We start from the raw sequence: 229,999 nt of genomic DNA, 5'->3' as shown, positions 1-229,999 counted from the left end.
AGATGTGCAGTGGTAGACTAGCAGTACACCTGATGCACGATTACCACTGAGAAGCCTGAGTTTCCAGAGAAACAAGATTTCAATACACTAAACAAGCCAATCTCCTTTAATTTACATTCTCCTACGTGGGGTCTAACCATACATTAATGAAATCTTATGGATATATAACATACCACTGTTGGATCACAGTCAGTAAGCAATGGTCTAGAATACTCTTCCACAACTTTCATCTACATATGCAGAAAAATATAGAGAAAGTAGCTGAAATAACAGAGGTCTTATCAAGCACTGGCAATCATCAATTCAAAACATTTAACATGTAAATGATAAAATGATACAGTAAATTGTATTTTTCATATATATTTTCAACAAAATTCTCTTCAGTAAGTCATTCTTTTTTCTAAAGGCAACGGTCACAGACAAATGTCTACATCAAGGCCAGGCCTTAAATGTATCAGGAGAGAGTTATTGGGAAAGATATGAGAAGCGAGCGTTACAAAGCTTCAGGGTGTAGGAAAAAAAACAGTCATCAAAATGACCCATCCTAGAGTTACCAACGGCCAGATAGTAATCATGAGATGCAGCAGCCAGCTCTCCAAAGCAAAAACTAAAGTAATAACCACAGCAGAGAGACAGTGGACCAACATTGTGGCATACAGCTAGCGGGTCAAGTCTTAAAGTTAGCCTGGGAGAGATTATACGCACACAACTTTTAACTAAATTCTGTCTAGTAAGGATGCAGAGCTAGAACCACCCCAGATGTGAGAGCAGTGCTCCATACATGGACAGGTCAATTCTTTATATAACTTTCTGTTTCAAAATTAATTTATTATCATACTTAACTGCTGTTTCCAGTGCCAGGAAACAGATGAAGAATGGCCCATCCACTCATATACATTATTTATTTTTCATTTATTTCATTTATTATACTTTGTCACTTTCTCCTGCATTAGCAAGGTAGCCCAAGGAAACAGGTGAAAGAATAGCCCAACCCACCCACATACACATGTATATACATACACGTCTACACACACACATATACATACCTATACATTTCAACATATACATATATATATATATACATACGCAGACATACACATATATACACATGTACATAATTCATACTTGCTGCCTTTATTAATTCCCAACCCCCTACCCAGCACACACACGAGGTAGCACTAGGAAAAGACAACAAAGGCCACATTCGTTCACACTCAGTCTCTAGCTGTTATGTATAAAGCACCAAAACCACAGCTCCCTTTCCACATCCAGGCCCCACAAAACCTTCCATGGCTTATCCCACACGCTTCACATGCCCTGATTCAATCCATTGACAGCACATCACCCCGGTATACCACATCATTCCAATTCGCTCTATTTCTTGCACGCCTTTCACCCTCCTTCATGATCAGGCCCTGATCACGCAACATCTTTTTCACTCCATCCTTCCACCTCCAATTTGGTCTCCCACTTCTCCTCGTTCCCTTCACCTCTGAAACTCATATCCTCTTTGTCAATCTTTCCTCACTCATTCTCTCCATGTGATCAAACCATTTCAACACATCCTATTCTGCTCTCTCAGCCACACTCTTTTTATTACCACACATCTCTGTTATGTTGTATGGTTGCGAGGCGTGGGCTATGGATAGAGTTGTGCGCAGGAGGGTGGATGTGCTGGAAATGAGATGTTTGAGGACAATATGTGGTGTGAGGTGGTTTGATCGAGTAAGTAACAATAGGGTAAGAGAGATGTGTGGTAATAAAAGGAGTGTGGTTGAGAGAGCAAAAAGGGTGTTTTGAAATGGTTTGGTCACATGGAGAGAATGAGTGAGGAAAGATTGATCAAGAGGATATATGTGTCAGAGATGGAGGGAACTAGGAGAAGTGGGAGACCAAACTGGAGGTGGAAAGATGGAGTGAAAAATATTTTGAGCGATCGGGGCCTGAACATGCAGCAGGGTGAAAGGCATGCAAGGAATAGAGTGAATTGGAACGATGTGGTATACCGGGGTCGACGTGCTGTCAATGGATTCAACCAGGGCATGTGAAGCGTTTGGGGTAAACCATGGAAAGTTGTGTGGGGCCTGGATGTGGAAAGGGAGCTGTGGTTTCGGTGCATTATTACATGACAGCTAGAGACTGAGTGTGAACGAATGGGGCCTTTGTTGTCTTTTCCTAGCGCTACCTCGCACACATGAGGGGGAGGGGGGTTGTTATTCCATGTGTGGCGAGGTGGCGATGGGAATGAATAAAGGCAGACGGTATGAATTATATACATGTGTAAATATGTATACGTCTGTGTGTATATATATGAGTACATTGAGATGTATAGGTATGTATATTTGCGTGGGTGGACGTGTATGTATATACATGTGTATGTGGGTGGGTTGGGCCATTTCTTCCATCTGTTTCCTTGCGCTACCTCGCTAACGCAGGAGACAGCGACAAAGCAAAATAAATATCTTTTTTTTTTGTCGCTGTCTCCCGCGTTTGCGAGGTAGCGCAAGGAAACAGAAGAAAGAAATGGCCCAACCCACCCCCATACACATGTATATACATACGTCCACACACGCAAATATACATACCTACACAGCTTTCCATGGTTTACCCCAGACACTTCACATGCCCTGATTCAATCCACCGACAGCACATCAACCCCGGTATACCACATCGATCCAATTCACTCTATTCCTTGCCCTCCTTTCACCCTCCTGCATGTTCAGGCCTCGATCACACAAAATCTTTTTCACTCCATCTTTCCACCTCCAATTTGGTCTCCCACTTCTCCTCGTTCCCTCCACCTCCGACACATATATCCTCTTGGTCAATCTTTCCTCACTCATTCTCTCCATGTGCCCAAACCATTTCAAAACACCCTCTTCTGCTCTCTCAACCACACATCTCTCTTACCCTTACGTTACTTACTCGATCAAACCACCTCACACCACACATTGTCCTCAAACATCTCATTTCCAGCACATCCATCCTCCTGCACACAACTCTATCCATAGCCCACGCCTCGCAACCATACAACATTGTTGGAACCACTATTCCTTCAAACATACCCATTTTTGCTTTCCAAGATAATGTTCTCGAATTCCACACATTCTTCAAGGCTCCCAGGATTTTCGCCCCCTCCCCAACCCTATGAGCCACTTCCGCTTCCATGGTTCCATCCGCTGCCAGATCCACTCCCAGATATCTAAAACACTTTACTTCCTCCTAAAAAAAATAGATATAAACATATGGGCATATATGTGTGAGTGTGTGTGTGTGTGTGTGTGTGTGTATATGTATATATATATTTTTTCATTTTTTTTTATTTTGCTTTATCGCTGTCTCCCACGTTAGCGAGGTAGCGTAAGGAAACAGACGAAAGAATGGCACAATCCACCCACATACACATGGATATACATACATGTCCACACAAGCAAATATACATACCTATACATCTCAACGTATACATATATATACACACTCAGACATATACATATATACACATGTACATATTTCATACTGTCTGCCTTTATTCATTCCCATCACCACCCTGCCACACATGAAATAACAACCCCCTCCCCCCTCATGTGCACGAGATAGCGCTAGGAAGACAACAAAGGCCCCCATTTGTTCACGCTCAGTCTCTAGCTGTCATGTAATAATTCACCGAAACCACAGCTCCCTTTCCACATCCAGGCCCCACAGAACTTTTCATGGTTTACCCCAGACGCTTCACATCCCATTGGTTCAATCCATTGACAGGACGTCGACCCCGGTATACCACATCATTCCAATTCACTCTATTCCTTGCACGCCTTTCACCCTCCTGCATGTTTAGGCCCCGATCACTCAAAATCTTTCTCACTCCATCTTTCCACCTCCAATTAGGTTTCCCACTTCTCATTCCCTCCACCTCAGACACATATATCCTCTTGGTCAATCTTTCCTCACTCATTCTCTCCATGTGACCAAACCATTACAAAACACCCTCTTTTGCTCTCTCAACCACACTCTTTTTATTACCACACATCTCTCTTACCCTATTATTACTTACTCGATCAAACCACCTCACACCACATATTGTCCTCAAACATCTCATATCCAGCACATCCACCCTCCTGCGCACAACTCTATCCACAGCCCATGCCTCACAACCATACAACATTGTTGGAACCACTATTCCTTCAAACATACCCATTTTTGCTTTCCGAGATAATGTTCTCGACTTCTACACATTCTTCAAGGCTCCCAGAATTTTTGCCCCCTCCCCCACCCTATGATTCACTTCCGCTTCCATGGTTCCATCCGCTGCCAAATCCACTCCCAGATATCTAAAACACTTCACTTCCTCCAGTTTTTCTCCATTCAAACTTACCTCCCAATTGACTTGACCCTCAACCCTACTGTACCTAATAACCTTGCTCTTATTCACATTTACTCTCAACTTTCTTCTTTCACACACTTTACCAAACTCAGTCACCAGCTTCTGCAGTTTCTCACGTGAATCAGCCACCAGTGCTGTATCATCAGCGATCAACAACTGACTCACTTCCAAAGCTCTCTCATCCACAACAGACAGCATACTTCCCCCTCTTTCCAAAACTCTTGCATTCAACTCCCTAACAATGGGGAAAATGAAACACAATAAGTTACCAAGTGCACTTTTGTGTATTAATCACATCATCAGGGGAGACACAAGAGAGAAATATAATTCGATTGATATACATCGAAGAGACAAAGCTAGGACACCATTTGGAAAACATGTGATTGTCCAAAACATGCAGAGGACTGGGCCTTTGAGGGAATATCTTCACCTGGCCCCCTTCTCTGTTCCTTCTTTTGGAAAATTAAAAAAAGAAAAAAGAGAGGGAAGGATTTCCAGCCACCCGCACCCTCCCCTTTTAGCTACCTTCTATGACACGCAGGGAATACGTGAGAAGTATTCTTTCTCCCCTATCCCTAGGGATAATACATATATGTATATGAAGGAATAATTGGTGTACATCTTAATATATATATATATATATGTGTGTATATATGAGGGAATAATTGATGTACATGGGGTGTTCAGTGTTAAATGGAAATGAAGAGCTTGTAGATTTGTGTGCTGAAAAAGGACTGGTGACTGGAAATGCCTGGTTTAAAAAGAGAGTTAAACATAATTATATGTATGTAAGTAGGAGACATGGCCAGAGAGCATTATTGGATTACGTGTTAATTAATAAGCTGAGGAAATATGTGGTGTGAGGTGGTTTGATCGGAAAGTAACAATAGGGAAAGAGAGATGTGTGGAAAAAAAAAGGAGTGTGGTTAAGAGAAAAAAAGGGTTTTTTGAAAAGGGTTTGGTCAAGGAGAGAATGAGTGAGGAAAATTTGATCAAGGGATTATGTGTCAGAGATGGAGGGAACTAGGAGAAGTGGGAGACCAAATGGAGGTGGAAAGATGGAGTAAAAAATATTTTGAGGATCGGGGTAAAATGAGCGGGGTGAAAGGCATGAAGGATAAGTGAATTGGAACATGTGGTATCCGGGGTCGACGTGTGTAAATGGATTCAACCAGGGCTGTGAAGCTTTTGGGGGAAACCCATGGAAAGTTGTTTGGGGCCCGGATGTGGAAAGGGGGTGGTTTGGGCATTATTACATGAAGTAGAGATGAGTGTGAACGAAAGGGGCCCTTTTTTTTTCTTTTCCCAGGCTACCTGCCAATGAGGGGGAGGGGGGTTTTATTCCTGTGTGGCGAGGTTTGGGGATGGGAATGAAAAAAAGGCAGACGGTTGAATTTTATAAGGTTAAAATGTTAGTCTGTGTGTTATATTGGTAATTGGTGTATAGGTAGTTTTTTTGCGTGGGTGGAGTGTATGTATATAATGTGTATGGTGGGTTGGGATTTCTTCCATCTGTTTCCTTGCGCTACCCCGCTAAAGAGGAGACAGGACAAAGCAAAATAAAAATTTTTTTTTTTGTCGCTTTCCCCCGTTTGCGAGGTAGCCAAGGAAAAGAAAAAGAAATGGCCCCAAAACCCCCCCCTAAAATGTTATACTACGTCCACACAGCAATATCTACTACCCCTTTCCCTGGGTTTTCCCCCGACCTTCAATGTGATTCAAACCCACAGCACATCAACCCGGGATACCCCAAACATTTCCATTTTACTTATTCCTTTCCCCCCCTTTACCCTGCGTTCAGGCCCGTCAAAAAATTTTTTTCTATCTTTCCACCTCCAATTTTGGTTCCCCCTTTCTGTTCCCCCCACCCCAACATACTTTGGTAATTTTCCCCACTATTTTATGTCCCAAAATTTCAAAAACCCCCTTCGTTTAACCCCCATTTTTACCCCTTGTTTTTACTGATCAAAACCCCAACCCCAAAATTTCCCCAAAATTCATTTCCCGCCATCCATCCCCCTTCAAAATCTATCCATAGCCCCGTCGAAATACAAATTGTTGGAACCCCCTATTCCCTTAAAAATACCCTTTTTGTTTTCCCAAAATAAAGTTTTGAATTCCCCAAATTCTTCAAGGCTCCAGGATTTTCGCCCCCCCCCCAACCCCTTTACCCCTTCCGTTCCTGGTTCCCTGCTCCCGATCCCTCCCCGATATCAAAAATTTATTCTCCCAAAAAAAAAGATATAAACAATGGGCATTATGTGTGAGGGGTGTGTGTGGGGTGTTTTTTATTGTATATATATTTTTTATTTTTTTTTATTTTGCTTTATCGCTGTCTCCACTTAGGAGGTAGCGTAAGGAAAGACGAAAGAATGGAAAAAACATCACATGGTATAATAATGTCACAAAGAAAATAAAACCTATAATCTCAAGTTACATATATATAACCACTCAGACTATAATATATAACTGTAATTTTTAGTTGCCTTTTTTCTTATCCCCCCCGAAAATGAAATAAAACCCCCCCCCCTTGGCAGAGATACGTGGAAGACAAAAAAGGCCCCCATTGTTCCCTCAGTTTAGCGTCATGTAAAATTTACAAAACCCAAGCCCCCTTTTCCACATCGGCCAAAAATTTTCAGGGTTTTCCCCCCAGGCTTCCTTTTGGTTCAATCCATGAAGGGGCCCCGGTTACACTCTTTCCCAATTCATCATTTTGCCCCTTTCCCCCTCTGCATGTTTGGCCCCCGTCACTAAAAATTTTTTACCCATTTTCCACCCCCAATTGGTTTTCCCCACTTTCATTCCCTCATCAGCACAAATCCTCTTGGTCAATCTTTCTATCATTCTTATGTGACCAACCATTACAAAACATCTTTTGTCTCTCAACACACTTTTTTATTAACATTCCCCTTTTTTTCCCCCTATTATTATTACTGATCAAACCCCCCTAACCACATATTGCCTCAAAATCTATACCCAAAAACCCCACCCCCCTGCGCACACTTATCCACCCCATCCCTACAACCATACAACATTTTTTGGAAACACTTTCCCTTCAAACATCCCCATTTTTGTTTTCCCGGTAATTTTCTGATTTAAAATTTTAAGGCCCCCAGAATTTTTCCCCCCTCCCCCCCCCTTGATTATTTGTTCGGGTTTCCCATGCTCCCAAATCCCTCCCAGTTCTAAAAATTCACTTCCCCCAGTTTTTCTCTTTAAAACTTCCCTCCAATTGATTCCCCTCCCCCTATGTCCCTAAAACTTGTTTATTAATTTTTAATTTCTTCTTTACAACTTTAAAATCAGTCCCCAGTTCTGAGTTTTCAGTGAATCAGCCCCCGGCTGTATATCAGCGTCAAAACTGACCCCCCTTCCGTTCTACCCAAAAAGACAGATATTCCCCCTTTTAAAACTTTGCATTCAACCCCCTAAAAGGGGGAAAAATAAAAACACAATAATTTAAAGTGCCTTTTGTGTTTTAAATCCTATCGGGGCAAAGAGAGAAATATAATTGATTGATATAATCAAAGAGACAAAGTAGGACAATTTTGGGAAAAAATGTGATTGTCCAAAAATGCGAGGATGGGCCTTTGGGGGAATATCTTACCGGGCCCCCCTTCTTGTTCTTTTTTTGGAAAAATTTAAAAAAAAAAAAAGAGAGGGAAGGATTTTTAGACCCCCCCCCTCCCCCTTTTTACCCTTTTATGACACGAGGGAAAGTGAGAAGATTCTTTTCCCCCTTTAGGGTAATACTATATGTTAGAAGGAAAAATTGGTTTTTAATTTAAAATAAATTTATATTGTGTATATATGAGGGAATAATTGATGTTGGGGTGTTCAGTGTTAAATGGAAAGAAAGTTGTAGATTTGTGTGTGAAAAAAGGCTGGTGATGGAATGCCGGTTTAAAAAGAGAGTTAAAATAAATTTTGATGTAAATAGGAGACATGGCCCGAGGATTATTGGATTAGTGTTAAATTAAAAAGAAAGGATTTTTGGGTGTTAAAAGTGTGAGAGGTGCAATGGAGGGATGTTGATCATTATTTTTAGAGGTGAAGGTGAAAATTTGTAGGGTTTTTCAGAAAAGAAGGAAAAAGTTGGGGTGAAGGAGTGGTGAGAGTAAATGAGTTGGGAAAGGGGCTTGTGGGGAAGTACCCGGAGAGATGAGTGCAGAAGGAAAGGGTGAGGAAAGGATGTAAGGGGAGAAGGGGGATGGGATGTTTTAGGGAAGTGGTGTGGTTGGGAAAAGATGCTTGTGGCTGAGAGTGTGGGAGGTGGGAGTTGAAGGGGAGTGAGTGGTGGGAGAAGAGTATCTATTTTTCTCTTCAGCCACACTTTTTTATTACCCCAATCTTGTTATGTTGTTGGTTGGAGGCGGGGTATGGATAGGTTTTGAGGAGGGTGGGGTGTGTGGAAATGGATGTTTTAGGACAAAATTGGTGTGAGGTGGTTGATCGAGTAAGTAAATAGGTAAGAGGTGGTGGTAAAAAAGGAGGTGGTTGGGAAAAGAAGAGGGTGTTTTGAAAAGGTTTTTGGGACATGGGAGAATGAGTGAGGAAAGATTGAAAGGGAATATGTGTGGGGTGGGGGAAGAGGAGAAATGGGAGACCAAATTGGGGGTGGAAAAATGGAGTGAAAAAGATTTTGTGTGATCGGGGCCCTGAAATGAGGAGGGTGAAAGGAGGGCAAGGGAAAAGAGTGAATTGGCGATGTGGTATAGGTTTTTGAGTGTGTCATGGATTAACAGGGATTGAAGCGTTGGGGTAAACCAGGGAAAGGTGTGTGGTAGTTATTTGGTGGGTGGAGTATGTATAAAAATGTGTTGGGGGTGGGTTGGGCCATTTTTTTGCTGTTTCTTGCATCCCTGAAAATGCGGGAACAGCGACAAAGCAAAAAAAAAAAAAAAAAAAAATTTATATTATTATATTTGTCGCATCCCCTGGTTAGTGAGGTAGCGCAAAGAAAAAAGATGAAAGAAGGCCCCAACCCCACCTACAAAAAATGTTTTTACATCGTGTAAAGACTATAATAAAAATAACTAACAATATACATAAATAAAGACATAAACTATTAACACGAATATTTATTATTGTTCACCCTTTCTAGCATACCTCCCCCAAGGGAAAACAGTCATACCCCCCCAGAAAACAAAAAAAAAGGCCCGTTCATTCACATGCCCTTGTGTCTGTGTAATGCAAAAAAAGCCCCCTATAAAGAATGATAAGGAAATATTGAAATGCCCCCCCTGCCCAGAGTTTCCCCAAAAAAATTATAATGAATAATAAATAAAATGTTCAAATATGTAATCATTTAAAGGTTTCATTAAAAAAATCTAAGGAAAAAAACACTTCATTTACTAAAATGTAAAAGAGTTTTATACTGGGTTTAATAAAAAGTTTATTTTTAAATGTCTGGAAACTTATATGCCCCCCGACTAACTATAAAATTTAATAAAAAAATAAACAATATTCCAAATTTTAATCATAAAATGTAATTCAAGATCTAATGACATTGAAAATTTCAACCCGATTATATCAAGATGAAACATTTTAATTAAAAAAAAATACCAAAAATTGCAGATGATCCTTCAGAAAAAAAATATGAAAGAATAATCAAAAATCTTTTAAATGAAATTTTTTTAATGCTTCATCAAAGATTTAATAAAAACCCCAAACGCTTTTAAACCCCCATATTCTATGAAATTAAAATACCCCGTAAATGAGGTTTTTGAGAAAACCCCCTAAATAAAAAAAAATATCAAAAATTGGAATCTTTTTTCAAAAAATTTTGTTTTGAAAAAAAATCTTTTCAATAAAAGGCTTTATAATTTAAATGATATGGGAAAAAAATGTTTCCCTAATGGGATAAAAATAAATAGAATGAAAAATCTTTAAAAACTAATTCAAAATGAATCATCAAAAGGGCCAAACAACATTTAATCCCGATTCTAAAGGGCATGTAAAATATTTTATAAGAGTTTTTAAAAAAATCTGTAAACCCAAGAAAAATGTAAAAATTTAGGTAAAAATAGTTAGGGCTTGTTTTGCCCCAAAAAACTTTTTTTTAAAAATGAAAGATAAAATGAAATTTAACTTGAAATGTATGGGGGAAATTCATACTGCTTCCCTTTTCCAAAATTTTTTTTTTTTTTTTTTGTTCTGCGTTTGGAGGTAGGAAGGAAACAGACGAAAGAAAAGGCCCAACCCCCCCCTACCAAAGTATATAAAAGTCCCCCCCAAGCAAATTACAATTTCACACCTTTCCCTGGTTTACCCCCAGCTTCCATGCCCCCATTAATACTGACAGCCGCCAACCCCGGGATACCCAATCCAAATTCATCTATTCCTTGCCCTTTTACCCCCCTTTAGTTAGGCCCCCATAAAAACCCTTATATAAATAGAAACAAATAAAAACAAATTGTTCAAAATGCAATTTAGTTAGTTATGAAAAATTTCAATCCCGATTTTATGGCATAAAAAAATATTCCTTTTATATAACAGGTTTTTAGAAAATTTATTAACCCAGAAAAATCCAAATAAAGAGGGAAAATTCAGGGGAAATTTTTTTCAAAAATTTTTTTTTTAAATTGAAATGAAATATAATGAAAGGCTTCTCTACTTGAATGGATCATGGAAAAAAATTACGTGCTTTCCTAACCCAAAGATCCCATAAATAGGGAAAAAAAAAATCAAAACATTGTTTTTAAAAATGAATCATTCAAATTTTATTAATGATTTAATGGGATGTGAGATGCAGTTGACAGGATCTATATCACTCCTGCTGAAAAAAAATATCTTCAGTATGTTTAAAAAGAGTTTGGGTTGAAGAAACTATGATTGGTAAATTTGGAAGTACCTGAAATGGTTCCCCTTTGTTCTAGACCCAGTGCTTAGTTCCCGATTTATTTCACCGGCCAGTCAGAATAGGTTTTATTTGCATTTCTTACAATAATTGGGGTAATTTTGGTAACTGCTAGAGAGAAAAAAATGAATAAAAAATTTTGGGTAAGGGAAAAGTGTAACTACACCCGTCATATATTTTACTATGCCCCGATTTTAAATGACGTCTGTACATGCCATAAAAATTTAAAAGCCAGAGGGTTCCCTAATTAACACATTAGCGTTAAAGGGTTAATAATAAAATACATAGTTGTAGAAAAACAATCAATAAATTTTTTATAAAGAAATAAATTGAAAGTTGTCAGAGGATCAATCACTACGTCAAAAACTTGCGAATTAACGTTGCTGTTCTGGCTAATGAGATTTGTAGATGATGGTTCGGTTTTTTTTATTTGTGTCAAACTCTGTTATCAACGTGAAATTGCCATATATGAAAAAAATAAAATTGTTGAAGAAAAAAAATTGTTTGTGAAAAAAAAAAATTTTGAACTCTATGGGAAAGGGGTTTTTGGTGATGACTCCTTTTATCCCCTTAATGATGTTAGCCTCACCAATGGTGACTTTTCTTACAAACCTAAGACCCTTTTATGAGACTTCTTTAGGTTTACGCTGCACTTAAATCAAAAGCAAGGGAATGATGGATTCCTTTGGTGTGAGAAGTTCCTTGATATAATGCACTGTACTCCTTTTCATCCACTGAAAATAATGCAACCTTTGTAAATATTCATACTTAATATTTTTTTGTAGGAGCCCTACCCCCCTTAAAAGGTTTTGAACTTTGAGGAAGTGATTAACCCCGGTGGGTTTTAGGTCAGTGTGTGTATGTGTGTTTAGTGCAGAGACCCGGGCAATTAAGTAGTATGTTTTGGTTTTTTATGGTGTTAATCTGAGCTAAAGGATCTTGGGATATGTTTAAATGGTGTTTTGTAGTGCTGTAGTGATGGTTGATGTCCCAAGATAAGTGGGATATGACAATGTTTGTTGGGAAAGAGGGTTTGTGGTGTGTTGGGGTTTTGGGACTTTAAAAATTTTTTGGACATAAATTTTGTGTTCCCAAGTTATTTTAGTGTGTATATGTTCTGTTTGTGTTATATTTGTTAGAGGTCAGGTATTGTGGATATTAGTTAGAAAGAAGGAAAGCTTTTTTTATATGGTGGTTGATTATTAATGGTTAGGGGGATAAGTTACCCCTTTTGAAGATATTGAGGGGGAAATTTAAGGGGGATCTTTTTTTCCCTGAAAAGGGTTTTAGAGTGTTCGGGTTTAGGCAGCTAGTGAATGTTCCGAGAGCACTACTTTGTGTTTTGCAACTTTGTTTATTTGTCTTGGAGGGTGGTGAAGTCAGTGAAGATATTTTTAGGGGGTATTGTTTGTATAAGAGGATGAGGGATTCTTTTTCATGTCCAAATCTAGTGCCAGCTAGTGTTTGGGGTTTTATTCTGTGTTGCTTTTGTGTTCATGTCATTGGTGAGGAGCAGAGTCCCATCAGTAATAAAAAATATGTAATTAATTTTGGTTTTTGCTGACTTCATGGGGTGGGGGGAGGATGAAAGGGTGTCTATGTATTTGACTGTATATGATAATGATAAGCCTCAACTGCTAGGGAAGTTCAACAGTTTTCAAAGGTGTCCGATTATGAGACCCAACGTTTCTTAATTTAAACCCCTACCACACATACGTTTTCTAATATGTTGAATACAGATTTGTCCAAAATTTCCTAGACAATATATTTTTCACCAACAAACTTACTCAATAACCAAGCCAATTCTGATTCATAATAAACCTGGTAAATTACTGTGGGTTTTAAAAAAAGCAATAATCCCATGAATTAAACCCAAAAAGGATAAAGGTATTAAATTTGTAAAATGATACCTATGGTGAAACGATTTACATAAAAAGAAAATTATGTTGTGATTTTTTTTAATTGAAAGTACAAAAGCCATGTAGATAATCATCAAAATTTTTACGTTTTTGGTTGGAAAAAAGGGGGGGGGGGACTAAAAAAGTTGGGGTTTATGTGTGTATGCACCAAGGGTTGGATTCCCCGTGTTCGAAAAACCAAAAAAATAAAAAAAAATATGCCCAAAACCCAAAAAATTATAATATAAGAAAGAAAAATATGATTACCAAACCTTTTTATTCATCATGTAATACTCTTAAAAACAGGGTCACTCACCCTAGATGAAAAAAAAATGTATTTGCGATGATTTACCATACAAGATTTTTTCCCAAGCACCTGAACTGTTTGCACCATCCTCAACACGAATTCCTAGATTCATACTTATACGAAAAGTAAAACAAATTTGTCATTTATGTCTTCGGTTGATGGAAAGAAAGGTGAATTTGGAGGCCCCCCCAGTGTGGATGACTTGTTGTAGACGGGATTGTTTACCAAAGGGTGCCACTCCCTTCTCCCCCCACCCCCCTTTAAATTTTGCCCTAAGCACTTTCTTCATTAATATCTTTAAAGTCTTTAAAGTTATCATAGATCAGATGTTACATAGAGTATGACTGTGGCGCATTGTAAGGAAATCCCACCGTACACAAAAAATAATGAAAGGTTACCATATGCAACCCAAATTTTATCTGCCTGCACTGAAAGAATACCATATATCGTTTCAAGTCTTGAGTAAAGATCTCTCCGACTAGATAATCATTATCATACTTAGACTGGCGTCATGAAAATAGAAAGAAATTACCCCATTAAATTACATCCACAACCAGACCCCATAGGTGTTTCTACGATTCCCCCCTACTGCTTCATATGGCCTAGTTCAACACATGGCGTAGCATGTCGTCCCCTGTATATCACATCGCTCCATTTCATGCTATCCCTTGCATGTCTTGCACCCTCCTGCATGTTCAAGCATGCTAACCTTTAAAGCATTTGTCATTCCATCTCCTTTTCCCTGCTTCCTCCACTTCTGACCTGCATAACCTCTTCGTCATGATCGTTCTCTCTCTGCTCCCACACACACACACACACACACACACACATATATATATATATATATATATATATATATATATATATATATATATATATATATATATATATATATATATATATATATTTTATATTTATTTTGCTTTGTCGCTGTCTCCCGCGTTTGCGAGGTAGCGCAAGGAAACAGACGAAAGAAATGGCACAACCCACCCCCATACACAATGTACACACACACACACACAAATACATACCTATACATCTTAATGTACACATATATATACACACACAGACACATAAATATATACCCATGCACACAACACACTGTCTGCCCCTATTCATTCCCATCGCCACCTCGCCACACATGGAATACCATCCCCCTCCCCCTCATGTGTGCGAGGTAGCACTAGGAAAAGACAACAAAGGCCCCATTCGTTCGCACTCAGTCTCCAGCTGTCACGCAATAATGCCCGAAACCACAGCTCCCTTTCCACATCCAGGCCCCACACAACTTTCCATGGTTTACCCCAGACGCTTCACATGCCCTGATTCAATCCACTGACAGCACGTCAACCCCGGAATACCACATCGATCCAATTCACTCTATTCCTTGCCCGCCTTTCACCCTCCTGCATGTTCAGGCCCCGATCACACAAAATCTTTTTCACTCCATCTTTCCACCTCCAATTTGGTCTCCCACTTCTCCTCGTTCCCTCCACCTCCGACACATATATCCTCTTGGTCAATCTTTCCTCACTCATTCTCTCCATGTGCCCAAACCATTTCAAAACACCCTCTTCTGCTCTCTCAACCACGCTCTTTTTATTTCCACACATCTCTCTTACCCTTACATTACTTACTCGATCAAACCACCTCACACCACACATTGTCCTCAAACTTCTCATTTCCAGCACATCCACCCTCCTGTGCACAACTCTATCCATAGCCCACGCCTCGCATCCATACGACATTGTTGGAACCACTATTCTTTCAAACATAGCCATTTTTGCTTTCCGAGATAATGTTCTCGACTTCCACACATTCTTCAAGGCTCCCAGGATTTTCGCCCCCTCCCCCACCCTATGATCCACTTCCGCTTCCATGGTTCCATCCGCTGCCAGATCCACTCCCAGATATCTAAAACACTTTACTTCGTCCAGTTTTTCTCCATTCAAACTTACCTCCCAATTGACTTGACCCTCAACCCTACTGTACCTAATAACCTTGCTCTTATTCACATTTACTCTTAACTTTCTTCTATGTATATATATACATAGTTTACAGCGGGCGCTTCACATGTCCTGATTCAGCTCATTGTCAGCATGTCGACCCCCCCCCCCCCGGTATACCACATCGTTTCAGTTCACTCTATACTGGTTAATTTGAGCAATATCTCCTCTTTCACATATGTTCTGTTCAAAGACTCTGGTTTTAACTTAGTATCCACTTAGCATTTAATTGTTTGCGGAGGACTGAAAATCAGTTCTATGTCCATTGTATTTTAAGTTCACAACAATGAGCAGTTAAAATCGTATTGCAATATTTATGATTCAGAATCAACCATACCATCCTAAGGGTTGAAAATATCTGCCAATCCTCTACAATATTTGGTGGTGTGTTTATGAAGTGACCAGATGATGATTGATGATCACATCATATAATAGCTCAGTGGATTAAGAGAACAGGTGAAAAATCTGGGCTCCAATAGAAGCGAAGGGTAAATTATGAAAAGGTGGGAATTAATCCACAATGCATTTTGGCAGTAGATGATAAGGAATGTTGGGCACCCTTGGTAAATTGACTTTCATCATTCATGATACTGACCATCACCTATAGTGGTTAAGTTTGAAATTTTGACAATAGGAGATCTAGAAGAGTGGGTCTGGGTTGTCCATAGCCGGTTTATTAACAGAGATAACTGGATGACCTGGCCAGATGATATCATTGAAGAATCTCATCTAGGAGTTATGATGCATAAGATTCACTGGACTGATGAAAGTATGGATGATAGCTAATGAAGCACAAGCAGGGGGTAGCGATGCTGTTTCCTGTGGGGGAGGGTAGAGCAAGGAATGGATGAAGGTAAGGCAATATTATTATGCACATGTAATAATATGTATAATGTCTGTTTTAATATTTTTTTTTTTTTTATTATTATACTTTGTCGCTGTCTCCCGCGTTTGCGAGGTAGCGCAAGGAAACAGACGAAAGAAATGGCCCAACCCCCCCCCCATACACATGTATATACATACCGTCCCACACACGCAAATATACATACCTACACAGCTTTCCATGGTTTACCCCAGACACTTCACATGCCTTGCTTCAATCCACTGACAGCACGTCAACCCCGGAATACCACATCGATCCAATTCACTCTATTCCTTGCCCTCCTTTCACCCTCCTGCATGTTCAGGCCCCGATCACACAAAATCTTTTTCACTCCATCTTTCCACCTCCAATTTTGTCTCCCTCTTCTCCTTGTTCCCTCCACCTCCGACACATATATCCTCTTGGTCAATCTTTCCTCACTCATTCTCTCCATGTGCCCAAACCATTTCAAAACACCCTCTTCTGCTCTCTCAACCACGCTCTTTTTATTTCCACACATCTCTCTTACCCTTACATTACTTACTCGATCAAACCACCTCACACCACACATTGTCCTCAAACTTCTCATTTCCAGCACATCCACCCTCCTGTGCACAACTCTATCCATAGCCCACGCCTCGCATCCATACGACATTGTTGGAACCACTATTCTTTCAAACATAGCCATTTTTGCTTTCCGAGATAATGTTCTCGACTTCCACACATTCTTCAAGGCTCCCAGGATTTTCGCCCCCTCCCCCACCCTATGATCCACTTCCGCTTCCATGGTTCCATCCGCTGCCAGATCCACTCCCAGATATCTAAAACACTTTACTTCGTCCAGTTTTTCTCCATTCAAACTTACCTCCCAATTGACTTGACCCTCAACCCTACTGTACCTAATAACCTTGCTCTTATTCACATTTACTCTTAACTTTCTTCTATGTATATATATACATAGTTTACAGCGGGCGCTTCACATGTCCTGATTCAGCTCATTGTCAGCATGTCGACCCCCCCCCCCCCCCCGGTATACCACATCGTTTCAGTTCACTCTATACTGGTTAATTTGAGCAATATCTCCTCTTTCACATATGTTCTGTTCAAAGACTTTCTGGTTTTAACTTAGTATCCACTTAGCATTTAATTGTTTGCGGAGGACTGAAAATCAGTTCTATGTCCATTGTATTTTAAGTTCACAACAATGAGCAGTTAAAATCGTATTGCAATATTTATGATTCAGAATCAACCATACCATCCTAAGGGTTGAAAATATCTGCCAATCCTCTACAATATTTGGTGGTGTGTTTATGAAGTGACCAGATGATGATTGATGATCACATCATATAATAGCTCAGTGGATTAAGAGAACAGGTGAAAAATCTGGGCTCCAATAGAAGCGAAGGGTAAATTATGAAAAGGTGGGAATTAATCCACAATGCATTTTGGCAGTAGATGATAAGGAATGTTGGGCACCCTTGGTAAATTGACTTTCATCATTCATGATACTGACCATCACCTATAGTGGTTAAGTTTTGAAATTTTGACAATAGGAGATCTAGAAGAGTGGGTCTGGGTTGTCCATAGCCGGTTTATTAACAGAGATAACTGGATGACCTGGCCAGATGATATCATTGAAGAATCTCATCTAGGAGTTATGATGCATAAGATTCACTGGACTGATGAAAGTATGGATGATAGCTAATGAAGCACAAGCAGGGGGTAGCGATGCTGTTTCCTGTGGGGGAGGGTAGAGCAAGGAATGGATGAAGGTAAGCAAGTATGATTATGCACATGTATAAATATGTATATGTCTGTTTTAATATTTTTTTTTTTTTTATTATTATACTTTGTCGCTGTCTCCCGCGTTTGCGAGGTAGCGCAAGGAAACAGACGAAAGAAATGGCCCAACCCCCCCCCCATACACATGTATATACATACGTCCACACACGCAAATATACATACCTACACAGCTTTCCATGGTTTACCCCAGACACTTCACATGCCTTGCTTCAATCCACTGACAGCACGTCAACCCCGGTATACCACATCGCTCCAATTCACTCTATTCCTTGCCCTCCTTTCACCCTCCTGCATGTTCAGGCCCCGATCACACAAAATCTTTTTCACTCCATCTTTCCACCTCCAATTTGGTCTCCCTCTTCTCCTTGTTCCCTCCACCTCCGACACATATATCCTCTTGGTCAATCTTTCCTCACTCATCCTCTCCATGTGCCCAAACCACTTCAAAACACCCTCTTCTGCTCTCTCAACCATGCTCTTTTTATTTCCACACATCTCTCTTACCCTTACGTTACTCACTCGATCAAACCACCTCACACCACACATTGTCCTCAAACATCTCATTTCCAGCACATCCATCCTCCTGCGCACAACTCTATCCATAGCCCACGCCTCGCAACCATACAACATTGTTGGAACCACTATTCCTTCAAACATACCCATTTTTGCTTTACGAGATAATGTTCTCGACTTCCACACATTTTTCAAGGCCCCCAGGATTTTCGCCCCCTCCCCCACCCTATGATCCACTTCCGCTTCCATGGTTCCATCCACTGCCAGATCCACTCCCAGATATCTAAAACACTTCACTTCCTCCAGTTTTTCTCCATTCAAACTCACCTCCCAATTGACTTGACCCTCAACCCTACTGTACCTAATAACCTTGCTCTTATTCACATTTACTCTTAACTTTCTTCTTCCACACACTTTTCCAAACTCAGTCACCAGCTTCTGCAGTTTCTCACATGAATCAGCCACCAGCGCTGTATCATCAGCGAACAACAACTGACTCACTTCCCAAGCTCTCTCATCCCCAACAGACTTCATACTTGCCCCTCTTTCCAAAACTCTTGCATTCACCTCCCTAACAACCCCATCCATAAACAAATTAAACAACCATGGAGACATCACACACCCCTGCCGCAAACCTACATTCACTGAGAACCAATCACTTTCCTCTCTTCCTACACGTACACATGCCTTACATCCTCGATAAAAACTTTTCACTGCTTCTAACAACTTTCCTCCCACACCATATATTCTTAATACCTTCCACAGAGCATCTCTATCAACTCTATCATATGCCTTCTCCAGATCCATAAATGCTACATACAAATCCATTTGCTTTTCTAAGTATTTCTCGCATACATTCTTCAAAGCAAACACCTGATCCACACATCCTCTACCACTTCTGAAACCACACTGCTCTTCCCCAATCTGATGCTCTGTACATGCCTTCACCCTCTCAATCAATACCCTCCCATATAATTTACCAGGAATACTCAACAAACTTATACCTCTGTAATTTGAGCACTCACTCTTATCCCCTTTGCCTTTGTACAATGGCACTATGCACGCATTCCGCCAATCCTCAGGCACCTCACCATGAGTCAAACATACATTAAATAACCTTACCAACCAGTCAACAATACAGTCACCCCCTTTTTTAACAAATTCCACTGCAATACCATCCAAACCTGCTGCCTTGCCGGTTTCATCTTCCGCAAAGCTTTCACTACCTCCTCTCTGTTTACCAAATCATTTTCCCTAACCCTCTCACTTTGCACACCACCTCGACCAAAGCACCCTATATCTGCCACTCTATCATCAAACACATTCAACAAACCTTCAAAATACTCACTCCATCTCCTTCTCACATCACCACTACTTGTTATCACCTCCCCATTTGCGCCCTTCACTGAAGTTCCCATTTGCTCCCTTGTCTTACGCACTTTATTTACCTCCTTCCAGAACATCTTTTTATTCTCCCTAAAATTTAATGATACTCTCTCACCCCAACTCTCATTTGCCCTTTTTTTCACCTCTTGCACCTTTCTCTTGACCTCCTGTCTCTTTCTTTTATACATCTCCCACTCAATTGCATTTTTTCCCTGCAAAAATCGTCCAAATGCCTCTCTCTTCTCTTTCACTAATACTCTTACTTCTTCATCCCACCACTCACTACCCTTTCTAATCAACCCACCTCCCACTCTTCTCATGCCACAAGCATCTTTTGCGCAATCCATCACTGATTCCCTAAATATATCCCATTCCTCCCCCACTCCCCTTACTTCCATTGTTCTCACCTTTTTCCATTCTGTACTCAGTCTCTCCTGGTACTTCCTCACACAGGTCTCCTTCTCAAGCTCACTTACTCTCACCACCCTCTTCACCCCAACATTCACTCTTCTTTTCTGAAAACCCATACAAATCTTCACCTTAGCCTCCACAAGATAATGATCAGATATCCCTCCAGTTGCACCTCTCAGCACATTAACATCCAAAAGTCTCTCTTTCGCACGCCTGTCAATTAACACGTAATCCAATAACGCTCTCTGGCCATCTCTCCTACTTACATAAGTATACTTATGTATATCTCGCTTTTTAAACCAGGTATTCCCAATCATCAGTCCTTTTTCAGCACATAAATCTACAAGCTCTTCACCATTTCCATTTACAACACTGGACACCCCATGTATACCAATTATTCCCTCAACTGCCACATTACTCACCTTTGCATTCAAATCACCCATCACTATGACCCGGTCTCGTGCATCAAAACCACTAACACACTCATTCAGCTGCTCCCAAAACACTTGCCTCTCTTGATCTTTCTTCTCATGCCCAGGTGCATATGCACCAATAATCACCCACCTCTCTCCATCAACTTTCAGTTTTACCCATATTAATCGAGAATTTACTTTCTTACACTCTATCACATACTCCCACAACTCCTGTTTCAGGAGTATTGCTACTCCTTCCCTTGCTCTTGTCCTCTCACTAACCCCTGACTTTACTCCCCAGACATTCCCAAACCACTCTTCCCCTTTACCCTTGAGCTTCGTTTCACTCAGAGCCAAAACATCCAGGTTCCTTTCCTCAAACATACTACCTATCTCTCCTTTTTTCACATCTTGGTTACATCCACACACATTTAGGCACCCCACTCTGAGCCTTCGAGGAGGATGAGCACTCCCCGCGTGACTCCTTCTTCTGTTTCCCATTTTAGAAAGTTAATACAAGGAGGGGAGGATTTCTGGCCCCCCGCTCCCTCTGCCCCCCCCCGCTGTTTTAATGTTGATGTGTATATGTATATAAGTGTGTATGGACATTAATGTATACACATGTGTATATGAGTGGATGGGTTATTCTTTGTCTGTTTCCTGGTGCCACCTTGCTGATGTGGGAAAGTGAGCAAATATAATAAAATAATATATAATATAAGGACAATGTGTGGTGTGAGGTGGTTTGATCGAGTAAGTAATGTAAGGGTGAGAGAGATATGTGGAAATAAAAAGAGCGTGGTTGAGAGAGCAGAAGAGGGTGTTTTGAAATGGTTTGGGCACATGGAGAGAATGAGTGAGGAAAGATTGACCGAGAGGATATATGTGTCAGAGGTGGAGGGAACAAGGAGAAGTGGGAGACCAAATTGGAGGTGGAAAGATGGAGTGAAAAAGATTTTGAGTGATCGGGGCCTGAACATGCAGGAGGGTGAAAGGCGGGCAAGGAATAGAGTGAATTGGATTGATGTGGTATACCGGGGTTGACGTGCTGTCAGTGGATTGAATCAGGGCATGTGAAGCGCCTGGGGTAAACCATGGAAAGTTGTGTGGGGCCTGGATGTGGAAAGGGAGCTGTGGTTTCGGGCATTATTGCATGACAGCTAGAGACTGAGTGTGAACGAATGGGGCCTTTGTTGTCTTTTCCTAGCGCTACCTCGCACACATGAGGGGGGAGGGGGATGGTATTCCATGTGTGGTGAGGTAGCGATGGGAATGAATAAAGGCAGACAGTGTGAATTGTGTGCATGGGTATATATGTATGTGTCTGTCTGTGTATATATATGTGTACATTGAGATGCATAGGTATGTATATTTGCGTGTGGACGTGTATGTATATACATGTGTATGGGGGTGGGTTGAGCCATTTCTTTCGTCTGTTTCCTTACGCTACCTCGCAAACGCGGGAGACAGCGACAAAACAAAATAAATAAATAAAAAATAAAAAGTAAATATGAGTTTTTAGCTTACAGTCTTCCTCAGAAGAATTAGTGACATCATAAAACCAAAATGTGATCATCACAATTGAGAGTATAACACAATATCATCACTTTCAGTATTGTTTTGTCATTATCAACATATAAAAGTAGTAATCCCACTTGAACAACAATTACTAGCAGATTATGGTGTACTTTACAGTATCATGCAGACTATCAGACACTTCAACAAGTACAAGAAAGTTTGCGAGTAGGCTTGATGTTACACAATTAAGAACTTACCCTCCAGTTTCATAACATTATGCAGAGATGATGATACATCTCATGTCTGACCTTTCTAGTAGCATATCTCGACTTTGTGAAATAGTCTGAACAAGCGATTCTCAAGCTCAAATTCTACAAAGAAACAGTAGCTAAAGTGGGTGCTTGAGTAAACTGGGTGCTTCAGTGAATTACCAGAAATGTGCAGACTCTGCTAATCACAGTGGCATTTCACTGATATCTAATCTGAGCATAAGTTCTGTATAATCCACTGGGTGCATGAGATGACTCCAATTACCAAAATATTAAGAGCCTTCTGTTGTTACATATCATAATTTGAGAAAAAACTCAGGCCATTTAACTGGTGCTACCAGTGGAAAGGATACCTCTCATAGTCAGGATCATTTAGGCCATGAGTGAATTGAGATGGGGGACTACAAAGTGAACATTCTTTTGTTCAATTCTGAGAGTTGTATAGGAGCTTCAAGACAGACTTTGCACAGGTGATTGGCATTGTGTCATTGTTCAGTTCCTATGATTCAGCAGGCCTTCATAAAATGTGTTCTTTAAGCTCTCTATAGTGCACATATATAGCACAATATTGAAAAATATAAATGAACAGTATCCAAATGAATGATAACAGCAAGTATAACACCAAACTTTGATGGTCTACTATCTCAGGTGCCTCATCAATAGGATAAAATTGAAAAAAAAATCATCCACATACTCTCATATATGTAGGTTTCAGTCATGGTGCACTACTAGCATTACTAAGCTGATTTTTACTACCTCTTATGTATTTGAATGTTAGTCACTCATGACTCCAGCTAGATATACATATTAACAGATTCACATCCATAATATAAATATATATATGTTCTATGTTCGTCTGTTTCCTTGCGCTACCTCGCAAACGCGGGAGACAGCGACAAAGTATAATAAATAAATATAAATATGTTCTATACAGTTGATGTTAACATCTTTATCCAAAAATATCAAAATTATTAGGTCAAAAAGATGAATATCCAGAGAACTTGTTGATCATTTGGACATTCAAAAGACTGCCTTTTAATTTAGTTTGGGAAATACTGGGATAGGTCTTCTGGAAGTGATTTAATATAACACCACTCTTAAACTTTGCTAACCAGCAGCAGCCTTTTCAGTGGCTTACTGGCTTGTGTGTGTGTGTGTTCATCCTCAAGTTTACAGTTCATATTTCTGTTGCCTGTGTTTGTGTCTAGGGAAGGAGCTTTACATCTGTGGGGCTACATCTGTTTCCCACAGGTTACAATTGTGAAGAATTCCATATATGCCAATACAAGCAGAATTCAGTACTTATTTGTTAAACTTTTCCATATACACTGCTCTGCTACTAACAGTGTTATCTCCTAATATGACCACTTTTATGAAATAAAAAAAATTGCCTTAATTCCTACCTAGGTAGTAGTTGATAGGCAGCTAACGACCACCACTTGGGTATTGGGAGGGTCATTGACAGCTGCGTAGTGAGCCAGCACTTCAGTGGCTGACAAATTTGACTCCCCTGACCCAGGTAGCTGTCTTTTTCTGTCAGCCTCATCCATAAGTGGACTAATGGCATTCTGTCCACAAACATACAATCTCTCCCCGTTATATGTATCATCTGACAACACTTAATTCACACAGCTCATTCTTCATAAATAAATTTTCCTGTGATGAGTGCAATGTGTTACCCCTTGCCTTTGGCAAAACGGTAGGAGCAGCAGATGGAATCAGTAAGTAGGAACATTTAGGCAGGAGCATTAGGCAGAAACATTAGGTAGATAAAGTAGGAAGTCAGATGAAACATTAGGTAGGAGCCTCTGCAAACAATGTGTTAGAGTTGTCTTCTGCCAGTGGACTCTTATGAGTGAGGTACTAAAGGCTAAGAAGCAGCACTGATGTTCACTATCTATGGAGAATCTATTGCCGTGGCCACCCCCTTGAGGGAGTTCCAGTTGGGACAGGCATCAAAGATAGAGACAGGTATATAGGCTTGTTCACAGTGATCCTGGGGTTCATTTTTGAGATATAATGACCACCCACTATAGAACATGTGATTAGATTTTAGCTCTTATTTACCCTTCCAAGAGCATTCCTCACTGATCAATCTGCAAAGTACGAAAAATCCTACACTAAATTCTAATAAGGAAATTAGACTGGTGTACTATAACTGCATGAAAAGTAACATGAAGGTTGGCAAAACAACTTCAGGATGAGGATGGTGAAAGGTAGCCTAAAATTCAGCTTGTAATGACAGCCTGAACATTCATAACTTCATACACGAATTAGCAACAATCATTTCCCTAGCTGAATTAAACTTACCGATATACTAAACTTTAAATAACACTTATCAAAATGCTGGCAAGCTTACAGTTTTCTCAACAAAGTACAAGGTACAGTTTATGTTGAGCCAATATACATCAAGAGCTATGCTGCAAGTGTGATGTGAAACATCTGCCATGATACTGGGTCCTAATCAACTCTTGGCAATGCTATTTCTGTGCTAACACTGACTCTTGCAATATACCGAGCTTCCATTAAATCACATTAGAATAAATGCATTATTCAAGAAATTCCTTACATGAGCTGGCTCTAACTCTAACTCTTGAAAACCTGAAGCAAACATTGCTATACATGATTTAAGACTGACATCATGAGACTGTGATTTATAATTCTTGATAATCGTAAAATGAAGTGTATATCAATATAAACAAGCTCAGGATTAGCGCTATTGTTTATTAGTGGGAGTAACTGCATATTTGTAATGCAAAATTTGGCCATGATTAGTCATCCCCCTTAGGAGAATAGTCTTTTTTGGCTTATGCTGTTTTGAATGTCCCATTAGAGGTAACCTTGTAAGTTCTGGGTCAATAAGTAACCCAAGTTCTGTACAAAAATTTGTAATGAGTCAACATGCAACTCTCAGTGAAAATATGCATGCAAGGAGAAATTTTGTCTTCTGAAACCTCACCATGAATGTTTTTCACCTTTCCCCTTTGAGCAAGGTATCAGGAAAAAATAAACAACGGCCTCACCCATTTAAGTGGGAAGAATAACTGAGCCCTAAAGTTTGCTGAACTACATTGCCATGCATACCAATTTGTTATTGATTAAATATACAGTTCTAAATTCTAAGACAACCAATATATTTCCGTAAAGTTTGTTTATCCCCAAAGGTTATGCAAGAGATGACAAAAGCTCAGAATAAATGTTCTCTAAAAATCTTTATTCTACATGAGTTACAATGCACGCAAAATATATAAGTGCATGGACTTACAACTAGTTCTACAAAAATGAGCTCACAAAGTGTTCTTCCCTCATACTCTTAGCTGAGTAAGAACCAATTCAAATTATCAGCATCTAATGCCAACTTACATAGTGCCACTCCAGAACATTATCAAAGTATGGTATACAAATCTGTAATTGTGTGAATGAAGTGAAATGTGCATCATTTGTTATGGATGGTAATACAGCCTTAGTAGTAAGATTTACTGGAGGGAGAAAATAACACTCTCATCACATCAAGTTTTGAGCATGGAAAAATAACCTGATACTTTTAATCAAAGATCAAAAGTCAGGAAAAAATAAATATACTTAATAATTAAGAGCTTCAACATGTCATCCCTTTCATGCAAAAGTGATATCCCACATAACAAAAAATTAACATCAGGGACTAGGGAATCACATGAATCACGGGGAAAATTTTTGTACATACATTTTTTCCCATTAAAAAAATTCAAAACATTAACACAGTTGTCAGGTAATTACCAAGACATCAAAAATGCAAGAGATGGTAGGTCATCACCTCCATCTAACATCACAAACCCCTCCAAGGGGAAAAACAACCTTATTCATAATACCCCTGTAAGACCAATTAAACTGAACGAAAGAAAAAGGAGTGATGCCAGGTAATGCCTGGAGGAAAAAATCCTCAGATAATCCCCATTCAAAATATACACTTAAAAGTTATTCCTATGACTGAATATTGCTGGAGTTCATTGTTTATGTCACTAAATTTAATACATGGCTGAGGTTGAAAAACACAAATGACCTATTGTTAGACTCTCATGGTAACACAAGGTAAATATCAAGAGGCAATATTCAATGTACAATACTGCAATTTACAGTTAATTTCTGAGTGATACTGCTTAGATAACATAAACATGTAATTACAATAACAGCTGTTTTTCTCATTACCGACTTATTGAGCTTAGTAGCAGCCTTGCAGTGGAAGTGTGAGCCAATCCAAGACTCATCACAACAGTGAACATGAAATCCCCAGTAACTCCAAGCAAAAATTGCTAACAAACTTTGCCTAGTAAGTTATGGAAACAACAAACTGCTTATGTAACAACAAAGTAGTGGATCTTTAATAATTGCTGGAATAACTGATTGGCATTTGTAGCATATAGAATATCAATACAGATAACAACTCTCAAGACCAATTATGATGAAACTCTGCTCGAGTCAGTAAAAATAGAAAAATACTCAAAATCTATTTCTTTTTTAATATTCTACTTAAGGCAGACTTTTTGTGCAAAACTACAAAGCTGCTACTCTGATACTAGAGTGAATACATAAGTATTCACTATCAATGTCTTTGGAAAAGACTGTTTATGCCACCAAGCTCTATGGAAAACATCATTCTGAATATTTGTGTCAAGCCAAATATCTATCAAAACACTTTTCATTTCAGTAAAAAGAAAATATCTGAGCACTGACGGATAATCATATTCACAGATCTCTGACTACTGTTAATGGTCATGGTGGAAAAAGCCAAAGTTTATAATCTGTAATGATATGGAAATAATAAAATTCACATATAAAAGATAAGAAAAATTATATTAAACTAACGGAGCAAGTCTATGAACCGGACTAAAACTCTAGGATAACAGACCAATAACATTGCCACTTGTGCTTGACTTTAGAAGCTGGGGTTTCATTAACCAATTCCTTCCTTTATCAATAAATATTAATAATTTTACCACAAGTATGATAAGACATGGAAGGATGTTGGTGTCATTTATTTACTTCACAGAAATATTCAGTAGTTCCATCAACATTTCAGATACTATTACGAATATAAAAGTTTTGTTTCAGCAGTTAGAAATAATTCTGAACATGAATAATCAAGGAGCAAATAATTACAAAAATGATACACAAGTAAATGAATCTTCATATACAACCAACATTTCAAGTATCTGCTATGAAAATGTGCACCTTATAGTTTCTCCAAACTTTCCCACTACAAACAATGCACTATCATGATGTAGTAAATACAAATTCAACATTCATTTCTACATCATTATACAAATATGAAAATATATCAATGTGGAGCACTGTTTTGATTAAACAGGGATATGTAAATCAATTTTGCCTTATTCCAACAAAACTGGCTTCAAAAATTAATGTCAATAATGGCCTACTCTGTCAACTAAACATAAAGACTATTGAATACGTATGCTACAATAATATTCTATATCACTGATTCCATCTCTGTTGGATGCAAGTGGGATGCTGGCACAGGCACTGTGCATATAACTGCACAGGAAATATTGTTTCTTTTCAATAGATGTTCAATGAACAGGATTCCACAGTTTATACTGATCCCTGTTGACTAGGATCAGTCCAAATGGCAACATATGTTGAAGGAAGGATATGAGTGGTTACACTAGAAACTGGAACATGAGGAGCAATAACAGTAGTGGACAATGTGAGTGGGCCATGGCTGGCCTGGCTTCATTGGAGCTGAGGTCTAAGTCCCGGCTGAGTCATAATAGGATATGACACCAAGTGGCCTGTTGCCCCACTCATAGATATTGCTTGACCCATGTTTTGAGCAGCTGGTGGAGCCATGGTTGGGGTCATGGAGGTGACTGGGGCAATTTGTGGGTTAAGGGAAACAGTGGAAACTTGTGCTAGCGATACCTGAACTCCACCAACTGAACCTACTACTGCAGGCCCAGGTGGTGCAACTCCTACTGGCTGTGAGGGAGGAGCCATTGACTGAGGAGGTGCCTGCTGTGGAGCTTGTGGAGGTGGGGGAGGCCGAGGTGGGCCAGGAGGTAGCGCAACAACAGAGCCATCAGAAGTTATAGGCATTGGCTGAGAAAGTCTTGCAGCAGTAAGGGGCTGGACACTAGTGGCCACTGGAATAGTGGATGCTAAACTTACTGCTGGAACTGTAACTGCTCTCATGCTACCTCCTGCCTTACTAAGACGCAGCGTAGTTACCTGAAAATCAGTAGTATGCATGAGACTCTGAATGACACTAATGTTTCATTCACGTTAATAAAAGCAGTCCATACATGATATCCAACACACGTGGAACATATATGTGTATGACTCCCCTCTCATCCTCATCCAGCCTCCTAAAGTAATGAGTTAGTAACATAATCAACTCTCTCACAAGTATTCTATATGTCTTAACTTTCCATGAGCAAATTCAACTGAAAATCTACAACTGATGAAAGTGGTCTAAAATACATATAATAATTACTTCCAGCTTGAAACATTAGAGAATTCAAACTGTCTTCCAAATTGAACAAACAATCTGCAAGCATGGTATGGTTCAACAAGTAAGTGCTTTTTTTTTTATTTTCTGGGACAATTTCAGCCTTCTGTGATTCTGCAAGAAATTTCTTCACTTTACACTTAAAACTATATTTTCCATGACCAATGCCACAGATGAAATGGGATTATCACTTGGGCACAGTTGCTTCAAGTAGCACTTATCAAGGGTTTTGGCAAGTGCTATTGCTTCAAGTAGCACTTATCAAGGGTTTTGGCAAGTGCTAAGTAAATGCACAGAAATCCAAACATAAATGAATGAAGACTTCATGTAACTAATTTGATCTTTGAAAATTATTTGCTGCTCTAAGAAAAAAAAAAATCATTGGCTTAAGGGATATGCAGAGTAACTGTATATTAATCCAATTACTGATGACAAGAGATTGTATGCAACTAACCTGATCTAAGAGAAACTCATTAGTTGCTCTAAGATCAGAAACTTCTTTCTTGAGTGATGTATTTTCCTTCTTCAAGTTTTCCATCTGCTTCCGCATAAGGAGCATCTCTTCCATTCCCCTTCTATCTCTTTCCTTATCACGTTCACGGTCTCTATCTCGAAATTCTCGAAGACTTATGTCCCTTCCAACAATATCCCTCCCCGTGTCTTCCATTGGAAACATAAACTCTCCTTCTCTATGAAAATCAGCAAGGAAAAGCTTTGGTTCCAGCCTCTGTCGTTTGGGGTCCGGAGGACATAGGTTTCCAAGTCGCTCAGGGCTGACAGAATTTGCTCCCTGATCAACATCTCTATGATTAGTACCATATATCTCCTGTTCATACTCCCTTTGGGTGAGATGCCGAAACTTGCACTTACCACCTCTTCTCCTCGAACATTCTCCCATTAGATAGTCCTGAAAGACATAAACTGTTCAAGGAACTATAATAACAATGCTATACATGGTACAAATCCAAAATTGTTATGTATGATGATCAACTGCTGTTTGCTGACATCTCTGGTAGAAGACTTAAATGAGAAACTACAGAAGCTGGTTTCTAAGCTTGGGATAGTGTGTGCAAGGAGAAAGGTGAGAGTTAATGAAAACAACAATAAAGTTATAATGTGTGGCAAGGGAGATAGAGAGGTTGGTTGAAGTCTATTTGAATAAAGAGAACCTGAAGTTCGACAAGTGATTTAGATACACGGAAATGGAACTATGGAAGCTTAAATAAGCCATAGGGTGGGTAAGGGGTGTTTGAACAATGGAAGCTTAAATAAACAATAGGGTGGGTAAAGGGTGCCAAGAACCTAGATGCAGCATTCAGAAGAGTGAAAAAGAGGTCATTGTCTGCAAGGGCAAAGGTGGGTTGGTTATAAAATGTTTGAGGTCAACATGTGGTGTCACAAAGGTTGACTGAATAAACAATGAGAAGATAAGAGCGAGGAGTGGTAGTAAGAGGAGTATGTATGGGAGGGGGGTGTACTTGCTCTCATCCTGGTGCTATCCTGCTACAAAGGAAACAGCAAAGAGGCAAAGAAAAAATTGTTCTTATAATTATCAGTATCAAATTCTTTACCATTACTGTAGAACATTAGGTACAAAAGATTTTACCATTATCATTGTTACCTATTACTGTATGTTAAATATTTCAAAATCAAGAATGAGAAATACCATAAAATTTTACCTTGCAAATGGGAATTTCACCATTAAGTGCAACATCTCCTAGTTGTCCCTTTCGTATAGCCTGATCAAGAACATGAGGAGGTATGTCTCCTGTGCGCAAATAATAATCTTCATCTTCACATGTACAGTGGATAAACCTTAAATAGAAACATAAATCATAACCTTGTTGTGTCACCAATCATGAAGGAACATGAAAAGGCACCCAGCATCTATGAGGTTATCTAAGACAATAATGAAAGAAAACTTAAATAGCATATGAAAACAACAGTTCACTGCTGAGTAAATCATGGTTACAACATTACTGCAGAGGAGATTCAGTGTCTGCAAAAGCACTGTCCACTCACCATATATTTTCCAGCAATAAACGGCTAAGGTTTATTATGGGTACAAGCATACAACACTCTCAGGGTGAAATCATCGTACATATGGTTGCTGAGACTAATGTTCCTAACAGTATAAGCACCAATGAGCTTCCTAAGTGTCCTTCAGGCTATCTAATGCTACTACAGTCCTTCATCATAAGTGATATTTTCAAATGAATGACCACAAAAAACAATGGACAACTAAAAATGAATTACCATACTAAGAACTGCATTCTTCAATTTCCACTTAACTGTCCAATGACAAAGGGCATGATATCACATAAAACACACATAGCCACGTGGTCTCACATATAAGTACTTAGTGAAAATCTTGCAAAGGTCACTTGTGCATACCATATGGGTAAGAGAGAAAAAATCAGCATAAATGGCCTTATTCTACATCTTGTATATTTGAGATGAAAATATCATTAACTCATTGGCATTATAACTAAACATAAGAACTCTAAGTCTGATGTCTGGCCAGCCAAGTTTGGTCAACTTTATGGACAACATTATACACAAAAGTTATCATTCAGCCACATCATGCCCAATCACTAAACTGACTATAATCATTAACAAAACCTAGAAACGTACACGAAATTGAGGTAAATCTAAGTTTTAAAGGTCTACTCGATATGTATCCTCAGGATCTACAGTATATGCTAAAGTTCATTTACTTCTTATAGGGAAGCCATACCTCCGACACAGAAAATTAATAAAAATAATAACCAGTCAAACTTACTCACCTACACATCGGACGAGCACAATGCCCATTCTGGTAATCATGGCAAAAGGTTAAATCAGCTTTAACCTGAGTTAAACCCTGAGATCCAGCATCTCCATCATCTGGATGACGGAACTTACACCGCTTTCCCCGACGACACACATTACGCAAGAAGTCACGGCAAACGTTATCTTCATCTCCTGTCCCACCTCCATTTCCCTCATCCTTTGCGTGACCATTCATTCCCTCAACCATTTCATGTTTCTATCTGCAAATCCATAATGCAGTACCAACATCTTGTAATGTGAGTAATATCATTTACAATGTACAGTAAAAATACACCTCTTTACAAATTATCTTTCTTCACAAGGAAAAGAAAAAGTATAACATGACTGTCATTACAATTCAATTATATACATTACAAAATCAACTGGCTGATGCTGAGAACTCATGCTCTTTCATGCGTTCATACCAAGGAAAGACTAGGTAACATAATTCCAAACAGATATTTGCTGCATTAAGCACTTAAGCTATTCATACACCAGTTCTAACATCACACCACAATGACCTAAATGTAAAAAACACTTGAATAAACTGCAAAAGTCCTTTCACTCTCTCACGGACAGATGCAAGAGACAAGGCCCAGAGAGTGTAAAACTCTCTGTTTTAAAAAACTAGGTCACTAAAAACCAGTTAACAACATAAGTGTTGACTATCTTTTCCACAGAAAATCATCAATAAGAAAGTCAAGTGAGAATGATCACATTAGAAAACTCATATGACAAGTCTCCTTTTTAGAACAATATTTGGAAATATGCTGGCTGCACTAGAGGGGAAGACTATCCCTGATCAAATGCAGCACTAGAAGATAACTTCAAAAACCTAATAACATAATTAAGAATACAACTTTATCATTTATAATGTGGCCAAATGTCTCTCTTCTGGGATGAAATAAAAGATATGACCGTGCTGTGTCAAATAAGTGATTAATGTCATGAATGTAATCATAAACCATGCCAATATACACACAATCTCCATCATATTCATTACTTTTACTTAGTAAAATTTTACAATACTACAAAGAGTAAAACCAATGCAAAAGAAATTAAGACTGTAGTCATCATGACTGCATCCCTAGTTCCTCTCTGACAGTAAGCATCTGCATCCCACGAAACCAAAAAATATTTGAAAATATTATACAGTCACAAGGAACTGCATATCTATTTGGTTCTGTATATATCAAATTTCTAAACATAAATACGCATGTCAAAATGTACTCCCTATGTGACATATAGTCAGGCAAGATTTTTATGTAAGTAAACGTAAGTCCTTAAAAACACTTCCACTCAACATTCTTACCTTTAACCATCATTATTCAGAAAAAAGTGGAATTTAGGGCCATATTCTTATAAATAAGTTAATCACATCACTCGAAAGTATGTTTAGTACATCATGTTAAAACTAATCAAAAAATATTACATATCAGTTTTTCCTTTGATCTACATGTACTTATGCTGTAACAAATCTTCTCAAAGTAATCTATACTTCTAATTTGCTGTCTTCAAACAATATTAACTTATAAGTGGGCAGGGCCTCCAATATGAAGCAGAATTTGTGGTAACAATGTAAAACTGATTTGATTTTGTGAAATTTGTGAAGTGCTGAAACCCATCTGTATTAAGGTCGAAATATATCAACTACATTATTGCATTCCCTCCCCCATCACTAAGTAAGAAATGTTTGCAAAAAATCTGTTGCATAGAGTGGAATGAAGCAAAGAAATCAAGAAATCACACAGAATCTCAATGTCAACACACATAGCAAATTATAAAGCAAAAATTATTTTTCGAAAAGAATTATAGACTGCATGAGAACATGAGGAGAAATTTATATGAATTCTGATGTTTTCTAAAAGTTAACATATTTTTCTTTTACAATTCTCCCTAATCTTCATTGCCCTTCCCAGCCACTCATTTGTTACCATGAACGAAGACAAAAAATATGCCCCAAATCACATTCAGCCAGATTACATAATTTCTAATACAGTATTAGGATAACACTAAAGGGATTTCAATATTTACCTTGGACACCTTATTGCATGTTAGTTCCTAGGCTATCCCAAGCCTCTCCAACATGGACTTTGCTGATCCACAATTCCCACTCCGCTGTAAAACAGTTGCTGACATCCTAAAGTAAGTCTCAAGGTGACCCTTATCTGAAACTTGATTATACGATGCACAGCACTAAGTCAATGAAATGTATAGAGACAGAAGAAACTTACTCTCTACCCTACCTTTCACCATGCACTGCAAGTGTTAATAGACATTAGTTAGCCTGACGCAGTTTGCAGCACACCACTAAGCCTATGTAGAAAGTACCTGTTCCGTGAGATGACATACAATAGGCCGCCACGTAGACTAAGATTTTCTTTAGACCTAGGGAAGCACCTCGGCCTTTACTGCTCATAAGGGCCAGTCTTCATTATCCTCATTTGACATAGACCTAGGACCATTATCACTCATCCAGTACGATACACTAAAGTTAAACCTATTCAGGTTTGTGGTGACAGTAATCCAACACCTGGAATCTAATCACTGGGGCTTTGTTAGTTTAGTTGTGCCTGTCAGCAGCAGTCGGCACATGGTTTGGCTTACTGCCAACCTAATTTGTCCTAAGCATAATGCTGAAGCCTCCTCCTCGCCACGTGACAAGCTTTGGAGAGCAAGTGCTGTTGTTTATTTACAAACTAACCTGGACGCCCTTGGATCGAGTAAAGATTGTTTACAATATGGCGTCTCCGTGGTAATACATGAGAGGTCCTGTATATAATCATGAAAGGGATCAGTTAACACGTGTTCAATTATCTTTGTCATCAGAATAAATATGTAATCTCATTATGTGGATATACAGCACTATAGGCTTTCATTTAGAGTTCGGTTAAAATATTTACTAGGGACCCACTGTAATACTCCTTATCATTTACCTCTACATATGGATTTCCAACCCTTTGATTTATGTGGGTCAGCTTTATTTTCATGCTAATTGTTGCAAGTTTTGCTCATTTACAAATAAATTAATAGAAAATAACTCGGCTGCGTAAATTGGTAGATATTCTTTCTCAAGAACAGTACCAAGCTGAAAGTTTGACCTCATTATAAGTTACGTAACCCCGGCTATTCCTGATCTCGCAGTAGGTAAAAAGAACAAAGATTTTACATAAGAAAAAAATCTTTTCTTTCTTCATCCCAACGACTATGTGATATGTTGCTTGTCAGCATGATCCGCGTTGGCTGTAACACTGAATCTCACATCTTGATATTCATAAAGACCAGAAATAGTTTTATATAATGACTAGCTCATTTCAAACCAAAATGAATGAGTAATATATATATATATATATATATATATATATATATATATATGTATATATATATATATATATATATATATATATAATTTTCATTATACTTTGTCGCTGTCCCCTGCGTTAGCGAAATAGTAGCGCAAAAAACAGACGAAAGAATAGTCCAACCCACCCACATAAACATGTATATACATACGCGTCCACACACGCACGTATACATACCTATACATTTCAAAGCATACATATATATACATACACAGATATATACATATATACACATGTACATAATTCATACTTGATGCCTTTATTCATTCTCGTCATCATCTCGCCACAAATAAAATGACACCCACTTCCTCCCGTACGCACGCGAGGTAGTGATAGGAAAAGACAACAAAAGCCACTTTCGTTCACACTCAGTCTCGAGCTGTCATGTATAATCCACCGAAACCACAGCTCCCTTTCCACATCCAGGCTCCACAAAACTTTCCATGGTTTATCCCAGAAGCTTCACATTCCCTGGTTCAATACATTGACAGCACGTCGAACCCGGTATACCACATCATTCCAATTCACTCTATTCCTTGCACGCCTTTTACCCTCCTGAATGATCAGGCCCCGATCGCTCAAAATCTTTTTCACTCCATCCTTCCACCTCCAATTTGGTCTCCCACTTCTCGTTTCCTCCACCTCTGACACATATATCCTCTTTGTCAATATTTCTTCACTCATTCTCTCCATGTGACCAAACCATTTCAACACACCCTCTTCTGCTCTCTCAACCACACTCTTTTTATTACCACACATCTCTCTTGCTCTTTCATTACTTACTCGATCAAAAAACCGCACAACACATATTGTCCTCAAACATCTCATCTCCGACACATCCACCCTCCTCCGAATAACCTTATCTATAGCCCACGCCTCGCAACCATATAACATTGTTGTAACCACTATTCCTTCAAACATACCCATTTTTGCTTTCCGAGATAACGTTCTCGCCTTCCACACATTCTTCAACGCTCCCAGAACCTTCGCCCCCTCCCCCATCCTGTGACTCTTCCTCTTCCATGGTTCTATCCGCTGCTAAATCCACTCCCAGATATCTAAAACATTTCACTTCCACCAGTTTTTCTCCATTCAAACTTACCTCCCAACTAACTTGTCCCTCTAAGTACGACATAACTATTGACAAAATGTCCACTATTTTACTTTGCGTTCTTCCATGTTACATATAATTTGTTAAGGTAAAATGTGAGAGTCCAGGATAATGCAACTCATTTCAGGTGTTATAAAATTGGATTGAGATTGTAAATGCAATACACACGGACACACTTTCTTGTTAAGTAAACGGTTATCAGTTCATTTGGCTTATCTGTCTAACCAAAAAGTTAAGTATTTTATACATGTTAACAAGAACGATTTATTGATGATCATACTAGCAACAGTAAGTATGATAATGATATTGATACTACTACTTCTAATAACAATAAAGAAAATGGGCTAAAATCATACATAATGAGTGACCTGGTCAGAAAGATGATATCTATAGTGTTTCAGCCACAAGTTTATGCTTACCTCAAGCATTAGCTTGTTTTTCTTTTTTTATCATCTGTACCATCAGCACAAAGTTAGATTGTATCAGAACAGAGACATTTTTGTTTTTCATATCAAGGATCTCGTCAACTATCCATTTCTTACTGTCATAATCACTAATATCTGGGTAACTGTTATTTGCAAGGACGCTCTTGATATCACGCTTCAGGCAACAGTAATATAGTCTCCCACTATAAAATTTATCGAATATAAATATCCAGCATTGTCTCGCACACAACTCTATTTCTAATGAACTTTCATCTTGGACATATGTTCATTTATACCCCCAAAACAGCATTGATATGATTAACCATAAATCATTCAGTGTTAGAAATAGACATTTGTGGATTACCTAAAACATTTGCAATAAAAAGAAAATACTTTTTGGCGTCCGCTCCTTCCTTGTATCCCATCCATTGCTTACCATACTTATGTTCTCATACTTACGAGGGTGACTCTTGGAACTGTCTGGTCCTACTCATCCAACTTCACACCTGCGTTACACGTCGGCAATGGCCCACTTCTCAATCTCAATACATTTCGTCTTTCTTTTTCTTTCTAATTCCAGAGATGTGGCTCATAGGTTTCATCTCATCTGAAGCTCGTCTGTGCAGCAGTAGTGCACAGCGGGCTGGTCCACGTCTGGCCACATATAACCCGCGGCTTTGTTAACTTATGGTAAAATATCATCTCAGGTCTCATATACTGTAAGACAAACTTACTCTCCGCGAGATGTTGCTGCTATGTTAATTCTCTCGGAGTAAAAAGAACTCTAGTGTACAACACTTCATTAAGGACATTGTTAATATTATGATTATTGATATCCTCACGTTGAGACATTCATATTGTTTTTCCTATTTTTCTTTTCTTTAGTACATAGACAATATAATGAACCATATTCTTATCTCCTGGGAAACAACTGAAACTTTACTCAGTTTTATATACAGAAAAATAGCCTATTTGTTTAAGCCGATTTTGGAATTCTAAAATGAGCAAAATTGCGTTGCAACTCTACAGGAATTACTACACTAATTTCACTGCGTGGGAAGGATTCGCGTTCTCTATTCACCGAGCAGTCTTCATATCCAGTTTAATGTAGCTTATATTTGTTTTTGTTTTTGCACTTTTTAGGTAACTTGGGATACGTCCAGGAGGTCACGTGACGCACCTCATTATTATTGGTTAAGCCTGCCAAATATGAGGTCACGTGTTCAGTTTTTTCTTAATGCACTCAAACAGCCACTGATTTCACTAGTTTTCTTTTATCTATTTGTGTCTTCGATTTTCTGCTGCTTATATTTGTATCAGAAATAACTGAATTATTTGATTTTTTTCACTATGATTAAATTCCCAGATAAGATTCATGTATACACTTCATGTAAATGAGAAAGGAGTTACAGACCATGCGCACATTCGGAGAATGGTTGTAAAATAAAACACTAATAAGTTGTTATTCATTCATTGTATTGTATCATTCTACACGTGCACAAACTATGTTCAGTAATTCATACACCACCTGTGATGTCCTGCATAAATCATATCAGACAAGTGCTTGGGAGAAAACACCTTTTAATCAGTTTCCTTCATATGCATTTTGAGAGAGAGAGAGAGAGAGAGAGAGAGAGAGAGAGAGAGAGAGAGAGAGAGAGAGAGAGAGAGAGAGAGAGAGAGAATATTAAAAGAAATACACTTATATTGCCGTGTCAAATGATTGAACATAATTTATCTAAATATACATTCACTACGTTTTCTGTATCTCCAACTCTGAGAGAACTTGTAGGCTACGTGTTAATACAACTGCCTTACCTGATTACATATGTCGGAGTTTAATATGCAGAACTGATAAATGAAAATGAGGCAAAATGCAATATAACTGTGAACTTCGCAGGGCTCTGATGCTCCTGCTGTGCTAAACCTTGAACATGATGGTACTGAGTGATCTTTGACCTAACCCTTTAGTGAAAAGTCAGGTTATCATACGCAAGGTTCATAATCCCGTGCTCATAGCCTTTTCCTATCTTCTATTCTCTTACTGCTGGTCAAGGTAAAGCCTTTTCTTTACTTCTATATAACACAAAATATTGCATCTACGATGTGAATGGCGAGTGGAGGTTAGAGTGATTCCTATATATTCCACAGATTGAAATGTGATCCATAAATTTCGCCATCTCTACTCTGTAAGATGAACTGAAGTGAAATGTTTGTATGTCGATAAATAAATGCAGAAAATGGTTGTGACTTCTGAGAGGGCATTGCTATAAAATCTAAAGCCGGACAAAGCCGTGGGTGGGGCTAGAAGGACTTGCTAAACACCAGGCCCCAGTAGATAAGATTAAAGAGGAATATAATGCCCGGGATAACAATATATCTAGATAAGAAGAGTAATTTATCGGCCTCAGGCGATGTGGGTCGAACACTTTTTTCCATTGTTCTCCTTGGGTCGTAAGGTAAGACCTGTGTAAATTTTTGGTTCTCGGATAGGTTCACCATATGCTCTACGATCGTATGAACCACAATGATGAAGAAGAGGAGGAAGATACAGAAGAAGAACCACACGTCGATCATCTTGACGTAGGCGGTGGTGGGAAGGGCGTCGGAGGTGTTGCTAAAGAGCGTGTACAGCACCAGCATCGTCGTCAGGCTCACCGCCATGCGTACCTACCGAACCCAAGTGGGTATATTAGCTCATACTGTTCAGATCACTTGGGCTCCAACACCACCGTCTCTCTTACCCTTACAACATTAAAGGTTGCGTTCATAAACTTAAGAAACATCAGTATATCAGTATGCATATTCAGACATGTCAACATATGAATGACCACAATCGTACCACATCCACACATATGTACGGCAACACAGTAATAGAGACCCAAAATATCACTTTCCCCAAGACATGAAAAAAACCACAAACTGCGCGCATTCCACGGATTCCTTCCATGTCTCTGATCTTTACTGAAATTATATCAGTATTCTCTATCAGCAGCAGGTTTGATCATGGGTCTGGCTGAGCCAGTCATGCCAGGGTTAATTCCTCAACTTTAGGTTATATCGTCTTGCACAATGCTCTTGCTTCTAATCAATTTTCTCGAACTTTGGCTCATCCATATTAATTGGTTGTCAAGATCCATCGTTTATCAACCTTTGATGAAAGCCAAATGATAAGCTTCTAAATCCACCAATGATTATTTCATTCCATTTGAGTTCAATATTTGTCATGACTAATAATTTCAACCAAAAAGCCACCAGAAATATTTCATTGTCTGACTTAAGATAATTGAAAAAAAAAGTATCTAGGTGTAGTGGTGAGGAGAATTTGATAACAAAATAGCATCATAATATATTACAACTAAATTTGCCGAACGGAACAGGGAAACATAAGCCAGAAGAAAGTGAGAGATGTAATCTTACATCCATGAGGGCAACGTTGACGTAGAGCGTCGTGTAGCCAACTAACTGCAACATAGCGGTGGGTAGGAATACCGTCAGCACAATCATTTTCCACCGGCGGGACAGCACGAACTCCACCTGCCGATGATAGTTTGTCCTTAGTGCACAGTATCTAGTAGGCATGTATATATATTCTACCCTCAGCAAACAATAACTTGTGCAAGATGACGTTTCTTATGCATATATTTAACCAATTCTTGTGTCATTGTCTAATAGCAATGCTGATGTGTTACTACCAATGTAGTGAAATAGATTCTACCTTCAGCTTCCAATAATAGTTCTCTTGTCCTTATTGTATGTCACCATTTACATGAAAATCGCACAAAATATCGTACAGGGAGATGGGGAAATGCCTCTTCCTGCAGCAAGTTCCATTGAAATTCACGTAATACGTTATTGACTTTATAGGTACATAAGGTAGCTGATTTGGAACAGTGCAGTACCCATTTCATGCTTGCAGAATATTCAGCGTTGTTCTTGCCATTGCCTATTGCTACATTGATCTAAACCTTTCTCACCGCCGTAAGCTTAAGCGGTTTTGAACCTTTATGTAGCGTGCTCTAACCTCTGTTGCAATATGACTGGGCCAGATCTGTGATTACTGTAACATACATTGGCTTATTTGTGGTATGTTGTAGTGTGTGTCCAACCGTAGTGTGTTGTACCATGCTTGGGTTACAGCATACCTGGAATGGGTGAGGCCCAACCTGTAGCGTGATTTGACGGGTGCGGGCTGATGCGCCAACATGCTGTGACGGTTGCAAACTCAAATTTAATTTGCTGTAACGGAAGAAGGCTCTCATTTAGTGTGCTGTTGCGGGTGAAGGCTCACATTTAGTGTGCTGTTGCGCGTGAAAGCTCACATTTTAGTGTGCCGTAGTGGGTGAAAGCTCACATTGAATGTGCTGTGGTGTGTGAAAGCCCGCATTCAGTGTGCTGTTGCGGGGTGAAGACTCACATTTAATGTGCTGTAGCGGGTTTCATTATTGCCCATCTCGTTGACGGTGATGTAGAACTCCTTGAGGAGGTAAGCGGGCAGCTTGCGGTCCTCAAGGTACACAACATGCGCCTTGTGTTCTGCGAACTTGACTAGTTCCCTCCTGACGGAGAGCTGCAGCTGCAAGAAGCACATCTGTGTGTCGAACGGGTAGTAAAACACGTCGAAGGAGCACGCAAAGATTCCGCTGCGGGAGATGGAAAAGCCAGCTTGTTTTTTATTCATGCACAGATCCTCTTGCGTTGTTCATCTAGTGCAAGGGAGCACTTATCATTTGTTATGCTCTAAAGCTATTGTAAAGATCTAAAGCATCATCAAAATTTCAACTGATATGTTAGATATCCATGTCGCTATACCCAATTATGAGTAACAGTCAGTAAATGAAAAGTCCTACCCTCTGATATCTTAAAGACATTACCCTTATGAAATACCCGACCATAATATTTCATGCAAGTTAGTTAAGGTCATACGTCAGAATCGTTGCGGGAACTCAAAGGCTGTTATACTTTTGGTGTTCGCCGTGCTTACCGTGGCAGAGGACTGTCATAAGAAATATCAATCTATCTAGTCCTACCATAATTTTTTTTCTCTAATTTTTCGGTTCTCTTTCGTCAGAAGAGATCTTTTGAGGTTATCGTTTCAAAACCTAACAGAGACGGTGGAGGCAGATTTTCGTGTGCTGCATGTAAGAGGAGCGGAAACAAAGTGTATCAGCCGTCTGAGGAAACTTTACCTGTAATGTAGTTTCTGCACAATCATGGCTGATTTCCCATCGTACACGGTGTCTGCAAAAAGAAAAGTTCATTCATAAAAACATTAATATCAATTGAAAACGCAAATTTTTGGATAAGACAAGAAATATGGGTCATGCATTGTAAGAGGAATTCAGTAAACTACAGATTTTATGGTTTAGAATTTTCTTTAAGCGGAAGAACTATTGTCTAGTAGAAAGGACCGATGTGGAATGGGCTGCTCATGTAGCGACATTGACTAAATAGCAACATTAAGATCCATTATGCTTTTCAGCAACATATGCAAATATCAACAGACCAATATAATACTTTAACGCTGGGCTCTGTACACTGTGGTCAGCTGTGAGATAGTAAACTCCTCTCGTATTGGGACAAACATGAAATATCTACTCACCCATTCTCACGTTGTTATAGTCTGGGGGAAGGGCGCCGTCGATCTTGTCCAGGTAGAGGTCCTCCGACATGAGTTTGATGATGCCATCGTACACGTTGGGGAAGTTGATTTTGGCCTTCCACACCCTCTCCCTGTCCTCGGCTGAGAACTTGTTCCATTCCAGTGTGTCCCCCAGGTTGTGATACTTGGGCCTGGGGTCGTTCCACCTGATCTCCAGTGTAAACTCGACGTTGATGACGCGTCTTATGTCGCTGATCTCCATGAAGCGGAGGACCTCGACGGTGGAGGATAGGTAGATGGCCAGGCCCTCAGTTTCGTTGTCAGGCGGCCGCTCGCGACGGTATCCCTTCGGCAAGATGATGACCTGGCAGTCCTCCTCGTCGGACAGGTCAGAGCAGTCGTCCTTGGCGTTGCACCGTCTCTCCTTCGGGATACAGTCGCCGTTGGCGCAGGTAAACTCGTCGTTATTACAAATGGAGAAGCTTAGTTGAAGTGTGGTATCAATCAGGTTGTTGCACATGGACCTCTTAAGCGTCCACATGTGTCGACCGATCGGGTAGGAATCCTTCGTGGGAACCTGGAGGACGCCGACGACCTCCCCCACAGTAGTATCGAGCATCTCCCACGTGTAGTCCTCCGTCTTGTATACCATGTAGCCGTAGTAACCGTGCAGGTATGGTTTGTCTCTCTTGTAGCCCAACACTTCGTAGTAAGTTTCTGCTTCGTTAGAGAAACACAAGCCTCTCAGTCGCAGAGGTCGCGTCCGGTCCACTTCGCAGGGGACGCAGGCGGGCCATTTGATGACGCACGAGGTGTCCACCCACAGACCATTGGGCAGGAACATCAACATGCAGTTCTCGCCCGTTCCTCCGTTCGGTTCATTCAGTTCAAACTGCGTTTCAGCGATCGAGTTATCGGTAAATTTTCTCCAGACGTCTTCTTCTTCCTTGTCGGTCACACCGATCCACAAGTGATAGTTCGAGAGACACTTCTCAGCGAAGTGCAGTGACTCCTTGTGCAGTAGGATGTTATCCTCGCGGTCGTGGGGGGTGTAGACTTCGTAACCTATCCTGTTACAAGTCAAGCGAGACTCGGCCATGTATCGCGCCTCCGGGAAGATCACGTACTCTACATCTTTCTGGCAAAAATATTCTGGTTCCACCAGCTCCACGGTGGCGCCTCCGAGTAGCTCCACCTCCTCCCGGTCGGTGGAAAAGATGTTGCCCAGTTCGGCCCTGCCGCAGGAGGCCTGTTGCCTGACTTCCTCTGGTGTCAGCGACCTGCTCCAGATATTAACCTGAGCGATATGGCCACGGAAGCTCTGGTCGGTGTCGTAGCCTCCGGCCAACATGTCTTGTTCCTGTCCGATGGTTATGATGCCCTTGAGTGGTAGCGGGACCTTGTGTGGCACGCTGAAGGGGCCGCGGGCAGCCAGCTCGCCGTGGATGTAGGCACGGTACTCGCCATTGTGGAAGTTGTGGCAGTAGTGACTCCACTCGTGGAGGCCGATGTCGTTGGTCATGTTAAGGAAGCCGTACTGCCGGACGCCATTGTAGTAGAACCCGTGGTGCTCCCCTCGACGGTCTAACACATACACACTTTAATTTCTAATGTCACTGTTTACTTGCCATTTCTCTTAAGCCTACAGTCTGCTTTACGGTCTGTCTAACTGCCCCTTAACTCGTCTATCCTCTTACCTGGAACTCTCGTGCCTCTCTAGGATGATAAGAGCTTTAAAAGTCTATGACCAAGTCAGAAAACACTGTCTTGTCCTACACTAGCATACACCTCTAACTCGAACACGTCAGTATCCTATACTCACATCATGGATCATCGAACAACAAGCAATAATAAACTCGTGTTTTGCGCTACCAGTACCGACAATGACCCACTAACAACTACACGAATCTTTCAAAATGTAAATGCGCTTTCAGTCGTCTTTGCTGAAGTCAATCTACTTTCTTTTTTAGATGTCGACCTCATCTCAAATAGCAGAACAGAAATCAGTCTTCATTGTATGACAGTTTATATCAAAGTATCTCAATAAATTTGGCAGATATATAGGACTAACAGATGTTTGGTAACTGCTGATTTTATAACGTAAAAAGTAAATTGATATACGACAGGAAAAAGAAATTGGGATTTGTAAGTTGATGAAAGGCGAACTTACGAAAATTTCCTGGTTCCTCTTGGCTAACATTACGCCCTTAGGGTATGGTGGCTTGGTCTTTGAGGTAATCCGCTAAGGTAAGGTTTAAGATCATGCCATCATACCCAAGGGTCGTATCATCGTGCTCAAGGGTCCTACTCTAGTTCTTGGAGAATTTATATATGAATGAAGTAGATCTGAACTCACACATGTGTAGTACGTCATTGTCTTGGTCGGAGGTTGCGACGGAGATGTGGCTCTCGTAACTCATGAGGACCACCGGGCGGGCACGTAGACACACCGTCGCTTCTGGGAACTCCGACACATCACCCTACGTCAGAACACACGGGCTGTACTGCCTCGCTACGACGAATGCATCCTTATAAGTTTGTTACTATTGCCATTCTGACTGTGATTCTCATCACTCTTGCTCCTTGTGTTGCTTGTCACACCTGATCCTGAGTTATGCCTAACTTATTTCCCGTGAGAATCACTCTTATACCTAATGCACCATCCATTTCGGATATCACTTCTAAAACTAGTCACTTACATATTTTCTCTTCTTATAAATTTGCATTAGTATCACTGTTCATATATCAATTATTCCTTATATATCTACCAATATTCTAAGCGCTCTTGCTACCTCTGTAATACCAGTATGTTGATGAAACCTGCTCCTCGCGTAGACCCATAAGATGCTACCCACACCCAACCATCCTATCTATATCCGGGTCAGTTCACTAACGGGAGCTTCTGCTATAAGTAGCTTTATTGTTGCCGCTTCTCTTATCGCTGTTGTTATCATATGATACCATTGTCATCACGCTGGTCATGAGTCTCACTATCGAGCCTAGCTTTCCTCTGCAGGTGCTATGTAACTATGGTAACTCTTAGCATGAAGTAAAGTCTGTCATTTTAGTGACAACAAAAGATGAAGGCTTCTTAATGACATACAGTTATAATAAACTTGAAGCAGGGGGTGTGGGAGAACATTCCCCATTGTCTGTAAACACTGTAGCAGTAAATGAGACCATTTCGTTTTGTCATAACGCTATGTTTGCCCATGTTTGTATCCTAGGATGAAAATTCCAAACTTGTTCAGTTGTCTTTGAAAAGCGACGTGCCAGACATCGCCTAAACTCTTTAGTAAGTGGACACTGGTAGACTCAGTAAGCTTTACACATCCTGTATTGTGGCCAATGAAAGGAAGCTGCCTCTAAGTATGGCGTACCCACCTCTTTGAAGTGGTCGGTGAGATTGTAGCGGATGAGGACGTCGTCGCGAGGTGGAGCCCACATATCCAGTTGCATAGCGAAAACCTTGACCATACCCCCAGGGTCCTCGGCCGCCGCGCCTTCCCTCACACCTCCTGTAGGGTGTAATACGTGATGATAACCCTGGTGACAACCAAGCCTTTGCGCTGACGACTATACTGTCCTACTGAAAGACTTCACATCACATCATGTTAGTCGGAACAACATTTACACGATCTCAACTGAGCGGTTGGTGCGATAATCTATGGTATTTGCTTTGTTAACAACGACTCACCCCTGTGACTACGACGACTTAACCCCGTGAATACGATGACAACCCTTCGAGTATGGCGGTACCTCTTGAGTACGGCTCTATTCGTCGTACTCAAAGGCTTAAGTCGTCGTAAGTAAAGTAACTTTTTATACACAAGAGGATTTCATCGTACTCAAGTTCAGTCGTATCTTATCGTCTTGCGCAAGGTGTTGAGTCGTTGCATCCAAATGTTTAAGTCGTACACAGTATTGTCATCATACTCAAGGGTTTAACTGGTCACATCCAAGGAGTCAAGTAACCGATGTACAGGTCATACCAGCAGGGTCAGGTCAGGATCTATTAACGGGAAGACCGGTAGTGCAATATCAGCAGGTTTCTAGCAATTACCGAAGGCTCTTGTGAACAAATTATTAAGTCAGATCAGGTAGTTGAGGGCAGGTCCTTCAAGACAGATAGTCACATTTCTTGGAAATCAAGTCAGGTGCATAAATAAGGAAGCATGTGAGAGTGATCAGCATCCAGTTATCTCGGTGCGTAATTTCGACAGTGGTAACTAACCAAGTCAACCGAGGTTATCAAGTTCTCAAGGTTTACGCTGTCATCAGTTTACTAAGAGGTCAAGATAGGTCGTGAACAATTTTCCAGGAGTCAGTTCAGGTCAGTACAAACTCTCTACAGTTTACATTAAGTCAAGAACAATTTACCAAGGTCTGACGAGGTCAGGGAAGACTAACCTGGGAGGATTAGCATCAGGACCACCCTCGATACTTCCAGCACGTCCATCCAGGCCATCCCCGCCTTGAACATATTATGTATTACTTTTTGGATGTTCAGTCCGAAATATATTTCAATACATGCAACATAGACATACAGAAATTCGCAAAACGACTGATCTAATGTTTATCTGGTTATGAGCATTAATGTCGTAAAAACTTGTCAAATAAAGCCACGATCTTCGGCAGTCAGACGAATACACGCAGTTGTCTTCGGGGTGAGGCTAGTGTGTTCATGTGACGACCACAATATATATATATATATATATACATATATATATATATAGCCTCAGGAAGTCACAATTGTAGAGATTTCACCCACAGTGCCACTGAAGAATCACATTTCTAAGAGGACTGCTGGACTATAAAACTTCAGGACTTTTAGATCATGCAGCTACAGTCTATTGGCTCTTCGATCTAGGAGAATTTTACGTGAGAACTGTTTCCTGTTTCGAGCTTTCGTTCAGACTTTCTTTCAGCTTTGCTACATAGATACGTATAGTTCCTTGACGACTTTTGATTCAAGCACAGTTTACATATCGTAGTTAAATACGCCAGTGGGAAGATGCGTTGGTCCTCATCGGATGCGGCTGCTGCGGTGGCTGTACTACAACGAAAGACCCGCGGAATCTACCTCGCCAGCCACAACCCAGTTTACTGAAAGGTCGATACTGTGACGTCAACCGAGTGGTCCGCATTTACATACGATACTTTAAGATTTCTCTCGGGAATGACTGCTTTACTGGTCATTGGTTTTTGATGTACTAGTCGACATCTCACAATATTTTTGAATTTTTGTATTGGATATTATACCTTGATGCTGTTGAAAACAGTGGATTGGTGTCTACAGTCAGTTTGTTTCATCTCATGCAGACAAAAGAACAGAAATGCATCGCAACACAAATGCATTTACAAGTGCTTAAGTGCTGAATCTAAAGAAAATACGGGGAAGAAAATGTCAGTCTACCGATACAATACTTGGGATAAATGGCGATGTCAGATATCAGGGTTGTCGACTATGATCAAATGAAAAGACAATTCCATGGCTTCGAATAATTCTGTCAAGTCCAGAAAAGATGAATTTGAAACTTTCAACTAAGATAGAGGAAACTGAATGCAGGCAGTTCCTAGTAGATGATGTCATGGGACAATACAAAGAATCAGCTGTAAAGTTAAATTTAGAGGTACGTCAGAAGAAAAAACTAGAGAACAAAATAAAAAGAGTTGAGCAGAGATTGGATTACCAAAATAACTACACCATCAAAGCAAGAATGAAAAATGCAATGTAAAGGGGACAAACAAAAGTTTTTCAAGATAGTTTTAAGGGTGACCCAAGGCTAAATTAGGTACTACGACACAAAAGTGTAGTCTACCATATTCTGAATGAAGATGTAGACGAAGCTGACAATTGATGATGGCGGTAAGATAGATATAAAATATTATGGGGACGACGACAATATTTTCCCATGCGATGATGTGCAAGTATCCACATCTCAAGATCCTGTTACGGCATATTTTTGGCCGATTTAACCATAATAGATCGAGAAGATTAATGCTAATCAAACTTTAAATCATACTAATTATGAAAAGTTTGTACTTCCAATCCTATTTCATAAACCGCTCACTGAATGTATTCCCACCACACAATTTTTACAGCTTTGTTTAAGCAATAGTTTTTCACTTCATTTGAAATCATGTCTTCTTGCTCACTGGAGCTTGGATATAAATCGGATGTCAACTGAATTCAGTATGTATATGAAAATTAATATGTTTAGTAATGGTTATGTACGAAATATACCCATTGTATTCATTGAAGCCTTATGGTGATACGATTGCTTATTATCTACATATCTATACACATTAACGGATGTGGTGGTGGGTTTAATGGTCACACTCATCACTCATTCCTCCCAATGGTGTTTGTAAACTCATATCATTGAATAACGTAATCTACCAGTTACGGAGTGAAAAATATTTTCAAATGACAAAAGATGTGAGTTTTAAATATACTGATAGAGTATGTGACCTTAAAGGGCTTCTTCTCACCATTATCGTTTATGCCAGCAGGTGTCAGTTCATCTATACGAATAGTTCAGATGTTTCTTTTAAGTAGCTTTTTATTCCTAATAATCGTTACTACAGTGGCTCTAAGAGAAAAGTGTCCTGCAATCAGATTTCGAGAAAGGCAACCAATGACCGGCCAAGCTTGTAAGGTACTCGCGCACTGGGTCGTTTTATTTACACACATTTTAAGTTCAACAACATAGGCACGCGCCCGAACCATGATTTATTAATGAGCAAATCTGTCGTGCATGTCAGCTGCTTGTCTGGACGCTGGATGATATATTGATAGACTCATAAAAGACCATTTACGTTGGTGTACGCAGCTTGGGAGCGTGTCAACCATCGTTTCTCAATAGTCAATCACTTAAGCCAACAAATGTACAAAAAAATTTAGTTCTTGTTTACTTAATATAACAGAGATTACAGTTGGGCAAATGCTACTTCTAGAACGCAAACGTTATGCAAACACGGCATCACGAACCCAAAAGCTTGCCTAACTTGAGGCCACACAGTTACCAATAATCATTTTTCGAGGACTAAACTGAAAGCCGAGCATGTGTGCAGACTTTCATCTTCTATACTTTGGGGGTTAACATAAGAATAGATGTGATACAGTATCATATCAATGACCAAAAAAATATAAGCCACTATACGTGAGGTGGCCTAAAAAGATAAGAGATAAGGAAGGATTATTGAGTATGGTAGTAGCCTGAATGTCCACAAAAGACAATAGAGTAGATGGGGTGAACATGATTGGTGACGGTAGATGTACAGCAAAGATCTTTAATGTATAACCAGGGGATTTATACAGTAGGTAAGGTAAGGCAACACAGACGGTGTGTGTCCACAGGGGATTATAACGATCATCAGGATTGGTTTTAATACTATGAGGGACCTGGTGCGAGACAGACTTTTATATATATGTATATATTCAAGCAAGCAATCCAAATATCAAACAACGTTAACAGGAGTAGTACTCCGATATCTGGGTGAAAATACATAACATTATCATAGAAAGTTTGAATAACAAAATTAGCACTCTGATATGAAAAGTCATCCATCACAAAATCAGTGTGGCAAAAAATTAGATTCAATGGTCATGAGCAAAAAAAGCTATCTTATTTAACCTCTTCTTGGTTTATAGTTGCGTATAACAAATTCTCGATCAGCTTAATCATGGAAAATTATCTTTCTTCTCCAGATCACAAGGTTCAGGACGATAAGTAATGCAACCTTAACATGAAAAAAAAATGTCTTTTTTATAGACCTGTACAAAAACTCAACATTACATTCCTTATTGTCCTGTTACAGCTAAACAGTGGAGCTAAATTGCACCATACCTAAACACAGTCATTCAGATCAGATGAATGTACCTAGATGAGGTCTGGCTTAGTCGATCGACTGAGCTTATGTCATAAGAATACAAACCATCCAGAAATATGATATATGCACGACATCATTTGCATAGTAAAAAATAGCGTACTGACGACCGGGAAAATATTCAGAGCGGAATTGTTATTCTGTAGTCTACTGATCACATGCTTGTCCAAAACCAGAGTCAGCCATATATTGCTCCACCAGACGCATGCTCCTTGGCATTCTCTAGCATCCAAAAGATCTATATAGTCCTTATTGAGTGCATTAATCATATCACGTTGAGAATGGACAAATGCTTCAAGTGATTTCAACAGATGATAGTGCTAAGATCTGCCTTCTCGTCTTGCTGTAATTTGCTGGTGTAATGAATGTTTCTAAAATGAAATGTCCTTTACTCAGTTTTTGAGACCTTCCAGCAAGTAGGATCCCTGAGGCAGCTTCAGTATTTATGCCAGAGTGAATCCGAAGTTGTGGGCGACCACTGGATATGATATGGTGGCCACTGGAGCTACTGTGGTAGGTGGAGTAGCCGCCCAGTATTTCAGACGGTTGGCTGGTCACATTGTATATCGCAATGGGTGGCTACATGAGATACTTCAAAGGGATGGTGGCCCATGATACGTTTACAATGGGTTGATGGTGGCCCATGATACGTTTACAATGGGTTGATGGTGGCCCATGATACGTTTACAATGGGTTGATGGTGGCCCATGATACGTTTACAATGGGTTGATGGTGGCCCATGATATGTTTACAATGGGTTGATGGTGGCCCATGATACGTTTACAATGGGTTGATGGTGGCCCATGATACGCTACAGTGGGTTGATACACATTCTTCGATGCACGCTTTTACTGGTGGTTCAGAGCACATTTATCCTGACATGAGCGAAGTGTACCGATCTTTTAACATGAATTACTAAGTATTCATTAAATTTTGATAGTGACGACCAACCTCAGACCCTGACCGTCCTAGAATTTCGTGTCAACCGCGTTTATGGTGCGAGAAGCAGAACTGATATGTAAATCAATTCTCCCTTCTGTTGATACCCCGGAAAACTAAAGTGATGAAATACTACTAAAACGTTTGCGTTGTCGTATGGAACTGCATCAGTTAACTACATGGGCTTGTTTAAAGGATCAGCTAGATTACGTTTCTACCTGCGGCGTCAAGCATTACACGGAGGCTTTTTGCAGCAGGGTTAAGTGGCTAAAATGGAGGATATGTTTGGGTTACTTTTGGTAAGGTGGTTAAATGAAGGTTGTATGAATCTTGGTGATTAAGTGTAGCTTATATTAGGTTTGGTGGTTGAATAGAGGTATCATTAGTTAAATGGCTTTAATGGTTAAGTGGTTAACTGTAGGTTATATTTGGTTTGGTGGTTGAATGCAGTGTACATCAGATATAGCTTTTTTGTTTGGTGAGGTTTAGATATATTGAAATGAACCAAACTCTTTAAAGGAGGCCACTTTAGGGATCTTGCAAAAGCGTTTTCCTCTCCCGCTTTATAGTGATCAGTGTTTCGAGGTGGCAGCAGTCATCTGATAATGATTTATCTTCAGGTTCCTTGAATGTCATACCTAGTGTTTCAGAATTCCTTTTGACCTGTAAACCATTTCACACTCAGTCCTGTACCCGAACTTGCTTCCTAGTACTACGAATGAATACTTGATATGTAAAGTTTTAAAGAAGAAATGTATATGGTCACCAGTGGTACTAATAGTCTCTTTGTAGGTTGATACTACTAATGAATTTGGTTAAAATCAAGTTTGCTCGAGGAAAATTTTGTGAAAGACCGGTGCATTCCCTTGAATCTTCACTTTAAAATATTTCAATCCTCGGAAGGGGTTATCTATGATCAATAAGCGATGTACTTTAAGGTATCTTGCTATATGAAATTGTGACAACTCACTGGGATCTATATTTTCTTCCCAAAAACAAAACGAGAGATTATCAAAGGCACTGAACTGATTCATCTGAAAGTTAGGGACACATTGTTACAGTATTGGTGAATGTGACTTAATATCCAATTATCATGTTGGCTGGGCCATATAGAGAGGCCAACATATCGTGAATTATGGAAAACAAAAATCCAGATGTCTGAAACTGCTGTAGAGCTAAGTAACCTAAAAGTTTGTAAACATAATGGACAGATGTGATAACTACCAGTACATTGAGGTAACTCGCTCTGTGAAAAATACATAATGGATTTTGACCTACTCAAAAGGTAATCTTAGAGATAGTGGATTCCAGCAGTGAAAGATATATATATATATATATATATATATATATATATATATATATATATATATATATATATATATATATATATATATTTCTTTCATACTATTCGCCATTTCCCGCGTTAGCGAGGTAGCGTTAAGAACAGAGGACTGGGCCTTTGAGGGAATATCCTCACCTGGCCCCCTTCTCTATGGAAATTTCGAAGTTAGAAAGTGCTTCCTTTTCATGGGTATGTACGCAGATGATGCTTTCATTTTTATTTGGCTTGAAAAATTCAGAGGCAATAGTTGAGCATTTTTTTGATTGATTGCGCACCTTCACTTCTCACTGACATCATCTAGTGTATTGCAATATGGTCTTGTTACTAGAAAGATGAGGGACGTATAATTCCTACTGTTGCTGTTACAATAGCGCGAGAATAGCTAAAGTAGATAGATATAACTATATTAGTGTCAGGAACAAATTGAGCTGAATTTCCACGTCCTATGTTTCGTTACCATAAATGTATTGAGAATTGGGGAGGTTGACCCCATGACTTGTTCTAGTGATGAATTTAGAGGAATGTCTGTACCATTCTTTATGTCCTGGAGGAATCATCTAGACTTACTTGGTCGTCTTACACGTCATCCGTCAGGTTCGTGTGGTACTCTCTATCCCTCTTTCAATGTCTGTAGAATACGTCCTTCACACACTCAGATCCGTATGGTCCACGTCGTCCTGTAAACAATGTCAGATTCGCGTGGTTTACTTCATTCTCCACAGAGTGCTACACGTCGAAGCTGAACTACAAGTGCGTATAACCTCTTGAAAAATTAAGTACATATAATGTCAACAATTCTTATTGCACTTTCCAGCGAGGTTATCTTCAGTCTCATCCACTGCAAGATCTCTCGGTCGTGTAAAAATATTATATACTTGATCCATAACTTCCTGTACTAGTTTTCTCTCTGGCCTTCAACAAATTCTTAAATACATCCTAGAACTCATGTAACGTACTTACCAGCACCTTATATGAAGAGGTTTTGTTCATTATGCTATCGCAGCTAACCAGGATGATTTAAAGATGTTAGAGAAAACGGACAGTTGCGTACGCTCGTAGAACAAAGTTTTTCGGTTTCTTTTTTCTTTGCCTCAACTCTGAACTGTATTTTCTGCAACTTTACTCTTACACTGTTTTTCCAATTATTCCAATCTTACTGGTTAAGACGACACGACTTAAAAAGTCTCAGGAATCAGGCGTAGTTCCTAAGCAGTAGAGAACAGCAAATGTCGTTCCCATCTTAAAGGGGATAGATCAATTTCCTCTAATTATTGTCTTATCAGCTTGACATCTATTGAGGGGAAATTTCTCGGATCATTTGTTGTGGACAAAATACGGGAACACGGAGAATGATGATCTCGTCAGGGATTCTTAACACGCGTTTACAAGTGAGGTCATGTCTCAGTAACCTTCTTTAATAAAGTATTTGAAACTGTTGATCAGGGTAAAGAGTTATGGTGCTGTATACTTGGACTTAAGTAAGGCTTTTGACAGAGTACCTCATGAGCGTCAGCTTAGAAAAATAGCGGCACTTGGCATAGGGCGTTGTATTTAATTGGATTAGGACGTTGCTCACTGACAGAAAATAAATTATGTGCATCAACGGACTTACAGCGGATTGAGACAATGTAGCCAGTGGTGTTCCTTTGGGGTCAGTCTTAAGACCGCTCGTTATATATATTATCGATTTGGATATGGGAATACCATACAAAAATAGGGGGCCGTAATATATTCAGATGAAAATTCAGTGAATTTACAGAGGGACTGAATAGATTATCAAAATGGGCGGGTACATGGAAAATGGAATTCATCATAGATAAATGCACAACATTTAGTTTGGGTAAAGTCAAGAACAGTGATTACAAACTGGACACGACTACTACTGGTAGAACAGAATGCGAAATAGATTTAGGGATACTGGTGAGCAACGATCTTAAGCCGCGGCAAAAATGTATTGAAGTGTGTAATAAGGATAATAGGATGGTAGGGTTCATTAATTGGACTTAGCAAAGAACCACCTAGAATAAAAATGATCCCTAGAATTAGAAACCTTACTTATGAAGAAATAAAGGTGAAAAAAAATAACTTTCTTAAGAAGAGGAGGGATAGAGTGGATATGTTGGCTTTTGAATGGTTAAGGGCATTAATAAAGGGTTGGTTATCTAGGGGTCACAAATGCTCCAACAGGATCACGAGTTTCAGGGTTCCAAATCTTTCCTCTGATGTTGATCACACTCTAAATATGCAAAACAGTTAATATCATATGTAATCTCTTTAGCCAGTTTCTCCAATCAATTATTTTCTTTTCAATAGCTTCCTGGTGGCAACAGTACGATCTCCCCATGAAAGGCTGAAGTTCGCATGGAATAACAACTAGTTCGTAATACAATATAGTAGACGTTTGTTGTAATCTAACAATTCTTTACCTACTTATAACAACACTCTGGTAGAGAACCGGCCATTGATATCAACATTGTGTGTTCAATATTCATGATTATTTTTTTTTATTATACTTTGTTGCTGTCTCCCGCGTTAGCGATGTAACGCAAGGAAACACAAAAGAATGGCCCAACCCACCCACATACACATGTATATACATAAACGCCCACACATGCACATATAAATACCTATACATTTCAAAATATACATACATATAGATATATACACATGTACATATTCACACTTGCTGCCTTCATCCACTCCCGTCGTCACCCCGCCACACATGAAATGGCACGCCCCTCCCCCAGCACGTGCGAAGTAGCGCTAGGAAAAGACAACAAAGGCCACATTTGTTTACACTCAGTCTCTAGCTGTCATGTGTACTGCACCGAAACCACAGCTCCCTTTCCACATCCATTTGTATATGCAAGTGTAAGTGGGTGGGCCGGGCCACTCTCTCGTCCGTTTCCCTGCGCCACCTCGCCAACGCGGGAGACCGAAAAAAAAAAAAAAAATTATATATGATTATAAAATGATGATTATATAACCTATATATCTAGCCACGCTAGGAAAGCGAACCCCCAGCATCTTAATCAACAAACCAGGTATCCTAGCCATTAGACCTCACGGTGGTATACCATAAACGTAATAAGGTACTGGGAAATAAAATGTTCTCTTTTAAAAACATTTCATATTTAGTTTTACAAAAATTAAGACAGGTTTATCATTACATTTCATAGTATTAGCATCCCAGCTACGTATCTTCGTTGTATATCATCTGACATATTTCTCGTCTCTTCCCTGATGTTGTGATTATTACATGAAAGTGCACTTAGGAACTTGTTTCATTTTCCCCGTAGACTCATAGGAATATATATATATATATATATATATATATATATATATATTATCCCTGGGGATAGGGGAGAAAGAGTACTTCCCACGTATTCCCTGCGTGTCGTAGAAGGCGACTAAAAGGGAAGGGAGCGGGGGGCTGGAAATCCTCCCCTCTCAATTTTTTTTTTTTTTTTTTTTTTTTTTTTTTTTAATTTTCCAAAAGAAGGAACAGAGAAGGGGGCCAGGTGAGGATATTCCCTCAATGGCCCAGTTCTCTGTTCTTAATGCTACCTCGCTAACGCGGGAAATGGCGAATAGTTTGAAAAAAAAAAAAAAAAAAAATATATATATATATATATTTTTTTTTCATACGATTCGCATATATATATATATTTTTTTTTTTTTTTTTTTTTTTTTTTATACTTTGTCGCTGTCTCCCGCGTATTGCGAGGTAGCGCAAGGAAACAGACGAAAGAAATGGCCCAACCCCCCCCATACACATGTACATACACACGTCCACACACACAAATATACATACCTACACAGCTTTCCATGGTTTACCCCGGACGCTTCACATGCCTTGATTCAATCCACTGACAGCACGTCAACCCCTGTATACCACATCGCTCCAATTCACTCTATTCCTTGCCCTCCTTTCACCCTCCTGCATGTTCAGGCCCCGATCACACAAAATCTTTTTCACTCCATCTTTCCACCTCCAATTTGGTCTCCCTCTTCTCCTCGTTCCCTCCACCTCCGACACATATATCCTCTTGGTCAATCTTTCCTCACTCATTCTCTCCATGTGCCCAAACCATTTCAAAACACTCTCCTCTGCTCTCTCAACCACGCTCTTTCTATTTCCACACCTCTCTCTTACCCTTACGTTACTTACTCGATCAAACCACCTCACACCACACATTGTCCTCAAACATCTCATTTCCAGCACATCCATCCTCCTGCGCACAACTCTATCCATAGCCCACGCCTCGCAACCATACAACATTGTTGGAACTACTATTCCTTCAAACATACCCATTTTTGCTTATATATATATATATATATATATATATATATATATATATATATATATATATATATATATATATATATATATTTTTTTTTTCAAACTATTCGCCATTTCCCGCGTTAGCGAGGTAGCATTAAGAACAGAGAACTGGGCCATTGAGGGAATATCCTCACCTGGCCCCCTTCTCTGTTCCTTCTTTTGGAAAATTAAAAAAAAAAATTGAGAGGGGAGGATTTCCAGCCCCCCGCTCCCTTCCCTTTTAGTCGCCTTCTACGACACGCAGGGAATACGTGGGAAGTATTCTTTCTCCCCTATCCCCAGGGATATATATATATATATATATATATATTATTTATTTTATTTATTTTGCTTTGTCGCTGTCTCCCGCGTTTGCGAGGTAGCGCAAGGAAACAGACAAAAGAAATGGCCCAACCCAACCCCATACACATGTATATACATACATGTCCACACACGCAAATATACATACCTATACATCTCAATGTACACATATATATATATACACACACAGACACATACATATATACCCATGCACAAAATTCACACTGTCTGCCTTTATTCATTCACATCGCCACCTCGCCACACATGAAATACCATCCCCCTCCCCCCTCATGTGTGCGAGGTAGCGCTACGAAAAGACAACAAAGGCCACATTCGTTCACACTCAGTCTCTAGCTGTCATACAATAATGCCCGAAACCACAGCTCCCTTTCCACATCCAGGCCCCACACGACTTTCCATGCTTTACCCCAGACGCTTCACATGCCCTGATTCAATCCAATGACAGCACGTCAACCCCGGTAAACCACATCGATCCAATTCACTCTATTCCTTGCCCGCCTTTCACCCTCCTGCATGTTCAGACCACGATCACTCAAAATCTTTTTCACTCCATCTTTCCACCTCCAGTTTGGTCTCCCACTTCTCCTCGTTCCCTCCACCTCCGACACATATATCCTCTTGGTCAATCTTTCCCCACTCATTCTCTCCATGTGCCCAAACAATTTCAAAACACCCTCTTCTGCTCTCTCAACCATGCTCTTTTTATTTCCACACATCTCTCTTACCCTTACATTACTTACTCGATCAAACCACCTCACACCACACATTGTCCTCAAACACCTCATTTCCAGCACATCCACCCTCCTGCGCACAACTCTATCCATAGCCCACGCCTCGCAACCATACAACATTGTTGGAACCACTATTCCTTCAAACATACTCATTTTTGCTTTCCGAGATAATGTTCTCGACTTCCACACATTCTTCAAGGCTCCCAGGATTTTCGCCCCCTCCCCCACCCTATGATTCACTTCCGCTTCCATGGTTCCATCCGCTGCCAGATATCTAAAACACTTTACTTCCTCCAGTTTTTCTCCATTCAAACTTACCTACCAATTGACTTGACCCTCAACCCTACTGTACCTAATAACCTTGCTCTTATTCACATTTACTCAACTTTCTTCTTTCACACACTTTACTGAACTCAGTCACCAACTTCTGCAGTTTCTCACCCGAATCAGCCACCAGCGCTGTATCATCAGCAAGCAACTGACTCACTTCCCAAACCCTATCATCCACAACAGACTGCATACTTGCCCCTCTCTCCAAAACTCTTGCATTCACATATATCCTCTTTGTCAATCTTTCCTCACTCATTCTCTCCATGTGACCAAACCATTTCAAAACACCCTCTTCCGCTCTCTCAACCACACACTTTTTATTACCACACTTCTCTCTTACCCTTTCATAACTTACTTGATCAAACCACCTCACACTACATATTCTCCTCAAACATCTCATTTCCAGCACATCCACCCTCCTCTGCACAACTATCTATAGCCCATGCCTTGCAACCATATAACATTGTTGGAACCACTATTCCTTCAAACATACCCATTTTTGCTTTCCAAGATAACTTTCTCGACTTCCACACATTTTTCAAAGCTCCCAGAACTTTCGCCCCCTCCCCCATCCTATGATTCACTCCCGCTTCAATGGTTCCATCCGCTGCCAAATCCACCCAAGATATCTAAACCACTTCACCTCCTCCAGGTTTTCTCCATTCAAACTTACCCCCCAATATATATATATATATATATATTTTTTTCTTTTTGCTTTGTCGCTGTCTCCCGCGTTTGCGAGGTAGCGCAAGGAAACAGACGAAAGAAATGGCCCAACCCACCCCCATACACATGTATATACATACGTCCACACACGCAAATATACATACCTACACAGCTTTCCATGGTTTACCCCAGACGCTTCACATGCCCTGATTCAATCCACTGACAGCACGTCAACCCCGGTATACCACATCGCTCCAATTCACTCTATTCCTTGCCCTCCTTTCACCCTCCTGCATGTTCAGGCCCCAATCACACAAAATCTTTTTCACTCCATCTTTCCACCTCCAATTTGGTCTCCCTCTTCTCGTTCCCTCCACCTCTGACACATATATCCTCTTGGTCAACCTTTCCTCACTCATTCTCTCCATGTGCCCAAACCATTTCAAAACACCCTCTTCTGCTCTCTCAACCACGCTCCTTTTATTTCCACACATCTCTCTTACCCTTATGTTACTTACTCGATCAAACCACCTCACACCACACATTGTCCTCAAACATCTCATTTCCAGCACATCCATCCTCCTGCGCACCACTCTATCCATAGCCCACGCCTCGCAACCATACAACATTGTTGGAACCACTATTCCTTCAAACATACCCATTTTTGCTTTCCGAGATAATGTTCTCGACTTCCACACATTCTTCAAGGCTCCCAGAATTTTCGCCCCCTCCCCCACCCTATGATCCACTTCCGCTTCCATGGTTCCATCCGCTGCCAGATCCACTCCCAGATATCTAAAACACTTTACTTCCTCCAGTTTTTCTCCATTCAAACTCACCTCCCAATTGACTTGACCCCCAACCCTACTGTAACTAATAACCTTGCTCTTATTCACATTTACTCTTAACTTTCTTCTTTCACACACTTTACCAAACTCAGTCACCAGCTTCTGCAGTTTCTCACATGAATCAGCCACCAGCGCTGTTGTTCGCTGATATATATATATATATATATATATATATATATATATATATATATATATATATATATATATATATATATATATATATATATATATGTTTTTTTTTTTTTTTTTTTTTATACCTCGTCGCTGTCTCCCGCGTTTGCTAGGTAGCGCAAGGAAACAGACGAAAGAAATGGCCCAACCCCCCCATACACATGTACATACACACGTCCACACACGCAAATATACATACCTACACAACTTTCCATGGTTTACCCCGGACGCTTCACATGCCTTGATTCAATCCACTGACAGCACGTCAACCCCTGTATACCACATCGCTCCAATTCACTCTATTCCTTGCCCTCCTTTCACCCTCCTGCATGTTCAGGCCCCGATCACACAAAATCCTTTTCACTCCATCTTTCCACCTCCAATTTGGTCTCCCTCTTCTCCTCGTTCCCTCCACCTCCGACACATATATCCTCTTGGTCAATCTTTCCTCACTCATTCTCTCCATGTGCCCAAACCATTTCAAAACACCCTCTTCTGCTCTCTCAACCACGCTCTTTTTATTTCCACACATCTCTCTTACCCTTACGTTACTTACTCGATCAAACCACCTCACACCACACATTGTCCTCAAACATCTCATTTCCAGCACATCCATCCTCCTGCGCACAACTCTATCCATAGCCCACGCCTCGCAACCATACAACATTGTTGGAACCACTATTCCTTCAAACATACCCATTTTTGCTTTCCGGGATAATGTTCTCGACTTCCACACATTTTTCAAGGCTCCCAAAATTTTCGCCCCCTCCCCCACCCTATGATCCACTTCCGCTTCCATGGTTCCATCCGCTGCCAGATCCACTCCCAGATATCTAAAACACTTCACTTCCTCCAGTTTTTCTCCATTCAAACTCACCTCCCAATTGACTTGACCCTCAACCCTACTGTACCTAATAACCTTGCTCTTATTCACATTTACTCTTAACTTTCTTCTTCCACACACTTTACCAAACTCCGTCACCAGCTTCTGCAGTTTCTCACATGAATCCGCCACCAGCGCTGTATCATCAGCGAACAACAACTGACTCACTTCCCAAGCTCTCTCATCCCCAACAGACTTCATACTTGCCCCTCTTTCCAAGACTCTTGCATTTACCTCCCTAACAACCCCATCCATAATCAAATTAAACAACCATGGAGACATCACACACCCCTGCCGCAAACCTACATTCACTGAGAACCAATCACTTTCCTCTCTTCCTACACGTACACATGCCTTACATCCTCGATAAAAACTTTTCACTGCTTCTAACAACTTGCCTCCCACACCATATATTCTTAATACCTTCCACAGAGCATCTCTATCAACTCTATCATATGCCTTCTCCAGATCCATAAATGCTACATACAAATCCATTTGCTTTTCTAAGTATTTCTCACATACATTCTTCAAAGCAAACACCTGATCCACACATCCTCTACCACCTCTGAAACCACACTGCTCTTCCCCATATATATATGTATTCCTGGTAAATTATATGGGAGGGTATTGATTGAGAGGGTGAAGGCATGTACAGAGCATCAGATTGGGGAAGAGCAGTGTGGTTTCAGAAGTGGTAGAGGATGTGTGGATCAGGTGTTTGCTTTGAAGAATGTATGTGAGAAATACTTAGAAAAGCAAATGGATTTGTATGTAGCATTTATGGATCTGGAGAAGGCATATGATAGAGTTGATAGAGATGCTCTGTGGAAGGTATTAAGAATATATGGTGTGGGAGGCAAGTTGTTAGAAGCAGTGAAAAGTTTTTATCGAGGATGTAAGGCATGTGTACGTGTAGGAAGAGAGGAAAGTGATTGGTTCTCAGTGAATGTAGGTTTGCGGCAGGGGTGTGTGATGTCTCCATGGTTGTTTAATTTGTATATGGATGGGGTTGTTAGGGAGGTGAATGCAAGAGTTTTGGAAAGAGGGGCAAGTATGAAGTCTGTTGGGGATGATAGAGCTTGGGAAGTGAGTCAGTTGTTGTTTGCTGATGATACAGCGCTGGTGGCTGATTCATGAGAGAAACTGCAGAAGCTGGTGACTGAGTTTGGTAAAGTGTGTGAAAGAAGAAAGTTAAGAGTAAACATGAATAAGAGCAAGGTTATTAGGTACAGTAGGGTTGAGGGACAAGGCAATTGGGAGGTAAGTTTGAATGGAGAAAAACTGGAGGAGTGAAGTGTTTTAGATATCTGGAAGTGGATTTGGCAGCGGATGGAACCATGGAAGCGGAAGTGAATCATAGGGTGGGGGAGGGGGCGAAAGTTCTGGGAGTGTTGACGAATGTGTGAAAGTCGAGAACATTATCTCAGAAAGCAAAATTGGGTATGTTTGAAGAAACAGTGGTTCCAACAATGTTGTATTGTTGCAAGGCGTGGGCTATGGATAGATTTGTGCACAGGAGGGTGGATGTGCTGGAAATGAGATGTTTGAAGACAATATGTGGTGTGAGGTGGTTTGATCAAGTAAGTAATAATAGGGTAAGAGAGATGTGTGGTAATAAAAAGAGGGTGTTTTGAAATGGTTTGGTCACATAGAGAGAATGAGTGAGGAAAGATTGACCAAGAGGATATATGTGTCAGAGGTGGAGGAAACGAGGAGAAGTGGGAGACCAAATTGGAGGTGGAAAGATGGAGTGTAAAAGATTTTGAGTGATTGGGGCCTGAACATGCAGGAGGGTGAAAGGCATGCAAGGAATAGAGTGAACTGGAACGATGTGGTATACCAGGGTCAACGTGCTGTCAATGGATTGAACCATGGCATGTGAAGCGTCTGGGGTAAACCATGGAAAGTTGTGTGGGGCCTGGATGTGGAAAGGGAGCTGTGGTTTCCGTGGATTATTACACGACAGCTAGAGACTGAGTGTGAACGAATGGGGCCTTTGTTGTCTTTTCTAGCGCTACCTCGCACACATGAGGGGGGAGGGGGTTGTTATTTCATGTGTGGCGAGGTGGCGATGGGAATGAATAAAGGCAGACAGTATGAATTATGTACATGTGCACATATGTATATGTCTGTGTGTGTATATATATGTATACGGTGAGATGTATAGGTATGTTTATTTGCGTGTGTGGATGTGTATGTGGGTGGGTTGGGCCATTCTTTCGTCTGTTTCCTTGCGCTACCTCGCTAACGCGGGAGACAACGACAAAGCAAATAAATAATATGTGTATGAGTGGATGGGCCTTTCTTTGTCTGTTTCCTGGCGCTACCTTGCTGATGGGGGAAACAGCGATTAAGTACAATAAATAACAATAATACCCAAAGTGAACAGGTATCACACTGATTTATGAGAAGTTCTTCCATAGGTTGGAGAATGTGAAAATGTAAAAATGGTATTTCACACAATAGCAACTTTCAAAGCTGATATGACAACAGAAATTTTCAGAACCTGCAGTTGATGGATGAAGTGTTTAAACAAATAAAAGTTCTACAAATGCATGGAAATCCTATGATTTACTGTCAACACAAAATTAAGATCACCAGTTTCAACAGAACTGTACACATTCAGATCAACTCCAATTAAAGTCTTCCACAATTACTGTATAATTTCCAAACCATAGTTACAAAAAGGTATAATAATCATACAAAATTTGACAATTTACAAGCAGACTGGATGTCATCACTATAATTATTCAGTTAAAAAAATATAAATTTGAGATAATTTACAGGCTTAAATGTTGTTACATTATTCTAATCCAAAATCAATATAAATGACTCTTCAAGAAATAATGACCTGTATACAGAGGTCAAAAAAGAACACTAAAATATGATTCCTTGAATCTTTGTGCTACAAAATTCTTGTGTGCATTGCTAACACTTTAAATATTTGTCAAACTATGTTTCCACACCTGCACAAAAGTCTGTTGCTCAAAACTCAATTCTACAAAATGAAACATTCAGAATGTTTTGTCAATAGTAAAAATATTGCAAGATAATATGCCTGATATGCATGTGAGGGTCACCATTAAATCTGTTTCCAATTCCAGAGGGTAGATCCTGTAAACAGTCTCTCAAATCACTCAAAAACATCCTTCCCTCATGCCCAGTGATTTGACTCTTAAATACTTTGAATCTTTCATATGCAACTTATGTCAGTCACTGGAAGTTATCAAATGAGGACTAAAATTTGCAGGCATATTCTATACTCCACTGCCAATATTTTGACATTTGTAAAGGTGCTATGTGTCACCTCCATCACTACAGGTGCTTACTTCTGAAACTTCTAATCTCTGGAAGCTGTTCTGAAGTCAAAATATACACATGTAAATGTAAATACAAGCACATATGAAAATATGTGTAAACAGGAACAATAAACAGTGATAAGAATTAATAGGTGGGTTTACTTCCATCAGCAAATTTAAACTGCAAATCTAATGCTATGCCATACCCATATCATTTAAGTTAGCCTACTTGTTTCTACATATCCTTTACTATCACATACACAAAATTCTTCCATAAAAGGTGTTTCTACTCTACTTCCACTGTAATATGGCCATTTAGGTAAGTCATCAGATTTATTTGTAAATATGCTTTATTTTCATAGGTATTTCTTTCATTTGGTGATGGGAATGAATAAAGGCAGACAGTGTGAATTGTGTGCATGGGTATATATGTATGTGTCTGTGTGTGTATATATATATGTGTACATTGAGATGTATAGGTATGTATATTTGCGTGTGTGGACGTGTATGTATATACACTGTGTATGGGGTTGGGTTGGGCCATTTCTTTCTTTCGTCTGTTTCCTTGCGCTACCTCGCAAACGCGGGAGACAGCGACAAAGCAAAATAAATAAAAATAAAATATAAATAAATTCTTTCATTCTATGATGGGAAAGAAAAAAATCTGAAGACTTTAATTTTTGCTATCTCATTTGTAATTTGTAATACTGCATTCATCCTGCAAGTAACCCCTTAACATCTCAAGATGGATTTATGCGAGCTGAGTGACATCTCTAGATGAATGTTTATGCATCAAGTTTCACGTCTCAATTTTGAGGATGCACAGAGTCAGGGTAGTCACTAAGGTGGTAGTGCATGATAATTTCTCTCCACAAGCAATCATCCTCCAGCCATGAGAATGTGAGTACAGTTTCATATGTTTTCTAGGAATGAAAGTAAATGGCTTGTAACTAGATTTAGAGGACCAGGTAAAAGATGATCCTGATTTATCTGATGGTGATGCTCTTGCTATACCTTCAGTTCATATGGAGAGAACAATAATTTAATGGACAGACACTTCCAGCATTGAAAGTTGACCTAGACAAGGCAGAGAAAGGTGTTTCAGCAAAACTGAAAGGAGAGTTGTCAGTGGCCAACTGAATTTGACAACACTACACATGATTGGTGCAGACGGCAATTCTATCGACTTTTACAGTTGTTGTTAAGAAAAAATTATCATCAAACCAAGCGGATTACAACAAGAAAAATTATCATCAAACCAAGATGATTGTAACAAGAAAAGATTTACCATATAGGATAAAACAATAACACCAATATCCTTTTTGGAATAAATTAAACAATATAACATGTAGTGGCAACTCACATAACACTAAGGCCTCACTCACTATGAAACTTTTATTCATCACTGGAGAGAAAGCAGAGGACAAAATAAACTTTTAAAGTGAATTCTTTTTATTGTTATTTGAATGTCATTGATAATGAAAGGTTAAATATATTTTCTAAAAAATGATAATGTGAATTTTGAGGGCTGGAAAATAAAAAATATGTTAAGGGTCAAGAGGGATGGAAAATAAAAATCAATATGTTAAGGGTCAAGAGGGTTGGAAAGTAAAAACAAATATGTTTAAAGGCTATGAGGGGAGAAAGAATACTTCCCACGTATTCCCTGCGTGTCGTAGAAGGCAACTAAAAGGGAAGGGAGCGGGGGTAAGTGAGTGTGTGTGTGTGTGTGTGTGTGTGTGTGTGTGTGTGTAAATCCTCCCCTCTCATTTTTTTCTAATTTTCCAAAAGAGGGAACAGAGAAGGGGGCCAGGTGAGGATATTCCCTCAAAGGCCCAGTCCTCTGTTCTTGACGCTACCTCGCTAACGCGGGAAATGGCAAATAGTACGAAGGAAGGAGGTAAAGAGAAATGAGATTTCATACTTTGATAAACACTTTCTACTCTTCACCACACACTAAGCTGATTTGTTAAGGGCCAATATCTCCTATCACAACACCTCTTTTTGCAAAATGTTTTCACTACATTTGAACCTGAGGCATTCCTTTAGCATTTTCTTCGGTAACATCCTAACACTTAATCAACTCTCTCACTTCATCTCTCATCTTTTTTAATAATCAAAATGGCCCAGGTGAGAGCTCCTTTGATGCCTGAAGTCTTGACTCTTAAAGGTGGAAAGATTGTAGGAGGAAGGTAAGATAACAGGAGAAAAGAGACTTTCATCTATTTCATAGTTGATCTCTATTTGCACCTTCAAGTTCACTCCTATTTATCTTGATTAACATAACATCTGCCAAGTATTCTACATGATTATACCAATCTAAGAACTTACATCTATGTGCTTTCTTAATAACAATTTCAAATATCATATCTTCATTAATCCTTATAGTTCTAATTCTATCATGCAAGATACCCATCTTTACTGCCCTTATTCTTTACTCTTCCTGAGTTATTTATTTTAGCTTTTTCTTAATCCCCTATCCCTGGGGATAGGGGATTAAGAATACTTCCCACGCATTCCTCACGTGTCGTAGAAGGTGACTAAAGGGGAAGGGAGAGGGGGGCCAGAAACCCTCCCCTCCTTGTATTTTAACTTTCTAAAAGGGAAAACAGAAGAAGGAGTCACGCGAGGAGTGCTCATCCTCCTCGAAGGCTCAGATTGGGGTGTCTAAATGTGTGTGGATGTAACCAAGATGAGAAAAAAGGAGAGATAGGTAGTATGTTTGAGGAAAGGAACCTGGATGTTTTGGCTCTGAGTGAAACGAAGCTAAAGGGTGAAGGGGAAGAGTGGTTTGGGAATGTCTTGGGAGTAAAGTCAGGAGTTAGCGAGAGGACAAGAGTAAGGGAAGGAGTAGCACTACTCCTGAATCAGGAGTTGTGGGAGTATGTGATAGAGTGTAAGAAAGTAAATTCTAGATTGATATGGGTAAAACTGAAAGTGGATGGAGAGAGATGGGTGATTATTGGTGCATATGCACCTGGGCATGAGAAGAAAGATCATGAGAGGCAAGTGTTTTGGGAGCAGCTGAATGAGTGTTTAGTGGTTTTGATGCACAAGACCGGGTTATAGTGATGGGTGATTTGAATGCAAAGGTGAGTAATGTGGCAGTTGTGGGAATAACTGGTATACATGGAGTGTTCAGTGTTGTAAATGGAAATGGTGAAGAGCTTGTAGATTTATGTGCTGAAAAAGGACTGGTGATTCGGAATACCTGGTTTAAAAAGCGAGATATACATAAGTATACGTATGTAAGTAGGAGAGATGGCCAGAGAGCGTTATTGGATTACGTGTTAATTGATAGACGCACGAAAGAGAGACTTTTGGATGTTAATGTGCTGAGAGGTGCAACTGGAGGGATGTCTGATCATTATCTTGTGGAAGCGAAGGTGAAGATTTGTGGGGGTTTTCAGAAAAGAAGAGAGAATGATGGGGTGAAGAGAGTGGTGAGAGTAAGTGAGCTTGGGAAGGAGACTTGTGTGAGGAAGTACCAGGAGAGACTAAGTACAGAATGGAAAAAGGTGAGAACAAAGGAGGTAAGGGGAGTGGGGGAGGAATGGGATGTATTTCGGGAATCAGTGATGGCTTGCGCAAAAGATGCTTGTGGCATGAGAAGTGTGGGAGGTGGGTTGATTAGAAAAGGTAGTGAGTGGTGGAATGAAGAAGTAAGATTATTAGTGAAAGAGAAGAGAGAGGCATTTGAACAATTTTTGCAGGGAAAAAATGCAAATGAGTGGGAGAGGTATAAAAGAAAGAGGCAGGAGGTCAAGAGAAAGGTGCAAAAGGTGAAAAAGAGGGCAAATGAGAGTTGGGGTGAGAGAGTATCATTAAATTTCAGGGAAAATAAAAAGATGTTTTGGAAGGAGGTAAATAGAGTGCGTAAGACAAGGGAGCAAATGGGAACTTCAGTGAAGGGGGCTAATGGGGAGGTGATAACAAGTAGTGGTGATGTGAGAAGGAGATGGAAAGAGTATTTTGAAGGTTTGTTGAATGTGTTTGATGATACAGTGGCAGATGTGGGGTGTCTTAGTCGAGGTGGTGTGCAAAGTGAGAGGGTTAGGGAAAATGATTTGGTAAATAGAGAAGAGGTAGTAAAAGCTTTACGGAAGATGAAAGCCGGCAAAGCAGCAGGTTTGGATGGTATTGCAGTGGAATCTATTAAAAAAGGGGGTGACTGTATTGTTGACTGGTTGGTAAGGTTATTTAATGTATGTATGATTCATGGTGAGGTGCCTGAGGATTGGCGGAATGCTTGCATAGTGCCATTGTACAAAGGCAAAGGGCATAAGAGTGAGTGCTCAAATTACAGAGGTATAAGTTTGTTGAGTATTCCTGGTAAATTATATGGGAGGGTATTGATTGAGGGGGTGAAGGCATGTACAGAGCATCAGATTGGGGAAGAGCAGTGTGGTTTCAGAAGTGGTAGAGGATGTGTGGATCAGGTGTTTGCTTTGAAGAATGTATGCGAGAAATACTTAGAAAAACAAATGGATTTGTATGTAGCATTTATGGATCTGGAGAAGGCATATGATAGAGTTGATAGAAATGCTCTGTGGAAGGTTTCTAGAATATATGGTGTGGGAGGCAAGTTGTTAGAAGCAGTGAAAAGTTTTTATCGAGGATATAAGGCATGTGTACGTGTAGGAAGAGAGGAAAGTGATTGGTTCTCAGTGAATGTAGGTTTGCGGCAGGGGTGTGTGATGTCTCCATAGTTGTTTAATTTGTTTATGGATGGGTTTGTTAGGGAGGTGAATGCAAGAGTTTTGGAAAGAAAGGCAAGTATGCAGTCTGTTGGGGATGAGAGAGCTTGGGAAGTGAGTCAGTTGCTGTTCGCTGATGATACAGCGCTGGTGGCTGATTCATGTAAGAAACTGCAGAAGCTGGTGACTGAGTTTGGTAAAGTGTGTGAAAGAAGAAAGTTTAGAGTAAATGTGAATAAGAGCAAGGTTATTAGGTACAGTAGGGTTGAGGGTCAAGTCAATTGGGAGGTAAGTTTGAATGTAGAAAAACTGGAGGAAGTGAAGTGTTTTAGATATCTGGGAGTGGATCTGGCAGCGGATGGAACCATGGAAGCGGAAGTGAATCATAGGGGTGGGGGTGGGGGGGGGGGGGGGGGCGAAAATTCTGGGAGCCTTGAAGAATGTTTGGAAGTTGAGAACATTATCTCGGAAAGCAAAAATGGGTATGTTTGAAGGAATAGTGGTTCCAACAATGTTGTATGGTTGCGAGGCGTGGGCTATGGATAGAGTTGTGCGCAGGAGGGTGGATGTGCTGGAAATGAGATGTTTGAGGACAACATGTGGTGTGAAGTGGTTTTATCGAGTAAGTAATGTAAGGGTGAGAGAGATGTGTGGAAATAAAAAGAGTGTGGTTGAGAGAGCAAAAGAGGGTGTTTTGAAATGGTTTGGTCACATGGAGAGAATGAGTGGGGAAAGATTGACCAAGAGGATATATGTGTCAGAGGTGGAGGGAACGAGGAGAAGTGGGAACCAAACTGGAGGTGGAAAGATGGAGTGAAAAAGATTTTGAGTGATCGGGGCCTGAACATGCAGCAGGGTGAATGGCGTGCAGGGAATAGAGTGAATTGGAACGATGTGGTATACCGGGGTCGACGTGCTTTCAATGGATTGAACCAGGGCATGTGAAGCGTCTGGGGTAAACCATGCAAAGTGTGTGGGACCTGGATGTGGAAAGGGAGCTGTGGTTTCGGTGCATTATTACATGACAGCTAGAGACTGAGTGTGAACGAAAGGGGCCTTTGGTGTTTTTCCTAGCGCTACCTTGCACACATGAGGGGGGAGGGGGTTGTTATTCCATGTGTGGCGAGGTGGCGATGGGAACAAATAAAGGCAGACAGTATGAATTATGTACATGTCTATATATGTATATGTCTGTGTGTGTATATATATGTGTACACTGAGATGTATAGGTATGTATATTGTGCGTGTGTGGACATGTATGTATATACATGTGTATGTGGGCGGGTTGGGCCATTCTTTCGTCTGTTTCCTTGCGCTACATCGCTAACGCGGGAGACAGTGACAAAGCAAAATAAATAAATGAAAAAAAAATTTCATTCATAATTGTTTACTGTTTCCCACACAACGAGGCTGCACCAAGAACACACAAAGAGTGACCTTATTTTCTCACATCCACTCTTTAACTGTCATGTATAATACACTTAATACATCTGAACTGAGACCAGCATTTCTTTGTGCAAGCTCCTTGCACATTCTACCCTTACATCCATTCCATTACCAAAGCTTTCAATGCATATTCAATTTTTTTCCTTATAAGACTACTCTCAACTTTAGTTTTCTCTCTTCTATCATCTATCTATATCTCTGATACCTCTTCCTTTCGGGAACTCCCATTAAGGGGGTGACCACAGCAAAAGAGTCTCAACTTATCCATGCCTCCCATACATACAACATTCCATGCATTCTTCCCCCTTTTCTCTCCCTCCAGTACCCTTCCACTCTCTGTTTCCCTATCATCATTACTAAACCTTATTCCTACTACCTGAAACTTTCCAATGTTGAAGCATCTTGTCATGGACAAAGGTCCACATAAAGGTTAAGCCTCACCTGAAATTTGAAAAGTGTTAAAGATGGAGAAAAATAATGAGAAAAGAGGAACAATATTTCAAAAGATTTGGAAAAAATGGAAAATCTACCTTTTAAAAGGGGCAAGCTGTAAGTGCTTAGAAAGATATGAGGGGAAAGAAGTCTAAAACTGTGCAGAGTGGGGAAAGAGACAGATGTCACAATGGCCCACTCCTGAGTTGCCATGGGTAACTTAATTGTCATCTGATGTAGAGGTTTCTTAAGTATTACCTGGTCTAGTTAATGGCAGGTGCACACAAGCAGCCTTTCTTGGAGCACAAACAAAGTAACAGCTACAGAGGAGGGGAAATGAACCAAAACTGCAGTGTAAGGCGAGTCTCAAGTTTCTAGGTCTGGTGGGGACAGATGATGATTCAGACTATTAGGGACTGCAGTGTGATATCCCATCCCTTTTAAAAATTAAGTTTTAACATTAGGCATATTCCCTTTCAAAGTTCTCCTATTTGAATTATCAAGTCAATTCATCATTTTCTTCAAATCCTCCTCTGATTCATGAAACAGCACAGCACTGTCTGCATAAACCATCTGTATCAGTAAGACAGTATATCACCACAGCCCCTTCTCTTTCTCCCATTTCACAGAAAAAAATTGAAAACTACAGTGACATCACAAAACCTTAAGGAACACCTACAATAGTTTCATACTACTGACTCATACTTTATTTTCTTAATGTTGAAGGCTCCAGTCATGGACAAAAGTCTACATCAAGGCCAGGCCTTAATTGAAATAAAGAGAGAATTATGAAGCAGAAAAAAAAAACACAAGGGAAGGCATTTATGAATTTTTGAAGGTGTGAAAGACCTGTCTTTTGAAATGTGGTACATCACAGGTATTGGGAAAGACATGAGAAGGTAGAAAGTTCCAAAGCTTCGACATGTAGATAAAGCAGGTATCAAAACAGCCCACCCTTGAGTTGCCGATGGCCACATTATAATCATGAGATGCATCAGCTTGACGTGTATTGTGTGGCCTACTTAGTGGTGGGGGCACACTGGCAGCCAGCTCTCAGGAGCAAAAACCAAAGTAGTACCCATAGAAGAGGGAAAGTGAACCAACATTGTGGCATAAGGCAAGGGGGTCATGTTTGGAAATCAGTCTGTGAGTTTATAACAGACTGCTTTCGACACAACTCTGTCAAGTAAGGATACATTTCAATTCAACTCTGTCATATAAGGATACAGAGATAGAGCCATCCCAAGTGTTAGGGCAGTACTCCATATGACGACAGAAATCAATCCCTCGTATAAATGGAGCATCTGTTCAGAAGAGAAGTTTCAACATCTAAACAGGACAACCAGTTTCTTAGAAGCAGACTAACTATTCTCGTAAAGAGGGGTTTCCAAGAAAGAGTGATGTTAAAGTAATGTTAATGTAATACCAAGTATGTTTATTGAATCAAGGGGTGGAATTACAGAAGTGTTAAAGTACAGACGAGAGTTATGAGGAGTTTTTGATGAAGAGAGAGAAAGAAATTGGGTTGGGAAGGCATTATACTTGACGAGTTTTGTCTACCCAATGAGATTTCCTCTCCAAGTCTGACTGAGGAAGCTGTGTCAAGACGAAATGTAGATCGAGTGAGAGAAGAAACAGAATTAAAGGATGTGGATATATGCAGTATTGATTCATCAGCATATGAGTGCATTGAATTATTTGTGGAGGAGAGGAAATCATTGAAAAAAGGAGGAAAAGTGTAGGGGACAGGACAGAACCTTGAGGGACACTCCTGTTGATGAAGAAAAGGGGGAGGCTGATCCATCAACAACTTCAGAGATAGATTGGCCAAAGAGGAAGCTAAATACGAAGGAGCAAAGTGAGGAAGCCAAAAGAGGGGAGTTCAGAGATGAGACCCAAATGTCACACCCTGTCAAAGGCTTAGATATGCCAAGGGCAACTACACAAGACCCCCTAATATCTTTCATGGATGATGACCAGATATTAGTAAGGTAGGAAAGAATATCACCATTGGATCTTACCTTATGGAAGCCATACTGGTGATCTAAGAGAAGACTGATTATTGAGGTGTTTAAGAATATGTGAGGTGAGGATGGATTCAAAGACTTTGCAAATAGTAGATGTCACAGCAATAGAATGATAATCAGAGGGGTCAGAAAGGTCACCCTTCTTAGGGATGGGATGTATCAATGCATGTTTCCAAGAAGGAAAAACTTTGGTTTTTAAGCAGAAACAGAACAGACAAGCAAATACCAATATCACTATAATAGCTTTAAACAGTATTCAATAATTTCCCAGAGACATCACGTAGAAATTCCCTGGGAGCTTGCCTATTCACTTTGTTACAGGTATTTTCTAAGTATATCAATACTGCATAAATCTTTTTCCCAATTTATATGGCTTTCACTGATTCTTCTAGTGTGATCAATCACTTGCCTAATATGTTAAGAAGACTTTTCCTTTCTATGACTTAAAATAACTTTTACTTCTTATATATCAACTGAGTATAATCTAAAGTAAGTGATAAAACAGAAGGGAAGGATTTCCCAGCCCAGTTCCTGCCCCTTTTCAGTTGCCTTTCATGACACAAGAGATAAAAGAGTATGTCACCAGTACTTATATGATTCAGATGACATTCCACATTTCACACATGCCTTTACTGATTCTTCAAAGAATATCAAAAATTAAGACAGATATGATAAAAGTACACACCATACTTACCCAAATCATCAAATTAATCTCGATATGACACAAATGTTATCTAGTGCATGTACAGAATGTTACAAGAAAATTCATTATCATATCTTCCTCATTCCAATAAGATTTCAATAAGTTTTTCAATAAAAGATTTAAATCAACCATCCTTATGGAGTGTAGATGCCACAAACTCCTGTACTCTTTTCTTTACTGTTTCCACACTTTGCGGAGTTCCATGCTCCTTTTCAAAGTTTAGGAACTTTTTGAAGACAGAACGCATTTTTCGAAGGCGCAGTTTTAACCCTGTCATTCGGTCCAAAACATGTCTGAAGAAGAAGCAGACATCAGTTAATATGATTCCTTCTAACATAATGCTGCTGGTGTATCCACAATTATCAATAACATTTTCCAATTCACCAATCTTACAGTAAGAACATTTAGGCAGGAGTATCATGTAGAAACATTGTAAGTCATAAGTTGGAACATTAGGTAGACACATAAGGTATGTCATAAGTTGAAACAGTAGGTAGACACATTAGGTATGCCATAAGTTGGAACGTTAGGTAGACACATTAGGTATAAGTAGTTACTATGATCATTGGGTAAGAACTGCTGAGAAGCAGCACTTGAGTTTTAGAAACTGTAAAACAAGAAGGGGGTTTTCATCACCCTACTTCCACTCCCTGTAGTCACCTTCTATGACACACAAGGAATATGGAGGTAGAATTCTTTCTCCCCTACCCTATTCAAATCGGTTACAGTCTCCCCCCTCCTTAATAGAAAAAAAAAATAATTTGTAAGATGTGGGATTATTTTTTTTAAAGAAACTCACCTTGCTCCTTCAATATCTCCTCTTTTTGTTAGAAGATCAACATATACACTCCAAATGTCGATGCGTTTAGGGAAATTACTGAGAAGACTTTCAAACATGGTTCTGCCACGCTCAGCCTCCCCCAAGCGAAACTCAAGTTGACCAAATTGACTGACCAGTTCCACATCTAAAATTACATAAGGGATTAATTCAACAAACATGCAAAAGTGTACGTGTCTCTCCATCTTACAAGGATAAAAAAGAAAGGAAAAAATAATCAGATTGTACACTGCACTGCAACATCATATTCACAAATTGATTACTCTACCACATACGTTCTTTTTTATCAAGAGAAAGGAGAGCACGGTCCATGTAGTGTCGTGCTTCATCTGCATTGTTTTGGGTGTAGAAAAATATTCCTGCCTTGATCCAAACATCCCGAACTTTACCAAACTTCTTTGTCATCGTGAAGTATATCTTTTCTGCCTCCTATTCAAAAGAAAGTCTTTTCATTAAAATAATTCAAGAGATCACATTGTAAGAATAAGCTTTACACAGATTTTTTATCAACAAGAAAATTATAGTAAAGATTACTTAGTAAACTATACCATCAAAGGAAATTCAAGATGAGGTGCTAAAACTAGAGTACTTTGTAAATGAATAAGAATATATAACCTTGATAAGGAAGATGCCTTTTTTCCTGCCATGTCTTGATCATATCCTGTGGCCCATCTGCCAATTCATAACTCAAATTGAAAGATAATATCTAACCCCTTTAACTCCAGGACATTAACACGAAAATTGTGCAAGGGCCACAAGTCATAATAATAGCACTAATTTTTCCAGTTTTTTAACTGCATGCTATTATCATGGGATATGTGGTAGTATGTTTGTTAAAAGGAACCTGGATATTTTGGCTCTAAACAAAGATAAAGGGTAAAGGGGAAGAGTGGTTTGGGTATGTCTCGGGAGAAAAGTCAGGGGTTGGTGAGATGACAAGCAAAGGAGGGAGTAGCACTACTCCTGAAGCAGGAATTGTGGGAGTATGTGATAGAGTGTAAGAAAGTAAACTCTAGATTGATATGGGTAAAACTGAAAGTAAAATGGAAAGAGACAGGTGATTATTGGTGCCTATGAACTTGGTCATGAGAAAAAAGATCACGAGGCAAGTGTTTTGGAAGCAGATGAGTGAGTGTGTTAGCATCTTTGATGCATGAGACCGAGTTACAATGATGGGTGACTTATGCAAAGGTGAATAATGTGGCAGCTGAGGGTATAATTGGTGTACATGAGGTGTTCTGTGTTGTAAATGGAAATGGTGAAGAGCTTGTAAATTTGTGTGCTGAAAAAGGACTGGTGATTGGGAGTACGTGGTTCAAAAAGAGAGATATACAAAAGAATACATATGTAAGAAGGAGAGAAGGCCAGAAAGCGTTACTGGATTATGTGTCAATTGATAGGCGCATGAAAGAGACTTTTGGAAGTTAATGTGCTGAGAGGGGCAACTGGAGGGATGTTTGATCATTATCTTATGAAGGCGAAGTTGAAGATTTGTAGAGGTTTTCAGAAGCGAGAATGTTGGGGTGAAGAGAGTGGTGAGAGTAAGTGAGCTTGAAAAGAGACTTCTGTGGGGAGGTACCAGGAGAGATTGAGCGCATTATGGAAAAAGGTGAGAGCAAATGATGTAAGGGGATGCATTTAGGGAAGCAGTGATAGCTTGCGCAAAAGATGCTTGTGGCATGAGAAAGGTGGGAGGTGGGCTGATTAGAAAGGGTAGTGAGTGGTGGGATGAAGTAAGATTGTTAGTGAAAGAGAAGAGAGAGGGGTGTTTGGATGATTTTTGCAGGGAAGTAGTGCAAATGACTGGGAGATGTATAAAAGAAAGAGGAAGGACGTCAAGAGAAAGGGGCAAGAGGTGAAAAAGACGGCAAATGAAAGTTGGGATGAGAGAGTATCATCAAATTTTAGGGAGAATAAAAAAAGATGTTTTGGAAGGAGCTACATAAAGTGCGTACGACAAGAGAACAAATCGAGGGAAGCAGTGATGGCTTGTGCAAATGATGCTTGTGGCATGAGAAAGGTGGGAAGTGGGCAGATTAGAAAGGGTAGTGAGTGGTGGAATGAAGTAAGATTGTTAGTGAAAGGGAAGAGAGGGGTGTTTAGATGATTTTTGCAAGGAAGTAGTGCAAATGACTGGGATATGTATAAAAGAAAGAGGAAGGAGGTCAAGAGAAAGATGCAAGAGGTGAAAAAGAGGGCAAATGAGAGTTGGGATAAGAGAGTATCATTAAATTTTAGGGAGAATAAAAAGGGGATAAAAGTGAGTGCTCAAATTACAGAGGTATAAGTTTGTTGAGTATTCCTGGGAAAGTATATGGGAGGGTATTGATTGAGAGGGTGAAGGAATGTACAGAGCATCAGATTGGGGAAGAGCAGTGTGGTTCCAGAAGTGGTAGAGGATGTGTGGATCAGGTGTTTGCTTTGAAGAATGTATATGAGAAATACTTAGAAAAGCAAATGGATTTGTATGTAGCATTTATGGATCTGGAGAAGGCATATGATAGAGTTGATAGAGATGCTCTGCGGAAGGTGTTAAGATTATATGGTGTGGGAGGCAAGTTGTTAGAAGCAGTGAAAAGTTTTTATCAAGGATGTAAGGCATGTGTATGTGTAGGAAGAGAGGAAAGTGATTGGTTCTCAGTGAATGTAGGTTTGCGGCAGGGGTGTGTGATGTCTCCATGGTTGTTTAATTTGTTTATGGATGGGGTTGTTAGGGAGGTGAATGCAAGAGTTTTGGAAAGAGGGGCAAGTATGAAGTCTACTGTGGATGAGAGAGCTTGGGAAGTGAGTAAGTTGTTCGCTGATGATACAGTGCTGGTGGCTGATTTGTGTGAGAAACTGCAGAAGCTGGTGACTGAGTATGGTAAAGTGTGTGAAAGAAGAAAGCTAAGAGTAAGTGTGAATAAGAGCAAGGTTATTAGGTACAGTAGGGTTGAGGGACAAGTCATTTGGGAGGTAAGTTTGAATGGAGAAAAAGTGGAGGAAGTGAAGTGTTTTACATATCTGGGAGTGGATTTGGCAGCGCATGGAACCATGGAGGCGGAAGTGAATCATAGGGTGGGGGAGGGGCCGAAAGTTCTGGGAGCATTGAAGAATGTGTGGAAGTCGAGAACATTATCTTGGAAAGCAAAAATGGGTATGTTTGAAGGAATAGTGGTTCCAACAATGTTATATGGTTGCGAGGCGTGGGCTATAGATAGAGTTGTGCGGAGGAGGGTGGATGTGCTGGAAATGAGATGTTTGAGGACAATATGTGGTGTGAGGTGGTTTGATCAAGTAAGTAATAATAGGGTAAGAGAGATGTGTGGTAATAAAAAGAGTGCGGTTGAGAGAGCAGAAGAGGGTGTTTTGAAATGGTTTGGTCACATGGAGAGAATGAGTGAGGAAAGATTGACAAAGAGGATATATGTGTCAGAGGTGGAGGGAACGAGAAGTGGGAGACCAAATTGGAGGTGGAAAGACGGAGTGAAAAAGATTTTGAGTGATTGGGGCCTGAACATGCAGCAGGGTGAAAGGCATGCAAGGAATAGAGTGAATTGGAACAATATGGTATACTGGGGTCGACGTGCTGTCAATGGATTGAACCAGGGCATGTGAAGCGTCTGGGGTAAACCATGGAAAGTTCTGGGGTGGGCTGGATGTGGAAAGGGAGCTGTGGTTTTGGTGCATTATTACATGACAGCTAGAGACTGAGTGTGAACGAATGTGGCCTTTGTTGTCTTTTCCTAGAGCTACCTCGCGCACATGAAGGGGGAGGGGGTTGATATATCATGTGTGGCAGGGTGGCGATGGGAATAAATAAAGGCAGACAGTATGAATTATGTACATGTGTATATATGTATATATCTGTGTGTGTATATATATGTATACGGTGAGATGTACAGGTATGTATATTTGCGTGTGTGGACGTGTATGTATATACATGTGTATGTGGGTGGGTTGGGCCATTCTTTCATCTGTTTTCTTGAGCTCTCTCGCTGATGCGGGAGACAGCGACAAAGCAAAATAAATAAATAAAATAAAAAGATGTTTTGGAAGGAGCTAAATAAAGTGCATAAGACAAGAGAACAAATAGAAACACTGGTGAAGGGGGTTAATGGGGAGGTAATAAGAAGTAGTGGTGAAGTGAGGAGGAGATGGAGTGAGTATTTTGAAGACTTGTTGAATGAGTTTGATGATGGAGTGGCAGATATAGGGTGTTTTGGTTGAGGTGGTCTGTGAAGTGAGAGGGTCAGGGAGAATGGTTTGGTGAACCGAGAAGAGGTAGTGAAAGCTTTGCGGAAGATGAAAGCCAGCAAAGCGGCAGGTTTGGATGGCATTGCAGTGGAATTTATTAAAAAAAAGGGGGCCACTGTGTTGTTGACTGGTTGGTAAGGATATTCAATGTATGTATGTTTTTCATGGTGAAGTGCCTGAGGATTGGTGGAATGCATGCATAGTGCCATTGTACAAAGGCAAAGGGGATAAAGGTGAGTGTTCAAATTACAGAGGTACAAGTTTGTTGAGTATTCCTGGGAAAGCATATGGGAGGGTATTGATTGAGAGGGTAAAGGCATGTACAGAGCATCAGATTGGGGAAGCGCAGTGTGGTTTCAGAGGTGGTAAAGGATGTGTGGATCAGGTGTTTCCTTTGAAGAATGTATGTGAGAAATACTTAGAAAAACAAATGGATTTGTATGTAACATTTATGGATCTGGAGAAGACATGTGATAGAGGTGTTAGAGATGCTTTGTGGAAGGCATTAAAAGTATATGGTGTGGGAGGTAAGTTGCTAGAGGCAGTAAAAAGTTTTTATATAGGATGTAAGGCATAGGTACGAATAGGGAGAGAGGAAAGTGATTGGTTCCCAGTGAATGTTGGATTGCGGTGGGGGTGTGTGATGTTTCCATGGCTGTTTGATTTGTTTATGGATAGGGTGGTTCGGGAGGTGAATGCAAGAGTTTTGGAGAGAGGGGCAAGTGTGCAGTCTATTGTGGATGAGAGGGCTTGGGAAGTGAGTCAGTTGTTGTTCGCTGATGATACAGCACTGGTGGCTGATTTGGGTGAGAAACTGCAGAAGCTGGTGACTGAGTTTGGTAAAGTGTGTGAAAGAAGAAAGTTGAGAGTAAATGTGAATAAGAGCAAGGTAATTAGGTTCAGTAGGGTTGAGGGACTTAGTCAATTGGGAAGTAAGTTTGAATGGAGAAAAACTGGAGGAAGTGAAGTGTTTTACATATCTGGGAGTGGATTTAGCAGCAGATGGAACCATGGAAGCGGAAGTGAGTCACAGGGTGGACGAGGGGGCGAAGGTTCTGGGAGCCTTGAAAAATATGTGGAAGGCGAGATTGTTATCTTGGAAAGCAAAAATGGGTATGTTTGAAGAAGTAGGGGTTCCAACAGTGTTATACAGTTGCGAGGCATGGGCTATATAGGGTTGTGAGGAGGAGGGTGGATGTGTTGGAAATGAGATGTTTGAGGACAATATGTGGTGTGAGGTGGTCTGATCGAGTAAACAATGAAAAGGTAAGAGAGATGTGTGGTAATAAAAAGTGTGGCTGAGAGAGCAGAAGAGGGTGTATTGATATGGTTTGGTCACATGGAGAGAATGAGTGAGGAAAGATTGACAAAGAGGATATATGTGTCAGAAGTGGAGGGAATGAGGAGAAGCGGGAGAACAAATTGGAGGTGCATGGATGGAGTGAAAAAGATTTTGAGTGATCGGGGCGTGAACATACAGGAGGGTGAAAGGTGTGCAAGGAATAGAGTGAATTAGAATGATGTGGTATACCGGGGTCGACGTGCTGTCAATGGATTGAACCAGGGAATGTGAAGCGTCTGGAGTAAGCCATGAAAAGTTTTGTGGGGCCTGGATGTGGAAAGGGAGCTGTGGGTCAGTGCATTACACATGACAGCTAGAGACTGAGCATGGACAAATGTGTCCTTTTCTGTCTTTTCCTAGCACTACCTCGCATGTGTGTGGGGAAAAGGGGGTGCCATTTCATGTGTAGCGGGGTGGTGATGGGAATGGAAGAGGGCAGCAAGTATGAATATATTCATGTGTATATATGTATATGTCTATGTATGCATGTGTATATATTCATTGAAATGTATAGGAATGTATATGTGCGTATGTGGGCGTGTATGTATATACATGTGTATGTGGGTGGATTGGGCCATTCTTTCGTCTGTTTCCTTGCACTACCTCACTAACATGGGAGACAGTGACAAAGTATAATTATTTATTCTATTTTGCTTTGTCGCTGTCTCCCGCGTTTGTGAGGTGGCACAAGGAAACAGACGAAAGAAATGGCACAACCCACCCCCATGCACAATGTATACACACACACGTCCACACACGCAAATATACATACCTATACATCTCAATGTACACATATATATACATACACAGACACATACATATATACCCATGCACACAATTCACACCGTCTGCCCCAATTCACTCCAATCGCCACCTCGCCACACATGGAATACCTTCCCCCTCCCCCTCATGCGTGCGAGGTAGCACTAGGAAACGACAACAAAGGCCACATTCGTTCACACTCAGTCTCTAGCTGCCACGCAATAATGTCCGAAACCACAGCTCCCTTTCCACATCCAGGCCCCACACAACTTTCCATGGTTTACCCCAGACGCTTCATATGCCCTGATTCAATCCACTGACAGCACGTCAACCCCGGTATACCACATCGATCCAATTCACTCTATTCCTTACCCTCCTTTCACCCTCCTGCATGTTCAGGCCCTAATCACACAAAATCTTTTTCACTCCATCTTTCCACCTCCAGTTTGGTCTCCCACTTCTCCTCGTTCCCTCCACCTCTGACACATATATCCTCTTGGTCAATCTTTCCTCACTCATTCTCTCCATGTGCCCAAACCATTTCAAAACACCCTCTTCTGCTCTCTCAACCACGCTCTTTTTATTTCCACACATCTCTCTTACCCTTACATTACTTACTCGATCAAACCACCTCACACCACACATTGTCCTCAAACATCTCATTTCCAGCACATCCACCCTCCTCCGCACAACTCTATCCATAGCCCACGCCTCGCAACCATACAACATTGTTGGAACCACTATTCCTTCAAACATACCCATTTTTGCTTTCCGAGATAATGTTCTCGACTTCCACACATTCTTCAAGGCTCCCAGGATTTTCGCCCCCTCCCCCACCCTATGATTCACTTCCGCTTCCATCCACTGCCAGATCCACTCCCAGATATCTAAAATACTTTACTTCCTCCAGTTTTTCTCCATTCAAACTTACCTCCCAATTGACTTGACCCTCAACCCTACTGTACCTAATAACCTTGCTCTTTTTCACATTTACTCTTAACTTTCTTCTTTCACACACTTTACCAAACTCAGTCACCAGCTTCTGCAGTTTCTCACATGAATCAGCCACCAGTGCTGTATCATCAGCGAACAACAACTGACTCACTTCCCAAGCTCTCTCATCCACAACAGACTTCATACTTGCCCCTCTTTCCAAAACTCTTGCATTCACCTCCCTAACAACCCCATCCATAAACAAATTAAACAACCATGGAGACATCACACACCCCTGCCGCAAACCTACATTCACTGAGAACCAATCACTTTCCTCTCTTCCTACACGTACACATGCCTTACATCCTCGATAAAAACTTTTCACTGCTTCTAACAACTTGCCTCCCACACCATATTCTTAATACCTTCCACAGAGCATCTCTATCAACTCTATCATATGCCTTCTCCAGATCCATAAATGCTACATACAAATCCATTTGCTTTTCTAAGTATTTCTCACATACATTCTTCAAAGCAAACACCTGATCCACACATCCTCTACCACTTCTGAAATCACACTGCTCTTCCCCAATCTGATGCTCTGTACATGCCTTCACCCTCTCAATCAATACCCTCCCATATAATTTACCAGGAATACTCAACAAACTTATACCTCTGTAATTTGAGCACTCACTCTTATCCCCTTTGCCTTTGTACAATGGCACTATGCACGCATTCCGCCAATCCTCAGGCACCTCACCATGAGTCATACGTACATTAAATAACCTTACCAACCAGTCAATAATACAGTCACCCCCTTTTTTAATAAATTCCACTGCAATACCATCCAAACCTGCTGCCCTGCCGGCTTTCATCTTCCGCAAAGCTTTTACTACCTCTTCTCTGTTTACCAAAATCATTTTCCCTAACCCTCTCACTTTGCACACCACCTCGACCAAAACACCCTATATCTGCCACTCTATCATCAAACACATTCAACAAACCTTCAAAATACTCTCTCCATCTCCTTCTCACATCACCACTACTTGTTATCACCTCCCCATTTGTGTCCTTGACTGAAGTTCCCATTTGCTCCCTTGTCTTACGCACTTTATTTACCTCCTTCCAGAACATTTTTTTACTCTCACTAAAATTTAATGATACTCTCTCACCCCAACTCTCATTTGCCCTCTTTTTCACCTCTTGCACCTTTCTCTTGACCTCCTGTCACTGGGAGACAGTGACAAAGTATAATAAAAATGATAAATAAATGTATACGCATGTATACAATGAAATGTATAGGTATGTATATGTGTGTGTGTGGGTGTTTAGGAATATACATGTGTATGTGGGTGGGTTGGGCCATTCTTTCATCTGTTTCCTTGTGCTACCTTGCTAACGCAGGAGACAGCAACTAAGAATAAAAAGAAAAAAGATGTATGGTTATTGGTGCTATCTTGGTTTCTTCCCTAATGGGCAGCCTAATTTGTGACACGGTGATGCCTCAGACAATGACAGTAGTTGATGAATGCTCTTCTCTTCCAGCTTACTACAGATTTGCCCCTCACTCTAAGACCCCTACATTAACTTCCCTCACCATCCCATTCATAAACACATCAAAAAACCATAGTGACATCCCACACCCTTGATGTAAACCCACCTGCCAGAATCACTGTTCTTCCTCCCCACTTGCAAACATACCTTACTCTATACGGTTTCTTTTAATTTTTCATGATTTCTTCAACCTATGTTGGTAGATTTTTCCTTGTAATTAGTTCCTGTTGTGACCATGCAAAAATGGGAAACACCACAAAAAAGTTAGAACAAATATAAAATCTAGTTGGGTTCTGGATGGTCTATAGGTCCAAAAATTATAAAAAACTTACGTTCCATTTATTGGTCTCAGAATACACCACTGCCAAAGAAAAACAAACTTACTTTCAATTTATTGCTCTCAGAATACACCATTGCCAAAGCCAACTGTATTTTCAGCTGATCATTGGTAGACAATGCTTCCTGGTAAGCTTGTGAAACAGATTCTGGGGTGCCATAAAGAACTTCTAACCGCAGCAACACTGTCCATACATTCAATCGTTCTTCTTCTTCACGAATATCTATCACCTGTAGGGCACGACAGGCAACAGCTTTTGCTTTGTCTACTTCTGCACTCTGGAGAAATAAATATCAAGATCAGTGACTTGAGTTTTATTTAGTTCATAAAAGCAATGAAATATTTCATAAAGGCTACTTCCCACATGCATCACAGTTTCTATCAATGCTTGGAATAACAGTTGGAAAATTTTCCACATTTGTGTGGTAACATGCATATCTCATTCTTATTTCTTTTTTATTATACTTTGCTGCTGTTTCCCGTGTTAGCGAGGTAGTGCAAGGAAACAGATGAAGGAATGACCCAACCCACCCACATACACATGTATAAACACATGTCCACACACGCACACATGTATACCTATACATTCCAACGTATATATCTTTCTTTTTCTTTCATACTATTCGCCATTTCCTGCGTAAGCGAGGTAGTGTTAAGAACAGAAGACTGGGCCTTTGAGGGAATATCCTCAACTGGCCCCCCTTCTCTCTTCCTTCTTTTTTTTTTGGGGGGGGGACGAGAGGGGAGGATTTCCAGCCACCCGCTCCCTCCCCTTTTAGTCGCCTTCTACGACACGCAGGGAATACGTGAAAAGTGTTCTTTCTCCCCTATCCCCAGGGATACTCAACGTATAAATACACAAACATATATATATATATGCATAATTCATACTTGCTGCCTTTATTCATTCCCATCGCCACCCTGCCACACATGAAATGACAACCCCCTTCCCCCGCTCGTGCACGAGGTAGCGCTAGGAAAAGACAACAAAGGCCACATTCATTCACACTCAGCTTCTAGCTGTCATGTATAATGCACCGAAACCACAGCTCCCTTTCCACATCCAGGCCCCACAAAACTTTCCATGGTTTACCTCAGACGCTTCACATGCCCTGGTTCAATCCACTGACAGCACATCGACCCTGGTATACTACATCGTTCCAATTCACTCTATTCCTTGAAAGCCTTTAACCCTTCTGCATGTTCAGGCCGCGATCACTCAAAATCTTTTTCACTCCATCTTTCCACCTCCAATTTGGTCTCCCACTTTTTCTCATTCTTGCCACCTCTGACACATATATCCTCTTTGTCAATCTTTTCTCACTCAGTCTCTCCATGAGACCAAAAACCATTTCAATACACCCTCTTCTGCTCTCTCAACCACACTCTTTTATTACAACACATCTCTCTTACCTTTTCATTACTTACTCGATCAAACCACCTCACACCACATATTGTCCTCAAACATTTCACTTCCAAAATATCCACCTTCCTCCAAACAACCCTATCTATAGCCCACGCCTCGACCATATGACACTGTTGGAACCACTATTCCTTCAAACATACCCAGTTTTGCTTTCCGAGATAATATTTTCGCCTTCCACATATTCTTCAACCCTCCCAGAACCTTCGCCCCTTCCTCCACCCTGTGACTCACTTCCACTTCCATGGTTCCATGTGCTGCCAAATCCACTCCCAGATATCTAAAACACCTCACTTCCTCCAGTTTTTCTCCATTCAAACTTACCTTCCAACAGACTTGTCCTGAGCTCAGCCCTACTGTACCTAATAACCTTGCTCTTATTCACATTTACTCTCAGCTTTCTGCAGTTTCTTACCGATATCAGCTACCAGTGCTGTATCATCAGCAAACATCAAGTGACTCACTTCCCAAGCCCTCTCATCCACAACAGACTGCATACTTGCCCCTCTTTCCATATCTCTTGCATTCACCTCCCTAACAACCCCATCCATTAATAAATTAAACAACCATGGAGACATCAAGCACCCCTGCCGCAAACCGACATTCACTGGAAACTAATCACTTTCCTCCCTTCCTACTCGCACACATGCCTTGCATCCTTGGTAAAAACTTTTCACTGCTTCTAGCAACTTACCTCCCACACCATATACTCTAAAACCTTTCACAAAGTATGTCTATCAACCCTATCATATGCCTTTTCCAGATCCATAAATGCTATATACATATCCATCAGAAAAGAGGAGTGAATGTTGGGGTGAAGAAGGTGGTGAGAGTAAGTGAGCTTGGGAAGGAGACCTGTGTGGGGAAGTACCAGGAGAGACTGTGTACAGAATGGAAAAAGGTGAGAACAATGGAAGTAAGGGGAGTGGGAGAGGAATGGGATGTATTTAGGGAATCAGTGATGGATTGCGCAAAAGATGCTTGTGGCATGAGAAGAGTGGGAGGTGGGCTGTTTAGAAAGGGTAGTGAGTGGTGGGATGAAGAAGTAAGAGTATTAGTGAAAGAGAAGAGAGAGGCATTTGGACGATTTTTGCAGGGAAAAAATGCAATTGAGTGGGAGAAGTATAAAAGAAAGAGACAGGAGGTCAAGAGAAAGGTGCAAGAGGTGAAAAAAAGGGCAAATGAGAGTTGGGGTGAGAGACTATCAGTAAATTTTAGGGAGAATAAAAAGATGTTCTGGAAGGAGGTAAATAGGGTGCGTAAGACAAGGGAGCAAATGGGAACTTCAGTGAAGGGCGTAAATGGGGAGGTGATAACAAGTAGTGGTGATGTGAGAAGGAGATGGAATGAGTATTTTGAAGGTTTGTTGAATGTGTCTGATGACAGAGTGGCAGATATAGGGTGTTTTGGTCGAGGTGGTGTGCAAAGTGAGAGGGTTAGGGAAAATGATTTGGTAAACAGAGAAGAGGTAGTAAAAGCTTTGTGGAAGATGAAAGCCGGCAAGGCAGCAGGTTTGGATGGTATTGCAGTGGAATTTATTAAAAAAGGGGGTGACTGTATTGTTGACTGGTTGGTAAGGTTATTTAATGTATGTATGACTCATGGTGAGGTGCCTGAGGATTGGCGGAATGCGTGCATAGTGCCATTGTACAAAGGCAAAGGGGATAAGAGTGAGTGCTCAAATTACAGAGGTATAAGTTTGTTGAGTATTCCTGGTAAATTATATGGGAGGGTATTGATTGAGAGGGTGAAGGCATGTACAGAGCATCAGATTGGGGAAGAGCAGTGCGGTTTCAGAAGTGGTAGAGGATGTGTGGATCAGGTGTTTGCTTTGAAGAATGTATGTGAGAAATACTTAGAAAAGCAAATGGATTTGTATGTAGCATTTATGGATCTGGAGAAGGCATATGATAGAGTTGATAGAGATGCTCTGTGGAAGGTATTAAGAATATATGGTGTGGGAGGCAAGTTGTTAGAAGCAGTGAAAAGTTTTTATCGAGGATGTAAGGCATGTGTACGTGTAGGAAGAGAGGAAAGTGATTGGTTCTCAGTGAATGTAGGTTTGCGGCAGGGGTGTGTGATGTCTCCATGGTTGTTTAATTTGTTTATGGATGGGGTTGTTAGGGAGGTAAATGCAAGAGTCCTGGAAAGAAGGGCAAGTATGAAGTCTGTTGGGGATGAGAGAGCTTGGGAAGTGAGTCAGTTGTTGTTCGCTGATGATACAGCGCTGGTGGCTGATTCATGTGAGAAACTGCAGAAGCTGGTGACTGAGTTTGGTAAAGTGTGTGGAAGAAGAAAGTTAAGAGTAAATGTGAATAAGAGCAAGGTTATTAGGTACAGTAGGGTTGAGGGTCAAGTCAATTGGGAGGTGAGTTTGAATGGAGAAAAACTGGAGGAAGTGAAGTGTTTTAGATATCTGGGAGTGGATCTGTCAGCGGATGGAACCATGGAAGCGGAAGTGGATCATAGGGTGGGGGAGGGGGTGAAAATTTTGGGAGCCTTGAAAAATGTGTGGAAGTCGAGAACATTATCTCGGAAAGCAAAAATGGGTATGTTTGAAGGAATAGTGGTTCCAACAATGTTGTATGGTTGCGAGGCGTGGGCTATGGATAGAGTTGTGCGCAGGAGGATGGATGTGCTGGAAATGAGATGTTTGAGGACAATGTGTGGTGTGAGGTGGTTTGATCGAGTAAGTAACGTAAGGGTAAGAGAGATGTGTGGAAATAAAAAGAGCGTGGTTGAGAGAGCAGAAGAGGGTGTTTTGAAATGGTTTGGGCACATGGAGAGAATGAGTGAGGAAAGACTGACCAAGAGGATATATGTGTCGGAGGTGGAGGGAACGAGGAGAAGAGGGAGACCAAATTGGAGGTGGAAAGATGGAGTGAAAAAGATTTTGTGTGATCGGGGCCTGAACATGCAGGAGGGTGAAAGGAGGGCAAGGAATAGAGTGAATTGGAGCGATGTGGTATACAGGGGTTGACGTGCTGTCAGTGGAGTGAATCAAGGCATGTGAAGCGTCTGGGGTAAACCATGGAAAGCTGTGTAGGTATGTATATTTGCGTGTGTGGACGTGTGTATGTACATGTGTATGGGGGGGGGGTTGGGCCATTTCTTTCGTCTGTTTCCTTGCGCTACCTCGCAAACGCGGGAGACAGCGACAAAGTATATAAAAAAAAAAAAAAAAAAAAAAAAAAAAAAAAAAAAATCCATCTGTTTTCCAAGTATTTCTCACAGACATTCTTCAAAGCAAACACCTGATCCACACACCCCCTACCACTTCTGAAACCAGACTGCTCTTCTCCAATCTGATGCTCTGTACAAGCCTTTACCCTCTAAATCAATACCCTCCAATATAATTTCCCAGGAATACTCAACAAATTTTTTTTTTTCTTTTTTTTTTATACTTTGTCGCTGTCTCCCGCGTTTGCGAGGTAGCGCAAGGAAACAGACGAAAGAAATGGCCCAACCCCACCCATACACATGTATATACATACATCCACACACGCAAATATACATACCTACACAGTTTTCCATGGTTTACCCCAGACGCTTCACATGCCTTGATTCAATCCACTGACAGCACGTCAACCCCAGTATACCACATCGCTCCAATTCACTCTATTCCTTGCCCTCCTTTCACCCTCCTGCATGTTCAGGCCCTAATCACACAAAATCTTTTTCACTCCATCTTTCCACCTCCAATTTGGTCTCCCTCTTCTCCTCGTTCCCTCCACCTCCGACACATATATCCTCTTGGTCAATCTTTCCTCACTCATTCTCTCCATGTGCCCAAACCACTTCAAAACACCCTCTTCTGCTCTCTCAACCACGCTCTTTTTATTTCCACACATCTCTCTTACCCTTACGTTACTCACTCGATCAAACCACCTCACACCACACATTGTCCTCAAACATCTCATTTCCAGCACATCCATCCTCCTGCGCACAACTCTATCCATAGCCCACGCCTCGCAACCATACAACATTGTTGGAACCACTATTCCTTCAAACATACCCATTTTTGCTTTCTGAGATAATGTTCTCGACTTCCACACATTCTTCAAGGCCCCCAGAATTTTCGCCCCCTCCCCCACCCTATGATCCACTTCCGCTTCCATGGTTCCATCCGCTGCCAGATCCACTCCCAGATATCTAAAACACTTCACTTCCTCCAGTTTTTCTCCATTCAAACTCACCTCCCAATTGACTTGACCCTCAACCCTACTGTACCTAATAACCTTGCTCTTATTCACATTTACTCTTAACTTTCTTCTTTCACACACTTTACCAAACTCAGTCACCAGCTTCTGCAGTTTCTCACATGAATCAGCCACCAGCGCTGTATCATCAGCGAACAACAACTGACTCACTTCCCAAGCTCTCTCATCCCCAACAGACTTCATACTTGCCCCTCTTTCCAAAACTCTTGCATTCACCTCCCTAACAACCCCATCCATAAACAAATTAAACAACCATGGAGACATCACACACCCCTGCCGCAAACCTACATTCACTGAGAACCAATCACTTTCCTCTCTTCCTACACGTACACATGCCTTACATCCTCGATAAAAACTTTTCACTGCTTCTAACAACTTTCCTCCCACATCATATATTCTTAATACCTTCCACAGAGCATCTCTATCAACTCTACTTACTGCTGTATAATTATTACACTCACATTAATTCCCATCTCCTTTAAACAGTGGAAAAATTATTGCCTCTATCCAATCATCGGCAGGTTCCTTCCCACTTTTGCTTGCATTCATACACACTTTTTAGATCCAATTCACAGCAGTTTCACCTACATCCTTAATCATTCTGCTCACCACTTAATCAATAAACTGTTTTTATTCTTTAGGAGCTCTTTTGCATTCTTTACTTCCTCCTCTGTAAAGTCATCCTGTCTCATCTACCTATTTTTCTCTCTGCTAATCTCTATACCTACAATACTTTGACTGCCATACATTTAACAAAAAACCTCACATGCACAGTACACAACAAATAACAATATGAATGTAAAGGATTTGGTGGTACAAGGCCAACTAAAGGACAAAAGAAATTTACACTAAATGCTCACAAGAAGGATGCTGATTTTACCTCCAAGTGAAAGCTAATGAATTGGATCCAAACAGCAGAAGAGTTAGGACTGTGTTGTAGAAGTTCTTCATAATCAAGGGCAGACTGTGGCAAACGGTCCTTTTCCAGCCGAGCCAACTCCAGTTCATGCAGATGTTGTTCCTCTTCTTTGGCCAATGCTTCTCGTTCTGATTTTGACAGCTTTTTGACTTTCTTTTTCTGCCAATGAATAACTATGTAAATCTTTTACTGGCTTCTTAAGGTCAATCTATATCATTTTCAAATGTCAATGTCAATTATGGATTAAGTGTTTGCTTTGAAGAATGTATGTGAGAAATACTTAGAAAAGCAAATGGATTTGTATGTAGCATTTATCCCTGGGGATAGGGGAGAAAGAATACTTCCCACGTACTCCCTGCGTGTCGTAGAAGGCGACTAAAAGGGGAGGGAGCGGGTGGCTGGAAATCCTCCCCTCGCTTTTTTTTTAATTTTCCAAAAGAAGGAACAGAGAAGGGGACAGGGTGAGGATTTTCCCTCTAAGGCCCAGTCCTCTGTTCTTAACGCTACCTCACAAACGCGGGAAATGGCGAATAGTATGAAAAAAAAATTTATGGATCTGGAGAAGGCATATGATAGAGTTGATAGAGATGCTCTGTGGAATATATCAAGAATATATGGTGTGGGAGGCAAGTTGTTAGAAGCAGTGAAAAGTTTTTATCGAGGCACGTGTACGAGTAGGAAAAAAGGAAAGTGATTGGTTCGCAGTGAATGTCGGTTTGTGGCAGGGGTGAGTGATGTCTCCATGGTTGTTTAATTTGTTTATGGATGGGGTTGTTAGGGAGGTGAATGCAAGGGTTTTGGAGAGAGGGGCAAGTAAGCTGTCTGATGTGGATGAGAGAGCTTGGGAAGTGAGTCAGTTCTTGTTCGCTGATGATACAAAGCTGGTGGCTGATTCAGGTGAGAAACTGCAGAAGCTGGTGACTGAGTTTGGTAAAGTGTGTGAAAGAAAAAAGTTGAGAGTAAATGTGAATAAGAGCAAGGTTATTAGGTACAGTATGGTTGGGAAACAAGTTAATTGGGAGGTCAGTTTGAATGAAGAAAGACTGGAGGAAGTGAAGTGTTTTAGATATCTGGGAGTGGATTTGGCAGCAGATGGAACCATGGAAGTGGAAGTGAGTCACAGGGTGGGGGAAGGGGTGAAAGTTCTTGATGCATCGAAAAATGTGTGGAAGGCGAGAACATTATCTCAGAAAGCAAAAATGGGTATGTTTGAAGGAATAGTGGTTCCAACAATGTTGTATGGTTGCGAGGCGTGGGCTATGGATAGAGTGGTGCGCAGGAGGATGGATGTGCTGGAAATGAGATGTTTGAGGACAATGTGTGGTGTGAGGTGGTTTGATCGAGTAAGTAACGTAAGGGTAAGAGAGATGTGTGGAAATAAAAAGAGCGTGGTTGAGAGAGCAGAAGAGGGTGTTTTGAAATGGTTTGGGCACATGGAGAGAATGAGTGAGGAAAGATTGACCAAGAGGATATATGTGTCGGAGGTGGAGGGAACGAGGAGAAGAGGGAGACCAAATTGAAGGTGGAAAGATGGAGTGAAAAAGATTTTGTGTGATCGGGGCCTGAACATGCAGGAGGGTGAAAGGAGGGCAAGGAATAGAGTGAATTGGAGCGATGTGGTATACCGGGGTTGACGTGCTGTCAGTGGATTGAATCAGGGCATGTGAAGCGTCTGGGGTAAACCATGGAAAGCTGTGTAGGTATGTATATTTGCGTGTGTGGACGTATGTATATACATGTGTATGGGGGTGGGTTGGGCCATTTCTTTCGTCTGTTTCCTTGCGCTACCTCGCAAACGCGGGAGACAGCGGAAAAAAAAAAAAAAAAATATTTTAGGGATTATAAAAAGATGTTTTGGAAGGAGGTAAATAAAGTGCGTAAGACAAGAGAACAAATGGGAACATCAGTGAAGGGGGCTAATGGGGAGGTTATAGCAAGTAGTGGTGATGTGAGAAGTAGATGGAGTGAGTATTTTGAAGGTTTGTTGAATGTGTTAGATGACAGAGTGGCAGATATAGGGTGTTTTGGGCTAGGTGGTGTGCGAAGAGAGAGGGTTAGGGAGAATAATTTGGTAAACAGAGAAGAGGTAGTAAAAGCTTTGCGGATAATGAAAGCTGGCAAGGCAGCGGGTTTGGATGGTACTGCAGTGGAATTTTTTAAAAAGGGGGTGACTGTGTTCACTGGTTGGTAAGGATATCTGATGCATGTATGACTCATGGTGAGGTGCCTGAGGATTAGCGAAATGCATGCATAGTGCCATCGTACAAAGGCAAAGGGGATAAACGTGAGTTCACAAATTACAGAGGTATAAGTTTGTTGAGTATTCCTTGGAAATTATATGGGAGGGTATTGACTGAGAGGGTGAAGGCATGAAGGAGCATTAGATTGGGGAAGAGCAGTGTGGTTTCAGAAGTGGTAGAGGATGTGTGGATCAGGTGTTTGCTTTGAAGAATGTATATGAGAAATACTTAGAAAAGCAAATGGATTTGTATGTAGCAATAATGGATCTTTAGAAGGCATATGATAAGAGTTGATAGAGATGCTCTGTGGAAGGTATTAATAATATATGGTGTGGGAGGCAAGTTGTTAGAAGCAAAGTTTTCATCGAGGATGTAAGGCATGTGTGCGAATGGGAAGAGAGGAAAGTGATTGATTCTCAGTGAATGTCGATTTGCCTCAGGGGTGTGGGATGTCTCCATGATTGCTTAATTTGTTTATGAATGGGGTTGTTAGGGAGGTGAATGCAAGAGTTTTGGAGAGAGGGTCTAGTATGCAGTCTGTTGTGGATGAGAGGGCTTGGGTAGTGAGTCAGTTGTTGTTCGCTGATGACACAGCACTGGTGGCTGATTCGGGTGAGAAACTACAGAAGCTGGTGACTGAGTATGGTAAAGTGTGTGAAAGAAGAAAACTGAGAGTAAATGTGAATTAGAGTAAGGTTATTAGGTACAGTAGGGTTGAGGGACAAGTCAATTGGGAGGTAAGTTTGAATGGAGAAAAACAGGAGGAAGTGAAGTGTTTTAGATATCTGGGAGTGGATATGGTAGTGGATGGAACCATGGAAGCAGAAGTGAGTAACAGGGCGGGGGAGGGGGTGAAAATTCTGGGAGTGTTGAAAAATGTGTGGAAGTCGACAACATTATCTTGGAAAGCAAAAATGGGTATGCTTGAAGGAAAATTGGCTCCAACAATGTTTTTAAAGGTAGCAGGTGTGGGCTATTGCCAAAAGTTGTGCAAAAGGGGGGGGGATGTTTTTGGGTTTAGATTAAGAGGACAATAGTGGTGGAAAGGTGGGTTTGCCCAAAAGTGTTTCCAAAAATTAAAAAGATGTTGGAATAAAAAGAGTGCGTGGGAAGGGGGGGCTTTGAAATCTTGGGGCACAAGGAAAAAAGATGGGAAAAATTGCCCAATTGATAAATTTTTGCGGTGGGGAACGGGAAAGTGGGAGAACCCCAAACGGGAGGGAAAGGGGGAGTGAAAAAAGATTTTGAGCAACCAGGGCCCGGGAAAATGCAAGGGGGGTGAAAGGATCCAAAGGAAAAGGGGAGAAAATTTGGAAAAGATTAGTAAACCCGGGGCCCCCGGCATTCAAAGGGGTTTAACCAAGGGGATGTGAAGTGTCCCCGGGGAAACCAAGGGAAAAAATTTTTGGGGGCCAGGAAGAAAGGGGCGTGGGTTTTTGGGAAACATTATACCCTGACCCGCTAGGGGACGAGCGGAATGTTTGGCCTTTTCATCCCTTCCCAGTGCAACCTTGTGAGCGTACAAGGGGAGGGGGGTTGGGGCGTTTTAATTGTTTTGGGGGGCATGGGGAAAGAAAAAAGGCAGCCCGTAAAGAAATTAAGTCCCTGTGCCTATAATTTCCGTTTTATTGTTAAAAAATTTTAATAAAACTGAAAATAGGTAGCATATAAGCATGTGAGGACGTGTATGAATAAAAAAGTTTTATGTGGGGGGGGTTGGGGCCATTCTTTTGTCTGGGTTTTCCCTTTCGCTAAACCTCAAATGGCGCGGAGACCGACAAAGTAAAATAGAAAATAGAACCCAAAACTAAACTAAAAACCCCGGGCCCAAAAAATTTTGTCCCACTGGCAGCCCAAAGGACTGGTGGAAAGTAAGACAAAATTTTTTTTTTTTTTAAATAATGGGAAGCTTCCCGGACTGGGTGGAAAGTAAAAAAATGGGAACTTTGGGAAAAACGGCAATGATTTGAACCAAAAAAAAAAACATACAGTAAAAGGGGGGGAAGAAGCGTAAAAAGGGGGAAATTTATTGGCAAAAAACAAGTATAGCCCCAAAAACCCCGTATTTCCCCTTTAATTTAAAAAGGGATAAAAAAGGAAAAAATTTGGATGGAGAGGGATGGGGGATCAAAGGGGCCAAAATGCACCGGGCATGGAAAAAAGATCAAGGGGAAAGGGAAGTTTTTTGGGAGCAGCTGAATGGTGTGTTAGTGGTTTTGATCACGAGACCGGGTATAGTGGGGTTTGGGGGATTTGGGAAAGCAAAGGTGAGAAAAAGTGGGAGTTGAGGGAATAATTGGGGATAAATTTGGGGGTTTTAGTGTTGTAAATGGGGGGAAAGGGGAGACTTGTAAAAATTTTTGGGGGCTAAAAAGGGCTGGAAAGATTGGGAATTCCGGTTTAAAAAAGCGGATAACATAATATACTTATGTAAGTAGGAAAAAAAAGCCAGGAGCGTTTTTGGGTTACCTTTTTAAAAAACCGGGTGCGAAAGAAGACTTTTGGATTTTTAATGTGCTGAAGGTTCCCCCAACCCCGGGGGATGTCGATAAATTTTCTTTTGGAGGCTAAGGTTAAGATTTTATGGGTTTTCCAAAAAAGAAGAGTTTAAGGGTTTTTGGGGAAGGGGTGGTGAGAGTAAGTGAGCTTGGGGAAGGGAGATTTGTGTGGGGAAAGCCCAAGAGACTGAGTACAGAAGGGAAAAAAGGTGAAAACAAGGGAAGAAAGGGGGAGGGGGGGGAGGAATGGGATGTATTTAGGGAATCAGTGGGGGATGCGCAAAAGATGCTTGGGCATGAAAAGGGGGGAGGGGGGTTGATTAAAAAGGGTAGTGAGTGGTGGGATGAAGAGTAAGATATTAGGAAAGGAAAGAGAGGCATTTGGGGGCGTTTTTTTGCAGAAAAAAAGAAAAGAGGGGGAGAGTATAAAAAAAGAGACAGGGGGCAAGAAAAAGGTGCAAGAGGTGAAAAAAAAGGCAAATGAAGTTGGGGTGGAGAGTATCAAAAATTTTTGGGGAGAAAAAAAGATGTTCTGGAAGGAAAAAAATGCGAAGACAAGGGACAAATGGGACTTCAGTAAAGGGGCAAATGGGGGGAATACGTAGGGTGATGGAGAAGGAGATGGAGTGAGTATTTTGAAGGTTTAATGTGTTTTGATGAAAGTGGCGATATAGGGGTTTTGGTCAGGTGGTGTGCAAAGGGGGAGGGTGGGGGAAAATGATTTGGAAAACAGAGAAGAGGTGTAAAAGTTTTGCGAAGATAAAAGCGCAAGGCAGCAGTTTGGATGGTATTGCGGGGAATTTTTTAAAAAGGGGGTGAGTATGTAAAACGGTTGGAATTTTATTTAAGATGTATAAATCATGGTGGGGGTCCCTGAGGATTGGGGGAATCTGCAAGTGCCATTGTACAAAGGGCAAAGGGATAAGAGTGAGTGCTCAAATTAAAGAGGAAAAGTTTTTTGATATTCCGGAAATTTTAGGGAGGGAAAATTTGAGGGGGTGAACATGTACAACTCAGTTTGGGGGGGCGGGTGGTTTTTCAAAAGGAAAGGGAGGGGGATAGGTGTTTCTTTGAAAAGTTGTGGAAATACTAAAAAAAAATGGTTTTTGTTTGTTGGACGGGGGGTTTTAAAGAGTGATGGAAAAGCTCTTGGGGAAAGGAATTAAAGAAAAGGTGTGGGGGGAAGTTGTTAGAACATGAAAAGTTTTATCGGGGAAAAAAGGCATGTGTCGTGTAGGAAGAGGGAAGTGATGGCCCTCATAAATGTAGGGGGCGGGCGGGGGGTGTGGGATTCTCCATGGGTTTTAATTTGTTTATGGATGGGTTGTGGGAGTAATCAAGATTTTTGGAAAGGGGGGCAAGTTAAAATCTGTTGGGGAGAGGGTTTGGGGAAGGAGTCGTTGTTTTCGCAGATCCCCGCGCGGTGGCATTCAGTGAAAATGCAGACGGTGCAGTTTGGTAAAGGGGGAAAAAGGAAATTTAAGATAAAGTGAAAAAAAGAAAGGAATTAGGTAAGAGGGTTAGGGTAAATCAATTTGGGAGGAAGTTGAAGGGGAAAAAAAACTGGGAAAAAAGGGTTTTTAGATATCTGGGGGGGATCGGCAGCGGATGGAACAAGGAAGGGGAAGTGAATCTAGGGGGGGGGAGGGGGAAAACCTGGGACTTTTTAAGATGGGGTGGGAAATCGAGAACATATCTCAGAAAGCAAAAATGGGTATGTTTTGGGAAAAGGGAATAAAAGTGGTTCCAACAAAAGTTTGTATGGTTGCGGCTGGGGTTGGATAGATTGTGCCAGAGGGGGATTTCGGGAAAAAAGATTTTAGGGCAAAGGTGGTGAGGTGTTGAACAAGTAAGTAAAAGGGAAGAAGTTGTGGAAAAAAAAGGCTGGTTTTAAAGCGAAGAGGGTGTTTTTTAAATTTTGGGCACTGGGAAAAATGAAGGAAAGATTACCAAGGGATTATGTGTCGGAGGTGGAAGGGGGGGCGGGGGAAAGGGGACCCAAATTGGGGTGGAAAGATGGGTGAAAAATTTGGGGATCGGGGCCGAACAGCGGGGAAAGGGGGGCGGAAAGGGTGAATTGGATCGATGGGATACGGGTTGGGGCGTGCTGCAAGGGGGAATCAGGGCATGTGGTCTGGGGGAAACCAGGAAATTTGTGGGGCCTGGATTGGAAAGGGGGCTGGGTTTCGCTTTTTGCTGGCACAGAGACTGAGTTGAACAATGGGCCTTTTTTGTCTTTTCCCATGCTAACACCGCTCGCACACATGAGGGGGGAGGGGAAGGTATTCAGTGTGGCGAGGGGCGATGGAGTGAAAGGGGGCAGACAGTGTAATTGTGTGCATGGGTATATATGTATTGTCTGAGTAAGTATATATAGTGTACATTGAAATGTATAGGTATGTATATTAGCGTGTGTGGCGTGTGTGTGTGTACATGTGTATGGGGGTGGGTTGTGCCATTTCTTTCGTCTGTTTCCTTGCGCTACCTCGCAAATGCGGGAGACAGCGACAAAGCAAAATAAATAAATAAATATTCTTTCTTTCTTTTAAACTATTCGCCATTTCCCGTGTTAGCGAGGTAGCGTTTAAGAACAGAGGACTGGGTCTTTGTGGAAAATTCTCACCTGGGCCCCCCCCTATTCCTTCTTTTGGAAAAATTAAAAAAAAAAAAAAAAGAGAGGGGAGGATTTCCAGCCTCCCGCTCCCTCCCCTTTTAGTCGCCTTCTATGACATGCAGGGAATACGTGAGAAGTATTCTTAATCCATATATATATATATATATATATATATATATATATATATATATATATATATATATATATATATATATATATTTTTTTTTCATACTATTCGCTATTTCCCGCGATAGCGAGGTAGCGTTAAGAACAGAGGACTGGGCCTTTGAGGGAATATCCTCACCTGGCCCTCTTCTCTGTTCCTTCTTTTGGAAAAAAAAAAAAAAAACGAGAGGGGAGGATTTCCAGCCCCCCGCTCCCTTCCCTTTTAGTCGCCTTCTACGACACGCAGGGAATACGTGGGAAGTATTCTTTCTCCCCTATCCCCAGGGAAATATATATATATATATATATATATATATATATATATATATATATATATATATATATATATATATATATATATATATATATTTTTTTTTTCATACTATTCGCCATTTCCCGCGATAGCGAGGTAGCGTTAAGAACAGAGGACTGGGCCTTTGAGGGAATATCTTCACCTGGCCCCCTTCTCTGTTCCTTGTTGTGGAAAATTAAAAAAAAAAACGAGAGGGGAGGATTTCCAGCCCCCCGCTCCCTTCCCTTTTAGTCGCCTTCTACGACACGCAGGGAATACGTGGGAAGTATTCTTTCTCCCCTATCCCCAGGGATAATATATATATATATATATATATATATATATATATATATATATATATATATATATATATATATATATATTACCTCCAATGATATATAAGTGTTGCTCAAAAGGAATGTTTTTGGTTAGTTTATATTCTTTTTTGTAAGAGCTATGAATGTTTGTTATTTCTAAATGATACAGGGGTTAAAATTGGATTTTGCAACTCTTGGACCAATTTTTGGGAGTGACTTTCTCAGAAGTTGTCAAAATGAATCATGATATTCAACTTGTGCTAGTATCTGATATTGACATATATGAGTGTGATAAAAGGCAAGCAAGAATTGTCAAGAAGGTACAGAGTTTGCTGAAAGACAAAGTTCATTTCATCTTCAGGAATGGGAATGAAATAATACTTTGCTGTAGTACTGAACAGCAATCCCTGGATATATGTTTTCCCGAGATGGCAGAATGAGAAATTAAATGAAATAAGGATGTATTATGGAAGAGAAAGTGGCTATTTAAGCTAGAAACAGAATTTTGAGATTATATGAACATAAGGAAAAGGTGAAATGTATATGTATGTATATATGCATGTACAGAATGGAAAAAGGTGAGAACAATGGAAGTAAGGGGGAGGAATGGGATGTATTTAGGGAATCAGTGATGGATTGCGCAAAAGATGCTTGTGGCATGAGAAGAGTGGGAGGTGGGTTGATTAGAAAGGGTAGTGAGTGGTGGGATGAAGAAGTAAGTGTATTAGTGAAAGAGAAGAGAGAGGCATTTGGACGATTTTTGCAGGGAAAAAATGCAATTGAGTGGGAGATGTATAAAAGAAAGAGACAGGAGGTCAAGAGAAAGGTGCAAGAGGTGAAAAAAAGGGCAAATGAGAGTTGGGGTGAGAGAGTATCATTAAATTTTAGGGAGAATAAAAAGATGTTCTGGAAGGAGGTAAATAAAGTGCGTAAGACAAGGGAGCAAATGGGAACTTCAATGAAGGGTGCAAATGGGGAGGTGATAACAAGTAGTGGTGATGTGAGAAGGAGATGGAGTGAGTATTATGAAGGTTTGTTGAATGTGTTTGATGATAGAGTGGCAGATATAGGGTGTTTTGGTCGAGGTGGTGTGCAAAGTGAGAGGGTTAGGGAAAATGATTTGGTAAACAGAGAAGAGGTAGTGAAAGCTTTGCGGAAGATGAAAGCAGGCAAGGCAGCAGGTTTGGATGGTATTGCAGTGGAATTTATTAAAAAAGGGGGTGACTGTATTGTTGATTGGTTGGTAAGGTTATTTAATGTATGTATGACTCATGGTGAGGTGCCTGAGGATTGGCGGAATGCGTGCATAGTGCCATTGCACAAAGGCAAAGGGGATAAGAGTGAGTGCTCAAATTACAGAGGTATAAGTTTGTTGAGTATTCCTGGTAAATTATATGGGAGGGTATTGATTGAGAGGGTGAAGGCATGTACAGAGCATCAGATTGGGGAAGAGCAGTGTGGTTTCAGAAGTGGTAGAGGATGTGTGGATCAGGTGTTTGCTTTGAAGAATGTATGTGAGAAATACTTAGAAAAGCAAATGGATTTGTATGTAGCATTTATGGATCTGGAGAAGGCATATGATAGAGTTGATAGAGATGCTCTGTGGAAGGTATTAAGAATATATGGTGTGGGAGGAAAGTTGTTAGAAGCAGTGAAAAGTTTTTATCGAGGATGTAAGGCATGTGTACGTGTAGGAAGAGAGGAAAGTGATTGGTTCTCAGTGAATGTAGGTCTGCGGCAGGGGTGTGTGATGTCTCCATGGTTGTTTAATTTGTTTATGGATGGGGTTGTTAGGGAGGTAAATGCAAGAGTTTTGGAAAGAGGGGCAAGTATGAAGTCTGTTGGGGATGAGAGAGCTTGGGAAGTGAGTCAGTTGTTGTTCGCTGATGATACAGCGCTGGTGGCTGATTCATGTGAGAAACTGCAGAAGCTGGTGACTGAGTTTGGTAAAGTGTGTGGAAGAAGAAAGTTAAGAGTAAATGTGAATAAGAGCAAGGTTATTAGGTACAGTAGGGTTGAGGGTCAAATCAATTGGGAGGTGAGTTTGAATGGAGAAAAACTGGAGGAAGTGAAGTGTTTTAGATATCTGGGAGTGGATCTGGCAGCGGATGGAATCATGGAAGCGGAAGTGGATCATAGGGTGGGGGAGGGGGTGAAAATTCTGGGAGCCTTGAAGAATGTGTGGAAGTCGAGAACATTATCTCGGAAAGCAAAAATGGGTATGTTTGAAGGAATAGTGGTTCCAACAATGTTGTATGGTTGCGAGGCGTGGGCTATGGATAGAGTTGTGCGCAGGAGGATGGATGTGCTGGAAATGAGATGTTTGAGGACAATGTGTGGTGTGTGTGGTTTGATCGAGTGAGTAACGTAAGGGTAAGAGTGATGTGTGGAAATAAAAAGAGCGTGGTTGAGAGAGCAGAAGAGGGTGTTTTGAAGTGGTTTGGGCACATGGAGAGAATGAGTGAGGAAAGATTGACCAAGAGGATATATGTGTCGGAGGTGGAGGGAACGAGGAGAAGAGGGAGACCAAATTGGAGGTGGAAAGATGGAGTGAAAAAGATTTTGTGGGATCGCGGCCTGAACATGCAGGAGGGTGAAAGGAGGGCAAGGAATAGAGTGAATTGGAGCGATGTGGTATACCGGGGTTGACGTGCTGTCAGTGGATTGAATCAAGGCATGTGAAGCGTCTGGGGTAAACCATGGAAAGCTGTGTAGGTATGTATATTTGCGTGTGTGGACGTATGTATATACATGTGTATGGGGGGTTGGGCCTTTTCTTTCGTCTGTTTCCTTGCGCTACCTCGCAAACGCGGGAGACAGCGACAAAGTATAATAAAAAAAAAAAAAAATATGCATGTTTGGGCATTTATATATATACATGTGTATGTGGGTGGGTTGGGCCCTTCCTTGTCTGTTTCCTTGAGTTACCACACTAGCGCAGGAGATGGCGGTTAATTGATGTTAAAATGTGTATGGATTCACACAAACAGAATATTCTCTCAAATAATTTCCTAATGGCAGAATACACTCCTCAGTGATGAGTTAATATTGCATTGATAATTTTTTTTTTTTTTTATACTTTGTCGCTGTATAATTATCAATTGAAAAACACCCCTGTTAAAATCAACAAGCAAAATTTTGCATCAAATCGAATGAAAATAATTTTCTCTTAAAAAAAATAGTGTCATGGTTAAGTACCTTAGCCGATGTTTCCTCTTCTTCGCTTTCAGAAGAATCTTTTTCTACATTCTCAACAGTATCTGGGACCTCCCATACAAATCCAGTGCCTAATTTAAGGCATGATTTGAGTCTTCTGGAAGTTTTTAGTTTGTCATCATCGGAATTCACATTCTCATCCACTCCACTATCAACTGCTTCCATCTGGTTCCCTTCACCTACATACATTTCTTGTTGTTTCTTTTTGCTTATCTTAGGCTGTTTTTTCGACTTCTGTAAATAGAGAGAATCTTAGAGTGTGTCAGCCATCCACAGGGTAGAGCAAAACATAATTCTGGGTTGAATAGCAAGAATAAATCATAAACAAAATCTTTTCTCGCAACATTTTCAAATATATATAAAATCAAATTAAACTACAAAGGGCCATTTCCAGTAGATATGACAATCTCCCTCCTTAACAAGCTCAAGTAAATACAATTAAATGAAACTTACCTTTGTGATCTTGAATGAGGCATTCACTGAAAACCTAAGGAGAGCACATTCCTGGTCTATAAGCTTAGGTCAGCGGACAAACATGATCTAATCAAACTGACCTGTTTTAAAATTTTACTTTTTCCATTTTTTCTTTGCAAATGATCTTGAAAGATTCCAGAGCCTTACTGCAAATGAGTTAGCCACCTCAAAGTGAGGAAATCTCCCAACAGTTTCCACATAAGACACCTCTATCCAGACAAATTCACTGAATTTGGAGCTTTTGTGAGTGTGAACTCCTTGCATATATCTACATAATTTCAAATTGGATTTACTGGACTTTGCCTGCTTTGAGTTACAATGTGTGTGAAAAGCTAATTTTGGAGAGGCTATTTACCTATTCACAGAAAGGAGCCTATCTATCACTACTAATGGGTGTACCATAACCTTGAAGCTACAAGAACCCCTAGAAAAGGGGCTGAGGAGAAGCACCATAACCCTGTCAAAAAAGGATGGATCCTACAGACTGTGTGTGAATGAATGTGGCCTTTTTTGTCTTTTCCTGGAGCTACCTCGCTGGAGATGGGTGTGTGTGTTGCTATTTCATGTGTGGCGGGTTGGCGACAGGAATGGATGAAGGCAGCAAGTATAAGTATGTACATGTGTATATATGTATATGTATGTATACATATACAATGCATACATTGAGGTGGCTTGATCGAGTAAGTAATGTAAGGGTAAGAGAGATGTGAGGAAATAAAAAGAACGTGGTTGAGAGAGCAGAAGAGGGTGTTTTGAAATGGTTTGGGCACATGGAGAGAATGAGTGAGGAAAGATTGACAAAGAGGATATATGTGTCGGAGGTGGAGGGAACGAGGAGAAGTGGGAGACCAAATTGGAGGTGGAAAGATGGAGTGAAAAAGATTTTGAGTGATCGGGGCCTGAACATGTAGGAGGGTGAAAGGCGGGCAAGGGACAGAGTGGTATACCGGGGTCGACGTGCTGTAAATGGATTGAATCAGGGCATGTGAAGCATCTGGGGTAAACCATGGAAAGTTCTGTGGGGCCTGGATGTGGAAAGGGAGCTGTGGTTTCGGGCATTATTACATGACAGCTAGAGACTGAGTGTGAACGAATGGGGCCTTTGTTGTCTTTTCCTAGTGCTACCTCGCACACATGAGTGGGGAGGGGGATGTTATTCCATGTGTGGCGAGGTGGTGATGGGAATGAATGAAGGCAGACAGTATGAACTGTGTGCATGTGTATATATGTATATGTCTGTGAGTGTATATATATGTGTACATTGAGATGTATAGGTATATATATTTGCGTGTGTGGACGTGTATGTATATACATTGTGTATGGGGGTGGGTTGGGCCATTTCTTTCGTCTGTTTCCTTGCGCTACCTCGCAAACGCGGGAGACAGCGACAAAGCAAAATAAATAAATAATAAATACATTGAAACATATTTTTTATATATTGTACTTAATTGCTGTCTCCCGTGTCAGTGAGATAGCACAAGGAAACAGACGAGGAATGACCCAACCCACCCACATACACATGAATATGTATGTATATGTGCATATACACATGTATATGTATGTACATGTGCATTTATGTATATATATATATATATATGTGTATGTGGGTGGGTTGGACCATTCCTCGTCTGTTTTCCTTCCACTACTATGCTGACACGGGAGATAGTGATTAAGTATAATAAAAATATAAAAAATAAACAAACCATAGATTGATAATAAAGCCTGTCCAAACTTCAATAAAAATGAATCCAGAATACTACTATTTCAGATAGAGGTGTCTAAATGGGTGTGAATGTAATGTTACGATATCAACACTTATTCAGGCAAGGTCCTCAGTAACATATATGTTACAAATACTACTGATCCTTGTCTTGCAAGGACGTTATAGATTTGTTGTTTCACAACGGGATAACACAATCATAAAGTTATGGGACTGAATTAAAGACCAGCATTACATTAAATCTACTTATAATGAAAGAAGTCAAGTGTACAAAGATAGGCACATAAATCAGGCATGAATCATTACGTTAACACTGAGCATGAATTTAACATTGAACATGAGTTAACCTTCCAGATAAGATTTCAAGCCAGGAGATCTCTTTCCTTTATGACAGTTCTTCGATAACATTACACTTTGATAATTATAACGGGCTTACAGGCTTACAGCACAGTAGGGCTTACAGACTTACAGCAGGGATTACAGACTTACAGCAGGGATTACAGGCTTACAGCACAGCAGGGCTTACAGCACAGCAGGGCTTACAGACTTACATGCTTACGGCAGGGGAGACCACTTAACTCGCTGGGCTAGAGAGAGAGGGATCTCACCGGGTGTCATGGGTATATATTACAAAGACAAGTCTCCGCCCTGCTAGCTATAATGCCACCCTTGATTGGCTATGGGACTCAGAACACTCGTGACTGGTTGGGGTATTCTAGCGACGCACATCTGGGCAGCTCAACCTCCTCTTGATTGACAGCTCAAGGACAAATGACCATCTGGTAAATTATTAAGCCTAACACTTGGTGGGAACAGAAGCTCCGAGCCATTCTCGGGCATCACTCCTCGCCCTGATAAGAAATGGCAACAACAACATACACGAGGACAAACATACGTGATATATATATTTTTTTTCGGTCTCCCGCGTTTGCGAGGTAGCGCAAGGAAACAGGCGAAAGAAATGGCCCAACCCACCCCCATACACATGTATATACATACACGTCCACACACGCAAATATACATACCTACACAGCTTTCCATGGTTTACCCCAGATGCTTCACATGCCCTGATTCAATCCACTGACAGCACGTCAACCCCGGTATACCACATCGCTCCAACTCACTCTATTCCTTGCCCTCCTTTCACCCTCCTGCATGTTCAGGCCCCGATCACTCAAAATCTTTTTCACTCCATCTTTCCACCTCCAATTTGGTCTCCCTCTTCTCCTCGTTCCCTCCACCTCCGACACATATATCCTCTTGGTCAATCTTTCCTCACTCATTCTCGCCATGTGCCCAAACCATTTCAAAACACCCTCTTCTGCTCTCTCAACCACGCTCTTTTTATTTCCACACATCTCTCTTACCCTTACGTTACTTACTCGATCAAACCACCTCACACCACACATTGTCCTCAAACATCTCATTTCCAGCACATCCATCCTCCTGCGCACAACTCTATCCATAGCCTACGCCTCGCAACCATACAACATTGTTGGAACCACTATTCCTTCAAACATACCCATTTTTGCTTTCCGAGATAATGTTCTCGACTTCCACACATTCTTCAAGGCTCCCAGAATTTTCGCCCCCTCCCCCACCCTATGATCCACTTCCGCTTCCATGGTTCCATCCGCTGCCAGATCCACTCCCAGATATCTAAAACACTTCACTTCCTCCAGTTTTTCTCCATTCAAACTCACCTCCCAATTGACTTGACCCTCAACCCTACTGTACCTAATAACCTTGCTCTTATTCACATTTACTCTTAACTTTCTTCTTTCACACACTTTACCAAACTCAGTCACCAGCTTCTGCAGTTTCTCACATGAATCAGCCACCAGCGCTGTATCATCAGCGAACAACAACTGACTCACTTCCCAAGCTCTCTCATCCCCAACAGACTTCATACTTGCCCCTCTTTCCAAAACTCTTGCATTCACCTCCCTAACAACCCCATCCATAAACAAATTAAACAACCATGGAGACATCACACACCCCTGCCGCAAACCTACATTTACTGAGAACCAATCACTTTCCTCTCTTCCTACACGTACACATGCCTTACATCCTCGATAAAAACTTTTCACTGCTTCTAACAACTTGCCTCCCACACCATATATTCTTAATACCTTCCACAGAGCATCTCTATCAACTCTATCATATGCCTTCTCCAGATCCATAAATGCTACATACAAATCCATTTGCTTTTCTAAGTATTTCTCACATACATTCTTCAAAGCAAACACCTGATCCACACATCCTCTACCACTTCTGAAACCACACTGCTTTTCCCCAATCTGATGCTCTGTACATGCCTTCACCCTCTCAATCAATACCCTCCCATATAATTTACCAAGAATACTCAACAAACTTATACCTCTGTAATTTGAGCACTCACTCTTATCCCCTTTGCCTTTGTACAATGGCACTATGCACGCATTCCACCAATCCTCAGGCACCTCACCATGAGTCATACATACATTAAATTACCTTACCAACCAGTCAACAATACAGTCACCCCCTTTTTTTAATAAATTCCACTGCAATACCATCCAAACCTGCTGCCTTGCCGGCTTTCATCTTCCACAAAGCTTTCACTACCTCTTCTCTGTTTACCAAATCATTTTCCCTAACCCTCTCACTTTGCACACCACCTCGACCAAAACACCCTATATCTGTCACTCTATCATCAAACACATTCAACAAACCTTCAAAATACTCACTCCATCTCCTTCTCACATCACCACTACTTGTTATCACCTCCCCATTTGCGCCCTTCATTGAAGTTCCCATTTGCTCCCTTGTCTTACGCACTTTATTTACCTCCTTCCAGAACATCTTTTTATTCTCCCTAAAATTTAATGATATATATATATATATATATATATAGTGGTGATGTGAGAAGGAGATGGAGTGAGTATTTTGAAGGTTTGTTGAATGTGTTTGATGATAGAGTGGCAGATATAGGGTGTTTTGGTCGAGGTGGTGTGCAAAGTGAGAGGGTTAGGGAAAATGATTTGGTAAACAGAGAAGAGGTAGTGAAAGCTTTGCGGAAGATGAAAGCCAGCAAGGCAGCAGGTTTTGATGGTATTGCAGTGGAGTTTATTAAAAAAGGGGGTGACTGTATTGTTGACTGGTTGGTAAGGTTATTTAATGTATGTATGACTCATGGTGAGGTGCCTGAGGATTGGCGGAATGCGTGCATAGTGCCTTTGTACAAAGGCAAAGGGGATAAGAGTGAGTGCTCAAATTACAGAGGTATAAGTTTGTTGAGTATTCCTGGTAAATTATATGGGAGGGTATTGATTGAGAGGGTGAAGGCATGTACAGAGCATCAGATTGGGGAAGAGCAGTGTAGTTTCAGAAGTGGTAGAGGATGTGTGGATCAGGTGTTTGCTTTGAAGAATGTATGTGAGAAATACTTAGAAAAGCAAATGGATTTGTATGTAGCATTTATGGATCTGGAGAAGGCATATGATAGAGTTGATAGAGATGCTCTGTGGAAGGTATTAAGAATATATGGTGTGGGAGGAGAGTTGTTAGAAGCAGTGAAAAGTTTTTATCGAGGATGTAAGGCATGTGTACGTGTAGGAAGAGAGGAAAGTGATTGGTTCTCAGTGAATGTAGGTTTGCGGCAGGGGTGTGTGATGTCTCCATGGTTGTTTAATTTGTTTATGGATGGGGTTGTTAGGGAGGTAAATGCAAGAGTTTTGGAAAGAGGGGCAAGTATGAAGTCTGTTGGGGATGAGAGAGCTTGGGAAGTGAGTCAGTTGTTGTTCGCTGATGATACAGCGCTGGTGGCTGATTCATGTGAGAAACTGCAGAAGCTGGTGACTGAGTTTGGAAAAGTGTGTGGAAGAAGAAAGTTAAGAGTAAATGTGAATAAGAGCAAGGTTATTAGGTACAGTAGGGTTGAGGGTCAAGTCAATTGGGAGGTGAGTTTGAATGGAGAAAAACTGGAGGAAGTGAAGTGTTTTAGATATCTGGGAGTGGATCTGGCAGCGGATGGAACCATGGAAGCGGAGGTGGATCATAGGGTGGGGGAGGGGGCGAAAATCCTGGGGGCCTTGAAGAATGTGTGGAAGTCGAGAACATTATCTCGGAAAGCAAAAATGGGTATGTTTGAAGGAATAGTGGTTCCAACAATGTTGTATGGTTGCGAGGCGTGGGCTATGGATAGAGTTGTGCGCAGGAGGATGTATGTGCTGGAAATGAGATGTTTGAGGACAATGTGTGGTGTGAGGTGGTTTGATCGAGTGAGCAACCTAAGGGTAAGAGAGATGTGTGGAAATAAAAAGAGCGTGGTTGAGAGAGCAGAAGAGGGTGTTTTGAAGTGGTTTGGGCATATGGAGAGGATGAGTGAGGAAAGATTGACCAAGAGGATATATGTGTCGGAGGTGGAGGGAACAAGGAGAAGAGGGAGACCAAATTGGAGGTGGAAAGATGGAGTGAAAAAGATTTTGTGTGATCGGGGCCTGAACATGCAGGAGGGTGAAAGGGGGGCAAGGAATAGAGTGAATTGGAGCGATGTGGTATACCGGGGTTGACGTGCTGTCAGTGGATTGAATCAAGGCATGTGAAGCGTCTGGGGTAAACCATGGAAAGCTGTGTAGGTATGTATATTTGCGTGTGTGGGCGTATGTATATACATGTGTATGGGGGGGGGGTTGGGCCATTTCTTTCGTCTGTTTCCTTGCGCTACCTCGCAAACGCGGGAGACAGCGACAAAGTATAATAAAAAAAATAAATAAAATATATATGAACATGTGGGCACACACACTCGTGTTCGTAACACCCCCCTCCTTAAAGGAGAAAATTCCTGGAAGAGGAATTTTCTTACCTTAAGAGCGGGATAAACAATCAGCTAACACAATCTGTTAACACGTGAGGTGTGCTAAAACAATGTAACATATAAATTGTACATAACAAGGCCCACCTATTTAATATTGACTCCGTTCCCATAACTTATGAACATTTTGAAAGGGGTTGGTAGTCAGTGCACTTAAAGTGATTGGCTGAAGGGCACAAGTATACAGTGTTATAATACAAATAGCAAAAACAAAGGTTACTTCTATGATTGCATGAAAAACACATACAGAAAGTGCTACAATACAAATAGCAAAACAAAAGTTCCTTCTTTATGGTGGGGCTATCTGTTTGGGCTCAACCTTCTCTCTGTCCTCCTGCATGGGGGACCTCACCAGCCTTTACAACACTGGCGGCATTCACAGCTAATCTGGTTGGAACCTGCAAAATAAAACTGTTGAAAAGTAGGGTTCCTAACTAATAAGAGAGACTGTCTCACACTGCTCATTCCAAACATCTGATATCATTCTTCAATAAATCTGTCAGAGGGGTTACAACTGTTGCAAAATTTACAATGAACCCTGAGAACGGACAGCCAAGGGTTGACCTGGCTGCTGTAGTTGAAGCAACACCTTGTCGTCCGCCTCAAATCTTCTCAAACGAGACCGTTTGTCAGGCCATACTGTCCTCCGTTCCTGAGTTTCTCTTGAATGGGCGCGAGACAAATCCTCAGGCTCACCCACTGAATCTCGTTCAGACTCGAAACTAGCACAGGAGGTATCACACAGCTTCTCCTCACTAATTTCATTCTCATGGAGAGTCTTCTCTCTTGAATGGTTGTGAGACAAACCCTCAGTCTCAACGGAGTCTACACCAGGGGAGAGGGTATCACAGAGCTCCCTCTCACTAGACTCACTCACAGGGAGAGACTTCACCTCCTCCGTTTTAACGGAGTCTACACCACGGGAAAGGGTATCATACAGCCTCCTCTCGCTGGCCTCATTCTCAGGGAGAGTCTTTAAGTCCACTGTCTCAACAGAGGCTACACCAGGGGAGAGGGTATCATACAGCTTCCTCTCGCTGGTCTCAGTCGGGGGGGAGAGTCTTAACTTCCTGCATTTCAACGGCTATGTCCTCAGGCACACGGCCTGCCGTGCCAGCTGTCATAGACCTGGCATCATCGTGGTTGGGGACTAACTCTGGTACTTCATCAAGCTGCACTGCCTCCGTGGACTCCACCGGGCCCTGTAAGTGACACCGGCACTGGATTCATCTTTCCACCCACTAGGTCACTGCCTAACACAAATTCCACACCTGAGACAGGTAACCTATCCACAACCCCTATGAGAGCATGGCCCGTGAAGAGATCTGTTTCTACCCTCACATCGACTAGTGGAGCTTCCTTGGGACCCGACAGTCCATCTAGCAAGACTCGGTCTCCAAACTCTTCTCGCGGCACCAAGCCATCCAACATCAGGGACTGCAGCACACCAGAATCCCGTAATACGGTCACTTTTCGTCGTACACCACATCTACTAACATAGCCCTCAGACAGGAACGCATTGTAGTTCCCACAGAACGGATCCTTAACTACAGATTGATTAACACTCTCGCAACCCCTCTTTTCCTAAGAGCAGGGACAGCCTCACCTACTTTACTAAGTGGCCCTAAAGTTGGGACGAGATTCACCGATTTACTCATGGTAGAATCTCTGGATTCCTTCTCTCGAGCCCAGCAATCCCTCACCTGGTGCCCAGCCTTGCCACAATAAAAACAACTCTTAACTCTGAAGGCATATGATAGAGTTGATAGAGATGCTCTGTGGAAGGTACTAAGAATATATGGTGTGGGAGGCAAGTTGTTAGAAGCAGTGAAAAGTTTTTATCGAGGATGTAAGGCATGTGTATGTGTAGGAAGAGAGGAAAGTGATTGGTTCTCAGTGAATGTAGGTTTGCGGCAGGGGTGTGTGATGTCTCCATGGTTGTTTAATTTGTTTATGGATGGGGTTGTTAGGGAGGTGAATGCAAGAGTTTTGGAAAGAGGGGCAAGTATGAAGTCTGTTGGGGATGAGAGAGCTTGGGAAGTGAGTCAGTTGTTGTTCGCTGATGATACAGCGCTGGTGGCTGATTCATGTGAGAAACTGCAGAAGCTGGTGACTGAGTTTGGTAAAGTGTGTGAAAGAAGAAAGTTAAGAGTAAATGTGAATAAGAGCAAGGTTATTAGGTACAGTAGGGTTGAGGGTCAAGTCAATTGGGAGGTGAGTTTGAATGGAGAAAAACTGGAGGAAGTGAAGTGTTTTAGATATCTGGGAGTGGATCTGGCAGCGGATGGAACCATGGAAGCGGAAGTGGATCATAGGGTGGGGGAGGGGGCGAAAATTCTGGGAGCCTTGAAGAATGTGTGGAAGTCAAGAACATTATCTCGGAAAGCAAAAATGGGTATGTTTGAAGGAATAGTGGTTCCAACAATGTTGTATGGTTGCGAGGCGTGGGCTATGGATAGAGTGGTGCGCAGGAGGATGGATGTGCTGGAAATGAGATGTTTGAGGACAATGTGTGGTGTGAGGTGGTTTGATCGAGTAAGTAACGTAAGGGTAAGAGAGATGTGTGGAAACAAAAAGAGCGTGGTTGAGAGAGCAGAAGAGGGTGTTTTGAAATGGTTTGGGCACATGGAGAGAATGAGTGAGGAAAGATTGACCAAGATGATATATGTGTCGGAGGTGGAGGGAACGAGGAGAAGAGGGAGACCAAATTGGAGGTGGAAAGATGGAGTGAAAAAGATTTTGTGTGATCGGGGCCTGAACATGCAGGAGGGTGAAAGGGGGGCAAGGAATAGAGTGAATTGGAGCGATGTGGTATACCGGGGTTGACGTGCTGTCAGTGGATTGAATCAAGGCATGTGAAGCGTCTGGGGTAAACCATGGAAAGCTGTGTAGGTATGTATATTTGCGTGTGTGGGCGTATGTATATACATGTGTATGGGGGGGGGGTTGGGCCATTTCTTTCGTCTGTTTCCTTGCGCTACCTCGCAAACGCGGGAGACAGCGACAAAGTATAATAAAAAAAATAAATAAAATATATATGAACATGTGGGCACACACACTCGTGTTCGTAACACCCCCCTCCTTAAAGGAGAAAATTCCTGGAAGAGGAATTTTCTTACCTTAAGAGCGGGATAAACAATCAGCTAACACAATCTGTTAACACGTGAGGTGTGCTAAAACAATGTAACATATAAATTGTACATAACAAGGCCCACCTATTTAATATTGACTCCGTTCCCATAACTTATGAACATTTTGAAAGGGGTTGGTAGTCAGTGCACTTAAAGTGATTGGCTGAAGGGCACAAGTATACAGTGTTATAATACAAATAGCAAAAACAAAGGTTACTTCTATGATTGCATGAAAAACACATACAGAAAGTGCTACAATACAAATAGCAAAACAAAAGTTCCTTCTTTATGGTGGGGCTATCTGTTTGGGCTCAACCTTCTCTCTGTCCTCCTGCATGGGGGACCTCACCAGCCTTTACAACACTGGCGGCATTCACAGCTAATCTGGTTGGAACCTGCAAAATAAAACTGTTGAAAAGTAGGGTTCCTAACTAATAAGAGAGACTGTCTCACACTGCTCATTCCAAACATCTGATATCATTCTTCAATAAATCTGTCAGAGGGGTTACAACTGTTGCAAAATTTACAATGAACCCTGAGAACGGACAGCCAAGGGTTGACCTGGCTGCTGTAGTTGAAGCAACACCTTGTCGTCCGCCTCAAATCTTCTCAAACGAGACCGTTTGTCAGGCCATACTGTCCTCCGTTCCTGAGTTTCTCTTGAATGGGCGCGAGACAAATCCTCAGGCTCACCCACTGAATCTCGTTCAGACTCGAAACTAGCACAGGAGGTATCACACAGCTTCTCCTCACTAATTTCATTCTCATGGAGAGTCTTCTCTCTTGAATGGTTGTGAGACAAACCCTCAGTCTCAACGGAGTCTACACCAGGGGAGAGGGTATCACAGAGCTCCCTCTCACTAGACTCACTCACAGGGAGAGACTTCACCTCCTCCGTTTTAACGGAGTCTACACCACGGGAAAGGGTATCATACAGCCTCCTCTCGCTGGCCTCATTCTCAGGGAGAGTCTTTAAGTCCACTGTCTCAACAGAGGCTACACCAGGGGAGAGGGTATCATACAGCTTCCTCTCGCTGGTCTCAGTCGGGGGGGAGAGTCTTAACTTCCTGCATTTCAACGGCTATGTCCTCAGGCACACGGCCTGCCGTGCCAGCTGTCATAGACCTGGCATCATCGTGGTTGGGGACTAACTCTGGTACTTCATCAAGCTGCACTGCCTCCGTGGACTCCACCGGGCCTGTAAGTGACACCGGCACTGGATTCATCTTTCCACCCACTAGGTCACTGCCTAACACAAATTCCACACCTGAGACAGGTAACCTATCCACAACCCCTATGAGAGCATGGCCCGTGAAGAGATCTGTTTCTACCCTCACATCGACTAGTGGAGCTTCCTTGGGACCCGACAGTCCATCTAGCAAGACTCGGTCTCCAAACTCTTCTCGCGGCACCAAGCCATCCAACATCAGGGACTGCAGCACACCAGAATCCCGTAATACGGTCACTTTTCGTCGTACACCACATCTACTAACATAGCCCTCAGACAGGAACGCATTGTAGTTCCCACAGAACGGATCCTTAACTACAGATTGATTAACACTCTCGCAACCCCTCTTTTCCCTAAGAGCAGGGACAGCCTCACCTACTTTACTAAGTGGCCCTAAAGTTGGGACGAGATTCACCGATTTACTCATGGTAGAATCTCTGGATTCCTTCTCTCGAGCCCAGCAATCCCTCACCTGGTGCCCAGCCTTGCCACAATAAAAACAACTCTTAACTCTGAAGGCATATGATAGAGTTGATAGAGATGCTCTGTGGAAGGTACTAAGAATATATGGTGTGGGAGGCAAGTTGTTAGAAGCAGTGAAAAGTTTTTATCGAGGATGTAAGGCATGTGTATGTGTAGGAAGAGAGGAAAGTGATTGGTTCTCAGTGAATGTAGGTTTGCGGCAGGGGTGTGTGATGTCTCCATGGTTGTTTAATTTGTTTATGGATGGGGTTGTTAGGGAGGTGAATGCAAGAGTTTTGGAAAGAGGGGCAAGTATGAAGTCTGTTGGGGATGAGAGAGCTTGGGAAGTGAGTCAGTTGTTGTTCGCTGATGATACAGCGCTGGTGGCTGATTCATGTGAGAAACTGCAGAAGCTGGTGACTGAGTTTGGTAAAGTGTGTGAAAGAAGAAAGTTAAGAGTAAATGTGAATAAGAGCAAGGTTATTAGGTACAGTAGGGTTGAGGGTCAAGTCAATTGGGAGGTGAGTTTGAATGGAGAAAAACTGGAGGAAGTGAAGTGTTTTAGATATCTGGGAGTGGATCTGGCAGCGGATGGAACCATGGAAGCGGAAGTGGATCATAGGGTGGGGGAGGGGGCGAAAATTCTGGGAGCCTTGAAGAATGTGTGGAAGTCGAGAACATTATCTCGGAAAGCAAAAATGGGTATGTTTGAAGGAATAGTGGTTCCAACAATGTTGTATGGTTGCGAGGCGTGGGCTATGGATAGAGTGGTGCGCAGGAGGATGGATGTGCTGGAAATGAGATGTTTGAGGACAATGTGTGGTGTGAGGTGGTTTGATCGAGTAAGTAACGTAAGGGTAAGAGAGATGTGTGGAAACAAAAAGAGCGTGGTTGAGAGAGCAGAAGAGGGTGTTTTGAAATGGTTTGGGCACATGGAGAGAATGAGTGAGGAAAGATTGACCAAGATGATATATGTGTCGGAGGTGGAGGGAACGAGGAGAAGAGGGAGACCAAATTGGAGGTGGAAAGATGGAGTGAAAAAGATTTTGTGTGATCAGGGCCTGAACATGCAGGAGGGTGAAAGGAGGGCAAGGAATAGAGTGAATTGGAGCGATGTGGTATACCGGGGTTGACGTGCTGTCAGTGGATTGAATCAGGGCATGTGAAGCGTCTGGGGTAAACCATGGAAAGCTGTGTAGGTATGTATATTTGTGTGTGTGGACGTATGTATATACATGTGTATGGGGGTGGGTTGGGCCATTTCTTTCGTCTGTTTCCTTGCGCTACCTCGCAAACGCGGGAGACAGCGACAAAAAAAAAAAAATGTTACTGGCGACCTTGCCTGAATAAGTGTTGAGATCGTAACATATAAATTAGCGACCTTGCCAGGATTTTTCTTGCCTTAACAGAATTAACAGAATTAACAGAATCTTGATTGACAGCTCAAGGACAAATGACCATCTGGTAAATCATTAAGCCTAACGCTTGGTGGGAACAGAAGCTCCGAGCCATTCTCAGGCATCGCTCCTTGCCCTGATAAGAAATAGCAACAACAACATACACAAGGACACACATACATGATATATATATATACGAACATGTGGGCACACACACACGTGTTCGTAACAGTAACCAAGATGAGAAAAAAGGAGATAGGTAGTATGTTTGAGGAAAAGGAACCTGGATGTTTTGGCTATGAAAGGAACAAAGCTTAAGGGTAAAGGGGAAGAGTGGTTTGGGAATGGGAGAGAGATGGGTGATTATTGGTGCCTATGCACCTCGTCATGAGAAGAAGGATTATGAGAGGCAAGTGTTTTGGGAGCAGCTGAGTGACTGCGTTAGCAGTTTTGATGCACAAGACCGGGTTACAGTGATGGATGATTTGAATGCAAAGCTGAGTAATGTGGCAGTTGAGGGTATAATTGGTGTACATGGGGTGTTCAATGTTGTAAATGGAAATGGTGAAGAGCTTGTGGATTGGTGTGCTGAAAAGGGACTGGTGATTGGGAATACCTGGTTTAAAGAGACAGATATACATAAGTATATACACAGGAGTAGAACACATGGCCAGATAGCATTATTGGATTATGTGTTAATTGAAAGGCATGTAAGAGAGACTTTTGGATGTTAAATGTGCTGAGAGGGGCAGCTGGAAGGATGTTTGATCACTATCTTGTAGAGGCAAAGGTGAAGATTTATAGAGGTTTTCAGAAAAGAAGAGAGAATACTGGGGAGAAGAGAATGGTGAGAGTAAGTGAGCTTGGAAAGGAGATGTGTGAGGACGTATCAAGAGAGATTGAGTGCAGAATGGCAAAAGGTGAGAGCAAATTATGTAAGGGGAGTAGGGGAGGAATGGGATGTACTTAGGGAGGCAGTGTTGGCTTGCATAAAAGATGCATGTGGCATGAGAAAGGTGGGAGGTAAGCAGATTAGACAGGGTAGTGAGTGGTGGGATGAAGAAGTAAGATTGTTAGTGAAAGAGAAGAGAGAGAGGCGTTTGGACGATTTTTTGCAGGGAAGTAGTGCAAATGACATGGAGATGTATAAAAGAAAGCAGCAGGAGGTCAAGAGAAAGGGACAGGAGGTGAAAATGAGGGCAAATGAGAGTTGGGGTGAGAGAGTATCATCAAATTTTAGGGAAAACAAAAAGATATTTTGGAACTGGGTAAATAAAGTGCATAAGACAAGAGAACAAATGGGAGCATTGGTGAAGGGGCAAATGGGGAGGTAACAGCAAGTAGTGATGAAGAGAGGAGATGGAGTGAGTACTTTGAAGGTTTGTTGAATGTGTTTGATGACAGAGTGGTAGATGTAGGGTGTTTTGGTCAGGGTGGTGTGCGAAGTGAGAGGGGTCAGGGAGAATGGTTTGGTAAAAAGAGAAGAGGTAGTGTAAGCTTGAAGGAAGACAAAAGCTAGCAAGGTGGCGGGTTTGGATGGTATTGCAGTAGAATTTATTAAAAAAGGGGGTGACTGTATTGTTGATTGGTTGGTAAGGTTATTCAATGTATGTATGGATCATGGTGAAGTGCCTGAGGATTGGCAGAATGCATGCATAGCACCATTGTGCAAAAGCAAAGAGGATGAAGGTGAGTGTTCAAATTAAACAGGCATCAGTTTGTTGAGTATTCCTGGGAAATAGCATGGGAGGGTATTGATTGAGAGGGTAAAGACATGTACAGAGCATCAGATTGGGGAAGAGCAGTGTGGTTTCAGAAGAGGATGTGTGGATCAGGTGTTTGCTTTGAAGAATGTATGTGAGAAATACTTAGAGAAACAGATGAATTTGTATGCAGCATTTATGGATCTGGAGAAGATATATAATATGGTTGATAGAGATGCATTGTGGAAGGTTTTAAGAGTATATGCCACGGAAGGTAAGTTGCTAAAAGCAGTGAAAAAGTTTTATTGAGGATGTAAGGCACCTGTATGAGTAGGAAGAGATGAAAGTGATTGGTTCCCAATGAATGTCAGTTTTGTGACGGGGTGCATATTGTCTCTATGGTTGTTTAATTTGTTTATGGATAGGGTGGTTAGGGAGGGAAATACAAGAGTTTTGGAGAGAGGAGCAAGTATGAAGTCTGTTGGGGATGAGAGGGCTTGGGAAGTGAGCCAGTTGTTGTTCGCTGATGATACAGCACTGGTGGCTGATTCAGGTGAGAAACTGCAGAAGTTATGACTGAGTCTGGTAAAGTGTGTGAAAGAAAGTTGAGATTGAATGTGAATAAGAGCAAGGTTATTTGGTTCAGTAAGATTGAGGGACAAGTAAATTGGGATGTAAGTTTGAATGGAGAAAAATTGGAGGAAGTGAAGTTTTTAGATATCTGGGAATGGACTTACGGATGGGACCATGGAAGCAGAAGTGTCACAGGGTGGGGGAGGGGGTGAAGGTTCTGGGAGCATTGAAAAATGTGTGGAAGGTGAGATCGTTATCTCGGAGAACAAAAATGGGTATGTTTGAAGGTATGGTGGTTCCAACAATGTTATATGGTTGTGAGGCAAGGGCTATACATAGGGTTGTAAGAAGGAGGGTGGATGTGTTGGAAATGAGATGTTTGAGGACAATAGGTGGTGTGGGGCAGTTTGATCGAGTAGGTAATGAAAGGGTAAGAAAGATGTGTGGAAATAAAAAGAGTGTGGTTGCAAGAGCAGGAAAGGGTGTGTTGAAATGGTTTGGACACATGGAGAGAATGAGTGAGGAAAGACTGACAAAGAGGATATACGAGTCAGAGGTGGAGGAACGAGAAGTGGGAGACCAAACTGGAGGTGGAAGGATGGAGTGAAAAAGATTTTGAGCGATTGGGGCCTGAATATACAGGAGGGTGAAAGGTGTGCAAGGAATAGAGTAAACTGGAATGATGTGGTATACTGGGGTTGACATGGTGTCAATGGATTGAACCAGGACATGTGAAGTGTCTGGGGTAAACCATGGAAAGGTCTGTGGGGCCTGGATGTGGAAAGGGAGCTGTGGTTTCGGTACATTACATATGACAGTTAGAGACTGTGTGAACAAATGTGGTCTTTTTTTGTCTTATCCTGGCACTACCTTGCTAGTAGGGGAAGAGGGGGGATGTTATTTCATGTGTGGTGGGGTGGCGATGGGAGTGGATGAAGGCAATAAGTATGAATAAGTATGTGTATATATGTATATGTATGTGTTATGTATATACTGAAATGTATATGTATATATATATGCGTGTACAGGCGTTTATGTGTATACATGTGTATGTGGGTGGGTTGGGCCATTCCTTGCCTGTTTCCTTGCGCTACCTCACTATTACCTCACTAGTGGTGATGTGAGAAGGAGATGGAGTGAGTATTTTGAAGGTTTGTTGAATGTGTTAGATGATAGAGTGGCAGATATACAGTGTTTTGGTCGAAGTGGTGTGCAAAGTGAGAGGGTTAGGGAAAATGATTTGGTAAACAGAGAAGAGGTAGTAAAAGCTTCGCGGAAGACGAAAGCCGGCAAGGCAGCAGGTTTGGATGGTATTGCAGAGGAATTTATTAAAAAACGGGGGTGACTGTATTGTTGACTGGTTGGTAAGGTTATTTAATGTATGTATGATTCATGGTGAGGTGCCTGAGGACTGGCGGAATGAGTGCATAGTGCCATTGTATAAAGGCAAGGGGGATAAGAGTGAGTGCTCAAATTATAGAGGTATAAGTTTGTTGAGTATTCCTGGTAAATTAAATGGGAGGGTATTGATTGAGAGGGTGAAGGCATGTACAGAGCATCAGATTGGGGAAGAGCAGTGTGGTTTCAGAAGTGGTAGAGGATGTGTGGATCAGGTGTTTGCTTTGAAGAATGTATGCGAGAAATACTTGGAAAAGCAAATGGATCTGTATGTAGCATTTATGGATCTGGAGAAGGCATATGATAGAGTTGATAAAGATGCTCTGTCAAAGGTACTAAGACTATATGGTGTGGGAGGCAAGTTGTTAGAAGCAGTGAAAAGTTTTTATCGAGGATGCAAGGCATGTGTACGTGTAGGAAGAGAGGAAAGTGATTGGTTCTCAGTGAATGTAGGTTTGCAGCAGGGGTGTGTGATGTCTCCATGGTTGTTTAATTTGTTTATGGATGGGGTTGTTAGGGAGGTGAATGCAAGAGTTTTGGAAAGAGGGGCAAGTATGAAGTCTGTTGGAGATGAGAGAGCTTGGGAAGTGAGTCAGTTGTTGTTCGCTGATGATACAGTGCTGGTGGCTGATTCATGTGAGAAACTGCATAAGCTGGTGACTGAGTTTGGTAAAGTGTGTGAAAGAAGAAAGTTAAGAGTAAATGTAAATAAGAGCAAGGTTATTAGGTACAGTAGGGTTGAGGGTCAAGTCAACTGGGAGGTAAGTTTGAATGGAGAAAACTGGAGGGAGTAAAGTGTTTTTGATATCTGGGAGTGGATCTGGCAGCGGAGGGAACCATGGAAACGGAAGTGAGTAATAGGGTGGGGGACGGGGCGAAAATCCTGGGAGCCTTGAAGAATGTGTGGAAGTCGAGAACATTATCTCAGAAAGCAAAAATGGCTATGTTTGAAGGAATAGTGGTTCCAACAATTTTGTATGGTTGCGAGGCGTGGACTATGGATAGAGTTATGCGCAGGAGGGTGGATGTGCTGGAAATGAGATGTTTGAGGACAATATGTGGTGTGAGGTGGTTTGATCGAGTAAGTAATGTAAGGGTAAGAGAGACGTGTGGAAATAAAAAGAGCGTGGTTGAGAGAGCAGAAGAGGGTGTTTTGAAATGGTTTGGGCACATGGAGAGAATGAGCGAGGAAAGATTGACCAAGAGGATATATGTGTCGGAGGTGGAGGGAACGAGGAGAAGTGGGAGACCAAATTGGAGGTGGAAAGATGGAGTGAAAAAGATTTTGTGTGATCGGGGCCTGAACATTCAGGAGGGTGAAAGGCAGGCAAGGAATAGAGTGAACTGGATCGATGTGGTATACCGGGGTCGACGTGCTGTCAGTGGAGTGAATCAGGGCATGTGAAGCGTCTGGGGTAAACCATGGAAAGTTCTGTGAGGCCTGGATGTGGAAAGAGAGCTGTGGTTTCGGGCATTATTGCATGACAGCTAGAGACTGAGTGTGACCGAATGGGGCCTTTGTTGTCTTTTCCTAGCGCTGCCTTGCACACATGAGGGGGGAGGGGGATGTTATTCCATGTGTGGCGAGGTGGCGATGGGAATGAATAAAGGCAGACAGTGTGAATTGTGTACATGTGTATATATGTGTGTGTGTGTGTGTGAATATATATGTGTACATTGGGAGCCTTGAAGAATGTGTGGAAGTCGAGAACATTATCTCAGAAAGCAAAAATGGGTATGTTTGAAGGAATAGTGGTTCCAACAATGTTGTATGGTTGCGAGGTGTGGACTATGGATAGAGTTGTGCGCAGGAGGATGGATGTGCTGGAAATGAGATGTTTGAGGACAATGTGTGGTGTGAGGTGGTTTGATCGAGTAAGTAACGTAAGGGTAAGAGAGATGTGTGGAAATAAAAAGAGCGTGGTTGAGAGAGCAGAAGAGGGTGTTTTGAAATGGTTTGGTCACATGGAGAGAATGAGTGAGGAAAGATTGACCAAGAGGATATATGTGTCGGAGGTGGAGGGAACGAGGAGAAGAGGGAGACCAAATTGGAGGTGGAAAGATGGAGTGAAAAAGATTTTGTGTGATCGGGGCATGAACATGCAGGAGGGTGAAAGGAGGGCAAGGAATAGAGTGAATTGGAGCGATGTGGTATACCGGGGATGACGTGCTGTCAGTGGATTGAATCAAGGCATGTGAAGCGTCTGGGGTAAACCATGGAAAGCTGTGTAGGTATGTATATTTGCGTGTGTGGACATGTGTATATACATGTGTATGGGGGTGGGTTGGGCCATTTCTTTCGTCTGTTTCCTTACACTACCTTGTAAACGCAAATACATATTAAATCCTAAAATAATTCCTCAAAATACCAATTAGTTATAAAAATCACCATCTTCTCTCTACTGACACACATTCTTTATATCACATCCTGCTGTTCAACAAGCCATATCCATGAAAAAAGCACACTAACCTTAGGCTCTTCCACTTCTTTAACAGCATCTGGATCTTCCACAGCTGAGTCATAGACAGCTTCAAGTCTTTGTTGACCTTCTGGAGCTATCCTCTTGACTGTATCCGTGTTGACGACATCGTCTACATGTTTATTGGCAGCTTCAATCTTCTTTTTCTGTTGCTCCAAAAATCTTATTTCCTTTCTTTCTAGCATCCTTCTTCTTTGGATTACAGCCAACTTTTCCTCATCAATCTGAGGGATACTGTCACTCATCAAGTTCTTTAATTTTCCCTTATTCTTTCCATCACCTTCTGCATTGGTTACTGTAGTCCCCTCCAAACTGTTCAGGGAAGACTGTGAATCTACTCTAACTCTTTGTATTTTCTCTAGGAAATTTTCTTCTCCACTGCATGTATCTGCTTTCATATTTTCCTCCTCAGTTGGGGTATCAATACTTTTTTCAAACACAATAGCAGGATGCTCATGAACAATGTTCAGATCTTCACCTCTATCATGTTGCTTCAAAATACCTAAAACAAGAGTGCCTTCAATGTATTTTATCACCATTCGATACTCCTGACCAACAGTGTATAGGCCATACAGACCACTGAGATCATTTGTGTGTCTTCTTGATGGCATGTATGCAACCATTCCCACACAATGGGTTTTCAACACAACCATGATGAACTTCTTTTTTACAAGCAAAACTTCACATTTAACTTTCTTTCCAACCTTAAGCTTTGAGTTCTCCTTTGTATGCAGACTCTTCAAAAGGTCTGGTCTTGCTGTTAGTTCCAAACACTCTTCTTTTATATTCACATGAAGAACACAAGTAGTTATTTCCTGACCAATTTCAACCTTTGCATGGACATCCTGATGATCAGGGGACAATATTCCAGTAACTTTGTCCTCCACTGTCACAATAATGCCTATAGGTGTAACAACTTTTACTCTTCCTTTTAGTTTGACTCCAACATCAAACTTAGCAAGACAAGTTTTTTTGCCAATATGTTTCATCAAACCATTTCTAATTATATCTTCATCCCTGAAATAGCTATGCAGCAACTGAATACTTGACTGTGTGGTGTTTCTTAAATTATCCTTATGAGCAGAGGAGAAAATTCGACGGTTCTTTTCATCCATACCCTTGTATACAACTGATAGACTCTGCCCAATATAAATTTCAAGATCTGTGCACTGAAAGCAGTTCACAGAGTCAGTCAAGTTCTTTACATGCACAAAGGCTCTAAACCCTTGGTCACCCAAAGGAATCGACACAAATAATCCATAAGTTCGGATTTCAGTTACAGATGCTGGGAAACTTTCATGTTCAATGAACTTACTATCTAAGAGTGCATCATCACTGACACAGGAAACCCAGTGGTACACAGAATATTTAAGGGTTAGAGTAATTGTAGTAACATTTTTTCTGAACACAACAGCGTTGTGAATCTCATCTCCTTCACGTAAAAGTTCTTTTATCAATCTGCTATTATCGATGTCATCAGATAAGTGGTACACAGGAATTTCAGCCTCACAATCATTTGTTTTGATCCTGACCCTGATAATATCTTCTCTTATTTCCTTCACTATGCAGACAACTTTATCTCTTACCCGTATCTCCCTTATCAACTTCGCCTTCTTGTTTTTCTTACCAAATGGCGTAGTTCCATGAATGATCAAACTTAACAAAATATTTTTCTTTTCTGGATTTACTGATACAATCCTGCATCTTACCACTTGACCTTCAGTAAATACTTTCTCAAGATTGTCCACAGGTTCTGTGCTGACATATGACTTGGAAACAAATCCTTTCACATCATTGTAAAACGAGACCAGCAAACCTGAATGATAAACTTTCACAATACATCCTTCAGTTAATACACCCTCAACATCCTTTGTATATTCTGTCACAATTGGCTCCTTGGACTCAACTAAATGTTTTTTGCATGTAAGAATTACATGCTGTCCCTGTAAATTTACCTTGAGGACTCTGGCCCTTACAGTATCACCAACATTAAACTTTCTTTGAGGATGTTTCATGGATGAGTCTGTGAGGTGTAGGAAAGGGATGTGACCATCAACAAACTTGCTTACAGCCACCTCAGCGCCATGCTCACTGTAACCCTTTATTATGGCATAAAGGATGTTGCCTGCTTGCACTTCACGATAACCAAGAATCTAAAATAAAAACAAAGTATATAAATTAAAATATTCATTTCCAGTTACAAACTAGTGAACAATACTGACTGCATAAGTAAAATGTATCTTTGAAATGTAATTCCCACTCAAGGATTGTGAGGGCAGCATGTCTTGACAGCATTGGGTATCCTTACAAATTTTACCTGCCTATTGAGATAGGGATGGGGACCCTGGTTTCAGCAGATTTTTCCCACAAAAGGGGCATGTGGCCCTGGACTAAAGCAGTATGCCTGGAACCCTTTCAACATGTAATGCAGATTCACAATGGTGAATAGAAAGTTTGAAGAATAAACAATGAATTAAAAAGGATGAAAGATGAAGATACCTTTAGAAAGGGAAAACCAGGTATGAGATTAGTATCTATTTATTTATTCATTATATTTTGTCGCTGTCTCCCGCATTTGTGAAGTAGCGCAAGGAAACACATGAAAGAATGGCCTGACCCACCCACATACACATGTATATACATACATGTCCACACACACACATATACATACCTATACATCTCAACGTATACATATATATATATACACACAGACATATACATATAAACACATGTACATAATTCATACTGTCTGCCCTCATTCATTCCCATCGCCACCCCGCCACACATGAAATGACAACCCCCTACCCCCCGCATGTGCGCGAGGTAGTACTAGGAAAAGACAACAAAGGCCACATTCCTTCACACTCAGTCTCTGGCTGTCATGTATAATGCACCAAAACCAAAGCTCCCTTTCCACATCCAGGCCCCACAAAACTTTCTATGGTTTACCCCAGATGCTTCACATGCCCTGGTTCAATCCACTGACAGCACGTCGACCCCAGTATACCACATTGTTCCAATTCACTCTATTCCTTGCATGCCTTTCACCCTCCTGCATGTTCAGGCCCTGATCACTCAAAATCTTTTTCACTCCATCTTTCCACCTCCAACTTGGTCTTCCACTTCTCCTCGTTCCCCTCCACCTCTGACACATATATCCTCTTTGTCAATCTTTCCTCACTCATTCTCTCCATGTGACCAAACCAATTTAAAACACCCTCTTTCGCTTTCTCAATCACACTCTCCTTACTACCACACACCTCTCCCACCCTCTCACCACTCACTCGATCAAACCACCTCACACCAAATATTGTCCTTAAACATCTCACCTCCAACACATCCACTCTCCCCCGCACAACTCCATCTATAGCCCATGCCTCGCAACCACATAACATTGTCGGAAACAGTATTCCTTCAAACATACCCATTTTTGCTTTCCGAGATGACGTTCTCACCTTCCACACATTTTTTAACGCTCCCATAACTTTCACCCCCTCCCCCACCCTACGACTCACTTCTGCTTCCATGGTTCCATCTGCTGCCAAATCCACTCCCAGATATCTAAAACACTTCACTTCCTCCAGCTTTTCTCCATACAAACATACCTCCCAATTGGCTTGTCCCCCAACCCTACTGTACCTAATAACCTTGCTCTTATTCACATTTACTCTCAGCTTTCTTCTTTCACACACTTTATCAAACTCAGTCACCAGTTTCTGCAGTTTCTCACCTGAATCAGCCAACAACGATGTATCATCAGCGAACAACAACTGACTCACTTCCCATGCTCTCTCATCCATAACAGACTGCATACTTGCCCCTCTCTCCAAAACTCTTGCATTCACCTCCTTAACATCCCCATCCATAAACAAATTAAACAACCATGGAGACAGCACGCACTCCTGTCGCAAACCGACATTCACAGAGAACCAATCACTTTCCTCTCTTCCTACTCATACACATGCCTTACATACTCGATAAAAACTTTTCACTGCTTCTAACAACTTGAAACCATACTGCTCTTCCCAATCTGATGCTCCGTACACGCCTTCACCCTCTCAATCAATACCTTCCCGCATAAATTCCTAGGAATGCTCAATAAACCTATACCTCTGTAACTTCAGCACTCACCTTTATCCCCTTTGTCTTTGTACAATGGCACTATGCATGCATTCTGCCAATCCTCAGACACCTCACCATGAGTCATACACACATCAAATATCCTTACCAACCAGTCAACAACATAGTCACCCCATATTTTAATAAATTCCACTGCAATACCATCCAAACCTGCTGCCTTGCCGGCTTTCATCTTCCGCAAAGCTTTTACTACCTTTTCTCTGTTTACCAAATCATTCTCCCTAACCCTCTCACTTTGCACACCACCTCGACCAAAACACCCTATATCTGCCACTCTATCATCAAACAAATTCAACAAACCTTCAAAATACTCACTCCCTCTTCTCACATCACCAATGCTTGTTATCACCTCCCCATTAGCCCCCTTTACTGATGTTCCCATTTGTTCCCTTGTCTCATGCACTTTATTTACCTTCTTCCAAAACATCTTTTTATTCTCCCTAAAATTTAATGATACTCTCTCACCCCCCCCTCTCATTTGCCCTCTTTTTCACCTCTTGCACCTTTCTCTTGACCTCCTGCCTCTTTCTTTTATACATCTCCCACTCATTCGCATTATTTCCCAGCAAAAATTGTCCAAATGCCTCTCTTCTCTTTCACTAACAATCCCACTTCTTCATCCCACCACTCACTACCCCCTCCAATCTGCCCACATCCCACACCACATGCATCCCTTGCGCAAGCCATCACTGCTTCCCTAAATACATCCCACTCCTCCCCCTTGTCCTCCAACTCTCATTTGCCCTCTTTTTCACCTCTTGCACCTTTCTCTTGACCTCCTGCCTCTTTCTTTTATACATCTCCCACTCATTCGCATTATTTCCCAGCAAAAATCGTCCAAATGCCTCTCTTCTCTTTCACAAACAATCCCACTTCTTCATCCCACCACTCACTACCCCCTCCAATCTGCCCACCTCCCGTGCCACATGCATCCCTTGCGCAAGCCATCACTGCTTCCCTAAATACATCCCACTCCTCCCCCATGTCCTCCTCTCTCACCTTCCTCCATTCTGCACTCAGTCTCTCCTGGTCCTTCCTCACACAAGTCTCCTTCCCAAGCTCACTTACTCTCACCACTCTCTCCACCCCAACATTCTCCCCGCTTTTCCGAAAACCTCTACAAATCTTCACCCTCACCTCCACAAGATAATGATCAGACACCCCTCCAGTTGCACCTCTCAGCACACCAACGTCCAAAAGTCTCTCTTTCACATGCCCATCAACTAACACGCAATCCAATTAGTATGAAGCAAAATAATAAATAGTAGGACTTTAGAGTGGAATGGAGTAATAGGAGTGACATTAGGCTTGCAAAGTGTGAGGATTTTTATGAGGAAAGAGTAATTTCAAAAGATGTTTGCAAGTATGTCAGCACAAGACTATTCACTGGAAACTTGAAATGTAGAAGGCTTAGAGACTAATGGCTTCAGTGGCTGTCCAACTTCCACTCGTAACACATCAGCAACAAGAAGTCTTCACAAACTGTTGTCTATCTATATTTCTAATGCCTGTTCCTTCCTGGAACTCCCTAAAAGGAGTGGCTATAGCAATAGGAGTTTCCATAACAAGTAAACACCAGTGTCACTTCCTAGCCTTTGGTGCCTCAGACTTAACAGGCCACTGTTACTGAACAACTCTAGCACAGTGTTTGCAGGGGCTACATAATGTTCCTACCTACTACAACTACCTAATGCTCCTGCATAAATGCTCCTACCTACAGCTTCAATCTATTACTCCTACCATTTTGCCAAAAGGCAGGCCTCACACATAATGCTCACCAATGGAAAATCTAGTCATGAAGAATGAGCTGTGACTTGAGTGTTGTCAAGTGTTATGTGTGACAAAGAGAGACTATGTTCGTGGACAGAATGCCAGTAGTCAATGTGGAGGTGAGGAAGAAAAAAAAAAAAAAGCTACCTGGGTCAGAGAAGTGCAACTTGACAACTAATGAAGTGCTGGCTCACTATGATGCTGACAATAACCCTCCCAATACTAGTATTGTTAAGAACAATATATGAAAATGGTGGCATTTCATGTTTTCTTTGGGGAAAAAAATACATTGATTTTTGAGTGAAAATACAGTAGTGGGCTTTGGCATCTGAAACAAAACTCCTTTCTAAACAGCCTTGAGATTCAAGTAACTTAAGAGTTGGAAAATCAAAATTATTATTATTATCATTATTATTATTTTTTTTTTTCTTTTTTATACTTTGTCGCTGTCTCCCGCGTTTGCGAGGTAGCGCAAGGAAACAGACGAAAGAAATGGCCCAACCCCCCCCCATACACATGTATATACATACGCCCACACACGCAAATATACATACCTACACAGCCTTCCATGGTTTACCCCAGACGCTTCACATGCCTTGATTCAATCCACTGACAGCACGTCAGCCCCGGTATACCACATCGCTCCAATTCACTCTATTCCTTGCCCTCCTTTCACCCTCCTGCATGTTCAGGCCCCGATCACACAAAATCTTTTTCACTCCATCTTTCCACCTCCAATTTGGTCTCCCTCTTCTCCTTGTTCCCTCCACCTCCGACACATATATCCTCTTGGTCAATCTTTCCTCACTCATCCTCTCCATGTGCCCAAACCACTTCAAAACACCCTCTTCTGCTCTCTCAACCAAGCTCTTTTTATTTCCACACATCTCTCTTACCCTTACGTTACTCACTCGATCAAACCACCTCACACCACACATTGTCCTCAAACATCTCATTTCCAGCACATCCATCCTCCTGCGCACAACTCTATCCATAGCCCACGCCTCGCAACCATACAACATTGTTGGAACCACTATTCCTTCAAACATACACATTTTTGCTTTCCGAGATAATGTTCTCGACTTCCACACATTCTTCAAGGCCCCCAGAATTTTCGCCCCCTCCCCCACCCTATGATCCACTTCCGCTTCCATGGTTCCATCCGCTGCCAGATCCACTCCCAGATATCTAAAACACTTCACTTCCTCCAGTTTTTCTCCATTCAAACTCACCTCCCAATTGACTTGACCCTCAACCCTACTGTACCTAATAACCTTGCTCTTATTCACATTTACTCTTAACTTTCTTCTTCCACACACTTTACCAAACTCAGTCACCAGCTTCTGCAGTTTCACACATGAATCAGCCACCAGCGCTGTGTCATCAGCGAACAACAACTGACTCACTTCCCAAGCTCTCTCATCCCCAACAGACTTCATACTTGCCCCTCTTTCCAAAACTCTTGCATTCACCTCCCTAACAACCCCATCCATAAACAAATTAAACAACCATGGAGACATCACACACCCCTGCCGCAAACCTACATTCACTGAGAACCAATCACTTTCCTCTCTTCCTACACGTACACATGCCTTACATCCTCGATAAAAACTTTTCACTGCTTCTAACAACTTTCCTCCCACACCATATATTCTTAATACCTTCCACAGAGCATCTCTATCAACTCTATCATATGCCTTCTCCAGATCCATAAATGCTACATACAAATCCATTTGCTTTTCTAAGTATTTCTCACATACATTCTTCAAAGCAAACACCTGATCCACACATCCTCTACCACTTCTGAAACCACACTGCTCTTCCCCAATCTGATGCTCTGTACATGCCTTCACCCTCTCAATTAATACCCTCCCATATAATTTACCAGGAATACTCAACAAACTTATACCTCTGTAATTTGAGCACTCACTCTTATCCCCTTTGCCTTTGTACAATGGCACTATGCACGCATTCCGCCAATCCTCAGGCACCTCACCATGAGTCATACATACATTAAATAACCTTACCAACCAGTCAACAATACAGTCACCCCCTTTTTTAATAAATTCCACTGCAATACCATCCAAACCTGCTGCCTTGCCGGCTTTCATCTTCCGCAAAGCTTTCACTACCTCTTCTCTGTTTACCAAATCATTTTCCCTAACCCTCTCACTTTGCACACCACCTCGACCAAAACACCCTATATCTGCCACTCTATCATCAAACACATTCAACAAACCTTCGAAATACTCACTCCATCTCCTTCTCACATCACCACTACTTGTTATCACCTCCCCATTTGCGCCCTTCACAGAAGTTCCCATTTGCTCCCTTGTCTTACGCACTTTATTTACCTCCTTCCACAACATCTTTTTATTCTCCCTAAAATTTAATGATACTCTCTCACCCCATCTCTCATTTGCCCTTTTTTTCACCTCTTGCACCTTTCTCTTGACCTCCTGTCTCTTTCTTTTATACATCTCCCACTCAATTGCATTTTTTCCCTGCAAAAATCGTCCAAATGCCTCTCTCTTCTCTTTCACTAATACTCTTACTTCTTCATCCCACCACTCACTACCCTTTCTAATCAACCCACCTCCCACTCTTCTCATGCCACAAGCATCTTTTGTGCAATCCATCACTGATTCCCTAAATACATCCCATTCCTCCCCCACTCCCCTTACTTCCATTGTTCTCACCTTTTTCCATTCTGTACTCAGTCTCTCCTGGTACTTCCTCACACAGGTCTCCTTCTCAAGCTCACTTACTCTCACCACCCTCTTCACCCCAACATTCACTCTTCTTTTCTGAAAACCCATACAAATCTTCACCTTAGCCTCCACAAGATAATGATCAGACATCCCTCCAGTTGCACCTCTAAGCACATTAACATCCAAAAGTCTCTCTTTCGCACGCCTGTCAATTAACACGTAATCCAATAACGCTCTCTGGCCATCTCTCCTACTTACATAAGTATACTTATGTATATCTCGCTTTTTAAACCAGGTATTCCCAATCATCAGTTCTTTTTCAGCACATAAATCTACAAGCTCTTCACCATTTCCATTTACAACACTGAACACCCCATGTATACCAATTATTCCCTCAACTGCCACATTACTCACCTTTGCATTCAAATGGAGGACAAGAGCAAGGCAAGGAGTAGCAATACTCCTGAAACAGGAGTTGTGGGAGTATGTGATAGAGTGTAAGAAAGTAAATTCTCGATTAATATGGGTAAAACTGAAAGTTGATGGAGAGAGGTGGGTGATTATTGGTGCTTATGCACCTGGGCATGAGAAGAAAGATCAAGAGAGGCAAGTGTTTTGGGAGCAGCTGAATGAGTGTGTTAGTGGTTTTGATGCACGAGACCGGGTTATAGTGATGGGTGATTTGAATGCAAAGGTGAGTAATGTGGCAGTTGAGGGAATAATTATTATTATTATCATTATTATTATCATTAAAAAATAAATAAATAAATATATTATCATTTACCTCCTTCCAGGAAGGAAGAGAGGAAAGTGATTGGTTCTCAGTGAATGTAGGTCTGCGGCACGGGTGTGTGACGTCTCCATGGTTGTTTAATTTGTTTATGGATGGGGTTGTTAGGGAGGTAAATGCAAGAGTTTTGGAAAGAGGGGCAAGTATGAAGTCTGTTGGGGATGAGAGAGCTTGGGAAAAGAGTCAGTTGTTGTTCGCTGATGACACAGCGCTGGTGGCTGATTCATGTGAGAAACTGCAGAAGCTGGTGACTGAGTTTGGTAAAGTGTGTGGAAGAAGAAAGTTAAGAGTAAATGTGAATAAGAGCAAGGTTATTAGGTACAGTAGGGTTGAGGGTCAAGTCAATTGGGAGGTGAGTTTGAATGGAGAAAAACTGGAGGAAGTGAAATGTTTTAGATATCTGGGAGTGGATCTGGCAGCGGATGGAACCATGGAAGCGGAAGTGGATCATAGGGTGGGGGAGGGGGTGAAAATTCTGGGGGCCTTGAAGAATGTGTGGAAGTCGAGAACATTATCTCGGAAAGCAAAAATGGGTATGTTTGAAGGAATAGTGGTTCCAACAATGTTGTATGGTTGCGAGGCGTGGGCTATGGATAGAGTTGTGCGTAGGAGAATGGATGTGCTGGAAATGAGATGTTTGAGGACAATGTGTAGTGTGAGGTGGTTTGATCGAGTGAGAAACGTAAGGGTAAGAGAGATGTGTGGAAATAAAAAGAGCGTGGTTGAGAGAACAGAAGAGGGTGTTTTGAAGTGGTTTGGGCACATGGAGAGAATGAGTGAGGAAAGATTGACCAAGAGGATATATGTGTCGGAGGTGGAGGGAACGAGGAGAAGAGGGAGACCAAATTGGAGGTGGAAAGATGGAGTGAAAAAGATTTTGTGTGATCGGGGCCTGAACATGCAGGAGGGTGAAAGGAGGGCAAGGAATAGAGTGAATTGGAGCGATGTGGTATACCGGGGCTGACGTGCTGTCAGTGGATTGAATCAAGGCATGTGAAGCGTCTGGGGTAAACCATGGAAAGTTGCATAGGTATGTATATTTGCGTGTGTGGACGTATGTATATACAGGTGTATGGGGGGGGGGGGGGGTTTGGGCCATTTCTTTCGTCTGTTTCCTTGCGCTACCTCGCAAACACGGAAGACAGCGACAAAGTATAAAAAAAAAAAAAAAAAACCTTCCAGAACATTTTTTTTTCTTTATACTTTGTCGCTGTCTCCCGCGTTTGCGAGGTAGCGCAAGGAAACAGACGAAAGAAATGGCCCAACCCCCCCCCATACACATGTATATACATACGTCCACACACGCAAATATACATACCTACACAGCTTTCCATGGTTTACCCCAGACGCTTCACATGCCTTGATTCAAATCCACTGACAGCACGTCAGCCCCGGTATACCACATCGCTCCAATTCACTCTATTCCTTGCCCTCCGTTCACCCTCCTGCATGTTCAGGCCCCGATCATACAAAATCTTTTTCACTCCATCGTTCCACCTCCAATTTGGTCTCCCTCTTCTCCTTGTTCCCTCCACCTCCGACACATATATCCTCTTGGTCAATCTTTCCTCACTCATCCTCTCCATGTGCCCAAACCACTTCAAAACACACTCTTCTGCTCTCTCAACCACGCTCTTTTTATCTCCACACATCTCTCTTACTCTTACGTTACTCACTCGATCAAACCACCTCACACCACACATTGTCCTCAAACATCTCATTTCCAGCACATCCATCCTCCTGCGCACAACTCTATCCATAGCCCACGCCTCGCAACCATACAACATTGTTGGAACCACTATTCCTTCAAACATACCCATTTTTGCTTTCCGAGATAATGTTCTCGACTTCCACACATTCTTCAAGGCCCCCAGAATTTTCGCCCCCTCCCCCACCCTATGATCCACTTCCGCTTACATGGTTCCATCCGCTGCCAGATCCACTCCCAGATATCTAAAACATTTCACTTCCTCCAGTTTTTCTCCATTCAAACTCACCTCCCAATTGACTTGACCCTCAACCCTACTGTACCTAATAACCTTGCTCTTATTCACATTTACTCTTAACTTTCTTCTTCCACACACTTTACCAAACTCAGTCACCAGCTTCTGCAGTTTCACACATGAATCAGCCACCAGCGCTGTGTCATCAGCGAACAACAACTGACTCACTTCCCAAGCTCTCTCATCCCCAACAGACTTCATACTTGCCCCTCTTTCCAAAACTCTTGCATTTACCTCCCTAACAACCCCATCCATAAACAAATTAAACAACCATGGAGACATCACACACCCCTGCCGCAAACCTACATTCACTGAGAACCAATCACTTTCCTCTCTTCCTACACGTACACATGCCTTACATCCTCGATAAAAACTTTTCACTGCTTCTAACAACTTTCCTCCCACACCATATATTCTTAATACCTTCCACAGTGCATCTCTATCAACTCTATCATATGCCTTCTCCAGATCCATAAATGCTACATACAAATCCATTTGCTTTTCTAAGTATTTCTCACATACATTCTTCAAAGCAAACACCTGATCCACACATCCTCTACCACTTCTGAAACCACACTGCTCTTCCCCAATCTGATGCTCTGTACATGCCTTCACCCTCTCAATCAATACCCTCCCATATAATTTACCAGGAATACTCAACAAACTTATTTTTTTTTTATATTTATTATACTTTGTCACTGTCTCCCGCGTTTGCGAGGTAGCGCAAGGAAACAGACGAAAGAAATGGCCCCCCCCCATACACATGTATATACATACGTCCACACACGCAAATATACATACCTACACAGCTTTCCATGGTTTACCCCAGACGCTTCACATGCCTTGCTTCAATCCACTGACAGCACGTCAGCCCCGGTATACCACATCGCTCCAATTCACTCTATTCCTTGCCCTCCTTTCACCCTCCTGCATGTTCAGGCCCCGATCACACAAAATCTTTTTCACTCCATCTTTCCACCTCCAATTTGGTCTCCCTCTTCTCCTTGTTCCCTCCACCTCCGACACATATATCCTCTTGGTCAATCTTTCCTCACTCATCCTCTCCATGTGCCCAAACCACTTCAAAACACCCTCTTCTGCTCTCTCAACCACGCTCTTTTTATTTCCACACATCTCTCTTACCCTTACGTTACTCACTCGATCAAACCACCTCACACCACACATTGTCCTCAAACATCTCATTTCCAGCACATCCATCCTCCTGCGCACAACTCTATCCATAGCCCACGCCTCGCAACCATACAACATTGTTGGAACCACTATTCCTTCAAACATACCCATTTTTGCTTTCCGAGATAATGTTCTCGACTTCCATACATTCTTCAAGGCCCCCAGGATTTTCGCCCCCTCCCCCACCTTATGATCCACTTCCGCTTCCATGGTTCCATCCGCTGCCAGATCCACTCCCAGATAACTAAAACACTTCACTTCCTCCAGTTTTTCTCCATTCAAACTCACCTCCCAATTGACTTGACCCTCAACCCTACTGTACCTAATAACCTTGCTCTTATTCACATTTACTCTTAACTTTCTTCTTCCACACACTTTTCCAAACTCAGTCACCAGCTTCTGCAGTTTCTCACATGAATCAGCCACCAGCGCTGTATCATCAGCGAACAACAACTGACTCACTTCCCAAGCTCTCTCATCCCCAACAGACTTCATACTTGCCCCTCTTTCCAAAACTCTTGCATTTACCTCCCTAACAACCCCATCCATAAACAAATTAAACAACCATGGAGACATCACACACCCCTGCCGCAAACCTACATTCACTGAGAACCAATCACTTTCCTCTCTTCCTACACATACACATGCCTTACATCCTCGATAAAAACTTTTCACTGCTTCTAACAACTTTCCTCCCACACCATATATTCTTAATACCTTCCACAGAGCATCTCTATCAACTCTATCATATGCCTTCTCCAGATCCATAAATGCTACATACAAATCCATTTGCTTTTCTAATTATTTCTCACATACATTCTTCAAAGCAAACACCTGATCCACATATCCTCTACCACTTCTGAAACCACACTGCTCTTCCCCAATCTGATGCTCTGTACATGCCTTCACCCTCTCAATCAATACCCTCCCATATAATTTACCAGGAATACTCAACAAACTTATACCTCTGTAATTTGAGCACTCACTCTTATCCCCTTTGCCTTTGTACAATGGCACTATGCACGCATTCCGCCAATCCTCATCTTTTTATTCTCCCTAAAATTTTATGATACTCTCTCACCCCAACTCTCATTTGCCCTCTTTTTTACCTCTTGCACCTTTCTCTTGACCTCCTGTCTCTTTCTTTTATACATCTCCCACTCAATTGCATTTTTTCCCTGCAAAAATCGTCCAAATGCCTCCCTCTTCTCTTTCACTAATAATCTTACTTCTTCATCCCACCATTCACTACCCTTTCTAATCAACCCACCTCCCACTCTTCTCATGCCACAAGCATCTTTTGCGCAATCTATCACTGATTCCCTAAATACATCCCATTCCTCCCCCACTCCCCTTACTTCCATTGTTCTCACCTTTTTCCATTCTGTACTCAGTCTCTCCTGGTACTTCCTCACACAAGTCTCCTTCCCAAGCTCACTTACTCTCACCACCCTCTTCACCCCAACATTCACTCTTCTTTTCTGAAAACCCATACAAATCTTCACCTTAGCCACCACAAGATAATGATCAGACATCCCTCCAGTTGCACCTCTCAGCACATTAACATCCAAAAGTCTCGTAAGACAAGGGAGCAAATGGGAACTTCAGTGAAGGGCGCAAATGGGGAGATGATAACAAGTAGTGATGATGTGAGAAGGAGATGGAGTGAGTATTTTGAAGGTTTGTTGAATGTGTTTGATGATAGAGTGGCAGATATAGGGTGTTTTGGTCGAGGTGGTGTGCAAAGTGAGAGGGTTAGGGAAAATGATTTGGTAAACAGAGAAGAGGTAGTAAAAGCTTTGCGGAAGATGAAAGCCGGCAAGGCAGCAGGTTTGGATGGTACTGCAGTGGAATTTATTAAAAAAAGGGGGTGACTGTATTATTGACTGGTTGGTAAGGATATTTAATGTATGTATGACTCATGGTGAGGTGCCTGAGGATTAGCGGAATGCGTGCATAGTGCCATTGTACAAAGGCAAAGGGGATAAGAGTGAGTGCTCAAATTTCAGAGGTATAAAAAAAAAAAAAAGAAAAAAAAAAAAATAATAATAATAATAATAATAAAAAGTTCGTTGAGTATTCCAGGTAAATTATTTTTTTATTTTTTTTTTTGCTTTGTCGCTGTCTCCTGCGTTTGCGAGGTAGCGCAAGGAAACAGACGAAAGAAATGGCCCAACCCCCCCCCCCATACACATGTATATACATACGTCCACACACGCAAATATACATACCTACACAGCTTTCCATGGTTTACCCCAGACGCTTCACATGCCCTGATTCAATCCACTGACAGCACGTCAACCCCGGTATACCACATCGATCCAATTCACTCTATTCCTTGCCCTCCTTTCACCCTCCTGCATGTTCAGGCCCCGATCACACAAAATCTTTTTCACTCCATCTTTCCACCTCCAATTTGGTCTCCCACTTCTCCTCGTTCCCTCCACCTCCGACACATATATCCTCTTGGTCAATCTTTCCTCACTCATTCTCTCCATGTGCCCAAACCATTTCAAAACACCCTCTTCTGCTCTCTCAACCACGCTCTTTTTATTTCCACACATCTCTCTTACCCTCACATTACTTACTCGATCAAACCACCTCACACCACACATTGTCCTCAAACATCTCATTTCCAGCACATCCATCCTCCTGCGCACAACTCTATCCATAGCCCACGCCTCGCAACCATACAACATTGTTGGAACCACTATTCCTTCAAACATACCCATTTTTGCTTTCCGAGATAATGTTCTCGACTTCCACACATATGGCATATGATAGAGTTGATAGAGATGCTCTGTGGAAGGTATTAAGAATATATGGTGTGGGAGGCAAGTTGTTAGAAGCAGTGAAAAGTTTTTATCGAGGATGTAAGGCATGTATACGTGTAGGAAGAGAGGAAAGTGATTGGTTCTCAGTGAATGTAGGTTTGCGGCAGGGGTGTGTCTCCATGGTTGTTTAATTTGTTTATGGATGGGGTTGTTAGGGAGGTGAATGCAAGAGTTTTGGAAAGAGGGGCAAGTATGAAGTCTGTTGGGGATGAGAGAGCTTGGGAAGTGAGTCAGTTGTTGTTCGCTGATGATAGAGCGCTGGTGGCTGATTCATGTGAGAAACTGCAGAAGCTGGTGACTGAGTTTGGTAAAGTGTGTGAAAGAAGAAAGTTAAGAGTAAATGTGAATAAGAGCAAGGTTATTAGGTACAGTAGGGTTGAGGGTCAAGTCAATTGGGAGGTAACTTTGAATGGAGAAAAACTGGAGGAAGTAAAGTGTTTTAGATATCTGAGAGTGGATCTGGCAGCGGATGGAACCATGGAAGTGGAAGTGGATCATAGGGTGGGGGAGGGGGCGAAAATCCTGGGAGCCTTGAAGAATGTGTGGAAGTCGAGAACATTATCTCGGAAAGCAAAAATGGGTATGTTTGAAGGAATAGTGGTTCCAACAATGTTGTATGGTTGCGAGGCGTGGGCTATGGATAGAGTTGTGCGCAGGAGGGTGGATGTGCTGGAAATGAGATGTTTGAGGACAATGTGTGGTGTGAGGTGGTTTGATCGAGTAAGTAACGTAAGGGTAAGAGAGATGTGTGGAAATAAAAAGAGCGTGGTTGAGAGAGCAGAAGAGGGTGTTTTGAAATGGTTTGGGCACATGGAGAGAATGAGTGAGGAAAGATTGACCAAGAGGATATATGTGTCGGAGGTGGAGGGAACGAGGAGAGTGGGAGACCAAATTGGAGGTGGAAAGATGGAGTGAAAAAGATTTTGTGTGATCGGGGCCTGAACATGCAGGAGGGTGAAAGGAGGGCAAGGAATAGAGTGAACTGGATCGATGTGGTATACCGGGGTTGACGTGCTGTCAGTGGATTGAATTCAGGGCATATGAAGCGTCTGGGGTAAACCATGGAAAGCTGTGTAGGTATGTATATTTGCGTGTGTGGACGTGTATGTATATACATGTGTATGGGGGTGGGTTGGGCCATTTCTTTCGCCTGTTTCCTTGCGCTACCTCGCAAACGCGGGGAGACTGGCAAAAAAAAAAAAAAAAAATATCATTATCATCATTATTATACTTTGTCACTGTATCCCGTGCTAGCAAGGTAGCATAAGGAAACAGAAGAAAGAATGGCCCAACCCACCCACATACACATGTATATACATACACGTCCACACACGCACATATACATAACTATACACTTCAATGTATACACATATATACATACACAGACATATACATACATACACATGTACATAATTCATACTTGCTGCCTTTATTAATTCCCGTCGCCACCCCACCACACATAAAATGACAACCCTCCTCCCCCCACATGTGCGCGAGGTAGCGCAAGGAAAAGACAACAAAGGCCACATTCATTCGCATTCAGTCTCTAGCTGTCATGTATAACGCACCGAAACCACAGCTCCCTTTCCACATCCACGCCCCACAAAACTTTCTATGGGCTTCACATGCCCTGGTTCAATCCAGTGATAGCACATCGACCCCGGTATACCACAACGTTCCAATTCACGCTATTCCTTGCACGCCTTTCACCCTCTTGCATGTTCAGGCCCTGATCGCTCAAAATCTTTTTCACCCCATCTTTCCACCTTCAATTTGGTCTCCCACTTCTCGTTCCCTCCATCTCTGACACATAGATCCTCTCTGTCAATCTTTCCTCACTCATTCTCTCCATGTGACCAAACCATTTCAAAACACCCTCTCCTGCTCCCTCAACCAAACTCTTTTTATTACCAAACATCTCCCATGACATTTGGGAATGTCTTGGGAGTATAGTCAAGGGTTAGTGAGAGGACAAGAGCATGGGAAGGAGGAACACTAAGCCTGAAACAGGAGTGGTGGGAGTATGTGACAAAGTGTAAGAAAGTAAACTCTAGATTGATATGGGTAAAACTGAAAGTGGATGGAGAGAGATGGGTGATTATTGGTGCATATGCACCTGGGCATGAGATGAAAGATCATGAGAGGCAAGTGTTTTGGGAGCAGCTGAGTGAGTGTGTTAGTAGTTTTGATGCATGAGACCGGGTTATAGTGATGGGTGATTTAATGCAAAGGGAGTAATGAGGAAGTTGAGGGGAAATAATTTTATTATTATCTTATTATTATTCATTTAAAAAATAATAAATAAATATATTATCCATTTACCTCTTTCCAGGAAGAAGAGAGGAAAGTGATTGGTTCTCAGTGAATGGAGGTCTTGCGGCAGGGTGTGTTGACGTCTCCATGGTTGTTTAATTTGTTAGGATGGGGTTGTTAGGGAGGAATGCATGAGTTTTTTGGAAAGAGGGGCAAGTTTGAAGTCTGTTGGGGATACCGAGAGAGCTGGGAAAGAGTCAGTTGTTGTTCGCTGATGCTCAGCGCTGGTGGGCTGATTCATGTGAGAAAAATGCAGAAGTGGTGACTGGAGTTTGGGTAAGTGTGTGGAAGAAGAAAGTTAAGAGTAAATGTGAATAAGAGCAAGGTTATTAGGTACAGTAGGGTTGTATGGCGTCAAGTCAATTGGAGAGGTGAGTTGAATGGAGAAAGAAAATGGAGGAAGTGATATGTTTTAGATATCTGGGAGTGGATCGGGCAGCGGATGGAACCATGGAAGCGGAGAGGTCATAGGGTGGGGGAGGGGGTGAAAATTATGTGGCCTTGAAGAATGTTTGGAAGCGAGAACATTATCTCGGAAGAAAAAATGGGTATGTTTGAAGGAATATGGTTCCAACAATGTTGTATGGTTGCGAGGCGTGGGCTATGGATAGAGTTGTGGTAGGAGAATGGATGTGCTGGAAATGGAGATGTTTGAGGACAATGTGTGGTGTGAGGTGGTTTGATCGAGTGAGAAAGTAAGGGTAAGAGAAGATGTGTGGAAATAAAAGAGCGTGGTTGAGAGAACCAGAAGAGGGTGTTTTGAAGTGGTTTGGGCACATGGAGAGAATGAGTGAGGAAAGATTGACCAAGAGGATTTGGGTGTCGGAGGTGGAGGACGAGGAGGAAGAGGGAGACCAAATTGGTGGTGGATAATGATGGAGTGAAAAAAGATTTTGTGTGTTCTGGGCCTGAACATGCAGGAGTGTGGAATAGGAGGGCAAGGAATAGAGTGAATTGGAGCGATGTGGTATTACGGGGCGAACGTGCTGGTCTGGGATTGAATCAAGGCATGTGTAAGCGTCTGGGTAACCATGGAAGTTGCTTAGGTATGTTATATTTGCGTGTGTTGGACGTATGTATTTACAGGTGTATGGGGGGGGGGGGGGGTTTGGGCCATTTCTTTCGTCTGTTTCCTTGCGCTACCTCGCAAACACGGAAGGGACAGCGACAAAGTATAAATAAAAAAAAAAAAAAACCTTCCAGAACATTTTTTTTACTTTATACTTTGTCGCTGTCTCCCGCGTTTGCGATGGTAGCGCCAAGAAACAGACGAAAAGAAATGCCCAAACCCCCCCCATACACATGTATTATTAATACGTCCACACAGCCAAATATAACATTACTACACAGCTTTCATGGTTTACCCCGGACGCTTCACATGCCTTGATTCATAATCCACTGACAGCACGTCAACCCCGGTATACCACATCGCTCCAATTCACTCTATTCCTTGCCCTCCTTTCACCCTCCTGCATGTTCAGGCCCCGATCACACAAAATCTTTTTCACTCCATCTTTCCACCTCCAATTTGGTCTCCCTCTTCTCCTCGTTCCCTCCACCTCCGACACATATATCCTCTTGGTCAATCTTTCCTCACTCATTCTCTCCATGTGCCCAAACCACTTCAAAACACCCTCTTCTGCTCTCTCAACCACGCACTTTTTATTTCCACACATCTCTCTTACCCTTACGTTACTCACTCGATCAAACCACCTCACACCACACATTGTCCTCAAACATCTCATTTCCAGCACATCCATCCTCCTGCGCACAACTCTATCCATAGCCCACGCCTCGCAACCATACAACATTGTTGGAACCACTATTCCTTCAAACATACCCATTTTTGCTTTCCGAGATAATGTTCTCGACTTCCAACATTCTTCAAGGCCCAGGAATTTTCGCCCCCTCCCCCACCCTATGATACACTTCCGCTTACATGGTTCCATACGCTGCCAGATCCACTCCTAGATATCTAAAAACATTTTCACTTCCTCCAGTTTTTCTCCATTCAAACTCACCTCCCAATTGACTTGACCCTCAACCTTTACTGTCCTAATACAACTGCTCTTATTCACATTTACTCTTAACTTTCTTCTTCCACACACTTTACCAAACTCAGTCACCAGCTTCTGCAGTTTCAAAACATGAATCAGCCACCAGCGCTGTGTCATCAGCGAACAACAATGACTCACTTCCAAGCTTCTCTCATCCCCAACCAGACGTCATACTTCCCTCTTTCAAAACTCTTGCATTTACCTCCCTAACAACCCCATCCATAATCAAATTAAACAAAACCATTGGAGACATCACACACCCCTGACGCAAACCTACTTTCACTTGAGAACCATCACTTTTCCTCTCTTCCTACACGTACACTTGCCTTACTTCCTCGATAAAAACTTTTTCACTGATCTAACAACTTTCCTACATTCACCATATATTCTTAATAACCTTCCACAGTGCATCTCTATCAACTCTTAATATGCTGGTTTATTCTCCAGATCCATAAAAGGCTACATACAAATCCATTTGCTTTTCTAAGTATTCTCCACATGAATTATTCAAAGCAAACACTCTGATCCACACATCTCTACCCTTCTTGAAACAACAACTGTCTTCCCCTATTCTGATGCTCTGTATCATTGCCGTCACCCTCTCAATCAATACCCCTCCCATTAATTTACCAGGAATACTATACAAACTTATTTTTTTAGTATATGTTATTTCCTTTGTCACTGTCTCCAGCTGTTTGCGAGTTAGCGCTAAGGAAACAGACGGAAAGAAATGGCCCACCCCACATAAACTTGTATATACATACGTCCACACACGCAAATATACATACCTACACAGCTTTCCATGGTTTTTACCCCAGGAACGCTTAATGCCTTGCTTCTAATCCTCTGATAGCACGTCAGCCCCGGTATAACCACATTCGCTCCAATTCACTTATCCTTGCCCTCCTTTCACCCTCCTGATGTTCTGGCCACGATCACACAAAATCTTTTTCACTCATCTTTCCACATCCAATTTGGTCTCCCTCTTCTCCTGTTCCCTCCACCCTCCTGACACATATATCCTTTGGTCAACTGTACCTCACTCGTCCTTACCATATGCCCAAACCACTTAAAACACCCTCTTCTGCTCTCTCAACCACGCTCTTTTTATTTCACACATCTCTTTACCCTTACGTTACTCACTCGATCAAACCACCTCACACCACACATTGTCCTTCAAACATCTCATTTCCAGCACATCCATCCTCCTGCGCACATCTCTTTCCATTAAGCCCACGCCTCGCAACCATACTACATGTTGGAACATATTCTTCAAAATAACCATTTTTGCTTTCCGAGATAATGTTATCGATTCCTTACATTCTAAAAGGCCCCCAGGGATTTTCGCACCCCCTCTCACCCACCTTATGATCCTCTTCCGCTTCAATGAGTCCATCCGCTGCAGATCACTCCCAGTTAACTAAAACACTTACTTCCTCGTTTTTCTCCATTCAAACTCACATCCCAATTGACTTGACCCTCAACCATAATGTACCTATATCCTTTTCTTATTCTCATTTACTCTTAACTTTCTTCTTCTTCCACCCACATTTTCCAAACTCGAGTCACCAGCTTCTGCAGTTTCTCACTTGAATCCAGCCACCAGCGCTGTATCTTCATGCGAACAAAACTGACTCATTCAGCTCTCTCATACCAAAAGACTTCATACTTGCCCCTCTTCCAAAACTCTTGCATTTACCTCCCTAACAAACACATACATATAACCAAATTAAAACAACATGGATACATCACTCACCCCTGCCGCAAACCTTACATCACTGAGAACCAATCACTTTCCTTCTCCCTTACACATACACTATGCCTTACATCCTCGATAAAAACTTTTCACTGCTTCTAACAACTTTCCTTCCCACAATTTATTCTAAATCCTTCCACAGAGCATTCTCTATCACTCTATCATATGCCTTATCCAGCATCCATAAATGCTACATACAAATCCATTTGCTTTTCTATTTATTTATCACTTACATTCTTCAAAAGCATAACACTCTGATCCAAATATACTCTACCACTTCTGAAACCACACTGCTCTTCCCCAATCTGATGCTCTGTACATTGCCTCTCACCTCTCAATCAATACCCTCCCATGATAATTTACCAGGGAATACTTCAACAAACTTATACCTCTGTAATTGAGCACTCAATCTTACCCCTTTGCCTTTGTACAATGGCACTATGCACGCATTTCCGCCAATCCTCATCTTTTTATTCTCCCTAAATTTTATGATACTCTCTCACCCCAACTCTCATTTGCCCTCTTTTACCTCTTGCACCTTTCTCTTGACATCCTGTCGCTTTCTTTTATACATCTTCCCAATCAATTGCATTTTTTCTGCAAAAATCGTCCAAATGCCTCCCTCTTTCTCTTTCACTAATAATCTTACTTCTCATCCAACATTCACTACCCTCTTTCTAATCAACCCACCTCCCACTATTCTCATGCCAACAAGCATCTTTATGCGGCAATTATCACTGATTCCCTAAATACATCATTCCTCCCCCACTCCCCTTACTTCCATTGTTCTCACCTTTTTACGATTCTGTACTCAGTCTCTCCTTGGTACTTCCTACACAAGTCTCCTTCCAAGGCCTCCACTTACTCTCACCACCCTCTTCACCCCAACATTCTCTCTTCTTTTCTGGAAAAACCCCATACCAAATCTTCACCTTAGCCACAACAGATAATGATCAGGACATCCCTCCAGTTGACACCTCTCAGCACATTAACATCCAAAAGTTCTTCGTAAGACTAGGAGCTATTGGGATCTTCAGTGAGGGCGAAATGGAGTTGATAAAAGTAGTGATGATGTGGAGAAGGAGATGGTGGTGAGTATTTTGAAGGTTTGTGATTGTGTTTGATGATAGAGTGGCAGATTTTAGGTGTTTTGTCGAGTGTGGGGTGCAAAGTTGACGGAGGGTTAGGGAAATGATTTGGGTTTAAAACAGAGAAATAGGTAGTAAAAGCTTTGCGGAAGTGGGAAAGCGGCAAGGCAAGCCCAGGTTTGATGCTATTGAGTGGAATTTATTGAAAAAGGGGTGTGACTGTATTTGTGGGACTGTTGGTAAGGATATTTAATGTATGTATGACTCATGGTGAGGTGCTTGAGGTTAGCGGATAATGCGTGCATAGTGCCATTGTACAAAGGCCAAAGGGGATTAAGAGTGAGTGCCCAAATTTCAGGGGAGGTATAATAAAAAAAAAAGAAAAAAAAAAAAAATAATAATAATAATATAATAAAAAGTTCGTTGAGTATTCCAGGTAAATTATTTTTTTTTTTCTTTTTTTGCTTTTTCTTGTCGCTGTTCTGACGTTTGCGAGGTAGCGCAAGGAAACAGACGAAAGAAATGGCCCAACCCCCCCCCCCCATACCATACCACATGTATTTACTTACGTCCACACAGCACAAATATACATACCTACACAGCTTTCCTGGTTTTCCCAGAGCTTCACATGCCCTGATTCAATCCACTGACAGGCACGCAACCCCGTGTACTACCACTATCGATCCAATTCACTTATTCCTGCCCTCCTTTCACCCTCCTGCATGTTCAGGACCCGGATTCACACAAATTCTTTTTCACTCCATCTTTCCACCTCCAATTTGGTCTCCCACTTATCCTTCGTTCCCTCCACTCGACACATATATCCTCTTGGTCAATCTTTCTCATCATTCTCCTCCTTGTGCCCAACCATTTCAAAATACACCCTCTTCTGCTCTCTCAACACGCTCTTTGTATTTCACCACACATCTCTCTTTCCCTACATTACTTACTCGATCAAACCACCTCACAACCACACACTTGTCCTCATAACCATCTCATTTCCAGCAAATCCTACCTACTGCGCACAAACCCCTCTTTCCATAGCACACGCCTCGCAACCATACAACATTGTTGGAACCACTAATTACCTTCAAACATACCTTTTTTTGCTTCGAGATAATGTTCTCGGACTTACAACTTATGGCTATGATAGAGTTTGATAGAGATGCTCTGTGAAAGGTATTTATGATAATATATGGTGTGGGAGGCAAGTTGTTAGAAGCAGTGAAAAGTTTTTATCGAGATGTAAGGCTATGTATACGTTTAGGAAGAGAGGAAAGTGATTGGTTCTCAGTGATGTAGGTTTGCGGCAGGGTGTTGTCTCCATGGTTGTTTATTTGTTTTTTGGATGGTGTTTGTTAGGGAGGTGAATGCAAGAGTTTTGAGAAAAGAGGGGCTAGTATGAAGTCTGTTGGGGATGAGAGAGCTTGGGAAGTGAGTCAGTTGTTGTTCGCTGTATGATACGAGCGCTGGTGGCCTGATTTCATGTGAGGAAACTGCAGAAGCTGGTGACCTGAGTTGTAATGTGTGTGAAAGAAGAAAGTTAAGAGTAAATGTGAATAAGAGCAGGTTATTAGGTACAGTAGGGTTGAGGGTCAAGTAAATTGGGAGGTAACTTTGAATGGAGAAAAAACTGGTGGAAGTAAAGTGTTTTAGATATATGAGGTGTGTCTGGCAGCGGATGGAACATGGAAGTGGAAGTGGATCATAGGGTGGTGGGAGGGGGCGAAAATCCTGGGAGCCTTGACGATTGTGTGGAAGTCCGAGAAATTATCTCGGAAAGCAAAAATGGGTATGTTTGAACGGGAATAGTGGTCTCCAACTATGTTGTATGGTTGCGACGGCGTGGGCTCACTGGAAGAGTTGTGCGCAGCGAGGGTGGATGTGCTGGAAAATGAGTTGTTTGGGACATTGTGTGGTGTGAGGTGGTTTGATAGAGTATGTAAAATAGTTAAGGGTAAGAGAGATGTGTGGAAATAAAAAGAGCCGTGGTTGAGAGAGCAGAGAGGGTGTTTTGAAATGTTGATGGGCACATGGAGAGAATGAGTGAGGGTATAGATTGACCACAAGAGGATTTATGTGTCGGAGGTCGGTTGGGAACGGGAGGAAGGTGGGAAGACCAAATTGGAGTGGAAAGGATGGAGTGAAAAAGATTTTTGTAATGTGCGACGGGGCATGAACATGAGGAGGGTGAAAGGAGGCAAGGAATAGAGTGAAATGGATCGATGTGGTATATCCGGGGTTGACGTGCTGTCAGGGATTTGACGAATTCAGGGCATATGAAGAGGTTCCTGGGGTAACCATGGAAAGCTGTGTAGGTATGTATTCTTGCGTGTTTTAAATATATTGTGTGGCGTGTATGTATATACATTGTTGGGGGTGGGTTGGGCCATTTTACTTTCGCCTGTTTTCCCTTGCGCTACCTCGCAAACGCCCGGGAGGACTGGCAAAAAAAAAAAAAAAATATCATTATCATCATTATTATACTGTGTCACTGTAGATCCCGTGACTAGCAAGTAGCATTTAAGGATAACAGAAGAAAGATGGCCCAACCCACCCACATACTCATGTGATACATACACGTCCAACACACGACATATTACATAAATATATCACTTCAATGTATACCATATATACATACACTGAACATATACTACATACCACTGTACTTAATTCATTACTTGCTCCTTTATTAATTCCCGTCGCCACCCCACCACACATAAAATGCCAAACCTCCTCCCCCCACATGTGCGCGAGGTAGCGCAAGGGATAAGACAACAAAGGCCACATCATCGCATTCAGTCTCGAAGCGCTGTCATGTATAACGCACCGAAACCACAGCTCACTTTCCACATCCACGCCCCACAAAACTTTATGGGCTTCACATGCCTGGTTCAATCAGTGATGCACATCGACCCCGGGTATACCACAAACGTTCCAATTCACGCCTTATTCCTTGCTGCTCTTTCAACCTCTTGAATGTTCAGGCCCTGATCCTCAAAATCTTTTTCACCCCATCTTTCCACCTTCATTTTGGTCTCCCACTTCTCGTCTCCCTCCATCTCTGACACATAGATCCTCTCTGTCCCAATCTTTCATCTCTCATTCTCTCCATGTGACCTAAACCATTTTCAACACCCTCTCCTGCTCCCTCAAAAAACTCTTTTATTTACCAAAACATCTCCATGACATTTGGAATGTCTTGGGAGTATTGGTCAAGGGTTAGTGAGATGGACAAGGAGCAGGGAAGGAGGAACACTAAGCCTGAAACAGGAGTGGTGGAGTATGTGCAAAGTGTATGAATGTAACTCTAGTTGATATGGGTAACTGAAAGTGGATGGAGAGAGATGGGTGTTTTATTGGTGCATATGCAACATGGGCATGAGATGAAAGATCATGAGAGGCTAGTGTTTTGGGAGCAGCTGAGTGAGTGTTTTAGTTGTTTTATGCATGAGAACCAGGGTTATATGGTGATGAGTGATTTAATGCATGTGAGTAATGTGGCAGTTGAGGAGTAATTGGTGTACATGGGGTGTTCAGTGTTGTAAATGGAAATGGTGAGAGCTTGCAGATTTGTGCTGAAAGAGGACGGGTGATTGGAATAACTGGTTTAAAAAGAGAGATATACATAATGTATACGTATGTGAGTTGGAGAGATGCTCAGAGAGCTGTTATTGGATTACGTGTTAATTGTAGGAGTGCAAAAGAGAGACTTTTGGATGTTAATGTGCTGAGAGGTGCAACTGAGGGATGGTCTGATCATTTATCTTGTGGAGGGCGATGGTGAGATTTGTAGAGGTTTTAAGAAAAGAAGAGAGAATGTTGGGGTGAAGGAGTGGTGAGAGTAAGTGAGCTTGGGAAGGAGGACTTGTGTGAGGAAGTACCGGAGAGACTGAGATCAGAATGGAAAAAGGTAGAACAAAGGACATAAGGGGGTGGGGTTGGAATGGGACGTAATTTAGGAAGCAGTGATGGCTTGCACAAAAAGATGCTTGTGGCTATGAGAAGCGTGGGAGGTGGGCAGATTAGAAGGGTAGTGAGTGGTGGGATGAGGAAGTAAGATTAATAAGTGAAAGGCGGGCAGAGCGATGCATTTGGTTGATTTTTGCAGAGAAATATGCAATATGACTGGGAGATGTATGAAAGAAGAAAGAGGCAGGAGGTCAACAAGAAAGGGGGCAAGAGGTGAAAAAGAGTGCAAAATGAGAGTTGGGGTGAGAGCGTATCATTAAATTTTAGGGAGAATAAAAAGATGTTTTGAAGGAGGTTAAATTAAAGTGCGTAGGACAAGGGAAACAAAACAGGAACATCAATATAGGGGCAGGGTAATGGGGAGGTAATAACAAGTAGTGATGTCGGAGAGAAGGTGACTGGCATGAGTATTTGAAGTTTGTTGAATGTGTTTGTGATAGTAGTGGCGATATAGGGGATTTGGGCGAGGTGGTGTGCAAGTGAGAGGCGTTAGGGAGAATGATTTGGTAAACAGAGAAGAGAGTGGTAAAAGCATTGCGGAAGCTGAAAGGCTGCAAGCAGCAGGTTTGGCGGTATTGCCGTGGAATTTACAGAGGTATAAGTTTGTTGAGTATTCTGGCAAATTATATCGGAAGGGTATGATTGAAAGGGTGAAGGCAAGTACAGTGCAATCAGACTGGTGGAAAGAGCAGTAGTGTGGTTTCAGAAATGGTAGAGGATGTTTTGAGCAGGAGTTTGCTTTGAAGAATGTATTCGAGACAATACTTAGGAACAAGCAAATGATTTGTACAAACCTTCAAAATACTCACTCCCTCTTCTCACATCACCAATGCTTGTTATCACCTCCCCATTAGCCCCCTTTACTGATGTTCCCATTTTTTCCCCTTGTCTCATGCACTTTATTTACCTTCTTCCAAAACATCTTTTTATTCTCCCTAAAATTTATGATACTCTCTCACCCCCCCCTCTCATTTGCCCTTTTTTCACCTCTTGCACCTTTCTCTTGACCTCCTGCCTCTTTCTTTTATACATCTCCCACTCATTCGCATTATTTCCCAGCAAAAATTGCCCAAATGCCCTCTCTTCTCTTTCACTAACAATCCCAAACTTCTTCATCCCACCACTCACTACCCCCTCCAATCTGCCCACATCCCACACCACATGCATCCCTTGCGCAAGCCTCACTGCTTCCCTAAAACATCCCCACTCCTCCCCTTGTCCCCCAAAACTCTCATTTGCCTCTTTTTCACCTCTTGCACCTTTCTTTTGACCTCTGCCTCTTTCTTTTATACATCTCCCACTCATTCGCATTATTTCCCAGCAAAATCGTTTCCAAATGCCTCCCCTTCTCTTTCTCAAACAATCCCACTTCTTCATCCCAACCCCCTACTACCCCCTCCAATCTCCCCCACCTCCCGTGCCACATGCATCCCTTGCGCAAGCCATCACTGCTTCCCTAAATACATCCCACTCCTCCCCCTGTCATTCCTCTCTCACCTTCCTCCATTCTGCACTCAGTCTCTCCTGGTCCTTCCTCACACAAGTCTCCTTCCCAAGCTCACTTACTCTCACCACTCTCTCCACCCCAACATTCTCCCCGCTTTTCCGAAAACCTTACAAATCTTCACCCTCACCTCCACAAGATAATGTTTCAACACCCCTCCAGTTGCACCTCTCAGCACACCAACGCCCAAAAGTCTCTCTTTCACATGCCCATCAACTAACACGCAATCCAATTAGTATGAAGCAAAATAATAAATAGTAGGACTTTAGAGTGGATGAGTAATAGGAGTGACATTAGGCTTGCAAAGTGTGAGGATTTTTATGAGGAAAGAGTAATTTCAAAAGATGTTTGCAAGTATGTCAGCACAAGACTTTTTCACTGGAAACTTGAAATGTAGAAGGTTTTAGAGACTAATGGCTTCAGTGGCTGTCCAACTTCCACTCGTAACACATCAGCAACAAGAAGTCTTCACAACTGTTGTTTTATCTATATTTCTAATGCCTGTTCCTTCCCGGAACTCCCTAAAAGGAGTGGCTATAGCAATGGATTTCCATAACAAGTAAACCCCCAGTGTCACTTCCTAGCCCTTTGGTGCCTCAGACTTAACAGGCCCCTGTTACGGAACAACTCTAGCACAGTGTTTGCAGGGGCCTACATAATGTTCCTACCTACTACAATACCTAATCCCCTGCATAAATGCTCCTACCTACAGCTTCAATCTATTACTCTACCATTTTGCCAAAAGGCAGGCCTCACACATAATGTCACCAAAGGAAATCTAGTCATGAAGAATGAGCTGTGACTTGAGTGTTGTCAAGTGTTATGTGTGACAAAGAGAGGGAAATATGTTTTGTGGACCAGAATGCCATAGTCAATGTGGAGGTGAGGAAGAAAAAAAAAAAAAAGCTACCTGGGTCAGAGAGTGCAACTTGACAACTAATGAAGTGCTGGCTCACTATGATGCTGACAATAACCCTCCCAATATAGTATTGTTAAGAACAATATATGGAAATGGTGGGATTTCATGTTTTCTTTGGGGAAAAAAAATACATTGATTTTTGAGTGAAATACAGTAGTGGGCTTTGGCATCTGAAACAAACTCCTTCTAAACAGCCTTGAGATTCAAGTAACTTAAGAGTTGGAAAATCAAATTATTATTATTTATCATTATTATTATTTTTTTTTTTCTTTTTTATACTTTGTCGCTGTCTCCCGCGTTTGCGAGGTAGCGCAAGGAAACAGACGAAAGAAATGGCCCAACCCCCCCCATACACATGTATATACATACGCCCACACACGCAAATATACATACCTACACAGCCTTCCATGGTTTACCCCAGACGCTTCACATGCCTTGATTCAATCCACTGACAGCACGTCAGCCCCGGTATACCACATCGCTCCAATTCACTCTATTCCTTGCCCTCCTTTTCACCCTCCTGCATGTTCAGGCCCCGATCACACAAAATCTTTTTCACTCCATCTTTCCACCTCCAATTTGGTCTCCCTCTTCTCCTTGTTCCCTCCACCTCCGACACATATATCCTCTTGGTCAATCTTTCCTCACTCATCCTCTCCATGTGCCCAAACCACTTCAAAACACCTCTTCTGCTCTCTCAACCAAGCTCTTTTTATTTCCACACATCTCTCTTACCCTTACGTTACTCACTCGATCAAACCACCTCACACCACACATTGTCCTCAAACATCTCATTTCCAGCACATCCATCCTCCTGCGCACAACTCTATCCATAGCCCACGCCTCGCAACCATACAACATTGTTGGAACCACTATTCCTTCAAACATACACATTTTTGCTTTCCGAGATAATGTTCTCGACTTCCACACATTCTTCAAGGCCCCCAGAATTTTCGCCCCCTCCCCCACCCTATGATCCACTTCCGCTTCCATGGTTCCATCCGCTGCCAGATCCACTCCCAGATATCTAAAACACTTCACTTCCTCCAGTTTTTCTCCATTCAAACTCACCTCCCAATTGACTTGACCCTCAACCCTACTGTACCTAATAACCTTGCTCTTATTCACATTTACTCTTAACTTTCTTCTTCCACACACTTTACCAAAACTCAGTCACCAGCTTCTGCAGTTTCACACATGAATCAGCCACCAGCGCTGTGTCATCAGCGAACAACAACTGACTCACTTCCCAAGCTCTCTCATCCCCAACAGACTTCATACTTGCCCCTCTTTCCAAAACTCTTGCATTCACCTCCCTAACAACCCCATCCATAAACAAATTAAACAACCATGGAGACATCACACACCCCTGCCGCAAACCTACATTCACTGAGAACCAATCACTTTCCTCTCTTCCTACACGTACACATGCCTTACATCCTCGATAAAAACTTTTCACTGCTTCTAACAACTTTCCTCCCACACCATATATCTTAATACCTTCCACAGAGCATCTCTATCAACTCTATCATATGCCTTCTCCAGATCCATAAATGCTACATACAAATCCATTTGCTTTTCTAAGTATTTCTCACATACATTCTTCAAAGCAAACACCTGATCCACACATCCTCTACCACTTCTGAAACCACACTGCTCTTCCCCAATCTGATGCTCTGTACATGCCTTCACCCTCTCAATTAATACCCTCCCATATAATTTACCAGGAATACTCAACAAACTTATACCTCTGTAATTTGAGCACTCACTCTTATCCCCTTTGCCTTTGTACAATGGCACTATGCACGCATTCCGCCAATCCTCAGGCACCTCACCATGAGTCATACATACATTAAATAACCTTACCAACCAGTCAACAATACAGTCACCCCCTTTTTTAATAAATTCCACTGCAATACCATCCAAAACCTGCTGCCTTGCCGGCTTTCATCTTCCGCAAAGCTTTCACTACCTCTTCTCTGTTTACCAAATCATTTTCCCTAACCCTCTCACTTTGCACACCACCTCGACCAAAACACCTATATCTGCCACTCTATCATCAAACACATTCAACAAACCTTCGAAATACTCACTCCATCTCCTTCTCACATCACCACTACTTGTTATCACCTCCCCATTTGCGCCCTTCACAGAAGTTCCATTTGCTCCCTTGTCTTACGCACTTTATTTACCTCCTTCCACAACATCTTTTTATTCTCCCTAAAATTTAATGATACTCTCTCACCCCATCTCTCATTTGCCCTTTTTTTCACCTCTTGCACCTTTCTCTTGACCTCCTGTCTCTTTCTTTTATACATCTCCCACTCAATTGCATTTTTTCCCTGCAAAAATCGTCCAAATGCCTCTCTCTTCTCTTTCACTAATACTCTTACTTCTTTTCACCACCACTCACTACCCTTTCTAATCAACCCACCTCCACTCTTCTCATGCCACAAGCATCTTTTGTGCAATCCATCACTGATTCCCTAAATACATCCCATTCCTCCCCCACTCCCCTTACTTCCATTGTTCTCACCTTTTTCCATTCTGTACTCAGTCTCTCCTGGTACTTCCTCACACAGGTCTCCTTCTCAAGCTCACTTACTCTCACCACCCTCTTCACCCCAACATTCACTCTTCTTTTCTGAAAACCCATACAAATCTTCACCTTAGCCTCCACAAGATAATGATCAGACATCCCTCCGTTGCACCTCTAAGCACATTAACATCCAAAAGTCTCTCTTTCGCACGCCTGTCAATTAACACGTAATCCAATAACGCTCTCTGGCCATCTCTCCTACTTACATAAGTATACTTATGTATATCTCGCTTTTTAAACCAGGTTTATTCCCAATCATCAGTTCTTTTTCAGCACATAAATCTACAAGCTCTTCACCATTTCCATTTACAACACTGAACACCCCATGTATACCAATTATTCCCTCAACTGCCACATTACTCACCTTTGCATTCAAATGGAGGACAAGAGCAAGGCAAGGAGTAGCAATACTCCTGAAACAGGAGTTGTGGGAGTATGTGATAGAGTGTAAGAAAGTAAATTCTCGATTAATATGGGTAAAACTGAAAGTTGATGGAGAGAGGTGGGTGATTATTGGTGCTTATGCACCTGGGCATGAGAAGAAAGATCAAGAGAGGCAAGTGTTTTGGGAGCAGCTGAATGAGTGTGTTAGTGGTTTTGATGCACGAGACCGGGTTATAGTGATGGGTGATTTGAATGCAAAGGTGAGTAATGTGGCAGTTGAGGGAATAATTATTATTATTATCATTATTATTATCATTAAAAAATAAATAAATAAATATATTATCATTTACCTCCTTCCAGGAAGGAAGAGAGGAAAGTGATTGGTTCTCAGTGAATGTAGGTCTGCGGCACGGGTGTGTGACGTCTCCATGGTTGTTTAATTTGTTTATGGATGGGGTTGTTAGGGAGGTAAATGCAAGAGTTTTGGAAAGAGGGGCAAGTATGAAGTTGTTGGGGATGAGAGAGCTTGGGAAAAGAGTCAGTTGTTGTTCGCTGATGACACAGCGCTGGTGGCTGATTCATGTGAGAAACTGCAGAAGCTGGTGACTGAGTTTGGTAAAGTGTGTGGAAGAAGAAAGTTAAGAGTAAATGTGAATAAGAGCAAGGTTATTAGGTACAGTAGGGTTGAGGGTCAAGTCAATTGGGAGGTGAGTTTGAATGGAGAAAAACTGGAGGAAGTGAAATGTTTTAGATATCTGGGAGTGGATCTGGCAGCGGATGGAACCATGGAAGCGGAAGTGGATCATAGGGTGGGGGAGGGGGTGAAAATTCTGGGGGCCTTGAAGAATGTGTGGAAGTCGAGAACATTATCTCGGAAAGCAAAAATGGGTATGTTTGAAGGAATAGTGGTTCCAACAATGTTGTATGGTTGCGAGGCGTGGGCTATGGATAGAGTTGTGCGTAGGAGAATGGATGTGCTGGAAATGAGATGTTTGAGGACAATGTGTGGTGTGAGGTGGTTTGATCGAGTGAGAAACGTAAGGGTAAGAGAGATGTGTGGAAATAAAAAGAGCGTGGTTGAGAGAACAGAAGAGGGTGTTTTGAAGTGGTTTGGGCACATGGAGAGAATGAGTGAGGAAAGATTGACCAAGAGGATATATGTGTCGGAGGTGGAGGGAACGAGGAGAAGAGGGAGACCAAATTGGAGGTGGAAAGATGGAGTGAAAAAGATTTTGTGTGATCGGGGCCTGAACATGCAGGAGGGTGAAAGGAGGGCAAGGAATAGAGTGAATTGGAGCGATGTGGTATACCGGGGCTGACGTGCTGTCAGTGGATTGAATCAAGGCATGTGAAGCGTCTGGGGTAAACCATGGAAAGTTGCATAGGTATGTATATTTGCGTGTGTGGACGTATGTATATACAGGTGTATGGGGGGGGGGGGGGGGGGTTTGGGCCATTTCTTTCGTCTGTTTCCTTGCGCTACCTCGCAAACACGGAAGACAGCGACAAAGTATAAAAAAAAAAAAAAAACCTTCCAGAACATTTTTTTTTTTTATACTTTGTCGCTGTCTCCCGCGTTTGCGAGGTAGCGCAAGGAAACAGACGAAAGAAATGGCCCAACCCCCCCCCATACACATGTATATACATACGTCCACACACGCAAATATACATACCTACACAGCTTTCCATGGTTTACCCCAGACGCTTCACATGCCTTGATTCAATCCACTGACAGCACGTCAGCCCCGGTATACCACATCGCTCCAATTCACTCTATTCCTTGCCCTCCTTTCACCCTCCTGCATGTTCAGGCCCCGATCACACAAAATCTTTTTCACTCCATCTTTCCACCTCCAATTTGGTCTCCCTCTTCTCCTTGTTCCCTCCACCTCCGACACATATATCCTCTTGGTCAATCTTTCCTCACTCATCCTCTCCATGTGCCCAAACCACTTCAAAACACCCTCTTCTGCTCTCTCAACCACGCTCTTTTTATTTCCACACATCTCTCTTACCCTTACGTTACTCACTCGATCAAACCACCTCACACCACACATTGTCCTCAAACATCTCATTTCCAGCACATCCATCCTCCTGCGCACAACTCTATCCATAGCCCACGCCTCGCAACCATACAACATTGTTGGAACCACTATTCCTTCAAACATACCCATTTTTGCTTTCCGAGATAATGTTCTCGACTTCCACACATTCTTCAAGGCCCCCAGAATTTTCGCCCCCTCCCCCACCCTATGATCCACTTCCGCTTCCATGGTTCCATCCGCTGCCAGATCCACTCCCAGATATCTAAAACACTTCACTTCCTCCAGTTTTTCTCCATTCAAACTCACCTCCCAATTGACTTGACCCTCAACCCTACTGTACCTAATAACCTTGCTCTTATTCACATTTACTCTTAACTTTCTTCTTCCACACACTTTACCAAACTCAGTCACCAGCTTCTGCAGTTTCTCACATGAATCAGCCACCAGCGCTGTATCATCAGCGAACAACAACTGACTCACTTCCCAAGCTCTCTCATCCCCAACAGACTTCATACTTGCCCCTCTTTCCAAAACTCTTGCATTTACCTCCCTAACAACCCCATCCATAAACAAATTAAACAACCATGGAGACATCACACACCCCTGCCGCAAACCTACATTCACTGAGAACCAATCACTTTCCTCTCTTCCTACACATACACATGCCTTACATCCTCGATAAAAACTTTTCACTGCTTCTAACAACTTTCCTCCCACACCATATATTCTTAATACCTTCCACAGAGCATCTCTATCAACTCTATCATATGCCTTCTCCAGATCCATAAATGCTACATACAAATCCATTTGCTTTTCTAATTATTTCTCACATACATTCTTCAAAGCAAACACCTGATCCACATATCCTCTACCACTTCTGAAACCACACTGCTCTTCCCCAATCTGATGCTCTGTACATGCCTTCACCCTCTCAATCAATACCCTCCCATATAATTTACCAGGAATACTCAACAAACTTATACCTCTGTAATTTGAGCACTCACTCTTATCCCCTTTGCCTTTGTACAATGGCACTATGCACGCATTCCGCCAATCCTCATCTTTTTATTCTCCCTAAAATTTTATGATACTCTCTCACCCCAACTCTCATTTGCCCTCTTTTTTACCTCTTGCACCTTTCTCTTGACCTCCTGTCTCTTTCTTTTATACATCTCCCACTCAATTGCATTTTTTCCCTGCAAAAATCGTCCAAATGCCTCCCTCTTCTCTTTCACTAATAATCTTACTTCTTCATCCCACCATTCACTACCCTTTCTAATCAACCCACCTCCCACTCTTCTCATGCCACAAGCATCTTTTGCGCAATCTATCACTGATTCCCTAAATACATCCCATTCCTCCCCCACTCCCCTTACTTCCATTGTTCTCACCTTTTTCCATTCTGTACTCAGTCTCTCCTGGTACTTCCTCACACAAGTCTCCTTCCCAAGCTCACTTACTCTCACCACCCTCTTCACCCCAACATTCACTCTTCTTTTCTGAAAACCCATACAAATCTTCACCTTAGCCACCACAAGATAATGATCAGACATCCCTCCAGTTGCACCTCTCAGCACATTAACATCCAAAAGTCTCGTAAGACAAGGGAGCAAATGGGAACTTCAGTGAAGGGCGCAAATGGGGAGATGATAACAAGTAGTGATGATGTGAGAAGGAGATGGAGTGAGTATTTTGAAGGTTTGTTGAATGTGTTTGATGATAGAGTGGCAGATATAGGGTGTTTTGGTCGAGGTGGTGTGCAAAGTGAGAGGGTTAGGGAAAATGATTTGGTAAACAGAGAAGAGGTAGTAAAAGCTTTGCGGAAGATGAAAGCCGGCAAGGCAGCAGGTTTGGATGGTACTGCAGTGGAATTTATTAAAAAAAGGGGGTGACTGTATTATTGACTGGTTGGTAAGGATATTTAATGTATGTATGACTCATGGTGAGGTGCCTGAGGATTAGCGGAATGCGTGCATAGTGCCATTGTACAAAGGCAAAGGGGATAAGAGTGAGTGCTCAAATTTCAGAGGTATAAAAAAAAAAAAAGAAAAAAAAAAAAAAAATAATAATAATAATAATAAAAAGTTCGTTGAGTATTCCAGGTAAATTATTTTTTTATTTTTTTTTTTGCTTTGTCGCTGTCTCCTGCGTTTGCGAGGTAGCGCAAGGAAACAGACGAAAGAAATGGCCCAACCCCCCCCCCCATACACATGTATATACATACGTCCACACACGCAAATATACATACCTACACAGCTTTCCATGGTTTACCCCAGACGCTTCACATGCCCTGATTCAATCCACTGACAGCACGTCAACCCCGGTATACCACATCGATCCAATTCACTCTATTCCTTGCCCTCCTTTCACCCTCCTGCATGTTCAGGCCCCGATCACACAAAATCTTTTTCACTCCATCTTTCCACCTCCAATTTGGTCTCCCACTTCTCCTCGTTCCCTCCACCTCCGACACATATATCCTCTTGGTCAATCTTTCCTCACTCATTCTCTCCATGTGCCCAAACCATTTCAAAACACCCTCTTCTGCTCTCTCAACCACGCTCTTTTTATTTCCACACATCTCTCTTACCCTCACATTACTTACTCGATCAAACCACCTCACACCACACATTGTCCTCAAACATCTCATTTCCAGCACATCCATCCTCCTGCGCACAACTCTATCCATAGCCCACGCCTCGCAACCATACAACATTGTTGGAACCACTATTCCTTCAAACATACCCATTTTTGCTTTCCGAGATAATGTTCTCGACTTCCACACATATGGCATATGATAGAGTTGATAGAGATGCTCTGTGGAAGGTATTAAGAATATATGGTGTGGGAGGCAAGTTGTTAGAAGCAGTGAAAAGTTTTTATCGAGGATGTAAGGCATGTATACGTGTAGGAAGAGAGGAAAGTGATTGGTTCTCAGTGAATGTAGGTTTGCGGCAGGGGTGTGTCTCCATGGTTGTTTAATTTGTTTATGGATGGGGTTGTTAGGGAGGTGAATGCAAGAGTTTTGGAAAGAGGGGCAAGTATGAAGTCTGTTGGGGATGAGAGAGCTTGGGAAGTGAGTCAGTTGTTGTTCGCTGATGATAGAGCGCTGGTGGCTGATTCATGTGAGAAACTGCAGAAGCTGGTGACTGAGTTTGGTAAAGTGTGTGAAAGAAGAAAGTTAAGAGTAAATGTGAATAAGAGCAAGGTTATTAGGTACAGTAGGGTTGAGGGTCAAGTCAATTGGGAGGTAACTTTGAATGGAGAAAAACTGGAGGAAGTAAAGTGTTTTAGATATCTGAGAGTGGATCTGGCAGCGGATGGAACCATGGAAGTGGAAGTGGATCATAGGGTGGGGGAGGGGGCGAAAATCCTGGGAGCCTTGAAGAATGTGTGGAAGTCGAGAACATTATCTCGGAAAGCAAAAATGGGTATGTTTGAAGGAATAGTGGTTCCAACAATGTTGTATGGTTGCGAGGCGTGGGCTATGGATAGAGTTGTGCGCAGGAGGGTGGATGTGCTGGAAATGAGATGTTTGAGGACAATGTGTGGTGTGAGGTGGTTTGATCGAGTAAGTAACGTAAGGGTAAGAGAGATGTGTGGAAATAAAAAGAGCGTGGTTGAGAGAGCAGAAGAGGGTGTTTTGAAATGGTTTGGGCACATGGAGAGAATGAGTGAGGAAAGATTGACCAAGAGGATATATGTGTCGGAGGTGGAGGGAACGAGGAGGAGTGGGAGACCAAATTGGAGGTGGAAAGATGGAGTGAAAAAGATTTTGTGTGATCGGGGCCTGAACATGCAGGAGGGTGAAAGGAGGGCAAGGAATAGAGTGAACTGGATCGATGTGGTATACCGGGGTTGACGTGCTGTCAGTGGATTGAATTCAGGGCATATGAAGCGTCTGGGGTAAACCATGGAAAGCTGTGTAGGTATGTATATTTGCGTGTGTGGACGTGTATGTATATACATGTGTATGGGGGTGGGTTGGGCCATTTCTTTCGCCTGTTTCCTTGCGCTACCTCGCAAACGCGGGAGACTGGCAAAAAAAAAAAAAAAAAATATCATTATCATCATTATTATACTTTGTCACTGTATCCCGTGCTAGCAAGGTAGCATAAGGAAACAGAAGAAAGAATGGCCCAACCCACCCACATACACATGTATATACATACACGTCCACACACGCACATATACATAACTATACACTTCAATGTATACACATATATACATACACAGACATATACATACATACACATGTACATAATTCATACTTGCTGCCTTTATTAATTCCCGTCGCCACCCCACCACACATAAAATGACAACCCTCCTCCCCCCACATGTGCGCGAGGTAGCGCAAGGAAAAGACAACAAAGGCCACATTCATTCGCATTCAGTCTCTAGCTGTCATGTATAACGCACCGAAACCACAGCTCCCTTTCCACATCCACGCCCCACAAAACTTTCTATGGGCTTCACATGCCCTGGTTCAATCCAGTGATAGCACATCGACCCCGGTATACCACAACGTTCCAATTCACGCTATTCCTTGCACGCCTTTCACCCTCTTGCATGTTCAGGCCCTGATCGCTCAAAATCTTTTTCACCCCATCTTTCCACCTTCAATTTGGTCTCCCACTTCTCGTTCCCTCCATCTCTGACACATAGATCCTCTCTGTCAATCTTTCCTCACTCATTCTCTCCATGTGACCAAACCATTTCAAAACACCCTCTCCTGCTCCCTCAACCAAACTCTTTTTATTACCAAACATCTCCCATGACATTTGGGAATGTCTTGGGAGTATAGTCAAGGGTTAGTGAGAGGACAAGAGCATGGGAAGGAGGAACACTAAGCCTGAAACAGGAGTGGTGGGAGTATGTGACAAAGTGTAAGAAAGTAAACTCTAGATTGATATGGGTAAAACTGAAAGTGGATGGAGAGAGATGGGTGATTATTGGTGCATATGCACCTGGGCATGAGATGAAAGATCATGAGAGGCAAGTGTTTTGGGAGCAGCTGAGTGAGTGTGTTAGTAGTTTTGATGCATGAGACCGGGTTATAGTGATGGGTGATTTGAATGCAAATGTGAGTAATGTGGCAGTTGAGGGAGTAATTGGTGTACATGGGGTGTTCAGTGTTGTAAATGGAAATGGTGAAGAGCTTGCAGATTTGTGCTGAAAAAGGACGGGTGATTGGGAATACCTGGTTTAAAAAGAGAGATATACATAAGTATACGTATGTGAAGTTGGAGAGATGGCCAGAGAGCGTTATTGGATTACGTGTTAATTGATAGGAGTGCAAAAGAGAGACTTTTGGATGTTAATGTGCTGAGAGGTGCAACTGGAGGGATGTCTGATCATTATCTTGTGGAGGCGAAGGTGAAGATTTGTAGAGGTTTTCAGAAAAGAAGAGAGAATGTTGGGGTGAAGAGAGTGGTGAGAGTAAGTGAGCTTGGGAAGGAGACTTGTGTGAGGAAGTACCCGGAGAGACTGAGATCAGAATGGAAAAAGGTGAGAACAAAGGACATAAGGGGAGTGGGGTTGGAATGGGACGTATTTAGGGAAGCAGTGATGGCTTGCACAAAAGATGCTTGTGGCATGAGAAGCGTGGGAGGTGGGCAGATTAGAAAGGGTAGTGAGTGGTGGGATGAAGAAGTAAGATAATAAGTGAAAGAGAAGAGAGAGGCATTTGGATGATTTTTGCAGAGAAATAATGCAAATGACTGGGAGATGTATGAAAGAAAGAGGCAGGAGGTCAAGAGAAAGGGGCAAGAGGTGAAAAAGAGGGCAAATGAGAGTTGGGGTGAGAGAGTATCATTAAATTTTAGGGAGAATAAAAAGATGTTTTGGAAGGAGGTAAATAAAGTGCGTAAGACAAGGGAACAAACAGGAACATCAATATAGGGGGGTAATGGGGAGGTGATAACAAGTAGTGATGTGAGAAGGAGATGGAATGAGTATTTTGAAGGTTTGTTGAATGTGTTTGATGATAGAGTGGCAGATATAGGGTGATTTGGTCGAGGTGGTGTGCAAAGTGAGAGGGTTAGGGAGAATGATTTGGTAAACAGAGAAGAGGTAGTAAAAGCATTGCGGAAGATGAAAGCTGGCAAGGCAGCAGGTTTGGAGGGTATTGCAGTGGAATTACAGAGGTATAAGTTTGTTGAGTATTCCTGGCAAATTATATGGGAGGGTATTGATTGAAAGGGTGAAGGCATGTACAGAGCATCAGACTGGGGAAGAGCAGTGTGGTTTCAGAAATGGTAGAGGATGTTTGATCAGGTGTTTGCTTTGAAGAATGTATTCGAGAAATACTTAGAAAAGCAAATGGATTTGTATGTAGCATTTATGGATCTAGAGAAGGAATATGATGGAATTGATAGAGATGCTCTGTGGAATGTATGAAGAATATATGGTGTGGGAGGCAAGTTGTTAGAAGCAGTGAAAAGTTTTTATCGAGGTTGTAAGGCATGTGTAAGTATATGAAGAAAGTGATTGGTTCTCAGTGAATGTTGGTTTGCGGAAGGGGTGCGTGATGTCTCCATGGTTGTTTGATTTGTTAATGGATGGGGTTGTTAGGGAGGTGAATGCAAGAGTTTTGGAAAGATGGGCAAGTATGTAGTCTGTTGTGGATGAGAGAGCTTGGGAAGTGAGTCAGTTGTTGTTCACTGATGATACAGGCTGGTGGCTGATTCAGGTGAGAAACTGCAGAAGCTTGTGACTGAGTTTGGTAAAGTGTGTGAAAGATGAAAGCTGAGAGTAAATGTGAATAAGAGCAAACCTTCAGAATACTCACTCCATCTTCTCACATTACCACTACTTGTTAACACCTCCCCATTAGCCCCCTTCACTGATGTTCCCATTTGTTCCCTTGTCTTATGAACTTTATTAACCTCCTTCCAAAACATCTTTTTCTTCTCCCTAAAATTTAATGATACTCTCACACCCCAACTCTCATTCGCCCTCTTTTTCACCTCTTGCACCTTTCTCTCGACCTCCTGCCTATTTCTTTTACACATCTCCCATTCATTTGCACTATTTCCCTGCAAAACTTGTTTAAATGCCTCTCTCTTCTCTTTCACCAATAATCTTACTTCTTCACCCCACCACTCACTACCCTTTCTAATCCGCCCACCTCCCATGCTTCTCAAGCCACAAGCATCTTTTGTGCAAGCCATCACTACTTCCCTAAATACATCCCATTCCTCCCCCCACTCCCGTTACGTCCTTTGCTCTCACCTATTTCCATTCTGCACTCAGTCTCTCCTGGTACTTCCTCACACAAGTCTCCTTCCCAAGCTCACTTACTCTCACCACTCTCTGCACCCCAACTTCCAAAGGCCTATCAAGAAACTTCTGATTCTCTAAAGCACATAAAATATCATCTGTGTATTCATCTGTCATTTAATTTATAAAGTGTCAACAAAATAAGCAGATCTGCCTGGATTGACAGTGCATATACCTGTTGCTCTAAAACAGACTTCCGAAGGGCTACAATAAACAGCTTGTCCACATAATTAAACTTGAGCAAACGGCACATCCGTTTGGATCCAACAGGAAAATCTCGAGTTATATGTTTAGGAGGTTGGTCTCTATTAGTCACAAGATTCGACGAACAAAATCCTCTGCAGTTTTCTCCAATCTTGAAATACACTCCTCTAGGTTTTGCGTCATAAATCTCAGCACCCTCAATCCTATCACCAATCTTAAAGCCATGTAGAGGATCATTATCTATACTGGAAAAAATAAATGAAGAATAAAACTCATGGTGGACAGCTTGTAATATATGTCAACCTATCTATCTACCTAGCATCTTTAACTCTGGAGGATATAGCCTCTCAGTTCACCCATAGATATCCTCAAAGCATGTCTAGGGTGTCAAAGGGAAAAATATACATCCATGCTAATACAAGTACCTTCTAACTTCTCACTGCACACATTAAAGTTAATATAATGAGACCACGGAGTCCATTCACACCAATACCTTCATGCATAAGCAGTTCCACTAGACAATATACCAAATCATTCCTCTAGCATCTTTACCTGGATTACTTCTTTGCCTTAATCAACTCCCTAAAATCTTAACATATATTAATTTCTTTTACAGTGAACCATTTCTTGTATGTTCAGTTAAATTACTGTACCTCTGGGCCAATGTTACAATTATCACATATTTTGCATGACAATACCATCTTAAAATCTTTTCATTACTGTGCCTTTCTAAACATTTCTTTGCATCATATATCCTTCCCATGTATTCCCCACATGTCGTAGAAGGCAACTAAAGGGGGTGGGAGAGGGGGGGGGCTGGAAACCCCCTCCTTGTATTTAAATTTCTAAATGGTAAAACAAAAGGAGTCATGTGGGGAGTGCTCATCCTCCTTGAAGGCTCAGATTGGGGTGTCTAATTGTGTGTGGATGTAACCAAGATGAGAAAAAAGGAGAGATAGGTAATGTGTTTGAGGAAAGGAACATGGAGGTTTTGGCTTAGAAAGAAATGAAGCTCAAGGGTAAAGGGGAAGAGTGGCTTGGAAATGTCTTGGGAGTAAAGTCAGTGGTTGGTGAGAGGACAAGAGCAAAGGAAGGAGTAGCACTACTCCCACAGCAGGAGTTGTGGGAGTACATGAGAGAGTGTAAGAAAGTAAATACTGGATTGATATGGGTAAAATTGAAAGTGGATGGAGAGGGCAGGTGATTGTCGGTGCCTATGCACCTGGTCATGAGAAGAAAGATCATGAGAGGCAAGTGCTCTGGGAGCATCTGAGCGAGTCTGTTAGCAGCTCTGATGAATGAGACCAGGTTATAGTGACGGGTGATTTGAATGCAAAGGTGAGTAATGAGGCAGTTGAGGGTATTATTGGTGTACAAAGGGTGTTCAGTGTTGTAAATGGAAATGGTGAAGAGCTTGTAGATTTGTGCGCTGAAAAAGGACTGGTGACTGAGAATACCTGGTTTAAAAAGAGATACACATAAGTATACGTATGTAAGTAGGAGAGATGGCCAGAGGGCATTATTGGATTACGTGTTAATTGATAAGCATGTAAAAGAGAGACTTTTGGATATTAATGTGCTGAGAGGGTCAGCTGGAGGGAAGCCTTATCACTATCTTCTGGAAGAGAAGGTGAAGATTTGTAGAGGTTTTAAGAAAAGAATAGAGAAAGTTGGGGAGAAGAAAGTAGTGAGAGTAAGTGAGCTTGGAAAGGAGACGTGTGTGAGGAAATACAGGAGATATTGAGTGCAGAATGGCAAAAGATGAGACCAAATGACGAAAGGGGAGTGGGGGAGGAATGAGATATATTAAGATAAGCAGTAATGGCTTGTGCAAAAGATGCATGTAGCATGAGAAAAGTGGGAGATGGGCAGATTAGAAAGGGTAGTGAGTGGTAGAATGAAGAAATAAGATTGTTAAGAAAAAAGAGAAGAAAGAGGCATTTGGGCGATTTTTGCAGGGAAGTAGTGCAAATGACTGGGAGATGTATATAAAAAAAAAAGTGGCAGGAGCTCAAGGGAAAGGTGCAAGAGGTTAAAAAGACAGCAAATGAGAGTTGGGATGAGAATCATTAAATTTCAAGGAGAATAAAAAGATGTTTTGGAATGGGGTAAATAAAGTGTGTAAGACAAGAGAACAAATGGGAACATCAGTGAAGGGGGCAAATGGGGAGGTAATAACAAGTAATGATGAAGTAAGAAGGAGAAGGAGCGAGTATTTTGAAGGTTTGTTGAATGTGTTTGATGATAAGAGTGGCAGATGTGGGGTGTTTTGGTCTGGGTGGTGTGCGAAGCGAGAGGGTCAGGGAGAATGATTTGGTAAACAGAGAAGAGGTAGAGAAAGCTTTGTGGAAGATGAAAGCTGACAAGGCAGTGGGTCTGGATGGTATTGCAGTGGAATTTATTATAAAAGGGGTAACAGTGTCGTTGATTGGTTGGTAAGGATATTCAATGTATATACGGATCATGGTGAAGTGCCTAAGGATTGGTAGAATGCATGCATAATGCCTTTGTACAAAAGCAAAGGGGTTAAAGTGAGTGTTCAAATTACACAAGCATAAGTTTGTTGAGTATTCCTGGGAAATTACATGGGAGGATATTGATTGAGAGGGTCAAGGCACGTACAGAACATCAGATTGGGAGGAGCAGTGTGGTTTCAGAAGTGGTTGAGGATGTGTGAATCAGGTGTTTGCTTTGAAGAATGTATGTGAGAAATACTTAGAAAAAGATGGATTTGTATGTAGCATTTATGGATCAGGAGAAAGCATATGATAGGGTTGATAGAGATGCTTTTTGGAAGGTTTTAAGAATATATGGTGTGGGAGATACGTTTCTAGAAACAGTGAAAAGTTTTTACCAAGGATGTAAAGCATGTGTATGAGTAGGAAGAGAGGAAAGTGATTGGTTCCCAATGAATGTCAATTTGTGGCAGGGGTATGTGATGTCTCCATTGTTGTTGAATTTGTTAATGGATGGGGTGGTTAGGGAGGTGAATGCAAGAGTTTTGGAGAGAAGGGCAAGTATGCAGTCTGTTGTGGATGAGAGGGCTTGGGAAGTGAGTCAGTTGTTGTTCGGTGATTATATAGTGCTGGTGGCTGATCCGGGTGAGAAACTGCAGAAGTTGGTGACCGAGTTTGGTAAAGTGGGAGAAAGAAGAAAGTTGAGAGTAAATGCGAATAAGAAGTGAGGTGTTTTAGATATCTGAGAGTGGACTTAGCAGCAGCTGGAACGATGGAAGTGAAAGAGAGTCACTGGGTGGGGGAGGGGGCGAAGGTTCTGGGAGCGTTGAAGAATATGTGGAAGGCGAGAACATTATCTTGGAGAGCAAAAATGGGCATGTTTGAAGCAATAGTCGTTCCAACAATGTTATATGGTTGCAAGGCATGGGCTATAATTAGGGTTGTGCAGAAGAGGGTAGATGTGTTGGAAAAGAAATGTTTGAGGACAATATGTGGTGTGAGGTGGTTTGATCGAGTAAGTAATGAAAGGGTAAGAGAGATGTGTTGTAATAAAAAGAGCATGGTTAAGAGAGCAGAAAATGGTGTGTTGAAAAGGTTTGGACACATGGAGAGAATGAGTGAGGAAAGATTGACAAAGAGGATATATATGTCAGAGGTGGAGGGAGGAAGAAGCAGGAGACCAAACTGGAGGTGGAAGGATGGAGTGCAAAAGATTTTGAGTGATCGGAGCCTGAACATACAGGAGGGTGAAAGGCATGCAAAGAATAGAGTGAATAGGAACAGTGTGGTATACTGGGGTCGACGTGCTGTCAATGGATTGAACCAGGGAATGTGAAGCATCTGGGGTAAGCCATGGAAAGGTCTGTGGGGCCTGGATGTGGAAAGGGAGCTGTGATTTAGGTACATTACACGACAGCTACAGACAGAGTGCAAACAAATGTGGCCTCCTTTGTCTTTTCTGGCACTATCTCATGTATGGTGGGGTGGCAACAGGAATGGATGAAGGCAGCACATATGAATACGTTTTTTTATTCACTTATTATACTTTGTCGCTGTCTCCTGTGTTAGCGAGGTAGTCCAAGGAAACAGACGAAAGAATGGCCCAACCCACCCACATACACATGTACATACATACATGTCCACACACGCAAATATACATACCTATACATCTCAACGTATACATATATATATACACGCACACAGACATATACATATATACACATGTACATAATTCATACTGTCTGCCCTTATTCATCCCATTGCCATTCCCGCCACACATGAAATGACAACCCCCTACCCCCATATGTGCGCAAGATAGCACTAGGAAAAGACAACAAAGGGAACATCCGCTCACACTCAGTCTCTAAGTGTCATGTATAATGCGACGAAACCACAGCTCCCTTTCCACATGCAGGCCCCACAAAACTTTCCATGGTTTACCCCAGACGCTTCACATGCCCTGGTTAAATCCACTGACAGCACGTCGACCCCGGTATACCACATCGTTCCAGTTCACTTCACCCTCCTGCATGTTCAGGCCCCGATCACTCAAAATCTTTCTCACTCCATCCTTCCACCTTCAATTTGGTCTCCCACTTCTCCTCGTTCCCTCCACCTCTGACACATATATCCTCTTTGCCAATCTTTCCTCACTCATTCTCTCCATGTGACCAAACCACCTCAAAACACCCTCTTATGCTCTCTCAATCACACTCTTTTTATCACCACACATCTCCCTTACCCTTTCATTACTTACTTGGTCAAACCACCTCACACCACATATCGTCCTCAAACATCTCATTTCCAGCACATCCACCCTCCTCCAAACAACTCTATCTATAGTCCACGCCTCATAACCATATAACATTGTCAGAACCACTATTCCTTCAAAACATACCATTTCTGCTTTCCAAGATAACGCTCTTGCCTTCCAAACATTTTTCAACGCTCTCAGAAATTTCGCCTCCTCCCCACCCTGTGACTCACTTCCGCTTCCATGGTTCCATCCGCTGCCAAATCCACTCCCAGATATCTAAAACACTTCACTTTCTCCAGTTTTTCTCCATTCAAACTTACCTCCCAATTGACTTGTCCCTCAACTCTACTGTACCTAATAACCTTGCTCTTATTCACATTTACTCTCAGCTTTCTTCTTTCACACACTTTACCAAACTCAGTCACGAGCTTCTGCAGTTTCTCACACGAATCAGCCACCAGCGCTGTATCATCAGAGAACAACAACTGACTCACTTCCCAAGCTCTCTCTTCCACAACAGACTGCATACTTGCCCCTCTCTCCAACACTCTTGCATTCATCTCCCTAACAACCCCATTCATAAACAAATTAAACAACCATGGAGACATCATACACCCCTTCCACAAACCAACATTCACTGAGACCCAATCACTTTCCTCTCTTCCTACTCGTACACATGCCTTACATCCTCGATAAAAACTTCACTGCTTCTAACAACTTGCCCCCCACACCATATATTCTTAATACCTTCCACAGAGTATCTCTATCAAGTCTTATAAAATGCCTTCTCCAGATCCATAATTTTTTTTTTTTTTTTCATACTATTCGCCATTTCCCGCGATAGCGAGGTAGCGTTAAGAACAGAGGACTGGGCCTTTGAGGGAATATCCTCACCTGACCCCCTTCTCTCTTCCTACATACAATGCTACATACAAATCCATTTGCTTTTCTAAGTATTTCTCACATACATTCTTCAAAGCATATATACATGTGTATATATTCCTATGGGTCCACGGGGAAAATGGACTCATAGGAATATCTTCATCACGCACAAAATTGTGGTCCTTTCCAATGTGTATATATGTATATGTCTGTGCATGCATATGTATGTATACACTGAAATATATATGTATGTATATGTGCTTGTATGGGCATTCATGTATATACATCTGTATGTAGGTGGATTTGGCCATTCCTTCTCTGTTTCCTTGCGCTATCTCACTGATGCAGGAAACGGAGATCAAGTATAATAAAATATTAATAAATAAATAACCAGGTAAGTCACACATCTCTACTGCTTTTGTCATTAACCTGCTTTAACCAATAGAAACTAGTTTTTCACACATACATAAATGGTTGGACAAGTCCTCCCAAAATCATGCTTATCGTGCAAAAGTTTGTTCACTTTATTCACCAAAGAAATAAGTGCATTTCCTATTTTTCTGAGGGGATTCAGTAATCCTTTTAACATAAACATAATCCTATTATTATACACCTTGCCAACTAAGTTACAAAAATTTCTTTCTCTGTAATTCTTAATAGCTGACCAAGGAAATATATTAAACAAACAGTAAAACACCTAATATACCTAATTTACCTTTCAGAATAAATATCTTCCATCCACTTAGTTTCATCCTTTATTCCTCAAAGCAGTTACAGTCACACCATATCAACTTAGGTCACATGCACCTCGACCTACTTTTCTTAAACACAACAACTTTATCATCACATTTACTTGCATTCAATTTTCTCTTTATTGCAAAACCTTTTGATCTATTTTATCACTGTCTGCAAACTGAGGGATAATTCTAATGAAATAGCGGCTAGTATTCCCTATGTATAAAGACAGAGCCAGTGTCTAATTCTATCCATCTTACTAAATAAATTAGGCATTAGTTCTTAAAAAGTAACAAAACAGATACATCAGAAAATATCATGGTAAGCAATTTTGTTAAAATAAGCAATCAAGACATGAACTACAGTATAAGTTATGCTTAATATATGAAAACGGGACAACTGTCTTATGGAGAACTTTCTATTATTGAATAAGTTTTGAATGTCACCTACCTTGCAGCACAGACAGTTTCCTGTAATGTGAAATGTACCACCTTGGTGAGAGGCATGATATAAAGGACTCGTGCCCTAACCTTCTGGGATATGCTGTATTGACTAAGTTGGTCAAATGGATGCTTCAGATGTAAGCGACTAACCACACCATCAAAATCTGCCATCATCAACTTCAGACCCTCCTTCTGCACCTAAAATTCAAGCTCAAACTATAAAAAATCTATAACAGTACACTGAACTATACATACACTTGTAAATACTAAAAAGAGAAACAAATATACATCAAAAGTTATATATCCACTGAAAAAATAATAAAGTAATAATCTTTGGCTGCATGATATATAAATATTTTTTTCATTCTTGATTGCCATTTCCAGCAAGCTAGCACCAGGAACAAAGAAAAACTGCAACCACTCTCCTCCATTCTCTATATGTCATGTGTAATGCACTGAAACCACAGTTTCCTGTCCACAACCAGGCACTACACACATCTCTCCATGATTTACCCTGGAAGCTTGAATGCCCTGGTTTGGTCCACTGACGGTACATTAACCCCTATACCACGATGTTTCAATTTACTCTATCCCAAGTGCACTTTTCACCTTCATGTTCAGGCCCCAATCACTCAAAATATTTTTCACTTCATCCTTCTATTTACAATTTGGTCACCCCTTCTCCTTGTCAACCTTTCTTCACTCATTCTCGCTGATGATACAACACTGGTGGCTGATTCAGGTGAGAAACTGCAGAGGCAGGTGACTGAGATTGGTAAAGTGTGTGAAATGAGAAAGTTGAGAGTAAATGTGAAAAAGAGCAAGGTTATTTGGTTCAGTAGGGTTGAGGGTCAAGTCAATTGGGAGGTGAGTTTGAATGGAGAAAAACTGGAGGAAGTGAAGTGTTTTAGATATCTGGGAGTGGATCTGGCAGCGGATGGAACCATGGAAGCGGAAGTGGATCATAGGGTGGGGGAGGGGGCGAAAATTCTGGGAGCCTTGAAGAATGTGTGGAAGTCGAGAACATTATCTCGGAAAGCAAAAATGGGTATGTTTGAAGGAATAGTGGTTCCAACAATGTTGTATGGTTGCGAGGCGTGGGCTATGGATAGAGTTGTGCGCAGGAGGATGGATGTGCTGGAAATGAGATGTTTGAGGACAATGTGTGGTGTGAGGTGGTTTGATCGAGTAAGTAACGTAAGGGTAAGAGAGATGTGTGGAAATAAAAAGAGCGTGGTTGAGAGAGCAGAAGAGGGTGTTTTGAAATGGTTTGGGCACATGGAGAGAATGAGTGAGGAAAGATTGACCAAGAGAATATATGTGTCGGAGGTGGAGGGAACGAGGAGAAGAGGGAGACCAAATTGGAGGTGGAAAGATGGAGTGAAAAAGATTTTGTGTGATCAGGGCCTGAACATGCAGGAGGGTGAAAGGAGGGCAAGGAATAGAGTGAATTGGAGCGATGTGGTATACTGGGGTTGACGTGCTGTCAGTGGATTGAATCAAGGCATGTGAAGCGTCTGGGGTAAACCATGGAAAGTTGTGTAGGTATGTATATTTGCGTGTGTGGACGTATGTATATACATGTGTATGGGGTGGGTTGGGCCATTTCTTTCGTCTGTTTCCTTGCGCTACCTTGCAAACGCGGGAGACAGCGACAAAGCAAAAAAAAAAAAAAAAAAAAAAAAAAAAAGTTTGAATGGAGAAAAACTGGAGGAAGTGAAGTGTTTTAGATATTTGGGAGTGGACTTGACAGCGGATGGAACCATGGAAGTGGATGTGTCACAGGGTGGGGGAGGGGACGAAGGTTCTGGGACCAGTCCAATGACAGTACATTAACCCCAGTATACCGCATCCTTCCAATTCACTCTATTCCTTGCATGCCTCTCACCCTCCTGTATGTTCAGGCCCTGATCACTCAAAATCTTTTTCACTCCATCCTTCCACCTCCAATTTGGTTTCCCACTTCTCCTCGTTCCCTCAACCTCTGACATATACATCGTCTTTGTCAACTCTTTTTCACTCATTATCTCCAAATATACATTCCAATTTATTATACCCTCTTCAACTCTCTCAACCACAATCTTTATTACCACACCTCTCTCTCAACCTTTCATTACTTACTTGATCAAAACCACCACATACCACATACTGTCCTCAAACATTTCATTTCCAACACATCCACCCTCCTCCACACACTCTTATCTACAGCCCATGCCTCCTATCTATGTAATCATATCTGGACTACTATACCGACTACTGTACCATCAAACATACCCATTTTTGCCCTCCCAGGCAAGAATCTTTCTACTAATTCTTCAGTGCTCCCAGAACCTCTACCCCTCTAATCCACCCTATGACTCACTTTCCCTTCCATGGTTCCATTTGCTGCCATGTCCACTCACAGATATCTACAATGCTTCACTTTCTCCAATTTTTCTCAATTCAAACTCAAAACAAAACTAACCTGTCTCTCAACCTTGCTAAACCTAATAACCTTGCTTTTATTCACATTCTCTCAATTTCCTCCTTTCACACATTCTCCCAAACTTAGGCACCAACTTCTGCTTTTCCCATTCAAATCTGACACCAATGCTGCCATCAGCAAACTACAACCGATTCACTTTCCAGGCCCCCCCTCACTTCCTACAAACAGCACAGCAACCCACCTCCATCACCAATCCATCTACAAACAGATTAAACAGCCATGGTGTTATTACACATTCTTGCAACACACTCATCTTCATCTGGAACCACTCACCTTCATCTGGAACCACTCACCTTCCTCTCTATCCACCCACATGTATACCTTACTTTCTTGATATAAAACTCATCCCTGCTTGGAGTAGCTTTCCTCCCACACAATATATTTGTAAAATCTTCCAAAAGACATCTGTATCAACCCTATCATATGCTTTCTCCAGATCCATATATGTCACATTCAAGTCCTTCTGTTCCTCTAAGTATTTCACATGCATATTCTTCAAATCAAACACCTGAACTACATATCCTCTACTACTCCTAAAACCACACTGTCTCAGAAAAGTCTGATGCTCTGTGCCTGTCATCACCCCCTCAATCACCACTCTTCCATTCAACTTACCAGGTCCACTCAACAAACTTACATTTATTTATTTATTATACTTTGTCGCTGTCTCCCGCGTTTGCGAGGTAGCGCAAGGAAACAGACGAAAGAAATGGCCCCCCCCCCCATACACATGTATATACATACGTCCACACACGCAAATATACATACCTACACAGCTTTCCATGTTTACCCCAGACGCTTCACATGCCTTGATTCAATCCACTGACAGCACGTCAACCCCGGTATACCACATCGCTCCAATTCACTCTATTCCTTGCCCTCCTTTCACCTTCCTGCATGTTCAGGCCCCGATCACACAAAATCTTTTTCACTCCATCTTTCCACCTCCAATTTGGTCTCCCTCTTCTCCTCGTTCCCTCCACCTCCGACACATATATCCTCTTGGTCAATCTTTCCTCACTCATTCTCTCCATGTGCCCAAACCATTTCAAAACACCCTCTTCTGCTCTCTCAACCACGCTCTTTTTATTTCCACACATCTCTCTTACCCTTACGTTACTCACTCGATCAAACCACCTCACACCACACATTGTCCTCAAACATCTCATTTCCAGCACATCCATCCTCCTGCGCACAACTCTGTCCATAGCCCACGCCTCGCAACCATACAACATTGTTGGAACCACTATTCCTTCAAACATACCCATTTTTGCTTTCCGAGATAATGTTCTCGACTTCCACACATTCTTCAAGGCCCCCAGAATTTTCGCCCCCTCCCCCACCCTATGATCCACTTCCGCTTCCATGGTTCCATCCGCTTCCAGATCCACTCCCAGATATCTAAAACACTTCACTTCCTCCAGTTTTTCTCCATTCAAACTCACCTCCCAATTGACTTGACCCTCAACCCTACTGTACCTAATAACCTTGCTCTTATTCACATTTACTCTTAACTTTCTTCTTCCACACACTTTACCAAACTGTCACCAGCTTCTGCAGTTTCTCACATGAATCAGCCACCAGTGCTGTGTCATCAGCGAACAACAACTGACTCACTTCCCAAGCTCTCTCATCCCCAACAGACTTCATACTTGCCCCTCTTTCCAAAACTCTTGCATTTACCTCCCTAACAACCCCATCCATAAACAAATTAAACAACCATGGAGACATCACACACCCCTGCCGCAAACTTACATTCACTGAGAACCAATCACTTTCCTCTCTTCCTACACGTACACATGCCTTACATCCTCGATAAAAACTGCTTCTAACAACTTTCCTCCCACACCATATATTCTTAATACCTTCCACAGAACATCTCTATCAACTCTATCATATGCCTTCTCCAGATCCATAAATGCTACATACAAAACCATTTGCTTTTCTAAGTATTTCTCACATACATTCTTCAAAGCAAACACCTGATCCACACATCCTCTACCACTTCTGAAACCACACTGCTCTTCCCCAATCTGATGCTCTGTACATGCCTTCACCCTCTCAATCAATACCCTCCCATATAATTTACCAGGAATACTCAACAAACTTATACCTCTGTAATTTGTACCTCTTTAATTCGAACATTCACCTTTGTCCCCTTTGCCTTTGTACAGGCATTCACTGTTGCAAGACTTTGCCTGCAAGAGTTCACACCATGAGTGAAAAGTCATGTTTGGCAAGGATGTATCATTAGGAGTACAGTCTTGTGAAGAAGCTCATCACTCCAGTCATTCACATTTCATTTCTACTGGAAGTATTGCACCCTTAGGATGAAGGAGCCTTTAGAAAGAGGTCTTGGGTAACATTGGGACTCTAACAGAAATTGGTCCTGGGTCCTGGGGTAATTATAAATAAATAATACAAATAAGCATCCTTGAGAACAAGAGATAAAGAATACTAGCCATGCATCTCCTGTGTGTCAGAAAAGAGAGGCAAGAGTGGAAAGTGGTATGGCTGGAAATCCCCCTTTCTGTGTTATTACTTTCCAAAAGTAGGAGCAAAGGAAGGGGCTAAATGATGATTTTTCCTCTAGGGCTTAGCTGTCTTTTCCAAATGCTAACTTGATAATGAGGGTACCTGTGAAAAGGTACGAATGAAAGAAAGAGAAACAATAAATGAATCCCTAACACAATGACATGAAAAGAGAAAAGGTCATTTCCTGAAACCTACACTAAAAACAAATGAAAATATATATCCTCAATGTGTTCAGTGCCAAGTAACATCCAACCTCAATACAGATTATTAGATCTTATAGAAAAAATATGTTTACTATACATAAGACATGATATCAAATTTAAAGTTACTATGTGTTCAACATACCTTTGATATGGAGGTGTTGACTGCAGTGCCAGGTAGGAGAAGTGATAAGTTGATTGTATCAGCAACGTCAACTGTGGCTCTACACACAGCTTTAGAATCTGCACTAAGAATAAGCTGCATACTATCTGTTTCATCGCTGTGGAGAATCTTGCTTATAATGCACCGGACAACACTGCCTATTCCAACTATTCCTGTGATATATTAACATAGTTTCTTATCAGCATAGTTTCTTATCAATCTTTATTCTACTTCTTTATTTTTTCATACATATTCGCCATTTCCCACCTTAGCGAGATAGCGTTAAGAACAGAGGACTGACCCCTTGAGAGAAAATCCTTACTCGGCCCTCTTCTCTGTTCCCTCTTTTGGAAAAGTAAAAACTAGAGGGAAGAATTTCCAGCCCCCTGCTCCCTCCCCTTCTCAACCAAGCCTTCTACAACATGCAAGGAATATATGGGAAGTACTCTTTCTCCCCTCCCCCGGGATAGCTTCTTTATTTATTTCTTATCATTAAATCTTAGGGAGAATAAAAAGATGTTTTGGAAGGAGGTAAATAACGTGTGTAAGACAAGAGAAATGGGAACATCGGTGATGGGGGATGATGGGGAGGTGATAACAAGTAGTGGTAATGTGAGAAGGAGATGGAGTGAGTATTTTGAAGGTTTGTTAAATGTGTTTGATGATAGAGTGGCAGATATATATATATATATATAAAGAATACTTCCCACGTATTCCCTGCGTGTCGTAGAAGGCGACTAAAAGGGGAGGGAGCGGATGGCTGGAAATCCTCCCCTCTCGTTTTTTTTTTCAATTTTCCAAAAGAAGGAACAGAGAAGGGGGCCAGGTGAGGATATTCCCTCAATGGCCCAGTCCTCTGTTCATAACGCTACCTCGCTAACGCGGGAAATTGCGAATAGTATGAAAGAAAGAAAGAAAATATATATATATATATATATATATATATATATATATATTTTTTTTTTTTTTTTTTTTTTTTTTTTTTTTTTATACTTTGTCGCTGTCTCCCGCGTTTGCGAGGTAGCGCAAGGAAACAGACGAAAGAAATGGCCCAACCCCCCCCCCCCATACACATGTACATACACACGTCCACACACGCAAATATACATACCTACACAGCTTTCCATGGTTTACCCCAGACGCTTCACATGCCTTGCTTCAATCCACTGACAGCACGTCAACCCCTGTATACCACATGACTCCAATTCACTCTATTTCTTGCCCTCCTTTCACCCTCCTGCATGTTCAGGCCCCGATCACACAAAATCTTTTTCACTCCATCTTTCCACCTCCAATTTGGTCTCCCTCTTCTCCTCGTTCCCTCCACCTCCGACACATATATCCTCTTGGTCAATCTCTCCTCACTCATTCTCTCCATGTGCCCAAACCATTTCAAAACACCCTCTTCTGCTCTCTCAACCACGCTCTTTTTATTTCCACACCTCTCTCTTACCCTTACGTTACTTACTCGATCAAACCACCTCACACCACACATTGTCCTCAAACATCTCATTTCCAGCACATCCATCCTCCTGCGCACATCTCTATCCATAGCCCACGCCTCGCAACCATACAACATTGTTGGAACCACTATTCCCTCAAACATACCCATTTTTGCTTTCCGAGATAATGTTCTCGACTTCCACACATTTTTCAAGGCTCCCAAAATTTTCGCCCCCTCCCCCACCCTATGATCCACTTCCGCTTCCATGGTTCCATCCGCTGACAGATCCACTCCCAGATATCTAAAACACTTCACTTCCTCCAGTTTTTCTCCATTCAAACTCACCTCCCAATTGACTTGACCCTCACCCCTACTGTACCTAATAACCTTACTCTTATTCACATTTACTCTCAACTTTCTTCTTCCACACACTTTACCAAACTCATATATTTTTTTTCTTTTTTTTTTTTTATACTTTGTCGCTGTCTCCCGCGTTTGCGAGGTAGCGCAAGGAAACAGACGAAAGAAATGGCCCAACCCCCCCCCATACACATGTACATACACACGTCCACACACGCAAATATACATACCTACACAGCTTTCCATGGTTTACCCCAGACGCTTCACATGCCTTGATTCAATCCACTGACAGCACGTCAACCCCTGTATACCACATCGCTCCAATTCACTCTATTCCTTGCCCTCCTTTCACCCTCCTGCATGTTCAGGCCCCGATCACACAAAATCTTTTTCACTCCATCTTTCCACCTCCAATTTGGTCTCCCTCTTCTCCTCGTTCCCTCCACCTCCGACACATATATCCTCTTGGTCAATCTTTCCTCACTCATTCTCTCCATGTGCCCAAACCATTTCAAAACACCCTCTTCTGCTCTCTCAACCACGCTCTTTTTATTTCCACACATCTCTCTTACCCTTACGTTACTTACTCGATCAAACCACCTCACACCACACATTGTCCTCAAACATCTCATTTCCAGCACACCCATCCTCCTGCGCACAACTCTATCCATAGCCCACGCCTCGCAACCATACAACATTGTTGGAACCACCATTCCTTCAAACATACCCATTTTTGCTTTTCGAGATAATGTTCTCAACTTCCACACATTTTACAAGGCTCCCAAAATTTTCGCCCCCTCCCCCACCCTATGATCCACTTCCGCTTCCATGGTTCCATCCGCTGACAGATCCACTCCCAGATATCTAAAACACTTCACTTCCTCCAGTTTTTCTCCATTCAAACTCACCTCCCAATTGACTTGACCCTCAACCCTACTGTACCTAATAACCTTGCTCTTATTCACATTTACTCTTAACTTTCTTCTTCCACACACTTTACTAAACTCAGTCACCAGCTTCTGCAGTTTCTCACATGAATCAGCCACCAGCGCTGTATCATCAGCGAACAACAACTGACTCACTTCCCAAGCTCTCTCATCCCCAACAGACTTCATACTTGCCCCTCTTTCCAAAACTCTTGCATTTACCTCCCTAACAACCCCATCCATAAACAAATTAAACAACCATGGAGACATCACACACCCCTGCCGCAAACCTACATTCACTGAGAACCAATCACTTTCCTCTCTTCCTACACATACACATGCCTTACATCCTCGATAAAAACTTTTCACTGCTTCTAACAACTTTCCTCCCACACCATATATTCTTAATATCTTCCACAGAGCATCTCTATCAACTCTATCATATGCCTTCTCCAGATCCATAAATGCTACATACAAATCCATTTGCTTTTCTAAGTATTTCTCACATACATTCTTCAAAGCAAACACCTGATCCACACATCCTCTACCACTTCTGAAACCACACTGCTCTTCCCCAATCTGATGCTCTGTACATGCCTTCACCCTCTCAATCAATACCCTCCCATATAATTTACCAGGAATACTCAACAAACTTATACCTCTGTAATTTGAGCACTCACTCTTATCCCCTTTGCCTTTGTACAATGGCACTATGCACGCATTCCGCCAATCCTCAGGCACCTCACCATGAGTCATACATACATTAAATAACCTTACCAACCAGTCAACAATACAGTCACCCCCTTTTTTAATAAATTCCACTGCAATACCATCCAAACCTGCTGCCTTGCCGGCTTTCATCTTCCGCAAAGCTTTCACTACCTCTTCTCTGTTTACCAAATCATTTCCCCTAACCCTCTCACTTTGCACACCACCTCGACCAAAACACCCTATATCTGCCACTCTATCATCAAACACATTCAACAAACCTTCAAAATACTCACTCCATCTCCTTCTCACATCACCACTACTTGTTATCACCTCCCCATTTGCGCCCTTCACTGAAGTTCCCATTTGCTCCCTTGTCTTACGCACTTTATTTACCTCCTTCCAGAACATCTTTTTATTCTCCCTAAAATTTAATGATACTCTCTCACCCCAACTCTCATTTGCCCTTTTTTTTCACCTCTTGCACCTTTCTCTTGACCTCCTGTCTCTTTCTTTTATACATCTCCCACTCAATTGCATTTTTTCCCTGCAAAAATCGTCCAAATGCCTCTCTCTTCTCTTTCACTAATACTCTTACTTCTTCATCCCACCACTCACTACCCTTTCTAATCAACCCACCTCCCACTCTTCTCATGCCACAAGCATCTTTTGCGCAATCCATCACTGATTCCCTAAATACATCCCATTCCTCCCCCACTCCCCTTGCTTCCATTGTTCTCACCTTTTTCCATTCTGTACTCAGTCTCTCCTGGTACTTCCTCACACAGGTCTCCTTCTCAAGCTCACTTACTCTCGCCACCCTCTTCACCCCAACATTCACTCTTCTTTTCTGAAAACCCATACAAATCTTCACCTTAGCCTCCACAAGATAATGATCAGACATCCCTCCAGTTGCACCTCTCAGCACATTAACATCCAAAAGTCTCTCTTTCGCACGCCTGTCAATTAACACGTAATCCAATAACGCTCTCTGGCCATCTCTCCTACTTACATAAGTATACTTATGTATATCTCGCTTTTTAAACCAGGTATTCCCAATCATCAGTCCTTTTTCAGCACATAAATCTACAAGCTCTTCACCATTTCCATTTACAACACTGAACACCCCATGTATACCAATTATTCCCTCAACTGCCACATTACTCACCTTTGCATTCAAATCACCCATCACTATAACCCGGTCTCGTGCATCAAAACCACTAACACACTCGTTCAGCTGCTCCCAAAACACTTGCCTCTCTTGATCTTTCTTCTCATGCCCAGGTGCATATGCACCAATAATCACCCACCTCTCTCCATCAACTTTCAGTTTTACCCATATTAATCGAGAATTTACTTTCTTACACTCTATCACATACTCCCACAACTCCTGTTTCAGGAGTATTGCTACTCCTTCCCTTGCTCTTGTCCTCTCACTAACCCCTGACTTTACTCCCCAGACATTCCCAAACCACTCTTCCCCTTTACCCTTGAGCTTCGTTTCACTCAGAGCCAAAACATCCAGGTTCCTTTCCTCAAACATACTACCTATCTCTCCTTTTTTCACATCTTGGTTACATCCACACACATTTAGGCACCCCACTCTGAGCCTTCGAGGAGGATGAGCACTCCCCGAGTGACTCCTTCTTCTGTTTCCCATTTTAGAAAGTTAATACAAGGAGGGGAGGATTTCTGGCCCCCTGCTCCCGTCCCCTCTAGTCGCTTTCTACGACACGCGAGGAATACGTGGGAAGTATTCTTTCACCCCTATCCCCAGGGATAATATACATATATATATACATATACACATACACACACATACACATACATACGCACATATACACACACACACACACATACATATATATACATATGAAAAATGTAAGAAACAATTTAGAAAACTGAAACTTCTAGCTTGAAATGAATGAAAAAAATGAATGTCACATAATGATTCAATCTCTGGCTATCGAAAAAAGGAAATGTATAATTTATTTACACAAACGTCAATAGCAGTTCTCATCAATCCAACCACTGTATCAATAAGCTTCAATGTCTAAGCTACATTTTTTCTCCAATTTCACTATTTTCCTTCACATTTTCAATTGTGTCTGAAGGTTCTACTTCAAGAGTGATTGTTTTTCCAGTAAGGGTCTTCACATCTTGGTTACATCCACACACACATTTAGGCACCCCACTCTGAGCCTTCAAGGAGGATATATATATATATGATAATCGTTATTAGAAATCTTGAAAATGGATTAATTTGTCATGATTTGTAAGCCAACAATTAGGTGGTTTTACTGCACTTAAGGCATTAATCACATTTTCTTTAAAGAAGAGAAGTTTTAACAGTACATTTTTTTTTTTTTTTTTTTTTTTTTTTATACTTTGTCGCTGTCTCCCGCGTTTGCGAGGTAGCGCAAGGAAACAGACGAAAGAAATGGCCCAACCCCCCCCCATACACATGTACATACACACGTCCACACACGCAAATATACATACCTACACAGCTTTCCATGGTTTACCCCAGACGCTTCACATGCCTTGCTTCAATCCACTGACAGCACGTCAACCCCTGTATACCACATGACACCAATTCACTCTATTTCTTGCCCTCCTTTCACCCTCCTGCATGTTCAGGCCCCGATCACACAAAATCTTTTTCACTCCATCTTTCCACCTCCAATTTGGTCTCCCTCTTCTCCTCGTTCCCTCCACCTCCGACACATATATCCTCTTGGTCAATCTCTCCTCACTCATTCTCTCCATGTGCCCAAACCATTTCAAAACACCCTCTTCTGCTCTCTCAACCACGCTCTTTTTATTTCCACACATCTCTCTTACCCTTACGTTACTTACTCGATCAAACCACCTCACACCACACATTGTCCTCAAACATCTCATTTCCAGCACATCCATCCTCCTGCGCACATCTCTATCCATAGCCCACGCCTCGCAACCATACAACATTGTTGGAACCACTATTCCCTCAAACATACCCATTTTTGCTTTCCGAGATAATGTTCTCGACTTCCACACATTTTTCAAGGCTCCCAAAATTTTCGCCCCCTCCCCCACCCTATGATCCACTTCCGCTTCCATGGTTCCATCCGCTGACAGATCCACTCCCAGATATCTAAAACACTTCACTTCCTCCAGTTTTTCTCCATTCAAACTCACCTCCCAATTGACTTGACCCTCACCCCTACTGTACCTAATAACCTTGCTCTTATTCACATTTACTCTCAACTTTCTTCTTCCACACACTTTACCAAACTCAGTCACCAGCTTCTGCAGTTTCTCACATGAATCAGCCACCAGCGCTGTATCATCAGCGAACAACAACTGACTCACTTCCCAAGCTCTCTCATCCCCAACAGACTTCATACTTGCCCCTCTTTCCAGGACTCTTGCATTTACCTCCCTTACAACCCCATCCATAAACAAATTAAACAACCATGGAGACATCACACACCCCTGCCGCAAACCTTAACTTTAACAGTACATATGTTATAAAAATCATTACTAGCTCTTTACAGACCTACCAGAACCCTCAATTGCAGTATTCTTCAAAAATGCCCCTCTAACATTTGGTACTCCTGTGTCCATGACAAAGCCATTATCTTCTACGCTCGACACTGCACAAGGTAGAACATAACCAACTTGAAGGTTAAAAGAACAGAGGCCAAAGTTAACCTCTTGAGGTAACAGTGTCAGGTTGACTGTGGAGAAGCAACATACAATCAGATACGGTTAATACAGCAGTAAAATAAAAGATTTCCATTAGATCAAGAAAAACTGGTATTCAGGGTGAAATCTAGGTAAAATCCAGGGGCTTTTGAAATAACCAGGCTTATTAAACTTCAGAGATTTCCCTCATATTTACCAACAAAATAATGTGATCTTAAGTTGTATTTGTATGATCAGCAGGCTATAGCGAACCTTTGAGTTTGCCGTTGAGGTTTTCAACAGATATCACTCGAGTAACTACATACTGGCCTGGGCTGAAGAGCTCCTTCAGTGTGTGAATCTCTGCTGCAACATCAGCTTCTTCTTCTTCTTCTTTTACCTGAAGGTTTTGGCAGCATTTTATATATAATAATTATCTAATGGTCTCAGATCACATCATACCTCAATGCATTTTTAAGAATGGTCACAGTTCAAAGTTCACTGCATTTGATAATGAAACCTATTAAATATTGAGTGGACATGGCTTACAAGCAGCATTTAAAATTACAACAAATTCATATCATACAGAATATCCTAACTAACCTCATTTCAAATGTCACAACCAGCATATCAATTTTTCTAATTGACTGTCTTTCCTACTTTAGTAAAGAAGTGTTAGGAGAAAAGTAACATGAACCTCAATTGCACATAACTAATATACAGCTGTCATGTACAGTGAGCTAAAACTAAAGTTTATAATCTAGAGCTAAGCTCCACACACTAATCCATGGTTTACCATGAATGCTTAATATGCCCAATTTCAGGCTACTGACAGCACTTTGCCCTTTGCTATATCACACTGACCTAGGTTATTCCAAGTACATTCAGTATATTTTTATGTATAGGTTATTCTAAGTATATGCAATATTTTTCTATGTATAGGCTATTCTAAGCATATTTATTTATTTATTTATCTATTCATTATACTTTGTCGCTGTCTCCCGCGTTAGCGAGGTAGTGCAAGGAAACAGACGAAAGAATGGCCCAACCCAACCATATACACATGTATATACATACACGTTCAGACATGCACATATACATACCTATATATTTCAACGTACACATAACACACATATATATACACATACAGACATATACATATATATACATGTATATATACATTTTTTTTTTTTTTTTTTTTTTTTTTTATACTTTGTCGCTGTCTCCCGCGTTTGCGAGGTAGCGCAAGGAAACAGACGAAAGAAATGGCCCAACCCCCCCCATACACATGTACATACACACGTCCACACACACAAATATACATACCTACACAGCTTTCCATGGTTTACCCCGGACGCTTCACATGCCTTGATTCAATCCACTGACAGCACGTCAACCCCTGTATACCACATCGCTCCAATTCACTCTATTCCTTGCCCTCCTTTCACCCTCCTGCATGTTCAGGCCCCGATCACACAAAATCTTTTTCACTCCATCTTTCCACCTCCAATTTGGTCTCCCTCTTCTCCTCGTTCCCTCCACCTCCGACACATATATCCTCTTGGTCAATCTTTCCTCACTCATTCTCTCCATGTGCCCAAACCATTTTAAAACACCCTCTTCTGCTCTCTCAACCACGCTCTTTTTATTTCCACACATCTCTCTTACCCTTACGTTACTTACTCGATCAAACCACCTCACACCACACATTATCCTCAAACATCTCATTTCCAGCACATCCATCCTCCTGCGCACAACTCTATCCATAGCCCACGCCTCGCAACCATACAACATTGTTGGAACTACTATTCCTTCAAACATACCCATTTTTGCTTTCCGGGATAATGTTCTCGACTTCCACACATTTTTCAAGGCTCCCAAAATTTTCGCCCCCTCCCCCACCCTATGATCCACTTCCGCTTCCATGGTTCCATCCGCTGACAGATCCACTCCCAGATATCTAAAACACTTCACTTCCTCCAGTTTTTCACCATACAAACTCACCTCCCAATTGACTTGACCCTCAACCCTACTGTACCTAATAACCTTGCTCTTATTCACATTTACTCTTAACTTTCTTCTTCCACACACTTTACCAAACTCAGTCACCAGCTTCTGCAGTTTCTCACATGAATCCGCCACCAGCGCTGTATCATCAGCGAACAACAACTGACTCACTTCCCAAGCTCTCTCATCCCCAACAGACTTCATACTTGCCCCTCTTTCCAAAACTCTTGCATTTACCTCCCTAACAACCCCATCCATAAACAAATTAAACAACCATGGAGACATCACACACCCCTGCCGCAAACCTACATTCACTGAGAACCAATCACTTTCCTCTCTTCCTACACGTACACATGCCTTACATCCTCGATAAAAACTTTTCACTGCTTCTAACAACTTGCCTCCCACACCATATATTCTTAATACCTTCAACAGAGCATCTCTATCAACTCTATCATATGCCTTCTCCAGATCCATAAATGCTACATACAAATCCATTTGCTTTTCTAAGTATTTCTCACATACATTCTTCAAAGCAAACACCTGATCCACACATCCTCTACCACTTCTGAAACCACACTGCTCTTCCCCAATCTGATGCTCTGTACATGCCTTCACCCTCTCAATCAATACCCTCCCATATAATTTACCAGGAATACTCAACAAACTTATACCTCTGTAATTTGAGCACTCACTCTTATCCCCTTTGCCTTTGTACAATGGCACTATGCACGCATTCCGCCAATCCTCAGGCACCTCACCATGAGTCATACATACATTAAATAACCTTACCAACCAGTCAACAATACAGTCACCCCCTTTTTTAATAAATTCCACAGCAATACCATCCAAACCTGCTGCCTTGCCGGCTTTCATCTTCCGCAAAGCTTTTACTACCTCTTCTCTGTTTACCAAATCATTTTCCCTAACCCTCTCACTTTGCACACCACCTCGACCCAAACACCCTATATCTGCCACTCTGTCATCAGACACATTCAACAAACCTTCAAAATACTCATTCCATCTCCTTCTCACATCACCACTACTTGTTATCACCTCCCCATTTACGCCCTTCACTGAAGTTCCCATTTGCTCCCTTGTCTTACGCACCCTATTTACCTCCTTCCAGAACATCTTTTTATTCTCCCTAAAATTTAATGATAGTCTCTCACCCCAACTCTCATTTGCCCTTTTTTTCACCTCTTGCACCTTTCTCTTGACCTCCTGTCTCTTTCTTTTATACTTCTCCCACTCAATTGCATTTTTTCCCTGCAAAAATCGTCCAAATGCCTCTCTCTTCTCTTTCACTAATACTCTTACTTCTTCATCCCACCACTCACTACCCTTTCTAAACAGCCCACCTCCCACTCTTCTCATGCCACAAGCATCTTTTGCGCAATCCATCACTGATTCCCTAAATACATCCCATTCCTCCCCCACTCCCCTTACTTCCATTGTTCTCACCTTTTTCCATTCTGTACACAGTCTCTCCTGATACTTCTTCACACAGGTCTCCTTCCCAAGCTCACTTACTCTCACCACCTTCTTCACCCCAACATTCACATATACATATATATGGTTGTAAGGGAGGTAAATGCAAGAGTCCTGGAAAGAGGGGCAAGTATGAAGTCTGTGGGGGATGAGAGAGCTTGGGAAGTGAGTCAGTTGTTGTTCGCTGATGATACAGCGCTGGTGGCTGATTCATGTGAGAAACTGCAGAAGCTGGTGACTGAGTTTGGTAAAGTGTGTGGAAGAAGAAAGTTGAGAGTAAATGTGAATAAGAGCAAGGTTATTAGGTACAGTAGGGGTGAGGGTCAAGTCAATTGGGAGGTGAGTTTGAATGGAGAAAAACTGGAGGAAGTGAAGTGTTTTAGATATCTGGGAGTGGATCTGTCAGCGGATGGAACCATGGAAGCGGAAGTGGATCATAGGGTGGGGGAGGGGGCGAAAATTTTGGGAGCCTTGAAAAATGTGTGGAAGTCGAGAACATTATCTCGGAAAGCAAAAATGGGTATGTTTGAGGGAATAGTGGTTCCAACAATGTTGTATGGTTGCGAGGCGTGGGCTATGGATAGAGATGTGCGCAGGAGGATGGATGTGCTGGAAATGAGATGTTTGAGGACAATGTGTGGTGTGAGGTGGTTTGATCGAGTAAGTAACGTAAGGGTAAGAGAGATGTGTGGAAATAAAAAGAGCGTGGTTGAGAGAGCAGAAGAGGGTGTTTTGAAATGGTTTGGGCACATGGAGAGAATGAGTGAGGAGAGATTGACCAAGAGGATATATGTGTCGGAGGTGGAGGGAACGAGGAGAAGAGGGAGACCAAATTGGAGGTGGAAAGATGGAGTGAAAAAGATTTTGTGTGATCGGGGCCTGAACATGCAGGAAGGTGAAAGGAGGGCAAGAAATAGAGTGAATTGGAGTCATGTGGTATACAGGGGTTGACGTGCTGTCAGTGGATTGAAGCAAGGCATGTGAAGCGTCTGGGGTAAACCATGGAAAGCTGTGTAGGTATGTATATTTGCGTGTGTGGACGTGTGTATGTACATGTGTATGGGGGGGGGCCATTTCTTTCGTCTGTTTCCTTGCGCTACCTCGCAGACGCGGGAGACAGCGACAAAAAAAAAAAAAAAAAAAAAAAAAAAAAAAAAAAAAAACATGTACATAATTCATACTGTCTGCCCTTATTCATTCCCGTCGCCACCCCGCCACACATGAAATGAAAACTCCCTTCCCCGCATGTGAGCGAGGTAGAGCAAGGAAAATACAACAAAGGCCACATTTGTTCACACTCAGTCTCGTGCTGTCATGTATAATGCACCAAACCCACAGCTCCCTTTCCACATCCAGGCCCCACAAAACTTTCCATGGTTTACCCCAAATGCTTCACATGCCCTGGTTCAATCCATTGACAGCACATTAACCCCGGTATACCACATCATTCCAATTCACTCTATTCCTTGCACGCCTTTCACCCTCCAGCATGTTCAGGCCCCGATCACTCAAAATCTTTTTCACTCCATCTTTCCACCTAAAATTTGGCCTCCCACTTCTCCTTGTTCCCTTCACCTCTGACACATATATACTCTTTGTCAATCTTTCCTCACTCATTCTCTCCATGTGACCAAACCATTTCAAAACACCCTCTTCTGCAGTCTCAACCACACTCTTTCCATTACCACACATCTCTCTTACCCTTTCATTACTTACTTGATCAAACCACCTCACACCACATATTGTCCTTAAACATCTCATTTCCAGCACATCCACCCTCCTCTGCACAACTCTATCCATAGCCCATGCCTCGCAACCACATAACATTGTCGGAACCACTATTCCTTCAAACATACCCATTTTTGCTTTCCATAATAACGTTCTCACCTTCCACACATTTTTCAATGCTCCCAGAACTTTCACCCCCTCCCCCACCCTATGATTCACTTCCACTTCCATGGTTCCATCCGCTGCCAAATCCACTCCCAGATATCTAAAACACTTTACTTCTTCCAGTTTTTCTCCATTCAAACTTACCTCCCAATTGATTTGTCCCTCAACCATAATGTACCTAATAAACTTGCTCTTATTCACATTTACTCTCAGCTTTCTTCTTTCACACACTTTACCAAACTCAGTCACCAGCTTCTGCAGTTTCTCACCCGAATCAGCCACCAGCGCTGTATCATCAGCGAACAACAACTGACTCACTTCCCAAGCTCTCTCATCCACAACAGACTGCATACTTGCCCCTCCTTCCAAAGCTCTATTCTAAGTACATCCCGTATATTTTTATATATTCTTTTTTCAATACCTAACTGCCTTTCTCAAATCAAGAAGGGAGCATCAGGAACAAACAGTAGCCTCATCTACTCACATGCAATCTTTAGCTGTCATGTATAATGTACTGAAAAAAGAACCTACCAACACAGCCAAGGGCCTAGGCACATGCCCTTGTTCAGACAATGATAACATGCCACCTCATTATACACATTGATGAATTCATTCTATCCAATACAAGCTTCTCAATCTCCTGAATATTCAGGTCCCAATACTATCCAATACAAGCATCACAATCTCCAAAATATTCAGGCCCCAATACCTAAATGCCTTATTCAGTTTTATAAATATAATACTTCTCAAGAGATAATATTCCCAGAAAGAAAAAAAAGTAATGAGAAAGGCATAACAGGAAGAGTGACTTTAGAAATTTCCTTCACAAAAAAAAGAGAAAAAATGCATATTAATTACTCTTGACAATTACCTTTTTAAGCAAGGCAGTGTAAGCATTAGAGATGTGAGCAATAGTCACAATCCCTGAAAGCTTGTGCGGAAGGCTCACCACCAGGACATAATCCCGCACTTCCTGTACACAACCTAATATACTTTGCCAAGCAATCACAGTCTGTAAATCAAAAGAAAGTTAATGCTATGATGAACCAATGATTCATTTTTCAAAATCTAAAGTCTTTACTTAAACCATTACAAAACTCTTTCTAGTCAAAGTCTTTCTGTACCAAGATCAAGCTTACTTATACTACTGCCTATCTACATGCCACAAGCTTTTCCCCAAAAATAAAAGGGGTTTTCCATGAGCGATGTTCTTAATAAATTATTGTCTTTGCATATCATATATGTTCCTCCACAATGTCATCCTACAAATGTTCAAAATGCTCCATCAATCCCTACCTTTCTTAGCAATTCATTTAAATACATTAAATTCTTGTTCATTCTTTTTACACATTCATCTCATTCTTCATATCTAATAATAATGCATCAAATATACATAACCATCAAAGCATCATGAGGTAAGAGACTTACTTCAAAAGTCAAAGGCTGTACTTCAGCTGCAAACGAGTCATGATCAATTTTATTCTTCTTCTGCACATTTCCTTCTTCCTTACCCTGATTCTGCTTTTTCCTCTTCTTGCTTGTTTTGTTCCCATCAACAGGTGCCTTAACCTAAGACAAGTACAGTACAAAAAACATAAATGAGCAAAAGTTTATTATGAAGACCTTTTTACAAAACTACTACAAATAATCAACCATGCTTTCACGTAGCATGGAGATGAGGGCTCCTTTCAGGCAGGAAGACAGATGCTGAGGGAGATTCAGGTATTGAAGGCTCCTCTTCAGGGTGCTGCTGCTAATAATCCCTTCTGCCTGTCCTATTTACAATACTGCCATTAACAGGTAAGGCCCATTCTCAGGCATAAACACATCACCACACTTCTTGATCTGTGGTCCCAATCAGAGGAAGTGACCAGTGTCCTAAGTGATGCATGATCACCATAGAGGGGAATCCTAGGGTAAGAAAGTAAGAGAGAGGGTGGATGTGCTGGAAATGGAATAACTAAGTATGATGTGTGATGGGTTGATCATTTAGAGAATGGCACTGTAAGACTGATAATGAGAGCAACTGCAGCATGATTGCATGAGCTGTCCAAGGTGTACCAAAATAGTCTGGAAATATGGAGGATAAGCATGAAAAGACTGGAAGAAACAAGTGGAAGGAATAGACCAAGAAGGGTATGAAAGGATAATAAAGGAGGTTTTGGAGTATTGGGATTGAAAAAAAAAATTGGATTAATGTAGTACGTAGGGGTGATGCACTATCAATGAGCTGAACTAACGCACTTGAACATTTGAGGTTTACCATGCAATAGTCTGTGGGGTTGGGCTTTGGAAAGTGGGCTCTCAGTAAAAATACATGATAGCCAAAGAAAAGATGAATGCAAATGAGGCCTTTCATTTATTCCAGATGCTTCCAAGTTACAGCAGGAACAACAATCAAATATGAAAGAAAAACACATATGTGTCTAATAACAAGAGTGTTCTAGTCGCTCGTTAAGCATCAAACTGGAACACAAACTTCTACGTGCTAAATCAAGGAAAGTTGCTGTTACAATAAACCAGGCAAAATGTATAAAGATTTTTGTCGTTCTTAGTATAATCTAATCAAACAGTTGTCACATTTATGTGATAAAACACAAGGCTAAACAAACACAAATACAATTTTTTTTTTTTTTGAGGAACATGCCTGAATTCAAAAGAGAACATAAACTAGTTAAGGGAATATCATAGATCAAATGTTTTCTGTAATATTTTTTTTTTTTTTTTTAATACCTCGTCGCTGTCTCCCGCGTTTGCGAGGTAGCGCAAGGAAACAGACGAAAGAAATGGCCCAACCCCCCCCCATACACATGTACATACACACGTCCACACACACAAATATACATACCTACACAGCTTTCCATGGTTTACCCCGGACGCTTCACATGCCCTGATTCAATCCACTGACAGCACGTCAACCCCTGTATACCACATCGCTCCAATTCACTCTATTCCTTGCCCTCCTTTCACCCTCCTGCATGTTCAGGCCCCGATCACACAAAATCCTTTTCACTCCATCTTTCCACCTCCAATTTGGTCTCCCTCTTCTCCTCGTTCCCTCCACCTCCGACACATATATCCTCTTGGTCAATCTTTCCTCACTCATTCTCTCCATGTGCCCAAACCATTTCAAAACACCCTCTTCTGCTCTCTCAACCACGCTCTTTTTATTTCCACACATCTCTCTTACCCTTACGTTACTTACTCGATCAAACCACCTCACACCACACATTGTCCTCAAACATCTCATTTCCAGCACATCCATCCTCCTGCGAACAACTCTATCCATAGCCCACGCCTCGCAACCATACAACATTGTTGGAACCACTATTCCTTCAAACATACCCATTTTTGCTTTCCGGGATAATGTTCTCGACTTCCACACATTTTTCAAGGCTCCCAAAATTTTCGCCCCCTCCCCCACCCTATGATCCACTTCCGCTTCCATGGCTTCATCCGCTGACAGATCCACTCCCAGATATCTAAAACACTTCACTTCCTCCAGTTTTTCTCCATTCAAACTCACCTCCCAATTGACTTGACCCTCAACCCTACTGTACCTAATAACCCCGCTCTTATTCACATTTACTCTTAACTTTCTTCTTCCACACACTTTACCAAACTCTGTCACCAGCTTCTGCAGTTTCTCACATGAATCCGCCACCAGCGCTGTACCATCAGCGAACAACAACTGACTCACTTCCCAAGCTCTCTCATCCCCAACAGACTCCACACTTGCCCCTCCCTCCAAGACTCTTGCACCCACCTCCCCAACAACCCCATCCACAAACAAATTAAACAACCATGGAGACATCACACACCCCTGCCACAAACCTACATTCACTGAGAACCAATCACTCTCCTCTCCTCCTACACGTACACATGCCTCACATCCCCGACAAAAACCCTTCACTGCTTCTAACAACTTGCCTCCCACACCACACATTCCCAACACCTTCCACAGAGCATCTCTATCAACTCTATCATATGCCTTCTCCAGATCCACAAATGCTACACACAAATCCACTTGCTCCTCTAAGCATCCCTCACATACACTCCCCAAAGCAAACACCCGATCCACACATCCTCCACCACTTCCGAAACCACCCCGCTCTTCCCCAATCTGATGCTCTGTACATGCCTTTCTGTAATATTACATGGTAATATTTTGTAATATCAAAAGATGGCTTGAGTAAACATTCCATATGAGTTCTGGTGAAATGATTTTTCAAAAATCACAATCTTAGAAGCACTAATGATTATATGGATTTTACGTAACTACCATGGTGCTACTGCTGCTGATGTTCAGGTACTACAACCACCACAGAAGCTTTTGGATAAAGATCTTTTATAAGATTTTACGTATCATTTTCACCATTTACATCAGTATATAACTTGTTTTTTCAGATAAATCAAAAACAATTAGTCATTGCATCACACATACAGAAACCTAAAATCTTATATGGAATTTTCTTGTTTCACAATTGCATCTTGCTGTAAAGTCTCATAAAGAGGGGAATGAAACATGAGGTCATAGTGAAACACTTCTTCAGTGTCTAAGAATTTTCAAAGTTTTGGGTTGAAGTAAATGAACTTAAACAGAGTCAATGAAGGGCATTTTGTTCCTTATACATACCTCATACATTAAATATATATCAGCACTGCCATCATGAGATTAACTGAATGAAGCAGTTTGCTCTAAAAAATAAACATATCCATGCATCTGGGGTAAACCCTGGAAAGTTCTGTGGGGCCTGGATGTGGAAAGGGAGCTGTGGTTTCGGTGCATTACACATGACAGATAGAGACCGAGTGTGAACGAATGTGGCCTTTTTTTTTTTTATGTTCCTGGTGCTGCCTCACTTGAGAGAGGGGGGGGATGCTATTTCGTGTGTGGCTGGGTGGCGATGGTACTGGATGAAGGCAGCAAGTATGGATTTTTTTTTTTTTTATTATACTTTGTCGCTGTCTCCTGCGTTTGCGAGGTAGCGCAAGGAAACAGACGAAAGAAATGGCCCAACCCCCCCCCATACACATGTATATACATACGTCCACACACGCAAATATACATACCTACACAGCTTTCCATGGTTTACCCCAGACGCTTCACATGACTTGATTCAATCCACTGACAGCACGTCAACCCCGGTATACCACATCGCTCCAATTCACTCTATTCCTTGCCCTCCTTTCACCCTCCTGCATGTTCAGGCCCCGATCACACAAAATCTTTTTCACTCCATCTTTCCACCTCCAATTTGGTCTCCCTCTTCTCCTTGTTCCCTCCACCTCCGACACATATATCCTCTTGGTCAATCTTTCCTCACTCATCCTCTCCATGTGCCCAAACCACTTCAAAACACCCTCTTCTGCTCTCTCAACCACGCTCTTTTTATTTCCACACATCTCTCTTACCCTTACGTTACTCACTCGATCAAACCACCTCACACCACACATTGTCCTCAAACATCTCATTTCCAGCACATCCATCCTCCTGCGAACAACTCTATCCATAGCCCACGCCTCGCAACCATACAACATTGTTGGAACCACTATTCCTTCAAACATACCCATTTTTGCTTTCCGAGATAATGTTCTTGACTTCCACACATTCTTCAAGGCCCCCAGGATTTTCGCCCCCTCCCCCACCCTATGATCCACTTCCGCTTCCATGGTTCCATCCGCTGCCAGATCCACTCCCAGATATCTAAAACACTTCACTTCCTCCAGTTTTTCTCCATTCAAACTCACCTACCAATTGACTTGACCCTCAACCCTACTGTACCTAATAACCTTGCTCTTTTTCACATTTACTCTTAACTTTCTTCTTCCACACACTTTTCCAAACTCAGTCACCAGCTTCTGCAGTTTCTCACATGAATCAGCCACCAGCGCTGTATCATCAGCGAACAACAACTGACTCACTTCCCAAGCTCTCTCATCCCCAACAGACTTCATACTTGCCCCTCTTTCCAAAACTCTTGCATTTACCTCCCTAACAACCCCATCCATAAACAAATTAAACAACCATGGAGACATCACACACCCCTGCCGCAAACCTACATTCACTGAGAACCAATCACTTTCCTCTCTTCCTACACGTACACATGCCTTACATCCCCGATAAAAACTTTTCACTGCTTCTGACAACTTTCCTCCCACACCATATATTCTTAATACCTTCCACAGAGCATCTCTATCAACTCTATCATATGCCTTCTCCAGATCCATAAATGCTACATACAAATCCATTTGCTTTTCAAAGTATTTCTCACATACATTCTTCAAAGCAAACACCTGATCCACACATCCTCTACCACTTCTGAAACCACACTGCTCTTCCCCAATCTGATGCTCTGTACATGCCTTCACCCTCTCAATCAATACCTCTGTAATTTGAGCACTCACTCTTATCCCCTTTGCCTTTGTACAATGGCACTATGCACGCATTCCGCCAATCCTTAGGCACCTCACCATGAGTCATACATACATTAAATAACCTTACCAACCAGTCAACAATACAGTCACCCCCTTTTTTAATAAATTCCACTGCAATACCATCCAAACCTGCTGCCTTGCCGGCTTTCATCTTCCGCAAAGCTTTCACTACCTCTTCTCTGTTTACCAAATCATTTTCCCTAACCCTCTCACTTTGCACACCACCTCGACCAAAACACCCTATATCTGCCACTCTATCATCAAACACATTCAACAAACCTTCAAAATACTCACTCCATCTCCTTCTCACATCACCACTACTTGTTATCACCTCCCCATTTGCGCCCTTCACTGAAGTTCCCATTTGCTCCCTTGTCTTACGCACTTTATTTACCTCCTTCCAGAACATCTTTTTATTCTCCCTAAAATTTAATGATACTCTCTCACCCCAACTCTCATTTGCCCTTTTTTTCACCTCTTGCACCTTTCTCTTGACCTCCTGTCTCTTTCTTTTATACATCTCCCACTCAATTGCATTTTTTCCCTGCAAAAATCGTCCAAATGCCTCTCTCTTCTCTTTCACTAATACTCTTACTTCTTCATCCCACCACTCACTACCCTTTCTAATCAACCCACCTCCCACTCTTCTCATGCCACAAGCATCTTCTGCGCAATCCATCATTGATTCCCTAAATACATCCCATTCCTCCCCCACTCCCCTTATTTCCATTGTTCTCACCTTTTTCCATTCTGTACTCAGTCTCTCCTGGTACTTCCTCACACAGGTCTCCTTCTCAAGCTCACTTACTCTCACCACCCTCTTCACCCCAACATTCACTCTTCTTTTCTGAAAACCCATACAAATCTTCACCTTAGCCTCCACAAGATAATGATCAGACATCCCTCCAGTTGCACCTCTCAGCACATTAACATCCAAAAGTCTCTCTTTCGCACGCCTGTCAATTAACACGTAATCCAATAACGCTCTCTGGCCATCTCTCCTACTTACATAAGTATACTTATGTATATCTCGCTTTTTAAACCAGGTATTCCCAATCATCAGTCCTTTTTCAGCACATAAATCTACAAGCTCTTCACCATTTCCATTTACAACACTGAACACCCCATGTATACCAATTATTCCCTCAACTGCCACATTACTCACCTTTGCATTCAAATCACCCATCACTATAACCCGGTCTCGTGCATCAAAACCACTAACACACTCATTCAGCTGCTCCCAAAACACTTGCCTCTCTTGATCTTTCTTCTCATGCCCAGGTGCATATGCACCAATAATCACCCACCTCTCTCCATCAACTTTCAGTTTTACCCATATTAATCGAGAATTTACTTTCTTACACTCTATCACATACTCCCACAACTCCTGTTTCAGGAGTATTGCTACTCCTTTCCTTGCTCTTGTCCTCTCACTAACCCCTGACTTTACTCCCTAGACATTCCCAAACCACTCTTCCCCTTTACCCTTGAGCTTTGTTTCACTCAGAGCCAAAACATCCAGGTTCCTTTCCTCAAACATACTACCTATCTCTCCTTTTTTCACATCTTGGTTACATCCACACACATTTAGGCACCCCACTCTGAGCCTTCGAGGAGGATGAGCACTTCCCGCGTGACTCCTTCTTCTGTTTCCCATTTTAGAAAGTTAATACAAGGAGGGGAGGATTTCTGGCCCCCCGCTCCCGTCCCCTCTAGTCGCTTTCTACGACACGCGAGGAATACGTGGGAAGTATTCTTTCACCCCTATCCCCAGGGATAATATACATATATATATACATATACACATACACACACATACACATACATACGCACATATACACACACACACACATACATATATATACATATGAGAAATGTAAGAAACAATTTAGAAAACTGAAACTTCTAGCTTGAAATGAATGAAAAAAAGAATGTCACATAATGGTTCAACCTCTGGCTATGGAAAAAAGGAAATGTATAATTTATTTACACAAACGTCAATAGCAGTTCTCATCAATTTAACCACTGTATCAATAAGCTTCAATGTCTAAGCTACATTTTTCTCCAATTTCACTATTATAACTATAAAAGTATAACTTTTAGTTAGTTATGGATATGTACATGTATTTATATGTATATGTCTGTGTATGTATATATTTGCATATGTTGAAATGTTGTGTGAGGAAGTACCAGGAGAGACTTAGTACAGAATGGAAAAAGGTGAGAACAAAGGACATAAGGGGAGTGGGGGAGGAATGGGATGTATTTAGGGAAGCAGTGATGGCTTGTACAAGAGATGCTTGTGGCATGAGAAGCGTGGGAGGTGGGCAGATTAGAAAGGGTAAGTGAGTGGTGGGATGAAGAAGTAAGATTATCAGTGAAAGAGAAGAGAGGCATTTGGATGATTTTTGCAGGGAAATAATGAAAATGACTGGGAGATGTATACAAGAATGGGGCAGGAGGTCAAGAGAAAGGTGCAAGAGGCAAAAAAGAGGGCAAATGAGAGTTGGGGTGAGAGAGTATCATTAAATTTTAGGGGGAATAAAAGGATGTTTTGGAAGGAGGTAAATAAAGTGCGTAAGACAAGGGAACAAATAGGAACATCAGTGAAGGGGGCTAATGAGGAGATGATAATAAGTAGTGGTGATGTGAGAAGGAGATGGAGTGAGTATTTTGAAGGTTTGTTGAATATGTTTGATGATAGAGTGGCAGATATAGGTTGTTTTGGTTGAGGTGGTGTGCAAAGTAAGAGTGTTAGGGAGAATGATTTGGTAAACAGAGAAAAGGTAGTAAAAGCTTTGCGGAAGATGAAAGCCAGCAAGGCAATGGGTTTCGATGGTATTGCAGTGGAATTTATTAAAAAACTGGATGGTAAGGTTATTTAATGTATGTATGACTCATGATGAGGTGCCTGAGGATTGGCGGAATGCTTGCATAGTGCCATTGTACATAGGCAAAGGGGATAAGAGTGAGTGCTCAAATTACAGAGGTATAAGTTTATTGAGTATTCCTGGTAAATTATATGGGAGGGTATTGATTGAGGGGGTGAAGGCATGTGCAGAGCATCAGATTAGGGAAGACCAGTATGGTTTCAGAATTGGTACAAGATGTCTGGATCAGGTGTTTGCTTTGAAAAATGTATGTGAGAAGTACTTAGAAAAGCAAATGGATTTGTATGCAGCATTTATGGATCTGGAGAAGGCATATGATAGAGTTGATAGAGATGCTCTGTGGAAGGTATTAAGAATGTATGGTATGGGAGGCAAGTTGTTAGAAGCAATGAAAAGTTTTTATCAAGGATGTAAGGCATGTGTACGTGTAGGAAGAGAGGAAAGTGATTGGTTCTCAGTGAATATTGGTTTGCGGCAGGGGTGCATGATGTCTCCATGGTTGTTTAATTTGTTTATGGATGGGGTTTTTAGGGAGGTGAATGCAAGAGTTTTGGAAAGAGGGACAAGTATGAAGTCTGTTGTGGATGAGAGAGCTTGAGAAGTGAGTCAGTTGTTGTTTGCTGATGATACAGCACTGGTGAGAAACTGCAGAAGCTGGTGACTGAGTTTGGTAAAGTGTGTGAAAGAAGGAAGTTAAGAGTAAATGTGAATAAGAGCAAGAATATTAGGTACAGTAGGGTTGAGGGTCAAGTCAACTGGGAGGTAAGTTTGAATGGAGAAAAGCTGGAGGAAGTGAAGCATTTTAGCTATCTGGGAGTGGATTTGGCAGCGCATGGAACCATGGAGGCGGAAGTGAATCATAATGTGAGGGAGGGGGCAAAAATTCTGGGAGCCTTGAAGAATGTATGGAAGTCAAGAACATTATCTCGGAAAGCAAAAATGGGTATCTTTGAAGGAATAGTGGTTCCAACAATGTTGTATGGTTGCGAGGTGTGGGCTATGGGTAGAGTTGTGCGCAGGAGGGTGGATGTGCTGGAAATGAGATGTTTGAGGACAATATGTTGTGTGAGGTGGTTTGATCGAGTAAGTAATAATAGGGTAAGAGAGATGTGTGGTAATAAAAAGAGTGTGGTTGAGAGAGTAGAAGAGGGCGTTTTGAAATGGTTTCGTCACATGGTGAGAATGAGTGAAGAAAGATTGACCAAGAGGATATATGTGTCAGAGGTGGAGGGAAGGAGGAGAAGTGGGAGACCAAATTGGAGGTGGAAAGATGGAGTGAAAGAGATTTTGAGTGATCGGGGCCTGAACATGCAGGAGGGTCAAAGGCGTGCAGGGAATAGAGTGAATTGGAACAATGTGGTATACCGAGGTCGACGTGCTCTCAATGGATTGAACCAGGGCATGTGAAGTGTCTGGGGTAAACCATGGAAAGTTGTGTGGGGCCTGCATGTCGAAAGGGAGCTGAGGTTTCGGTGCACAATTACATGACAGCTAGAGACTGAGTGTGAACGAATGGGGCCTTTGTTGTCTTCCTAGCACTACCTCCCGCACATGAGGGGGGAGGGGGTTGTTAATTCACTTGTGACAGGGTGGCGATGGGAATGAATAAAGGCAGACAGTATGAATTATGTACATGTGTATATATGTATAAGTCTGTGTGTATATATATGTATACATTGAGAAGTATAGGTATGTATATTTGTGTGTGATGGGTAATTTGAATGCAAAGGTGAGTAATGTGACAATTGAGGGAATAATTGGTATACATGGAGTGTTCAGTGTTATAAATGGAAATGGTGAAGAGCTTGTAGATTTATGTGCTGAAAAAGGACTGGTGGTTGGGAATACCTGGTTTAAAAAGCGAGATATACATAAGTATACGTATGTAAGTAGGAGAGATGGCCAGAGAGCGTTATTGGATTACGTGTTAATTGACAGACGCACGAAAGAGAGACTTTTGGATGTTAATGTGCTGAGAGGTGCAACTGGAGAGATGTCTGATCATTATCTTGTGGAGGCGAAGGTGAAGATTTGTATGGGTTTTCAGAAAAGAAGAGAGAAAGTTGGGGTGAAGAGAGTAGTGAGAGTAAGTGAGCTTGGGAAGGAGACTTGTGTGAGGAAGTACCAGGAGAGACTGAGTACAGAATTGAAAAAGGTGAGAACAAAGGAGGTAAGGGGAGTGGGGGAGGAATGGGATGTATTTAGGGAAGCAGTGATGGCTTGTGCAAAAGATGCTTGTGGCATGAGAAGCATGGAAGGTGGGTTGATTAGAAAAGGTAGTGAGTGGTGGGATGAAGAAGTAAGATTATTAGTGAAAGAGAAGAGAGAGTCAATTTGGATGATTTTTGCAGGGAAAAAATGCAAATGAGTGGGAGAGGTATAAAAGAAAGAGACAGGGGGTCAAGAGAAAGGTGCAAGAGGTGAAAAAGAGGGCAAATCAGAGTTGGGGTGAGAGAGTATCATTAAATTTCAGGGAGAATAACAAGATGTTTTGGAAGGAGGTAAATAAAGTGCATAAGACAAGGGAGCAAATGGAAACTTCAGTGAAGGGGGCTAATGGGGAGGTGATAACAAGTAGTGGTGACGTGAGAAGGAGATGGAGTGAGTATTTTGAAGGTTTGTTGAATGTGTTTGATGATAGAGTGGCAGATATAGGGTGTTTTGGTCGAGGTGGCGTGCAAAGTGAGAGGGTTAGGGAAAATGATTTGGTAAATAGAGAAGAGGTAGTAAAAGCTTTATGGAAGATGAAAGCCGGCAAGGCAGCAGGTTTGAATGGTATTGCAGTGGAATTTATTAAAAAAGGGGGTGACTGTATTGTTGACTGGTTGGTAAGGTTATTTAATGTATGTATGATTCATGGTGAGGTGCCTGAGGATTGGCTGAATGCTTGCATAGTGCCATTGTACAAAGGCAAACATAAGAGTGAGTGCTCAAATTACAGAGGCATAAGTGTGTTGAGTATTCCTGGTAAATTATATGGGAGGGTATTGATTGAGAGGGTGAAGGCATGTACAGAGCATCAGATTGGGGAAGAGCAGTGTGGTTTCAGAAGTGGTAGAGGATGTGTGGATCAGGTGTTTGCGTTGAAGAATGTATGTGAGAAATACTTAGAAAAACAAATGGATTTGTATGTAGCATTTATGGATCTGGAGAAGGCATATGATAGAGTTGATAGAGATGCTCTGTGGAAGGTTTTAAGAATATATGGTGTGGGAGGAAAGTTGTCAGAAGCAGTGAGAAGTTTTTATCGAGGATGTAAGGCATGTGTACGTGTAGGAAGAGAGGAAAGTGATTGGTTCTCAGTGAATGTAGGTTTGCGGCAGGGGTGTGTGATGTCTCCATGGTTGTTTAATTTGTTTATGGATGGGGTTGTTAGGGAGGTGAATGCAAGAGTTTTGGAAAGAGGGGCAAGTATGCACTGTTGTGGATGAGAGAGCTTGGGAAGTGAGTCAGTTGTTGTTCACTGATGATACAGCGCTAGTGGCTGATTCATGTAAGAAACTGCAGAAGCTGGTGACTGAGTTTGGTAAAGTGTGTGAAAGAAGAAAGTTAAGAGTAAATGTGAATAAAGCAAGGTTATTAGGTACAGTAGGTGAGGGTCAAGTCAATTGGGAGGTAAGTTTGAATGGAGAAAAACTGGAGGATGTGAAGTGTTTTAGATATCTGGGAGTGGATCTGGCAGCGGATGGAACCATGGAAGCGGAAGTGAATCATAGGGTGGGGGAGGGGTCGAAAATTCTGTGAGCATTGAAGAATGTATGGAAGTCAAGAACATTATCTCGGAAAGCAAAAATGGGTATGTTTGAAGGAATAGTGGTTCCAACAGGAATAGTGTTCCAACAATGTTGTATGGTTGCGAGGCGTGGGCTATGGACAGAGTTGTGCGCAGGAGGGTGGATGTGCTGGAAATGAGAGGTTTGAGGACAATATGTGGTGTGAGGTGGTTTGATCGAGTAAGTAATAATAGGGTAAGAGAGATGTGTGGAAATAAAAAGAGTGTGGTTGAGAGAGCAGAAGAGGGTGTTTTGAAATGGTTTGGTCACATGGAGAGAATGAGTGAGGAAAGATTGACAAAGAGGATATATGTGTCAGAGGTGGAGGGAAGGAGGAGAAGTGGGAAACCAAATTTTAGGTGGAAGGATGGAGTGAAAAAGATTTTGAGTGATCGGGGCCTGAACACGCAGGAGGGTCAAAGGCGTGCAAGGAATAGAGTGAATTGGAACGATGTGGTATACCGGGGTCAACGTGCTGTCAATGGATTGAACCAGGGCATGTGAAGCGTCTGGGGTAAACCATGGAAAGTTGTGTGGGGCCTGGATGTGGAAAGAGAGCTGTGGTTTCGGTGCATTATTACATGACAGCTAGAGACTGAGTGTGAACGAATGGGGCCTTTGTTGTCTTTTCCTAGCGCTACCTCGCACACATGAGGGGGGAGGGGGTTATTCCATGTGTGGCAGGGTGGCGATGGGAACAAAGAAAGGCAGACAGTATGAATTATGTACATGTGTATATGTGTATATGTCTGTTGTGTGTGTATATATATATATATATATATATATATATATATATATATATATATATATATATATATATATATGTACATTGAGATGTATAGGTATGTATATTTGCGTGTGTGGATGTGTATGTATATGCATGTGTATGTTGGCGGGTTGGGCCATTCTTTCGTCTGTTTCCTTGTGCTACCTTGCTAACGTGGGAGACAGCGAAAAAGCAAAATAAATAAATATAAATATAAAAACGAAGCTCAAGGGTAAAGGGGAAGAGTGGTTTGGAAATGTCTGGGGAGTAAAGTCAGGGGTTAGTGAGAGGACAAGAGCAAGGGAAGGAGTAGCAATACTCCTGAAACAGGAGTTGTGGGAGTATGTGATAGAGTGTAAGAAAGTAAATTCTTGATTAATATGGGTAAAACTGAAAGTTGATGGAGAGAGGTGGGTGATTATTGGTGCATATGCACCTGGGCATGAGAAGAAAGATCATGAGAGGCAAGTGTTTTGGGAGCAGCTGAATGAGTGTGTTAGTGGTTTTGATGCACGAGACCGGGTTATAGTGATGGGTGATTTGAATGCAAAGGTGAGTAATGTGGCAGTTGAGGGAATAATTGGTATACATGGGGTGTTCAGTGTTGTAAATGGAAATGGTGAAGAGCTTGTAGATTTATGTGCTGAAAAAGGACTGATGATTGGGAATACCTGGTTTAAAAAGCGAGATATACATAAGTATACTTATGTAAGTAGGAGAGATGGCCAGAGAGCGTTATTGGATTACGTGTTAATTGACAGGCGTGCGAAAGAGAGACTTTTGGATGTTAATGTGCTGAGAGGTGCAACTGGAGGGATGTCTGATCATTATCTTTTGGAGGCTAAGGTGAAGATTTGTATGGGTTTTCAGAAAAGAAGAGTGAATGTTGGGGTGAAGAGGGTGGTGAGAGCAAGTGAGCTTGGGAAGGAGACCTGTGTGAGGAAGTACCAGGAGAGACTGAGTACAGAATGGAAAAAGGTGAGAACAATGGAAGTAAGGGGAGTGGGGGAGGAATGGGATGTATTTAGGGAATCAGTGATGGATTGCGCAAAAGATGCTTGTGGCATGAGAAGAGTGGGAGGTGGGTTGATTAGAAAGGGTAGTGAGTGGTGGGATGAAGAAGTAAGAGTACTAGTGAAAGAGAAGAGAGAGGCATTTGGACGATTTTTGCGGGGAAAAAATGCAATTGAGTGGGAGATGTATAAAAGAAAGAGGCAGGAGGCCAAGAGAAAGGTGCAAGAGGTGAAAAAAAGGGCAAATGAGAGTTGGGGTGAGAGAGTATCATTAAATTTTAGGGAGAATAAAAAGATGTTCTGGAAGGAGGTAAATAAAGTGCGTAAGACAAGGGAGCAAATGGGAACTTCAGTGAAGGGCGCAAATGGGGAGGTGATAACAGGTAGTGGTGATGTGAGAAGGAGATGGAGTGAGTATTTTGAAGGTTTGTTGAATGTGTTTGATGATAGAGTGGCAGATATAGGGTGTTTTGGTCGAGGTGGTGTGCAGAGTGAGAGGGTTAGGGAAAATGATTTGGTAAACAGAGAAGAGGTAGTGAAAGCTTTGCGGAAGATGAAAGCCGGCAAGGCAGCAGGTTTGGATGGTATTGCAGTGGAATTTATTAAAAAAGGGGGTGACTGTATTGTTGACTGGTTGGTAAGGTTATTTAATGTATGTATGACTCATGGTGAGGTGCCTGAGGATTGGCGGAATGCGTGCATAGTGCCATTGTACAAAGGCAAAGGGGATAAGAGTGAGTGCTCAAATTACAGAGGTATAAGTTTGTTGAGTATTCCTGGTAAATCATATGGGAGGGTATTGATTGAGAGGGTGAAGGCATGTACAGAGCATCAGATTGGGGAAGAGCAGTGTGGTTTCAGAAGTGGTAGAGGATGTGTGGATCAGGTGTTTGCTTTGAAGAATGTATGTGAGAAATACTTTGAAAAGCAAATGGATTTGTATGTAGCATTTATGGATCTGAAGAAGGCATATGATAGAGTTGATAGAGATGCTCTGTGGAAGGTATTAAGAATATATGGTGTGGGAGGAAAGTTGTTAGAAGCAGTGAAAAGTTTTTATCGAGGATGTAAGGCATGTGTACGTGTAGGAAGAGAGGAAAGTGATTCGTTCTCAGTGAATGTAGGTTTGCGGCAGGGGTGTGTGATGTCTCCATGGTTGTTTAATTTGTTTATGGATGGGGTTGTTAGGGAGGTGAATGCAAGAGTTTTGGAAAGAGGGGCAAGTATGAAGTCTGTTGGGGATGAGAGAGCTTGGGAAGTGAGTCAGTTGTTGTTCGCTGATGATACAGCGCTGGTGGCTGATTCATGTGAGAAACTGCAGAAGCTGGTGACTGAGTTTGGTAAAGTGTGTGGAAGAAGAAAGTTAAGAGTAAATGTGAATAAGAGCAAGGTTATTAGGTACAGTAGGGTTGAGGGTCAAGTCAATTGGGAGGTGAGTTTGAATGGAGAAAAACTGGAGGAAGTGAAGTGTTTTAGATATCTGGGAGTGGATCTGGCAGCGGATGGAACCATGGAAGCGGAAGTGGATCATAGGGTGGGGGAGGGGGCGAAAATTCTGGGGGCCTTGAAGAATGTGTGGAAGTCGAGAACATTATCTCAGAAAGCAAAAATGGGTATGTTTGAAGGAATAGTGGTTCCAACAATGTTGTATGGTTGCGAGGCGTGGGCTATGGATAGAGTTGTGCGCAGGAGGATGGATGTGCTGGAAATGAGATGTTTGAGGACAATGTGTGGTGTGAGGTGGTTTGATCGAGTGAGTAACGTAAGGGTAAGAGAGATGTGTGGAAATAAAAAGAGCGTGGTTGAGAGAGCAGAAGAGGGTGTTTTGAAGTGGTTTGGGCACATGGAGAGAATGAGTGAGGAAAGATTGACCAAGAGGATATATGTGTCGGAGGTGGAGGGAACGAGGAGAAGAGGGAGACCAAATTGGAGGTGGAAAGATGGAGTGAAAAAGATTTTGTGTGATCGGGGCCTGAACATGCAGGAGGGTGAAAGGAGGGCAAGGAATAGAGTGAATTGGAGCGATGTGGTATACCGGGGTTGACGTGCTTTCAGTGGATTGAATCAAGGCATGTGAAGCGTCTGGGGTAAACCATGGAAAGCTGTGTGGGGCCTGGATGTGGAAAGAGAGCTGTGGTTTCGGTGCATTATTACATGACAGCTAGAGACTGAGTGTGAACGAATGGGGCCTTTGTTGTCTTTTCCTAGCGCTACCCTCGCACACATGAGGGGGGAGGGGGTTATTCCATGTGTGGCAGGGTGGCGATGGGAACAAAGAAAGGCAGACAGTATGAATTATGTACATGTGTATATGTGTATATGTCTGTTGTGTGTGTATATATATATATATATATATATATATATATATATATATATATATATATATATATATATATATGTACATTGAGATGTATAGGTATGTATATTTGCGTGTGTGGATGTGTATGTATATGCATGTGTATGTTGGCGGGTTGGGCCATTCTTTCGTCTGTTTCCTTGTGCTACCTTGCTAACGTGGGAGACAGCGAAAAAGCAAAATAAATAAATATAAATATAAAAACGAAGCTCAAGGGTAAAGGGGAAGAGTGGTTTGGAAATGTCTGGGGAGTAAAGTCAGGGGTTAGTGAGAGGACAAGAGCAAGGGAAGGAGTAGCAATACTCCTGAAACAGGAGTTGTGGGAGTATGTGATAGAGTGTAAGAAAGTAAATTCTTGATTAATATGGGTAAAACTGAAAGTTGATGGAGAGAGGTGGGTGATTATTGGTGCATATGCACCTGGGCATGAGAAGAAAGATCATGAGAGGCAAGTGTTTTGGGAGCAGCTGAATGAGTGTGTTAGTGGTTTTGATGCACGAGACCGGGTTATAGTGATGGGTGATTTGAATGCAAAGGTGAGTAATGTGGCAGTTGAGGGAATAATTGGTATACATGGGGTGTTCAGTGTTGTAAATGGAAATGGTGAAGAGCTTGTAGATTTATGTGCTGAAAAAGGACTGATGATTGGGAATACCTGGTTTAAAAAGCGAGATATACATAAGTATACTTATGTAAGTAGGAGAGATGGCCAGAGAGCGTTATTGGATTACGTGTTAATTGACAGGCGTGCGAAAGAGAGACTTTTGGATGTTAATGTGCTGAGAGGTGCAACTGGAGGGATGTCTGATCATTATCTTTTGGAGGCTAAGGTGAAGATTTGTATGGGTTTTCAGAAAAGAAGAGTGAATGTTGGGGTGAAGAGGGTGGTGAGAGCAAGTGAGCTTGGGAAGGAGACCTGTGTGAGGAAGTACCAGGAGAGACTGAGTACAGAATGGAAAAAGGTGAGAACAATGGAAGTAAGGGGAGTGGGGGAGGAATGGGATGTATTTAGGGAATCAGTGATGGATTGCGCAAAAGATGCTTGTGGCATGAGAAGAGTGGGAGGTGGGTTGATTAGAAAGGGTAGTGAGTGGTGGGATGAAGAAGTAAGAGTACTAGTGAAAGAGAAGAGAGAGGCATTTGGACGATTTTTGCGGGGAAAAAATGCAATTGAGTGGGAGATGTATAAAAGAAAGAGGCAGGAGGCCAAGAGAAAGGTGCAAGAGGTGAAAAAAAGGGCAAATGAGAGTTGGGGTGAGAGAGTATCATTAAATTTTAGGGAGAATAAAAAGATGTTCTGGAAGGAGGTAAATAAAGTGCGTAAGACAAGGGAGCAAATGGGAACTTCAGTGAAGGGCGCAAATGGGGAGGTGATAACAGGTAGTGGTGATGTGAGAAGGAGATGGAGTGAGTATTTTGAAGGTTTGTTGAATGTGTTTGATGATAGAGTGGCAGATATAGGGTGTTTTGGTCGAGGTGGTGTGCAGAGTGAGAGGGTTAGGGAAAATGATTTGGTAAACAGAGAAGAGGTAGTGAAAGCTTTGCGGAAGATGAAAGCCGGCAAGGCAGCAGGTTTGGATGGTATTGCAGTGGAATTTATTAAAAAAGGGGGTGACTGTATTGTTGACTGGTTGGTAAGGTTATTTAATGTATGTATGACTCATGGTGAGGTGCCTGAGGATTGGCGGAATGCGTGCATAGTGCCATTGTACAAAGGCAAAGGGGATAAGAGTGAGTGCTCAAATTACAGAGGTATAAGTTTGTTGAGTATTCCTGGTAAATCATATGGGAGGGTATTGATTGAGAGGGTGAAGGCATGTACAGAGCATCAGATTGGGGAAGAGCAGTGTGGTTTCAGAAGTGGTAGAGGATGTGTGGATCAGGTGTTTGCTTTGAAGAATGTATGTGAGAAATACTTTGAAAAGCAAATGGATTTGTATGTAGCATTTATGGATCTGAAGAAGGCATATGATAGAGTTGATAGAGATGCTCTGTGGAAGGTATTAAGAATATATGGTGTGGGAGGAAAGTTGTTAGAAGCAGTGAAAAGTTTTTATCGAGGATGTAAGGCATGTGTACGTGTAGGAAGAGAGGAAAGTGATTCGTTCTCAGTGAATGTAGGTTTGCGGCAGGGGTGTGTGATGTCTCCATGGTTGTTTAATTTGTTTATGGATGGGGTTGTTAGGGAGGTGAATGCAAGAGTTTTGGAAAGAGGGGCAAGTATGAAGTCTGTTGGGGATGAGAGAGCTTGGGAAGTGAGTCAGTTGTTGTTCGCTGATGATACAGCGCTGGTGGCTGATTCATGTGAGAAACTGCAGAAGCTGGTGACTGAGTTTGGTAAAGTGTGTGGAAGAAGAAAGTTAAGAGTAAATGTGAATAAGAGCAAGGTTATTAGGTACAGTAGGGTTGAGGGTCAAGTCAATTGGGAGGTGAGTTTGAATGGAGAAAAACTGGAGGAAGTGAAGTGTTTTAGATATCTGGGAGTGGATCTGGCAGCGGATGGAACCATGGAAGCGGAAGTGGATCATAGGGTGGGGGAGGGGGCGAAAATTCTGGGGGCCTTGAAGAATGTGTGGAAGTCGAGAACATTATCTCAGAAAGCAAAAATGGGTATGTTTGAAGGAATAGTGGTTCCAACAATGTTGTATGGTTGCGAGGCGTGGGCTATGGATAGAGTTGTGCGCAGGAGGATGGATGTGCTGGAAATGAGATGTTTGAGGACAATGTGTGGTGTGAGGTGGTTTGATCGAGTGAGTAACGTAAGGGTAAGAGAGATGTGTGGAAATAAAAAGAGCGTGGTTGAGAGAGCAGAAGAGGGTGTTTTGAAGTGGTTTGGGCACATGGAGAGAATGAGTGAGGAAAGATTGACCAAGAGGATATATGTGTCGGAGGTGGAGGGAACGAGGAGAAGAGGGAGACCAAATTGGAGGTGGAAAGATGGAGTGAAAAAGATTTTGTGTGATCGGGGCCTGAACATGCAGGAGGGTGAAAGGAGGGCAAGGAATAGAGTGAATTGGAGCGATGTGGTATACCGGGGTTGACGTGCTTTCAGTGGATTGAATCAAGGCATGTGAAGCGTCTGGGGTAAACCATGGAAAGCTGTGTAGGTATGTATATTTGCGTGTGTGGACGTATGTATATACATGTGTATGGGGGGGGTTGGGCCATTTCTTTCGTTTGTTTCCTTGCGCTACCTCGGAGATGCGGGAGACAGCGACAGAGTATAAAAAAAAAAAATATATACACATAAATATGTTCATTTTATCATACTCTGTCGCTGTCTCCTGCATTAGCACATTTGTTCACACTCAGTCTCTAGCTGTCATGCAATAATGCCCGAAACCACAGCTCCCTTTCCACATCCAGGCCCCACACAACTTTCCATGGTTTACCCCAGACGCTTCATGTGCCCTGGTTCAATCCATTGACAGCACGTCGACCCCAGTACATCACATCGTTTGAATTCACTCTACTCCTTGCATGCCTTTAACCCTCCTGTATGTTCAGGGCCCGATCGCTCAAAATATTCACTCCACCCTTCCACCTCCAATTTGGTCTCACACTTATTCCCTCCACCTCTGACACGCATATTCCCTTTGTCAATCTTTCCTCACTCATTCTCTTCAATTGACCAAACCATTTCAATACACCCTCCCCTCCTCTCTCAACACACTCTTTATTACCACACATCTCTCTTACCCTTTCATTACTTAATCAAACCACCTCACACCACGTATTGTCCTCAAACATCTCATTTCCAACACATCCACCCTCCTATGCACAACCCTATCTATAGCCCATGCCTCGCAACCATATAACATTGTTGGAACCACTATTCCTTCAAACATACCCATTTTTGCTCTCCGAGATAACGTTCTCACCTTAAACACATTCTTCAACACTCCCAGAACCTTCGCCCCCTCCCCCACCCTGTGACTCATTTCCACTTCCACAGTTCCATCCGCTGCCAAATCCACTCCCAGAAATCTAAATCACTCACTTCCTCCAGTTTTTCTCCATTCAACCTTACCTCCCAATTGACTTGTCCCTTAACCCTACTGAACCTAATAACCTTGCACTTATTCACATTTACTCTCAGCTTTCTTCTTTCACACACTTTACCAAACTCAGTCACCAGCTTCTGTAGTTTCTCACCAGAATCAGCCACCAGTGCTGTATCATCAGCAAACAATGACTGGCTCACTTCTCAAGCCCTCTCATACACTACAGACTGCATACTTGCCCACTCTCCAAAACTCTTGCATTTAAGTCCATAACAACCTCATCCATAAACAAATTAAACAACCATGGAGACATCAAGCGCCCCTGCCACAAACCAATATTCACTGGGAACCAATCACTTTCCTCTCTTCTTACTCATACACATGCCTTACATCCTCAATAAAACTTTTCACTGCTTCTAGCAACTTACCTCCCACATCATATACTCTTAATACCTTCCACAAAGCATCCCTATCAACTACATCATATGCCTTCTTCAGATCTATAAATGCTACATAAAAATCCATCGGTTTTTCAAAGTATTTCTCACATACATTCTTCAAAGCAAACACCTGATCCACACATCTTCTACCACTTCTGAAACCATACTGCTCTTCCCCAATCTGATGCTCTGTACATGCATTCACCCTCAATCAATACCCTCCCATATAATTTCCCAGGAATACTCAACAAACTTATACCTCTGTAATTTGAACACTCACCTTTATCCCCTTTGCCTTTGTACAATGGCACTATGCATGCATTCCACCAATCCTCAGGCACTTCACCATGAACCATGCATACATTGAATATCCTCACCAACCAGTCAACAACACAGTCACCTCCTTTTTTATTAAATTCCTTGCTGGCTTTCATCTTCCACAAAGCTTTCACTACCTCTTCTCTGTTTACCAAATCATTCTCCCTGACCCTCTCACTTCGCACACCACCTCGACCAAAACACCTTATACCTGCCACTCTATCATCAAAACATTCAACAAACCTTCAAAATACTCACTCCATCTCCCTCTCACTTCACCATTACTTGTTATTACCTCCCCATTTGCCCCTTCACCGATGCTCCCATATTTCTATTTATCATACTTAGTCCCTGTCTCCCGCACCGCATTAGCGAAGAAGCACAAGGAAACAGACAAAAAAATGGCCCAACCCACCCACATACACATGTATCCACGTAAATGCCCACACACACACACATACATACCTATACATTTCAACGTATACATACATATACATACACACATATATACATATATACACATGTACATATTCATACACGCTGCCTTCATCCATTCCTGTCGCCATCCCGCCACACATGAAATTACACACCCCTTCCCCCGCGCAAGGTAGAGCTAGGAAAAGACAACAAAGGCCACATTCGTTCACACTCAGTCTAGCTGTCGTGTGTAATGCTCCCTTTCCACATCCAGGCCCCTCAAAACTTTCCATGGTTTACCCCAGATGCTTCACATACCCTGGTTCAATCCATTGACAGCACGTCAACCCCAGTATACCATATCATTCCAATTCCCTCCATTTCTTGCATGCCTTTCACCCTCCTGTATGTTCATGCCCCAATCACTTAAAATCTTTTTCATTCCATCCTTCCACCTCCAATTTGGTCTCCCACTTATTGTTCCCTCTACCTCTGACATATATATCCTCTTTGTCAATCTTTCCTCACTCATTCTCTCCATGTGACCAAATCATTTCAATACACCCTCTTCTCCTCTCTCAACCATACTCTTTTTATTACCACACATCTCTCTTACCCTTTCATCACTTACTCGATGAAACCACCTCACACCACATATTGTCCTCAAACATTTCATTTCCAACTCGTCCACTCTCCTCCACACACCCCTATCTATAGCCCATGCTTCGCAACCATATAACATTGTTGGAACCACTATTCCTTCAAACATACCCATTTTTGCTCTCTGAGATAACATTCGTGCTTTCTACACATTCTTCAATGCTCCTTGAACCTTCACTCCATCCCCCACCCTGTGACTCACTTCTGCTTCCATAGTTCCATCCACTGCTAAGTCCACTCCCAGATATCTAAAACACTTCACTTCCTCCAGTTTTCTCCACTCAAACTTACCTCCCCAATAACTTGCCTCTCAACCCTACTAAACCTAATAACCTTGCTCTTATTCACATTTACTCTCAGCTTTCTTCTTTGACACACTTTACTGTATCATTTTTTTCATACATATTCGCCATTTCCCACGTTAGCAAGGTAGCATTAAGAACAGAGGACTGAACCTTAGAGGGAATATTCTCACTTGGCCCCCTTCTCTGTTTCTTCTTTTGGAACTGAGCGGCAGGAAAACCTCCCCTCCCGATTTTGTTTTTCCAAGGGAAACAAGAGGGGGCCAAGTGAGGATATTCCCTCTAAAGCTCAGTCCCATGTGTCTTAACGCTACTTCACTAATGTGGGAAATGACAAATATGTATGAAATATATTAGTTTTCATATATTCTTATTATACTTGATCGTTGTTTTTCCATATGTCCAAACCATTTCAACACACCATGTTCTGCTCTCTCAACCACACTCGTTCTATTTCCACACCTCTCTCTTACTCTTTCATTACTTATTCGATCAAACCATCTCACACCCCATATTGCCCTCAAACATTTCATTTTCAACACATCCACCCTCCGTACAACCCCATCTATAACCCATGCCTCGCATCCAGACAATATTGTTGGAACTACTATTCCTTCAAACATACCCATTTTTGCTCTCCGAGATAATGTTCCCTCCTTCCACATATTCTTCATCACTTCCAGAACCTGTGCCCCCTCCCCAACCCTGTGACTCACTTCCACTTCCATGGTTCCACCCGCTGCTAAGTCCAGTCCCAGATATCTAAAACACTTCACTTCCTCCAATTTCTCTCAATTCAAACTTACATCCCAATTACCTTGTTCCTCAACCCTACTGAACCTAATAATGTTGCTCTCATTCACATTTACTCTCAACTTTCTCCTTTCACATGGTTTTCCAAACTCATTGCCAACTTCTGCAGTTTCTCACTCAAATCAGCCATTAGAGCTGTATCATTGGCGAACAACTGACTCACTTCCCAGGACCTCTCCTCCCCAACAGACTGCATACTCACCCCTCTCTCTAAAACTCTTGCGTTTACTTCCCTAATCACCCCATCTATAAACAAAATATAAGATTCTCTACTCACCGAGAAAAGGTCCCGTTCCTTGCGCTTCCCAACAGCCATAACGTTACCTTAAAGACAAAGTGGTACCTATGAACAACAACAAAATACATCAAAGAAACGTAAAAGTCCACCAAAGTACAACTGTTGCTGTAGGGTTGATTCTATACACCTTTAATACTGAATAACAATGTCGAGAAAAGACATCTATATTCATAGCAGTGGTTTACTTCTTTCCTAAATGCATTTTTAGGATTTTACTTCACAATGTTGCCAAGTACAAAATGTCAACACTAGCTGGGTGCCTATCGCTCTCTCAGCAATGTGTTCCCACAGAAAGTTTATTTCTCCCTGGTTAAGTTGAGGTCCATAAATATCACCAACTTTTGGATGTTTCATTATTCTTATATATTCTTCCATTTCATGTAAGACACTGTTTTTCACTTTACTTAAAAAACACTAATTTTTTTGGAAAGACTGGAAAGTATGCCACTGCATTATTAGGATGATTATGAAACAAAATCAAAGAAATACATACAGTAAATATTATATATATATATATAGATAATGCTGCAAGAGTAAATATTATCATTACTGACTGGGTCTTCTAAATATATAACACAGGTTTCTTATAGACCATACTGTAATCCTCTTGAATTTTGTGGATTTCAGCTAATTTTGTTGTTTAGGAAGATCCTTTATATAGTTCGAGTACTGTTCACTAAAAAGGAAAAGAAAGATTTTTAAATTATGCTTTTTATTGTCTACTTTCAGAATAAATCAAGACAGTAACAAAATCTCTATATTTCAGTGTTAAAAACAACAACTACACCAAATATCTATAATTAGTATTCAAACACAATAAATGTATTATATCAGAAAGTCCTCCATTCTAACAACAGTAAAAAAAAACAAGCAAACAGTACTTCAGTCTGGAACTTAAACAATGTATTTGAGTTTGAATGAATAAAAGAAGAATCCCAATAACTTAAAAAAATTCACTAATGTATACAAAAAGTATAATTCAGGATTACTGATACATCTCTGATCAATCATATAAGCAGTAAAGGAAGAAAGTTATATATTCAAGGCACCCCATCTCTTACAATGTCTGTATTAGTATATGCAGAGGTAGTACAGTATGTAATTACATTTTCATATATTAAGCTAACAATCACATCGCAGAAAAACAACTAAAACAACATACAGGCAGAATTATTTATATATTTATTTATTATACTTTGTCGCTGTCTCCCGCGTTTGCGAGGTAGCGCAAGGAAACAGACGAAAGAAATGGCCCAACCCCCCCCCCATACACATGTATATACATACGTCCACACACGCAAATATACATACCTACACAGCTTTCCATGGTTTACCCCAGCCGCTTCACATGCCTTGATTCAATCCACTGACAGCACGTCAACCCCGGTATACCACATCGCTCCAATTCACTCTATTCCTTGCCCTCCTTTAGCCCTCCTGCATGTTCAGGCCCCGATCACACAGAATCTTTTTCACTCCATCTTTCCACCTCCAATTTGGTCTCCCTCTTCTCCTCGTTCCCTCCACCTCCGACACATATATCCTCTTGGTCAATCTTTCCTCACTCATTCTCTCCATGTGCCCAAACCACTTCAAAACACCCTCTTCTGCTCTCTCAACCACGCTCTTTTTATTTCCACACATCTCTCTTACCCTTACGTTACTCACTCGATCAAACCACCTCACACCACACATTGTCCTCAAACATCTCATTTTCAGCACATCCATCCTCCTGCGCACAACTCTATCCATAGCCCACGCCTCGCAACCATACAACATTGTTGGAACCACTATTCCTTCAAACATACCCATTTTTGCTTTCCGAGATAATGTTCTTGACTTCCACACATTCTTCAAGGCCCCCAGAATTTTCGCCCCCTCCCCCACCCTATGATCCACTTCCACTTCCATGGTTCCATCCTCTGCCAGATCCACTCCCAGATATCTAAAACACTTCACTTCCTCCAGTTTTTCTCCATTCAAACTCACCTCCCAATTGACTTGACCCTCAACCCTACTGTACCTAATAACCTTGCTCTTATTCACATTTACTCTTAACTTTCTTCTTCCACGCACTTTACCAAACTCAGTCACCAGCTTCTGCAGTTTCTCACATGAATCAGCCACCAGCGCTGTATCATCAGCGAACAACAACTGACTCACTTCCCAAGCTCTCTCATCCCCAACAGACTTCATACTTGCCCCTCTTTCCAAAACTCTTGCATTTACCTCCCTAACAACCCCATCCATAAACAAATTAAACAACCATGGAGACATCACACACCCCTGCCGCAAACCTACATTCACTGAGAACCAATCACTTTCCTCTCTTCCTACACGTACACATGCCTTACATCCTCGATAAAAACTTTTCACTGCTTCTAACAACTTTCCTCCCACATCATATATTCTTAATACCTTCCACAGAGCATCTCTATCAACTCTATCATATGCCTTCTCCAGATCCATAAATGCTACATACAAATCCATTTGCTTTTCTAAGTATTTCTCACATACATTCTTCAAAGCAAACACCTGATCCACACATCCTCTACCACTTCTGAAACCACACTGCTCTTCCCCAATCTGATGCAGAATTACGTTAACAAAATCTTTATGTAAATCCACTATGCTCTTTTACGCAAAAAGAATTGACGGAAGACTCATATTCACAGTTTAATCCTATCCTAACACAACATGTTTGCAAAGACATAGGCAAGCTACAGTGCTATAGGATATATGATAATTTGTTGTAAGTTTCTCAACAAGTGGTTGCCTGAAACACTTGTGTTGACATTTTTCTGAAGGAGGATGTATTGCCATGGGAGTGGAAATGAGCATATGATATCCCATTCTTTAAAAACAAAATCATGAAACTGCATTAAACTACTTGCCATATCCTCTGATGGGTGTTGTCTATGAGAAACTGACATTAATAAATAGCAATAACCCACAATTTCTGAATATGCTAAACATGACGGTTCTTGGCAGTTTAAGGAATTAAAGTTTTCTTTGATATTGTTAATTTTTGCCTTTTTTATAATACAAACTCCATACTCTCCCTGATTTCCATAACCCTCATCATTATCGACAAGTATTCAGGGGATAAGAGAGATGAGAGAAAAAAGGATGAAACAAGTATTTATTAAAATGTATAGGTCATACTTTATCTTCTTTCCAATCAGTACTTTCCCAATTCAAAACAAAATATATTCCAAAGTTAGGCTAGTGGCGTTGCAATGGAAATATAGTAACACCCGTGTTCTTATTAATCAACCACTAAGCATTAGTATTGATAGCCTCACATTTCCAAAGCAAGGTTAGTCCACAGTAAAGCTGTTATGGAATCATGAGCGAAATTCCTACCAGAATATTCTCATAAGAAAGTGACAGTCCAAAGGCTAACGTTAAAGAAGAACTTACCTTTCATGGAAAGAATAAATCAGTATCAATAACATCTGTAACTTTGGAACGCGTGGTACAACAACATGCGAGAACTTTTATCATTCAGCGAAAGAACGTATGCAGCGTATAACATCGCTAGCGAACAAACGTATGCAGCGTATAACATCGCTAGCGAACAAACGTATGCAGCGTATAACATCGCTAGCGAACACAATAACGAGGTACACAATGTGTCAAGCTTCAAGCACTATGGACCAACTCCCTTGAATAATACTTCTAACAAGAAACCTTTTAAGCATTTGTACACCAACGGCATTCAGCTTCACTGCTTAATTCCATTCTAACTATCCATCACCCTCACACTAATAGTGCTACTTCACGTTCTTCAAAGCTTCATCTCATTGCTTTAGATGACTTTGGAGCAGTGAATCTCACGAAGAACTGTTCACTGTCGACATCCTCCATCCGAAGTAAAATCTTAATGCCTGTAATCAGATCACTTCTCGGTCTTCTCCATGGTCAGTGGCATCGGCATAGGGGATACTGACCTCCCCCCTTCAACTTTGAAAAACATGAGGGTCAACCCATTTTGTTTAGACTCATAGAGAACTGCAGTATGTTGTGAGCCTTTGTTCCTGTAAGCCACCCCGCTTTTTAGAAGCAGCCGCCGCCCGTGATAGTCGGCAACTTTAGAGCATTCAGACTTTCATTGTAGTTCAACTCTTTAATTCAGGAACCTGAACTGTAAATAATTCACCAAATATTTTTCTATTCATATACATAAAAGCAGTTCTAAATAGCCAGTAGACTGTTTGTCTCATCTGTCTGTTGTGGAGCTGTAGCAACTGGTAATCCCTCTTTCACATATGTATACACTTCCTTACTTCTTGCTAAGTAATAAATCGTACCAAGGATTTTCGATGAATTCCATCATCATCGTTTTGCACATTGAATTTCTTCATCCATTATAATAGTGTTATGAGCAAACGTCAGTAATTACTCTGGACAATATTGATCAAAATTTCTTTCAGAAAGTGCCTCTCGATAACTGCAATCTTAGGAAGCTGCAGAGGGTATTTCATGCCATGTTTTTTTTTCCCAGTCTAAACTAAATCTGAGGCCTAAGTTATAACACAAAACTTAAACCAAACTTAGCTTTACTGATTCCCGAGCATGCAAAAATCGGGAGCTGGGGCCAGAGAGGCGATACATCCTGTTCTCTCTTCTTAAAAGGTGTTCTGGGGCCATACAATTAGTCAGTATCCTTGAGTGTAAGCGGAGAGAGAATATTACTCTTTATCTACTGCGTTTCATAAAAAGTGACTACCAGAGGTGGGTGTGAGATATTGTTCTGGAAATCCCCTCTCTTCTAGCCAATGAATATCTTTGAAACAGAGGTACAGATGGTGCCAAGTGAGGATTTTCCTCCAAGGCTCAGATGTATGTTCTTTACGTCACTTAGAGAAATGTGTGTGTATATAAGTGTGTGCAATTGCTTGTGTGCTCTGTATGGGGAAGGTTTAGCACTCTGGAACACTCTCTGCTGTCTTAATGACTTTTGATCATTTGTTCCGAGGGGCAGCTTGAGGGGTTGATGATGAACTCGCCAAGTTACAAAGAAAAACAAAACACAAAGGATAGTATCTAGAAACTCATAGCATGCTTAAGAATTTCAGTGCTTTTTGACTTATTTGTATGAGTAATTAAATCACTTAATGGTAGTAAAGTTCTAACATAATTGAGATGTTTAAGACCAGCAAACCTCTTTTTTTGAACAAAAAAGAAATCAGGAAACATTGTGAGTTTTGATAGAAGGAATAACATGCTTTTTTGGGAAATGATTTCATTAATATAATCTTATGTCGATGTTTGGTAGTGAAACTGACACGATTGTTTCATGTTCCCTTCTTTTTTTTCTTAAAATGTTCACCATTTCCTGCTTTAGCGAGGTAGCATTAAGAACAGAGGACTGAGCCTTTGAGGGAATATCCTCACTTGGTCCCCTTCTCTGAACCTTCTTTTGGAAAATTAAAAACGAGAAGGGAGGATTTCCAGCCCCACACTCCCTCCACTTTTAGTCGCCTTCTATGACACGCAGGGAATACGTGGGAAGTATTCTTTCTCCCCTATCCCTTCATGTATAATTATTAAAAGTTAATTATACATGCTGGTACATTTCCTTGTGAGGAATAAAAATGGTTAGAATAATTACATGAGCGTATATTATTTTTAAGTTTATTGTTTGCTGTATAATTAGGGGGGAGGGGGAGTTACTGATCCCTTTGCCTCCAACCCATCCTATAGACAAATACCTTGTGGATAAGGTAAACTATGGAACAGTCTGACTGGCTGGGCCAAGGTTGTGTATTTTCAGTGTATCTTATGCTACAGCTAGAGAAAAAAGTGTGTACAAAACAGGCCATTGTTCCTGCTCCTATCACATCCTTTGTGAAGGAGGGAGTAGCTATTGTACAAAAAGCCACAAGTATGCTCATTTTAGTATACTCAAAGTAAAATTAAACTAGCATAAAAACCTCTTAAAAAACTTCCTTTTCATGATGGGTTGAAGACAACATAACTTTCCTCATGATAAATGGCAATTTCAGTCTTTCATGTGAAGTTAAGGAATGGAGAAAAGCCATGACCCTATCTTACTGAGTCTGACCAGTGGCTGGGGAGGATAAGTCTTTTATAGTATGGAATGACTTGCTATAATCTTTCTGACTTAGTGAGGTCAAGGAAGATGCTACAGTCTCCTCTCATGAGGGTAGGGAGTACATTGCGATTTCACAAAGAACAAAAAGAATACCAGAGCTTTTCCGAGTGGTCTTTAAATGAAATCCAAGATTTCCCTCTCACGATAGGCAAGGGACCTCATAACTTTTATTTTATAATGGGTATGATCCAGGATATGACCTCTGGTCCTTTGTAAATGAGGGACATCTCTTGTGGTATGAATGCCAAGACCTTCCTTTTATAGTATGTAGGAGGGCATACCATTACCTCTTACTTTGGGTAGAGAAACATGCTATGAATCTCTCTCTCTCTCCCTAATGGACAAAGGCACCAGTCTTCCAATCACAAACAATGTACATCATTCTATAACCTATCTTTTCTAACACTGGTTATAAGGACATCCAAGACTTCAACTTTGAGAACGAAGTGTGCACCTGTCACCCTCTTCTCTGCACTGACTGAAGAGATACCACAAACTTTGGATGGATGGACATCCGAGAACGGCGTTTGTGTGTGTGTGTGTGTGTATGCGTATGATTACTAATTGTGTTTTACAGGAAGAAAGTTTTACACTCTTGCTGCCCCATCAATGTATGTATGTATGTATGTATGTATGCACAAAAACACACCATAGCCTATGTGTGTGTGTGTGTTTGTGTGGGGGGGTCTTTTGATGGCAGTTAGTGGATACGCCAAAATATTCCTCTGTTCATGTGATTACTTGTTTGTACAGGATAGGGGTGTTCTACACTTGTGGAGCCTTATCTCTTGGACTTTCTCTGTATGTGACTGGGAAACTTGCCATAACCTCCAATGGATTGCTGTATCTTTCTCATACTGATTGTACAGATCTCAATAAAATCCCTCTCCGATGGAAGATCAGTGCACCATAATCTCTCACAGTGAATAAGGAGGAATGTAAGGGTTAATATTTCAAATGGCCTCATTACTGCACATCCTTAATAGAAGTCCAAATGTTTAAATGATAATCTCTATTCAACAGTTTAGTTACAAGTAGCACATAATGTAAAAGAGCAACCATTATCACCAATTTTGTGAATACGAGTTTTCAGTTTTCAATTAGCTCAATGCTTTGAGGTGCCTTCCTTGGGGTTTCTTTCCTAGTAATGGTTATCTCAACAAAACACTTAGCTGGACTTCATGAATTTATGATTTATTGTTGTAAAAATCATCTCAACAGAACACTAGGCAGGTTTGGATGGTATTGCAGTGGAATTTATTAAAAAAGGGGGTGACTGTATTGTTGACTGGTTGGTAAGGTTATTTAATGTGTGTATGACTCATGGTGAGGTGCCTGAGGATTGGCGGAATGCATGCATAGTGCCATTGTACAAAGGCAAAGGGGATAAGAGTGAGTGCTCAAATTACAGAGGTATAAGTTTGTTGAGTATTCCTGGCAAATTATATGGGAGGGTATTGATTGAGAGGGTGAAGGCATGTACAGAGCATCAGATTGGGGAAGAGCAGTGTGGTTTCAGAAGTGGTAGAGGATGTGTGGATCAGGTGTTTGCTTTGAAGAATGTATGTGAGAAATACTTAGAAAAGCAAATGGATTTGTATATAGCATTTATGGATCTGGAGAAGGCATATGATAGAGTTGATAGAGATGCTCTGTGGAAGGTATTAAGAATATGTGGTGTGGGAGGCAAGTTGTTAGAAGCAGTGAAAAGTTTTTATCGAGGATGTAAGGCATGTGTACGTGTAGGAAGAGAGGAAAGTGATTGGTTCTCAGTGAATGTAGGTTTGCGGCAGGGGTGTGTGATGTCTCCATGGTTGTTTAATTTGTTTATGGATGGGGTTGTTAGGGAGGTGAATGCAAGAGTTTTGGAAAGAGGGGCAAGTATGAAGTCTGTTGGGGATGAGAGAGCTTGGGAAGTGAGTCAGTTGTTGTTCGCTGATGATACAGCACTGGTGGCTGATTCATGTGAGAAACTGCAGAAGCTGGTGACTGAGTTTGGTAAAGTGTGTGAAAGAAGAAAGTTAAGAGTAAATGTGAATAAGAGCAAGGTTATTAGGTACAGTAGGGTTGAGGGTCAAGTCAATTGGGAGGTGAGTTTGAATGGAGAAAAACTGAAGGAAGTGAAGTGTTTTAGATATCTGGGAGTGGATCTGGCAGCGGATGGAACTATGGAAGCGGAAGTGGATCATAGGGTGGGGGAGGGGGCAAAAATTCTGGGAGCCTTGAAGAAAGTGTGGAAATCGAGAACATTATCTCCAAAAGCAAAAATGGGTATGTTTGAAGGAATAGTGGTTCCAACAATGTTGTATGGTTGCGAGGCGTGGGCTATGGATAGAGTTGTGCGCAGGAGGATGGATGTGCTGGAAATGAGATGTTTGAGGACAATGTGTGGTGTGAGGTGGTTTGATCGAGTAAGTAACGTAAGGGTAAGAGAGATGTGTGGAAATAAAAAGAGCGTGGTTGAGAGAGCAGAAGAGGGTGTTTTGAAATGGTTTGGTCACATGGAGAGAATGAGTGAGGAAAGATTGACCAAGAGGATATATGTGTCGGAGGTGGAGGGAACGAGGAGAAGAGGGAGACCAAATTGGAGGTGGAAAGATGGAGTGAAAAAGATTTTGTGTCATCGGGGCCTGAACATGCAGGAGGGTGAAAGGAGGGCAAAGAATAGAGTGAATTGGAGCGATGTGGTATACCGGGGTTGACGTGCTGTCAGTGGATTGAATCAAGGCATGTGTATGGGGGTGGGTTGGGCCATTTCTTTCGTCTGTTTCCTTGCGCTACCTCGCAAACGCGGGAGACAGCGACAAAGAAAAAAAAAAAAAATCTATTCATTCACTTTACTTAATTGCCGTCTCCCACGTTAGTGAGGTAGCGCAAGGAAACAGATGAAAGAATGACCCAACCCACCCACATACACATGTATACACAGAAATGCCCATATACATACGTATACATTTCAGCATATGCAGACATGTAAATACATAGACATATACATATATACACATGTACATATTTGTACTTGCTGCCTTCATCCATTCCCATTGTCACCCTGCCACAAATGAAATAGCATCCCCCCCCCCCGGCATGCGAGGTAGCACTAGGAAAAAACAAAAAAGGCCACATTCGTTCACACTCTCTAGCTGTCTTGTGTAATGCATCGAAACTACAGCTCCCTTTCCACATCCAGACCCAACAAAACTTTCCGTGGTTTACCCAAGACTCTTCACATACCCTGGTTCAATCGTTCAATCCATTGACATCACGTCAACCCTGGTATACCACATCGTTCCAATTCACTCTATTCCTTGCACGCCTTTCACCCTCCTGTATGTTCAGGCCCCGATTGCTCAAAATCTTTTTCGCTCCATCCTTCCACCTCCAATTTGGTCTCCCACTTCTCATTCCTTCGTTTTATTGTTTTTAAAAAATCACATCTTGGCTATAGCTATGATTGCAGTCTGGCATTATGATTTGATAGGAACTTCCTCCACATCTATGTAGTCAATCTTGTTTTCAATAGGCATATATTCCTCAAGTCCTTTTACATAAGGAAAAAGTTTTTGTTGGAAAAACTAATTTCTTCACCCAGAAAGAGGAGACACAAAGGGCATATGCACCTCTTCATAACCTGCAAAGACTAAAGATACCAGTGAAGGCTTACCCAAGAAAACTTTTCAAATGGTAAGGCTGAATTTGGACTGTTTGTAAATCTGCTTGTATGCTAGTTTCTCAGTTAAGGTTGGCTAGCCAAAAAATGACTTGTCAATATTACTGCTCTGCCACAGTCATGATAGTAACAATGAATAGAAAACACAAAGTATTTTGAAACATATAGGACATGGATTGTCATTTATGGAGTTCCACTACACTAGGATCAATGTTTTAGCTGGCTAGTGTCATCTTTAACTAATCTATGGCACATCTCTGAGCTCTCTCTTTTTGGCATTTCAGCTGAACCATGTCTAAATCCTTTTTTCGGTCATCTTCCTTCCTTTGCATTCAATGGTGCCCTTATTCGGAATACTTCATTGATGATATTAAAGAACCTTCTACAACACCAGTCTATACTCCTGTTACAAAAGTGACATTCTCAGTTTATACTCTCAAAGAACTTGATCAGATGCTATGACTACATATAATTTCTCTTTGGATCCTGTCCTCCTCTTGTCTATACCAAGTGAAAACTCCAGTCTATCTGCAAGACGACAATAAAAATATACAACCAGTCCCCAACAGGTCTAAAAAAAATCCAGATGGCTCACTCACCAGGATATCCCAGTCTTAACCTAGAAAGACAGTGTAGCAAATTGAGTCACCTATCTAATTCAAAAGGAAAGACAATATATCATCCGCGTAAGACTATTACCTATCCAACCATTATCGATAACCGTATGGTACAGGCAAATCTAATACCAAACAACAGAGCATCAAGTAATGAATTAGAACTATTATGGGACTCACCTTTAAAATGATTCAACTTGATTATCTTACTGACAATAATAACCTGCAATAGGTATGGTTCCAATTTTAAGAAAACTGAGCTAAAAATACTATAAATCATTAAAAACTAGCATTTTGCAACTGCTGTTCCTAACACGTCATAGGTTATGGTTGTAATCTTTGATTATGTAATACCATAACCCTTTCATTTTAACATTACAGTTTAATTTCTTTTGATATACTTCCTCAGCAGAACATATACAACAAAAAACAGCATTTTTTTTTTTTCTAAAAGTGAAAAGAAGTTGCAGAAAGTTGTAAATGTGAGTTTGAAAGGAATCAGACTGCAGGTATAGGTTTTGCAAAGCCCTACAGGGTGAGAGAGGAAAGTGTAATAAACTGTGTTACAGATATGGGGGTAGAAAGACTGAAAAAAGTGACAGAATTTAAGTATTTAGGTATTATCTTGGATAAGGTTGGTGATATGAAAGGATATATAAGGGAGACAGTAGTACATGACAGAACCACTGATTCCCTTAATATAATAATGAAGGGAAGAGGTGTTAAAATGGAAGTGAAGAAAGGATTAAGGGACAGCAAAGTCCTCCAAACCCTGACCTATGCAGCCAAAACATGCACATGGAATGTCACAGAGGTCAAAAACCCAAGCTGTGGAAATTATTTCTTTGAGAGGAACATTTGGTATGACTAGATGAAATGATGAAAGTAATGAAAAGGTGTATGAGAAATGTGTTATTGCAGGGAATGAACTGTGGAATTGAGACTGGGTGACACATAATACTTTAAGGTGGTCTGGGCATGGGGAATTTACAAGCAGAGCATATGATAGTGCAATTAAAGAGAAAGCCCACCTCTGCATGGGGAAAGAGTGAAAGAGTACTGGAGAGGGAGAGAGAAATGCGGGAAGAATGCATGGAATGATGTATGCAAGGGAGGCATGTCAGGACAAGGATAGGTAGACTGCTTTTCCTTGGCCACTTCCTTGGTGGGAGTTCCAGGAGGGAAAAGGTATCAGAAAAAATATTCCAATCAGATGAAAAGAAAACAATCCACATCGATGTAACACTTCAAATGAATCTCATATCTAAACAAAAACAATAAAATTTTGCCACTAACAACAGTCTTGGGGAATTAAAGGGGCATACACTTTGAGGCTTCAAGTTGGCACTCAATTTGAATCATTTTTTTACCTAGAAATTGGTGCGTGTGTTTTAGTGCATAATAACTTGATGTATGAAGAGGATGGTTCCAGTGCACTACTGCACATGGATCATTTACCACCAATAGAAACATTCACCAAAGAAAATGAATAAATCCTATAATGCCCTAAACTATGTAAAATTTTCCACGTCAAGACATGCTGATCTTTCTTTTTCATTATGAAGGAGCCTCTGAAAACATTGTGCTAGAGATGTCCTTTGCCACTGGCCTGTTCAGGATGAGGCACTATAGGCTAAGAAGCTGCACTAGTTCACTAGTTAAGGAGACTCTTTTGTTGGGGCCTCCCCCTTGAAGGAGTTCCGAAGGGAGTGGGCATCAGAGATACAGATGGGTAGAGTATCTTTACCCAACATGCAGAATGTACCTATCCTTGTTTTGGTTTCCAGCTTCAAACTTTTGTACCATCATTTCTCTCATTACAAACCACGTTTTTTTTTCTAACAGCTATGATTTGCATATTTTTTCAAAAGCAGGTTTTCTAGTTCCTCAAAAAATAATTAATAACTTTTCCTTTTACTTCTTTCCTCTTATGGACTAGACTCAATCTGGGTTTTCTTCCATGCCAAAAAAAGAAAAAAAAATTGGGACAGAGACAGTAGTAGATTTGTAAACAGGGTGATGGGGAGATTTAAACCAAGGGTATCTAAATGTTTGGAGAATTTGAGGGTTATGTAAACATGAAAAAACTAGAGAAATGAAAAAATTACTTTAGAGTTACCACAGTTTCTCATCATGGTTGATTCTTTTGACCATTTGATGTGATAACATTATATACATTCATATTTAATATATGGATTTGTATGTAGCATTTATGGATCTGGAGAAGGCATATGATAGAGTTGATAGAGATGCTCTGTGGAAGGTATTAAGAATATATGGTGTGGGAGGAAAGTTGTTAGAAGCAGTGAAAAGTTTTTATCGAGGATGTAAGGCATGTGTACGTGTAGGAAGACAGGAAAGTGATTGGTTCTCAGTGAATGTAGGTTTGCGGCAGGGGTGTGTGATGTCTCCATGGTTGTTTAATTTGTTTATGGATGGGGTTGTTAGGGAGGTAAATGCAAGAGTTTTGGAAAGAGGGGCAAGTATGAAGTCTGTTGGGGATGAGAGAGCTTGGGAAGTGAGTCAGTTGTTGTTCGCTGATGATACAGCGCTGGTGGCTGATTCATGTGAGAAACTGCAGAAGCTGGTGACTGAGTTTGGTAAAGTGTGTGAAAGAAGAAAGTTAAGAGTAAATGTGAATAAGAGCAAGGTTATTAGGTACAGTAGGGTTGAGGGTCAAGTCAATTGGGAGGTGAGTTTGAATGGAGAAAAACTGGAGGAAGTGAAGTGTTTTAGATATCTGGGAGTGGATCTGGCAGCGGATGGAACCATGGAAGCGGAAGTGGATCATAGGGTGGGGGAGGGGGCGAAAATTCTGGGGGCCTTGAAGAATGTGTGGAAGTCGAGAACATTATCTCGGAAAGCAAAAATGGGTATGTTTGAAGGAATAGTGGTTCCAACAATGTTGTATGGTTGCGAGGCATGGGCTATGGATAGAGTTGTGCGCAGGAGGATGGATGTGCTGGAAATGAGATGTTTGAGGACAATGTGTGGTGTGAGGTGGTTTGATCGAGTGAGTAACGTAAGGGTAAGAGAGATGTGTGGAAATAAAAAGAGCATGGTTGAGAGAGCAGAAGAGGGTGTTTTGAAGTGGTTTGGGCACATGGAGAGAATGAGTGAGGAAAGATTGACCAAGAGGATATATGTGTCGGAGGTGGAGGGAACGAGGAGAAGAGGGAGACCAAATTGGAGGTGGAAAGATGGAGTGAAAAAGATTTTGTGTGATCGGGGCCTGAACATGCAGGAGGGTGAAAGGAGGGCAAGGAATAGAGTGAATTGGAGCGATGTGGTACACCGGGGTTGACGTGCTGTCAGTGGATTGAATCAAGGCATGTGAAGCGTCTGGGGTAAACCATGGAAAGCTGTGTAGGTATGTATATTTGCGTGTGTGGACATATGTATATACATGTGTAGGGGGGGGGGGGTTGGGCCATTTCTTTCGTCTGTTTCCTTGCGCTACCTCGCAAACGCGGGAGACAGCGACAAAGTATAATAAAAAAAAAAAAAAAAATTTAATATAGCCTATATTAATAAAACATGGACTATGAATGCCACAGAGTGAATAAATTAGCCTTTATCCATCATGGTAAACTTGAGTATCAACCTAAACTTGAGTATCAACCTGTCAGGTATGATCCTGCACTTGCAATGTCCAAGAAGTCCACCAAGGTAGTAATATGATAGTGCATAGTGATACATGTTTGTATTAACATGTTCATCAAATAAATGAATACTTTTTTGTAGATTTATTTGAAAGAACAAAAAGAATTATTTAATATTTCTGATATCAAACCAAATCAAATAATGTACCACACAATATTCTAAATACAATATAACTGGCTGTAGAGTATTTTTGTTATGACAAAACCTTGAAAATCAATGTTTTTTTAATGTTACTATGTCAATGCATTATCTACTTTTCATAGTACAAAAAATTCTAGACTGATTATTGGTGTCATAATTCAACTGAAAAAAAATGATGAAGCAAAAAAAGACTTTAAGACTAACTTTCATGGTTACTTTCTACGAAATGTCAAACCCAAGCACTTTTATACCAGTGAAACCTCAGAAACAAAATTTGGAAATATATTTGTCTAATATTATGTAATCTAGACATATCTAATTAACAATACTCTTTTAATATAGTCTGAAGAAAGTAAATTTAATAAGCAACTAAACCTTTCTGAAATAAAAGATGAAATACATAGTCACTTCAAAAGCAGCATGTTTTATGTTGTTAGTGTGCTTACTTTGCAAATAAGGCTTGCTGCCATACCTACCCAAATTTTTGTTTTGAAATGGCCATGATTTTTTCATTCAGTGATTATTTCACTACACTCTATATGATCTTTATATTCTTTTTTATATTCACCATTTCCTGCATTTACAAGTTAGCACAAGGAACAGATGAAGAATGGCCATATTCACACTTGCAATGCATTGAAATCAAAGCCCCCATCCACAACCAGGCCCCACAAACCCATCCATGGTTCCCCCTCATACTTTACATACCCTGGTCCAGCCAAATGGCAACATTTTTGCTCTAGTATACCTCATTGCTCCAATCTGCTCCACCCTGAGCAACCATCGCACTCTTCTATATGATCAGGCCCTGATCTCTCAAAGTATCTTTCATTCCCTCCTTTGACCTCTTCCTCTGGTCCCCTTTTTCTTGTTCCCTCCACTTCTAACATGTATACTCACTTAGTCAGCCTTTCCTCACTCATTCTCTCCATACTAATACACCATTTTTACATACTCTCTCCAGGTGCCATTTACTACTAAAACTCTCTACTACAACTACAATTTCTTACTTGGACATTCTTCCTCACACTATATGTTGTCCTTAATAATTTAATTTCTAACATATTCACCCTATTCCATACTTTTTAATCTTGGGCCAGAACTTTGAATCCATTGAACACTAAGAACTACTGCACAATCCAACATACCCATCTTTGCCCTCAGACAATGAACTCTGCATATTCCTCAGTGCACAAAACCTTAATCACCCACCATAGGTTCATTTCTGCTCCTAATTCTAGGTATCTAAAATTACTTCTTTTAAGTTCTCTCTATGAAACCACACACTCCAACTAACCTATCTCTCTCCAATGCTGAGCACAATTACCTTTTTAATTTACAACTCTCAACTTCATCCTTTCACACACACTCCCAAAACAGAAACCAGATTATGTGATTTCTCACTCAAATCTGCCATCCAAGCATGTCATCAGCAAAAAGTCATTGACTCTATCAAGAGACTGAAGACCTGCCCTTCTCTTTAAAACCCAGGCATTCATCTGTCTCACCAACCCATTCATAAACAAATTAAACAGCCATGGTGGCATCACCTCTGCAACATAACCACCTTCACCTTGATTCACTCACCTTTTTCTCTTCCTACTTACACACATGCTTTACTCACTTGATAATAACTCTTCACTGCTTCTAGTAACTTTCCTCTTACACCATATATTTTTAACAACTTCCACAAAACATCTCTATCAGCTCTATCATACACTTTCTCTACATCCATAAATGCTAAATATAAGGTCATTCATTTCTCTGAGTACTTCTCATAAATATTCTTCAAGTATCCTCTATCACTTTTGAAACCACATTGCTCTTCCCCAACCTGATTCTCTGTGCCTGGCACCAACCATTGAAATATAACTCTCCTGTACAACTTACTGGAAACGCTCAACTTATACCTCTGTCATTTGAACATTTACTTCTAATAAGTAAAATGGTAATAGCACAGAAGGCACTGTTCTTTCCTCTGCTTTCCAAATATCTCATCAAAAAATTTTCATGTATCCTATGTCTTGAGAAACTGTGTCAAGCTGAGAGGAAAGCTTAGGAAAACAAATCTCTTCTGTAGAACACAAGCAAAAAGAGAATGGAGACCTCTAATTAGATCCAAAACTATGTTAAACACGTATATTTTGTAGAAAATTCCTGACAGTTTATGCCTCCAACACACGTATATGAAATCTGGTTTCTGAATATAATGTATATCTTTTAAAAGGGAAATAAACAATAAATGACATACATTAATGTTATATAAACAATCTTCTGAAATAAGGAAATAATGCAAAAAGACTGACAAATTAACAAAAAGCATAAAAACTGTTTACATTATTTAAACATACAAGATACTGTCAATCATACTGGATTTCCAGTTCTACTGTAAGTGCATATAAATTCAATTACAGCAAAATCAGAAACACAGGTCATGCAAATGAATAACAAGGAAATCTATGTACCGTCATATATTTACTAAAAAGGATCAATATCCTTTTTTTCCTCTTCCTGTCACTAGCATACAAAGTATGACTACAAGAACAAATGTAAGGTTTGTAAAAGCAGACTTTATCTAGTCTCAAAAAATAAATTCTATATCCTTCCATAAGTTATAACCATCATTTTGACATATGAAAGTTATCTGCATAACAACAGCAAAGGTATACTAAAAAAGCTAATCATCACATACATACATACCAAAGTGTTTTGAATGTTCTTAGTATCATATGTTGTCTAACTTTTGCTATGTTAAATTCCATAAATTCCCGACAACAGCAGACAGCCTGTAAGTAGAACATTTTACTGTACAATCAAAATACAAGTACCTAGTTGTGCTATATGAAACTCATACTACTTTTTTTTTTATAGTGACTGATATGGCAACAGCAAAACATGCCCCAATCATGACCATTCAGGGTAAAAGGACAATGAAAATGAATTAAGAAATGAATCAGACCTCCTTATGTGTTTGCAGGCCTAACTTTTAAGGAAGAAAGGTTATAGGAAGAGAAGATGAAAAAAATGAAGAGAGTTCCACTGTTTCACTGTTCAAGGGAAGGAGGTATCATAAAGATCAATCCTTGACTGACTGGATGCTACACAAAATGTATAGGAAACAGCAGTCATGGACCATTAGCTCTTTTATCAAATCATTTATACATCAATATAAGTACTGAACTTAATACATGTATTGAAGAGTGGCTACACATCGCAAACAAACAAATTTCATGTAAAACCTGCAAATCTGTGAAAGGAAGGCTGAGAGCTACAAAGCTAGATAAATGCAGTAGTAGTACAAAAATATAAATGAGAAAGGGCAAGGTATGAACAGAATTATCACATGAGAAGGGGCAAGATGTGAAGAGAATTATCATATGAGAAGGGGCAAGATAAGAACAGAATTATCATATTGAGAAGGTGCAAAGCATGAAAAGGATTATTCTTCCAACTAAGTAAAGGTGATAATGTTGAGTTTGGGCATCTTGGGTGGAAAAAAACAAGACAAATAAGTTCTTAGGATGCTGATGCCTGGACTAGACTATCATTCATTCCTTAAGAAACAAATCAGGTGACTGAGAAACCATTTCTCTTCTAAGGCAAGACAAGATTAAGGAGCATGATTATCTCTGACAAACAAGCATAGTCTAACTGGAAAAAGAACTACAGGAATTAAAGTATGTAATCAGTTGAAGATGTACTTCTGGGACAAAAAAATTCAGGTTTTGAAAAACTGGTAAACTTTCTACAAAGTAGTGTCCCATGAGCATGATATATTCTTTTGAATATATTCTATAAATATTTGGGTTAGCACCTTCTAACCCTCTGGCTTTCTCCACCCACCACCATCCCTGAAACTGCAGTAGACATCTGCAGCTTGGCTAATCAGAGACTGCCACAGACATGATGTTATCAACTTCAATGCTCAATGCTGGTCAGAGCTCATAATTCATGGACTGTATGCATCAACCCAAAAGTGGTCGCTACTGATGCAGAGATAGGTTTTCTGAGGAAGAAGGACAGGGCAGGGCAAAGAGACCAAGGATTAAATGCTTGCAGGACACCATATAAAGAAAACGCTTTCCAATTCCTCAAAACGTCTATTTCTCTCCTCTGTGGTCTGTCCCATGAGCATGAAAATATATCCACATGAAGTTAGGTTTTAAAAACTCTCAGAAGAGAAGACTAAACCTGAAGGTATATACAAGTATCTTCAATTGTGATTTAGGGCTAGTCTAGAATCTCCCTCC

General features: G+C 41.5%; 3 protein-coding genes and 1 long non-coding RNA gene across 7 annotated transcripts in view; all 4 read right to left on the bottom strand.

Annotated features, from left to right (window-relative positions):
* Positions 1-25,822: 25,822 nt before the first annotated feature.
* LOC139752166 (zinc finger CCCH domain-containing protein 10-like) lies at positions 25,823-34,709 on the bottom strand. 3 transcript variants are annotated; one of them, XM_071668108.1, is made up of 5 exons: positions 34,647-34,709; positions 31,918-32,163; positions 30,811-30,946; positions 29,586-30,038; positions 25,823-28,851 (listed from the first exon to the last, which is right to left on the bottom strand). In XM_071668108.1, the coding sequence occupies exons 2-5, from the start codon at positions 32,148-32,150 to the stop codon at positions 28,357-28,359; spliced, it is 1,317 nt and encodes a 438-aa protein (XP_071524209.1). In that variant the 5' UTR covers positions 32,151-32,163; positions 34,647-34,709; the 3' UTR covers positions 25,823-28,356. The 3 variants fall into 3 exon arrangements, with proteins under 3 accessions (XP_071524209.1, XP_071524210.1, XP_071524211.1); XM_071668109.1 differs by having other exon boundaries at positions 34,274-34,683; XM_071668110.1 differs by lacking the exon at positions 34,647-34,709 and adding an exon at positions 33,977-34,117.
* Positions 34,710-38,452: 3,743 nt separating this feature from the next.
* Positions 38,453-47,523, bottom strand: LOC139752165 (uncharacterized). Of its 2 annotated transcripts, XM_071668105.1 has the most exons (8): positions 46,853-47,523; positions 45,827-45,960; positions 44,799-44,922; positions 42,443-44,026; positions 42,030-42,081; positions 41,258-41,483; positions 40,261-40,377; positions 38,453-39,510 (listed from the first exon to the last, which is right to left on the bottom strand). In XM_071668105.1, exons 1-8 carry the CDS (start codon positions 46,923-46,925, stop codon positions 39,145-39,147), a joined length of 2,676 nt encoding a protein of 891 aa, XP_071524206.1. In that variant the 5' UTR covers positions 46,926-47,523; the 3' UTR covers positions 38,453-39,144. The 2 variants fall into 2 exon arrangements, with proteins under 2 accessions (XP_071524206.1, XP_071524207.1); XM_071668106.1 differs by lacking the exons at positions 45,827-45,960; positions 46,853-47,523 and adding an exon at positions 45,235-45,757.
* Positions 47,524-63,463: 15,940 nt separating this feature from the next.
* On the bottom strand, positions 63,464-215,074 carry Rrp5 (Ribosomal RNA Processing 5). Its single transcript, XM_071668104.1, has 16 exons — positions 214,967-215,074; positions 211,523-211,569; positions 188,483-188,623; positions 187,926-188,066; positions 181,937-182,063; positions 181,540-181,716; positions 174,539-174,729; positions 169,181-169,371; positions 162,372-162,645; positions 120,830-122,992; positions 101,404-101,655; positions 90,041-90,238; positions 83,565-83,795; positions 74,629-74,782; positions 74,315-74,480; positions 63,464-73,808 (listed from the first exon to the last, which is right to left on the bottom strand). Exons 1-16 carry the CDS (start codon positions 214,971-214,973, stop codon positions 73,640-73,642), a joined length of 4,629 nt encoding a protein of 1,542 aa, XP_071524205.1. The 5' UTR covers positions 214,974-215,074; the 3' UTR covers positions 63,464-73,639.
* Positions 215,075-225,676: 10,602 nt separating this feature from the next.
* LOC139752163 (uncharacterized) overlaps positions 225,677-229,999 on the bottom strand; it is a 15,799-nt gene continuing 11,476 nt past the window's right edge. Inside the window, exon 2 of the long non-coding RNA XR_011713490.1 lies at positions 225,677-228,535. This is a non-coding gene — a long non-coding RNA (uncharacterized lncRNA). The remainder of the gene's footprint in view (positions 228,536-229,999) is intronic.

This window comes from Panulirus ornatus, chromosome 12 (assembly GCF_036320965.1).
Source record: "Panulirus ornatus isolate Po-2019 chromosome 12, ASM3632096v1, whole genome shotgun sequence".
NCBI lineage: Eukaryota > Metazoa > Arthropoda > Malacostraca > Decapoda > Palinuridae > Panulirus > Panulirus ornatus.
Note: the sequence above shows the minus strand (reverse complement) of the source record. Positions and strands in the feature narration are given on the sequence as shown.

Coding starts and splice junctions, on each gene's coding strand:
- LOC139752166 (XM_071668108.1), bottom strand. CDS start 32,150: ATGGTTGAGGGAATGAATGGTCACGCAAAGGATGAGGGAAATGGAGGT. Junction 30,947..31,917: donor TGTGCTCGTCCGATGTGTAG/GTGAGTAAGTTT, acceptor TTTCTATTTAAG/GTTTATCCACTGTACATGTG. Junction 28,852..29,585: donor ATGAGTTTCTCTTAGATCAG/GTTAGTTGCATA, acceptor ACTGATTTTCAG/GTAACTACGCTGCGTCTTAG.
- LOC139752165 (XM_071668105.1), bottom strand. CDS start 46,925: ATGTTCAAGGCGGGGATGGCCTGGATGGACGTGCTGGAAGTATCGAGG. Junction 45,961..46,852: donor CCTGATGCTAATCCTCCCAG/GTTAGTCTTCCC, acceptor TACACCCTACAG/GAGGTGTGAGGGAAGGCGCG. Junction 39,511..40,260: donor TCAACGTTGCCCTCATGGAT/GTAAGATTACAT, acceptor TGGGTTCGGTAG/GTACGCATGGCGGTGAGCCT.
- Rrp5 (XM_071668104.1), bottom strand. Junction 182,064..187,925: donor ACACTGCCTTGCTTAAAAAG/GTAATTGTCAAG, acceptor CAAAACCTTCAG/GTAAAAGAAGAAGAAGAAGA. Junction 90,239..101,403: donor AAGAGGAAACATCGGCTAAG/GTACTTAACCAT, acceptor ATTCATTGGCAG/AAAAAGAAAGTCAAAAAGCT.